We start from the raw sequence: 284,002 nt of genomic DNA, 5'->3' as shown, positions 1-284,002 counted from the left end.
GGCTGCACGATATGAGGAAAATATCTCATTGCGATTATTTTGACTGATATTGTGGTTGCGATATGATTCAGGATATTGGAGGGAATGGTCATCTTTGTATCATTATTCTCATTTGCGTTGAAAAATATTAAAATTTAAAAAAAATTATATGATTATAGTGTGATTTATGTGAGGATCAGATTTTTTTTTCGCTTTAGTCTGTTAGAATAGGATTTGTAGACCGGGACATCTCTGTAGCACCACAATACTTCATTCAGAATGGTTTGACACATTTTTTGCCTTTAACAAATATTGCCCCCCCCACCCAGGATTTGGATATTGTACTATACTGTACTTGAAGAAATGTTATTTGCAGTTCGGTATTTTACCCTTTTCTTTCTTATTTAAAATGTACAAGGCTGCATGTTCTGAATATTGAGCTGTACTGGACCAGCTCTTTGGAATTAACCATTTGTATCCTGATAACCATGTCCCTGCAGGGCCATAATCGCATCATAGCATACAGCCGGCCTGTCTACTTCTGCCTGTGCTGTGGCCTCATTTGGCTGCTCCACTACGGCAGCCTGAGGACCACTTCATCCCGTTTCACCCTCTATGGAGTCGCACTCACCAGCTCCCTGGTCCTCGCCTCGGCCAGGGACCTTGTCATCGGTAAGTGCGCAGCCCCTGTGGCATTAACATGCACAGGGATAATATTGTTAGCGACGCCTTTAGTGGTATGGCCTTTTTCAAAACAAAGTGCTCAACAGAAAATTCAAACGTGCCAAACCATAAAACAACAAAAATGATCAGGGAAATGCCCAGAAATTAAAAGAGAAAGATCACTTAAAGGTGCTGTAGGTAGGATTGGGAAGATCCAGGACTTAGCCAAATAATTTGAACATTGACAACTTCTCAGTCCCTCTCCCCTTTCTGCTAAAGCCCAAAACGGTCTCCTAAGCCCCTCCCCCCACAAGGGAGAATGAATGCGTGTGCATGAGCAGTGATTGACACACAGTTAGACACCCCCCCTGGCCCTGATTGGTGCATCTGAACAGGGAGCGGTGGATTTTTGCAAATCGCACTACAGGCTGTAGGTGGTGCCAAAGGAGCCGGATTATTTTTTTAAATTACCTGCTTCATGTAGTTCTACTCAAACATAGGGTCAGTTTCAACAAATATGACAGAACGTTAGTTTTATAAGGCTTACCTACTGCACCTTTAATGCAAAAAAAATGCTATTTTATAAAAAACAGGTTGAGATTGCTAGCAGAGTTTTAGGTTTAGCTACATATGGGCACAAAAGCTCCCAAATGTATGCTAGAAGTGCCTTAAGAGAGTAATACCCCTTTTTAAAATCTATTCTAAAAATCAACAGAAAGCCACTGGTTTTGCACTCAGGCAGCGGAACAGAGAATTACAATAGTCAGTTCTGGAAAAGATGAAAGCATGAATCACTTCGTCCAAGTCAGAAAATGAAGGAAAAAAGGAAAAAAATTATCAGATTTTTTCTTTCAAACAATATAAAGTAGCTGGAGTTACCTTACTAACATGGCCATCAAGATTATAATCAAAGAAGCTCCTATATTTCTGCCACTAAGCTTAATGGAAGGTACCAGATCATTTAAATGTCCCATGGCATGAACATTTCACTATATGAGGTTTTTTAACATTAATATGAGTTCCCCCAGCCTGCCTATGGTCCCCCAGTGGCTAGAAATGGCGATAGGTGTAAACCGAGCCCTGGGTATCCTGCTCTGCCTTTGAGAAAATGAAAACTCAGATGGGCCGATCTGGAATCTCCTCCTTATGAGGTCATAAAGAGCAAGGTTACCTCCCCTTTCTCTGCTTTGCCCGGCCAGAGAATTTGGCCCACCCATGAGAAAGAGTGAGACCTCATGGGTTGCAAACAAGCAAAGTGGCAGTTGGTCAAGGCCACACCCCCACCCTCTACCTTGCCCCCCCAAATATATCCTTTTAGTGAGAAGGATATATTTCGATATCCTTCTCACTAAAAGGTAGGAAATGACTCTGAAAACGCACAGAAATGATACATGAGAGAATCCACTGCTGCACTTGTTTACCCAACACGACAGACAAAAATCGAGCTGGATCAAGATTAGACGCGCATCCACCAACATGGTGGGAAGGTGCAATATGTACATGAGCCACAATCTCTGCTAAAAGCAATGTTTATTTGTTTAGAGAGTATTTGACGCCACCTGTCATCAAACAACAATCAGCATTAATTGCTGCAGTTGCCCTGGAGACATGCCACTGTGCACCAATATGAGCCAGTAATATCTGTAGCTCACAGTCAAAGATGCCGAGCAATAAACACAAAGTAATTGTCACATGCATTTGATGTCTAGGCTATGATGACTGACATTTTAAAGCTATAGTGTGCAACTATTTTATATTAATGGACGTCTGTTACGTTCAAGCCATCGCCAAATGAGTTGCTACAAAGCTAATTAAGCCTATCAGCTCCACACAACTCTCTCTGGATTTCTCAGTATGGCTATGTTTACCAAATGGCGTAGTCCGCCGGTGACAGTCGCGCGCAGCAGCTCGAGTGATGCTTTTTTACGCCACCGCTGGGAAAGGACAACAGCAGCGTTCCGCTTCGGAGACAGAGAGGACCGCTGCAACAGGTGAAGGCATGGCTGAAAACCCGAAGACGCGTCCACGAAACGTTTCAGTCAGTGATTGTACTGCCAAGAAACGACCTACACGTTCACCAGAAGGACTAAAATCCCCCAAAAGACAGTGACAGACGGACCGACCCCTTTCAGTTGCATAAAAATGACAAGATAATTAACTCTTCTGAAGAGTCCCATCGTGTTTGACGGGATAAACGCGACTTGTAACTGCGTGGAGGAGGGGCGGGGGTGGTGCGTGATCACCGAAGGCTTGTATCACGTGGACGCGCCGACAGTGTTGTCATTACTTAGAATTTCTCATGGGGTCGACACAGAAACTACGCACTATAGCTTTAACATGAAAAATGTACAAACTAATCAGCGTTTCATTTTGTCACAAGTAACAACCTTGTGTGTGTGTGTTTCTCCCTGCAGTCTTCACCCTGTGTTTTCCCATCATCTTCTTCGTGGGGCTGCTTCCGCAAGTCAACACATTCGTCATGTACATCTTTGAGCAGCTGGACATCCATGTGTTCGGGGGCAATGGTGAGTGACTTGTAGATGCGCACAACGTCTCTGCAGGGGTGACTTTGCCCTCTACAGAATGAGACAACAGGCACTCACACACTCTTGCCTTTGCATATTATGACATAAGAGGCCAAAGTGCTGATTTGCATTCTGTCTGGCCTGGTTGCCTGTTGGGTGGGGAGGGGGGGTTGCGTGGTCTTTATTGCTGACATCCTTCTCTGTGCTCTCTGCAGCCTCCACAAGCCTTCTGTCAGCTCTGTACAGCATCCTGCGCAGCATCGTCACCGTCGCTCTGCTTTATGGCTTCTGCTACGGAGCTCTGAAGGTGAGGGCACAGCCAACTGGAGCTTCTAGATCTAATCTAGATCATCTAGATCTAATCTAGATGCAATATAATCCGCTAGATATCATCGAACTGTAATCCAACGAGAAATCTGGGGACGGAAATCCATTCTAAATGTACTTTAAAACAATGTTTTCTACAGCTATTAAAAAGTACTATATTTTAACCACAACTTCATTTTCAAATAACCAGACGTCCAGATGAAAAAATTGTTTTGAATTCAGCGATACGTAGAACAAGTTAAAGTTAAAAGTGCCTCAGTATTGCTGCATTAATGATGTAGGAGAAATCTGTTGCCAAGAAATATTCTTTTTTTTTATTTTTTTTCTTTAACCAATCTTTTTGCTGTTTTGGAGTGTTGTTACCAACAGTTTTTTTTACCAAACACATTTTTCAGCAGCTGCATCTTAAACCTGCGGTATCTGCTAACTATCAATATCTGAATTGATAAAAAATGTCTGTATTGTGGATGTAAACAAAAGCCCAGCTATTCAAAGTGATTAAAAATAAGTTGTACAGTATTATGGGTTGCTCATCTGGTAGAGCGTGCGCTCATATACAGAGGCTTAGTCCTTGACGCAGCGGCCGCGGGTTCAATTCCGACCTGCGGGCATTTGCTGCATGTCATCTCCCCCTCACCCCTTTCATGTCCGAAGCTGTCCTATCTAATGAAGGACTAAAAATGCCAAAACAATCATCTTAAAAAAAATAAGCTAAATGCTAACATCAGCATGCTAACATGCTCACAATGACAATGTTAAGATGCTGATGTTTAGCAGTTAATGTTTACCATGTTCCCTATCTTAGTTAAGAGTGTTAGCATGGTAACATTAGCTAATTGGCACTAAACACAACATACAGCTGAAGCTATATATATATATAATATATATATATATATATATATATATATATATATATATATATATATATATATATATATATATATATATACACACACACATCAATATTTCAACCTAATGATGGATTCCATATCTATTTCCTACATTCATTGTAGTTGGTAGAAAATAGACGATTTATGTATTAAATATATTAAAACCTTGTCATTATCTGTGTCTTAGGAGACCTGGGAGCCTCATCACATCCCTGTGTTATTTTCGGTGTTCTGCGGCCTCTTGGTGGCAGTGTCTTACCACCTGAGCCGGCAGAGCGGCGACCCTTCTGTCCTAATGTAAGTTCACTGCCCCGCACAGCAAACCCCAATAGTCCTAGATAGTATTTGTAGCATCTGAGTAGTGGCGAGTTCTCAAAGAAAGAAATATCAAAGTGACGTTTCAATATTTGCCTTAAAAATTCTAGCACTGATGGTCATTATGTGGTGAACTCACCCATCTGGCACATAAGCAGGCAAAAACTGTTCATCGAAAGTATTTTCCATTAACTGCTTGACCCACATCTGCCAGACAGAAATCCAAATTAATAATCTGTGACTTTTCTACTAATACATATGATGTGGATTATCTAGCACTGGGATTGTCCAAGCATTTAAAAAATAAATAAGTAAATAAATAAAGGCTCAGTTCAAATAGCTTGAAACTGCTTCAATGATTGTAGTGTTAAAGGGTAACTTTTTTTTTCATAATTATTTTTTCCAACCTGGATTGGATTGGATTTTCCTATGTTTTTGTGTCTAAGTGATGAATGGAAACAACAATCTATGACGTTGGTCCGATATTAAGCAAGAGCACTGTTGTCAGCCAAACCGGCTACAATGTAAGTTAATAGGGCAATGTGCAGCGACTGCAGTCTGTGGTGGACACCTTCTCTCTCTGGTGCAGGGATAACCACCTAACCCTGAACATCTCTAAAACCAAGGAGATGGTCATAGATTTCAGGCGCTCCTCCACCAACTCCACCAGCCCCCCTGCTCTTCAGGTAGACGGCCAGACACTAGAGAGACTGGAAGAGTGTAAATACCTCGGTCTAATTATTGACCACAAGCTGACTTTTTTTTAAAGTAACAACCGGCTGCATCTTCAAGAAATGTCAACAACACCTGTACTTTCTTATGGAAGCTGCGACGACCGCAGGTCAACAAGTCAATACTCCAGTCATTTCATAACCTGTTTCATCCAATCCACCCTCACCCTTCAGCAACAAATGTCCCCTCAACAGAATCATGAAAATGAGCGGGAAGATCATTGGACAACCCCAGACCACTCTCACAACCACATTTGAGAAACCATCAGGGAAAAGTAAACTCATCATATCGGACCCCACCCATAATCTCAATGACCAGTACCATCTGTTGCCTTCGGGGAGGATATTCCGTTCCCTTCCCCTACGATCCAAACGAGCCATGTCCACCTTAGTGCCAGCATCCATCAGACTGTTGAACAAACAATAACACCCCCTCCCCATCGATCCAGACTTCGACCTATTCTCCCTACCCACTACCCAGTATTTTAGTATTTAGCATTTATTTATTCTCTGGTATGATTAATACAGACTATGTATTGTTGTATGTTGTGTTTGAATGTGCCCGACCACAAACAAAGTTCCCTCACGGGAAAAATAAAGTTCTTTTGATTTGGATTTGAATTGAATGTGCAGCTTCTATTTACGTTCACAAAAGTGCTCGTTTTGTCGCTGACCGGCTCAGATTAATATTCTAAGTGTCTGACAACATTATGGAAAGGAAGTCAACCTTTTTGTTAAAGAGTAAGATCCTTTTTTTTTTTAACATTACATGGAGTCTGGTGGGTTTTAGCAGTAATGATCTCAGAGCTGTTTCTGGTTAAACAGAAAGGTCTTAAAGAGGTTTTTAAAAGGTCTATCTCTGTAAAATAATAATCCGAGCCTGTCATTGGCAAAAACTAAAGGGTGATACATTGCACCTCGGCCTGTGGCTGCCGGGTCACAGCGTTCTCGCTTAATACTGGACCAATTTCAAGGATTGTTGTTCCTATCAGTCACTTACACACACACAAAAAACACTGGAAAATAGGGTCCAGGTTGAAAACCCTAAATAACCCTTTCAACAGTGAGTGGTTAAACATTCCCTCTGAGATAAATCACCCTCAGGAGATCCATGGTATGTGAACCAGCTGATAGTTATGCTTTTTGCTTTACAGCTCACTGATACAGTCCAAGATTGTGCCCAATATAAAAGACAAGAACCCAGAGGACCCTCTGTCAGAAGTACAGGACCCTCTGCCTGAGAAGCTCAGGGCCTCAGTGGTGAGTTGGCTTTCTTTGTTTATCTAATTAAAGCCAGGATTGGACACATGTACTGGAACTAGGACTGTCGTTGGAAAATATAATAAGTATACACAGGGTTCAACGTTAATGCTTCTTTTTACTTGCCCAGTCAAGCAAGTGGGTCAGAAATTTACTTGCCCAAATTGAATTTTTTTCTTTATGATTTTTCCAATTCGCATACATCTCTTTTTAGGAGCAAATGCGAGTGAAATACTCGCACTGTAATGCTAATGTATAGCAGTTTCCACAGCATTTCAACTGAAAGGTTGCTCCGCCAATCTGTTTTGATCTGTTTAATACTTTTTCACCACTCGCCATGCAAGTGAGTTGCTAGATTTACTAGCCCGACGTGGCATTTTACTTGCCCCGGGCAATCGGGCAGTCCTTATTGTTGAGCCCTAATACAATTACATTAGTTAAAGCTGCTATGGTCTTTTTGTTTTTATTTTATTTTTCTTTTTTTTTTTCTTCTAATCCCATCCCCATTGTGTGTTATTGAATGCACAGAATGAGCGTCTGCAGTCTGACCTGATCGTCTGTGTGGTCATTGCAGTCCTTTACTTCGCCATCCATGTCAGCACGGTCTTTATTGCACTGCAGGTACAGTCAATATGTTCTTATTAATGAAAGGCCGACAAGTAAAGAGCAAATGTGATGTCTGCCACTTTGGGAAACACAGAAACGATTTCACAAATGGTTGGTGTGTTTTTCCCCGGCTGGTCTTATGCGTGCAGACAGATCCTCGCTGTGCATAATGACTCATCTCTACTGTCTCTGTGCTCCCCCAGCCTTTCCTCAGTTATGTCCTGTATGCACTGTTGGGGACGGTGGGGTTGCTCACTCACTACCTGCTGCCTCAAGTTCGCAAGCAGCTGCCCTGGTACTGCTTCTCTCACCCTCTGCTCAAAACTAAGGAGTACTATCAGTTTGAAGTCAGGGGTAAGTATGCTGGACCACAATATTTGTAAGCATTTTTTGGATTCTCCTGGATAGTTTCTCCTCAACTACGTTATGCTGTATCTAAACTGAATTTGTATTTTGTAACTCCTGTTTCTTTTTATTCATTCATTCAGATGTATTGTGTGTGTGTGTGTGAAGCACTTTGTAACTGTGTTTTTAAAAGTGCATATAAATAAAGTGTTACTTACTTACGTACTTACTGTACCTCCAATACGATGTCGACTAAATGAACATTTTCCAAATGGTCTTTCCTGTCAGATGCTGCTCACGTGATGTGGTTCGAAAAGCTTCACGTGTGGCTGCTGTTTGTGGAAAAGAATGTTCTTTATCCACTCGTCATCCTTAATGAGCTGAGTGGCAGCGCCAGAGAGCTCGCCAGTCCAAAGAGACTTGACACCGAGTGAGGATTCTTTCTAGTTTTCTTTGTATCTCTTTTGTATCTTTCTCCTTTTCCTCTTTGACTGTTGTATCACTTATACACATATAATGTGTGAATTTGGCCCACCCATGAGAGAGAGAGAGACATCATGGCTTTCAAACGAGCAAAGTGGCAGTTGGTCAAGGCCACACCCCCACCCTCCACCTTGCCCCTCCTCCTCAGTAGCTACAGACACAGAAATGGCACATCCTAAGGAAAGGTCATTGTGGGACTGGCTCTAGTGGCTGTAATTCTGCACCAAGACTGAATTTCAGGAAAGAGAGACTTCAGATACAGTATTAGGGGACCACTAAGGTCTATATAAAAGAGACTTCAGATACAGTATTAGGGGACCACTAAGGTCTATATAAAAGAGACTTCAGATACAGTATTAGGGGACCACTAAGGTCTATATAAAAGAGACTTCAGATACAGTATTAGGGGACCACTAAGGTCTATATAAAAGAGACTTCAGATACAGTATTAGGGGACCACTAAGGTCTATATAAAAGAGACTTCAGATACAGTATTAGGGGACCACTAAAGCCTTTATAAAAGCATCCAAAGAGCACCATGTCATGGGACCTTTAAGGTAAATTAAGCTAAAAAAAAACTGCATAGTTCCCCTTTAAAGACAATGGGGGGGAAACGGCTAGACTGGCTCTCCTGTCCAAAGGTAAAAACAAAATCTGCCTACCAGCACCTTTCATTTCATATCTCATTGCAGATCTCATTTGTCCATACAAAATCCAAAATGTAAAAAAACAATTGTGGTTTTATGGTGTTGCAGATTAACCTGTGAACAAAATGATGAACTATTCCTTTAATTGTCCAATCGCTTACAAATACAATATGGCAAATTATTTTCGAATCGTAAAAAAGAAAAGAAATGCCTAACTGGTTTGAACAGGATTTAGTGTCAACACTACGAAACTCTACAGTGTTTGACTTGCTACCCTGACACACTAACGTTATGTGACCCTGTCCTCCAGGGTGGGCGCTCTGATGATCACAGTGGCAGGCCTGAAGCTGCTGCGTTCCTCCTACAGCAGTCCCACCTACCAGTATGTGACAATCCTCTTCACCGTCCTCTTCTTCACCTTCGACTACCGCCATCTGTCCGAGACACTGCTGCTCGACCTCTTCCTCATGTCCATCGTTTTCAGCAAGGTGAGAGGAATACATAACGAGTTGGACATCTTGCGCTGTTCTGATTCTGTACAGGACACATTATGCATGCACATATTTAATGTCATTCCATATAGTGTAATCATTACATACTGCCCAGTTATTTTTGTACTGGTCAAAGTAGAACGGTATTTTTATTATGCAATCAAAGGATTTTGTAGTTAAAGGCAGCTTTTATCTGTGCAGTTATTTATACTGAAGTTCACTGCGTTTCTTTTTCATGTACTGCTTTTATATATATATATATTTTTCTTTTTTTTTTACAGATGTGGGAGTTGTTCTACAAGTTGCACTTTGTCTACACCTACATCGCCCCCTGGCAGATCACATGGGGCTCAGCCTTCCACGCCTTCGCTCAGCCCTTTGCCGTGCCTCGTATCCTTCCACCGCTGTCTTTTATCAGAACATATACTGTCCACTCAGTCACCAATTTCTTGAGTAGACCTGTACCACAGTGGAACTGCTAGTAGAAAGTAGCTTTGGCCTTTTCGAGAGGTGTTGACTCCAATTCATTGTCATTTTTGAGGCCGTAGTTGTCGGTGGCGTTGGATTGGTCTGCGCTGTGTTGAGATGTGTTTTTAGTGTTGCGTTATTGTCCCCCTTCATGTATGGAAGTGAGGGTGGGAAAAGCATAAGGATCCCTTTTGTGGCCGACTATTATCAGTGAATCTAAATGTACGGCATTTTATCGAGCTCATTTTCACCACACAGGCAACCGATGTTGCGTACAGCGAAGCATACATACAGTATATTTCAAATTATCCTTGACCCCAGCCCCTCCAGACTCTGCCATGCTGTTTGTCCAGGCTGTAGTGTCAGCAGTCTTCTCCACTCCCCTCAACCCCTTCCTGGGCAGTGCCATCTTCATCACCTCCTACGTCCGTCCCGTCAAGTTCTGGGAGAGAGACTACAAGTAGGGGAAACATTTTTTAAAATACCATTTCATGTTCAAATCGAACACTATTTCTGCGAATTTGTTTCTGAAATGTGTGATTTTTTTTTTTTTTGACTTTCTCCATTTGTAGCACCAAGAGAGTGGATCACTCCAACACGCGGTTGGCATCTCAGCTGGACAGAAATCCCGGTGAGGACATAGTATTACATTTTCAAATCGTTTCAAGTTGATTTCCCCCTCCCAACGTTTATTTTGGCAGCACAAAGGATTTCAAATAACTGTTCTCCGCACTCTTACTTGTGTTTAAGTTGACATTCCTAAGTTTATTCCATTGATATCAGACTGAACATACAATGCAACCATGTGTGTTTTACTAACCTGCCCTTCTTTTTTTCCCCTCTTCAGGCTCTGATGACAACAATTTGAACTCCATCTTCTACGAGCACCTTACCCGCTCCCTGCAGCACAGCCTGTGTGGAGACCTCCTCCTGGGCCGATGGGGCAACTTCAGCACAGGGGATTGCTTCATCCTGGCCTCCGACTACCTGAACGCTCTGGTGCATCTTATCGAGATCGGCAACGGCCTGGTCACCTTTCAGCTCCGAGGGCTGGAGTTCAGAGGTGAGAAGGTCCATGTGTGACACACAAAAGGAAGAAAGTGGTAACAAATGTGTCTGGAGTTGTGATTATATTACACTGTACTGTAGCTAATGCGATCAGCGTCACTAGGTATTTGCAAGTGATGATTAGGATTGATTTGCACCAGCTCTTTGTTAGTCCATCACTAAGTTTGTGTCCTCCCTATGTTCTTGGTAACAACTAGAAAGTTTCACACTACTAGCTAAGACACAAGGTCTAATGATGCATCTCAATTTAGTAAATCAGTAAAGACATAAGTAATGTATTATTTAGCTCCTAGGAAACACCTGTAGCACCGTCCAATCAAAAAGCAGTCAACTACGTAAACAAGATGTCACTGTAGCATCACAAGCCGTAACATAACTATCCAAAAATAACTGCTGTGGGAAATTAAATATTAAAGTGAACTTATAAAGAAGTGGTTCCCAAACTGGAGGGGGGGGGGGGCGCACCCCTTGAAGGGGGCCCGGAGTTACAGTGGGGGGCTTTGAAGCTTGGAAGGGTTGAAAATATGGTTACACTTTACTTGAAGGTATCTAAATAAGAGTGACATGACACTGTCATGAACGTGTCATTAACATTATAAACAAGTCATAAATGTTCATGACATAACGCTTCTGTCATTAAGTGTCATTTGGCTTTTGTCATGACAAGTTAGGGTTAGGGTTCATGTGTCATGACAGTGTATATTCTCAGTGAATTCCACCTTCAGTCTCCAAATCATATTTGTACAGATTTAATAAAACTCCACGGCCTGTTTTTCCAAGCAGGTTAAAAGAAACACCCCCAAATTATTTGCAAAGTACAGCACATGTGCTAGGTCTGGATATTGAAGAGATAATTAATGTTGATCAGTAACCAGTTGTACTAGTATTTCTGTTTGTGACAAGAGCATTCCAGCATATTAGTCCTGTTGTGCTTTATCTTCCTGTTACACACACCTGTGCATGCTTTATCAGCATGACTTCAGCCAATAGTGTTCTGCTGTATAACAAATTGGCTGCAACAGAGCGCATGTGACAAGCTGTGAACTTTTTACTGAGTTGGAAACACTCTTCAGAGCATGACACTCATCACCTGTCTGTCAGCAACTTTCTTTCACTGTTGAAAGTATTATCTATTTTGTACAACATCTGTACCAGTGTGTCAACATTGGTGTTTAACCAGTATATTAGGGCTGTCAAACGATATATATATTTTTCTAATCGCGATTAATCGCAAAATGTATTTTTATCACATGAATAAAATTGTATTATTTTGCGTTTTTAAGTACATATTAACAATGGAAAGCACTTCTTACCAATGTATCTTGATTGGGAATCAAATGAATGCAAGGAAAGTTACTTTATGAACTTGACTTTTAAGATTTGTGATTGTTTATTTATTTACTGGAAACAAAAGAAAAATGTGTGAATCTGTCATTATTATTATAATTCCAAGTACCTAACCTAACGGAGATGTAACACTAACACTTTGCTTATACAGTATGAACAAAATGGTCCTAAACCAGATGCCACAGCAGGACATTTGTAACCTTTACATTTTTCTAATAAGGAATGTAACAACAGAAAAGGGGGTGGACAATGTCCCAAATGACAAAAACAGTCAAAAAAACCCCGATACAAACAACACAGTCCTAAACCCGTATGCTGATATACATAGTCAATATAGTGTGCAGTAACTCCTATGTAAATAATTTGATTACTCACTGACGTCCAGTGATCACCGGTTGATGAGACAGCGTTTGCACTCTGCAGCAGTTCCAGTGTGGCTGCTTTCTCCGTGGAGTACAGGCTGTGTATACGTGAAACTACTGTCCCACTCGATAACGTTTTAAAAGTAAACGTTTACATTCAGAATCTTATTGGCATCCATTTCGGCGTCTCGCGCTCGCCATCCACTCAAAACGTAACGTTGGCCTGCTACTCTTTGGCCGGCTCGCGAGCCCAAACAAGTGTGTGCGGCGTGCCTGTTGTTTTGTTTCCGTTTTATATATATATATATATAATTAATTAATTAGATTTCCTCTTATTTTCCAAATTGTCATAGTTGCTGTACAGTTTACAGAAACAACCTGGCGTCACCACATAAGTTTTGAACTGACGTTACAGTCGTATTCTGTCTTTCTGAATCTGTTGATATGTCCCTCCGTAGGAACTTACTGCCAGCAGAGGGAAGTGGAGGCCATCACTGAGGGGGTGGAGGAAGACGAGGGCTGCTGTTGCTGCGAGCCGGGCCACCTCCCTCACATCCTGTCCTTTAATGCTGCCTTTGGTCAGCGCTGGCTGGCCTGGGAGGTGCTGGTCACCAAATACGTGCTGGAGGGCTACAGCATCACTGACAACAGCGCCGCCTCCATGCTGCAGGTGTTCGATCTACGACGCATCCTGACCACCTACTATGTCAAGGTAAGTGGGAGCTAGCTGTTAAAAAGAAGGTGTAGCAGGGCGCCCTGGTAGCTCACCCGGTTGAGTGTGTGCCCCATAAACTAAGGCTTAGCCCTTACAGCTGTGGCCCATAGCTGCATGTCGTCCCTGCTCTCTCTCTCCCCCCTTTCCGCTCCAGCTATTCTATCAAATTAAGGCAAAAAAAAATCTAATTTAATCTAAATTTAAAGAAGGAACAAGGTGTAACTTTTATACTAAAATATCTTTTTATTCAGCGGTTATTTTTCACATACGTTACATTTTTACATTCCACGCTATTTTTCATAGCCTTCACAAATGTGCCTGCGGTGTCCGAGTTATTAGACCAACAAATAAAGGAATAGGCACAGAAGTGATGTTTAAGCAGGATAACGAACATAACAAAGACCTGTCTATATGAAGGTGTAACTTTCACATTATTTACATATGATCTAAATGCATCATCCCTTCCTGGTCTCAGGGTATCATCTACTATGTGATCGCCTCCCCCAAACTGGAAGAGTGGCTGGCTAATGAGACCATGAAAGACGGCCTGCGGGGATGTGGAGAGAGGAACTACGTCGACCTGGATCCCACCTTCAATCCCAACATCGACGAGGACTATGACCATCGACTCGCAGGCATCTCCAGGGACAGTTTCTGCGCGGTCTACCTTGGCTGGATCCAGTACTGCAACTCCCGGAGGGCCAAGGTAATTGTGGATTCAAAATCATTCTTCAAATCAAATCAAAAGAACTTTATTTTCCCCGTGAATGAACTTCATTTGTGGTCCGGCACATTCAGACGCAACATACAACAATACATAGTCAATCATCATACATCCTTATATGTCAGTCCTTCCAGAAAAATGCAGAGTTTTTTTGTGATTGTTGCGGGCAAAAAATCCTTGATTATGCGGCACGTTTTCTTAAAAAATGCGATGGAATATGCGGGATATTTATGCAATTTTATGCGATGAAATTGCGGGAACATGCAAAAACTGCGGTTTGATGACAAAGAGGGAAAAAAAAGTGATTTCCCCCAACACCCTGCTTTTTTTTTTTTTTTTACTTTATTTCAAAAAATAGTTTACAGATATTCAGTCATCGCAATACGTAAACAAATACGATACAAAAATATATACAAATAATATAATATTAAAGTAAAAATAAAAGTAATAGTCTAAACAGAGGGAAATAAAAGCTACAAAAGAGACAGACTTTCAAAAATCGTTAATAATATAGACAGCAGGAGCACTTAAACAAAGAAATTTGAGTAGACATCAGATATTAAGATAGCTTTCTTATTGGATACCAACTTAAGAGACTCAAAGTACATGTCAAATTCAACCTCCAACAGATATATATGACTTTTTTTGCAACGAAAATGCGGGGATTTATGAAATCATGCAAGCCCTGCATATTTTGCGCGGAAATCGGCAATTTATGTGGCGAAAGTGCGGCGTATTTGAAATAAATATGCGGACTTCGGCTGATTATGCATTGAATTATGCGATCACATAATCACATTTTTCTGGAGGGACTGATATGTATTTACTGTATACTGTAGTAACATACTTTATTATACCTTTTTAATGTGTCTATTTCTTAGACTGCAGGGTCTGGACCAGATGGGGTTGAGGTTGGGATGAGTGGGTTGGATGAGGGTGGGGTGGGAAGCAGGGATTATTACTATATTACTATGTTATACCACTTATACTACACTTTTGTACAACCAAGATTTAAACAAAGAATTGTCTTTTTATTGGCAAAAATCAATAAAATGTGTTAAACAAAAAATAATCGAACGCTGTGGAAAGGGCTGGCACTAAAAAAAGACAACACTACTATATACAGCTTGGCTCATTATGAGTTGTATTAAAAACAAACATATCAAAATGTAATGTCACATGTGATGTCAACTGGATACCACCGGTCCAGTTTTGATGAAAATTGCAGGGATTATTTTAGCGCTATGTTCTGGCAAAATGTAAAGAAACAAAAAATACATGAGAAGGGTGTTACAATTCAAGCTCATAATTCAAAAAAACCCTAAAAGATCAAAAGTGCTACAGTACAAAGCGGTTTGATTTGAATCAACATTAAGGAATGGTGTGTCCTTGTTACTTCCCTGAGGGGTGCTGCACTTGCGTCACGCGTTGTCAGATGACATGTCTTAACAAGTGATAAAAGGCAGTAAAAATGTCATGGCCAAGGGTTGCGGTTCCACCCACATTAAAAATAATGTGTTCATAATAATAGGATTTTTGTGTAAAAGTTGGCACCAAATGGGAACGTGTTTCATAAATCTCCCTTGTCTCTGCTCTGTTTGTAGCCGCTGGACAGCGAGAGAGACTCAGCTCTGGTGCTGCTCTGCCTCGGCCTGTGTGTGCTGGGAAGGAGAGCTCTGGGAACAGCTGCCCATCATATGTCCAGGTTATTTAGTCCTCTTAATTATATTAAGTTCACCATGTCTAATGCTGTAAGGGCCACGAGAGAGTTCACTTATGTAGGCCAGACAATGCAACACATGTAACAGCAGGGGCGATTCCATTAGGTGGGGTGGCACGGGCTGTATCAGAATACAGCATAGAAAATCTGCTAAGAAGTATAGGAAATATTGGATAGGATAGAACAACACAATGTCATTTTGCTAAATAAAACATTCATTATTAATTTCACTTGTTTTTATTTTCAACAAATTGTGTATCTAAATACAAGACACATTTTCTATGGGCTCTTAATGCAAAAATGTGGATAGTCATCATGGAAACATTCATTGGTCATGTGACAAAGGGTTGTCAAGATCTTTTTCACAGAACCATATAAAAATAAAGTGTAATACACTTTCAATAAACTTGCTTCAAACTTCAACAAAGGTGGGGGGGGCCCAGGGTGGCACCCGCCCCCAGAAGAGCAAGAATTTTCTGGGACGTTCAGGTCTTTGATGTTGTCTCTGTAACTTTTAAAAGAATAAAGAAGCATACTTTATTAGATAAGTAATGTGGAAAAAGGACACATTTGTGCTTGACTACATATACATGCATACACATACCCAGGTTTTCTTTTCTTCTTCTCTTTCTGTCTGTGCTCTGGATAAAAAAAAAAAAAATGTAAACCTTATGTGCATAACAAAACTATATGTCCTCGATCTCTTCTTCCCATCACAGCAATCTGGAGTCTTTCCTTTACGGACTTCATGCACTATTTAAGGGAGATTTCCGCATCTCTTCGTGCGAGACGAGTGGATCTTCGCAGACATGGAACTGCTCAGGAAAGTTGTGGTGCCTGGAATCCGAATGTCTCTCAAATTACACCAGGTGAGACGACGCCGGCGTCACGTTTTCGATACCACGTGAAACCCTCTTTGACCTCATTCTCGGGATCCGATTTGATCCGTAACATAAGGCGTTGCCCTCCCATCTTTTAGGACCACTTCACGTCCCCGGATGAGTACGACGAGCCGGCGGTTCTGTTCGAGGCCATCTCCTCCCACCAGCAGAACCTGGTCATCGCCCACGAGGGCGACCCAGCCTGGAGGAGCGCCGTGCTGTCCAACTCCCCGTCGCTCCTCGCCCTGCGCCACGTCCTCGACGAGGGCACCAACGAGTACAAAATCATTATGCTCAATCGGCGATACCTCAGCTTCCGTGTCATCAAGGTGAGAACTGCAACCGATTCAAATGTAGCCTTTGATTCCTTGATTATTTTTTTATTTTTTTTTGGCTGACACAGTACATAATGAGAACTTCACCTCTTGTGCTGCAGGTGAACAAAGAATGCGTCCGAGGCCTTTGGGCAGGGCAGCAGCAGGAGCTGGTGTTCCTGAGGAACAGAAACCCGGAGCGCGGGAGCATTCAGAACGCCAAGCAGGCTCTGCGAAACATGATCAATTCTTCTTGCGACCAGCCCATCGGATATCCCATCTATGTATCTCCGTTGACCACCTCGTACTGCAACACGCACCCCCAGCTCGGACACATCCTGGGAGGCCCCATCAGCATCGGGAATATCCGAAACTTTGTTGTCAGCACCTGGCACAGGTGCGTTGCTCTCTGTAGTTCAGTGGGTTAAGTTCAATTCAATTCAATTTTATTTATAGTATCAAATCGTCACCTTCCTAAAATAACTGCCTAAGTCATTTTTTTCAGGTTTTTCAGAAAACACAAAAAATAAAACTGCCTAAGTCACATGCTTGACATAGGCAATTATACTAAAGGTGTAGAATCACATGACCTGTTCAACTGAGGATTTAGGCAGTTTTACCAGAGATGGCCAGCACCATGAGGAGATGATTTAGGCAACAAATCATTTTTGTTAAAAAATGACTTAGGCAATTATTTTAGGAAGGTGACGAAATCATAACAAGAGTTATCTCGAGACACTTCACAGATAGAGCAGGTCTAGACCACACTCCATAATTTACAGAGCCCCAACAATTCTAATAATTCCCCCATGAGCAAGCAGTGCGACAGTGGCGAGGAAAAACTCCCTATTGGGAAGAAACCTGGGACAGACCCAGGCTCTTGGTAGGCGGTGTCTGACAGTGCCGGTTGGGGATTTGATCAACAGTGGCAATAATAGTCACTTTAAAGATAATGGAATAGTGACTTCAAATGATAGTTGTAGTAATTCATGTCATATCATGGCGCTGCAGGGCGTTACAGGATGTAGCCATAGACAGTATATAAGGATGTAGCGCGGCACGGCAGAGCATGGATGGACGTAAGTGTGGTGCTTGTGAAAACACAGACTAAGGTAGCCTGACAAGCCAGACCCACATCAAGATGTTTGGGTCTGGGAACTCACCATTGGGCAGGGCTCAATCCGAGGGGCGGGATAAACAGCTGTCTTTCAAATTCCCTCTGCACTTATTGCCAACCAGAGCAACGCTAGTTGATAGATTAAACTTTTGCCGTATCCGGTCGGCAAAACACTCCGAACACATCTTCCTTTTTTAAGAATGACTTCAGTGCTTAACTCCGAGTCTTCCAGAGTCGCGGCTAAAGCCGATTCCAAAGACCGCTGTTCGCCAGCAGCAGCAGCCATCTTCTTTGTTTTCAAGTAGCAGGGAATTCACGCCGAACCGTCGCAACTCTGCCGTCCTTATGTTAAGCCCCGCCCACCGACTCTATACACGATGTGATTGGCCTGACCAGAATTTGGTTTTTCCAGCTCGCAAGCCAACGGAGAGTTGCTAGTCTGACCCTGGCTGCAAATTACATTTCCTGCCGCTAGGGTGCGTCTAGATTTCTGGGCTAAGGAGCATTTCGTCAGATAGTTAGTTCGTTTGGCGTGGTGTGAAATCTCATTCGAACTCTGGGGCGGACCAAAACCACAAAACGGGGGGGTCTCGGTTTGCTTCCAAGTTACTTTGTGAGTGGAAATAAGCGTGTTAGTGCGGCGGTCAACAGAAAGTGTGTCGCTCCCAGGCTCACCCCCCCCTCTCTGTCAAAGCCCAAAAAGACCAACAGGTGAACAGGGGAAGCAAACCAATACGTTATCACTTCAAACCGCGATGAATACGCCCACCACCTACAATATAAGTGCACAATATAATAATCAATTAATAATATAAATGAGACCATAAACAACATACAATATGTGGCTCCCACAGTTCACTTTAGGTGATAACGCGATACAGGAAATGAACCAAAAACAGTGCATTACTAGGTTGAAATTTCAACCTTGCACACAATTTACGGACTTATATAAGGGATGATAACCTTCAAATCCATAACCCAATATGACCACACCGCTTGGTCGTCCGTGTGACAACACATCATCATCTCTCTCTCTTCTGGGCCACCCTCTCCTTCACTCGCTGTCTGTCAGCTGCTCGTCGTTCGCCTTCTTCTGAAATACTAGAAACACTAAAGCAGAACCCAAGACGTTATAAATGTTGTGTCGCTCCCTAATTTCTGAGACCGGAAGTGTGTCGGCAATTCTGATTCGGATATTCTGTCCAACAGACCAGCAAGCGTTTCTACCGTGTGACATTTGTTTGACAAAATGCAGTGTGAAAGCTAACCGGACCCAGTGAAAAATGCTCCAATGCGACTTCACCTAGTGGTAAATGTAGTAAAATAATATTTTCCCACTCGGCCGCGAGTGCGGCCGTGCGACCTGTCGACCATGTTTCTCTTTCCTCCTTTGTGTTTTTTTTTTAATCTGATGTAGTTTAATAACGGCTGCTATTCAACTTGTCTTTGTAGGTTACGGAAAGGCTGTGGTGCTGGCTGTAACAGTGGAGGGAATATTGAGGACTCAGATGCAGGGGGGTTGTCCAGTGGCAGTGGGAATGGGACGGGGGGTGACTCTCAGCAGAGCTCAATGTCGCAGGGTGGGACCTCCGGACCTGCCCCGTCTCACACGTACCAGCCGCACACTCTGGGTGAGAACTACTGAACCTGACAACCACTAATATTAAGAATATTGTGACAAATTCGTCTTCACGAGTTCTTTTTAAACTAACTAACTAGGTTTAAATTTGACTGGAGCCATCTTTAAATATGAACTTAAATAAAAGGTGTTTGTGTTGTCAACTTTGGATGTGTAGTTTGAAAGAAAGGTATTCATTAAGCAGGGAGGGTCTCATTAAAGACACAGTTAAGTTGCATAGTGGGAAATGTAGGATCCAGCTTTTTTTGGAGTTTGACCCATACTGGGGACTAAAATCCAGGATATTTTGTCTTCTGCTGCTATAATTTTTACCAATAATAATAAAAAAAAAAAATCCCCACATTTTCTGAGATTGCAACACTAAATCACCGAAGTGCTCCTCTAATCTCTATATGGTCTGCGTCTGACTTCTCCACCCTGTGTCCAGGCACCAGTCAGAGTTCCCAGTCTGTTCAGTCGGGTTTGGTACGCCACTCCCCTGCCCGAGCCTCTGTTGCTAGTCAATCGTCGTCCTACCGCTACAGCAGCAGCCGCCACTCCTCCCTTCGCACCTCCACCACCGGCCTGGAGCCCTGCCGACGCTCCTCCACCAGCCAGCTGTCTCTGCGCACGCTCCCCACCTCCCTGCAGCTCCGGCTGGGCTCCACGTCCGACCCGGCCTGCCCCTCCGCCTCCCTCTCCAGCCACAGCATCCCTCCCTGCAAACGGCACACGCTGGTGGGCCTGCTGGGCAACGACGGCATGTGCAGCACCGTGACCGATCCGCTCAGCCAGCATCACCACCACCACCATCACCACCACCACCACCACCACCCGCAACAACACAACCCCGCCGTCTCCACCGTGCGCAGAGATGACATCTCTTACAGAGTGCAGGTTTGTAGGTCTTATGGAGAAAAAAATAAAATCAAGCAGGAAAGAAATAGCACTGGCACAGTTAGAGAAATTTAGCAGCAGCTTTTCAGTTTTTACGCATTAATCTAAATCAACAAACAGAAATCTCTGTGCCAGAGAGATTTTTGTGTCTCTCATCCAGTTGCCTGTGTTCTGTCTCTTAGTTCTGTTTAGTCTCAAATCTTAAGCTCACTGACTGATAGGTCTTACTCTTAACCACATAAAAAGCAGCAGCACTGTGACCTCAGAAACGTGTTTTTACATTTACAATTACGACAACTTTCACAATTTACAACTAGTAATGCAATGTATAAACTAATTGGCTTATATTAACATGCTGACACACTAAAATAACACGGTGAACATGGTAAACATTATATTTATGATATAATATCTACATCAACATGCTAGCATTATTATTGCACGCATGTTAGCATGCTGATGTTAGCATTTAGTCCAGGTACAGCCTCACTGAGCCGCTAGCATGGCTGCAGACTCCTACTCTTGTTATGCATATAATTTAAATATAGGCCATTTATTGAATTTTTAGAGCTTAACATTTTATAATTACATTAATACTGATAATAATGATAATTTGTGACAAAAAGTACAACTTTTACTCTGTTCCGATGCCTTGGTTGCATGTCATCTCTTTCTGTCCCTCATTTTTCCTTGCCTCTTATTACACTAAGATGTCAAATAAAGGCAAAAAGAAGAAGAAGAAAAAACATTATAAACCTTATTTTGGTGGCATTTTGCCTTTTATTAGACCGTTTTAAAGTGGAGATGAATGCATGGGTAGAGAGAGTGATATGACATGCAACAAAGGCCCCTGTTTGGAATCAAACCAGAGACATTCGGGTCATATGGTATGCATCTTAACCGCATGTTTCCACACCTCTACATTGTAACTTTTAAAATAAATCTCTTTGAGTAACGACCCTCAGCCCTTCTGTGATGCACATGTCATTCTTGTGTGCCATTTGCTCAGGTTGCCGATGTCGGTCAGGTGCTGGAGAACATTAACTTATCGAAGCGGAAGGAGCTGCAGTGGCCTGACGAGACCATGAGACTGAGGGCAGGACGGACCTGCTGGAGGGACTGGAGCCCCTTAGAGGGCATGGAAGGACATGTAAGTCTTCGTCAACAGCTGGAACACGTCAGTGTAAACGTAGTCTATATATCAACCACGTTTAATTTCCGGGATTGTTCAGGTGCTGCCGGAAATTCCACCGGATGTTTCTTTTTAGGCCGGATGTCCGTTACCTTCCTCTTTTCTTTGTGTTGTAATTCTAAACTCTGGTGGATTTCTGAGTATGACTATGACTATGGTTAACTGCTCCTCAGATCTCTGCAGGGTGAATCCAGACAGTGTTAAGAAATTCTAAAAGACGTTTGTTTGATTTCTGAGGAGGAAGGAGAGGCTTGGGTCCAATTGAAAGATTAAGCAAAAGGTTTAATGAACAACACGATGAAAACGACATGACAAAAACAAATGTTACACTGCAGCTGACAGCGGACTGAAATCATGCTTCTCCTTGTGGAGTCACATCAAAACAGTCATGTGACATTACAAAAAAATACACTGTAAACCGCGGACTGCAGAACCTGGTTCCCTTGTCGGGTCACAGGCTTGCAGTCCTGAATCTTTCTCAGGATCAGAATTATATTCCTTTGGAATTGTGGGGGTTTCCTTGAATGGAAACTGTCCTGGGTTAAAGACGCACCTCTGATTTCAGGTTTACTCCAGTTCCCAGACAAAGGTTGTTTATCATGGTAGTGCAGATTCTATTCAACTTTACAGAGATATGTGTTTCCTTTGTTCTAATCAAGTCTGGCCCAACAGGGGATGGCTCCCCAAAAAGCAGAGACAACAGTTACCTTTCCTGAGGGGACAATGAGTCTCCTCCAGTATAATAATGACAGATATGACCTGATGATTCTTTAGAAGCTAGAGATGGTGTGAGCCAGTCAAATGCTGATTCGGTGTGGTGCAATCGGTATTGATTCAGTGTTTTTTTTTTGTTTTTTTTCTAGCTATAGTGTTCATTTAACTAAAAGTGTATTTTTATCAGACATCACCAATGGTTTAACTTTTTACAACCTAACAACAGCTAGCTAGACTATCTGTCCAATCTGAGTTTTCTGTTGCACGACTAAAACAACCTTTGAACGTACACACGTTCCACAAAAACAAGTTCCTTCCCGAGGCCATTTTGCAGAGGCACCGTGGCTGCGTGCTGCGCTCAGCGCCGCCCAAGACGATTGTGATTGGTTAAAAGAAATGCCACTGAACTAGCGCACGTTTTTTTTTCTCCCATCCCGGAATTGCTGTGTGCACTAGCCAGACCCTCCTCCGCAGCTGCGTGGAGGAAGGTCTGCGAATAGTCTGCCAGACTATTGAACTAGTAACACCTGCTGCCCAACGCTGCTTGAAATCCACGTTGGATGTAGTGCTGTGAAGCTGTTTGCACAGGTTGCTAATGCAGGCTACTTTTTAATTTGCCAGAAGGCGTCATAGTGACAAATGCCGGTCCAACCGGTTAGCATAAAATCTAACCGGTTTAGCCTCGTTCACCGGACTGGGCTGACCCAACTCGAGTTCTGATGGTGCTGTGTTTTGTCACATCCCTATCAGCTCACACACACACACACACACACACACACACACACACACACACACACACACACACACACACACACACACACACACACTCTGACCTCTCATGCTATAAATGTGATGTTGCTATGATTATCCTGAATGTATTTTCGGCCTGTAACGACCTACCAGCTCTTTAATAAACGCTTCAGACGCCTTCCTCTCACAAAGCTGCCTCCTCTGTTTCGCCCTCTGCAGGTGATTCACCGGTGGGTGCCTTGTAGCCGAGACCCAGCCAATCGCTCCCATATCGACAAGACCATCCTGCTGGTACAGGTGGAAGATAAGCTAGTGCCCATTTTTGAGACTGGGGTCATTGAGTTGGGTGCAGAGGTTTGAGACACGCAAACACACACGCAAACCCAAACACACACTTGCTCGTGTGAAGACGAAGCCAGACCTCCCTGGCTTTCAGCAGGACGCGGGAGCCTGCAGACAAACAGGAAATGGGAGCTCTCCCCCGCTCCCTCGTTCCTTTATCGCTGAGGGGAAGGAAGCCAGGGAAAAGTGCAAGCAGATTCATCCTTTACTGCATCGACACACACATCCACAATATCTGCCTTGCTTTGCGTCTCAGAAATGCTGCATGACAGTAAACAACCCTTGAGTTAAGTTAGTTCTTGCTACTGGTAATTCATTTCTATGCATTGAATCAACTATTTCGTTGGCAATTCTGACAGAGCTGAGTGTAAAGAGTATGTGGAGATTTTCTTGTGTGTTTTGTTTGTCTTTAAGTCATTTGCCAAAATAAGCCTGGTATTGAATATCTGCCATGGTTTCACACATGTGAAAGCTTTTTTTTTTATTTTTCCGCTGCCAAGAGTACAGAGAAAGTTGCGGTGCACAGAACAGATTGAAGTCCGAGACTTCACGTTGCTGCGCTCAGCAAACTCCTCCGTTTCATTGTTGTCATTCCGTTTGGATTAGTTTGAAATTTGCAAGATTACTTTGCGCAAAGAAAAAAAGAACTTGCACTATAATTTTTTTTCTTTACAGTGATGCACTACACTCTTTAGATAATATCACATTTTATTTATTACAGACTCTGAATGACCATGGTTACCGATGCCTTGGGAATGAAAAAAAAATGCAATCATCATTCTGTTTTCAGCCATTTTTATTTTACTATTTTATGTTTGATAAACTTGAAAATAACTTTTTACTGTATATGATTCTATATCTATATAAATATATATATTTACACAAATATATATATATATATATAATGTCAATGTATAAAAGATTTTCTTTTCAATATTTATTACTGTGAACATGGTATTTACACTTTGTTACATCTTTTTTTTTTTTTTTTTTTTCATTTTGGGACAAAGGTTAATGTATTAAGGACCATTGGTTGAAAACGAGATGCCGCATTTTTGATGGACTGTTTCACTATTTAACTTAATTCTTTTCTATATGGAGAAATAAAAATTTGATTTATTGCTGACATCTTTAATACGTCTCTTCAGATTGTTTGTGTGTCAGTGTATTGAATTCTCCAAATCAAATGTTTGGAATCTAACTGACTGAATTAAAGACTTGAAAAGCGCTATATAAATTAAATGTATTATTATTACACATGAGTACATAATAAACTCAGTCATCAACAGGGGCTTTTAGATCAAATAATATATACAATAAACATGTTGCACAAAAGGGCAAAGTTAAAAATGAAACTCGTGATTAGCAGGTGCAGTGAGGTGGTATGGGATTTTATGGGTTACTTGCTGTGGTTTATACGATTTCTTTTTTTTTTTTTATGGCAGAGAGAATCCTACAAATCATGACATTTCTTTACTGTACTTCTTAAATGGGTTAAAAAGAATTGCATAACATGCTGCAAAATTGGTGTCATACCGGTCTGAAAAATGACAGTGTTTTTAAACCATTTTAAGTGTGTAATTTTCCAGATTTTATTCATTTTTGGATGTTATATTTTGAATTCTCTGAACTAGGGTTACAAATAAACGTAAGCTAAATTGACAGGCACAGAACACCAACATTAGAAAAGTATTTAGGAAATGGGTACAAGGCAACTTAAAGCTACATTGTGTAAGAATTTCTCCCATCTAGCGGTGAAATTGTATATGACAACCAACTGAATATTACTTTCTAGCACCTCCCATTCCGAGCACGTTTTAACTCCTACGGTGGCCGAACCCGAAATTAGCTCTTAGTATCTCCATCGTTTACATGCAGCTGTTCTAGCCACTCCAATATTAACTTTGGTCTTGTTGCTTTGCCTGTCGCGTTGTCGTTTTAATTCTCTTTTTCGCTTCCCTGGCGAGTAATCTCCCCCTGGCATTCGTCAAGGTGTAAGAGGGCGAAAGTGTGTAGGAATGTCCCTCTTTGGCTGATGTATTTTAAAGATGGAGGCGCTACATGGCTGCCGTCATTCGAGCGACTCTCTCGTATGTATTCTGACTGATTCTGAATGTCAGATTCTGCGCTTACGAGAATACTTTGATTAGTTGGTGGAAGTAATTGCACATGAATGAGCACATATTTGTGAAAGAACAAAGGGGTTTTTACTAAGAATCAACTCAAAAAATTACACAATGTAGGTTTAAAAAGGGTTGTTAACTAGAAATTGATTTTAAATTGTCATGATGGCTCAATTTAGGAACATATAACTGATATAATACAAGTTTGTACAGCAGGTCTATCATATTACCTTTCAGTGGTTCGGTTATTGCGTTTCTCAGTTTTCTCTATTTTGTTAGAATAACCCGCAGTGCTAAAATATTGACAGTTTCCCTGTGAGGCAATCTGTCATTCCTCAAACTAGATAATAAGAAGCTAACATTGCACTTTAAACAGTAAAGTCCATTATACAGAAACAAAAAAAGGATTTAACTCCGTAGAAAGCCTGGCAGACATATATATTTATACCCAAGAAAGTTATGTTGTATGTCTGCCCTGATAACTGCTAAGTGTCTTCACTGTTCTGCCAAAGACCTATATCTGTATTTTTAAGGTTCTAATAACTGCCAAATAATGCTTTATCAACAGGTAAAGATCAACCAGTTAAGCCCACAGTATGTTCAAACAGCCCTTTTGTCACTTGTAAGACATACAAATTGCAGTTAAAAAATAGACTTTTATGACGCAATTACAAATGATAAGAACTAGTTGATTAGAAGATTTTGTGCACTTGTGTTATATTTTATGTTATGTAGGAAAAATCTTACACTGCAAGGTAAGGTAAAAAATAAATGTGTGCAAAATTAAATGGAAATATTCAAGTAAAGTACCTGAGTATATTACTTTTCATTACCTGAGTATATTACTCTCCACAAATGGTAGAAGTATTCAGATATTTTAAGTAAAAAAGTAATCAAGTATCTCAAAACTGGACTTTAGTACAGTACTTAAGTAAATGTACATTACACCACTTGACCAGACTGTTAGTAAAGGCAAAAGCCACTGCTTTTTCTTATAAACAATAAAAGGGCCGTTTTAAAGAAGTGATTGTTGTCTCAGAAATGATTATCTGATTATTGAAATTCTAGTTAAACTAGTTTATATTTTCACCAGAAAACAAGACAAGCCCAATCCATACTGTCTATGGCCCAATCATGTGTTGTTGCTCTCCAACCACCTCGGCCTCTGATTGGCTGCTGCGGGGAGAATTCCTACCAACCTTTTTTCCCGACGTCATATATAATGTCCCACTGACTCCTGCCGAGGATGTTCATGTGGTAGCAAACTGCTGTCTCCTTCGTACACCACAACAAAGAAAAGGTAAAAACAAACATATTTGTCTCTTTGTAAGTCCTTTGGGACTAAATTGGCGTATTCAATTATTATAGCATAATAGCTTTGTCGAGTTCACAGCTCTTTTAAAAAGTCTGTTTTGTTAGCTTGTTTTGCTAATTTACCAGCTAGCTAACGTTAGCTATTCCGAGAATTGATATCGTCTTGTGACATCCAGGCACTCGGGTAGCGTGTTTGTGTTATTTTGTGCTTAACCGGCGTTGTTTGTTGCCACCTCGCAGTCCAAAGAACAACCGTTAATATTGTTATAGGAGTGAATTTGATAAGGAGTGGGGCGGTCCTAACTATACCTGTCATTTTATTCAGAACTTCCACAGAAGGTGAGGACATGTTTAAGCCAGTCTTCTTCGCCGTGCTCGGCCTGAGTCTCGGGCTGGTTAATGCGTTCCCCACTCAGGACCCAGACGGTGGGAAGAACTGGGTGGTTATCGTAGCTGGCTCTAATGGCTGGTTCAACTACAGGCACCAGGTGAGAAGTGTAAAACCTTAAACTCTTCCCACAATGTCACCTTATCAAGTGCAAACTGTGCATGACTCCGTTGTTATATTGTACAATCCGCATTGGTTTTTGATAATATCAACTTCACAGATAAGCTACTTCCCCTTCACAATGCATGCTCTCCAAGAGTCTTTCCAGTCTTTTCTAAAAATGTGCAACTGACCTCAACATGTGCCCTTTTTTTCCCTCTCTCAGGCTGATGCTTGCCATGCCTACCAGATTGTCCACAGGAATGGCATCCCAGATGAGCAGATTGTGGTTATGATGTACGATGACCTGGCCCAGAGTGAGGAGTGAGTTGACATTTTAGTTTCTGTGCAGCAGATCTTTGTGATACAGAGACTTCTTCTTTCCTTTGAAATGTTCACAAAAAAACCTACTGTAGTTTAGTTATGTTAATTGTTGACCTTCATTCTTCACAGTTGAATGTGAAAAAAATCAGTCAGCCTCAGATACATTGAACACTGTTCCTAATTGTGATAAAGCGCTGCAAAGTTCAAGTCTTTATAAATCTTCAATACATACTCTATTGCATGTTTCTGTTAAGTGGAATTACAGGAATTCCCAAGCTATATTACTATTTTATGTTGATACAACAACAACAAAAAAACAGCTGTAGCCTACTAAATCTGACTTATTTTTCATGAGCAACTTGATCCAAATACTGTAGGTCCTGCTTTCAGAATAATACGTTTAGTCAAAGCTGAACTGGGAGAATGTGATTCCTGAAATTGACGTGATGCGATCCACGAGCGAGTAAACGCTTCACTCTGCTGGAGTTGTTGGAACTACTGAAATACTCCACGACTGTGCAGCAATGTAGCAGTGTGGAGGTTTGCAACCACAGAAAAATTGCACACGCGTGTCGGCATTTCGTATGTCACTGTGGCATGTCGGCCCTGCGCGCTTCACTGTCAGAGCAGCAGCATTAACGGGCTGAGTTAAAGAGATCCTCTGAGAGGAGTCACAAGAAACTAATTTAAGTGCTCCTTCAGGACTTTGACTTGGAGTTAAATTACTGACGTGGTGACTGGATGGAAGAGCAGCAGTGACCGATCTGTCAGTTTGAGTCAGAATTAGGATCACTGTTACAGACTGGGATGATTGTCCACCGGCTCAGTTAATTATTTCACTCTCAGCCTTTTACTTTATATATTTCACTTTGCTACTCTATATTATGAACTCCAAACTGTTCTTGTGTATATAATAACCTGCTGGAAATAGAATTCATACGAAGGGGGAAATAATTTGTTTTTTTATTAGTCCGTAGTGGGCAGCTTTGTGATATGACAAAAGTAAAGAAAATATACTGTGAACACGGTTGTTATATCTTTTTAGATGGGGACTTGTGTGTGTACAGAGAAGCTGCAAAACCGATTTTTATTTCCACTGCAGCTTCATTTAATAGTAATAACCAATGAGCTAAGGAAAAAAAAGGCTATTCTGCCAGTATTAACTCTCACACTTAAGCGTTAACCAATGTGTCCATGCATCAAATTCAGGTTGTAATGATAAGTTATTGTCTACATCCATATCATACGCTTGTATGGTTTACGCGGTTATTGACATGTAATGGATTGGTCGTTGATAACTAACTTGTATTTAAAACAATGCAGGCAAGAGCAGCTTGCACAATTTTCCATACCGACTGCAAAAAGCAATGTCTACAGTGCAGTTTCTCACCCATTAGAGTCCTTGTTGTTGAGACTTACTGAATGGGGTTTTGCAGTGAACGGGGAAAAACCTGAAGCGCTGTGGAGTTTACACTAGTTTCTGACATAACAGGAACAGATGTATGATTCACTGATCAGGTGGCAAAGTGTTTTGTCAGCCATTTTCACTTCCTTCTGCATACCTGATTCATATTTTTATTTCCAGTAACCCCACCCCTGGGATAGTGATCAACAGGCCGAATGGCACAGATGTGTACAAGGGAGTTCCTAAAGACTACACCGGGGATGTGAGTGCTTCAGTGCAAATATTTATACAAGAGTTCAAATCAAAGCTCCTGAATAAATGTATTGGAGCTTGTTTTGACATTCAAACAGATCATTTTAAGAGACTTTTTTTGATTTCTGACTGGGTGTTCTCCCTGCAGGCAGTGACCCCACAAAACTTCTTGGCAGTGCTGAAGGGTGACTCCTCAAAAGTCAAAGGTGGCTCTGGAAAAGTGCTGAAGAGGCAAGTGATCACATTTAACAAGAGAGAGGAGGAGTATTGACTCTCTTGAAGAGATGACAGTAATCCGAGCAGCACAAAATCTGGTTTATCTAGAATTCTTTTCCCTAACTTTGGTCTGTTTGTCTTGGCAGCGGCCCCAACGATCACGTGTTTGTGTACTTTACCGACCACGGGGCGCCTGGTATGCTTGCCTTTCCCACTGATGACGTGAGCACTTTTCTACTTCCTGCTTCTGTTAATGTTCGCTCATGACCTTACTACACCAAACACATAAGCAACTAGTCCTATGTTGCTCAGCAACTTATATATAGAAAAAGGTACTTTATTAATCCTGCAAAGGGAAATTACATCTATTCACTTTCGTATGTATGTATGTATGTATGTATGTATGTATGTATGTATGTATGTATGTATGTATGTATGTATGTATTCTCACACACACAAACAGGACCTGTATACACATGCGTTATGTATGGAGAGATATCAAGGGGGTTGCCTCACTAGGATGACGCTCCAAGCAGTTGGAGGTTTGGTCCCGTGCTCAAGTGCACCTCGGCAGTGCCCAGGAAGCAAACTGGCACCTGTTCAGCAACCAGTCCACACTCTATACCGGTCTATGCGGGGGCTTGAATCGCCGACCCTCCGGTTCCCAAGCCAAGTCCCCACGGACTGAGCTACTATATATTTGAATACCTTACAGTATGGAGACATGAATTTGACGTCTGCTCAGGATTCTGGCATTTAAAAAAAATAAAATGCATCATACATCCTACATCATAGAGGATGATGGAAGTTGGGGGATAGACAATGACCTATATAACACAGATCAAGAGCTGCATAGTCTTTGAAACATGCGTATCATTTTAAAATGATTTGGTACTTGTACCTCTGACAATCTCCAAAATGACACCTTTTTTTTTTTTTTACATCTTTCTTTGATATATGTAAACATGGTTTTCTACAAATTTTCATTTCAAAACCGTAATTGGCTAAATAAAGACCGTAAACAAGACCGCAAATGGGATCAAATTAGGATGTGCAAAGAACTAAAAGTGTAACCTGGTGGTTTACCTACTCTGAAACTGTTAAATTTAAACGTTTTGTCCTCTCTCTTTCTCAACAGCTCAATGTTGCAGACCTCCAAGAAGCCATTAAATACATGCACGAAAATAAGAAATACAACAAGGTACGCAGCATTATGCTGTTTTTGTTACTTATATATATTTTAGGCCTATATGTGTATACATGCCCTACAGTATGTAGGTCAGTGATAAGGTGATGATGTAGCTGTGCCTGAAGATCAGATCATTTAACCTGTGTTTTTTTTGTTTTTTTTAACCCCCTCAACACATTCACAGATGGTGTTCTACATCGAGGCATGTGAGTCCGGGTCAATGATGACCGACCTGCCTGCTGACATAGACGGTGAGTTGAGCTTTACCTCATCATAATCACTTTTCAGTAAAAACCTGGAGATAATCGAGTGGCAACGATCAGCAAAAAGCGTCAATCAGTGAACCACTTAAAACCCTCGACAACATGAACCTTGGCTTTTTCCTTGTGACCATTTGACTTCACCTAAATTTTGATGTGGAGTTCAAAACAATAACTCATGAGTCAACAGTAAAAGCTCATGTGATTTTTCTTTTTTTTTTTCTTTACAATGTTTGTCACGTCTGGGCTAGGCTGAGCTCAGCACAGCGGTTTGTGGACTTTACTTTTAGTTGTTCGTTGTCGTGTCTAGTCGGACACTGAGGTCAGCATTACGGCTCGTGGTAATTTGTGTCACTCTGTCATGTGCTTGGTCTCATGTGATGAACACAGCGGGGAGCTAATCAAGGTTTTGGTTTTATCAGGCTAAACCAAATTTGTTTTACATCCCCTTTTTTAAACCCACTTTAATCTGTGGTCCAAATGACTGAGATATCTTAAGTCCAAATGTAAAACTGCAGTTTATTTTCTGGAACATATTCACTCTTGAACTGGGATTTACATTTTTTTTTTTTTGAGTGAGTTCACAAACTGTCCTTTAGAGCTTCAGCTGTTGTCTTTTGAAATGTTTCTGAAGCAGTCAAACAGACATGGGAGTCGTGTTTATGTTTGCCTTCTGGAAAATTATAATTGTCTACCAAACAATGACACAGCATGACATGAGAATATATCTCTGTTTTTCAGTGTACGCCACCACAGCAGCCAACTCCGACGAGTCCTCTTACGCCTGCTACTTTGACGAGAAGAGGGACACTTACCTGGGAGACTGGTACAGCGTTAACTGGATGGAGGACTCCGATGTGGTGGGTGACGTTACTCGTCTTTTCGTGCAATTTTAATGGTAATTTTACAACTTTGTTGCTGACTGATGGTAAACTGTACAATAGCAACTCAGACCATACGAAGTCCATTAAAGGTTTAGTTGCTGTTCCAAACACCTGGTGGCTAAGAGACAGGAACCGGATAAGGAAGTGGTGAACATTTCCAACAGCAGCAACCGTAGTTTGCTACTTTTGCATCAGCAGTAATCGCACCTGTGGCCCTGCAATATGTACTCCTACCCAAACAGAAATGTGAACTCAATCAACAGAAAATAAAAATGCATCCGGTTGATTTAGGATTTAAAAAAAAAAAAAAAATCGTTGCTGATTTCTGTGAAACTGTCCTGTTTGTGATGGATTTTTTTATTATTATTATTTCCAGGAGGACCTGAAAAAGGAAACGTTGACTAAGCAGTTTAAGATCGTAAAGAGACACACAAACACCAGCCACGTCCAGCAGTTTGGAAACAAGGTGAGAGAATGAACTCTTGAGGGCATCTGTAAGGGAGGGAAATGTTTGATTCCTTGCCCTTATTTTGATACTTATCTTGAGTTCCTCACTCTCTATATAGACTATGGGCCACATGAAGGTCATAGCGTTTCAGGGTAACCCCAAGGCCAGCGGCCAACCCGTTCCTCCAATGACCCTGCAGCCGGTTCAAAATCCTGATCTGACCCCGAGCCCTGACGTTCCTCTGGCCATCCTCAAGAGGAAGATGATGTCCACCAATGATATCGCAGTTGCGAGGGGGCTGCTGATGGAGATCAGCACCCACCTCAAGGTATGGTGTGGTGTTTGCAGGTTTCCTCTGTGAAGGACTTCTCACGCATGCCATGCAAATCTGATTTATCGGGAAGATTTACTTGCACAAATTGAGCATTTACCATGACCGTTTCTCATGTTACAGATTTTTACAGATTTCTAATGGTGTCTGAACATGTGTGTGTGCTTTCAGGTCAGGGAGATGCTGGCTGATACTATGCGCCAAGTGGTTGAGAGGGTGACTGGTAACCACCTCAAGGCCGAGGATGTTCTCAATGGCAGAGCCAAACTCACCCAGCATCAGTGCTACCAGGCTGCAGTCAACCACTACAAATACAACTGCTTCAACTGGCACAAAACTCAGGTAGAGCTGCAAAGAAGGCCGCGAGCCACCCAATCCAAATGTACAGAGTGTTGGTGGTTAACCTAACGGTTGATTAGAGTTAGTTTTGGCAGGATTCCTCTATAGCTGATGGTTGAAACTTGCAGTAGTGTTAATTTCGTCAGACGAGACGAGACTAAATATGTTCGTCAACGACCTTTTTTTCCATGACTAAGACGAGACGATGACGAGACTGCACCAATGTCCAAAAACGCTGACTAAGACTAAATTAACATGCATTATTGTTGACGAAAAAAGACGAGACTAAAATGTTTTGCATAAAATAAAAACTAAGATAAAATCTCTCTTCATTTTCGTCTACAATCGTCTCTACTTTTTCATCATGAGATAGAATATTCAGCTGTTACCGAGACCCGGTGCTACGGCACCGACAGGTGCCCTAACGACAGTTATCTACCGGACCGAATAGCAACGCAGATTTTGGTGCCACTTAAATGCCTGCGCTTCTCTCTGATGCTCCTAAACGGACGTTAGAGTCAACCGAAACATAGCTGCATGGGGCGCTAGTTAACACTACACTTGGCAGCAGGTAACGTTAGCATACCGTTAGCTAGCAGTTGGAGTAAACACGGTTACAATCATTGACATATATATAAAAGGGTTACAATGCTGACAGCTAAACGGTGTAAAGGTTTGTCTCTAATTCACTGTGTAGGATTCCAACACGAGACGTACGACAGTCTGTAGCTGCCGTTGTCTGAAAAACAACACATATGTTGCGTTCACTTGAAATACGCCTCGCCAGTTTCGTGCTGCATTTATTTTATTGTAAAATATCCTTTTCCAATGCAGTGGTTGTTTTTGTCGTTTACTGGTGAAATAAGGAAGAGGCTCAATATTTATATAACTTTATATAATTTATTTATATTTATAACTATTTGACTGAAATGATTATCAGAAATAATTTATTTAAAAAAAGACTAAAATGTTTTGACTAAAACTTGACTAAAATGGCGAGACTTTTAGTCGACTAAAACTTGACTAACAAAAATGTTTGGCACAAGACTAAGACGAAATTAAAAATAGGTGACAAAATTAACACTAACTTGCAGTAAAAGAAATATTGTGACCACGGCGGAGAAATGCGAGGCTGGTATCAACAGAAAGCCGCGCGATTGGTCACAAATCTGCTCGTCACAGCGGTAGCAGCACTTGCAGGCGGTGTGTATCTGGCGTTACTCCCATGTCTCTTCAAAAGTGAAAACGCCAGATGTGTTTCACATGCTATTCATCAGTAGGTATTCATTTGCTTTTTTTCTACTTCAGCTGACTCTAATCCAGAGAGCTTGTATTAACACCACATGCAAGAATTCTTTTCTTTGAGTACCGGTGTCCTAAATCGGATTCACCAAACTCACGTAACTGCACAAATTTGTAACTCGTAAATCACTTATTTTAACCTGATAAATGGAACGTGTTTAAGAGTTGGTGCGTCTTTTGTGAGAGTCAAGCCCTGCTGTCGGAAATGATCAGACAAAAACATAAATTTTGCACGGTCCGTGGTCGTAAAGGGGAAGTAAGTAAGTAAGAACAAGCTTACTTAAGCAAATTGGTCCATGACTTGGATGACTGGAAGCCATGTGATGTGACCGTAAAGGAGACAGGAAGAAAGTATTGTAGTAGTATACTAGATGATGATACAGTGTGTGTGTGTGTGTGTGTGTGTGTGTGTGTGTGTGTGTGTGTGTGTGTGTGTGTGTGTGTGTGTGTGTGTGTGTGTGTGTGTGTGTGTGTGTGTGTGTGTGTGTGTGTGTGTGTGTGTGTGTGTGTGTGTGTGTGTGTGTGTGTGTGTGTGTGTGTGTGTGTGTGTGTGTGTGTGTGTGTGTGTGTGTGTGTGTGTGTGTGTGTGTGTGTGTGTGTGTGTGTGTGTGTGTGTGTGTGTGTGTGTGTGTGTGTGTGTGTGTGTGATTTAAACTAAACTTAGCCCAAAGGTAATACTGGTCAGTCTGGTGAATGAGAATCCCTTGATCGTAACTTAATCCCAATATTTCCCATGGTACTTCCATGTAGCTGTTGGTGTTTTATTCAGAAAATATGTCCTCTTCCTTTTCCTCTGGAGCTGTTTGACATTTGGAGTGCCACAAATGCCAAAAGAGGAAATACACTTTTTGGTCCTTACCATGTCAGTATCCCAGACTGTGGGCGGGGCCATTTGTGTGACATGTGATGTCCTCCTGTGTGTGTTTCAGTATGAATACGCTCTGAGACATCTGTACGCTCTGGTGAACCTGTGTGAGAGAGGATACTCTGCTGACAGGTACGCCCCCACTGCATTTACCACTTCTTTGCCTGTTTCTGTTGCCTTTGCAGTTTTATGATTCATATTCAAAAGTAGGGAATAAGAAGTATTCTGATTGTGGTTTAATCTTTATAAAACTACATTAAAAAAACAAGTTAAAGATTGAATTATTTGTCCTTTTTTAAATGGGTAAATATTTGATGCTGAAACCTAATGTGTTTTTGTTGTGTCTCTGCAGCATCAAGCTGGCCATGGACTCTGTGTGTCATTTCAACAAGTAAAAAGGTCTTTACTAAACTGTGAAAGTCTCCCATCAAACCCTTCTTTCATTTGGGAAGGCCTGAGAAGACGGAGCTTCTTTTTGGACTGCTTAAGAATCAATCTGACGTGGAATTGACGTTATTGTTTTATCAACACTAATTGTTTGTTGTTGTTTTTTTTGTTTTTTTTTATCAAACTTGTGATGTGTTTTTGATTTTACTGAGAACTTTTTAACTTGTTTTATGGTGAGTTGCACGATCACTGTCAAAGGTTTATGGATGATATTTTACTGTTTCTGATTTATTTTTTTTATTTTTAGGACATAGGATAGACTATTATGACGGCCTGGCATGAACGGTTGATTGACATGTAAAGGACATACCACTGAACATTGAATGTTTGTTCAACCTCAAGAGTCTTTGTTGTAACACACTGGGATCTTGAAATAAATCTGAACGATAAAAACTGCTAAAAAATTACTCCTATTTCCAATTTTTTTTTTTTACCTCTGTGGATATGCTTTTTTTGAAAACAAAACACTTATTTTTTTTTTTTTTTTTTTTAGATAATATTCCACATGGTAGGATTCTTCACACATTAACAGTAGCTAGTCTTCAGAAGATGGATTTGTAGCGTGTTAAAATAATTCTACCCAACCCTACTTTCTTGTCTTGTGACACACTTCTTTCTTTTTTTTATTTATTTTTTTTTAAGTGTGAGCTCCTCTGCCTGACAGACCGTTAGATCCCCACAAATCTTCCTTTAGCATAATCCACTGTAAGCTTTTTGGGGACTTTTGGCTCTCCCTGTGAGCTTTTTTGACACCCGATACATTTTACAGGATATTTCCTTCTGTAAGAAGGATTTTGAAAGCATATTTAGTGCCTGATCCAACTGGGACTCCTACTTTACCCACATTTAAAAAATATCCTCTTCCTCTATACAGCATGATGCCTTGATTACATCCTAGCTCTTTGTATAGAAATGTACATAAAAACCATACACGAAGGGCCCAGTTTCAAATGACGGATGAGACAAATAAAACCATTTACACTAGGATTGACTGGTATCAAAATGTTAAGAAGTTTCCATGGCCAATGTGCAAATGTGGGATGTAAATGCCAAAAGTGATTTGACTTTCATTGCCTTCTAGTGATGAGATGAATAACTGCCAGAATAAATAAGAATCCCATTTTTTTAAAGGTTATTTTTTTAGTTTATTTATGTAGTACCGCTGAAGACATGAAAGGGGAATGACATGGATGCACAGGGCGGAGTTGAACCTGCAGCTGCTGCGTTGAGGAGTAAACTTATACACGGGCGCCTGCTCTACCAGGTGAGCTAGCCGGGTACCCGAGGTTCACATTTACTTGATTAATTGAAAAATATGAAAAAGGGTTTATCCTGTGAAGCATCCCATCCTCTACTAGAAAAACTGGCACAATATTTTGCACCGACATTTGGACTTCACAGACCAGAAATCCTGATGGCTTTAAAGATGCCCTGACGGGTTCTCTAGTGCCACCATGTGGTACACATTTGTAGTTTAGAGAACTACTGGATGGACTGACAGGATGTGTACACATATTCCAGTCCCTTTCTGGATGAATTGTAATAACATTGGTGGTCCCTAAAGTTATCATCTATCTCACCATCTTAATGGCGTTTTTGATTAGTTTTGGTATTATTTGCTATTATTTATTACCAAACACTTTGCTTTGCAAAACTAATGACAGCTATAGTTTGTGATTAGTATCTGTGCCACAGATTTGTTTTAACTGATAGGTGTACAGCATCATATACATCATGTCGTCACATCACATAACAAATGCTGCACTGAATATTAAATCCCTGCATGAACTAATAATGGAATTTCACTATCTAGTGGCGTTTTTCTGACTTGCATCTTAAAATAAAATAAAAAGTATTATTATTGAAGTAATCAATGGGGGTAGAAGAGCGGGAGGGGGATGCAGGACATAGATATACATTTATATGCTAGGTCTGAAATTATTTTCTATATGTCCTAAGAAGGGCTGCCACACTTTTTTAAATTTCTTATCTGAGCCCCCAAGGGAGCATCTCATTCTTTCTAATTTAAGATGTGCCATAACATTGGTCACCCAGCGTCATAAAAAGTATAATGAAGCTATATCCTTACACACACACACACACACACACACACACACACACACACACACACACACACACACACACACACCCCTTCATGTTACACCCAAATACTCACTATTGATATTACTGACTTCCATGTTTGCCTTGCAGTCTATGTTCATTTGTAGTTTGACCAAAAAAAGCTGTTAAGTATATGTTTGTGTGAGCTCCTCTTTTGTTACAACAGGTAGACAACTTGTAACACTTTTAATTAGATATTGATATTAATTCAATATTAATATTGATTTAATATTAATTATCCACTCAAAAATGTGTTTTGCTTTATTAGTTACTTTACTTGGATGTTTGAACTAAAATTAAAAAAATTAAGTAAGTAAAAAAGTGTATATATATATATATATATATTACTTTTCAGGACAAACCCCCCCACAAATTATTATTATTAAACACATTAAACACATACAGTATATCTGGAGGGGGTCTTTTATTGGTAATTCTCAAATATCTCAATTGGCCGTATGTTATTATGTTTTCATCAATAAATGCGATGATTAATTGTTAGAAAGTGGCTTGAATTAGTTCCATTATGCATATGCGTATTTATTAGAATTTTCATATTTTCAACAGCATTTTAGCCTGAGCCCAACGGCTGGCCGACTGTTGAGTTTGAGATGGTCACCCTAGCAGGATGGTCCCCCACTCTGCACCTAGCTGTTCTTTAGACTAACGGGAATCTATTCACTTTCAAATAGCTGCTGGCTAGTTTTCTTTTGAATTGTAAGTCATATTTTAATTAGTTTGACAGAGTAGATAACGTGTTATTTTAAAACAAATATATAGGTGTATACAAGACATTAGTTTCGAATTTTAAGCAGGCAAGACATTTTGCTACCCACTCTTTGGTGGGCGTCACATGGTAACAAGGCGAAACCCACCCTTCTCCCCTACTTTGGCTCTGATTGGCTAGAACTCGTTGCCTTCGTTGATTGGAGAATTAGATTGGTAACGCTTGGGTAAGAATACCAGAGTAAGCCAATCAGAGGCAGAGTGGGCGGGACCTGCCTTCTTCTACGTCCTGGAAGCTATGCCTGGAAGGGAGGCGGCCTCGTTTAGTACCTGCCCTCTACTCCACCTACCTCGTAAAATAGGAAGATACCTGCCGAAACCCGTCTTGGTAATATGAATGCACGACAGAGCGTAGAGAAGCTCTACTAGCAAACAGGCTATTTGCCGAGCTTCATCACTAGGAGAACATAAAACGGCCGGTTGGTTTAAACTGTAGCTAGTTAACGTTAGCTGTCACGGCTGTGTTAGTTCGCGGCTGCTTTCACGAGTGAAGCTGGTTTTACCTCGCCGCGTTAGCTCGTTTGCTAACTTTAACATAAACCCGGATAGACATTCTTCCACAGCTGGTGAGGTTTCGCAAGACCGGTCCGGCAAGCAAGTCCGTTAGAATATAACCTTTTTATTGTTTTCGCCATGGGATCCAGAGCATCCACATTACTCCGAGAAGAGGAAATCGAAGAAATTAAGAAGGAGACTGGCTGTGAGTTGAGCTCAAACTAATTCCTGTGTGGAGCCTGTTAACGTTAGACATTAGCTGCCTACACATTTCTGTTGCCAGTTACTTGAAGCTTAATTTGTATTAAGTAAGTAAGATCCTTCAATCACGTACTAGAAGGAAGTTGCGCTAATTCATTGCATGACTTGGCTAGCTACATTGCTGCTGTGCTTACTCTCTTGGCTGTTTGACTGGGTGATAGTGCACACATACCAGCTCCAAAGATGACTCCTGCTAGGGTAATGAGGTGCAGTGTTTAGGTGAAACATTGTTTTGCCTGAAGCACTGTTTACCTGATATCTTCGACTCCATCGTGTAGTAGAGCTGGGCAATATATCGATTTTGTATCGATATCGTGATATGAGACTAGATATCGTCTTAGATTTTGGATATTGTAATATGGCATAAGTGTTGTCTTTTCCTGGTTTTAAAGGCTGCTTTACAGTAAAGTGATGTCATTTTCTGAACTTACCAGACTGTTGTAACTGTTCTATTATTTGCCTTTACCCACTTAGTCATTATATCCACATTACTGATGATTATTTATCAAAAATAAAACGTAAAAATATCGTGATTTTTGATTTTCTCCATATTGCCCAGCCCTATCGTGTAGTAAAAACCTCCTCTTATTTGGGACCTTCTCCACAGTCTCCCACAGTCAGATCACCCGCCTGTACAGCCGCTTCACCAGTCTGGATAAAGGAGAAAACGGCACCCTCAGGTATGCTATAACATAACCACCAGCCGTGGAAGAAGTATTCAGATCCTGTACTTAAGTAAAAGTACTAATACCACACTGTGAAAATACTCTGTTATAAGTAAAAGTCCTTCATTGGAAATGTTACTTAAGTGAAAGTATGTAAGTATCATCAGGAAAATGTACTTAGAGTATTACAAGTAAAAGTACTTAATGCAGAAAAATCCTCACATTTCAGGAACAGGAAACGATCCAAACAGTTCTGTCAATCAACCAATGTTTAATGGTCTAATCATTTCAGCTGGACTTGTAGGCCGTTATATTGTTGGGTAGTTTAAGTTATAATAAACCATGGTATTTATTATAAACTACATTTGTTTTGCGTGAACAAATCTTAATATGTAAAGTAACTAAAGCTGTCAGATGAATGTAGTGGAGTAAAAAGTACAATATTTCTCTCTGAGATGTAGCGGAGTAGAAGTAGAAGCTGGCATGGAAAGAAAAGACTCAAGTGAAGTACAAGTACATCAACATTTGTACATAAGTACAGTACTTGAGTAAATTTACTTGGTTACATTCCACCACTGTGAGAATAAACAGCAATTAGTAGGGCTGGGCAGTATATCGATATTATATCGATATCGTGATATGAGACTAGATATCGTCTTAGATTTTGTAATATAACATAAGTGTTGTCTTTTCCTGGTTTTAAAGGCTGCATTACAGTAAAGTGAGGTCATTTTCTGAACACACCAGACTGATGTAACTGTTCTATTATCTGCCTTTATCCACATTACTGATGATTATTTATCAAAAATCTCATTGTGTAAATATCTTGTTAAAGCACATATCGAGATCGAGGTATTTGGTCAAAAATATCGTGAGATTTCATTTTCTCCATATCGCCCAGCCGTATACCAATTAGATACTGTGGCTGATTAGTTTGGTTTCTTTACCAGTCATATGGCAGTAACCATACTAGCCTAGCAGGACATCTTCTATAATGGAGGACAGGTTGGCCGTTAACAAACTGATTGGATTTTGGAAATGCCTTGCTTGTGTGGGGTAGTGGTCCAAAACATCTTACAGTGGTACCTTTTTTTTTTTTAAATATTCTTTCACCAAGAAAATGTCTTTTTTTTTTTTTTTTTTTTTTTTGCAGTACATCATTTTGATGTTCCCATAAGAGAGTTACAGACCTGTACCGTAAATAAGCAGAAACGAAAAGGCTATTTTAAATTGAATTGAAAAAGAGCATTTCAGTCGATTTTAGTCCTTTTGAAGGTGCAGAAAAATGTTCTTTTAAAACTAGTTCTATTCAATGAATGCACTGTTTGAATAGAAATCCAATAGGGCAGTGGCACTGTATTGTCACTGGATAAAGGTTGTCATCACTCAAATGGGGTTCACTGTGATTGATTTGATAATGACATCTTTCATGTAGCTTATTATCTGAGCGCGTTGAGAATTCAGTATTCAGTTGAGACACCAGTGTGCTGTTTCTACGGTTTGTGATTTAACTTCTTGTTCTATCTGTAGTCTGGACAGAACAAGCAATAGGTGAAGAAATAGGTAATTATTAAAGCTGCTTAAACATTGGTTTAAAACTTGGTTTGGACAAGCCTTGGGGATTTGGCCGCGAGAGGAGAACTCATTCCTTTTTGAAAGACGTCGTGTTCGCACAAAACGAGTTCTTGTTTCAGCTCGTTGTGCCTCGGTTGCTTTCTGTCACGGCACGCCGTCAAGATACATTCTCATTTCCCCAAGGTGACTTTCTTATCATTGATTAGTTGCCACAACAGTGAGATCTGTCTAAGCCGACGATCTTCCTATCCTACCGATGGACCAAGGGCATTTTTCACTGGCTGACGAATGAAGTCAGTCATAAGAAGTATTCACTAACTCCTGTTTTCCGTTCCATCTTCTTTTGCTTTTAAAGAATAATGGGCCACACGAGCTTTGCGCGGTGGCATGTCTTTTTCAAGTCGATCGCAGCTTAAGATCTGCGGTAAATTGTTGAAAGGTTTTATATGAACAGTATCTCGTTTGAGAGGAAATAAAAAAAAATAAAAAATAATCTCCTCATGTCTGCAGCCGAGAAGATTTCCAGAGAATCCCGGAGTTGGCCATCAATCCGCTGGGAGACAGAATCATCAATGCGTTCTTTCCCGAGGGGTGAGTTGTCCCGGTTATTGGTCTGTCGTCTTTTTAAAGAGCTTGCTTTCCACAGGCGTGTGTATTACAGCTTTGATTCACAGCCACCGCAAATCTGAACGAGGCCACCGGGCTGTTCAGTTGTGGCTGGCTGACTGCAGACCTCAGAAGCTCCAGTCTCTTTTGCCAAATTTCTGTTTGGGGAAGAAGGGGAAAAAAATCATCCGGGGGTTTTGACCACCGCAGGTTCTTTCTGTATATTCTGCAGCTGTTTTGCTGTTTTTATCAGTCTGAAAGTTGAAAACCAGATGTTTCCAAATGTATCATTAAAATCCCTAAAAGTCCGATGCGTAGGCGTCTTAATTTTAGCCATGGCTTGTAATGGTCTCTAGTTGTGTTCTTGTTTCTCTAGTTTGCTGCAGAACAACTTGACAAAGTGTTTTGAATGACTATTTAGAGTTTTCAGTATGTTGCACGAATACCTAGCTTGGCTTACTTGCTAGTTAGTAATCTGAGCTGTGCTGTGACAAAGTTGCACTAATTATTTTTTTTATTCTTGGTTTATAGTGCCGTGTTCTATTATTCTCTGTCTCTGTTTTATTTTATTTTTTATTTATTTATTTTTTAGAGAGGACCAGGTCAACTTCAGGGGCTTCATGCGTAAAATAGTGTTAGGTTATGACTATTTAGAGTTTTCAGTATGTTGCACGAACACCTAGCTTGGATTACTTATTAGTCATCTGAGCTGTGCTGTGACACAGTTGCACTAATTCTCTTTTTATTCTTGGTTGAATGTGCCGTGTTCTATTATTCTCTGTCTGTGGTTTTTTATTTATTTATTTATTTTTTTTTATAGAGAGGACCAGGTCAACTTCAGGGGCTTCATGCGGACCTTAGCTCACTTCAGACCAATTGAGGACAATGAAAAGAGCAAGAACGCCGCTGTCAGCGAGCCACTCAACAGCAGGACAAACAAGCTGCTTTGTGAGTGTAGAGCTCGGTCACCCCGGGGCGTGTCTGGGTGGAGATGGTGACCAAGCGTCCACATGCTTTGATGAACATTCAGACCATTTATATAAAGTGAGCTAACTTGTGTCGGTCATGACGTCTGTATATTTCTTTTATTGTTCCAGTTGCTTTCCGCCTGTATGACCTGGACAGAGATGACAAAATCTCTCGGGATGAGTTGCTGCAGGTGAGTGGAGTGTTATTATTTTTTTATTTATTTTTTTTGTCACGTCAATGGGACGCTGAGTCGCAGCAAACGGCTGGTCGAAACAATCAGCCAGATGGTCAATAATTAGATTTTCAAAGATGACGTCTTTTTCTTTTGCTATTTGCTATTCAGTCTACGTTTGACAAAGGAACAAATGCTATTGTGCAATGTCCATATCAAAATGTTCTACAGAGACAGATTTCCCTGTCGATGAGAAGACTTTGCCCTTGGGCTGCTAATGATGCGATATCTCGCCCTTAACTACAGGTTGATTTTTCTTTCTTTCTTTTTTTCTTTTCTTCCCCCAGACAGTCTAATATCCTGTGTTTTGGCTCCCTCCATGTTATTTGTTGTCCCTGTGTGAAGCCATCTGGGTTTGGTGACATTGTGCGACCTGTAATTGCTATAAGCTCGGGTGTTAAATGACTCAGACAGATCTCTTGTTTTGCGCAAAACACTGCTGTGTCGCCTGCTTTCAATGTGATACGCAAGCGCTCTAAACGTGCGACTCAAAGTAACCTTGCCTTGTTTTCCAGTAAATATGTGTTCACTGTATTTCAAATCATGCAGTATCTACAGCCGAGCGTGGCTGCTGTGTGCTTGCCGTTCAGCCGTAATAACTACACATTATCTCGTGTGGTGCTTAAACACACGTAGCACCATCGTCATATTGTTTGGGCAAACCTCTTGGCTGTTATTTAATCTTTGCCTGGAACTGTTTTTCACTGGTGTTCATTAACCGTGAAGGGACTTTCTGTTCATTCTTTACAGGTCTTGCGGATGATGGTCGGTGTAAACATTTCAGATGAACAGCTTGGCAGCATTGCTGACAGGACCATACAGGAGGCTGACACAAATGGAGATAACTCCATTTCCTTCAATGAATTCATCAAGGCAAGTTTTGTGGTCAGAGGGAACTGTATGAATTAATATCTCAAAATACTGACTTAGTATCTCAATATATTGAGTTAGTATCTCAATATATTGAGTTAGTATCTCAATATATTGACTTAGTATCTCAATATATAGACTTAGTATCTCAATATATTGACTTAGTATCTCAATATATAGACTTAGTATCTCAATATATTGACTTAGTATCTCAATATATAGACTTAGTATCTCAATATATAGACTTAGTATCTCAATATATAGACTTAGTATCTCAATATATAGACTTAGTATCTCAATATATAGACTTAGTATCGCAATATATTGACTTAGTATCTCAATATATTGACTTAGTATCTCAATATATAGACTTAGTATCTCAATATATTGACTTAGTATCGCAATATATTGACTTAGTATCTCAATATATTGACTTAGTATCTCAATATATAGACTTAGTATCGCAATATATTGACTTAGTATCTCAATATATTGACTTAGTATCTCAATATATTGACTTAGTATCTCAATATATTGACTTAGTATCTCAATATATAGACTTAGTATCGCAATATATTGACTTAGTATCTCAATATATAGACTTAGTATCTCAATATATTGACTTAGTATCGCAATATATTGACTTAGTATCTCAATATATTGACTTAGTATCTCAATATATAGACTTAGTATCTCAATATATTGACTTAGTATCTCAATATATTGACTTAGTATCTCAATATATAGACTTAGTATCTCAATATATTGACTTAGTATCTCAATATATAGACTTAGTATCGCAATATATTGACTTAGTATCTCAATATATTGACTTAGTATCTCAATATATTGACTTAGTATCTCAATATATTGACTTAGTATCTCAATATATTGACTTAGTATCTCAATATATTGACTTAGTATCTCAATATATTGACTTAGTATCTCAATATATTGACTTAGTATCTCAATATATAGACTTAGTATCGCAATATATAGACTTAGTATCTCAATATATTAACTTAGTATCTCAATATATTGACTTAGTATCTCAATATATTGACTTAATATCTCAATATATAGACTTAGTATTGCAAAATATTGACTTAGTATCTCAATATATTGACTTAATATCTCAATATATTGACTTAGTATCTCATATAGACTTAGTATCTCAATATATAGACTTAGTATCTCAATATATAGACTTAGTATCACAATATATTAACTTAGTATCTCAATATATTGACTTAATATCTCAATATATTGACTTAGTATCTCATATAGACTTAGTATCTCAATATATAGACTTAGTATCTCATATAGACTTAGTATCTCAATATATTGACTTAGTATCTCAATATATTGACTTAGTATCTCAGAATATAAACTAAGAATCTAAAAGTAATGAGAAACGTGTCCCCTTAGATATACATAGCCATTGTTTATTCATTTAGGCTACTCATTTATACTATTTAGCTAAGTAACAAATGCTATTAGACTTTATTAATCCCTTAATGCAGAAATAAAAATGTTGCCCTCTGTTGTTGTTACATTACACACACAGGCCCGGATTTTACACACACACACATGCACACACAGGACCCATAGAAATGCAATAATGGAGTTGTGTTAGAGTGAAGAGACGGCCACATTGTCAGCACTCCAAGCAGTTGGGGCTTCGGTGCTCAAGGGAACCACGGCAGTGCCCAGGGGGTGAACTGGCACCTCTCCAGCTCCCATTCAACACTTGGTACTTTGGTCCGTACAGGGACTTGAAAGCAGACACCCTCCTGTTCAGTCACTTTATTATTATTATTATTATTATTATTATTATTATTATTATCATCCCCGATGGGAAACTTGATATGCAGTCAGAAATGCAAGATAAAAAGAAACACATTCAAACATCATACAAACAAACAAGACAACAATGCAAAGACAGGAGTACAAAAATGTTTCACCACTGGAGCAATCTCAAAAAAAAAAATTTTCATTACATGTGCAGATTAAGCCGAGTTATTGCACATGGAACAAAGGAGTTTTTACTCCTATTGCTGTCGAACCGGGGTACTCTAAATCTAAACCTGTACCCAAGCTACTGCCACACCCAATGAAAAGCTTTGACCATGTACCATTACCATGAGCGCATAACTGTACATTTTTAGCATCGGAGGCCCCAGTGGGACACAAACGAGAGCCCAGGAGTGGCCACAGAAAGAAAGAAGGGGGGAAAAAGAAAAATAATATTCCAAGGAAACATTTTACACATTTCAGGGCAGAACTTGTTTAGCTACTGCTATGAGAACACAATATAAACCGGATGGATTGTTTTAGGTTAATCTAATCTGGTTTTCATTATTTTTGCACAGTTTCTTAATTTGTGTGAACAACTGCTAACAAGGTTAAAATGTTTCAAATGAAACTGACTAATGTTTTACCTGTTGGAGTTAATGCTAACGTGACCGTGTTTAAACCTGGCTGTGTCTATTACACATTACAGGACCACAACATAGAAGTCTTTTTTTTTTTTTTCAGCATCTGAACCTCTTCTGTTTCGGTTGTTTCCTCAGGTCTTGGAGAAGGTGGACGTAGAACAGAAAATGAGCATCCGGTTCCTACACTAAATTTTTGTTTTTGTTTTTTGGGTTGAGCTTCAACATGTCAGTTGATATCAGAACACACCGTCATCTCATCTTCTCAGCAGGCGGCCCTGGCCCACACTACGAGTGCCCGCTGTCAGACCAAGCACTAGGTAGAGAATGTCATAGATCTTGAGTTTCTGCCTCTGCACTGCTCTGTAAACAAAGGGAAAAGTTCGGTGCCTTGGGCTGTTTTCTGCAATGTCACTATGACAACCCCGCGTAATGGAACATTATTTATTAGAAAACTTTTAGAGGGTCACAGTTAGTACTACTGCTGTTGAACTTTTCACATGAAAAATGATTTTATAGCAAGGTATGATTAAAGCTGGTTGCTATTGCAGTGAGTAAGTTTTATTCTAAGTTTACTCATGCTGTTCAATGGATAGTTGGCGCGTGTGTCTTTTGTCCGTATAAATATGTAATGGTTCAAAGTGAAACTTGTAAGATGTGTGATTCCACTTCCAAACAGACAGTGTTTTTAATGCTAACAGGATCTTATCACTCCTTATCTCTGACTTGTGTCAGAGCAGTTCAGACCAGCCAGCTCTAAGTGTGTCCCTTAAAGCAACGCAGGACCTGCTCCACAGACGTTTGTGTTGTACTCACTAAAGTGCCATGGCTTTGGTTCCCCCCTTTGTAAGTTATCATCTCAACAGTTAATCGGAACCTATGGCCATGTTTGTGTATTTTTTCTTTTTTTTTTCTTTTCATATGGGTTAACCTAGCTACTGCCAATACATTGTAATTATCTTTTTCAATTGTTGGGACTTCAACCACAGCGAGTTTGACCCTCTTTCAAAGCCAGTAACCACCTGGGGCCTGTTGGAGCCACTGCTGACTCAACGTGTATAATGTGATTTTAATATTTAAACAACTGCTTGATTAGTTACAACTAAAAACTGTGGCGTTAAGAATGACGATTTCACACAAAATGCTACTATCTTTTTGGGCTTGTGTGTGTATCTTCCTGGGAACCTGTTCTAGTAAGTTTGCAAAATGGCTTCACTAGGATTTAGCTGCCACTGTGACCTGCTTTCAAAAACTGGTCCCCCCCCCCCCACACACCCCACCCCTTGAGTCTTAATAAAGCCCTGGCTAACAGTGTCAGGCTCTGTGGTGAAAATTGGGCAATGGACCAGTTAGTTTGTAGACTTAGAACAGGTAAACCCATGATAATGCGCTATATTTATCTGATCAGTCTCCCTGTGGCTAAGAAACACGTTTGTTGATGTTTGCACTGCTCAACATTTGTCTGACAATGTATTCCCCCATTGACTAGTTCTAGATGGTAAAGAGAATCAACTACTTTAAAAATATATATTTTCTGTAGTGCTAGTGTACATGAATTGTGCAAATGCCTGACCCTTCTAATCTTGAATGTGTTAATGTGTGTTAATCATTACAAAAACACCCTCCAGCAGCCGAGTGCAGGAACTACAACTTGGCCATTCTATTAATCATTATGTGATTATCAATCAGATATGATGCACATGTTATGTGATGTCGGTTCTAGGTATTATCAAAGTGATTCATGAATTTGATTTGAATAAATTAAGTGCCATGCTTGCTTTGTGTCAATCCGTGGTGAAGGTTCTGTTTTTTTAACCTTCTGTGTCTGGTTTTATTTTATTCCTCAGACTGTATGAAGACTTATTGTGTAGTCAGAGCAGAGAAGACTAAATTAACATAATTATTTTAATATTAAAATAATTTTATTGTGCGTGCAAGCAATTCAGCTTGTAAAGACACAAAAACATGACTTCACAGACAAACAGTCCCAACAAGGAATTATACATATTTGTCTTAAGTTGATTGAAAGAAGATATATATATATATATATATATATAATAGATAATTTCTGTTGTTTGACAACTTCATTAATCAACTAATTCCATTTGTCATGCTACTTGATTATCAATTAGCTAATTGGGTCAATTATACACACTTAGCTAAACTACCTAGCATGTCATTCATTTAAAGGTCCCATGGCATGAAAATGTCACTTTATGAGGTTTTTTCTCACATTAATATGAGTTCCTGCTCTGCCTTTGAGAAAATGAAAGCTCAGATGGGCCAATCTGGAATCTTCCCTTTATGATGTCATAAGAGGAAAGGTTACCTCCCCTTTCTCTGCTTTGCCCGCCCAGAGAATTTGGCCCACCCATGAGAGAGAGAGAGACATTGTAGCTTGCAAATGAGCAAAGTGGCAGTTGGTCAAGGCCACACACCCCCACCCTCCACCTTGCCTTGTATTAGGGGACCACTAAGGCCTATATAAAAGAGACTTCATATACAGTATTAGGGGACCACTAAGGCCTATATAAAAGAGACTTCATATACAGTATTAGGGGACCACTAAGGCCTATATAAAAGAGACTTCAGATACAGTATTAGGGGACCACTAAGGTCTATATAAAAGAGACTTCATATACAGTATTAGGGGACCACTAAGGTCTATATAAAAGAGACTTCAGATACAGTATTAGGGGACCACTAAGGCCTATATAAAAGCATCCAAAAAGCAGCATGTCATGGGACCTTTAAAGGCCTCTTAACTAACACTTACACATTAATAATTTCCTCATGAAGTGAATGTTCTTCAGAATTTGTGCTTACGTACATTTGACTGTTAATACTACACACTAACCTACAGTTAAAACATCTTGATTAATGCACTGATTCATGGATTTTTTTGTTCATTCTGGTCAGTTGGCGGCAGTAAACGCACCGCAAAGCTGATCGATAACTGTCAGGAGAATAGAAGAAGAAGTACATCCGGGGCGGACTTTCATTTTGATTGACAGGTCTCCGGCACAATCGTCGCACTCTTCCGTTGGCTCGTAGTAACAGAACGAAAATGGCGTAGAGTAGAGCGGAGGCAGTGCGGAGACGGGGGACGAGAGGGGACCTTCTCCTCTCCGGGTTGTAAGGAGGGGAGAGGGGGGGTGGGGGGAAGAGGGCCCTGCGGTTCTTCGGCTTATTCTTCGGCTTATTCTTCTTTAAGTATGACCTCCCACGGCGCGGTCACTCTGTACAGAATTAGCCCGCCATACGTCCAGTTTGGGAGACCTGGATGTGTCACTGTAGAGGAAGAACCCCCCCCTGGCTTTTGTTTACCATTGTGAGCCGCAGCAGCTCGAACCCCCCAGAGGAAATACCTCTGCATCATTTCGGACCAACTGTCACACCAAGGTCAGTGCTTTTCAAACCGTGCCAGACCCGCGTGGTACCTGCTTTTGACTTTAATGTTACTGCGCGTTTTAGGAAATTGACAATGTATTTCAAAGGGAAAATTGACTCTTACATTATATACATTCTGCTATTTATTTATTTTTTTAGACACTAACGTTAAATATCCAAAAACTCTAGCTGGACGTCGGTGCACTTCGAGACCCGTTAACAATCAGTGTCCTCATGTTCTATGCTATTTTTCTTTTTTTTTAACAGGGCTGGTATTTGTCTAGATGAGAGCTGAATCAATTAGTCGATAGATTGATTATATTCGATTCTTCAATGTGAATATGTACTCTCCCCCTCAAGACTGATTGGATTGTCACCTTGGATTATAGCAAACTGTTTTCAATATTTTCATCAGTTAATTGAGAAATAATAGGCAGATCTGTAGACGACATCGTTAATATAGTCTAGTCTTTCACTTAACTGTGTTATAAAGAAATGATGTGTGATTTTTATTTTATTTTTTTTTATTCTAGGATGGGTTTCCCATTCAATGCAGCTCTGAAACCAGCTGAAGACCAAACTGGAGGAACTTCTGCCTTTAAATCAGCCCCAGCACCATCGACGGACCACTTCCACGGCCAGCCAGTCTTTTGGAGGTAAAGGGACGAAGAGGCATTGTGGAGATGACCTCTTTTTTTGGGGGGCTTTTTGGGACACGGGTGCCCTCCTGGGACATTGGATCTCTCTCGCTCTCTCCTCCTTTCTTCCTGCAGCATGATCATCTTTCAGGACATCTGCCAAGATCGTGGGCTAGTGTGACTTCCATCAAGCACACTCTTGTAGCAAAACGCTGGCTTTAGAGTCACTAAATTGGCTGAAAGGCCGTGAGTTTCAGTTCTTCGTGTAAATGCCCGAAAGACTCCATCATTTGGGCTTTTTCAGTCAGATTTGGGTTAGACTCTTATCAGGCTGCATGTAAACGTAGTCACTGATGCTTCCTGAAAAGGTTTAAAAAAGAAAAAATCCCCCACATGCTCTATAATTAGATCAAATCAGTTTGATAATGATCAAACTGCTCCTGTTACCTGGGAAGAGATTAAAGACACACGATACTGTAGCAAAGATCAAGGCCTGTGATTAAATTAAATTCATAGGGTGTGTGTTTTTTTTGGGTTTGGTTTTTGCACTACCTCATCACCATAACAAGTCCCAACAGGAGCAAATGGGTGCGTGATCGGTAAAAGAAATGTAATGGTTGTCAAGCGCCACAGCAGTTTTTATATAAGTTGTTCCTGGGTAAATTTAGTCAAATAAGTGACGCAGCTGACAGGCGAACAGGAGCAGCCGGAAGCACACGATTGAACCATTTTTGAGGGAAACGTTGACTCACTCAAACTGTGGTCCCCTATGCATCTGTTCTAAAGTAAGGTCACAAGATAGTATTTTTACTCTACGATTAAAAAAAAAAATTCTCCATTTTGGTGCTCTCCTTTGGTCAAGTCTGCAGGTTTATTCACAAATTGAAGATCATATTCCTGTTGTGACTTAATCCTTGATATCCTTAAAAATCCGGCAATTGCCAGTTTTTAAAGTCAGTCTTTATATTACCAAAGTCTAGTCCAGTATTTGTCCTTTTTATTTTTTTCTTCATTTGTCTTTCCGCCCCTTAACATATATATATATATATAATTTATTTATGTCGGCGTTAACATGAGCTCTCATCTAAGAGACTGATAAACATTCTTAACACACTGCAGTTAGCTCTAGACACAAATTACTATTTGATTCCTTTTTGTGGCATGAACAGCGAGACAAAATAACTCAAAAAGTAACAGAATCTGGCTTATCAGACCTAATGCTTTGTCTCTACCTGCAGTTTCCAATGCGTCCAGTAAGCAGAGAGATACCAGCGCTCAAGTAGCAGCTCCTTTTCATTCAAGCTTCTATTGAATTTCTCCTTACCTGAAAGAAACCCTGGTCTCATTTCATCAACTTTTTTTCTTTCTTTGGGATCATTATATATATATATATATATATATATATATATATATATATATATATATATATATAAATCAAAAATCATTTTTACCGGGATTTGTGCAATATTTGATCTTAACTGTCATGTTGTTAACCAAACTGTATATTGTATAAACAAGTGACACGTTGTTTGAAAGCAACAAAATCACCAATGTCTTCCATTAAGATATGTATAGACTCATGTGCATTAGCTTATTTAGCGGGACTGTGGTGCCAACATTATAGTAGCCATGCATGACCAGTTGTGATGCTTGCTTTTTTTGAAAACTAGTTCAAATCAATTTCTAGACTAAGCTGGAGCTCCAAACCGTGGAAACCATTTCAGTCCAAATTTAAAAGGCTGGTAGATTGACGTACAACACCTGTTAGATGCACCACATTTAGACACAGCTTGGCCCCCAGATCTTTAGACTAATGCCAGATCTCCCTTTTTATTCCATGTCCTGGGTGTAGAATAAGTTGAAAAAAAAAATAGTTAAAAGTATGACACGATCAGGGTATGCAGTTAATAAGTATAGATTCAAGTTCATATAGGTGTATATTCTCAATATAAGTAAGTGCTTTCTAACAGAACTGCTGTAGGATTCTTAATGATGCCCTAAATTGTATTCATGCACTTTTAAGCATCAAAAATAATAAGGTAGGAATTATGCAACAGCCAAAAAGATCCCAGATGTGACAGTGGTAGAAACCTTTTAGAAAAAGGAAAAAAAAAAAATAGTTCTATTAACAGTAGTGCTTTAATCCTAGATTTGGCTGTAATTGGGAGGGATCCGACATAGTGTTTAAGTCCTAGAACTAAGATCTCATCTTGACATTGTATTGTACATAATACCTCATATAATTTTGGGAGTCAGAGTGAGATATTTTAATCCATAAAATTGTATTTGATTATAGTTTTAGAAGCAGTAACCTACAATAATGCATGAGTTTAGTGCCAGGGTGTAAGTGTTAAAAGGAGTCTGTAATGCCCCTTTCCCCCGTGCTCTCTTTTATGCCTACGGTAGCATTCTATTAGTCACTTCTTTTTTTTTGAGGGGGGCCTGGGGGAGTCGTATAATATTTGGCTTTAGAATACAGTATCACTTACGGAGGTTTGGGGCACTTCAGAACAAGGTATACTGCTAGGACAGCTGTAGCGTCCTGTATTACAGAGACAAATGACCTGCCTTGTATTCTTTCCACACCAAAAAAAGAATCGAAACCAACAACGGTACACGAGAGATGCTTTTAAATTTCAATTCTTGTAGCATTTTTTTTTTTTTACATCTACCAAAAACCCTAACCCCACATTTTAGAGCTAGACTTTCAGTAACTCTGTGGCTGCAAAGGACTTACTGAATGAACTGGACACTCGTCGGAGAAGCACTTTCTCTCTCTGTACCGACTTGCACCGTCCTCATCGCCATCCTGTCTTGAATACTGTGTTCTAAAAACCCTGTTACGCTCTTTGTGGGGATTTATAATCCCAATCTAGAAACAAGTAGGCGCCTAGCAACAAGAATGTGGGTTTAGAAAATATGCATGACCTAGCAGAAATACTGAATGATTTGTATTGCATGCAATAATCCAACTTTGTAATGTGAAATGAGTGTTAATTAGGCTATTGAAAATGTTCACATCAGGTGTTCTGTGACACTAGGGCTGGGTTAAAAGAATCCATTCTCCAATCAAAATTGAGCTCTTTTATCGATTATATATAAAATCCCCAAATCGATTGAAACAAAATATGTTCATATGTTGTTAGTCTTGTTAAGTGAAGTACTTCAAAAAAAACTTTTTTGGGGGTCAATTCTGTAAACAACCCGGTGTATTATAAAAAAAAATATTTGAGGGCTGCTTCTTGCATGTATAATTTAATGTATGCCATAAGTTCTGAGAAGCCAAGCAAAATTGGTACTGTAAGTGAAATTTCCCAAACCTAATTGATATTGAATGGGAAATGTAATTTGAATCTGGACCTTGTGAATCGGAAGGGATTGGATGGATTCAGGAAATGTTTGGCGATCCCTGGCCCTAGTGACAACCCTGGGGGGGGGACGGGGACGGTTGTTTGACACAGCAACAGTAACTCTGATCACCACTTAGGTTTTTACAGACTAAATTGCACCAAAAAAAAAAGAAGTATCAGAGAGTAGTTTCGTGTCAAACGTGACCATGGACACGTTTGGCCACAGTGCAGCTGAAAAACACTGATCAGCCTTTGTTCCCAATATATCCAAAAAAACTAAACAAAAGCTTAGGTGAAATGATTTAATGACATTACTTTGTTGATCAACTTTTCCACTGAGCAGGTGGACTGTGTAGAAACTATGCACTCCAGAGGGAGAAAATGGGCATGCTTATTATGTGTGAGCCTCTTGTCTGGTTTTGTATTAACTGAAAGAAGAAGAAAAAAAAAAAGAATCTGTATCAGAAATTCAGCAATAAAATGCAGCATGGTGCCAATTGGATGGCTGCGTGTTGATGTTTACTTTCGGTTTGAGTGCTGTAATGGAATGAGTGACATTCTGTACATCATCGTCTTTGCATTAGAGCAAAAGTCTATAGCCCCTCGTTAACTAGCTTAGCATAAAGACTAGAAGCACGGCCAAACGGCTAGCCCAGCCATCGTAAAGTTAAAGAACTTGCCTCGGGGTTATGCTATAACAATTTTTTATTAGCTTTATAGACAAAAAAAATTGAATTTTACACAGCAAAGATGGACAAAACCGGATATATCAGATATATTATCAGATACAAATAGGCTAGATCTTAGACATAGGAGTAGGAGCCCCTGCACGCTGCCTGCGTGGCGTGAGCGTGTCCGTTTGTATTTCGGCTCCCATGTTAACAGGTTAGAGCTTGCATGCTGCCTGCATGACACACACGTCTCGCGCCGAAAAAGCGTGCATGCTAGAAATAGGACCGCTGCCTATTTTTCACGTGACACGCAAGCGTGTTGGAAGCATTTCCAGGCAAAAATAGAATATAAGATGTTTATATGTCATTTGAATACATTTAATGAATGACATTTTGATGTTTGAAAGTCTCTAGGTTTTGACAAATGCAGATATAAATAAAAATAATTGACACGCAACAGAAACGCCACGCAGCCAGTGTGCAGGAGGCCTAAAATACAAGGGATACAGTAGTTCTTGTGTGTTTTAGCTTATTATCAGACAGTTTTTCACATATGGTTTAGTTCCGTTTTCATGGCCTTGCGGTTCTGACTATGTGTCAGGGTATCCATAAAGATACTAAAGGTAATGGTGCCATATACATTTAGGTTAGTCGTTTTGGTGTGAGATCTTGCCGGTGTAGATAGGACATGTTCCCAAAAACTAAAAAGGTACACAATGTAAATGGTTACAGCTCCAAACTGCACAAATGTTTCTTTTCATCGAATAGCTTCACGTCTTATTTGAAGAAAAATTCATGTCTGTCCAAAATATATTGGTGTAAAAAAACCACTTTCAATAAATTGAATTAATGAACAATGATATCCACTGCATCTGCAGATATCAATCATAACTAATGAATAACGCTGAAAGCAATTCCTGCATCATCAAAAGAAAAAAAAGTTGAATGGAAACACTGAAGTTGCAACACAAAGGAGTATACGAGAGAACGCATATCCGTTATCCCAGGACTAGGTACAGTGGAGATTGCATGTTCGTGCTACTAGACAAATTCACTGGTCAGACTTCTGTCAGCCAGTCTGCTCTTAATGCGTGACATCTGATCCAACTGCGCTTCAAACTGCTTCCTCACCTGCAATGGAAAGAGAAACAGATTTCTTTTCAATAAAAGGCATTTGTTTTTGGCCCAAATCCTCCCTGCCTGGTTTTTCGTTACACAGTAGTCCTTTTTCACACTTGAACTTTTGTACACATACGTAGATTCAAAAGGGAACTAGATATAATGGAATGCTGATTCGCCACTTAAAGGGATACGCCACCGTTTATTGAAATAGGGCTTATCACGGTCTCCCCTAGCTGTAGATAGGTGGGCCAACACATTTTTTGTGCATGCATTGTTTTAGTCCGGTGCAACACCGGCAGCGCCGCCACTAGTTAGCTTAGCGTAGTGAATGGAATCCTATGTTGCCGGTTAGCATGTTGTGAGTAAAAGTGAGCCAACAAAAGACAAAAAAACAACCTAATTACTTGCACTGAGACAAAAAATGTGTTGGCCCACCTATCTACAGCCAGGGTAGACCGTGATAAGCCCTATTTCAACAAACGGTGGCGTATTCCTTTAACCGAGAGGCTTTCTGGAGTACAGCTGAGGCTGATGGGTAATAGCTTAAAATGTTACTCTGGCGTCACACTCTAGCTTTCAAATGTAACTGTTGTAACAACTTGTACTCCTCGAGACAATACGAGCCTGCTGAAAAGGACTCGTCATTTACAAGTATTTCATTAAAATGTATCAAAATGGCCAGATCATGCCAAGTAAATTAACTGGTCCTAGAACAAGTAAGTGCTATTCACATGTCACCACAGTACTGAGATTATTAGGAGTATAAAACACTGCAGTTGTATATACACTGGTATTAATCTTGGCCGTCAGAATAACGAGTATTAGATTTCCTTGACTCACCTTATTCATGCTTTCACTGAGGGGCTTCAGATCAAATGTAAGTGTGGATGCCTTCACCATTGAGCAGCAGTTAAGAATGTAACTGCAGAGAGAGACAGGAATGGGGGGGGTTTTAAAGGATCAAGTGATGAAGCCTAAAATCCGTTCACACCAACAGTATCCATAGAATAAAAAAAAAAAGGAAGGAATCAGTCACTTGGCTGGCAGAAATTGGCTGCGTTTCATCTCCTAATGTGATCTTTCAGAAAGCAATTCATGCAATGAACAACACTCATAATACACTTGTTTTTTTTAGCCTCTCCAGACAGCAGCGAGCCTGTACACAAGAAGTCAATATGCTCGTGTTCTCACAGAAGCAGCAGAACGTACCAACTGATGTTTGCTTTGTAGAGGAGAAACATGGAGCGAACCGTGGCCAAACGCGACGGGGCAGAGTGAACGACTCTCCCCACAGCACAGCGGCAGCCGCGGCATATTAGAGAACTGTAGATGCTGAAAGGAAACAACAAGCTGTGACAACAAATAGGACCCTGAGCCAAACCTTTCAGTCAACACTGTAAGAACACAGTCAATAGCCTGTAGGTGACAACGTAGTAGCTGATCCATCCAACCACAGTCAATGTACCTTGTGAAAAAACTAAAAACACTGCTTATGTTCCCCACCCAGAATTTAGATAATTAGTTCAACTTAAATCTGATATTGCATTATGGTGTATAGGGATATTTACATGCAGAACTTTAGTGCGTGTGTGTCCCGAGGGTTGAAGCCACCAAGTTTTAGATTTAATTTATTTAAATTTATGAACTTTATCACAAGCAAGGCTGTGCACTTGACAAAGACTGAAACTATTTTTTGGATATCCAGTTGAATGAATACTAAGGCTTATCTGAAGCCCTCCAAAAGCCCAAACACCCTTGTTTTTTTTTTTCACTCACCAATTAGCCATTGCATCTTTATGTCCTGACTCCATTGCATCACTGATGACCACATCATTGGTTACTCCTGTAGGGAGAAAAGCAGCGATGTATCGATTAATATCGTATTGGGAGCATGTGATTATCACCAATGCGGGGAGGGTGCAGTAGCCCTGCAAAATAGGCCTGCACCATTCGGGGGAAAATATGAATCATCATTTTTTTTTAGCTTAGAATTGATATGACTCTCTGCCATGATGTAAGTGGCAGTACCAAACAGATTTTTTTTGGCACCTATAGCACATTGCGCATCACTGCAAGCCTGTAAACATAGAGGCTTCAATGAATAAAGAAAATAAAGTACATACTGGCCATTTAAGTACAGTAGGCTACAAAAAATAGTGACATATAAACACATTGAACTAAATATGGCCCTGATACAGGCTCTACCTGAACTCCTTGAACATGTCTTTACATAATTAAAACATGTTAATGTCAATGTCAAATGCTTTAATAATTAAATTAATTGAAGTAGAAAAAAACCAAAAACGAAGTCATTTAAGAATTAAATCGTGAACAGGGGTGAATCGAGATCGCGATTTTATAACGATTTATAACAATTTATCATGCAGGCCTACTGCAAAACACACATTACAGCACATGCTAGGAAACATAGCAAAGGTAAAAACAACATTTCTGCAAAATGCAGTAGCTTTTCCATTGAATAATACAACACAGTCATTAAAACATTGCCAAAAAAAGGAGTTTGACCCCAAAATAGGTCCACTTTACCACTTTATCCGCTTTTTCCGGAGCTTTCAACCACATCTTATGATTTTCCTCACCGAATGGACAACAAGTTAAGTTAACTTACTAACCTTAGTTGTAGACAACTGACCTAGGCCATTTCAACTGAGCGAAGAGATGAAGTGAACTTACTAATACACACGATAGCGTCCATACATGTAATCTCCCCACAGACGCCGAGGGAGTCCCCCAGGACGGTGTTGCATTGCTGACAGTGGAGAGTCATCCGCTGCTTGTGTTCTGCCCCTGTAGCTAGCTTTGCAGCGTTTGTACGTTGGATTAAGAGGCTCTCGTCAAATTCCATGTTATTGGAGTTGTACAGACTACAGAGCCTAGATAGATAGCTTTAGCTATTTGTCCCGCTTGTAAATTTGAACTCAGGACCAGAAAGCAGGACGTCTCTTCCTTGTGTTTTTCATCTCGGCATGCTCGGTGTAACACTGCCACCATCTGGAGTCATATGACAAATGCCGATATACTGCCAAAGAACATTCGTTTTAAACATTTAACATGTTAAAACTAAGTGAAAACTAAATAAGCTTATGCCAAAAATGATGATTTAACCCCACTCATCTTAAATATATTCAAGCGCTAAACATAACCGACGAATAAATGGCTCAAATATGACGTTGTTGACAATGGGCAGAACGCCCAGAATGTATCTTAGCTCTGATTGGCTGCGATGCACATCCGGTCACACGCAAGAGCCAATCAAATGGCTCCCGCTGCTGTGTTTTGAATCGGAGAAATTTAACCGTCGAGCGCTGACCCACACACACACAGCTCGCTGTGCATCAGAAAACTTAACGTGTGTGCGCTGATTTATTCTCCCAAAACGGAATAAAGTATCACTGCAAGATGGATTTAGACTCCATGAAGTATGCGGAGCTGAGAAGCCTCGCGAAGGAGCTCGGCCTTAAAGCCAATATGAAGGTAATGGAGTTGTACTTTTTAAATAAATGTAGAAATACTTCGAGGTTATCGTCCAATTGTGTTAACGCTACGCTAACGGTTACTGTAAGCTAACGTTTGCATTTGTGTGTAACTCTAACTCGGCCAAATGTAGTCAACAGGCAAATAAGTTATAACGTTAACGTCTTTGCAACAGGCTAACGTCTTATTGTTCGAAAACAGGCCGATAAACTCCTGAAAGCGATCAAGCGCCATTATCAACCAGAACAGGAGGAGGAAGAGCAGGTAACGCAATCCTGATCAATTATACTGTTTAACGGCTAAATCAGTCTTAAGACATGCTTTTTTCCCCCTTAAAGTTAATGTCTGATGTGTAACTTACACCAGTGTATTATTGTTTATTCCAGGGACAAAAGCAAGATGTTACTGCTGTTCAAGAAGACGTAACTGCCACACAAGAAAGTCCTAGGGAAAATAAAGACTCATCATGCAAGGAAGACGTTTTCAGCCCCGCTGTGTTTGTGAACACACGCCGGGCCCGGGGGAAAGGCAACCGTACCAAGAGAAAGATCTCTGATACTACAACGGTGCCTGAGAGTGATGCCAAGTTACTTCCAAGTGCTGCAGAGGTAACGGTGACTTACTTCACATCATAAAATAACAAATACACGACATTAACAAAGCTACAACTAAATGGGACAGCGTTTACACGTGTTTTGTGCATGTTTATCCCCCACTACTCATTGGTACAAAATATATAAAGTTCATGCGGGGATGGATCCCTATGCATAGAATTATTTCTGCTGCAATGTCAATGTCTTACGTTGAGGTAGTGCTGGGCGATATGGAGAAAATCACATAACACGATATTTTTGACCAAATACCTCTATCGATACGGCAACGATTTTGTTGTGTTGACTATCGGTGCTTTCACAAAACATTTACACAATGAGATTTTTGATAAATAATCATCAGTAATGTGGGTATAATGACTAAGTGGTTAAAGGCAAATAATCAAACAACAGTCTGCATTACAGTAAAGTGATGTACTTTTCTGAACTTACCAGCCTTTAATCCTTGTGTGGTCCTTCGGGTCCCAGTGACCCGAAGGACCACACAAGGATTATGTACTTCCGTTTACTTTGTTGAGAATTGCTCTCTAAACCCTGTTTCTTGTAAAGTAAGTAAGTAAAGTTTATTTCTAGAACACATTTAAACACAGTTTAAGCTGACCAAAATGCTGTACAAACAAGAACTAAGGTGCTGTATTAATCCTTGTTTAGAGAGCAATTCTCAACAAAGTAAAGGGAAGTACATAATCCTTGTGTTGTCCTTCGGGTCACTGGGACCCGAAGGACAACACAAGGGTTAAAACCAGGAAAAGACAACAATTGTGCCATATCACGATATCCAAAATCGAAGATGATATCTAGTCTAATATCATGATATCGATATATTGCCCAGCTCTACGTTCATGAGGATTAAAGATTTTAAAAGACGGTTGCTCCTCTTTTTTTTTGAAGGGTGACATCGAAGTGGCTGAATCTAGCTCGAAAAAGAGGAAAGTGTCCTCTGCCAAGGATACTGACAAAAGTGAAACTGAGCCTCCTAAGGAGTCCCAGGACACTGACAGTGAGCAGCAGCCGGACATTAAGGATGAAGCACCTGTGCATGGTGATACAGGTCAGTAGTATGAATTGGAACAGTTTCTTCCACTGTCTTTCTTTAGTTCTGATTATCACATACTAATTTATTTATTTTTGATACATTTTAAATGTCTATCCATTAAAAAGCACCAAAAGTGGCCAAAGCTGGTAGGATCCCTCGCTACCAAGGACTCCAGCAGAAGACCAAGCCGTTGCTGAAGCCCGTCACTCCTAGTAAGTTCTTCTTATTTTTTTTTCTTGCTCCCTCTCTTCCACCATCTATAATTTTTTTAATTTTTATAACCAAAACCTCAGAGGCATTAAACTGTAAAGAAGTGGGTTTTGCCTACAAATCTTAAAACAAGTTTTGTATATTGTTCCTCTTTTGTAGATTTCAAAAAACTCCACGAGGCACATTTTAACAAGATGGAGTCGATTGACTCCTATGTCCAGCGAAAGACCAAGCAGATGGAGACGTTCAGAAGTTCAGTTAAAGAACTGAAGGTAAGCTACTAAACAGTCTTGGCTGACTTTATCCAGAACATTTATTTTTTATTTTTATAAATGTTAAATCTTCAAATTAACTTGGTTTTTAAAATGATATTCCATTTTATTTTCAGAAGCTTTCTGACAAAACTAAACTGCAGCAAGTTGATGGCAAAACTCAAGTGGTAAGTCTCATCTCCTGTTGAACATCCATAACTGTACACAGGTACTACAGTTGGAGTATATCGTCCATTTCCAGAGTGCATTGAAGGTGGTGACCATCTGTATGCATTGTTTTCTACAGAAGGCAAACCAGAGTCGTGCCTCTATGTTCAGCCCTGTCCTGGCGAGTAAGGGACCAGCTGAGGACAAACGCAGACACACTTTGCTGTCTGCCAGCAAAGCTCCTCCAAATAAACCTGCTGGGAAGCAAGACGCTCTGTTCAGACCGTCCGTCCTTTCCACTCGCAGGATCAACGTTCGGTGAGTCACTCTTTCTTTCTCGGGTCCTTTGTTGGGACAGCAATTTTGTGACCCGCCTACTGTTAAATCTTCCAGTAACCAGCTGTTGCTTGTAAAGTTTTGGACCTCGCAGCCGCACTCGTATTGTTGTGAACTCCTCACGCTACGGAGACTGTGTGCAGCAGCCAATAAACATCATCCAGTTTACACAGCGTTAAAATCCCAACACATGTGGATAGATTGTTTCCTGCCTCGGCCTTCTCTTGTCCATAACATTCTAACAGAAGTTTTATTGTTTCATAACAATGCATCATAGTGGCCTTTTTGACACTGATCAACAGAGAAAAAAAAAGATTCTATTAATATAGATTATTTTGGAGAGATCTATTCTCGCTGACCTTAATTAATAAATAAAAATACATGTTTGCATAAGAGACTGCCCACTTCTATCTGTATTTGTGACTGCAGCGTAAACATTCACACCCTTTTCACTTCATACTAAAGGATCTTTCTCTAATGCTTGCTGTCAAAAAAGCAACATTAAATCTCCTTTTGATTCAATATTGTAAGACATGAACATTTCCAAAGGGGGAGGGGGGGTGTATATATCTTGTTTGGCACGGTTTATGTATTGTCCAATGTGACACTTTAAACAACCACGTGTTTGCAGGTTCTCAGAAGCCACTCATGACAACGTGTTGAAGAAGTCCTTGGTGAAGACGCCGGCGCGCATCTCATCCTGCGTGGCCTCGAGCACCCCACAAAATCAACCCGGTAATGGAGGGAAGTCCAAAAATGTGAAGGCATTAACTTTCTCTGCCACAAAAACTCCAGGTAGCTTTACCATTTATTTATTTATTTATTTTTAATCCTTGGAATGATATTCAAATTTTGCCCATAGATGTGTAGAGAGTGAGTGATTTACCTTTTTCTCTTACCTTTCTCCTTGCTTGTTGCCAAAGGAGCATTCGTTTTCACCGGCAACACGAGTACTTCCACAACCCCCGGTGCACAGAAGTCCAGCTTTGATCTGAAGGCGAGTCTGTCTCGTCCCCTCACCTACAAGCCTCATACAGGTACAAAACCACTTTTTAATTTCTCTGCCTCCTGAAATATGGCATCAGTAGACAGACTAATCCCTGACATTTTTTGCTTTTGTTTTTATAGGTAAACTGAAGCCGTTTGGAGACACGAATGAAAACGCGGTGGGAAACAAGTCGCTGATCTCCAACTCCCATCAGAAGAATTACAAACAGCACCAAGTCCAGACAAGGTACGTTTATTTTTAAATGAAAGCACACACCGGCTGTATTGATTAGTCTCCCGTAACAAATATCTCTTACAACATCAGCCTCTTACGGATGTTTCTGTATCTTACATTAGGGGGGACAGAAGAGCAAAACACGCAGAAGACCGGAAGCAGAAGAAGGAGAGTATGCTTGGGGCGAGAAGAGGCCTCGTCATGATGTAAACATAACGTGGTTGTTTGTTGATGCTTTGTATAGACTTCTTTTTTTCTTCTTCTCCCCAGTGTAAATATTTTGTCGTCTGCCGTGGACTCTTTCATTTCTGCAGTCTCTCTTAGCCTACTATTAGGAAGCTCACATTTCCTGCTTCTATACAACCTATATAGAGTTAAGCCCTTCCAGCTCTAAATGATGCTTTGCGTTTGAACGTGTAAAGAATTGATGTTCTGTTTTTGCTGCGTTTCCTGAAACTGGTCATTTTGTTCTTAAAAATGGGATGTGCTTTGTTTTTACTTGTTGGGAAAATGATAAAGACATTGATACAAATGTTTGCTATTGTAGTCTTTTAACATTTGTATGCATGATATCAGGATTTTAAAATTAAATTTGATCTTCAAAAAAAGAAGTCAGAATTCACATTAGAAATATTTTTATTAAGATCTGGTTGTTTGACATGATCTGTTGGATGTAAATGTGTCACATACAGGACTTGGAACACAATAAACAACCTGGTATTGTTGTGAAAGAGCAGTACGATGGTCTCAGTTAATGTCCTGGAATGGAGGAAAAGTTGTCTTATCTCCTAACCAGTCCAGAATTGGATTATTTTATAACCACATACATACACTACCGGTCAAAAGTTTGGGGTCACGTAGAAATTCAAATCAGTTGCATTGTTGTTTTTTAACCAGGGCACCAGTTTCCAGATTACATTATGTGCTTACATAATTTCAAAAGGGTTCTCGACTGTTGTAGAAAGAAGTGGCTGATCTGTAACGCAATATCTACATTGCCCATTATCAGCAACCATTCATCCAATGTTCTAAAGGCCCATTCTGTTTACTAATCTATCATTTTAAAAGGCTAACTGAGAAAACATTGGAGAACCCTTTTGCAATTATGTATTATATAAGAAGTTACTCCACCGTTACTAAAGTGTCACAGTTCATTTGCTAGAATGCAAATGTCCCTTGTCTTTAAAATAAGTGTTACCAGCAATGATGGATGGGGTGGAAATATATTGTCCACCTCAAGAAGGTGGTACATTTGTTGGTAGTTAATATAACGCCGCCACCATTATTCAATAACCGTTCATCTGCAGTATTGTAGCACTTGCTCTCAAATTTCAGGATTCCTCTTGTACACCTCGTAAGCAAACTCCTCCGTGTGTGCATAATCTTTGCAGACGCCAACAAAATCGATCTCCAGCTGGAACGGACCGTCCGCTTTATCCCCCAAGGTAAATCCAATGGTGTTAACCTGTTAAAAGATGAGGTAAACAAACTAATTAGGTGAGCAAAATGTATTAGAATGTTACGGTTATAAAAATATCCATAGGTAAGGACACAATTGTATGCAACAATGTAACTTAGTAATGTCTTAGTTCTGTATTTGATGCCATGTCCTTTAACTTTTCCCTTTGCTCTACCTTGTCCAGCCAGAGAGGATGCTGGTCGTCTTGTATCCTCCCACGATGTGTGAGGAAGAACTTGGAGAAGGGTATCTGTAAATGATGAACACTGAAGTGTTAGGACTGCTAAAAAATGATATTGGACAAAAGAAAAAAAACTCATTAAAAGGTCCCACGACATGGTGCTATTTGGATGCTTTTATATAGACCTTAGTGGTCCCCTAATACTGTATCTGAAGTCTTTTATATAGACCTTAGTGGTCCCCTAATACTGTATCTGAAGTCTCTTTTATATAGACCTTAGTGGTCCCCTAATACTGTATCTGAAGTCTCTTTTATATAGGCCTTAGTGGTCCCCTAATACTGTATCTGAAGTCTCTTTTATATAGGCCTTAGTGGTCCCCTAATACTGTATCTGAAGTCTCTTTTATATAGACCTTAGTGGTCCCCTAATACTGTATCTGAAGTCTCTTTTATATAGACCTTAGTGGTCCCCTAATACTGTATCTGAAGTCTCTTTTATATAGACCTTAGTGGTCCCCTAATACTGTATCTGAAGTCTTTTATATAGACCTTAGTGGTCCCCTAATACTGTATCTGAAGTCTCTTTTATATAGACCTTAGTGGTCCCCTAATACTGTATCTGAAGTCTCTTTTATATAGGCCTTAGTGGTCCCCTAATACTGTATCTGAAGTCTCTTTCCCGAAATTCAGCCTTGGTGCAGAATTACGGCCACTAGAGCCAGTCCCACAATGAACTTTCATTGGGATGTGCCATTTCTGTGTCTGTAGCTATTGAGGAGGAGGAGAAAAGGGGGCAAGGTGGAGGGTGGGGGTGGGGGTGTGGCCTTGACCACACCTGCCTTACTCGTTGCGCGATGAAGCCATGATGTCTCTCTCTCATGGGTGGGCCAAATTCTCTGGGCGGGCAAAGCAGAGAAAGGGGAGGTAACCTTTCTCCTTATGACCTCATAAGGAGAAGATTCCAGATCGGCCCATCTGAGCTTTCATTTTCTCAAAGGCAGAGCAGGATACCCAGGGCTCGGTTTACACCTATCGCCGTTTTTAGCCACTGGGGGACCATAGGCAGGCTGGGGGAACGCATATTAATGTTAAAAAATAAAGTCAAAAGTGCAGAAAATGTGGTAACAATGTTCTCCAGATGTTTCTTCTGGTATATCAACATACTCTGAAGGGGTTTTAATAATGGTTTTGCTCGCCTTGACATCCTGCCAGTAAGGTCCTCCCCTGGTATACAGGAAATAATTGTATATGTCATCTTTCTGGTGCGAGAAGTAGGTTTCTGTGGCGATGTTGATCATCCACGGACGGCCATCACCGCGCACTCGCAAATGCAGGGTGTTGAAACTGGACCAATCGTAGTGCTTTTTTCTATCGAATGAAGCCTAAGAGAGAGACAAAAAAAAAAAGTAGGGAGTTAAGTGCAGCTGTAGTAGTCCTGTAACTGTGACCAACACGAATTTAAGATCAGTAGAGAATTGCCAGACCTTGGGTGTGGGCAGGATTTCATTTCAATACAAACCACCAACCAGATATTCCTGATTTTTGGTCACCTGCCAAAGTGGCTTAGTGGTAGAGCTAGGCAACAGAACAGTTCTATAAGAGATATATCTGTTAAGTAAGACAAAGAGTAAAAAGAATGGGGGGGCTAAAACAGTGAACTCTCCCAAAAAGCATGTATTATTATACTATAGGCAAATTAAACACATGACTTGTTGCTGTAGATCAGGGCTGTCAAACTCATTTTCCCAGAGGGCCACATTGGAAAAAGAGAATCACACCGAGGGCCACACATGGAGAGTTTATGGACGTGCTTTTGTTACTGCATGTCACTTTTTTTTTTTTTTTGCATTTTGGTAGCTTTTTTTCATAATATTTGTTCTTTTTCTTCTGACTTTTTTGTGGCTTTCTCATACATTTGTCACATTTTTGTAAATTAGTTGCTTTTTCCCACATTTTTGTACGCTTTTTGTCGCATTTTTGTTGACATGAAGCCCTACAAAAGTCATCAAAAGAGTTCCTTAGCCATCATAGAATGTAGCAAATCAAGCAAAAAAAACAATTATACATTTTTTTTAACAACAACCTGTTTCACAGCCTGAATATGAAAACTCTCTCTCTGCTTCTGCGGGAGTCTCGGAGTCGGCAAATCTGCCAAATTCCGCTTTGAATGTCAGGTAAAAAAACACCTTTGTGTGTTTTTGGTTTGGCGCACAACTAGGTGGGCCAAAATTTATTGTGAACCCACACTGATTTACGGGCTGGATCTAAATCTGCAAGGGGCCGGATCTGGCCCACGGGCCTTGAGTTTGACACATGTGCTGTAGATCATACTCCCAAAATATAATCTAAAATAACAACAAAAAACATCAGTTAACTAGTGAATTAGTTTCTGTAAATATTTTCCAAACCCTGTTTTGAAAGTTGTTTCCTTTACTGCCAATAATAAAGTTCTGGTAGGGGAAAAACTGATATTTATATTTACATACACGGTATCATCAATGGCCCTGGATACTATTACAGTAATTTCCCGAACCTCATTAGAAGCGAATGTACGATTCCACAAACTAACCAGTGGTTGCTTTGAGCGCATGGTGCAGTAGCCACTGTAGCGTGTTTCTCCATCCCTCGGAGGAGTAGAGCTCAGAGTCCCGTACAGTAAACAGGTGTTGTGGTTTTTGCCCAGCTTCAAGTGAACTTCACTTTGGCCTCCTATCTCTTGATCCGAGGACACCGTCCACTGCTCCAGGCTCTCCGGGCCTCTGAACTCCCACAGCACTTGGTTCTGCTCCAGCATGTGCTCAAGGATCGGTTTGCCTTGCGGACCGACCCAGCGGTCGGAAAACTCCTTCTTCAGGAGCGCGAAATGCTTCTTCACCCCCTCAAAACCCTTTGAGAAGCCAAAGTTAATCGGCTGCCACGGGAACTTGTCTACTTTGGGCTGGCCGGGTCGTCTGTATTCACCCTGACTCACAGCTCTTTTGGGCCCAGTGAGAGGGGGGATGGAGGGGAGGAGCAGCTGCTGGTGGATGGAGCTCAGCAGCCTCACTGAGGGGAGACGGGTGATCTTTGGCAGAGACATTTCAGTAGTGATATGGACCAGTCACTGCTGGGATAGGTCACACAGAAAAGTGGGGTCATTACAGTGGAGTTACAGGGTGGTCATGAATTATTAAGATTAAGTTCAAATAGGGCTGGGCAATATGGAGAAAATCAAATATTACAATATTCTTGACCAAATACATTGATGTTGATATTGCGACAGTATTGTAGGGTGGACAATGGGTGCTTTCACAAATAGGTTTTAGATCAGTAATGTTGATGGCAGACTAAGTGGAGAAGCAGTGGCAGAAAAAACTGTCCTGTAAGTAGTGTCCTGTACACTGTCCTGTGACTCCCATGACTGTCCCGGGACAGTCAGACACTGTCCTGTACACTGTTCTTTGACTCCCATGACTGTCCCGGGACAGTCAGACACTGTCCTGTACACTGTCCTGTGACTCCCATGATTGTCCCGGGACAATGTCTGGGAGTCACAGGACAGTGTACAGGACGCTACTAACAGGACAGTTTTTGCTGCCACTGCTACTGACTAAGTGCTCAAAGGCAAATAATAGAACAGCAAGAACAGTCTGGTAAGTTCAGTATATGACATCACTCTACTGTAGTGCAGCCTTTAAAACCAGGAAAAGACTAAACTTACTATATTACGATATCCCAAATCTAAGACAAATCTAGTCTCATATTACGATATAAATATAATATCGATATATTGCCCAGCCCTAAGTTAAAATGTTAAAAGGCTCTTTAGCAACACTAATTTTCTCTTGAAATATAAGTTAGGTTGTTTGTATTAATGTGTCTTATAATAATAATAATAATAATAATGTCATCTATTGTGGGTCTGAATTCAGTCTCTTTGCTTTTATGTTGCAAACCAGTTTCCCCACTGGTGATAAGTAAAATTATGTATTTTCTGAACAACTGAGAATCTATTCCAGTGGTGTTACTTAATCAATTGTTGATTTCACATTAAAAAAAATGCACAGCATTTGCGGGTCTGAGCCTCACACATGGCAGTGTGAGTTTGAGTGGAGAGTTGCCGGTCTGTTCTTTGTTTTCACTAATTAAATATATCATGTGTATATTTTTGAATCAGGTAACGCTAGCTTTTGAATATGACTTATCATAATTTTGTCACCTTTATTGAGTTAATGAATTATAGAATTATGGTAGGCCGGTCATTAGGTACAGCAATCTTTAACACTACATTTTATAAACATTTAAATACATAACCATGTGGCTTATTACTCTGAAGACCTAATGTGATAGTGAATACATGTTAAGCATAATCTGGTTCTACTTACTGTGATCATGTCGTACCAAAAGGTGACGGGTGGATATTTCCCCGCCTTCTGTTCTTGTTTTAATTTGACAAAACCATTAAAGTTATCTGTTATGGATTGAACACATTTATAAACTGGTCGTGTACACTCATTTACAAATCCAAGACATATTACACACGGGACAACAGGTTTAACTAGCTACAACAGTAAAAGGTTGATTTATCGTGGACCTTGAATGTAGCTGTAGTGCACCAAAGATTCCTGTCCTGACTGACGCACTCCCTGTCAATATGTAGTTCCGTTCTTCACACCGCCGTGCGGCAACCGCCCTGGTGATCGCCCGCATGCAAGAGCGTTTCTCAAAAAGCGATTCCTGCCGGGAGTTCAGCACGTTACTATTATAAATCCATGGTTCAGCACGACGCACAGTGTGCGCGGTCACGAGTGCGGCAACCGCTTCATACCCCCTACCGCAGTGATTAAACCGCTTCCCTTCTGCCGCCTTCCCCTCATAGTAATGACTGGAGGAGGCGAGTTGCCGCGCGTATGAGTGAATTGAAAGTCCCTTCAGCTAACTTCCAATGTCCTCGCATCCTGGCCCAACGTTTTTCTTGAGTTAAACAAAGTAATATGATAAGTACATACATATGGATGAATATGAGCATAAATATACATTTTATTTTCAATGAGAGCTATAAAATCCAGCCGCAACTATGGTATCAATACTACCGCGCATGCGCAGTACTGCCTTTGTGTGGCTGACTGCAGAGCCAACTAGCTCGAAAGTAGCATCGGCTAGCCTCAAACATTTAGACGACACCGAGGTAGCTAGCAGGTTAGCCGTGCAGCTAATCATGGTGAATGTAAAGAAGCGGAAAGGTCGAGTCGTAATTGACTCGGACTCCGAGGACAGTGCTAGCGACGATAATTTAGATCAGGTAGGTGCGCGTTTTTCTGATTTTTTGTCACAACGGATCGATTATTGACGTTAAGTTGTCAACAGTTTCGAGGTTAGGCTAATGTATGCTAACTGACTGCGCTGTGGTTTGCCTCGCTCCAACAAGCCGATAGTGGGCCTGTCTTATTTACATCCCTTGCTTCCTTTCCACACGCCATTCCTAAAGACAAATGTTTAGATTTCCCGCAAGTGTTTCTGTAAGGTATTCGGGACGGAGGGAAGTGTGAGGTTGTAACGTTACATAAACGGCGTCTTAGCGTCAGCCAGCTAAGTTACGCTAACGTTAAGGTTAGCTAGCTACATTCTGAGAGATGCACTCAACGCTAGCGATCATGCAGTGTTATGTTGCCACCAAAATGCCGCGCCACCGGCCTTTCACTGGTTTCGAGTCGTAAGCTGCTTTACTACGGCCTTGCACCGTTGGGGAATTTGATTGTTAGCATTCCGACGGAACGACAACGGGACACACTGAACTGAAGCACACTGTGGACTCGCACTTGAATTAGCTAAAAGAACATTATCTGCTGCATGACGTCATGGGCGCAGAGCTGTAGTTCTATTTCGGTGTTGTTGTCAAACAAGCTCTGGCAGGCTGACTGAGGAACTATCCAGTGTAACATGTCAGTCTGTACAGGACTGCTTCCCCATGTGCATTACCTGGCAGTACACTATCAAACAGTTGATGCTCAGCCTCATAGACCAGATGGTTTAAAAAAAAAAACAGATGACCAGAAGAGTTGGTCCAAGTTCAGTAAGACTTGTTTCCTAGGTTGCCCAAATCATCAATGGGTTTTTCATGTGTAGGGCTGATGAGTGCTCTACAATTGTGTCTAGAGATCACCTTGATGAACACAGCTATGCGGACTAAAAGTTTTAAGTGTTAATACATTTAACTACTGCAGTGATTAGTTTGAGATAGGGATCCAACTTTGTCAATCGCATATTGATTCCGATATCTACGGCTGGGCGATATAATGATGTATGCTGTCTAAACGATATACCAATATCGTATATATTTTTCTACATCGTTTCTATAGTGATATAGGGTGAGAAGCTCAGTCATCCGTGAGGAGCTCGGAGTAGAGCCACTGCTCCTTTGCGTCGAAAGGAGCCAGTTGAGGTGGTTCGGGCATCTGGTGAGGATGCCCCCTGGGCGCCTTCCTAGGGAGGTGTTCCAGGCACGTCCAGCTGGGAGGAGGCCTCGGGGAAGACCCAGGACTAGGTGGAGGGATTATATCTCCAACCTGGCCTGGGAACGCCTCGGGATCCCCCAGTCGGAGCTGGTTAATATTGCTCGGGAAAGGGAAGTTTGGGGTCCCCTGCTGGAGCTGCTCCCCCCGCGACCCGACACCGGATAAGCGGACGAAGATGGATGGATGGATGGATGGTTTCTATAGTGATGTCGGAAAAACCAGCCGCTGAAATATTACAATACTTACTTTATTTGGCCAAACGCTTAACGTTCTTATCCTTGCAAATTGTTTTCATTATTCACTAAAGTTCTTAATAAAAAGTTATGTGTTAGTATGTCGTTATTGAGATATGAAATGACCTATATCGGGATTAGAAGATTTTGGCCATATCACACAGCCCTAGCGATACCTCAACTCCGCTGATACGGAGTATCCATTCGGCACGGGTACTTACACGGTACAATCTGCAAACCTCGATGAGTGGAAGTCATTAGAATCATTTTTATGTAAGATAACATGAGGCACTATAAACTGAGTTAACAGCCCGTTGTGAGTGATGGCAGGAACACTGTATTCTGTAATGACACAGGCAAAGGAACAATTTATGGTAATGTGAATTGGTCACATCACTATCGGCGCCGATGCGCTGTATCGGTACATCCCTACTTTGAGGCCATCTATCATGGACTGCAGCTTTTCCACATTCGTACAGCAGAAACATAATTCCGCTGTTACATTTTCAGGGTTCTGTTATTTAGCTTCCCATTCTCTCCCTTGTGTATGATCTTGTTCAGATGTATTCAGGCCCTGTTAAGAACTAGTATCTTGAATCCAAGTTCTGCTTAGATCCAGCTGCGACAACTTGCTGCTCACTCCTGTCCTCAGAATGTGTTTTGATGACCACTTGTGACTGGATTTTGCTTCTGTGCTCCCATGTTATTTTACCTGTGGTAAACTGACCACTGCTAAACAAAGATACACATTTGCGCCTTCCCACTCAGCTAGTCTGTAAGCTTTCAAACTCTTGTCTTGGCAAATCAACTGTGTTTAGGAGGTTTGTCTTGCTATTTGCCTATTCCAAAGTTGACCAGTCAGTCCTTGAATATAATCAGGGGCCATATGCATGTCAACTCTGAATGTAGCTTAAAAAAAAATTGCATTCCAAGAAATCCTCTGTGCGTTTCAGATTGATTTCCACTTGTATTTAGAGATGTCCATTTAGGATGGGATCATCCAAGACACATTTTATTGCCAAGTTCGAGCAGGGCTTTAATTGCAACTTTGTGTAATAGGGGTGGGAATCACAGAGTACCTCACGATACGTGGCTCACGATACCGATAATATCACAATGCAGCAATTCTGCGATAAATATAGCGAGACAATCTTATAATGATAGATCACGATATCGCTCGAACTAAGAATACCAAATGCCCGTGAAAAGGTTAAGTGCAGGTTTTCTCTTCCAAACTGTTAGAAAACAGCACCATTCTGCAGCACAAGTTTTTTTTTCAGTCTGCAAATTAAAATCACACAACTATAGAGAATATACTATGAAAAAGTATTATAAAAAAAAGTTTTTCTATAAAAGGCACATAAAAATGCAAATTCTAGTGCTTTAGTTCAAAACCAAGCTGTGTATGTAAAATCTGTTTACATTTTATGCTCATACTTTTTAAAGGCTCAACCAACTTTACCAAGTGTGTCAACTTTGACACATTTTATTGCTTAAACTTTTAAAGAATGACAAACTTGTTTTTGTGTCTATGTGGACAAAATCGCTTTATTTTATTAATTAAAATATGGATATTTGGCACCAGCGTATCGCTTCTCGTATTGCACGAAGAGGGACTAGGATATATTGCCGTATCGATATTTTATCCCACCCCTATTGGGTAATTATGATTTTCACTGGGCGCTCTTTCACATCACATCACCGTCTTCTCATTTTCAGGAGCTCTTGTCTTTGGCGAAGAGGAAGAGGGTTGATTCGGGGGATCAGGAAGAGCCGGTTAGCAAACCTGCCGCGTCTACAGACTCCGAGACATCGGATAGTGATGATGAGGTATGGCAGTCTTAGAATTCCCCCTAAAAATACTTCACTTTTCCGTTTGGGACATACAGCCTATAGTATTTGGTAACGCCAAACTGAATTTCTCCCTCCGTTTGTCTAGTGGACTGTGGGTGGCACCAAAGGCAAAAAGAAGGTTAAGCCAGGGAAAGGGTCGGAGAAGAAGAACGCTACTAAGAAGAAGGTTCATAAAACAACGGCGTCTGGCAGCTCCGATGGCGACAGCTCAGCAGAGAGCTCTGCACCGGAGGAAGGTAAATGTGCTCGGTGCTCTACAAGCAGGCTCACTTACCTACTCATTTTCCTATGCCTGTGTGTTGAAGTGACTGATGGGAAGAACAATCTATGACATTGGTCCGGTATTAAACAAGATCGCTGCAGTCGGCAAAACAAGCTACAATGAAAGTTATTGGGCAGTGGTGCACCTTTTTAATTTACGCCCACAAATGTGCTTGTTTTGCCACTGACAGGCTCAGATTATTGTTCGTTGTAAATTGTAAGTGTCTGACAACATCATGGGAAGGATTCCTAAGGAGGTCAACCTTCCTGTTAAAGAGTAAGATCCTTTTGTCAAATTGCAATCGTAATTGCTTTTGCTAGTTTAAAAAAAAAGAGGATTTTACTCATTTAAAAAAGGTCTATCTCCGAAGGGATCCTTTCCATAATGCTGTCAGACACTTAGAATAATAATCTGAGCCTGTCGGTGGCAAAAACAGCACTTTTAGTGGACTTAAATTGAAGCTGCGCAATTGCCCTATTAACGTTACATTGCAGCTTGTTTCTCTGAAGGGATCCTTTCCATAATGTTGTCAGACACAATAATAATCTGAGCCTGTCGGTGGCAAAACGAGCACTTTCAGTGGACGAAATTGAAGATGCACATTTGCCCTACAAGGGAGCCCGGTTTGCCAGTCGCAGCATTATCGCTAAATACTGGACCAATTTGAAAGATTCTTGTTCCCATCAGTTACTTAAGTCACTTACACACAATAACATAGGAACATAGGGTCCAGGTTGGAAAAAAAACCCCACCCTTTTTAAAGTACAAAGTAGATTTGGCTCGATATATTCTGTACTGTAGATTACACATATCACCAGGGTGCCAAGTCCATGGGTCACTCATCCCCTTTTTCATCAGCTGCTGTTTGTTTATTTGTGTTATATTGTCTTGCTATACACTGGGTCCACATGGATATGGAAAAGTCTATTAGGAAAGGTTCTGAAAATCTAGTCAGAATTCAGCACCAGTATCCAAGATGATTAAGATATGATTGGCAAGAAAACAATCGCATGAATCGTTGTCTCTTTAATTGCTTTCATAAAAAAACTTGGATTACTCAATATCCGTGCCTTATATAATATAACTCCTGTTGAAAACAAGCTGCCATTGCCACCTGGTGGTTACAATGCCCAAGTGTCACCAATCAGCTGTTAGGTTCCCCTCGTTTTCCAGTTTAAATGTAGTTTGATGTCCTTTCCGTTTTAGCCATTTCAAATTTTTTAAATGCATGGCACACTGTATATAGTTGAACATAAAATCTTTTAGGAGACGTATGAAAAAGGAGCACAATGGAGTAAAATAAAGGAGTGGAATGCTTAATGGTGCCAGTACCGATCAGGACATACTGCGACTGTACTCGGGATGAGAACTAAAGTCAGCTGTTTGTGCCGATGAATGGCTCTTTAACAGGCGAGGTGTCCGACTCGGAGAGCAACAGCTCGTCCTCCAGCTCCGACTCGGACTCGTCTGAGGACGAGGTGTTCAGGGACGGCTACGACGACGACCTGATGGGAGACGCCGAGGACAGAGCTCGGCTGGAGCAGATGACTGAGAAGGAGAGAGAACAAGAGCTGTTCAACAGAATCGAGAAGAGGGAGGTGCTCAAGAGACGGTGAGTGGGGGTGATGCGAGAGAGGAGCAGGAATGATCTTTTAAAAAACAACAAGGGCTGCACCACACATTGCCTCAGTTACCATATGGCGAAAAAGGCTGCGACATATCGCGAAAGACACTCTGAGATTGTTTGTGTCAGTTGAAAGAAAATATCAGTAGAAACCGCATTTAAAATGTAACAGTCATTCTTTATTTAGTGGTGCCTTTTATATTCAATTTCAGTTTGTACAATAAAAGAATGTTGGAAAGGATCTCCTTTCTTTTTTTTTTTTAATTCAACAAGCAATTTGTTGTATTTTACCAGAAAACTGAAAGCAGCAGAACTGAGTACACTTTAATATCGCTTTATCCATCGCAAGTAATATCGTTATCGCAATATTCAACAACGTTATGGATATCGCATATTTTCCTCATATCGTGCAGCCCTAGTTTCAACATAACACATGAGATGTGGACAGTGAAATAGAACAAAAGAAGAAAAATAAAAACAATCCGTGAAATGTACTTGCTTTTGAAAAGTGTTAAAATGTACAGTACAGGCCAAAAGTTTGGACACACCTTCTCATTCAATGTGTTTCCTTTTTATTTTCATGACTATTTACATTGTAGATTCTCACTGAAGGCATCAAAACTATGAATGAACACATATGGAATTATGTACTTAACAAAAAAGTGTGAAATAACTGAAAACATGTCTTATATTTTAGATTCTTCAAAGTAGCCACCCTTTGCTTTTTTATTAATAAGGGAAAAAATTCCACTAATGAACCCTGACAAAGCACACCTGTGAAGTGAAAACCATTTCAGGTGACTACCTCATGAAGCTCATTGAGAGAACACCAAGGGTTTGCAGAGTTATCAAAAAAAGCAAAGGGTGGTTACTTAGAAGAATCTAAAATATAAGATATGTTTTCAGTTATTTCACACTTTTTTGTTAAGTACATAATTCCATATGTGTTCATTCATAGTTTTGATGCCTTCAGTGAGAATCTACAATGTAAATAGTCATGAAAATAAAGAAACCCATTGAATGAGAAGTTGTGTCCAAACTTTTGGCCTGTACTGTATTTGAAAAGAGCACTAGTTCTGCATTTTTATTTTTTTTCCTTAAGGTCATTCCTGCATAAATAAGGCAGAGATTGGCCTTTTTATCGTTGCTGAGTGCGTCTGTTTATCCACTCAAGACCAAGTTTGTTTTGACAGTTTTGAAATAAAGAAGAAGCTGAAGACGGCAAAGAAGAAGGAGAAAGAGGAGAAGAAAAAGAAGCAGGAGGAGGAGCAAGAGAAGAGGAAGCTATCTCAGGTTCAAGACACACAAGTGGTGAGTCCAGTTAAAACAATATTAGTTGCATGACAAAAATGTGCGTCGCGGTGCTCTGCTCCTCAGAGGCATGCTGGAGGTATTATGGATAAAAATAAATTCATAGTGCACAACTACACCTGCACAAAACAATGTCAGTATTTTGGGTGATTCCTCACAATGCCTTTTTTATAGATTATTTTTGTATTGATTGCATTGCTTTTTCTGTTCTTATTGCTAATGCAGCCTCAGCGTTACACCTTTTCCTCATCCTGAGTTTGTCTTTGTGTCTGACTGTAATGTCCACCCCTCTCTAGGTCATGTCACACAACAAGGAGAGACGATCCAAACGCGACGAAAAACTTGACAAAAAGTCCCAGGCCATGGAAGAGCTCAAAGCTGAACGCGAGAAGAAGAAAAACAAAACAGGTTGGTGTGATTTATTTCTTTATTTTGACTTCTTTGTGATGCGGCTGTCGTGACAAATGAGTCCGCTCCAAGTGCTGACGTGTCCTCCTTTTGGCGAGCAGCGGAGCTGCTGGCCAAACGTCAGCCCCTGAAGACGAGCGAGGTCTACTCCGACGACGAGGAGGAAGAGGAGGAGGACGATGACAAGTCGTCAGTCAAAAGTGATCGGAGTTCCCGTTCGTCGTCCTACGATGACGACGAGTACGTTTTTCCTTCTGCTCCTGCCGTTTTTACGCAATGCAAGACCACAACTTTCTCTTGATTTCAAGTAACGTCTTGACTTTGTTCCGCTCCCAGAAAAGAAGAAACCCCACCCAAGTCGCAGCCCGTTTCACTACCAGATGAGCTCAACCGGGTCCGCCTGTCCAGACACAAGCTGGAGCGTTGGTGCCACATGCCCTTCTTTGCTAAGACTGTGACTGGCTGCTTTGTGAGGATAGGGATTGGGAACAGCAGCAGTAAACCCGTATATAGGGTAAGCTTGGGCTCCAGGAAACTTTTCTTGTGCAGTGTTTAATATTGGGCAGCAATGTGCTCTTTTATAATGGTGATGGAGAAGATCTGGGACTCTTTTAGAAATGGTTAAAGTGACATGGTGCTCTTTGGATGCTTTTATATAGGCCTTAGTGGTCCCCTAATACTGTATCTGAAGTCTCTTTTATATAGGCCTTAGTGGTCCCCTAATACTGTATCTGAAGTCTCTTTTATATAGGCCTTAGTGGTCCCCTAATACTGTATCTGAAGTCTCTTTTATATAGGCCTTAGTGGTCCCCTAATACTGTATCTGAAGTCTCTTTTATATAGGCCTTAGTGGTCCCCTATTACTGTATCTGAAGTCTCTTTTATATAGGCCTTAGTGGTCCCCTAATACTGTATCTGAAGTCTCTTTTATATAGGCCTTAGTGGTCCCCTAATACTGTATCTGAAGTCTCTTTTATATAGACCTTAGTGGTCCCCTAATACTGTATCTGAAGTCTCTTTTATATAGACCTTAGTGGTCCCCTAATACTGTATCTGAAGTCTCTTTTATATAGACCTTAGTGGTCCCCTAATACTGTATCTGAAGTCTCTTTTATATAGACCTTAGTGGTCCCCTAATACTGTATCTGAAGTCTCTTTCCTGAAATTCAGCCTTGGTGCAGAATTACAGCCACTAGAGCCAGTCCCACAATGAGCTTTCCTTAGGATGTGCCATTTCTGTGTCTGTAGCTATTGAGGAGGAGAGAGGGGGGGCAAGGTGGAGGGTGGGGGTGTGGCCTTGACCAACTGCCACTTTGCTTGTTTGAAAGCCATGATGTCTCTCTCTCATGGGTGGGCCAAATTCTCTGGGCGGGCAAAGCAGAGAAAGGGGAGGTAACCTTCCTCCTTATGACCTCATAAGGAGAAGATTCCAGATCGGCCCATCTGAGCTTTCATTTTCTCAAAGGCAGAGCAGGATACCCAGGGCTCGGTTTACACCTATCACCATTTCTAGCCACTGGGGGACCATAGGCAGGCTGGGGGAACACATATTAATGTTAAAAAACCTCATACAGTGAAATTTTCATGCCATTAAATGAAGTCTGATAAGTGATGTTTGGTTCAATTTTAGTCCTTCCTTTTTTGTTGAAAGGTTGCTGAAATTGTGGATGTGGTAGAGACGGCAAAGGTTTACCAACTTGGATCAACGCGAACAAACAAGGGATTACAATTGAGGTGTGTATACAAGTACAGACTCGGTTAACAGACCTTCTCCTCCATTGTCCCTGCTTACCACAAACGTGACCGTTGTGATTGTAAATCTTCCTCAGGCATGGCGGAGACACGCGCGTGTTCAGGCTTGAGTTTGTATCGAATCAGGAGTTCATGGACAACGAGTTCATGAAGTGGAAAGAGGCCGTAAGTGTGTTTTTTGAAAAGCAAAATTATGTCATCTGTAACATCACTTTTAAGAACTTATTTAGTTTTTTTTGTAAAGCACACAAGGAGCTATGAAGAAAGACAGTACGAGTTTTGAGTCTTTTTTTTTTTCTTTTCCAGATGATTGTTGCTGGAATGCAAGTACCGACTCTTGATGAAATCACCAAAAAGGAGCAGTCCATCAAAGAAGCTCTCAATTATAAGTTCAATGACAAAGACATAGAGGATGTAAGTCTGTTTCTCTAAATGGTAATTGAATTTTTCTGGCCCGGTGATGCAGTACTCGAGTCCCACTGTAGACTTGGACTCGAGTCCGACTCAAGTTGCTATTCTCTGGACTCGAATCAGACTTCAACTCGGGTACTGGTGACTGGACTTGGACTCTCCTTTGGTGACTCGGAGCTGGGGACTCGAGACTTGACTCGGACTCGACAGTTGGTGACTCGACTACAACACTGCTCTGGCCTCATGCATCACACAGTGGAACAAAAACATGTGTTTGTCTTTGCTTGCTGCAGATTGTTAAAGAGAAGGACCGATTCCGGAAAGCGCCGCCCAATTATGCCATGAAGAAAACGCAGTTGCTCAAAGATAAGGTAAAGGAGAGGACGGCGACTGTCGTGGATTTGTCCGAGAACGTGTGGTGACCGGACATCTATCGCCGGCTTGTGGCTATCAGGCTCTTGCTTACTCATTTGTATTTGTTTGGATTGAAGGCCATGGCAGAAGAGAGTGGCGATGGCGACAAAGTGAAAGTGATCCAGGATGAGCTGAACGAGCTTGAGGAAAGGGCAGAAGCACTCGACAGACAGAGGACCAAGAACATCTCTGCCATCAGGTACACGAGCTACCGTTATCAGTCAAATCCTGGATTCAGATACATGGCTGGTAAACATTAGATTAGATTCAACTTTGTCTTTGTGCAGAGTACAAGTACAAAGACAACGAAATGCAGTTTGCGTCCAACCAGAAGTGCAAAAAGAGCAGAAAAGTGCAATGTGATATACAAAGTATAGACAGGAAAAGACATATAGACAGTATAGTGTAGACAGTAGTTTACAGAATGTGGTTTAGAGTAATATAAATTAAATATAAATATGTGCAGTGTATTAGCAGTTACCTTATAAGAGCAGAATAAATATGTAATATGAACAACATGTACAGATACAGTACAGGCCAAAAGTTTGGACACACCTTCTCATTCAATGTGTTTCTTTATTTTCATGACTATTTACATTGTAGATTCTCACTGAAGGCATCAAAACTATGAATGAACACATATGGAATTATGTACTTAACAAAAAAGTGTGAAATAACTGAAAACATGTCTTATATTTTAGATTCTTCAAAGTAGCCACCCTTTGCTTTTTTATTAATAAGGGAAAAAATTCCACTAATTAACCCTGACAAAGCACACCTGTGAAGTGAAAACCATTTCAGGTGACTACCTCATGAAGCTCATTGAGAGAACACCAAGGGTTTGCAGCGCTGTCAAAAAAAGCAAAGCGTGGCTACTTTGAAGAATCTAAAATATAAGACATGTTTTCAGTTATTTCACACTTTTTTGTTAAGTACATAATTCCATATGTGTTCATTCATAGTTTTGATGCCTTCAGTGAGAATCTACAATGTAAATAGTCATGAAAATAAAGTAAGTGTGTCCAAACTTTTGGCCTGTACTGTATGTGCAATATAGTAGCAGTATCATTATAATAGTAGTAAGAATAATATACATACATACATACATACATACATACATACATACATACATACATACAGTGTTTTAGCAAAAGCTTACCTAAAATGTTACCTAAAACCTTTCACGGGTTGAAATAAACATTACAGGTTGCTGGGAAGGAAAACAAGTTTAGTTTAGAACTCGTTCCACATTCACACAATACAACGCAGAGAACGTGGGATTAATATATATCCAATATATGAATTTACCTGAGGAGTGTTTCATGTCATGTCATGTCTTTAGAAACCCAATGCCTACCATATGACAACTCTTTGTTTTGGAGCGGTTTGTGTTTTAAGACGTTGGTTTTGTGATTTGATTTATCATCCAGCTACATCAACCAGAGGAACAGAAGCTGGAACATCGTTGAATCTGAGAAAGCTCTTGTGGTAAGTGTCTGCCCCCTCAAGCTTCACCTTCTTGTTCAACGGGTTGCTTTTTTAATAATTTTAAATCTGTAGGAATTGATTATTTAATTGCAACAAAATTAGTGATTATTGTGCATATTGTTGCTTTTATAGTTTAAATGAAAACTGTGTTTTAAAATCTAAGCCGTTGGAGGTGTCTGAAAATGGATTTGTTTGAAAACATCCATGTCTTGTTCACATCCTGTAGTTTCTGAAGGGGTGTGTGACACAAGTACAAGGAAAAATGTGACTGAAGGGAAGGTTCAGGCTTTACAGATGAATTGCGTTTCCTGAAAACGGTAGTCTCTTTTTAAACTGGTTGGTATATTTACTACCCGCCAGCACCTTAAAGCTGCAGTGGGTAAAAAGCAAAAAAATAAATAAATAAAAACGCCAGCATTTGTAGAGTCTGACCTCTTCCTAGCTCTCCCCTCTCTATTGCACGGACAGCCAATAGAATCGCTCTCCCTCTCTGTGATGGTCTGTGATTGGCCAAAGTCTTCCGTCACAGGCTAGATTTTCTCGAGCCTGAAAACCTAGCCAATAGGAGATGCAGAAGTCTAGTTTTCTCTCAGACCACTTACAGTTACAATATGCTGAAAGATTATTATTGAATGTTTGCCCAACAACGCCGAATATAAAGTGCCTACCACAGTTTTAAAAATCTGCCTTACTTCAGATGTTTTCCTAAAGTAGCAGCACTCCAGTGTTTCAGTGTTCCTAACATTAAAGCGCTAAAATGTCGGGTTTCAGACCATCTCACCTTTTGTATGTTTGTAAAATTTGATTTTACTGTTTTGATCATTATAGATCAGTCAGTGGTCCAAGCTATCCCGCAGTTAACATAACCCATTTTTTTATTGGTTTTCTCCCAGGCTGAAGGACAAAATGCCAAAAACCAACAAATGGACCCGTTCACACGAAGACAGTGCAAACCCACCATGGTGTCCAATGTAAGATTCCTATATGTGTTTTTACAAAATATGACATATTTGTACAGTGTAATTAATAAACACTGCTGAATCTAATTTTGTTCATCTGTCAACCTGTTCATTTTGGTTCTGCAGGCCAGAGACCCGTCAGTCCACGCAGCTATTCTTGCTCACCTGAACCAGAAGTACGGCTCGGGGTCAACACCAGATGCACAAGGCGCCGACAAGAACAAACTGGTAAGCAGGGCAAGCCCCAAGAGACTATAAAAGGTGTTTGAAATATGAAGTCAGAGATGTTTACTTCTTTCACTTGTGCAAACAATGCCCAAATCCTGATTGTAGTCCTGTTCCTGTTGCACTATTGCTGAGCCTGTTTTTTTTTATTTTTTTATTTTGAGTCATCACAAAATGGACTCTTATAATGACAGTCCAGTTTCTGATGACATAAAAATATTCCTAATAAAATTATGCAGACTGACATAAGTTAGATATATAGATATAACAGATATCATTTTATCAGGAATATTTTTTTGAAAGAGTATTATCAGAACTAAAAATGCTGACTTTTTAAATGACTTTATGGACAACAATACATTTTAAGGCCTCAGCTGATATTATAAAACTTTAATGTGATATGTGCTTACAATGCATTTTTAACAGAGACAAGTTTATTTTCTGCTTCATTGTGAAGTAAAGGGAAGGTCAAGCAGAAAATAACTTTTCTACTTTTGCAGAAGGAAATAATCGTTCATTTCAAATATCTAAAATGTCTAACTTTTCCTTCTTTTTTTTGTTGTTGTCATATTATAGGGTCTACCAAACTCAAAAGACAAAGATGGCCCCAAGCCAAACACTGACCTCTCAGAGGACTTGTTTAAAGTTCACGATTTTGACGTTAAGATTGACCTACAGGTTCCCAATGCCGGTAAGAGGATTTCTTTTTTCCAATACATTTTTAATTTTAATTTTTTACTCACTCAGCCTGGATGTATATTTTACTTGGCTGTAGTACAAAGGATGTTGTTCATGTTAAACACGGCACTTTAGAAACAAGACGTATGACTGTTGCTCTTGTGTTCTGCAGAAGCAAAGTCTTTGTCCGTGAGTTCCAACGCGCTGCCGGTGAAAGACGGCGCTCCCCGCAGGTCCCTCAACCTGGAAGACTACAAGAAGAGAAGGGGGCTGATCTGATGTGCTAGGCCATCATTCAGTAACCACATTGCATGTGTAATTGGCTGTGCAAGAGAGAGAAAGTGTGTGGCTGTGGGAAGAGAACGTGGATGTGTGTGTGTGGACGTGGGTTTGAATGTTGATTCCACAGACTGTTTATCCAAACAGAGCAAATACTGATTGAGAAAAGACGACCCTTTTCTCAAAGGATCTCGGAAGAAACTTGTCCAGATATTTGTTGTTTTTGTTATTTTTGCATTATCACACAAAATTGAGTTGTGTATTTTTTTTTTTTATGTATTTAACTTTTTTCCCCCCACTCTTTTGGATCTTCTGGAAATCCACTTTTTTTTTTCTTTTTTTTTTCTGAAAGGATGCAGCGCTTGTGGACTATTACTATTGAACAAGGACACTATCTTAGAAGACTTAGATTGTTGAGGCATTTTGAAATTATTGGATTTCTAATGGAGCTGACCAGCTTGTCCTCACCAATAAATAATTACTGTTGTAAATCCCCCCCCTCCCTTCCTACATGTGATCATCTGCCCTCAGTCCATCCTGAATTTTTAACAGCGTCGTGATTTTTTTGTAGATCACCATCTCTGACTCGACCGTGACGCCGGCCCTACATGGCAAATGTGAAAAAGTTCAGTTTGTGTTAACTGGACACGTATCACTTTTTAAGTCTTTGAAACGACCCGTTTTAAGAGGAACCCTTTTCTATGACTGGCCTGGTTATAAAAGTGTTGCTTCATTTCTGTTATCTCTTTGTTGATTGTTCGAGGGGTAACTCCCCTGCCCTTACCTCCCAGAGCAGATTCTATGTGTTATTGATTGTGTCCATAGTCAGTTTATGTATCGATGTGGCATGCCATGTAAATATGCATTTTGGAGTGAGTGCGGAAAAAAATAAAGAGGCACTGTTTCATAAATTTTGTCATTTTGTCTTTTTTCTAAACTAAAGGTGAGATAAGTTAACTCAAGTCACCTGCTGCGGTTATTTTATCTTTTTAAGCTTGAAGCATGCCATTTAATTAACCAGGCTTAAATTCCATGATTTTACTTAATTGTTTGTGTAATTAAGTACTTTTTGTACCTTTTTGTTACTCAAGTTAAATGTTGCTGTACCTTAACCTAGCATCCATTATTACGCTTGAAATGATGGTTCTCACAAGCATAAGAGATTGGATGTGTGGAGATACTAACATTATTAGTGCTGGGGGAAAAAAGTGCTCTGGCTTTGTGTTTCTTATTTTGAAATGTCCAATGTTTCCACTGAAAACAATGTAGCCTTTTAGTTGTTTTTTTCATTCTTTCTAGATAAACGTTAATGTTACACAAGGTCTAGTAGATAAAGGTGCATTAAAATGCCAAATCAGCTTTGTTTACCAATGCTTATTATAGTTTTTTCTTTTTTTCTTTTTCTATCAGGCTTCTCTGGAGTCGCTCTGTTGTTGGGTCCTTGCTCGCAGGGCTTCCTGGTCCACGTATTGAGAGAGATCACCACTATTCTCTTTGACGGATAATGACATTTGACCGTGTTTATCCAAACGGTATTTCTCTTTCATGTTCCCAAGTTAAACCCCGGCGGTAGCCTGGTGACCTGAGACATTTTGAGATTTGGACGTCGATTTAGCTAAACGGTACGTACCGTTAGAGGCTTCCCTTTAGTAGCTAGCTAGCCTGTTAGCTTTAGCAGTGATGGAGTTTATCCTGAACCAACTCTGTTTACTTTATGATAAGGTTGACCCCGGTTGCTGACGACTCCTGTAGGAACTCCTTTATGCCCATGTATTTGTACCAGTAACAAACTTTGTCGCTACAATTAGTTAGCTTTGGCTCTGTTGAGTTGTAAAGCTAGCATGCTAACGTCAGCTGTGCAGAAATTGTGCATTCACTGGGGAGTTCAGAGTGTCAGACTGCTTACTGGGAGATCACTGTCTTCGGCTATGGCTCTAACTTAACTTAACCTTAACTAGCTATATATCCCTTGTTTTCATTCTGTTCGTTAAAAAAAATTATACAGTGGCAATTTTGGATGATTTGTAGTTCGTGCTCATGTGTGGTACGAATGGACCTACTGTAATTCACTTTGGACAAAAGCGTTTGCTAATTAATTTAATGTCAAATTAGATGCATGGAGAAAAGTGTGACGCAGATTGGGAAATAGCATGTCATAAGGGAGGGGGGGGGGTGTAAACTATGGGAATTATTTTGAAAATACACTTATGTTTTTTTTATCCTTTTAGGAATATGTTAAAACTCTGCTGAAAGAAATGTTAACATCCGATAACTAAACCTTAGCATGTCGGAATCTGTTTGAGACTTAGTCAGCAAAAACTGGGTTATTTCATCCTCATATTGTGCTGTTATGTTTCTGCCATAAGGATACAACATGTCGTGGCTTGCTGACTTGGCTGGGAAAGCTGAAGACTTCCTGAATAAAGTGGACCAGGGAGCTGCCACTGCCCTGACCAACAGCCAGGAAAGAACATCCTCCTTTTCATCATCCTATGAAAAAGACTCCACTGTTAAACCTGAATATAACACTGCAGGGTACAAGACCCCTGCGCCCGTGAAACCTCATGCCTATGCATCCTTTGATGCTGCACCCAGCTACGTCTCTGCAGCGGCTAGCAACATTAAGAGGTCCAGTGCTACCCTGCTGTCTGGTACTGCCAACATGGCCAGCGTCCCCCCTGGTTCTGGCAGCAGTGGCCCCAGCTCTGCCAAGACCTCGTCTGGCTTTGTGAGGCCCAAAAAGAGCGAGCAGGATGTGGACGACGACATGCTCTTTGACTTTCTGAACAGCTCGGACCCTCCAGACAGCAACAGGAGGGATTCAAGAAGAGAACATGTAAAAGTGGCGGTTCCGGTTACTGAGGCCCAAAACCCAACACCTCCTCCTTCCACCGCTCCTCCTACCACCTCCTCGGCCCCGTCGACGCCCCCCTCCACCCGGGGTGTGTCCAGGGCCTCGAGCATGAGCTCACTGTCTGCTCACAGTATCAAAACATCAGAGGAGAGCTCCGCTAAAGAACAATGCCACGGTTAGATTAATTAAGACGTTACTACAATATTACAGTTATCATTTTCATAATTTTCAGTCAGTGTTGGAAAAAGTGTTCCTTATACATAAAGGAGTAGAAATACCATGGTAGATTATTAGTCTGGTAATAGTTAAATAGAACTATGTTTGAGATCTGTAATACACTAGATCTAAAGTGCTCATTGCTCATGAGTTAAGTAGTTGCTGGGTTTTTTATACTGCCACTCTATTTTGATACTAATATCAAGATATCTAGACAATATTAATGTGTTATTAGTAGGGCTGCTCTCTCTTAGTCGATTAGTCGACTAATCGGTCGTTTTGGTCTTAGTCAACTTAGATTTCTTTAGTCGATTAGTCATGTTTTATGCTTTTTTCATGCTGAATGACTTATTTCCAAGAAATGTACGAGCACATCTCTGGTAAACGCAAGAATTAAAGTGGTGCTTTTGCATGACTCTTAGCGGAGAAACTCAGATTTACAGATCTGTCGTATCTGACTAATCGATTAGTCGATACAGTTGAATGAGTGTTAGTCGACTAAGAATTTCTTTAATCGAGCACAGCCCTAGTTATTAGTACTATTGCCACACTGTAGATAAACGACTGTACAACACAATTTATTTACATAAATCTAGGCCATACATACATCTGATCTTTGTGTGTGTTCTCTCATCACCGCTACCTGGCCACCACAGACACACCGGAGAGTTCCGACTCAGGCTTGGCTGTCCCTCAAGAGTGCAGCAGGCAGGAGCCTCCTCCTCCTCCACCTCCTCCCACAGAGGAGCCACAGAGCCACATCCTGTCCAGTCTGCGTCTGGAGAACCAGCTGCTGCGCAGTGAGGTGGCCTCCCTCAACCAGGAGATGGCTTCAGTCATCCAGAGGGCAAAAGACTTACAAGATGGTAAGGGATGAGGCAATGCAGTGACAACGGTGGCCTATGTTTTCTGTAAGTACATCTCTCGCTCTGTATTGATTAAGGGCTTTTCTCCTCACGCAGAACTGAACCAGGCTCGTCTACGCGCAGACAGATGGAACTCGGAGCAGTCTACGACTGACCGGATATTACGGGAACACCGGTCAAAGGTTGATGACCTAACAGAAGCCCTCTCTGCCAAAGACGGTCAACTTGCAGTCCTGAAAATTAGACTTGATGAAGCTGATCAGATGCTGGCTTCCCGCAGTGCTGCATTAGAGGAGGCACAGAAGGAACAGTCGAGGTGCTCTTTTGTGACCACTTTTTTGAAATAGAGATCAGATATAGCTTTTTTACGAATTGGTTCAGATATTAATTTCCTTGTCTTTTTTTTTTATTTCCTTGTCTTTTTTTTTAGAATTATGCAAGACCACACAGAAGGGAGCAGCATGCAGTGCCAAGCTCTTGAAACGATACAGCAGAGGCTGCGCGAGGCTGAACTGGCCCTCAGGAGGGAACAGGACAACTACCGGCAGATGCAGGTGCACAGGATGCCATTCATCTTCCTTTTTAGATGTAACAGTTAACTGACTGGACACATGGAAACGATTAGACTTCTTAACTCTGTGTTCTCGTGTAGAGTGAGTACGCCGGCCGTCTGTCCAAAGTGGAGGCTGAGAGGCAGACCCTCGCAGAGACGGTGACTGCAGCCGAACGGCGAGCTGCAGAGGAGAGGCTCAGGGTCGAGGACCTCCAACCGCAACTTAAAAGTGCCAAAGCTGCAGCTGAGGCTGCCAAACAGGAGTTACAAGACTACAAGCACAAAGCTTCCCGCATCCTACAAGTGAGACTCGTTGTCTTTTTCATACAGAGTGTCAGCATTTATTTAAACTGTACCAGACAATCATTGTTTTTTTTGTTTTTTTATTTATTGTTTTTTGTTTTTAAACTGTTTTTGATAATATTTTACATGGTCTTGTAGTCCAAAGAGAAGTTGATCAGCAGTCTGAAGGAAGGATCTGGTCTGGACACTCTGGACGGCAGCGGGGCCATGGCCCTGGAGCTGGAGGACCTGCGTCACGAGAAGGAACTGCAGAGGGAGGACATCCAGAAACTACAAGGACAAGTGCACACACTTCGCATAGAAATACAGGTGAGAGGTGTTTAAATGGCTGGGGAAAGGGGAAAGTGTAAATTAAAAGTAATGTGATAATGTAATGATCCCTCTGTGGAAGATCTTGGTTGATGGCTGCACTGGGAGGTTTGTAAAGTGAGGCGCTGTATATCTTATTGTTCGTGCACGGCTGCAATATTTAACATCTGCAGTTGAAATGTTGTTTCAGCTGGAAAAGTGAGTCATCTTTTTCTCTCTCTCACAGGATTTGGAGAATCAGGCACTGACAGAGGCAGAAACCTGGCGGGAGCAGCAGCTGCAGTTAGAGGAGCAACAGGCCTTACAGAACAGAGCTAAGCAGGAGGCGGAGACTGAGGTCGAGAGATACAAACAGGTAAGGGGAGAGCTTAAGAAAATTACAAAATGTCACAGATATTTTTCTTAAATTCCATTTCATAGATTTTCTGATCAAGTTCCTGATATTCGTGGGACGTTTGTATTGTATTTTAGGAGCTGCAGTACCTAGAGGAAGAGCAGCATCGAGCCAAAACCACTCTGCAGAGCAGAATCAAGGACCGAGAAGATGAAATCCAAAAACTCAGGAACCAGGTCAGTCATTTTATAGTTTGACAGTGCAAGTAAATAACAGAGCCCTCTGCCTGGGTCAGGGCTTGGCCAACATCTGGTTAATGACAGACAGACAGACAGACAGGCACACAGGAGCATGCAATTTGACAAACAATATTGATGATGTACTTGCAGTTGACCAACAAGACTCTCAGCAGCAGCAGCCAAACAGAGCTGGAGAATCGTCTCCACCAGCTGACCGAGACGCTGATCCAGAAGCAGACGATGCTGGAGGCTCTGGGCACCGAAAAAAGCTCCCTGGTCTTTCAGCTGGAGCGTCTGGAGCAGCAGCTGAAGAACACTCAGGGAGGACAAAGTGGAGGGCCGGCCATCAACATGAGCGGTCTGGAGGGGCCAGGTAGGAAAAGCCTTGATGACAGATAAGTGTTTCATGTTTAAAAAACACGGGGGATTGTTAAGAGGTAATGATATGGATTCTCTTTTTTTTTTTTTTTTTTTTTTCTCAATACTAACTTGATATTTTATATTTTCAATGCTTATATGAGACCACAGCAAACAAGAAACACCATAAAGCAAAAATGGTTGGAGATGACATTTTAACATTTAGATTCTTTTTTTTTTTTTTTATATCACTTAATGAATGGTGTTATGCTGTGTCTTATTAGCTTTAATAGTTAATCAGATTTCATTCTTCTTTCCACTGGCAACGTCCCGTCATTTTCTGTGTGTGTTGTGTTTTCAGTAGCACGTCAAAGAAACGCACCAGTTCTTTTCAGTGATCAGGACAGTCCAGGAGTGTACGGCAAAGTACGCAAGGCAGCCAGCACCATTGACCGTTTCAGGTAACAATACACAGGTTATTTTTTTTAGTCCTCACAATTACTGTACTATAATTACACCGTTTCCTGTGTGAGATATGATCCCCAGTGATAAAATGAGTATGTTGTCATTTCAGCATTAGACTGGGTATCTTCTTGAGGCGCTACCCTATGGCCAGAGTTTTCGTCATCCTGTACATAGTGAGTATTTGAAAAATAGTATGCCATTTTTCCTCCTTGATAAACTGCGGTTAATCAAAAATAATGAACAATATTTCAATTTATGTTCACAGGCGCTGCTGCACCTGTGGGTCATGATTGTTCTCCTGACTTACACACCAGAAATGCACCATGGTCATCCTGGTGGAAGATAGAAGGCTTGAATTTTAGAGTCAACTCATGGCCTTCAATGTAAGAATGGTACAAGCTGCTGGAATATGGACTCCGGGTCCTGACTCTCCCTGTTTTGCACAGAAATGCTATGAATTAAAGACATTTCCTCCTGCTTTATTTTTTACAACTGAAGATTGATAACTCACTGCTGCATTGAGTTTTAAAAATAATGTGATGAGAGTGTTCTATTGTAACGGTGGTCTGCTGAAAGGACATTAAATCAAACATGAGCTCACATTTGTTCTTCTCATCTTCTGCTTTTAGATATCTGGTCTCTTGAGAGATTGTATTTAACACTATGTAAAAAAAGAAAGAGAAAAGAAGTATCTTTTAATAAAGAGTTCGCAAAAACAACACAGCCTGGCCCTTTTCTAATAGATTATCTGAGCCACACAAAACCATGGGGAACTTTAAAGGTAAAGTAGGTTTACTGATGAGAAGTACAGCTCAACATGTAGAAACAGTTGTAAAATGTCTTCTCTGGCTATGGAGAAGCTTTGTCAAGTCAGAGTAAAAACACTGCTCAATAACCTGGGGTTCTCAATGTGGATTTTGGAGACTACTACTTTTCCATCTGTGAAGTTTGAAAGATGTGGCCATTAACCTGCTGGACTTGAGGGTCGAACAAAAAAATTGGTTGCATTATATGTCAATGATAAACCCTGACAGCAGATCCCTCAACTTCCGCAGGCCAGCTCTGTTCTTTTCGGGGAATGATTTGTAAAGATTTACAAGGAATATTTTCAGCATTTTCTATCTGAAACTGACAGTTATGGAACCGTTGGCGGGACTGCTGTAATGTTAAACGGAATACACCGTGATACACTGGCAAGAGCACATTTTAACATTTCAAGTTTAACCATATGTATCCAGCTGATTTAAATAGCTTACGTTACTGAATTGTGTGAACAGTTAACTTAATTTAAAATTTAAATTCTTGATAAATTGCTCAGCCCAAACTATCGTTAAAGCTAAGCAAAGGCCCCCATTTCTGACTAACTGCGCATTAAACCTACAGTAACGTTATGTGAGCTAATGGCTTAGGTTAGAAATGAATATGTTCTTATGAAAAGCTGCAGAATGAAGTTTTGGGTCTGTTTTATTAATCTATTAAACTAAAAAGACAGAAGAAAGAAAAGGAGGAGATGGAGAAAAGAGACAAGAAGGAGGAATCAAAGAGAGAAGAAAGAAAAAGGAAAATGAGAAGGAGGAATTGAAAAGACTAAAAAAAGAAAAGCAGGCGGAAAAAAAGCACAAGAGGAGGGAGAGGAGAGAGAAGTAACATCCTTTCTTTCCTCCTCCCCCCTTCCCCTCGTCTTCACTCCTATTCCCCCAGCCCCTTCCCCCACCTACTACCCTCTACCACCAGACTTGTGTGAAGTCTTGTGTGAACCGGGCTTTCTCTTCTTCATCCATCTCCCATCCATCCTCTCTCCCTCCTCTTCTGAGGCCACATGGCAGCTCAGTGATTGGGTCTGCAGCCTCACAACAAGGAGAAGCAAGCGTGGCCATACTCTGGGTGATCCGGTTTCCTGCCATACTCCAAAGACTAGCAGGTTCCACTAAAGAAGAATATTGTTACTCCGGGGGATCCGGAGTAAACAAAATTTGAAAATAATTTCCCTTATCTGTCTATTTGTCTTTTAAAAATAGGATGTTTTTAAACTAACACAATCATGTTGAAATCTCGACAGCAAAGGTTTTATATATTGACCTTTTTTTATTTTCTGTAAACTGGAGCCGGTCTCTCATTTCCAACTTAACACCATATGAAGTGGTTCTGGAGTCTGAAGGCTTTACTGCAGCTGCTACCTTTCATACAGCAGGGACATTCTGACCTCCGTTAAATCAACTTTACACTTTGGAATAGTTCAGCTTGTCGATGAGAAGATATGTATTTTAGGAATTATGTATTTAACTGAAATCTTTTGTCAAGATAAATCTTTTTCAATTTTAACTTTTGATTCCATGATTGAAAGGTCAAACATTTCAATGAATAAAACACCAACACTAAAAAGCACTCAGGGCTGCAAAATACTACTACTGTAATAGCAGAAACTGGTACAATATATATCAGGGGTGTCCTGGTAGCTAAACAGCAGCTTTAAAGATGGTTTTAAAATGTCAAACTACCATACATTGGATCAAAAATAAAATGGCTTAATTTATTTAAAAAGAAATGCTACATGCTACGTTAAAAATCAGTTTCTCTCAAAGAGACCACACAAATATCAGATAAGTCATACATTTTGCTAAATTGTAATTACAAGGATATTATGAAGAATTTTTTTCAACATACAAACAGTTGAAACGATGGTGGAAGTCCTGTGTTTGAGCCATTCATCCATCACCTGTAGCACCACTAATATGTTGCAGGTCAATTGCATATACCTCCAAGTAGGGAAAAGACAATAGAGGAAAGATGCACACATATAATAATAATAATAATAATAATAATAATAATAATAATAATAATTATTATTATTATTATTATTATAATTATAATTATAATTATACTTTATTAATCCCACAAGGGGAAATTACAATGTTATAATGTTATACTCACTCCAGGTCTAATTATATATATTATTTAAAAAAAAAAATAAAAAAAAAAATATATATATACATATATATATATATATATATATATATATATATATATATATATATATATATATATATATATATATATATATATATATATATAATGAATGAATATAACATTTAGGTTCAATGTAGTTTACGTATTAAAAAATGTTTCTCAAAAAGTTAAATTCACACACACACACACACACACACACACACACGAATATATGATAGCACTGTAAAGGAAAAACTACAAATAACTTAGATTTATTATATGTTTTTTTTATTAACTTTTAGATATTAACATTAAATCTTAAAATATGTAAATGCAAATTTTAGATACGTTTACTGTATTTAAAGATTCTCTTTAACGTAGCTGGTTCTTGAACGCACCTTGATTTTGTTGGTCCTCCAGTATCCCACAATGCACCGTTTCCGTGTCCACGTCAAACCTGACAGCCATCGCCGCAGCTGAGCTGATATCGGCTGCAGTTGAGGTGGCACTTTCTGGCCGCTGTGTTGGTTAGACCGGCTAAAAAAAACAACCTGCTGAAATACCACTCCCACTCAGCCGTAGACGACACAGACCTCAACATTAAGCCCTAATCTAAGGTATTGGCTGTTTGACTGTAATGTAACGACGCTTAGCATAGCCTAGCTTGTCTCGACAAATTCCTTCAGGCAAAACGACCAGCTGTTATTAGCCGGGGTCTTTGCTAAATGAGCGTCTGTCAGCGCGAAAAGCGACTTTATTTCGGAAGATTAAAGTGGATTTTGAAGTTAAAGTCGTCTTTGTGGTGTAGAGCTTACAGTTGAGCTTGATGACCGAGTTTACTGTATCACCTCGGGAGTCAAAGCTAGGCTAACCCCCCCCCCCCAGTCCTAGTCCTCTTCGGCCCTGCTTTTGTTTTGTTTTGTTTTGGTTTGTAGCCCTCTTCGAGATGTCATCGTGGCTGGGTGGAATCGGCTCCGGCCTCGGTCAGTCTCTGGGCCAGGTCGGTGGTAGCCTGTCCTCCTTCACCGGGCAGATATCAAACTTTACCAAAGACATGTTACTGGAAGGGGTGGAAGAAGTAGGAGGTAAGTCTGGTTCATGTTTTTTCCTTTTTCTCTTTGGTAGCCACATAATCACAAGTTGTTGCATTACACCGCTGTAGTAGAGAGCATACTCTGTTCTTTCCAGTGTATTTTGTACACATGTGAAATGACTGCTTAATACTTCCAGTGTACCAACATAAAAAAAGAGTTCCTTTAGGTTCCTAGGTCTTACCAACTTACTGGTCCTTTTTAGGAAGATTGTAAAAAATATCTCAGCTGTCTTGGGAGGCAGCAACCGAGAAAAAAATAAAGCCATTACATTGAGCAGTAAAAGGTATCTTACAAGAAAACTGCCATTTACTGAAAAAATATCATAGAGAACTATTGCTTGCATTAATAAAACAAATATCCAGTAACTTGAAAACTACCAACAAGTTTTAGCTGATTTAACTGTAAGTGATGTGATAACGAGGTAGAAAATCTAGAAACATGTTTACATTGGCTGTTCGGTATTTCAGAAATATAAAGATGTTTGTCTTTGGGAACACTAACATACTCAGCTGTCATAATTGAAAGCAAATGTCTGCTAACAAGAGATAGAAAACAAGCCCATTACACTGACCAGTGAAAGATGACTTATAACATCTAAATTATGTAATAAGTAGACAGTGCTGGAAATAATATATAAGGCATACATTCAGTTGCCAGTTTATAGGTACAACCTGCTAAAACTAACAACAGGTTAATAAGTTTACCGCACAATAATATAACAGTCTTGCAATAAATTCAACCTTTTTAAAGGTTATAATGTTTACTTTTTGTTGACACTGTTTTAGAGAGGTGTTCAATGTAGTGGTTATATTAAGGGGCATCTCTAATAGTTTGAAAGTATATCCTTAATATCAGAAACCCCTCTCAGTATAACACAGTGCAATTCAACAGCTCCACAAACTACATCCTCCAAAATATACATGAAGTTGAATCAACACTTCTCACAAAAACTGAATATTGTAACTTTTGTTATTTGGCAACTGAGTGTATAATACTAGAGACTAATTAGAGTTATCGGTGTCCGTTAAAAAAAAAAAATTAGAGCTAGATACAGTCGAATAAATAACCAACATTTCTCAGTTCTCAACTAATTGCAATGATGTTGTAACCGCATTGCTAAAAAATGAACTGTTAGAGGTAGGGCTGGGCAATATATTGATATTATATCACTATCGATATATGAGGCTAGATATCGTCTTAAATTTGGGATATCCTAATATCCTGATATGACATAACACACAAGTGTTGTCTTTTCCTGGTTTTAAAGGCTACATTACAGTAGAGTGATGTCATTTTCTGAACTTACCAGACTGTTCTAGCTGTTCTATTATTTGCCTTTACACACATAGTTCTTATATCCACATAACTGACGATTATTTATCAAAAATCTCATTGTGTGCATATTGTGGGAAAGCACCAGTTGTCAACCCTACAATATCGCAACAATATCGATATCGAGGTATTTGGTCAAACATATCGGGATATTTGATTTTCTCCATATCGCCCAGCTCTAGTTAAAAGACGTATGACTGACAAGCGTGCATGTCCCAGTCTAAGAAATATGTGACCGTTGTAAGCAACTGACTCAATTAAGAGGGAAAAAAACTACCTTTACGTAGCTGAATAGTGATGAACTGAATGTATAACAATGTATTATAATGTACACTGCTGCTTTCTTTGTCTGGTGTTTTAAAGATATTGTCGTTCTCATGTGGATGAGCGGATATATGTAAACATTACAACACCCAGAACTCCCTTTTCTAAAGCTGCTCTGTTGACCCTGAATGAGAGCCGGACTACTTGCATGACAACAATGTTTGTTTGAGTTTTGCACCCTAACTGTTTCATCAGCAGTGAACTAGAATAGGACCTCTTTGACTGAATCACACCTTCAGCATTTTATAACCGTGCCCACAGATTTGAATGTCAGCATAATGCATTTAAATCTGAGCGCCTCTTAGTTGTCTTTCTTTCTGTAGCTTGTAGCTATTGAATCTTTGACACTGCCAAGGTGACATACAGTGTACTGCTTAATTACAGCGTGTAGTGCTCTTATATTTTATTTTTTTTTATTTTTTTTACACCACCACTGCACTGCATTTTGGTGTGAGTCTACTCTACCCCGCCAATGTGTAGATAGGACGGCCGGCCACATATTTGCAATCAATCAAGTGTGTTACACCACACAATGGTCTTAAATTTTTCCCGTCAGGTTCACGTCAATAGCGCCAAAGTATTAACTTGGAAAACCGACTGAAGAACTCTTACTTGGTTGGGTCAGAAGTGTTAAAGGGATACGCCACCATGCTTGAGATTTTATACACCCAAATAACTTTTACGTTGAACTGTAAGTTCTAGAGCTGAAAATGCTTGACTTCCACCACCATTATCTACCAAAATAAAGACTTCTGTTGGGGATCAATATATTTGTCATATGAAGTTCAACCAAAGTATGTGGGTTACATTTAAAACCGGAAGAAACCTATTATTAACCCACGCCACAGCTGTACAGGCATTGGGATAACAGGAAACAGTTTGTGTGCATCTTTTAAAAAGCACCTTAAAGGAATACGCCACCGTTTGTTGAAATGGGGCTTATCACGGTCTACCCTGGCTGTAGATAGGTGGGCCAACGCAGTTTTTTGTGCATGCATTGTTGTAGTCCGGTGCAACACCGGCAGCGCCGCCGGGAGTTAGCTTAGCGTAGTGAATGGAATCCTATGTTGCCGGTTAGCATGTTGTGAGTAAAAGTGAGTCGACAAAAAAACGAATTACTTGCAGTGAGACAAAAACTGCGTTGGCCCACCTATCTACAGCCAGGGTAGACCGTGATAAGCCCTATTTCAACAAACGGTGGCGTATCCCTTTTAAGGTGCTTTTTAAAAGATGCACACAAACTGTTTCCTGTTATCCCAATGCCTGTACAGCTACCTGTGGCGTGGGTTAATAATAGGTTTCTTCCAGTTTTAAATGTAACCCACATACTTTGGTTGAACTTCATATGACAAATATATTGATCCCCAACAGAAGTCTTTATTTTGGTAGATGATGGTGGTGGAAGTCAAGCATTTTCAGCTCTAGAACTTACAGTTCAACGTAAAAGTTATTTGGGTATATAAAATCTCAAGCAGACATTCTCAGTCGATGCAGTCACCCCTTCATTCATTGTCAGTGGAGCTGCTAACAGCCTGATAGTCACACAGATTACAGCCAGGGTTCATGATCAAATCAAACGCTAGTGATATCCCCTTTTTAAAATGTCGATGCCAGATTCTGAGTGTAATGGTTCAGTAAGTCACTAATTTGCTTGGTTTCGTTGTTAGCGCCAGTTCTAGACCTTTAGTCTGGGCTCAAGAGTATTTTATGACGTCAAAATGCAATAATTAAGGAACTTCTGTTCTGTTCCCCATCTCATTTGGCACAGTTAACCCCAAAGTGTCATCCCTCTTAAGCAAACAGAAGTGAGCGATAAAGCTTAGGAGAACTTTGACCGCAGATCTCCAACTCACAGCTCTAATCTTAACCAAAAGTATAAAATCTTATCACTGAGTACGGAGCCATGGGCCAGCTGTGAAGCACTCTGTGTGCCAGGCCTTGCATCCATCTTTTTACCTACATTTTTAAAAAGAGAGGATATTGACTGGAACTAGATTTGCCTGTAGGCTTCATTTTAGTTTCTGTAGTAATGTTATGTGTTGGCTGAGCTTCGTGAGCTGTTAAGATCCCATAACTCTGATACGATCTCCAGAAATGTTGGCCTGCTCAGCCGTGCATGTTTGTTTGTCATGTGAGCCGGGTGAAGCAGATCTGTGTGTGACTCGGATAGAGAAGGGGGAAAAAAAGTCACTGGTTGGTATGTCTTGAATTTGCGGAGTGTCAGTGTAGATAAACTTGAAGAACATTTTTCTCATATTGACATTCTTGTTATCAGAAAACTGAATAAAATATCCCTTTTATGTATCTCTTACTGCGTAAATGAGAAAGACCTGAAGCTACGTTTGTGTATTATGCTTTGTTGCGCATTAAATGAATGCTGCCCGTTAACTGATTTATGACTTATGCATATTGTGATATATTAAATGCAATTTTTTCCCCATGTAACTGCAGATGCCGCCACAGAACTGCAGGTGTCCAATTCCAAGTTGGCTGACATAGAGACTGCATTTAACACTCAGAAATCTGAGGTGAGATTCCTTGTGCTCGTATTCAGAGTCGAGGAGTAAAACTATATGCTTTTCTCAGTGTCACAGGCCGGGTACGGATGTCAGAGAGTATTAAGAGACGGACCGACGCATTTTTTTAAATCTTTTCATAGAATTTGTTAATAAGAGCAAAATATAGGACAACACAAGCTTTATTCTATAGGATGGGTGTAGGGCACTGTATTAATAAGCATCCATCCAGCTGAAGAGCCCTTTAGCATCTCTCTAAGCTCTGACCACCTTTCCTGTATATCAGATAAGAAAAATGTTAATTTCCTGCATATTTATTCTGTTATTGACCTCCTCCCTTCTCCGTCTTTTTTGCAGTATGACAGATTAAGAAAGCTCTATGCAGAGCTCGAGGAGAAGCTGGAAGCATCAGAGATCCAGATTAAAGGACAGTCTGCGGAGTACAGAAGCCTTCTGCAACAGAAAGATGTATGTACATTTGTATTCATAATGAAAGCCTTTAGATGATACGTCTGTTAAAAATATATCCTTTAAGAGAGAAAAGGTCAAAACTGTGTCTTACCCATTACCCATATTTACATAACTAAATAACATGTCTAGTTATTTAGGACGCTTGATACATTTAAATTGTGTTCTTGAATGAGAGCATGCAACTACACACAGTCCTGTATAACTCTAGCCCTGAAGATGGCAGAAGTTTTAACCATTTAGTATTGAAGTTTGCTCTACTAATATGTATCTTAGGTCATTCCATGTGGAAGTTTTAAGCTGTCAATTGTCAATGTCAATTGAAAAAGATTAAAACGTTTTTTTTATTTTTGTTTTGCCATGCATTCACATATGGTAAATTGAGTTTGTATATGATTAAACAATTTCATTTATAATAATCAAATAATAATCCAATTTCCAAAACCACCTCCGAAGGTGGTTAGAAGCACAACATTTAAAATAGTCTTTCCATCCACATGTAAAACCTACCTGAATGGAAAAGATGTTAAAGCTGCAGCAGGTGGAAAGCAAAAAAAAAAGCCAGAATTTCAAGAAGAGTGAGACCTCTTCCTGCCGCTCTCCCCCTTCTGTCTGCATGTGCAGAACAGCCAATAGGAACGCTCTCTCTCTGTAATGACCTGGGATTGGCCAAAGTCTCCCATCACAGGCTAGATTTTCTAAAGCTAGATATAGATTACAATATGTTGAAAGGTTATTATGGAATTTTTGCCCAACAACGCCAAAATATACTGCCTACCTCAGCTTTAATCCTAAACGGTCCGTATACTATCAGTAAGAAAACCTTTGTGCTCTTTGTCTCACACGACAAAACCGAAGTCTTGTCCAGACAGAATGTGGACGTGAAGCTCATGTTAGTGCTTGGTATAAGACCCAATGTTTGTTTGCATCCTCCCAGGTGGAGATCAGTCACCTGAAAGTTCGGCAGACAGGACTCCAGGAAGAAGTCCGGACGCTGCAGCAGTCGGCTCAGTCCGCCTCTGGCGGCCCCGCCATGCTGCCTGTCACCACTTCTTCCTCAACCACTACCTCCTCCTCTGCTTCCTCTTACCTGTCGCGGCCCTCAGGGGCCCACCAGGGCTTCCACGGCGACGAAATGGACCTCAGCGACGTTATCTGGTCGCAGCAGGAGATCAACAGGCTGTCGACAGAAGTCGTGCGTCTGGAGGCAGAGGTGGCACACTGGAGGCGAATGTCTCAGGTAAGGCTGGAGCAGGACAGATGGGTCTGGTACAGAGAGTTACACCTGGGTCATTCAGTTAAAGGAATAGTTAGACACTTTTTCACTTTCTAACCAGTGTTTCCCCTACCACTGAAAGAAGGACAAAATTATATAGTTATGCTCTATATTCCATAGGGATGCACCGAATCCAGATTTTTGGGGTTCGGCCGAATACCGAACCCACTGGTTAATATTCTGCCGAATCCGAAACCGAATACCGAATCCTCCTCCCACCCTCAGTCCATTAACACAGTAAACACATTAATGAAGTAAACAACGTCCACAGCCTCTAAAATAGTTAAATGTAACAACTTAATGTTGAATTCACACGCACTTTTCACCTCGTAGGAAAGCACATCGCTATCGCCAGATGATTTTCGCTAACCAGTGTATGATGAAGGCATGTTGGGTGGGTGAAATTAGAAAGCTAACGGGCAGCAGCCGGTCGCTCCGCTCCCACTGTAGGGAGACTTATTTGCCGAGAGAAGGGCTGACAGCCCGGGAGAGACTGTCTGTCTGGTTAACACCTTTTTAGCAGTGACTGTCCTTCCTTTGCCGTACCTGGGGTTGCTGCGTTTTGGCTGCTGTCTGTAGATGCGCGGCTCGTATTCTTTCGGATGTTTCATACGCAAATGTTTTGGCAGCGGCGATGTTGTGTATTGCAATGCCGACCTGTCCTGCGGCGGCAAGGATGGGGTCCTTGCCGCCGCAGGACAGGTCGGCATTGCGGGTTGGGCGTGTGGCTCGGCTTGGGTGGCCTCGCCTTCTTTTGGCAGGGGGTGCTGCCGGGCGGCGCATTTTCTGCTCGCGAGTTCCATTTTCACTTTCTCACAGCCTACTGCGTTGAACGGTCCACCTTCATTACGTCGACCAGCGCAGCGCGCACAGTGCAATAGTAGGGTTCGGTTGGGTGGAAAAAAATTCTAAGGTTCGCCAGAAACCCAACCCTGTCAAAAAGCCCAATATTCGGCTGAATCCGAACCCGAATCCTGGATTCGGTGCAGCCCTAGTATTCCACACACAAACAAAAAAGAGATAAAGCCGCTTCACACACATAGGCGACGCCTAACAACTTTTTGGGGGAGCGTCAACAAAGCCCCCTGTCAAAAATCCTAGGGGAAACAACCGCAAGAGTTAGATGAGAAGATACCACTCTTGTATGTGTATGTGTTTTCAGATGGTAAGCTTAGCTCAGTAATTTACACAATATATCTTGTTTATGTAAACCACATTGTCCCTGGATCTATAGTAATTACTAAGCTTTAGAGGTGAAGAGATAAGCTGGCTGTCCCCCCCCCCGTTTCCAGTCGTTATGCTAAGCTTAGCTAACGACTAATCGGCTACAATCAGCTATCCTGATTGTAGCTTCATATTTGCCATACAGATATGAGAGCCGCATCAATCTTTTCATCTAACTCTCGTTTAGGAAAACAAAGAAACCTATTTCCAAAAATGTCCCAACTATTCCTGACCTAGTATTCAGGTATTCCTAAACTAAAGTATTGTCTTTGCGATAGCTAGGTCACCTTATTGCCCTGAAAGCATGCTACTTATTATCAGAGACTTTCAACTAAATGCTTTTGGCTTTACAGTTTTTGTTACAAAATGCATCGTGGTTGCTACATAGATTCAACATTTTTATTTGCCATTTGTGCATACACCAAACCGTCCAGGCACATAGGAATTCTTGTGCAGGCTCTTTGAGTCAAGTAAAAAGAAAAGCACACCAACTAAAATAGAAAAAGATTATACAAGGTGAATAAAATAAGACAAAAACACTTAGATACTACACAAAAGAGTGCAAACTAATATTAACATAGAACAGTGTGCCAGATACTAAAAGGTTTAGACAATCACAAGAATCACCGTTTTACATTTATTTTAGTTCATCACACCACCACACCAAGCAAGTTCAAAACACATGCTAAGAAACACCAATGAATAGCTGTACAGTTTCCATTAAAATATACCAGCTTAAACTAAATTGAACTTGATTCTGATTGTGTTTCGAATGAGATCTAATTACCTTATCTTATTACAGGCATCATCAGCGGCAGGAGCCGGTAACGGCGACCAGGCAGAGATTCTCAAACTTCAAAGAACTATTAAGGTGAATTTTTCTTTGTTGCCAAAATAAAGAATAGTTTATGGAAGAATCCACCTCACGATACGATATCATCACGATAATTATGTCACGATACGATATTGCGATTTTAAACATATTGCAATATTCTGCGATGTATTGCAATGTATTACCTTTTTTCCAACTTCAAATGTTTCCCAATTTCAAATGATGTCCCCAAAGGAAAATGTAGTCAACATCTGTTTCATCTAAAAAGATACATTTCTCTGTTTGTTCATCTCACTTCAATTTTATTGCTGCAAAATGGGATTATCAAGCAGACAGACTGACCAACACATATATCATAAAAGATCGATACTTGGCGTCTGTGTATCGATACAGTATTGCCACGAAAAATATCGCAATACTCTATCGATTTTTCCTCCCACCCCTAATATATATATATATATATATATATATATATATATATATATATATATATATATATATATATACATACATACATACATACATACATACATACATACATACATACATACATACATACATATACATATACATATACATACATACATATATACATATATACCAATTGTTTTTTTATATTAGCAATGGTTTATATGACAATGTGTACGTAAAAGGCGTTGCTCATATTACCCTACTGAAGTTCCTTGTCGCTCTGTGGAGCTTTATACCAGTCAGTGTTGTGTTTACAGTTTGTTTTTGCTGTCCCCATGTTTGAAAGTTTCAATTAATGCAGGTTGACATAATTTAAGATAACAACTTCCATCGACTGCATCGACACTGGGACTCTAACCTTGATGTTATTGCTGCTTTGGGACAGGAGCTGCGAGAGGAGATGAGCCGGGAGGTGGATGAACACCAGCATGAACTGGCAGCTCTGCAGGACGCCCAGCGACAGAAGATGGCCGACATCACACGCCGACATAGAGAGGACTTAGCGGAGTACGAGGAGAGGATAGAAGAGCTGGAGGACCAGATTCAGAGTGGTTAGCCTAACTTTTGTATTTGTTATTGTAACTTGTGGAAGAGACATGAACTCAGAGATTTTCCTGAGGAAATCTTGGCTTTAAAACCCCAAAATGTTGAGGTGTTTCTACTCAGGCACAACACACAAAATGATCCCGGTCCTCCAAATCCTTCTCTCCAGGTGGTAGTCAAACCTCTTCCCCATCAGATGCCTCCAAGCTGTCCGAATTCCAGAAAACCATAAGCTCCCTGCAGGAAGCAGCAGATCAGCGGGAGAAGCAGCTGGCCGAGCTGTCTGCCAGTCTGGAGGAGGCGCAGTCGAAAAAGGCGTCCCTGCAGCTGGAGAAAGATGAGGCCCAGGAAGAAAACACGGGGCTGCTGCAGAACTACACGCGTCTGCAGGCCTCTGTCACCGAGCTTCAGACACGAGTACAGGAGCAGGAGGGGAAGTCTCTGCAAAAAGCCCAGCTAGACCACGAGATCCAAATGTTGAGAAAGAATCTTGCAGGTTAACTTATTTTGATTCATGCTGAATACAGCTTAATTAAAGCTATTCAATGCTGTCAGAAACTCACTTTGCTGAAGCTGATTGTGTTTCCTTATTTTAATGCGATACTCTTTTTTTTTTTTTTTATTATAGTAACCACAAATCAGTATTGCATAGAGGCAGAATATTGTCATGGATATAAGCCATAGGAGGTTTTCCCTTTATGATTAACCTGCATATTGATTTACATTTCTACTTTCCAGCTGCAGAAAAAGAAATAGAGGGACTGAAAAGCCTGGCTGAGGTAAGTGGAAATATAAATTATTAATCATGTTGAATATTTATGATGTATGTAGTGGTAGGTTTCCGTGATTTAATCCCCTCGTTTAATGACTTCTCTAACTCTTTTGGTATAATTAGGCAGAACCAAAGGAAGAAGTTGAGCATGCGGACATCTTAGAACTGAACACCATTATTGCGACGTTGAGAGAAGAAAAGGAAAGTCTAGAACAAGAAAAGGTTTGTTTATGTGACATATAGAGTAGCAAATTTGGAGTCACTGGTTCCTGATATAATGGTTATAAGAAGACAGTTTTAATAACTGAGGTCTGTTGGATTATATATATTTTTTAAAGTGTAACGCTTTGTGTTTGTGTCTTTTCACAGCTTGATCTGCAAGATAGACTAGAAATGGCAGAGAACCAAATAGTTAGCACTAATGAAGCTGAGTCTGGTGACTCGGAGTCCCTGGAGGATCTGAAGGCAGAGCTGGAGAGAAAGGAAAAGGCCCTGAGAAACACTGAGGAGGAACGGGACACTCTGATGTCTGAGCTGGAGGAACTAGACCGGCAAAACCAGGAAGCAACACAGGTCTGACTGACCATGGTGGCCCTCGATTAATTACTAATAATCATATTTTTTTTTTTTTATATAGCACTTATAAAACTCTGTAATTACAAAGTGCTTTACAATCAGCAGGCTTAAGGAAATACAATGATTCAAGTGATAACAGTGAACAGTTCAGATGAATTAGTTACAAAGGACAAAATAAAATACCCAGAACACATATATGTACACATATATACATGCACATTACTAGTATAATGTTATTTTTCTTAGGTTCATATGCAGGTCTAAGGGCTACAAAAGTTCTATGTACCTAAGACTACAAATGTTGTTTTATTTCACTGACATCTCTCACATTGTGGAAATATTAAACTGTGAAATGATACATACCTGACTTACTTATAAGTATATAATATAATACTTACTTATTTAGCCTACTGACTGTAAAGGCACAATGCTGAGCAAAAATTATCAAAAATAAGCCAAACAAAATCAAGCCAAAACATGAAGAAGTATAACATTTAAAAAAAAAAAAAAAAGGAAAACTTGTAGAAACCCTTCACAACAAAACACAATGAGGAACATTTTGACAATTTGCTGATTTTCACCTTTGGGTTTTGTTTTTTACTCTTTCTGTCTGTAGCACATGATCTCGGTGAAGGAGCAGCTCTCTGGACAGCTGAAGGAGGCCGAGGCACAACTGACGGAACTGACTGCAGAGCTGAACACAACCAAAGACCAGAAGAGGGCACTGGAGCAAGAGCTGGACACCCAAAAAGAGAAAACCAGCCAGAGTGCTTTCACCCTCAACGACCTGCACATGGGCAAACAGGAGTTGGAACGGACCGTGAAGGAGCTGAAAGACAAACTGGGACGTGCACAGGAGCAGAGCAGGGGAGCACAACGAGAAATCGCAGAGCTGAGGAAGACTGTTCAGGAGCGAGAGGAGCAATCTTCTGTTGCCAAAGCAGAACTGGATCAGTCAGGGGAGAGAGGAATGGAGGCACAGGGAACTAAAGAGAAGCTAGCAGGGAAGGAGAGGGAGTTGTCAGACCTCAGGAGAGAATTGGATGAGATGAGGCTCTCTCAGGAGAAGGCGATGTCTGAGGACTATGAGTTGAAGATGGAGATAAGGAGGTTGAAGGCGGAGAGGGAGCAGGCTCTGGGTAGAGCTGAGGAAGTAACCAAGCAGATGAAGGAGAGCCAGGCAGCTCTGAACAGGACCGTGCGGGAGAAGGACACTCGTATTGAAGCTCTAAAGCTGGAGAAAACTCAGCTAGACGTGGAATTGGGTCAGACTGAAAGGACGCTAACGGAGCAGGCAAGACAGTACCAGCAGACCATCGAGGAGTTGACCCGAGCCCGCTCCATGGATGCCTCTGCTTTACAGACGGAGCACGAGCGAGCCATCAAACTCAACCAGGAGAAAGACATGGAGATAGCTCAGCTGAAGAGAGACATGGAGCAAGTGGCGTCCGACCACAGAGACACCAACGAGATGCTTTCGATCACGGTTTCAGGGCAGAAGCAGCTGACCGATTTGCTGCAGGAGAAGGATGTCTTCATGGACACTTTGAAACAAAATGCTTCAGATTTGCAGCAGGAGATGGAGAACCGTATTTTAGTCTTGACAAAGGAAGCGGATGCATTCAAACTGTTCCTGGAGGAGAAGGATAGACAGTTGGGCGGTATGAAGGAGGAGAACAGTCATTTGAAAGAAGAGATCGACCGGCTCAGGGATCAGCAGAGCAGGCCTCAACCTCTGACTGAGCCCCGGACCTTAGACATCATCACGGAGCTAGAGACAGAGATCACACAGCTCAAGTCCTCCAGGAATGGTCTGGAAGAGGAGGTCCAGACTCTGAGAAGAACCACGGAGGAGCTCCAGGCCTCTCTCCTTCTGTCGCAGCAGTCCCTACAGGCTCAGCAGACTGAGCTGGAGCAGGCTCACGCTCGCCATCAGCAGGTTACACTTAACTACGACAGACTCATCCACGCCAGAGACGAAGAGATATCCTGCCTGCAGCACACGGTCGATCAGCTTAGCGAGAGTGGCGTTCGTGCGGACTTCCCCCCGGTGCAGGGAGAGGTCATCCTGCAGGAGGAGAAGACCCAGACTCTGAATCAGGACAACGGCAACGAGAAACACGACCTGTCTAAGGGCGAAATAGAAAAGCTGGTGCGAGGCATCAAGGAGAAAGAGACCGAGATCAGCCAGCTGAACGAGAAGAACCTCTCGCTGACCAGACAGCTGGATCAGCTGGCGGTGTCTCGCGACGAAGTGGGCAAACTGTCCCAGATGGTCCTGCAGAAGGATCTGGAGATCCAGGCGCTCCACGCCCGAGCGTCCATGGCCGGAGGGGGCGGGCACAGCCAGGACATCATGTTCCTACAGCAGCAGCTGCAGGCGTACGCCGTGGAGAGAGAGCAAGTGCTCGCCGTGCTCAACGAGAAGACCAGAGAGAACAGCCAGCTGCGCTCGGACTACCACCGCCTCATGGACATCATGGCGGGGAAGGAGGCGGCGCTGTCGAAGCTTCAGCAGGAGAACCAACGCCTCTCCAACATGAGCGATCCCTCGGGAAGCCAAGAGATGTTCAAGGAGACCATCCAGAACCTGTCGCGCATCATCAGGGAGAAGGACATCGAGATTGACGCCTTGACCCAGAAGTGCCAGACCCTGGTGACCGTCCTGCAGTCCTCGGCAGGGGACTCCAGCGCCGGCTCCGGAGGCGTCAGCAGCAACCAGTTTGAGGAGCTGCTGCAGGAGAGGGACACACTGAAGCAGCAGGTGAAGAAGATGGAGGAGTGGAAGCAGCAGGTGATCACCACGGTCAAGAACATGCAGCACGAGTCGGCCCAGCTGCAGGAGGAGCTGATCAAGCTGCAGGGTCAGGTCTCGGCCGACAGCGACTGCAGCTCCAAGCTGTCGGTGGACTACGCTGGACTGATCCAGAGCTACGAGCAGAAGGAAAGGAGGCTGGGAAGTCTGAGTCAGGAACTGGCTCAGGTCCAGCAGACCATCACCCAGCTCAGCACCACCAAGGACGTCCTGCTGGGTAAACTGGACAGCGTAGCCGTTGTGTCTGGACCGACTCCTGAAGTCGTAGCTGCTCAGTCCAGCGGCCCTTCTCTCACGGCCGACGCGCCAGGCCGCCAGGCGCCTCCAACAGCAAAGAACGAGAAACCGCAAGAAGAAGTTCTACGGTTGCGAATTCAGTTGGCTGAGAGGGAGAACGTAATTCGGACACTTCAGGAGAACAACCAGCGGCTCTCCAACTCGGCGTCTGCCACAGAGAGCGAGCAGAGAAGTCAGGCCGAGGAGGTCCGGCTGGCCAAAGAGCGGCTGGAAGCCATGCAGAGGTCTGTGAGGGAGAAAGACCTGCTCATCAAAACCAAAGGCGACCAGCTGAGTCACGTCAGCGAGGCACTACGCAACCGCGAGAACGACAACGAGGTGCTGAAGCAGGCCGTGACCAATCTGAAAGAGCGGGCTCTTATTCTAGAAATGGACGTGAGGAAGCTGAAGGAGGAGAACGAGCTGGTAGCCACACGCTCTCGAGAGAAAGAGTCCGAGTTCAGAGCGCTGCAGGAAACCAACATGCAGGTTTCCCTCCTGCTGAGAGAAAAGGAGTTTGAACTGAGTGCAGTGAGCGAGAAGTCAGCAACTGTGGAGAGGATGCTAAAGGACAAAGAGCAGGTCAGTTGGCAACTAAGACTTCAGAACGACTTTGTTTCTCTTTAATTTTATTGTATTGTTATAACTGCCATAGGGACACATTTTGATACTTTCAGTAGAGAGGATTTTTTTTCTAATAGAATAGATTTATTTATTTTTGTGAATCTGTGTTGCAAGGTGCCAACATTTTTGTTTTTTTGTCAGTTTGATTAACACTCTTCTGATGAACACATGTATCCAGCAAAGTTGATTTAGACTGGAAACGGTGCTTTTTCTTTTGTCCTTTTATTCTTCAAACTGTTACATTTGTGATGTGCTCTGTTGATGTTGTAATGCAGGGTAAGTCTGGCGAGCTGAATCAACTCCTGAATGAACTCAAGTCCATGCAGGAGAAGGCTGTGGCGTTCCAGCAGGAGAGAGATCAGGTGATGATGGCACTCAAGCAAAAACAAATGGAGACCACTGCGATACAAACTGAGGTAGGAGGACAGATGATGCCCACTCACTAGCCTTTCATTTGAACTGTGAAGATATGAATCTGTGGTTGCTCACTGCTGGGTTTGATCTGCAAGACAAATTCACCGCATGTTTTCTATGGTATTCTGTCATCTTTTCTGGTTTGGCTAAAATTTTGTACAAAGTACAAGTGTCAAAGTAGTAAAGTTGTCACTCCATGTTACGTTAATTTCAAGTCAATCGAAACACACCTTACTCTGCATTCGAAGGAAACATCAGATGCGAACTTAATCTCCTTTGCAAATTGTACGCAAGTGTAAGAATCTAAATATTTTAAAAACAACCAGTTTGGTGTATTTTTCCATCATCACATTATTTTATCGTACCATATCACATTATTTTAACGTACCATATCCCCAAATCACAGACATGCGGGTTCAATGTAGACTCAAGACCAATAGGCTTCACATTTCAAAACAGATTTCCTGAATAGGTCTAGGGAAAATATGGATGATTAGATGGATATAACAGATATTCCAAACTGTAAAACCACTGTTAGTTCCTTTTGCTTTCCTAGTGTTGCCTCCTTCGTCATGTTGTCTAGTCACCTAAACATGCTGTCATGAATCAAGTTGTCTATTGATCACAACTTTAAAATCCATACAATATAGGTATAAGTATGTAAAAACAGTTACCGTTTAGGAATCAAAGTTACTGTGGTATTCGCATGCTCTACACATGTAAGGATGTTTCGGTTTCCTTCACAGCTTCAGCATGTGAGAGACAAAGAACAGCGTCTCAACTTGGAGCTGGAAAGGTTGCGTAATCACCTCTTGGAGATTGAGGACTCGTACACGAGAGAAGCCCTCGGCGCAGAGGACAGGGAGACTGAACTACGCAGGAGGGTGGCACTGCTGGACGAGAAACTGGCCACGTCCTCGAGTGCTGTGGAGAATGCCAGGTTAGCATAAAATAAAACGCATACAAAGCGTGTATTAAATGGGGTTGAAACACAACATTAGGTACTAATAAAATCATCAGGGATTTAACTGCACATTTTCCCCATGGTTTAGGTATTGTACAGCATTAGCATGCCACATTACATCAATAATAAGTATCATGTTGGCTCTGTGGCAAAGAAATAAGAGATGCAAATGCCCTGCAACTAATAACCATACAAGATGCATTTAAGCTGCATTAGGCTATCCTTGCATGTTTTGGTGGTAAAATACACTTGTCTTACCCTAAGTAACCACACTGAGTTGATTATAGTCCTGAGATCTGGTAGGATCAAAAATTGACCCCAACACAAAATGATTGTGTGACCACTAGTGGTTGGAAAGTCAAGTGATATCAATCATTTTCTCTCTTTGCTTTGGTTTTCTTTGCCTTGAGCTACACCTTAGCTGAAATCATTATTTGGCATCAGTGATTTAGTACTACATTGTTTAGTTTAGGGCTGGGCAATATGGCTATACGTATATATAATCAAAACAATATAAAAATGTTCATTGTATATATTATTTTTTTCATTCATCACAATGTCTTAAAAACCGAACTACATTATGGCAATATTTATGTCATTTGGACGATGCTTAACCTTCTGATCCTTGCACGTTATGTTCATTTTGCACTTAAGTTCTTAAAACAATACTTTTTGTTTTTTAATATTTAATTAACTCCTCAGTATACAAAAATAGGCTTTACCATGTGGTTATTTCATATAGATTATATATTGAGGGCGCTTGGGTAGCTCACCTGGTAGAGCGCGCGGCCATATACGTACAGAGGCTCAGTCCTTTGTTGCGTGTCATTCCCCCTCTCTCTCCCCTTTCATGTCTAAGCTGTCCTGTCACAAATAAAGGCCTAAAATGGCAAAACAAATTATCTTAAAAAAAAAAAGATGATTTATATATTGAATTACCAGAAAACATGCTATATTGTGATATATATAGTTATCAAGATATGAAATTACCTATATCGGGATAGAAGATGTTGGCCGTATTGCCCAGCCCTAGTTTTGTTCATACCTGTCAACTAGGCTTTACTTTGTTGTGGTGGCAGGAGCCTGCTCCTCTGGTGCCCACCTCTGTTGTGGGGTTACTGAAGGATCTATCTTAAGTCCCCTATCGTTTTCCATTTATCTGGCCCCTCTAGGGCATATCACAAAATGTAATTCCAATGTTATACAGATGTGTCCTGAATAATTTTGTGTCTCTGATATTAAGTACTGGATTTCCCTAATACATATGAGATATGATATGAGATTCTTGATTAACCTGATCAAATTAAGGTTCTATAAATAGTAAAGTCATTTTTTTTTCTGCTTATTGGCCAATATGCTTTTTCCAGCCAACAGGCCAGCATGCAGGTGGAGTCTCTGCAGGAGCAGCTGAGTGGAGTGGTGAAGCAGAGGGATGAAGCCCTCATCCATCTCAGGACCTCCCAGGAGCAGGTCAACCAGTATGCAGTGTCACTCTCCAACCTGCAGATGGTGCTAGAGCAGTTTCAGCAAGGCAAGTCAGCTGCTTCAACATGAAGACTCTGGTCGTCTAATAGTGTCTAGTATTTTAGCCAGCGTTTTTTTTTTTTTTTTTTATTATACAGAGAACCTGGTGGTAGTGATGATGAGGCAATTTGTGCCTGCAATCTGGCAATGAAATTCCATATAACTTGTAGTAATTGTCTCTTCCCCCATCAGAAGAGAAAGCCATGTACTCGGCAGAGCTTGATAGGCACAAGAAGGAGAAGGACGAGTGGAAAAGAAAAGCTCAGAGGCTGGAAGATCAAGCATCGGCCCTTCAGGTAAACCAGCAATCAATAACTGATCAGATCTGATTTATTTATATTTGACATGTGCCGCCAATAGCAATGCCACAAAGTGAACACACGTGACATATATTTCTTGATGACAGCTGAAGTTGCAGTTATATGAAAGCCATAATAAAACAGTGACCGCCCACTTTTTTTAACAGCTCTGGTTCTGGAAGTGTTTTTCCCCATTCAATTGTTTCATTGACGTTTTCAAGAAGTGCTTATATAAAGAGTTTAAAGCTTGGAACCAAGCCAACCAGTAAAACATTAGATTCTGCGCAAAAAAAAAAAACATTTTGAAAAAGGCAAAGGTACAAAACTGTATAGAGAAACTATCATAGACTTGAATGGTAGAAGCTCGATCTAGCCGTTGGCGGTTTCTTCGGATTGTGGGTAGTGTGGTTTTTCGCCATAAGGTCGCGAATAAAACAAGTTTTTCTACATACAGGTTTGATTTCATCCAGACTCAAAGCTTTTACAGGAACAGAAACTTCCGTTACACAACCTCGTAGCTCGTGGTCCGTCTGCCTCGGATGGTTTAGACGTTATGCCTAATAATCGAAATCCTTACGGAGAAAATCGATGGGATTTTTACTACCGGAACCACACTGTTGAGCTCTATGACTGACGGTGTTTTGCTCTCTGTCAGATTAACCTCGATGAAGCCAACGCTGCTCTGGAGTCAGCGTCGCGCCTCACCGATCAGCTCGATCTAAACGAGGAGCAAATTGAAGAGCTGAAAAAACAAGGTGAGCTGCAGCTGAGCTGTTTATTTTTCTTCTGCCAACTCCTACACGTCGTCTGAGGGAGTGATGGAAATATCTGACAAAACTCCTTATAAACTTCTGAAGTATCTTCACAAGGTTGCAATAAAATAAATGTCTTTTAAAGATGTTTTCTGTCAGCTTGGTTTAAAGACCACTGTACCACTTTATTTAAAATGTTGTGCATCTGCCATCCTGTGCTGCCTTTTTCTATCTTCTTCTTTTTTTTTTCTTTCTCCCAGGCTCATGTTTTCATTTGAGTATGCACGTGTCCTTATTATAGTCAGAATGCACGTGAAACTGTAGTCGCCTCCTGGGTTATGTTCTCCTGTATTATTTTTTTGTGTCACACTCAGCAGATTTCACTCTTATCACTGTCAAGCTTGGCCATTACATCACAGCAAATTCTTAGACTGTTTCTTTTTTCACCCCTCTCTGGCTGTCCAGAGCAGGCATTTGTTCAGACCCGATATGAAGCCATATATTTGCTTAACAAATCAGTCACCTATGGAAAATTTACATTGGATCTATTAATAGTTGGGTAGCCGTGAGAATGTTCTGATCCAGTCTCCCTAATGAGAGGTTAACGTTGCTATGTGCAACATAGCCCCAGTTTATGCCTCTCACGCATTAGCTACAGCAAAGAATCCAATATTTTGATGAATAAATACCCGATGACGTTGCAACTCAGAAGGTCACTTAGCAAGTCTTACAGCTATATTCTCTTACAGCAGTATTTCCAGATTCTTTTAACCATCTGGAGGGAAAAAAAGTTTTTAAAAAGATTTTAGCGTATTAGTATCATCAATTATGTTGGTATATATTGATGTAACTTTCTAATATTTATATTTTCATACAAAATAAAGAGTTCATATTTTTGCTTGTGTTGTGCAAAAGGAGCAAGGCCAGTTCCAAGTACTTGGCTAGGCAATATAGTCGCAACATGAAACGGTTAAAAGATCTTCTTTATCATATGTATTATATAACCATCCAGATGGTGAGAACATTCTTTGATGCTTCTGAAATACCTTCAGAACAGCAGTGAGTTGTTAAACGACTTTCTGAGTTAATCCGACATTGTCGGGTATTTCTTTTTCGTCAGATCGGCCGACATTATTTCAGAAGATTAAAAAAAACATCTCTTCACTGTGTGTGTGTGTGTGTGTGTGTGTGTGTGTGTGTGTGTGTGTGTGTGTGTGTGTGTGTGTGTGTGTGTGTGTGTGTGTGTGTGTGTGTGTGTGTGTGTGTGTGTGTGTGTGTGTGTGTGTGTGTTACAGTGGAAGTGAGACAGGAGATGTTGGAGGAGGCGCAGAGGAAACTGATGAACCTTCTAAACAGCACAGAGGGGAAGATAGACAAGTGAGTTCAGTCCTATCTGGGTTAAATATGATTATGATTAAGAACACATATGGTTTTCATTATTACTCTCCCATAGTTCCAAAGGATTGTAGAAAGTCACACTGCAGTATAAAAATGTGATAAGTGTTATCTTTTTTTCTTTTTTGATTAATTTTTTTTTGGGCAGCAAAGGGCTGCAGGTCGGAGTCGAACCCTCGGCCGCTGCGTGGAGGAGTAAACCTCCACGTATGTGCGCCTGCTCTACCAACTGAGCTAACCTGGCCACGTAATTCTTATCTTTTAAGGGTCGCATGGCATGAAAATTTCACTTTCTGAGGTTTTTTAACATTAATATGCGTTCCCCCAGCCTGCCTATGTTCACCCAGTGTCTAGAAATGGTGATAGGTGTAAACCGAGCCCTGGGTATCCTGCTCTGCCTTTGAGAAAATGAAAGCTCAGATAGACCAATCAGGAATCAAGGAGAAAGGTTACCTCCCCTTTCTCTGCTTTGCCCGCACAGAGAATTTGGCCCACCCATGAGAGAGAGACATCATGGCTTTCAAACGAGCAAAGTGACAGTTGGTCAAGGCCACACCCCCCACCCTCCACCTTGCCCCCCCTCTCTCCTCCTCAATAGCTACAGACACAGAAATGGCACATCCTAAGGAAAGCTCATTGTGGGACTGGCTCTAGTGGCTGTAATTCTGCACCAAGGCTGAATTTCGGAAAGAGACTTCAGATACAGTATTAGGGGACCACTAAGGTCTATATAAAAGAGACTTCAGATACAGTATTAGGGGACCACTAAGGTCTATATAAAAGAGACTTCAGATACAGTATTAGGGGACCACTAAGGTCTATATAAAAGAGACTTCAGATACAGTATTAGGGGACCACTAAGGTCTATATAAAAGAGACTTCAGATACAGTATTAGGGGACCACTAAGGTCTATATAAAAGAGACTTCAGATACAGTATTAGGGGACCACTAAGGTCTATATAAAAGAGACTTCAGATACAGTATTAGGGGACCACTAAGGTCTATATAAAAGAGACTTCAGATACAGTATTAGGGGACCACTAAGGTCTATATAAATGAGACTTCAGATACAGTATTAGGGGACCACTAAGGCCTATATAAAAGCATCCAAAGAGCACCATGTCAGGTGACCTTTAAAGCGTTATGACATTGGGATGATCACGCCTGTAACTGCAGCAAAGAAAGTCATGTATCTCTAAGTTTAATTGGAGATATTGCATTTTTTAAATAAAGTGAAGGGTTAAGTGTTTCTTTAGCTACATAAACCATTAAAAAAGCCATTGAATTACTGCAAAAATGCATTGTCATGTTTTAGCTCATGAAAGTTGGAGATGGATGATTTTCACTTTGTACAGTGCTTGAATTGCTATAAATAAAGCTTGTGTTTCTCAGTCTCCCTGGAGAAACACATGTAAACAAATACTGAAATGAACACATGTATTTATAATGCATGCAGCTGTATAAAGATGGGATTGAGGTCTTGAATTACATCATGCCTTATTATTCATCTTGTTCTGTTTCCAGAGTCCTGATGCGTAACCTGTTCTTGGGATACTTCCACACACCTAAAACCAAGCGTGCCGATGTGCTGAGGCTCATGGGAAGTGTACTGGGACTGAGCAGAGAAGATGTTGATAAGGTAAGATTCCTTGACTCATATTTACTTAAGCAATCACATATTCACATAATCATGGTTTTAGGCAGCAAGTGGTATTAATAAAAAAAATGTATTGCAGTATAATGGCATGAACAGTCGGGGAGCAATGTTTGTGGCATTGTGCCTTATTGGGAATAAATGAATGATGCATCACCACAATACATAAGTATATAATCATTTCATTATATACAAATTTATGTATTTACCAAATGCATGTACTATTTATTTTAGTATCTTTGGTTGGGCACTTAGGGTATATAAAAGTGTCCAACACAATGTACCTATATACCATGATATACAGGTAGTGGACAAAATAATGGAAACACCACATGAAAAAGCAGTTTCACTTAGACATAACTCAGCTGCAAAGTCATGTTACATTATCATTTAGCAGTAGGTTAGAGGTCTTACTTTGACCCAACACAAGGTATAAGGTTGGGTACCGAAACGTGGTGGCAATAGGGCACCGGTTCCAATGTAAACGGTAGTTGTTGTTTTTTTCCAGAAGCATCGCTACACGGGATGCTACGTTAACGTTAGCTAGTAGCAGAATTAAACACAATGGTTAAAATGCTGACAGCTTACGTTAAGTGGTGTAAAGTGTGACTGTAGTTCCCTGTAGAGGATTCCAACACCGAGACGTAACCGTCTGACTGTAGCTGCCGTTGTCGGAAAAACAACACAGACGGTGCATTTACTTGAAACTCGCCAGCCTTGTGGTGCATTCAAAGTTATTGTAAAATACACTTTTCCCATCTGGTGCTTGTTTTTGTCGTTTACCAGCAATTTACTGGTGAAATAAGTCATTGTTTTAAGTTATTGTCATTACATTATTAATCAATCATTTAATTTTGACCATATGGCCTTAGCAATAAACAAGCCGTTCTTTAATGTCGCCAACTGTCATTTTGTGCTCCTTTTTTTTTAAATATTTTATATTATATACATTATAAATTTATTATAAATATTTCGGTTCAGGCACCATTTTAAAAGTATCGCTTTAGCACCGGTATCGGAAAAAACCCAAACGATACCCAACCCTAACGAGGTAAGAGAGCTGTATAGTTGGTATCTAAATTGCAGATACATTGGTCTGTTGTGACGAAAAGAAGAGCATGACAGAATGGAGAAACTGGATGATAAAGAGCCCGGTTCTGCTCAAGGTTTCTTCCTGTAAAGGGTAGTTTTTCCTGGCCCTCTTGCGAAATTCTTTCTCGTGGGGGAATGTTGGGTCTCTGGAAATTAAAGCCTAGAAATTTAGATGCACCCTAGCGGCAGCAAATGTCATTCGCAGCCAGGGTCAGTCTAGGAACTCTCCGTTGGCTTGCGAGCTGGAAAAACCAAACTCTAGTCAGGCCAATCACATCGTGTATAGAGTCGGTGGGCGGGCTTATGGCTGCTGCTGCTGGGAACAGCGGTCTTTCGAATGGGCTTTGCGACTCTGGAAAGCTTTTCTTTGAGAAAAGAACAAAGAACGGCACTGAAGTCATTCTTAAAAAAGAAAAGATGTGTTCGGAGTTTTGCCGACCGGATACGGCAAAAGTTTAAAATGTAATCTATCAACTAGCTCCGCTACCTTCTTCGTTGCTCTGCCTGGTTGTAGCGCTATCCTATTGCGTGCAGAGGGAATTTGAAAGACAACAGTTTATCCCGCCCCTCAGATTGAGCCCTGCCAATGGTGAGTTCCCAGACCCAAACATCTTGATCTGGGTCTGGCTTGTCAGGCTATCCCGAGACTGACTTAAATGACAAACAGTGTTGGCAGGCAAACACTTGCCGACATAGATAGATAAACAATTAACAAGACAGTTGCTAAACAGAACTTGCCTCCAAATTCTTTACAGGCTTTTGGCCCAATACTGAGGCAAATCCAGTATTTACATAGTGTCACTGTCCCAGGTCACTCTGACCAGACAACCGACTTTTGTTTAATTAGTTGAGCACGTCCTTCAAAGATAAACAGTCAAGCCTCAAAACTCACTGTTGAGCTGCGACTTTTAACACCAGCAGCCCCTGAAAATCCTCTGTCCTTTAAAAAAGAAAGCATTATCTTATCCATATCGTCTGGCGGGAGCCCTCAGGGACTCCATCCAACTATTCCAGAGTATATTACCCAATACTCTTACAGGAAAACAGATACAGAGGGAGTAGGCAAATGCGATTATAACTCCTCAGAAGACCCATTTTTATTGTGTTGGAGGTCATTCCACTTATTTTTTTTCATCTCTCCCTCAGCTCCTGTTTATGCTATTTCAATTTTCCACTCAACTCATGTTTACGGCAGCCAAGTGTCCCACAAAACCAGACGACTTTTCAGCCTCATTGGATCAGCTAGTATCCCGTCTCGGCTGCCTTTTTTTTAACCTGAAGCTGTGAGCCATACGCTCTATATATGGGGTCCATCCAACCAAATCCGAATGACGCTGATAATTAGGGAGTATGAATGACCGTGAATAATAAAGCCATACGTTTTCTCTAGGAGTGTGGACTGTCAGCAAAGAATCTGTATATAAGCTTAACTAGCGAGTGGGTCCACAAAATAATTTTCCAGAAAGTGGTGGCAGGCAGAAAGGAAACCAAGGGCAATTAAAACTGAAATAATCTGACTGCCTCTTTGAAAACCGAAGTAAAACTGCTCTTCAAAAATAGCCGAAATGGACTGTATAAGACTCTTGACATTTACTGTACCTGCACTCTTCATCCTTTTGGTTAATCAGTGGTTAATAACTTATGGTGTCAGTGATGATTTGGAGACTTTCTAGGAAGCCAATAGTATTTGTCTGCACTTCCTTGCCTCCCATCTGCAGATGTTAGAGGAGGACGGACGGCACGGTGTTACTGGATGGATGTCGAACTGGCTGGGAGGCAGAGGAGCACAAAGTGTCCCAAACACCCCCCCGAGGCCCACCAATTCGCAAGGGCTCAACACGGTAACAAACGCCTCATACAGTTCTTTTTAACACCGAAGCACACTGTTTATATTTGATACAGTATGCTATACCCTAACACAGTCTACATATAGATGTATAATGGGCACGGACCACACTTCCCAGGACTGTCTTTCAGCAAGTTATCACAAGGCAACAGACATGGCATCAGCATAACTTCCCTGCTATTATAGAGAAACAAAGCATTCACACGGTCTCTATGCTTTCCCAGAGGAAAATCCAGAGTGAAAAGAGAAGACGAAAGCATAATATGCACACCAGCAATGGCAAAAAGGATTAAGAAAATTCTCAAAAAAATAATCTATACATAACCCGACACGCCTGCGATTGAGAAACAAAGCATTTACGATGTCCGGTTTGCATACACGCTCTCTGTTTCTGTGTAACACCGTGAACACAGTCGCACAATGCTCCAGGGTGGCCAACGTGGTCACAAGCAGTGTGTGCACTTCACAGTTTGCATTGCAAGTTACACGGGCAGCATTGCCACACAAATGCTCTGAAAAACTTTGCATCCGTCTATGCATTAAAATAAATTGAAATGTTTGCTCCAAAAAATATCACTACCTTCACTTTATACTGGTTTAATAGAACTTAGCGTGACCTATACAGTACTGAAAGTAAACAAAGGGAAGAAAATTAAGTATTTCTAATGCGAGTGCTGTAAAGTGTTTCTACTTTCTGTCAAATAAACATTTCATTTTTACAGAAAGAGCATACAAATTGCACATTACAACATATTTACTTCCTTAAAAATATATTAACAACACTTGAAGAATCCTAAGTAAAAAACGGATACATATTACTGTTTATGTGTTAACATGTGCCCTTCAAATTAAGTCTCAACAACATACACACTACCCCACAAACAGAATTTGAATCCAGCCACTGCAGTATTTCTACCCACCTGTGCAGTGATACACCGTTATGGCAGCAGAGTAGCTGGTAAAAAAAAAAACATTCACTTCTTTAACTGGCAATCATGTGCTCTGCTGAAATGTTCTTGAGCAGGACACTGAATCCTTACCGCGATGCTCTTCTGAAGCGAACTCTTAATTTTTTCAACTTGTTTAGGATGTAAAGCAAGAATGTCCATAATATCTCCGTAATTCAGCAGCAGCAGCACTATCACACTGTCCTGTCCTTCTTTTGTCGTTGCAGTCGTTCTCAGAGATGTTTGTAAAGTTCCTGGAGATTGAGTCGACCCCTTCGATGCCCGCACCAAAGCTTCCGTTCCAGGACTTCAAGCCTCTAAACGCCCCACCTCAGGGAAGAGCCAGCGGTGCTGCTCCCAGCGGTGCTGCAGGTAAACAACCCTTCTGGGAACACCCGACACCATGTCATGTCAAGACAGTAGTAGTAGTAGTAGTAGTAGTAGTAGTAGTAGTAGTAGTAGTAGTAGTAGTAGCAGTAGCAGTAGTAGTAGTAGCAGTAGTAGCAGTAAGGAAAAACCCTTAGCAATCTCACCTAAGCAAAAGAAAAACTAATGTACCATGAGCAATTGCAAAAGTCCTGAAATCTACAATCTAAACACAATTAAGCATGGAATTAAAAGCAAGCATGAGATTGGCTACATGATACAACAACAAGAGCATAATTATATATTATTAAATTAAATATAATATAATTAAATATTCTTTCTCTTACATCCCTAAAACACATCGAGCCTTATTTAAATGATACACCTCTCTCCTGACAGGAGGCGGAGCACTCAGCAAGCGGCCCGGCGAGTCCAATCCTTTCCTGGCCCCGCGCTCTGCTGCCGTGCCCCTGCTGGCCGGTTCCAGCTCTGGCGGCTCAGGAGGTCACCTGCTCATGAAGCCCATCTCTGACAACCTGCCCACCTTCACCCCTGTGCCCGTCTCAGCTGAAGCCAGCGGTGGAGCTGTGCTCAAAGACCTGTTAAAGCAGTGACCGGTCCCGTAACCGGTGCCGGAGATCTTAATTCATCCAACACGACTTTTACACTACACAGACAGAGAGATATTTGAGCAGTTCTGCTACTTATTGCTGCTCTTTTTTTTCTTTCTTTTTTTTTTAATAAAAATGATCAGAGAAATCATTAAGGCTTAATATTCCCTTTTTTTGGGGGGGGTTTAACTAAAACAAAATTTAGTTTTTTTTAAGATTCAGTTTTACTTAGAATTACTGTTCTATGCAACACTCTCTCCCTTTACACATCCGTCTCAACATTATTGTTACGCGTTGATCCACGAGTTGAAAATAATCAAAGTGACTCCACATGCAAGAAGGATGAGAACGTTTTCAATTTGTGGGTCATTCATACAGTAGTACATTTTCATAGAAGCAGTCCTTTGTAGTATGAGTTAAGTCTTACGTTTCTTCGTCGCACCACTTCTGAACACAAGTGAGCGTGTAAACTCGCCGTGTGCAGTTCAATCCACGTGGGTTGGGTCTAATCATCACCTCTGTTTGCTAGAGGAAACATCTCATGCCTTTCAGTTCTCCTCCTTTTGACTTGCATTGGATAACCTTTATTTTCTTGTCTTCTGAGTCTTTTTTTTATTTTTTTTTGTCTGTGTTTCTTTTTTTTTTTTTTTTATTTTGGGGTTTTTTTTCAGTACATCTGTGAAAATCATAAAGACATTTTTGCTAAATCTTGTCTTTTCCAGATGACCAGACTGATATGCAACGAGCGTTGTAATTATGGCTGTAACTGCAGATTGTGGTAGATCAGAGGCTTGAGACTGCTCATATGTTGAAGTAAATTACTATTATATAGTTATATATGTATGTGTGTGTATGTGTGTGTGTATGTGTGTGTGTGTATATATATATATATATATATATATATATATATATATATATATATATATATATATATATATATAATGTGTGTATGTAAATGGGTGGCGTTTTTTTCTCTCCTATTTATAGGCACTAAGGAAGTTTTGGAATAAAAGTGCCTGCATTTTTTGCTAATGAGATAGTTGTATAATCAGGATTGTAAATGGTTAATATAAATATATATATTTACAAAATGTAAAAACTGCACATTTAAAAGGTTTTACCTGACCAGAGCTGGCCAGTGCATAACTGAGCTGCTCTACATTTTTGTATAGACATCAATCAGGCGCTGCAGAGGGAATGTTACAGGATTTCTCCAGGTGTATTGATCCAATGTACAAACTGTAAATCCCGCTGTACAATAATTTTTGTAGATGTGAAATCTGAAACTCGGAGGTGTCAAAAAGGAGTTGGATCACCTTGAACTCGGATGATCTTTAACCGAGGTTAGTACCCGTGATTTAATTGGAATTTGAAATCTAATAAAGGCACTGCTGCTGACCCTTTACTGCTGTGCGTTTTGTCGTCTTTTCATCCCCTCTAACGCGCATTCATGCAAACCAGATGTGGCTACTACAGCGTGGATCGTGTGGTTGACGGCGCCAGATGTGCAGTGTCATTCAGCTGTATGAGGACGGAGGGGGGGCTGTTTATGTTATTTGGAAAACAAGACACACACTGTGTATGCTTTATGCCCTTTTTCAGCACGGGAGTAGCAGCTTGTTGGAGTGAGTGTGCCGCTGTCTCTGCGCTCTGACCGGAGGGGGCTGGCTCTCCCTGATTGAATCCAGCTGTTGTGAATGTGCTCGGTGGGGGCCAAGTCAATTTGCATTGCTAAATAATGTGTAGAGCCGACAGAGTGGAGCAGAAACCGAACAGTCCATTTTGAAAAGGCATTCCTGCGACACTTGGTCAATGTACCGAAGCTGCAGCTCGACCAGACAGCGGTTAATGAGAACCTGGTCTCGGCTTTCGCGTAAAGGCGCATAGTTGGGGGGTGGCGAGGGGATTTGGGGAGAATTTACGGGTCGTCTAAATCTTTCTTTTGAGAAACCATAAACCATGCTTTTTGAAAGACGTGGCTTCAGGTTTTGCTCTTCTGCAAGGTCAGTAATATTTCTTTTTGCTTTGCGCAACGGAGTTAGTGGAGTTGCTTTTGCTTTAGTTATTTGTTTGAATGAATACGTAACGGGCTGCTTGCACCGAGTTCCTGGTCTTTTCTCGTCTCTTAGTATAATTAAAAATCTTGAATTTCCCTCTTTGCAGGATGTTGTCAGCTCTGGTATTTATTCTGCTTTGCATCCAGCCTGGACATGGACAGGTAACACAGCACCGTCCCTCAGTGTTTTCAGGGATTTCATTCAGCTAGACCTAAGGGTCATGGTCTGGAAATGTGCCATCTAATTTTGTTGTAGTGAATAGCTTTAATGACCCAAGAAAACTGTGATTAAACTGTCAGAAAGTCGGTATGGAAAATGGTAAGGCACGGCTGAATGTAAGAGCTACAACTTAATGCTAAAATCATATTTCATGGATAGTTTGTCAGACATTTCAAACACTCAAACAGCTTCTTGATCATCTCTCCTCAGACCTGCACAGATGGTTTTGCATATGACCACAGGGCGAGACAGTGTGTGGGTGAGTGACATCTGCTCTTCTATTTTGAAAAGTTACCTTGTGGGTTACCCTTCATAGGAGACACTTTTATAGAGTAAAACAAAGTGGAGTATGAAGTAAAATCAGTTCCCAAACTTAACATAGTGACAAGCGAATGGATCGCAAGCCCACAGATGTTCTGGATGCAGGAATGCTCTTATCAGTGCACCGCTCTGTATTCCAGATGTGGATGAGTGCCGTACCCTGCCAGATGTTTGCCGAGGAGACATGCGCTGCGTGAACCAGAACGGAGGCTACCTGTGCATCCCGAGGAGCCTGTACAACCAGCCGTACAGGCCGGAGACCCCGGCCCTGCCTGAGCCAGTTTACCCGGACCCGTCGGGTGGAGGCGCCTTCGTCCCAGCTCCTCCGAGGTCTGTGGAGCCCAGCTACCCCAGAGTGAGGACCACTGCGCAGTGCATCCTGGGATATACTGCTGCAGAGGATGGCACCTGTAACGGTGAGTGATGTCTGCTCAGATCCTTTCATAACTGTACTTACAAGTGCCATTACAACAATGTAAAATTGCAACACTGCAAGTAAGTCATGCAATCAAAATCATACTGCAGTAAAAATTCAGAAGTATCAGCAGAATGTGCTTTAAGAATCAAAAGTAAAAGTACTTTTTTATTAAAAAATGCCACCTGTAAAGAAATGGGAGCGAGAGCTGAGCCCTGAAGGTAACGTAATTAATTGGGAGACAGTTTGGGACAACATTTCCCACTGTTCCAAGAACCCAAATCACCAGCAGATCCACTTCAACATATGCCATAGGACATATTGGACTCCTCAGAAGAGATACGTCTCTAAGGCCATTCCTACTCCCTATTGCATGTTCTGTCAACCTGAACAAACTGGAACTTTCCTGCACGTGGTCTGGGAGGGTGAACAGGTGCATGAGTTCTGGAATAAAACAACATCAATAATATCTGATGTGATCGGATGTCGTATTCCTACTGACCAGATTGTTTTGTTACTTAATGGCGACTCTAAATTACACCTGCTTGGGAGACAAAAGAAGATTTGGCTAGCCGGCTCAACCGCAACCAAGAAACAGATAGCTCAACGCTGGCTCCCCCCCACTCGCTTTGTATAATACAGTGGTTGGCGTTCTTCCAAGACATAATTATGCTGGAGCTCTCAACAGCAAGGATTAACATATCCAAGTCATCGACTATAGACCTATGGAAAGGTGCAGCAGCACAGGTATCAGTCCTAATGACCTCAGCATCACAAGAACCAGAGGAGAGGGACTAGGCAAGGTGGGATTCCTGATTTGTGTTTTTTTTGTATTTTGTTTTCCCCGAGACCGCAGAGGGTGGGGAGGTGGGACAGGGTTTTTGGTTCTTGTTTGATTGTAGTTGTTTGTTCTGTATGTTCTATGTTCAAAAATATAAAAATAATAAAAGAATTGATCATAAAAAATAAAAAAGTGCCACCTGTTACAATAAATGACATAAATGTGCCATCAGTACTATTAACTAACTTAATATAGTTTGGTGGTTTAGTCCAGGGGTTCCCGACCCAGTACTGTTTGTCACAAGATAAATCTAAGGAGTCCTGAGATGGTTAATGGAAAGAAGAAAAAGCATTGTTCTAAATGACATTTTTTTGGGTTTTTTTTGTGTAAAATATTGGATCACATCGTTGGGCCTGCAACAGTTATTTAAATGAAACCAGCTGAGAAGTTTGGGGAATGGGAAATGTCTCTTTTTGGTGGAGCTGCTAACAAGTCATAGACATCTGAAATGCGTCAAAGGGCCCCAACTAAACACAGATTGTTTCAGAGGTCACAAGCCAAAAAGGTTGAAAACAATTTATTTAATTTTTAACAAAGCATTGTTTTATGAAGTTTAATTATTTTTTTTTGTACAAAATCTTTATCTGTAAAGTAACCAGAGAGCCTAGCTGTCGGATACATATAGTGGAGTAGAAGTATAAAGTAGCATAAAATGGAAATACTCAAGTACCTCAACATTGTCCTGAAGTGTAGAGCACTTGAGTAAATGTACTTAGTTACTTTCAATCACAGTTTGATTCACTTTAACCTCCCCATACGACTTTACGGTTTAATCTGTTTCAGGACAGTTCATGTAGCTACAGATAGAATGCCATATAAGACTGTGGCCGGGTTGGCTCAGTTGGTAGAGCAGGCGCGCATGTACTGAGAGGTCCACGATTTGAATCTGACCTGTGACAATTTCCTGCATGTCTTCCCCCTCTCCCTCCCCTTTCTCACCTAGCTGTCCTTTCATAATTAAAGGTGGAAAAGCCCAAAAAATAATCTTAAAAAAAAAGAATGTCCTATAAGACTGATGCAGGCACAGTGTTGCAACCCTTACTTTTATTATTGGAAGTGGACAGGGGTGCACAAGATAACCCCCATACTTCACTTTCTCCTAAATAAATGGTCCCTATGAAAACCGTTTACAGCAAGGTTTGTAGATGATCAAGAATAAGGGGGGAAGTCATTTTGCTGTTGAGTTCAGATATTTTGTAATGATCTGTGAAGAACAAATTCAATTGTATCACTGGATTGGTAGATGTCTCAAAACCTCTGCACATGAAACCAAAACGACCTGCATGACCAGACGCTAATCATGTGATTTGGGCGAACTTATCCTTTTTAAGCAGGAGAACATGTCAAATAATAACACTGATGCACAAACAGGCAGTGTTGCAACCCCTCACTTTTCTTGTCTTCTAGACAGATTGGAAAAAAATGTGGAGGAAATACCACTGGGTCTTATTTATCAAAAGTCTATAGCTTTTTCCAAAAGTGCTGCTCAATGTTTTCAGTTTTTTGTTTATAGCGGCCACACACAAACCTTGTTTAGTTATTCACAGTGGGTCAGCATGTGCTCCCATTCAGCGCAGACAGTGAATGCAGCCGATGAGCCTGAAGTCAGTTTGCTGTTTCCTGCAAAACGGCCGTGGTTGACGTTAAGGAGCGGGATCAGATTCAAATGGAGCTACGTCTCCTTACGACCCCTTTGTCACCGGTTGCATATGTAACTGGTGACATATGCAGCGTAGGAACTGCTTTCAAATTTGCTCTCCTGGAAACATTGTAGTGAGTTTAAAGGTCCCATGACATGGTGCTCTTTGGATGCTTTTATATAGACCTTAGTGGTCCCCTAATACTGTATCTGAAGTCTCTTTTATATAGACCTTAGTGGTCCCCTAATACTGTATCTGAAGTCTCTTTTATATAGACCTTAGTGGTCCCCTAATACTGTATCTGAAGTCTCTTTTATATAGGCCTTAGTGGTCCCCTAATACTGTATCTGAAGTCTCTTTTATATAGGCCTTAGTGGTCCCCTAATACTGTATCTGAAGTCTCTTTTATATAGACCTTAGTGGTCCCCTAATACTGTATCTGAAGTCTCTTTTATATAGACCTTAGTGGTCCCCTAATACTGTATCTGAAGTCTCTTTTATATAGGCCTTAGTGGTCCCCTAATACTGTATCTGAAGTCTCTTTTATATAGACCTTAGTGGTCCCCTAATACTGTATCTGAAGTCTCTTTTATATAGGCCTTAGTGGTCCCCTAATACTGTATCTGAAGTCTCTTTCCCAAAATTCAGCCTTGGTGCAGAATTCCAGCCACTAGAGCCAGTCCCACAATGAGCTTTCTTTAGGATGTGCCATTTCTGTGTCTGTAGCTATTGAGGAGGAGAGGGGGGGGTGCACTTTGCTCGTTTGAAAGCCATGATGTCTCTCTCTCATGGGCGGGCCAAATTCTCTGGGCGGGCAAAGCGTAACCTTGCTCCTTATGACCTCATAAGGAGAAGATTCCAGATCGGCCGATCTGAGCTTTCATTTTCTCAAAGACAGAGCAGGATACCCAGGGCTCGGTTTACACCTATCACCATTTCTAGCCACTGGGGCCCATAAGCAGGCTGGGGGAACGCATATTAATGTTAAAAAAAACTGTAAAAAACTCATAAAGTGAAATCTTCATGCCATGGGACCTTTAAAACAATTCATGTGTAGTGAGTGTTGACATCATCCTCTCTTCTCCAAGTTCAGATAGCACTACAAAGCCTTTTTACAAGCAGAGTTATGGTCTGTAATAGTCTTATCCCTCTCTTAGCTAATTTCTGGAGCCCATCCGTTTAGCAAATCACACAATTTACAAAAAGACATTATTATTGTGTGCTGTCTAGCCATGCAGATACACTATATGGCATTTAATTAAGTGGACACCCGATTGTTGAACATCTAATTCCAAAACTATGCGCGCTAATCTGCTGCTATAACAGCCTCCACTCTTGTGGGAGGAAACTCCACCAGATTTCAGAGCCTGGCTGCAGGCATTTGGTCCCATTCAACCACGAGAGCATTAGTGAGGTTGGCCGCTAATGTCGGGTGATAAGGCCTGGCTTGCAGTCAGTTAAAGATGTTGGATGGGGTCTGTGCAGACCAGTCAAGTTCTTCCACACCAATCATTTCTTTGTGGACCTGGCTTTGTGAATGGGTGCATTGCCGTGTTGAAACAGGAAAGGGCCTTCCCCAAACTGTTGACTCAAAGTTGGAAGCAGAATTATAGTCGAAAGAGGTATTGTATGCTATAGCATTAAGATTTTCCTGAAAACAACGGTTAGACATTTTGGCAGATGTGCTTATTTGCCTTCTTGCCGAGCATTCGATGAGAAGATTGATGCCACTGTCATGTCGGTATGGAAACATTGCAGTGAGTTTAAAACAATTCATGTGTAGTGAGTGTTCACATCATGTTTTAGGGATCATTACTGCATTATTAGCTGCAAGAGTGGATGGTGTGTGTCTTTTCCGCTGCAGCTGTTTGCTGTGTCTTGTCCCTTTGCTGGATCTGTGCCGACGCTCTGCTCCAAAGATGTGAATGTTTGGAGGACGTCACTCCCGACATCTGCCACCTCCTGCTGTCAAATCACGTGTTAGAGTGAAACTAGATGGACGTGGTGACGACAAGGCCGGGAATTCAGTATATGTCATAGGAGATTATGGTGGAACTCCAGGGAAATGTGCGACTCCTTCAGATCACAGGGACAGATGTTGTTTGATGCTCGGTGCAGCGTCATGTCTGCCCACACCCAGCCGGAGCAGAGGGGCCTTCAGCTCCTCACGGTGGGGACATTTCTGCTCTGTGATAGATTTCACAACCACAAGAGACCTCAGCTGCCAGATAAACACTAAATGACTGATGCCCCCCCTCCCCCCCCTCCTTACTGTCTTAAATACATCTTAACATAATTTCCCCCAGTGTGTCCAGCCGGGACAAGTTGTTTAAAATAGCCTCCTTGAAGTCCATTTGTGGTGTTTTAGGTAAATCAGCCGTGACCATGTAATGAGTGGAAAATGTACACATGTAGTGCAGTTTTCTCCCTCGAAAGAGAGCTTTAGAGTTTAGCTCATGCACAAATACGGACTGTTTCTCTTTGTAGGGGAGAAGGCCTGTCAGGGATCGGCTCACAACCTTGTTTGGGTAAACTACACCATCCCAGTGCCAAAGATGAGGTCATGTGTTGCCAAATCTTTGTGGGGGTCATTTGGAACAAGGCCTCACACCCCTAAAGGCTGGTGTGTGTGTGTGTGTGTGTGTGTGCGTGCTTCTGTGTGTGTGTGTTTCTCTGTGTGCATGTTTCTGTGTGTTTCTGTGTGTGTGTTTCTGTCTGTGTTTCTGTCTGTGTGCGTTTCTGTCTGTGTGCGTTTCTGTCTGTGTGCGTTTCTGTCTGTGTGCGTTTCTGTCTGTCTGTGTTTCTGTCTGTGTTACTGTGTGTTACTGTGTGTATGTAGTGATGTAATGGGTTGTTCCTTGAGGCTGCATTGGGGCAGAAATTACACAGACTGTGACTTCCTGTCTGAACCTGCAACAAACATGACTTTGTCTTTACGCAAATGGCACTACGCTCCATCAGTGTCACTAATGGCACCAGTCTGGGAGAACAAAACAAAGCAGGCCTCGGCTATGCGTTTATGCATTCGTGTTTTTTTTTTTCCTCCAAGGTCAGATAGCACTACAAAGCCTTTTTACAAGCAGAGTTATGGTCTGTAATAGTCTTATCCCTCTCTTAGCTACTTTCTGGAGCCCATCCGTTTAGCAGATCACACAATTTACAAAAAGACATTATTATTGTGTGCTGTCTAGCCATGCAGATACACTATATGGCATTTAATTAAGTGGACACCCGATTGTTGAACATCTAATTCCGAAACTATGCGCGCTAATCTGCTGCTATAACAGCCTCCACTCTTGTGGGAGGAAACTCCACCAGATTTCAGAGCCTGGCTGCAGGGATTTGGTCCCATTCAACCACGAGAGCATTAGTGAGGTTGGCCGCTAATGTCGGGTGATAAGGCCTGGCTTGCAGTCAGTTAAATATATTGGATGGGGTCTGTGCAGACCAGTCAAGTTCTTCCACACCAATCATTTCTTTGTGGACCTGGCTTTGTGAATGGGTGCATTGCCGTGTTGAAACAGGAAAGGGCCTTCCCCAAACTGTTGACTCAAAGTTGGAAGCAGAATTATAGTCGAAAGAGTCATTGTATGCTATAGCATTAAGATTTTCCTGAAAACAACGGTTAGACATTTTGGCAAATGTGCTTATTTGCCTTCTTGCCAAGTATTCGATGAGAAGATTGATACCACTGTCATGTCGGAATGGTAAAAATGAAGCCGCAGCCAGATACCGCTTAGCTTAGCATAAAGACTGAAAACAAGGAGAAAACACAAGCCATAAAACGTTGTATCTCATTTGTTTAATCCAAATAAAAATGAAAGTATAAAAAAACATTTAAAAAAAAACAGTCTGGCACAACTTGCGACCAGAAATGTTTTTGTATGGATTAAACCAACAAGATGAAGAGGTGCTGGTAGGTGGATATTGTTATCTTTAGATGGAACAGGGCTAGCTGTCAACCCTCAGTTTTTAGTCTTTATGCTAAGCTAAGATAACCGTCTCCTGGCTCCAGCTTTATATTGAACACACAGATATGAGAGTATTATCAATCTTCTCATCAAACTTTAGCAAGAAAGCCAATAAGTATCTTTCACAAAAAGCTGAACTATTCCTTTAACTGGAGCATAGGGGCATTGCTCAAAACAGACCAGAAGTATGTGGACAGGGGTGCACAAGATAACCCACAGGCTCCACTTTCTCCCGAAGAAATAGTCCCTATGAAAACACTCTGTAGATGATCAAGAATAAGGGCGAAAGACTCTGTGTATAATACTCTGTGAATAACAAATGACATTGTATTATTGGTTTTGGTAGATCTCAAAACATCTGCGCATGAAACCAAAACTACCTTCATAACCAGTCACTTACAGTATAATGGCAGATAAAATGTTCTTGCGATTTGGGCGAACTGATCCTTTAAGCAGGCGATAGATTGCTCAATCACACTTTTACACACTGTCATATGAACCAGCAGCCCAGAGTGTTGTAAGTCAAATGATGCATCCAGAGTTCAGATACTGTTTCTTTCTCCTCACATGGGACTGTGCTGTTCATTTCCTCTCGTAACTCCAGTTTTGGGGATTTTCATGTTTTCACTTAAGGATTACATGCTCCTCTGTGGCTTGAGAAATTTGTCATTGTCGTTATATGTTTAGACCGCGCGTTTTTTTTTTTTTTGGGTTTTTTTTTTTTTTATTTTTTTTGAGAGCAGATGAGGAACACAGCTGACATGTTCATCGGTCTAACTAAGAGGACCTGGCGTTAAAAGCCACTTGGGGATTATTTTGAATCCGTTTGTGTGCAAATTTGATGTCAAAATCTTTCAACTGTTTTTCTCACTTTTCCTACACGTGGCCGACACGTCAGACAAAATGCCATCCGTCATGTCTCCCCTGAAGCTGATCGGGGTTGTCAGCGGTGACCCCAAAGCTTGTGGGCAGCTCATGAAACAGTCTATATAAGGAGCTGAACTGAAACGCTCCTGCAGCGCGCGTGTGTGTGTGTGTGTGTGTGTGTGTGTGTTGGAGATCTGCAGTAAGGCTACACATGGGGTGCAGATGAAGACCGTTCAGAGAGGTTTTGACTGGTAACTGCATGCAGGTGTCGGGGGCCGTGTAGCTGTTGGCTAGCAGCCGAGCACTCCAGGCCTCCTACCGTGAACGGCCAGTGGTCCAAGTTGGCACAAAGGGCAGCAGTCCCACCGACAGACACTATCGCTTATCATAGCTGCCTGTCCAAGAAAAACACTCCCACCCACTTCCCCCCCACCGCTTTTCTAGAGATTGGTGACTTCATGGTCTGAGAACCATAAACAGAAGTTGGAATTTTTGATTTGTCATATCCTCATAAGGAAATATGGCTATTATGATGTAGTGTGTGTGCTGCGTCAAAAGGAATTCAGATTGTAATCTTTAATCTTGTGCAAAAACAACTGTAAATTGATGCTGGAATGAAACGGTAACTGTTGTGTTAGGGCTTTTGTTTTAAACACAGGGTGGTGAAAACCCGAGTGTTGGAAAAAACAGACTTTTGACTAGAAGATTGTCGGCGCTATCGCCGAGCCAGCAGTCTAGGGGCTTTTGAGCAAGGCATGTGACCCTCAGTAGGCTTTGAAGCTTTTATGATTTGATTATAACATCAGTACTGTAAATTAGAAAAGAAGGACATCCTATTTCCAAACAGAAGTTCCCTTTCCCACTCCATTCAAACACAGAAACAAGAGGGGTCAAACTAATAAAGTGGCTTGCTTAGAAGTAAAGCAAAACATAAAAAATGAGACAATACACTTCTGAGAGAAAATATAAAAGCATAACACTCACATGGAAATCAATATCAGCAATGTGCTTCTACCTTATCCTTTTACTCATCCTTTTCACTCATTTTTTAAAAGAAATATAAGCAGCAACTTTTCCTAACTCTGTCAACCTTATAAGCAGGCTCTCCAGGTGTCACTTTAAGCGTAGATTCTAAGGACTAACTTCCAAACTGAAACAAAAAATTTACATAATCCTACTGAAAACTAAAAGAGTTTTATAATTCAGTAAGAAATGTTTCGGCGCTAATGTGCTAAATGTCTATTTGATAAGTTTTCATGATGTCCCCATCGTAATGTCCCATCGTTTTACCATAATAACCACGTACAGAATACAACCAGGCACTATGAATGTACAGTATATATTAAGAGTTAGAGTATCTAGTCAAGATTTGATTTATTCTTGTTTTTATTGGACGTTATGATTTTTAAGTCCTTATGTCGTTTTGTGATTCTTCTATGTGATTTGACTGTATGTATCCATCTATCTAGCTGTCTAGTCCATTACATTCTCCACTCTACAAAAACAGAAAAGAAACTATTAATAATAACCTCCCCACACTCCCCTCTCTGTGTTCCAGACATCGATGAATGTGAGACAAACTCTCATCACTGTAACCCCACCCAGGTCTGCATCAACACAGCAGGTGGCTACACCTGTTCCTGCACTGAAGGATTCTGGCTCATTGGGGGCCAGTGCCAGGGTGAGTGAACATCAGCACACCATTGTGATGATGTGATGTGTTGATTAGCATGAAAACAGATCCCAGAGAACGGTCGACTCGGTACACATGTGTTATTAACCCCTAGGTTCATTTTGCGCCGGATTGGTCCTTTTAAAGGTTGTAAAACTGAACTTGCAGAGAAAACTTCCATCGTAGTGAACATTGATATTGTGCACTAATGTACTGTAATTACTAACAGAAACAGTTGGACCTCCCTTAGGTTGCGGTGCGTTTAAGGAAGCTCTGACATTTGAAAGTCAAGCATTTGTTACTGAAAGGCATGTTTGGGAAAAAATCTGAAAGGCAAACCGTGATTAACCATTGTGAAAAGGATCATGTATATTTAACTCTAGCATTCAAAAAGGTTGATTGTCTCAAGTCTGTGAGGTTTTGCTTAAAATCCCCAACAAGAAACAGTTATCATACCATAATAATAATAAAATATAAAATATATGAAGTGGAGTAATTATTCATTGAGATTGTTTATTCCTGCCAAGGAGGTTAATAGTTTGTTTTTTCTTTTTTTAAATACTGTAATAAATGCAATGGCAGCCTTGAAGGTACAAAGTTGATCTGGCAGTAAAGTGGATTGCGCATGATTTGTAGTTAATGGCCTAAACTATTCAAAACCGCCAAAGTGCTCCATTACACTTTGTACTGGAAATAAATGAGACAATGGCCAAGTAGGGATATGAGTGTAGGTCCTAAAATGACTTAGCACTGTTGGATAGTGTAGAAAAGACAATGACCTTTACAAAATGCCTTTACAAGCTCTAAAAGCTGTAGAACAGCGCCCTCCTCATGCTCTGTGTGTGTCAGCTCAGCAGGGTCAAATCGTGAAGGTAATAAAATACAGGTTACGACGCTGTTTTTTTTTATTCATATCACAGTAAACGGACCTACATTATAGATGTGTATGTTGGCATTCATAACCAGTTTGTCTCTTTCTTTTTGACCAGATATTGATGAATGTCGCTATGGTTACTGCCAACAGCTGTGTGCCAACGTCCCCGGCTCTTATTCCTGCTCCTGTAACCCCGGCTTCATCCTCAACCCGGACAGCAGGACCTGTCAAGGTGCACGCGCACGCACACGCACACGCACACGCACACGCACACACACACGCACACAGACACACACACACACACACACACACAGACACACAGGCATAATAACTGCCCTGTGCAAAGAAACACAGGCTCATTGTTTCTTTTCTTTTCGTTCAGATATTGTACTTTATATATATATATATATATATATATACAGAATATATAGAATCTACCTTTTGGGGGGGTTGTATCATAGTGGGGGGTTTGGGTGTCCTCCCCCAGGGAAGTTTTTAGCATCAACGACTTCATTTCCTGTATTCGGATACACTTTTATGCACCAATTTACGGTGGAAATACTTTTTTATTTAGCCTTTTGTGAAGAAAAAAAACACAGATGACAATTCAAAATATGTCACAAATATAATGGAAAGTAATGTATGTTGTTGCGTGTAATCGGGCATTTTTAAGTGGGTTTATGTAGGAAAGCTTTTTTTTGCACACCTCTTTTGTCGGGCAGGTGCGTAGGATATGATCAAAAGTAACAGATCAAAAGCTTAGAGAAAGTCCCGCAGCCTGATCATTACGCAAGCAATCATTTCTTTAGAAAAATACAACGTTTCGGTCTCAGACCTTCAACCTTGTATTTTTCTAAGTGGGTAAATGGAAGTCCTGGAGCTTTCTTAGTGGGTATACTGCGTATACCTGCGTATCACGTAGACTACACCACTGGATGAACACACATGCACACTTCCATGCCCGGGTACCAATGATGTATTAAACACTGTTGTTCCTGCAGATGTGGATGAGTGTGAAGATGAGCCGTGCAGTCACGGCTGCTTCAATACCTACGGCTCCTTCATGTGCAACTGTGACGAGGGATTTGAGTTGGCGGCCGACGGTACTTCTTGCATCGGTGAGACGAGCTGTTTGTGGTTCTTGTATTTTAATGGTGTCTAATGAGTGATGGGTGATCAATTCCTTTATCTGAAAAAATTATATATTAATTTATTTAGGATATCTGGTCTCTGTTGACCTGGTTGGGTTCGAACCCAAGACCCTGTTGCTGTTTGGCAGTAGTTCTGAGCCCAGAGAGCAGCCTTCACAATCTTTTTCTGATTTAATATTAATCCTTTTTTCTTTTTATTCCCTGTAGACTTGGATGAGTGCAGCTTCTCTGAGTTTCTGTGTCAGCACAGATGTGTGAACACCCCCGGCTCCTTCTCCTGCATCTGTCCGCCTGGATATTACGTATATGAGGACGGCAGGAGTTGTGAAGGTAACTGAATAACTGAATACATGTTCATTTTTAATGTCAATTTGGGCACAGTTTTGATGCAAATATTAGTGCAACTATGAATGGGAACATTATTCAAAAAGCTGCTGTGAATTGTCTTGTATATTGTAATTCTTTTTTTTTTTAATCAGAAAAGTGTATAATGTAATTTAAACCTGCTTGCTTTGATCATTTTTGCTAGGAATGCTTTTCATCTGTCCCCTAAAATGTATCATATTTGAGGTTTTTATTTGGTTAAAATTCCACACCTGCAACAACTTATTTAAAGGTGCCATGCCACACATATTTCATGACTTTGTGGTAATGTCTGAAGTTCTACCATGGACTCTGTAACATTTTTTGTGGGAAAAAAATGCCTTGGTTACCTTGTTTCAAGCCATTCTAGCGTGGTATAGAAAGCCTGCAGGAAGACTCAGCTCGATTTGTGCCAGTTCTCATTAATATTCAACGAGCTAAGCTGCTTGACTCCGATTGGCTAACAGCTAGCCAATGAGAGCCTGGCTATCAGCATCCTTTACCCAGCACAACTGGACGAGCTCATGAATAGTAATGAGCTCAGGCAACACCACATCAGACTGACCAGCTTTTGTAATTGGTCTGATTTCTCCGCTTATTTCTTTTCAGGGGCTAGAGCTGACAGAGGAGCTAGCAGTTCATTTTCACATTCACCACATAACACAAACACATATGGACCTAACATATTTCCAAAAATACAAGTAGAAACAGTTTTGTGTGGCAGGGCACCTTTTTAAGGGAAATGAATCCAGCATTTAGACTAGTTGCAAATATGTATAGCATGTTTACTGATCAGTTTTTACATCAGCTAATGTTTAAAACAAGTGTTCTTTTTTGTAGTGCTCTCTTTGTATTTGTATGGCACAGTCATTCTCACTAACTGTACTGTTGATGCTTTGTCAATGTTGTTTCTCTGATGATGATGATGATGATGATGATGATGATGATGATGATGATGATGATGATGATGAGGTTTTAACTGACTTTGTTGTGTGTTTGATTTTGAAGATATCAATGAATGTGACACTGGTAACAACACCTGTACAACAGCACAAGTATGTTTCAATTTCCAGGGAGGCTATACATGCCTGGATGCTTTACAGTGTCACTCTCCTTACATCGAAGTTAGTGACAAGTGAGTGCATCTACTGTACCATCACATTTATGTTCATTAGCACACAGCATCACCTAACACAAAGTTACATTTATTTACTTGTCTTTTATACTCTAACTTACCTGTGTGTGTGTGTGTGTGTGTGTGTGTGTGTGTGTGTGTGTGTGTGTGTGTGTGTGTGTGTGTGTGTGTGTGTGTGTGTGTGTGTGTGTGTGTGTGTGTGTGTGTGTGTGTGTGTGTGTGTGTGTGTGTGTGTGTGTGTGTGTGCTCCTCCTCCTCTGCAGTCAGTGTATGTGTTCAGCTGAGAACCCTGCCTGCAGGGACAAACCCTTCACTATTCTGTACCGACACATGGACTTATCGTCGGGGCGCAGTGTGCCTGCAGACATCTTCCAGATGCAGGCCACCACGCGCTACCCCGGCGCCTTCTACATCTTCCAGATAAAGTCGGGCAACGAAGGACGGGAGTTTTACATGAGGGTGAGTCCTTGAGAGATCCGTGTGAACTGCTCAAGTGTCACATTAACACCCTAAAAGCAAAATGTCCAAAACTCATTGTCACTAAGGGCCACACTGGGGAATGAGAATCACGTCAAGGACAAGAAATGTATAGTTTACTGACATGCTTTTATTAAATCAAGAAAAAGCCAAATATTTGTGACTGTATTACTGCATGTCTCATATAGCCTTCTCACTTACAGTTACAAAAGTCAGCAAACAAAGTTCCTCAGCCATCATAGAATTTAGCAAATCAAGCAAAACAATGATTACATTTCTAAAACTAGGCGACCACACGGCCGACTCACAACAACCTGTTTCACAGCGTGAATATGACAACTCTCTGGTGGTTGATTTCTGAGTCTCAAAGTCTGCTGCTTTAAGCGTCGTGAACCGCAGTTTGAAAAACAGTTTCCCGTCTTTTTGGTTCGGCGCACAACTAGGGTAGGGCCAAAAATCCTTGTGAACCTGAATTGATGCGCAGGCTCGCATCATGAGACAGTCGTATATTGTGTTGTAAATACATTTTCATTTGTTGTTTTAAGCAAATCCTCTGGCATAAAAAAACCCAGCAAGTTTAGTAGGGTTTATGTTACTGACAGCAGCAAGCAATTACAGTTTATTGACAATAAAGAGAGCAAGAACTGGATTGTAAGCAAGAGCTACCACGGATTAACAGACGAGAAAACAGCACCACCTGCAGAAAGTCCGACTCTGTCACCAGAGAATCCAACGTAACTGCAGAAATGAAAGGGAATTGCTGTACTGTTTGAAGTGCAGAAACAGAACAGCCGTGACTGATTAGTTACCTTATGATGTTGCCAAAATAATAATAATAAAAAGTCTGATGTGCTCATGGTGCTTATGAATGAGGTTAGCAATGAGCAATTCACAAATATTATTATTCTGCATAAGCATCTGACAGAATTTTCATTAAGGAAAAAACATGGAATCCTCTGTTAGTTTTTAGCAATTTAAAGACAGTCCCTCATTTATTATAGTGTGTAATTGGGCTCTCAAATCTCTAAATATCCTCCCAGCTAATAACAAAGGATATAATGCTGGGGACTTGAAAGCAATGAGACAAATTTAGGGATTACATCAAACAGCATATTTGGGAATAATACCAAATTTTCTGATTTGGGGGAACTGTAACACATTTAGGGACTGTAAATAATGAACATGTTTTTTGAGCCTTTACACCAAATGTTAAGGATTTGGAAGCGCTGTAACTCCATACAGTTATACATGTGGGGGACTGTGATTTTATCAAACAGTAAAATATGATTTGGGATAATAACACATTTATGTACCATTATGTCAAATTTGAGCCTGGTTATGAAATGTTTTCAGTCACAAAAGATGGAAAAATCCCAACAAACAACATTCTGTTGTTCTCTCAATTTAAAAAAAAAAAATAAACACGGTAGGTTTGTGTTTAAAAATCTTACATTAAAAGATTAAATATAGCTATTATTTGATCCTAAGTCAGGTTTTGAGCTAAACCACTTTGTTACAGCTCTGATTCTGAATCCACACCGTGGAAATATACAATATTCAGCTCTAATATCATTTGTTACATACCAGCAGGGCTTTTTCCACATTTTGACACGTCACAGTAGGAAAAACACAGCTGTGAATAATAAAATAACTAATGGCTAAATTACTGAGACATTTGAACAGAGTGTTATGTGTGTATGATGTTATTAGTAACACCTGTACTTTTCCTACTATGCAAAGTCAACATGTCTGCTGTGAAAAGGGGACAATATATACAAAGTAAATACGTAGGGCATTATGCTTGCAAAGAAAGGGCAAGATGTAAAACATGATGCACCTGCTTTTGGCCAGTAGATGGAGCAAAAAGTGTGTGTAATGTGTTTGGAAGGGTGATTTATTATATATATATTTTTATTATATATTTTTTGGGGGCTTTTTCGCCTTCAATTTTGACAAGACAGCTAGGTGAGAAAGGGGGAAGACATGCAGGAAATCGTCACAGTGTGGATTCGAACCCTGGACCTCTGCGTCAAGGCATAAACTTCTCAGTATACGTGCGCCTGCTCTAACCACTGAGGCAACCCAGGCACTGGGAGGGTTGATTTTGAATAAATACAGACTTTAAAAGAGACTTGTTAGGAGGATTAGTGTACAGATTCTCTGTGGCATGATTTAAAATACCACAGGCTTCAACAATATCCTTCTAAAGTTACCTTCTGTTGTCCTTGTTTAATCAAACCCTGCTCTGGCTTTATGCACTATGGAAAACGCATTAACTTTTTGACTTTGTACTTGTGTTTGCTAGATGTAAATGATATTACGAAATCCCTGGGACTTGGATTTGGTCCAAGCGTTTCCTGCACTTCATTCATCACATGCCTCTCCTCGTCTTCTTTATCTTTCAGCAAACCAGTAATGTGAGCGCCACGCTGGTCTTGTCCCGGCCAATCAAGGGGCCCAGAGAGTTGGTCCTGGACTTGGAGATGGTCACGGTCAACAACGTCATCAACTTCAGAGGCAGCTCCATCATACGTCTGACGGTATTTGTCTCCGAGCACCCGTTCTGAGCGTCCCAAACGGACGTCGGCGCCCAGCAAAGAATCAAGCTGCACTCGTCTGCTGCAGCTGATGTAATGTTCGTATGAGACAGCTCATCACCCTTTTTTTCTTTTTTTTTTTTAAGTCATTATGTCATCCTCAATAAAGACACGTCCGATAAAGACTCAGCCAGGTCCAGCTGATGGGAAAGCATCCCTGTGCTCGAATCCCCACCCTGGTTTAATGGACACTGAGCTTTTTATGGCTGCGATAAGGACTTTCGACACAGAGATATATTTATGGTGTACAATTTCTGACATCCTCTATTTAGAAAATGACCTGAAAATGATAGAAATTACCCTCACTCAAGTATATATAAATACAAGTTAAACCCTTTTTCTTTTTTTTCTCACAAGTTTCCCCAGTTGTCTGTGAATTTTCATCCCTTCAGATAAGCTGTGAAAACGACTTTCATATGCCTGAATTCAAATGCTGTCCTTGCATCATGCATGCCATCAGATCATTGTCCTGTTTTGTTTTTTTATGAGACGGGAGGAGAGCCGGGTAAATGATGTAACAACCAGTCATTAACTGAATTATTGATCACAGTTTCTTTTAGACCAATAAATGTCTTCACCACACAACTGTCCCTGGCATGAGCAAGTCCCCTGAACTCCTGAAAGTACACCTCATTTACAACCGCACAGTGCCGTATTAGCACTGTGCCCATTTTTGGGAGGAGCAAACAAAAATTGGGATTATATGAATTATCAAATTTTGAAGGCGCTACACCACATTTGTAGGATTTGGGCACACAATATAAACAATAAATGTTTTTTAATGACATAACTGTCCCTGGCATGAGCAGGCCCCTGAACATCTGACACTATAGGAAGAAAAAAAAAAAAAGGGATTACATTGTCATATTTTCGGGGTATTATCACAAATTGTGTGATTATTCATAACAAATGTTGGGGACACAGATTTGGGGGTGATGTAACAAATAAAATGGGATTATATAAAATTATATATTGTGGGGTTTGGGATGAATAGAACAATTTTGGGTTCATTTGAGCAATTTTTAAAGCACCATACCAATTTTTCTATAACAAAACATAGGATTATATAAATTCAAATATATAAAATTTTAGGGCGGCTATGGTAAATATGTGGGATTTGGATGCATAATAACAACCATACATGTCTTCACATGACTGTCCCTGCCATAAGCAGGACCTAGAACTCCTGAAACTACAGGTAATTCTGGGATTATTGTGTAATATTTTGTGGGGATTATAACAAATAATAGGATCAAATCTGATAACAAAATTTGGGAACACTACAATACCCATATCCCAAATTTGAGAGTATCAATCAGCAAATGTTGGGTGCACTATACCAAATTTGGGTAATTTAGCAAACTCCCCACACAACTCTTCTGAACTCTTGACACATACTGTATACAGCTAATTTGGTGATTTTAATGTAATATTTCCAAGGGACTATAACAAATATTTGGACAATATCAAATAGCAATTACAATTTGGGGACACTTTACCATATTTGGGGGTTTATCAATGCTAGAGCACTGTAGAAAAATTTTGAATTATATCAGTTAACAATATTTGGTGCTGCTATACCATTTTTTTTGAATTTATTTTGGCATACTCTATACCCTACTATTTTGGGACCATAACAAACGACAATCTTTTGGGGCAACTTCAAACTTGGAGATTTGTGTGCACAATAACAATTTTTAGGATTATAACAGAGAACGTTTGAACACTCAATTTGAGGGATTTGGGAATAGTGAGACCGGGGATAGTTGGAACACGGGTCAGTTGGAACATGTCCAATTTCTCCAATCAGGAACAAGTGTCCAATCCCCTGATTCACTCTAAACATGCTCTGTTTAAGTCCTAAATACACATGTGAAGAATTAACCCCCTGTGATAGACACTGCACATTTTAGAAAGATTTTTTTTTTTTTTTTTTTTTTTTTTCTTCTTTTTGTGATAGCTTTGCAGTTCAACTCAACAAACTTACATCTTGTTTATTGTGTGTCTTTATGGATATCTTTCATGCAGGTTGTTAGTGCTAATGTTTTTAGCTGTTAGCTGTGAATTAAACTAGTTCATGACAACAATAGTCTGGGTTAGTTGTGATAAAGTCTGGGTTACAAAGTGTTACAACCTACCCTAAGCAAAATGTTGGTTGTATTAATGTTTTTTTTTCTTTAAATTTCGGTCTTGGAAAAGAGAGACTGACCGAGTTGTGCCTCTCAACCCATACACACACATATTATATTAAAAGTCATTTAAATGTTGAATGAAAGTTTTAATATCTAATTTTTTTTATAATCCTAATGTCATGATGTTACAGTTCACCCCAGGGTATGGTACAACTAACCCGGACTATGGGGTACATTGTAACATTGTAACTTGCTTGTTACAATGTTGTGTGTTTGAGAGTAAACCGTGCATTTTCTGTTTGGGTTGCAGAGATAACCGCTACACCATATTAGATCATTTTGGAACACCATCCCAATTTTTGGCATTTGGGGTGGAACACTATAACAAAATGAGGGATTATATCTGATAACATACCACATTTGGGGGATTTGTGCGCACAATAACAACAACAACAACAACAACAACAACAACAACAACAACAACAACTGTGAGTGAGTCTCTGTAAATGAAGACATACTGGACCTAGATTATGTAGAAAGTGTTGAGATATCGACTAAGGCTGGCACACGGTGATGATAGGTGGAGTAAACAAAATAAAATCCAAACAAAGTGGTGCTTTCATCATGGCAGTTCGGGGAAGGACGCGCAAATTTACGCACAGTGGCAGTCCGGGAATTAGAGCGTCTGGAGGGAGGGAGGGAGGAGGGTGAGGGAGAGACAGACCTGTAACCGAAGTGCACCATAAACCTGAGCTCTCCGGCATTTCTCTCCAGTCGGACCGTGAGAGTGGAGTGCGCCGCCGGATGTACAAACTTTATCCCCTTCCATTGAAAACATCGCATGGGTAAGTTTCCATTTTTACTGGCTTTGTCATTTGAAGTAACAGCTGATTAATTGCTATTTTGTGTAAATTGCAAAGTCACAGCGACGCAAATTCCTCCATATGCCCGCAGCACAGAGCAGCGTTTGTTGGCTACAGCAGGTGTAGTAGGGAAATTAAATCGTTTATACTTTCTTTCACTTTTTGTTTGCAGCTGAGTCCGTCAGTCTTCCCCAAACATAATTTAGCTTTTTAAAGACAACGTTTTATTATAACCCCCAAATATCCTCCCATGACAGCCATGACAGAAATTAAGGATTTTAGAGCACTATGACAAATTTGGGTGTTACAGCTAAGGATTGGCTATATAGCCTAGTTTTGGGATTTTAAGGGACTGTAACAATGGGATTGTAATAATCAACAAACACTGTGGTAACTACACCAGATTTGGAGGCATTTTATGTATATCAAAATTTGTTTGTTTTATTTTTGGAACATAACATATTTTAAGATTATATTCTTGGAGTTCAAACCCTATTGTTTCCAGTGTTGGGGCACTACAACAAATTATGGGATATAATGAACATATTTTGTTTGTTCAATGCCAATTTTGGGGCATTTGTGAGGAACTAAAATGATTTTGGGATTTCTGTAACATTTTCAACAGTAAATTTTAAAGGTGCTCTCCTAAATATTGTATATATATAGACATTTGAGGAATATATCTGCAAATATATCCATACCAAGTTTTGCAATGGTGGCGCGCTATAGCAAAATCTGGGATTGTGTCAAAGACCAAATTTTGGTGTGCCCTATACCAAATATGGGGGGTGGGGGGGGGGCGGAATTCAGTTTACTCTGAAAGATGTGGGATCATAACAATTAAATGTTAAAACATTTTTTTCTGGAACTAGTTTAAAACTTTGCGATCATGACAACACATTTCTGGAGCATTATGCCAATTGTGATAATCAGGCTGCACTACAACAGGAATTGGGATTAATAAGACAAGTTGTATGCAACATTTAGTTGATTTGGGGCCTCTAAAACTAAATTTGGGATTACAAAAAACAAATTAATTTTGTCCCAAATTGTAGGGACACTGAAAGAAAGTTTGGGATTATTACAAAAAATGCATTTTACAGATTAATGCCACATTTTAGGGACACATTTTGATATTTGGAGCGTTATCAACTCCTGATTAGATCCCCAGAAAAAGTTTTTTTTTCCAGCTAGTATCGCTGTTTACTGTGTAAACAACTCTAACCTCCACCTACTCTCTCTCATCATTGGAATATTTCCGGTTGCAGCCATGGAGTGCCTCAAAGACTGCTGCAAAAACTTCATTAGGAAGAAGGGGAAGGAGCAGGAGACCCAAGGTAAACTGGCGCCCTGCTCCGCTGCATATCAGACCGCTCAGAGTGAGAGGGTGTTGTTTCTTATTGTGTGATTTCCTCTCCTTTCAAGTGATCGCACTGAAGATGCCTCCTAAGAAGGCAGCGGCCTCAGGATGGGAGCCGGATGAAGGGAGAACGGGGGTTACAGAAGACTACCTCCTGTCCAAGCTGCCCCCGGATGGCAGGGAGGTGCCGTTTGTCCTGCCCACCTTCAAGGCCTCCTTCATCCAACCCAGAGGCTCCCGCTATCCCAATTTACAGTCTGGGCCGCAGAGTATGTACCGACTGAAGAAAAAAAAACCCCGCTGTTCCTCCTTTAGTTTGCATTAAAAGATGCTTTCATATCTTTAGGGAATAAAGTTCGCCTATTCACAGAATCTCACCATCATGTACATGAACCACGATAAGCAATATTGTAGAACCCTGCCCTAGTGTTTGTGTTGACTTAAAGGTTGGGTTGGTAAATAATGCCAGTCCCATCATCATAGTGTCCCTAACCACATGATAACCACATAATTCATGATGTATAACTCAAGACTTTAGATTTCAGAAATTACATTGAACTTTTCTGCTCCATAAAGCACATTGTAGCTGCCAGAATTGGTTGGATTTTGAGGGTGAGGACTTTAAGGTGAAAGCCAGCTTGGCAGCAGTCAGTCAAACCAGCTTTGGGCCAGTGTTCATATACAGTGAACCAGACGAGATCTTGGCCCATATCTGGCCAATCAAATGGCTGAAAATGGCAGTTATCATTATATGTTTTGTCTGTGTTTCTCTGGGGATTTAGAGAAGAAAAATCACAGACTATTCAAATATTTTAAGAGGTTTCTAAGACAACTCTGTCGGCTTATGCAGAATTGAAAGCAAACTGCCTTTCATGTCACTTAATGCAGATACATTCAGTATACAGTATAGGCCTGAGCTAACATTTGGTCCTCCATTGCTAGAGCAAAACTGACACTGTAGATACTCATTTGCAATTGGTTGGCTACCTGAATTAAGTGCGATAAACAGCCTTTCTGAAGCCTAATTTCTGTCTAGAGGGTTTTTCTACCTGAATTTATTTAGTGTGACAAGACAAAGGAATCATTATGCAGAATTACGTTTGTGTGACACATTTCGTGAGCTTAGAATTATAAGGTTCTATCTCCGTTTAGGGTAGTTCTGAGAGATTGAGCATCATAGTTTTTACATCCCAGCTGGCAAAACTGTTATGTAGTATAATCTACTATTAATAAATAACTAACAAAATATTTCTTTTACAGAAATAACACCACACAGGCATTAATAAACACCTAATGGATCAGATTATGTCAAAAACTCAATTTCGACCAAAAGTGGAGATAGAACCTTATAATTCTAAGCTCACGATTTTCACTTCAACAGTGCCCCCATGAGGCTTTTCATCACCTGGATGAGTGATGTAAGTTTCCCATCAAATGTAGGGTATAGGGATTTTTTGCTTTTTTAGAACTTGACATTAAGACATTTAACTACTGTACAATAGGTCAGTCGGCACGCAACCCCCATTCTGAAGGATGGAGCACTAAGACAAGGTTAAACTAGGGTGGAATAACACATTGCCACAACCTTAGGTTAAGGTTAGGGTGACTGACACATTTTACTCCACCCGCTCCACAGAGCCAGCTGCCATAAAGCCTCATGTGTCTAAGTTTCATTCAAATCAGCTCAGAGGTCACTGAGGTATGATCTGATATTTCCGCACGTACCAGGATATCCTGATTCTAAATCAATAACTGCAGTCTTTTGAGTTGACTGACTGAAAATAATACATTGTGGAAGCATGTAGACCTGCAGCCCTGCTTTCTTGTCTGCAGGTTCAGCCCGGTGCACGTACGCAGAGAGGAAAGCAGAGCTGCTGGGCTCCAGTCACTTCACCTACAACCCAGAGTCCAGCTTCCATCAGGGCCAGTGGACTGAGTGCATCTACCCCGGATCCCCCCGCCGAGACACACAGAAGAACAGAGACTCCGGTCCCCAAAGTCCAGGTAGCAGACACATCAAAAAAAAAAAAAACTCCATCCATGCTTCTCTTGAAGTTGTGAATCAAAATGGTTTTAAAATGCAAAAAAATGTGAGCAGAACATTACATTGTTTAGTTATTTCATCTGAATGAAATAGTGTATTATAATAAGAGAAACATATTTGACCAAAATCGTGACAAATATTTAACATGTTGATAAAATTTGCGATTGTATGCCACAATTTTGCTAACTTTCTTTTCATGTTTTAAAGAGTTTACTGTAGCATGAACTTGTAGGCTATATGTTTGAGATGCTAGATATGAAATGATTAAGTTTGTGCCTGGATAACCATATGCATAGTCACCATTATATACTTACAGTATTTATAGATAGACACCTATCCAACATTCCTATTCTTGATTTATAAAATAAACAACAAAAAACAGAATAAAAAGTCTTTTAAATATAGGAATAAGACATTGTATCCCTGAATTAATGACGGAGACCTACAGTACAGACAAACGTAATGAAACCAGCTGAATGTGGATTCATGTTTTGCTTCCAGGTTGGCCTCTGAAGCCGGGCGGCGAGCAGCGACTGAGCAGCTCCATGTTGGATCTCTCCGGGCCTCACATGCAGGTGGGACTGTGCTTTATCTAATCTGTATTCACACAGCGTTTCTCACCCTATGTCAACCAAGACTAAATATAGTTTTATAGTTTCCACTGTTCTCAGCAGCATAGTGGAACATTGCAAACCAGCCTCACAAGCTGCTATTTAGATTTAAAGGAGAAAGTCACAGGGGTCATTTCATCTCCAAGACTTGAAAACGAAACTAATTTTCAATGACTCTTTTTAGATCAACTATATTTAGAAGTTTTGAAATTGAAAAAAATACTTGACATTCATTTATCATCTTTACTAAAAAACCAAAAACATTTAAGCAATTGTGTCACTTTTGATAAAAATAACACATTTTAAAAGTATGGGGGGAATGCTACATAAAGCAGTGATAGAAAATTTGTAAATGTTGCATGGGAAAAAAATAGGGGAATACATAAATGAAAAAAAACATTAAGTAAGTCCAGAAACGAAGTACGCTCATTCAATTTCTAGCCAAAACTCTGGTCGCCAAATATGAAGCTGCAGCCAGTTAGCTTAGCTTAGCTTAGCTTAGCACAAGGACTGAAAACAGGGGGAAACAGCTAGCCTATATCAGGTTTGTTGATGTTTTGCACTGTTACTTGTGCAACAAATTCCTGAAGTCGCCACCAATACTTAATACAAATGTTGACACTTTGTTTACACTTTATATTTTTTTGTAAGGATTAAACAAACTAAATAAAACATGTTAATTAGTGAGCTTTAGAGTTGCTGGTAGTGTATTCTGTTACCTTTGGACAGATGTGCTTGCCATTTAAATATTTAATTGGCCCTTTAGATAACTTCTTTAAGTCTTTAAAAAGTCAAACATAAAGTAAAAAAAACCCAAAAGAGATCCTGTATTTATTACAAAAAAGTAAATGATGGCTCTTGTGAGTCACTCTAAAATTGATTTGAAAGGTATTTGAAATTTGAAAGTGATGATAAGTTCACTAGAGATTAATTTCAGTTTAGTGGCTGTCCCCGAATGTATATCTGTTTGCTACATATGATTCAGCTGGTGATTGTCTTAGACAAAGTGCTTTTTAATCCGTATTACAAAAAGTAAAATGATCTGTGTGTTAAGGTGTATTTCTTTGTTCTATAAAGGATGTGGTGTAGTATGCCTGTCAACAGCGCCTTGTTACTGGTTCAGGCTGTGTTCCAAACAATCAACCTAACGTCTCGCCCAATACCTAGACAAACATTACAATATTTTATTGAGGGTGCACACTTTGTAAAACGTCAGAGCAACGCTTAAGCAACACACTCACTGTATTGCTTATTGTGAACCAACACGGATACATTTCCATTCTCCTTTCACTTCTGTTGATGTCCTTAATTTCCAGAGCAACATGCAGTGGGTGTGTAATTACAGTTCAATTAGCTCAAATGTTAAGCAAACAGTAGTAAGTAATGATAGCATGAAAGACACAGCACCTCGGCAATAGATCAAACAGTAAACAAATAAACCCGGGATTCCAGAATGAAGATGTGAAATAAAACGTACAGGTAAAGAAACAAGGAACCAGTAATACAGAAACAGAAAGTAACAGAAATACCTCAACAACTATTGGACGGATTGGCATCACATCTGGTAAAGACATTCATTGTCCCCAGAGGACGAATCCCAAAGACTTTGGTGACCCACTGACTTTTCCTCTTGCGCCACAAGGCGGTTGACATTTGTGGTTTTGAGTGAAATGCCTCTTCAACTATTGGATGGATTTGCGTTAAATTTGGTACAGACATTCATGGTCCCCAGAGGATGAATTGTTATATCTTTGACTTCTCATCCAGCTTAAATTTCATGTTGTCCAATACTTTGGTTGATAACTACACACCTGAAAAACTTTGTGTTTAGTGTGAATTAGCAATTGTTAGCATGCTAAACTAAGATATACATAGTAAACATTAGCTAAACATCATTAGCATTCACTCATTTAGCTACCTGAGTACAGCCTCACAAAGCTGCTCGTGTGGCTGTAGACTGTTGTAAAATGATTTTGGGTTTCATGCCATCCCGACTATCTCCATGTCTGTGTTTGGGTCCACCTGCAGCGCTTCGACTCTGTCTCCAGCGTCCCCAGCAGCACGTCCTCCATGATTGGCTCCATTGAAAGCAGCCTGGGTAACTTACAGATTTGTCTCCGTCTACAAACACTTTACCTTTCAGACTTTCTATTAAGTCTGATTAAGATCGCTCTGCATTGTGCAGTCATGAAAGGGCAGACACAGTAATCACCTGCAAATGTTTTCACTCAGGTCCGCCATTGAGCTTCAGAGATAAGCCTTCTTACGTAAAGACTGTATTTTTCCAAGAAGAGATGCACCTTTCTTATAATAAGAGACATATCATTTGCATGTAATTCTTTCAGTTGCAAACTATGTTACAACATTTCTGTAAGTCCTTCACTGCCATGACAAATTACCACCTATTTTACTTCATATACTATGCAACAATTAACAATAACGCTGCTTGTCATGTATTCATAAGCAGAACCACATGGCGCTCTGTATAGCTATCCTGCTTGAGCAGTTTTATAGAAAGTTTGCTTTAATAGAGCTCGAAATAAAGAATTAATGAAATTGACAAAAAAGGTGATGACAAGAGGAGAAAAGGTCAGATTCTTGCCCAAAAGAGCATACATATCGAGAACTTGTTGAACTTTGTAACGCATCTAAACTTTATTTGTATTTGCAAACAAGAACTGACATAAATGAGAAAATCCAGAAAGCTGAAATTATAGATTATATTTGTTGCAAAAGCGTATACATTTCCATTTATATCAGCTTTTAACACTCATCAAAGACTTAATAATATAGCTACACTTTAAGCTCATATCTACATTATAACAATACAACCAATCACATCCAATAATTTGTTCCTGCTGATAAAGACTCCATCACCCTGTCTGGGGATGAGCGCGAGTTGGGGAAGGTGTGCGTCCGAGTGAACTACCAGGAGGCTCTGGAGCAGGTGTGGATCACTGTGGTTCAGGTAAGGTTACATACTGTGAGGAAAGGGGAGGGGGGGTTGAGAACTCAAAAAGCTCCATTGTGCTCTTCTGCAGCATTTCTCAATAGACCCTCTGTGTGTCCAAAACACAGGTCTCTGTTAGCTCTCTCAGTGCTCTATTAACTTTGGCTCAGACACTCAGGAGGAAAAAGTAGTTTTTTGAAGAGGCAGAACTGTCCTCATTGATGCTGAAACACAGTGATAAGTGTATCTGTGCATTCACGCGAAAGGCAACACCTACAGTGACAGTGTGTGTATGCATTCAATCTTTTTTATTTTATTCATAAAGACTTTATTGCAGAGGTATGCAACTTATTCCTCAATGAACAGGACCAAAAATGAAAATGGGGCACCTCTTTCCCACCCAAGATTAGGGTTTTTGTTTTGTTTAGGGTTCATTTTTGTTTCAAGTTCACATCAGTGCGGCACTTGAACTATCCATTGGGGCATTTGGGTGAACAAGTAGGCCACTGGGGTCGCACAAATACCCTTGTGTGACATTATGTCCAGAATTGAGTCTTTCCTGGGGCATAAATGAAACAAATCATGCTTAAATAAATACATGGTTTCAAGAGGACTTCAAACATTAAAGGTCCCATGAGATGGTGCTCTTTGGATGCTTTTATATAGGCCTCAGTGGTCCCCTAATACTGTATCTGAAGTCTCTTTTATATAGGCATCAGTGGTCCCCTAATACTGTATCTGAAGTCTCTTTTATATAGACCTTAGTGGTCCCCTAATACTGTATCTGAAGTCTCTTTTATATAGGCCTTAGTGGTCCCCTAATACTGTATCTGAAGTCTCTTTTATATAGACCTTAGTGGTCCCCTAATACTGTATCTGAAGTCTCTTTTATATAGACCTTAGTGGTCCCCTAATACTGTATCTGAAGTCTCTTTTATATAGGCCTTAGTGGTCCCCTAATACTGTATCTGAAGTCTCTTTCCCAAAATTCAGCCTTGGTGCAGAATTACAGCCACTAGAGCCAGTCCCACAATGAGCTTTCCTTAGGATGTGCCATTTGTGCCAAGGTGGAGGGTGGGGGTGTGGCCTTGACCAACTGCCACTTTTGATCGTTTGAAAGCCATGATGTCTCTCTCTCATGGGTGGGCCAAATTCTCTGGGCGGGCAAAGCAGAGAAAGGGGAGGTAACCTTGCTCCTTATGACCTCATAAGGAGAAGATTCCAGATCGGCCCATCTGAGCTTTCATTTTCTCAAAGGCAGAGCAGGATAGCCAGGGCTCGGTTTACACCTATCACCATTTCTAGCCACTGGGGGACCATAGGCAGGCTGGGGGAACGCATATTAATGTTAAAAAACCTCATAAAGTGAAATGTTCATGCCATGTGACCTTAACGCACAGTGTTGATGTATCAGACGTTGATTCTCTTGTTTTTATGTCCTTTTTTTGCTAAGTAGTAGCCTGGTTGACACCAGAGCCTTCGCAGTTGTAACTGAGAAGGGTCTGGCCAAGGTTCATTCACAGTCCATTTCCAAAGGGGCGTCACCAACGGACGCCGCTCAAATGCCTCTGGGCGCAATTGGATAGTCCTTCAACCAATCAGACCAACGATCCGGGTGCCGTAGCAGCGACAGCGGCATCAACGGGTTGCTGCGCTTTGGTGGCTGTCATTTTGAATGTAAACAAAAAGCTGTCGTCATCGTGTAAAGCCCGCCTCAACGGTTGTGATTGGTCCCTTGATTTGGAAAAATTGTAAATGGGCTTGAATGGTCTCTTGGCCAGACAAATCTCAAATTTGCCGGAAGTTCGTCAGGGTTTTCCCAGGCTATCTAAGTAGAGCAGTTTGTCCCAAACCTGTTTGCTTAAGAGCATTGTAGCCTATAAATAGTTGTCCTGCCTCGAGTATAATGTTATTTTCCCTCATTCGTTATCAGTGTTCAGACCTCAACGTTGGTCCGGATGGAGTGGAACAACAAAAGGTTGGATTTAAAGGGATCATCACCATCCCCAAACCGATACAGTTCAAGAGCTCGATTAAGGATTGCTGTCAGGTAATGCTGAAGGCCGCTGTCTAAAACCTGAGGTTTTATTTTTATGGTAACAAATTGAGTCGTAGCTCGGATTTTACTCTGCTACATTTTAGGAGAAGATCTATGAAAAGACAGTTTTGTAACATTTGACTTCTCACAATTTGACCCTTGTATACAGATACATTCTGAATAGCCACACCTTTTCTTTGCAGGGTTGTTATTCCAGTTACATATACTTTGCATTAGATAGATTTAATTTTCCTGAATGAGAAAAAAAAACACCACCTGATTTTACCGTGTGCTTCGTCTGCTCTTCAGGATGTATCCTTCATGGAGACCTTTGTGTTTGCGCTGCGTCTCCAGCAGTTGCGCTGCAGTGCTTTGGTACTGCGCCTGCAGACGCACATCCCAAAGAAACGTACGATGGCGGAGTGCGTCCTGTCCCTACGGCAGCTCGGTCCTCAGGAGACAGAGCACTGGCTGGAGCTCAACTTCCCGTCCAAATCCTCTGTGAGTGTTGACACTTGACCAGTAATGGAATGTAACTGAGTACATTTACTCAAGTACTGTACTTAAGAGTCTTGTCTTTTCATGCCACTTTCTACTTCTACTCCGCTACATCTCTGAGAGAAATATTGTACTTTTTACTCCACTACATTCATCTGACAGCTTTAGTTACTTTACAAATTAGGATGTTTGCACACAAAACACATGTAATGTTTTATTATAAATTAAACTACCCAAGCTGAAATGATAAGCCGATTAAACACAGAACACTTTTTTGTGACACTTTTGAGGCTCTTTTTCAATACTTGTTTCCAGTTTGTAAAATGTGAGGATTTTTCTGCATTAAGTACTTACTTTTAATACTTTAAGTAAATTTTTTTCTGATGATACTTACATACTTTTACTTAAATAACACTTTCAATTCAAGACTTTTACTTGAAACAGACTATTTTTACAGTGTGGTATTAGTATTTTTACTTAAGGATCTGACTACTTCTTCCACCACTGCACTTGACATGTTATGAGTCAGGCCTGTGGCACTAAAGTCTGTTGTTGGTCTTAAGGCTGGTGTCCGGTTTATATTGTCTGTCACTGGTTCTTCAAATAGTAACACTGTTTGAGAACATTTACAAGATTACCAGGAATTAAATCATTATTATCTCAAACTAGAGCATTTTTTTAGCCTTTACACAAATGCGCACATAACACGTTGATGTTCGATGTACCATGTTCGCCATTCGAGTTTAGCGTAGTAGATATGCTAATATGCTAAAATATGCTAATTAGCACAAATCACAAAGTGCAGCTGAGGCTGATGGGAATGTCATTAGTTTTGCAGGTATTTGGTCATAAAACAAAGTAAGGGACAAACAAAAATGTTGACATAGTGATGGAGCTAGGTGAAAGTCAGATGATAAGCAAAGTTATTACAGTTCATCCTGAGTGGGACATGAACGTCTGTACAAAATTTCATGACAACCCATTGAATAATTGTTGAGATATTTTACCAAAATCCCCACATGTCAACTCTAATGGTGGCACTAGAGGCAAAGTCAGAGGATCACCACAGTCAGCAGGGTTAGCTGATAGGGTCTTACCTGCTGTCCAGCTGTTTCAGCGTGGGAATATCCCAGACTTTTTATTACTTATTCTTCACCATTTCCTCTGTTGGCTGCTGTCTTTTATCACCCCTTTGTACGTGCACAGTAAAAACAACGCACTGCGTGTGTCTCATAAAACTGTCCCTGTGATGCATTGTAGCTCACTGGCATGTACTGTACTCTTGGCCCTAATAGGGTAACATCCACGCTGAGGCACACTTTATTTTGTTGCATAATCACAGGAAAAAGAGAAAGGGGATTCATTATCGAGGGGAATTTGGAAACAGGCTTTTATTGGAGAGAAGAAACCAGAGTGCAGATTCTGGAAATGTAAGACATGGAAAGTGATTCAAACCTCAAACCATTTCAACAGCAGAGAGTGGTTTTGTTGATAAATGGATGCATGTCTGGCCAGTGACAGTAAAATGTGAACTGTTTCTGCACTTAGTGGATCAGACAGTGGATCGTCATTAGGTTCTCAGAGGGTCGATTAGATTCAGTGAGTGATTTTACCCATCTCGTGGACACAAAAGGCACAAATCAGCTCCTTAAGAGCTAAGACAGCTAAACTAGTGGAAGTACCCTACAAGAAATATATCAGCAGCATTTTAAAAAAGAAGCGGAGGAACTGGAAGTCCGAATCGTACAACAAGACGCTAGCGGTTCTGTGAGGCTGTACTAATGGTGTGTGTCCATTGTCAGCGTCATTTCCCCGCTTCCCATTCATTTCTATGGGAGCAGCCGTGCAATGCATTCTGGTAGCGTTGAGTCGCCCGATCCTCATTTGCATAAAGTTGAATCCAGCCAACTTTATGCAAATAAGGACCGGCCGGCTCGACTCGCCGCCTCTCAAAATCTCACGAAAATCTTTTAAACTGACCTTTGTCCATCTGAAATGAAGACAGATTCAGCATCTGCATGGCCTATTTCTCGCTTAAGATGTTTTCAGAAACACGTTTCCGTGAACTATTTATAACTAAATATAAGGTCGTATTCCGAAAGAGCCGCCATTATGGTCGGTTTTGAAATTCGGGAGCAGACAGATCCACGTGACGCGTTCGTCCAATCAGCTGCAGCCATCATGGTTGTAGGACGGTATAGACTGTTTTTTTTGCTTGTCAGTGAAGAGAAACTGGTGGCAAGCCCACTAGCGTGCAATGCTGGGAAGCGCGGCGATCCCATCCGTGAAAACAATGCGTATATGGACACCCACCATTAGTCACAGTAGTGCTTTGAACTAAATGCAAATGTCAGTTTGGGGAAAGAATTGGAAATAAATGCTTACATGTTATTCCCTGGATTGCTTTTTGTTTTCTATATCCATTAATAAAATCAATCATGTTTAGCAGGTACTGTATACTGTTTGACAGGTATTTGTTCACCTGATGATCGCGCTAGAGGAAATATCAGGTGATTACCAAAGTTATTACAATTCATCCTGAGGGGAACATGAATGTCTCTGCCAAATTTCATGGTAACCCATCCCATTTTCGTTGACATAGTTCACTGAAAGCCACAGATGTCAAACTTCTGGTGGCGTTAAGAGGAAAGTCAGGGGAACACCAAAGCCATTAGGATTCTTCCTCTGGGGACCATGATCAAAATCCTCAATGCTGCGGCGATTGGCTAAAGACAACGTCAGAAGGGGTCTGCTCTGTATAATGTCTATGAGCAACACTAAAGCAATTGAGTCATGGCGAAGTTTTTAAATTCACCAGACAATTTAGATTTTCATGAATGGAACCATTGCTATCGTAAGAAATTACTGTACAGTGTATTTATCGACCTTTGAAAGACAAATTTAATATCTCAGACACATGGAGGAACACACTTTGTTCTGGTGTTGAGAAAACACAATAACTCTCCTGATGGAGTGCTGTATTTAAAGGTCAAAATATATTAGACCCCTCAAACTGCTGGTTTAATACCAAAATTTGAACTTTTGATGCACTTTGTACATTCTTCTGGGCTTTTTTTTTTTTTTTAAACTACATCTTTTTGGCCAATAATTAAAGGTTGAACTTTTGTAGCTTTAAAGTCACAAACTCTTACAGTGAAGCTCCAACGGACACCAAACAGCTGTCCTGACAGTTTACACTGATTATTGGGAGAGAACTGCGACAAAAGGTCAAACTCTGAAAGGCTGTAGCTGACACAAACTTGATAATGGATGATGCATGTTGGTAGACTACATGACTATTTGATGCTGGTGATGTCTTTAGTGCTCAGTGGTCACTTGGAAGTCTGTTTATTAAAACAAAAACTGCAGAGAACATGGCCCTGCTTGTGTGCCAATGGAAAATACACTTAATAAATAACACATATGTTCATATCTTTCCTTATAGTTTCCTTGTACAATCAGTCGATGTTTAGTTTATGCTTGGGGTCTGAGATAAGTTACGAAAAACATGCTCTACGTTCATTTCTAGGTAACTGGGTAGTGCAGGTTACTTTTGGGAGCACACTTTATAATCTGTTTTGCAAACCCAGGACTGCAACAAACATCCATAATATTTATATTTTGTTATTTTCCCACAAAGAACACAAAGCATTTTTTGGGAGTGTGTTTTTATTTTGTAATATGAAAAGTTAAAAGTGTCTTAGTTTAAACACACTCTAAATGTCCCTATTAAATGCCTATAATTATTAAGATATAATTGAGTGTTTAAGAGTCCTGCAGTGGCGCAAGGTTCGAATCCAACCTGCTGCCCTTTGCTGCGTGTCATCCCCCATCTCTCTCCCCCCCTTTCATGTCTATCCACTTTGAAATAAAGGGAAAAAAGCCCCCAAAAATAATCTATAATAAAATATAATTGAGCATTTATCTTTCAGGTGTGCCACGCCGAGCTGCATCTCGCCACCTGCTTTCAGCCAGTCAATGGACGCATCCAGCTCCAGGTCCTCGCCGCCCAAAACCTCCCAGCATCCTCCTCACCACTCACCCAAGGTACTGTCACTGGAAATGGTCTTAAATCTCCAGTGGAATGATGAGTAACCGCAATCCCGTGTGACTCATGTGAGTGACCATATTGTTGTTTCCACTTCTGAAGCGTTTTTTGTCAAAGTGGAGATGCACCAGTTGGGACAGGTGGTGATGAAGAAGAAGACTCGTGTCCTGAAGGCGTCGGGGGGTCAGTGTAGGTGGACGGAGACGTTTCACTTCCTCCTGGCTGCGTTTGACCACGCCTGCTCGCTGTCAGTCAAACTGTACAGCCGGAGCTCGGTCGGGAGGAAACAGTCCCTCGGACAGGTGAGTTGTGACATCAGGTTTTTCATAAAGAAATAACTCTCACTTTTCTTTTAGCTATTATGTCCTAGAGCTGTTGTTATTTTTTTGTTACTAATATTTATTATTGATTGTTGTATGTAATATTTCCCAGTGTATGCCTCACTGATAGTGAGCTGATATGATGGTTTCCAAGTTGTCATGGCAGTGTAGAAGTTCAAATTTCCATTTGAGTTTCCAAGCACTTTAAGGACTTTGCATCCATGTTGGCTTAAAGGAACACGCCGACTTATTGGAAATTTAGCTTATTCACCATAACCCCCAGAGTTAGACAAGTCGATACATACCCTTCTCGTGTCCGTGCGTGCTGTAAAGCTGTCTGACGGCTCCAGCGGCATCAGCCCATAACAGAACAGGCAGGTGAATGGTTCCAGTAATCCTACTGCTCCGAATAAGTGACAAAATAACGCCAACATGTTCCTATTTACATGTTGTGATTTGTAGAGTCACAGTGTGTACAAGAAACAACGTAACATGAGACACAGCCATCTTCTAACCGTAAACAAACCGGGAACTATATTCTCAGGCGGAAGAATATAGTACTTGGGCGGAGTGATATGCTCGCAGCAAGCCTGTCTGAGAATATAGTTCCCGGTTTGTTTACATATAAAAGATGGCTGTGTCTCATGTTACGTTGTTTTTTGTACACGCTGTGACTCTACAAATCACAACATCTAAATAAGAACATGTTGGCGTTATTTTGTCACTTTTGTCACAATTGGGAGCAGTAGGCTAGTTGGAACCAGTCACCTGCAGGATCTGTGCTGGGCTAAGCTAATGCTGGAGCCGTCAGACAGCTTTACAGCACGCACAGAGATGAGAAGGGTATGTATCGACTTTTCTTACTCTGGGGGTTACGGTGAATAAGCTAAATTCACAATAAGTCGGCGTGTTCATTTAAGAGTGTAAATTTAAATGTAAAATAAATAAATCCGCTTATACATCTGCCATTTAAGATTTTTTACTCATTTATCTAACTGGTAAATATTTCTTTGGTAAATTAATTCTTCATTTGCCATTTTTTATTCCACTATAAAGAGCTGCTAACGCACCCAAAAGTATCTCATTATCTTAAACTGTTTCAGAGGCTTTTCCTTCTCAGAATTGATAAAGTACTTCTGAAGCAAACTAATAAACTTCCTGGCAATAAAATTGAAGGATTTTAAGGTTTTCAATAACTGCACAAAGTATTGGCAGCATCATTAATATTAATTAATGTGTTGACAAAAGTAAAATGATCAGCCTTAAAGAGAGATGCATAACTCTACATAACAGGGGCCACTGTTGCCACAAGAGGTAAGTAATTACTGGCCTGGCTCCGCCCTCCTACGTACTTCTGCTCAATTTTCATTTCTCTTCAGTACTCCGTCTGGGTTTGCGGTATATTCTTGGGTTTTCTCCCGCCAAATATTTGGCAGTCCAATCAGCGAACAGAGGGAGTGGCTGAGAACGATGGCGTTGAGGACGTGCGCTAGAAAGATGCGAGCGAAGCCATTCGGTTCGTTGTGGCAACGCTGCCGAATATCCAGAAGTTAAAGCCCGAGCAAGAACAATCTTTGCTGAGTTGTGTTGGTGGCCATGATGTTGTGGCCCTCCTCCCCACGGGTTTCGGGAAAAGTTAGATTTTACAGCTCGCTCCGTTAGCGGTGAAGGAGTTGGCTAACGCTAGCGATGCTAATGCTAAATATAAGCCGATAGTCCTCCCCTCTTGTTGCGCATGACATACTGTACGTCACGACCAAACGTTAGCGATTGGTTATGGCAGATCCAGAGTGGCTCTGGGCAGATCCAATAGTTTTAAACTTCAACAGAGTACTTCAAGGAAGTTAACGCTTGTCAATGGAGAGTGGCCAGACTCTCTGTACAAATGAAATGTACCAGAGTCTGGTAGGACCAGGCTAAGTAATTACAGGATATTGGCACACTGTTTGCCTTGATTTTCTTTTGTGATGAAACAATTTAAAGATTTATCTGTGATTCAGATTAAATTTGTCATGGTTCCTTGTGTACTTACATACATAAAAAAAAATGAAAAGACTGTTCTCCACCAGCCACTTTCAGTGATATGCTTAAAGGTTCTGTACTTAAAATCCTGAGAAAAAAAAGAAGTGGTCTGGGTTTGCATTCACACGGCTCTCACAGACCATTCCCCATCTCATCAAATTACAATGCTTTGTTACGCCCCTCGGCGTCTGATACGAATGCACAGGCACTCACATGCACGTGTGGCCTGACCGGCTATCAAAACAAGGAAGGACTTCATTCTCTGCTGAGGACGCCATTACTCCACTGTATCTTTACAAAGCAAATATTTGTTTGCTGCTATATTAATGTTCTGACTGTCAAGTACAGCCCCTTTAAACATAGTGTAACAGCACAAGTAGAAATGATCATAAAGTCATTAAACTGACTGTAGTTGTAGTTATACAAAAATAACTGAAGTAAAATATCTGAAGTTTGCTGACATTAGCTACCCACTAAGCTACTGGTCAAAAACAGACAAAGTAAGGCCTTGAGAAAAACACCTGAGTGGATTGAGTGTTTTATTGCTTCCGAATTCAACTTTTTCTAAGAGGAGGATTGTGCTATTTTTTCTTTTGATACTGAGATCGGAAGATTTGGAGATAATTGGAGGTGAAATGCAACAAGCTGAGGAATCATTGCCTTTCCAATGTTTCTGGCAGGTTGAGCTGGGATTCGACAGCCCTGTCCCAGAAGCAGTGGAGCAGTGGAAGGATACGATGGCTCACCCAGAGAAAGTGGTGACATCATGGTACCGGCTGAGCGCTGCTTAAACCTCTTCTCCTAACGTCTTCTTTACGCACCACAGACACGATGCTCTCGTGCTGCACGTCCAGCTGTGCCTGCTTGCTTTTCCAGTCGCCCGGCCACAGTCTTGTACGATAGCTGAGTCAACCCTGACGGATCGGACTGTAAAGTACTGATCGTGCTCTGAATGCCCTGAGAGACCAGATTTCCACTGTTCAGGTGCTAAGTTGTAGAGAGGGATTTCGAACAAAGTGTAATTGCTGGAAATGTGTTTTTTTTTTTTTGTGTAGACAAAATTTATTATTTTCTTCTTAAAAAAAACTGTAGAGCATGTGCCTAACCTTAGTCTGCTGCATGGCATTTAGCTGTATATAATGCTGTATTTTGTAACTGAAATGCATTTTTAGTGAAAACCTTGTCACTCTGTTTCAGTTGGATAGAAAGTTTACAAGCAGAGAAAGTCACCATAAAGCCAAAGTTATTGTATTGAAAACGTTATGTTATCAGTCTGTTATTAAAGTGATGGTTCGGAGTAATTTCACCCAAGGGTCGTTTGCACCGCGACCTCGAGCCAAACACCCCCCCAGAAGCTTTTTTCGTTAGCGTAGAGTAGCGTTATCAGCTGAATAGATTAGTGCAGGCGCTAATGGATCCAAGAGTGTATCTTCTACATTACCCCACTAATAATGCCCAAAATCATACCAAACGTCTACACTAGTACAAATAGGTTATGTACTCCTAAAACGAAGGATTGGAAAGTTTGTAAGTTAACCAGGAGTTTATTTAAATAACACTGGCCTGTTGGCTTCTGCTCTCTGCTGCTACTGCTACCGGCAGTAAGACGAGTGCTTAGGGACGTCTACAAATTACAACACCGAAAAGAGATCAACAAAAATATTTATTAATTTAAATAATTTTTTAAAAGTCCTGTAGTACAACTAGCAGGAGACAAGTTATAATTGAGGTAAGTTTGGATACATTACCTTATTTAATCATTAAATTAATAAATATTTTTGTTGTATCTCTTTTCGGTGTTGTAATTTGTAGATGTCCCTAAGCACTCGTCTTACTGCCGGTAGCAGTAGCAGCAGAGAGCAGAAGCCAGCAGGCCAGTGTTATTTAAATAAACTTCTGGTGCACTTACAAACTTTCCAATCCATCGTTTTATGAGTGCATAACCTATTTGTACTAGTGTAGAAGTTTGGTATCATTTCGGGCATTATTAGTGGGGTAATGTACAAGATACACTCTTGGATCCATTAGCGCCTGCACTAAGCTATTCAGCTGATAACGCTAACTCTCCCAATGTTCGACCCAGGTGAAAAAAGCTTCTGGGGGGGTGTTTGGCTCGAGGTCGTGGTGCAAAGGACCCTAGGGTGAAATTACTCCGAACCCTCACTTTAAGACCCATCTTAAAAGATAAGGCTGGCGATATTCTATATTTTTCTTATTGTCAACAAACTCATAAAAACTATCTAACTATTTATAGATACTTTCCTGTCCTGTCTCAAATCCCATTGGTTTCTACTTAAAAAGTAAATCTTTAAAAAAGAGAGTCATAAATACAGTTGAATAGATAGTTTCCTTTTTTTAAGAATCTATAATTTCCTGCTTCCAGCTGGGCACTGTAGTTTTCAGCAAACTTACTTCAACATGCGTCAACAGAATTTTGTGCCACTTGGGGGCACCAGAAACAAGTTGTGAACACAACACTGACATATCACCTTTTAAATTAATACGGCGCACTTGTTTACACACAGTTGTGAACAGAAGTCCAATATTGTCTTTTAGCTCTGTTTTTGGTCTCTATTACACTAACTCGTGAGGGATATATCTGTCTCTTTAGCTGCTAAATGCTCCACTATACGTTAACCCAGGGGCGTAGCACAAAATTCTGGGCCCTGTAGAAAGGCATTTTCTATGGGCCCCTCCCCGCATCCACAGCTATTCATTCTAGCATCTGTTTGGGCCCTCCTCACATGAGGGCCCTGGGTACTCAGTTCCCTTCTCCACCCCAGTCCAACGCCCTTGCATTCACCAGCCGGTCTCTAATGTGTCTGTCTGCTGTTTAATGCTGAGTAGATAGTGTACACTGGGTTTATACAGCTTTTTCACTGAAAACTGCTGCTCGCTGCGACCGAAAAATGATAGGAGAGCGGTGAGAGTGAACCAAAATAGTGACATTTACAGACCGGACAGCTGAAAAATTAGCTGAAAGTCACTAGAAATCTCCATAAAGCCGAGGAGAACCACAGATTGAGGTGATAATTCTCTAGGGTAAAAGATCAGTTATAGCCGCTTTAAACAGGAGTAATAGTGTGTTTGTGGGGACTATTTATAGATGCGGATTAATTCACATTTAATCTGTTAGTGAGTGTTTATGGCAATAGGACCACCTGTTGTTACTGTATGTGGGAAAAACTACGGTGCCCATGTTCTTTGTAATGAAGGAACATGTCAGCCTGTGCAACATTGTGATATGAACTAATATGTTTGAATAGTTTTTGGACTACAATTAATTGAGCTCTATGACACTGAGGAATCAGCAATATCAGGCTTGTTGACAAAAAGAGAAATCTACTGTACCACTTAACTTTTCCTTTAATTCCCTGAGAATTGAGTTCAAAGTTTTCCCCTTACCCTAATTTAACTATATAGGATATCGTGTTACTGTACAATACAGCAGTATCAAACCTTAGCTGTACGCTTTTGATAAAAGCACTTTAATTTTTTTTTAAATGTATTTAATGTATTAATGTTGAAAGTTTAGTGATTAAAAGTAGGTGTCATTTGACTATGTGAAGTTTGTGTGATTATTGAAAGAAAGAACAGTAGAGAGCGCTAATGGAAAATAAAATGTGTGTATTAGTCTTGAAGTGACATTTTCGGAAAGATCACCACTAATTGTGGGATTTTGAGTGAAGTCTTTTTTTTTAAGATTATTTTTGGGTATTTAGACCTTTATTTCTATAGTTCAGATAAAGACATGAAAGGGAAGAGAGAGGGGGAATGGCATGCAGCAAAGGGCCGCAGGTTGGAGTCGAACCCATGGCTGCTGCGTCGAGGAGTAAACTTCTATAGGTGTGCGCCTGCTCTACCAGCTGAGCTAACCCGGCCACGGTGGAGTCTTTTTTAACGTCTTGTTTGTGGCACATGGAATGAAAACAGGCCAAGATCTTCAGCATGTACATTACACTCGTTACACACATTATGTAGCACCTGTAAAATAGGTCAACAACCATAAAGCACGGTGTCACCATGTCACTTTTTATTGAAGAGGCCACTGGTTGAGAAATCTTAAGGCGAACAGCAAGAGAAAAAGTACCACAGTGCTTCCCCTTCTCCTGACTCTGGAACATCCTGTTTTCCGGTTTCAGCCTTTATTATAAAGGCAATTTAATGTCACTACTGTATGTGGACAATCGCAATCTCATCCTCAACATTTGAGGACAACAGAAAAGGACGTGTGTTTTTATAGGCAAAATCTACTTTCCTTTCAGCTGCAGCACTTTGAAAAGTTGAGTTTCACTGAAAATAATGTGTCCTCATTTTGAAAATTGTAATGCCTTCACTTAAAAAACAATTTCCTACAAAGAAAAACAAATGTTACTAGTTATTATCACAGGGAATGTGTGAACATTTTGGATTTTGTAACCATCTTTACTATTCAAATAATCATTTTGAACATAAAATAATGTTTTTGACAGGCAAATTTGTACTTTTGGGTAATAAAAGTCATCCCACAGGGAATCCTGTCTCCATTTCAGTGTCATATAGCATGATAGATTAGATTGAGCGGCGACCTGCTCTGTGTAACCAGCTGTAGACGTGGACACGCAAACACACACCCAGCGAACAATAAGTCTGTGGACCAAGAAAACAGAGGCTGGCGAGTGTTTGCGTTTAAAGTGTGTGTGACCAGGGCAACCGGCCGCCCCACGTGAGCTGGCTTGCGTCAGAGCCCTTCATATCCTGGCATGCCAAAACACCATCATCTTTATTTTACGTAATTAATGTTTGATTTATAGTTAATGTTACACAGAGGACATTCCAGACACACCTTAACCAGTGACTTGACTTAACATCCAGCTCTTAGCTCAAAGGAGTGTGTTTGACTTTGACTCAAAAAAAGGTGTTTGATTCTCACAAGCAGGATTTGGGGTTATTGTTCCTCTATGTGCTGAACGGATTCTCTGTTTGACACTATTTGGCCAGATGCCACGCTGAGTCTGCTGCACATTCCAGTTGCCTCATAACCACATGCTTGCAGGTCCAGGTTCCTTCACCTGGGAGACACAATGCAGAGTTTACAGAAGTCCTGCAGCAGAGAGCAGAGCTGTAAGATTCATGCCTCTGTCATCAAATGAAGGGTTATGTGACATTACATGACATACAACCCTTTTAAGCTTAATAACATTTGCTGACAACCTGTTGGAAAAAAATCTCTGAGGTCTTTGAAGGAAAACAAGACATCTTTTCGGAAATCCTGTAAAGGATTTTTGAGCATTTACCAGTTGGAAAAGATTGTTTGACAGTATGTTTTCAGACTATATTCAGATTCAAAACTGTAAAAAGGGTTATGGTGAGCCATAGCTGTCGCTCACAACTCCAAAGCATGACATTGATGACAATTGTTGCTGTAAATGTCACAAAAAGTCATAACTGAAAGTTTTAAGAGTCTGGTGATATTCACTATATTGTCAACAAATTACATGAAAGGGAGGGATTGTCAGAAAATATTAAGAGCCAGATTAAGTGCAGAGATAAATATCATTCCTTGAAAAATAGCACCACATAAACATAACTGACCAAATCGGGCCACGGGTGTAACGTAGGGGTGCCCCTACTTCTTACCCCCCTAACTGCGGTGCCCTTGCTCGGACCACACTTATTTTCGAATGTGGCCTTCATTTTAATTTCAACTACACACCTGTGAAGTTTTGTGACTGCATCTTGCACGGTTGCAACACTATCGCAGTGACAAAATCCGTCCGGAGACATATAAACCCTGGGAAACTACTCAAAACCGCCTCTGTGGTTGGTCCCGCTACAGTACATGTCTCCAGGACCACATTTTGCCATGATGACACACAAACACACACACACACACACACACACACACACACACACACACACACACACACACACACACACACACACACACACACACACACACACACACACACACACACACACACACGGTGAAAACAATACTGGCGTTGCTGTTTCATGATTACTATTATTGTATGTGTGGAATTTGAGTAAATATGTGTCATTGATAGTGCCACTTGGGGCTACCAACACAACCTGCCGACACATAACTACATATTATGTTTTATACAGTCTATGGTTATTTTGGAACCCACTGCAGTTCTAGCCTGGGGAGGGTGTATAGTTACAGACACGGCACCCCTTCTCTTTTCTGCTTCTCTTCATAGTCGTCAGATTCATCTACCAACCCTTAAAGAGCTGGATAAGATTTGCCTTGGACCATCTCTTAATTATGCTGTTATAGTTTTAGACTGCCGGGGGACTTCCTTTGACACTCTGACTTCCTCTCTCTTTCCAGCTGTTTGCATCCATGTCCCAGAAATGATTTTTACTAACTTAGCTCTGGGGAGCTTATTCCGCAGAGCCCTTATGTTTTTTCGCCCCGCAGTTTTCCTTGGATTAGGGTGGCACCTAAATCATGGTTGCACCCCCAGCCGGCACTGTCAGACACCACCTACCAAGAGCCTGGGTCTGTCCGAGGCTTCTGCCTAAAAGGGAGGGAATGCTTGCTCTTGGGAGAATTACTGGAATTGTTGGGTCTTTGTAAATTATAGAGTATGGTCTAGACCTACTCTATCTGTAAAGTGTCTTCAGATAAATCTTGTTATGATTTGATACTATAAATACAGTAGAATTTAATTTAATTTAATTAGGCAAGACCCGCCCTTCAGCATTCGCACACTACGACTGGTCAAGTGTCCATGCTTGCGCAAGGTAATGGAACCTGATTTGTTCAGGTCCTATCCCCTGACCAATCGGTTATCCTAACCTTATCTACTCAAGGTCCCAACCCTAATCAATTGAGCTACTTCATAGGGCGGGTCTTGCCAAGAAACCAGGTGGAGTCCATAATAAGTTTAGCAGCTAGCTGGTGCACATGGCAGAGAATTTAGCAGCTAAAGAACCAGATATTTCCTTCAGGAGTTGGTGGAGACCTAAACAGGGGTAAATGCCAATGTTGCTCTGTGTCTGCTGGATGTGAAAATAGGCAACTGTATGCTAACTTGTTTTCTTAAAAGGTGATACTGTACGTCAGTTTTGTGTTCCCAGCTTGTTTCCGCTGCCCCCAAGTGGCCAAACAATCAGGTATTGGTGGTTTAAACAGAGTAAATTTGAACTTGAGGGTAAATGTTAAGGTTCCAAAGATAACTTTTATTTTCCCAACAATGTGATCTGAAAGAATTAATTAAGACGTAGATCAGTGTAGAGGTTTAGAAGAAGTTGCAGTCATTTTCGAAAGTAGCTATCCCTTTATTCATGCTCTTTCAGGAGAAGGAGCTGGGATTAATGTCCAGCAGGGCCACATGTGGTTGCGGAAGCAGGAGTCTCAGTACCAATACTCTTTCAGGCTCACCAACCACATTATTCTCATTCTCCGGTATATGTGCACTTTGTCCTCCTATTGCGTCCAGCTGCTCCAAAGCAGAGGATGAGCAGTGGTCGACCACCAGCTGCTGTTTTCTCATCAAAATGGGATAAAAATCTACAATCTGTCTGGAGGATGTTTCCTACAGCTTCAACTCCTGAATATGAATTCTTTACATACTGAAATTGATGATGTGAAAACTTCTTTTGAGCTTTTGCTTACACACACACACACACACACACACACACACACACACACACACACACACACACACACACACACACACACACACACACACACACACACACACACACAGTTTCTTTCGACAGAACATTGTTGAAATTACCTAAATTTTTTTCAGAAATTCCTCATTCAAACCAGCCAAGACCGTTTTATTTTAACTTCTTCATGTCTCTTTTTTTACTTGAGTGTTTTTTTTCTTTTTATACATATATAAATGAATATTGTTGGAGGAATCCTGAGCTCTCAGATTTGTATTGCCAACAACTGCTTCCATGTACTTGTTGTGCGAATGACAACTTTTTTTTACCAAACAATCGTCAGCAAATGCTGAGCGTCTGAAGGAGTCAGTGCGCCCTCATGTGATAATTGGCAGAAGGTGCATGATTGGACTGGCCTCCCAGGGTTGAGCAAGGTGTGAGTCATAGGTGTGAGTGTGTTGGGTGTGAACATGGTGACGCACCTGTTGAGGAAAAAAAAAAAAAATGCAATAAATTGAGCTGGAAGGAACAGGCAAAGCTCAGTTGCCAAGATCCCACTGAGCAGAATGGATACAGACAGGACAAATGTGATTCTAAGAGAAGGCTTCCTGGTGAAAAGGGTAAGACATATTTTGTGAAATACACAATAATACAAATGCTGAAAATTGGAAATTGAATTGAGTCAGTGTGACATATAGTGAAGGATGTAGCAGATGCTAAATATATTCATATTTGTATTTGTGGAAAGGAGTTTGGGCTATTTTATAGGCTGATGTGAACTTTTAGCACTAAAAGTGAAGTACCCTACTGTATGTCAAACTAAATAATGTAATGTATATAAGGGCATGGCCTTAGAAAGAGAAAAGAGTACTGTGTGTTGCTTTTCTGGAAATATAACACATTTGTGATAATTTTTGATAATGTGATTACAGGGCCATCTTGTACACAACTGGAAGGCGCGCTGGTTCGTGTTGATGCCAGATAAGCTGCTGTATTACAAGTACGAAGGAGGCCAAAAGGACTCATGTCAGAGGGGGAAAATCCTCCTGAAGGACTGCGTAATAACTAGTCCTTTTCTGGAGTATGAAAATCGACCGGTGAGTTAATCCAGACTCTTATGGACATTTCAAAGGACTCCTATGTTTTTGTTTCAAACATTTCATTACAGACCTCCTATAGTTTTCTGTCTGATGTCTCAGGAAAGAAATGAATTGTTAAAGGTTTCCCTTCATGAAAAGAAAAAGATTCTATAAAATCATTGAAGAAGCAATTCAATAATGTGCCTTTTATAATTTGGTTTGAATATATTTGCAGAAATATACAAATTTGAATTCACTTTTTTTTTTAGATCACGCATGCATAGACAACGTGTGCCATGTCTATGGATGCATTACGTTTTCTAGTCACGGTTTTCCTTTGTTTATGTTTTTATTGGAAGAAACCACATTAAGGGTGCGGCTGCTCCAGCTGAGGCTCTCGGATCCTTTCACATGCATTACCTCAGGTTACTCTTTTGTCAGGACCTGATCTCCAAAGAACAACTTGTTTTATTGGCCAAATCTGTCATCAATACTAAACATCACTCTCCTTTCTTTATATTAGGGGCGTGAATCTTCACTGGGCTCACGATTCGATTACGATTATCCTTCAACAAACCGAATCGTTTCAATATCCCGATGCGTCACTTCCTCAATATTATTATTATATTACTACTAGAGATGTTCCGATACCAGTTTCGGAAAAGCCTCCGATACTGCCTTAAATGCTGGTATCGGAAAGTAGTGGAGTTTATGCACCGATCCGATAGGCCTACGTAATTTAGCCCTAAAGAAAATCTACTTAAAGTACTTTATTTATGTTCTTTTTTCCATTATGACTCGCTGTCAAACTGGATAATAAAGGAAAGTTCTTTTGCGTTTATTGTTTGTTCATGTTTCACAAAGAGTTTAACATTAATATGCGTTCCCCCAGCCTGCCTGTGGTCCCCCCAGTGTCTAGAAATGGTGATAGGTGTAAACCGAGCCCTGGGTATCCTGCTCTGCCTTTGAGAAAATGAAAGCTCAGATGGGCCGATCTGGAATCTTCCCTTTATGACATCATAAGGGGAAAGGTTACCTCCCCTTTCTCTGCTTTGCCCGCCCAGATAATTTGGCCCGCTCATGAGAAAGAGAGAGACATCATGGCTTTCAAACGAGCCAAGCATTGCAGTTGGTCAAGTCCACACCCCCACCTTCCACCTTGCCTCTCCTCTCTCCTCCTCAATAGCATTTAAAGCTACGGACACAGAAATGGCACATACTAAGGAAAGCTCATTGTGGGACAGGCTCGTAGTGCCTGTAATTCTGCACCAAGGCTGAATTCTGGGAAAGAGACTTCAGATACAGTATTAGGGGACCACTAAGGTCTATATAAAAGCATCCAAAAAGCAGCATATCATGGGACCTTTAACAACAACGATAGCAATCATATCACATCCATACAGGGAGTCAACCGCTGTTAAAACAATAAAATATGTCTTTTTTAACGCACTGGTATCGGATCGGTACGCAACTTATCAGTACGGAACTTGCAGATACTCAAGTTCAGGTATCGGAATCGGTATTGCGAAGGAAAAAAATGGTATCGGAACATCTCTAATTACTGCACATGGTATTCAACAACAAATTCAAGCAGTCAGATATAGATGAACTTTTTTTTGTTGTCTCTGCACTTTAAAAAAGACACTTCCTGAATGGAGTCTGAACACAGCAGACAACAGACAAAAGGAAAAAAAGCAGCGACCGGAAAATCAACAAGTAACATCAGCGGGCAATAATCGATTATGGTCTGTCGCTGCATCGATGCAGAATCGTCCATGTCGCGATGCATCGATGCAGTGATTAATTTCAACAGCCTTACTCTACTCTATGTATGTTTCCTAGTTGGTGTTCAAGCTCCAGACAGAGAATGGGGTGGATCATTTCTTGGAGGCTTGTTCCCGGGAGGAGAGGGATGACTGGGCAGGTGACATCATGGCTGCGGTCAACAAGCTGCGGGCGGCTGAAGGTGGGAAGGCGACAAACCAGCCAGACCCTGCTGGATCCCACTTACACAACATTAATCTGAGGTAAGTCTTACAAACAGCATTTCACCCCCATTAATGACTTCATCCCCATTTTAAACCTTGTGGTGTTTCACTGACATCTTACTTTTGTCTCTGCTTGTTTATGACTTTATCTTCCCCTGTTCTCTTTCTTTCTATTAAAGCAAAGTGTTGGACTCCATGTATGACGTCCACAGTGGTATCAAGATGAGCAACCATGTGGAGCAGGGCAGCACTTACAGCAACTGTTTCTCAGGTCAGCCTTTACAACATCTTTAGTCTTCTCGATCGTCTCAGATGCTGTTTGCTTGGAAACCCTTTAAATGCATCCACCTTGTAGAATGGGATTGTAGCCCCCCCCCTGGATTTCTGTCTACTTGGTTATGATCCCTGCATGATGCTCATGAAGCCAAGGAGGGTGAAATGACAGTAAGCGGTACTATTGAAAGACGGTAAACAGAATAAACTATTGTCACTTTTGCCATCTGTTCTCTTCTGTAATTTAGGTTGCATCTTATCATTATTAATTAAATGTTTTGAATTTTACACAGTAAGTGCATTTTTAAACAATTTATACGGCACCTATTGTACATGATGCATAAGAGCAACATACCAAAAACACAATAATGAGAAAAATACATTAAATTAAAGCAAAATAAAATAGAATGAAATTAAAATGGACATCAAAGTAGACATGGGATACAGTTTAAGTGCAGTAATATTCTTTGGGTTTGTCTATGTAATGTTAATGTCTTCTTTGCTTTGTGCATAAACTATATTTATGTATTATATTTGTTTATATTATTATCAATACCTGACAATATATATATTTATTAAGGCTGTCAATCGATTCAAATATTTAATTGTGATTTATTGCATGATTGTTCACAGTTAACTTTTGTTTACATATTTTGTTTACACATTTGTTATCTGCATATTTGTCCGCTCCCATGTTGATAAGAGCATTAAAAACTTGAAAAATCTCCCATTTAAAGATAAAAAAAAATATTAATTTGCGATCAATCGCAAGTTAACTATGGACAATCATGCGATTAATCGCAATTAAATATTTGAATGGATTAACAGCACTATTGTATATATACTGTATATATATATATGTATATATATATATATATATATATATATATATATATATATATATATATATATACTGTATCTATAATTACTGTATGTATATATACTGTATGTATATATCTATTGCTTTCAGTGTCACATACTGTACAGACATGTATAGAAATGTGATGTCCCTGCAGGTTCAGCAGTGGTGGACTGGCTGGTGTTCATGCAGCTGGCTCTGACCCGTGTGGAGGCCAGGACGCTGGCCTCGGCCCTGCTGGAGGAGGGTTTCCTGCGCACCATCGGCCTGAAGAGCGTGGAGGCTTACCGTACCGCTGGCCTCAGTGAGCAGTTCATGGATGACTCCACTGCGCTGTACAGCTTTGTGGGTACCAGGAAGTCTCTGTGTACTGACCTCTCACACTAAGAATAACCACATACATTATAGACAGATCTCCAGTGTTAATCTATTTATTGAGATGGCAGATAGCAGGTTGGAGTAGCATTTCATCCACTGCATGTTTGTGTTTAATCCCAGTCCGACAGCTTGAAGAAGAGAGGCAGTGTGAAGGCGGAGAAGTCGCTGTCTGCAGTGGAGCTCAGTGGAAAAGTGATCAAGAGAGGATATCTACTTAAACAGGTAAACCTATTAGATTAGCCAAAAGCCAAAGGGGGCTTTCACAACCTGGCAACCCAAAACCTGTTCTTATAAATACTACAACTTACTAACAACAACTTTTATAAACACAGGGACACAGAAGGAAGAACTGGAAGGTGCGACTGTTTGTGCTGCGTTCACAGCCTTCTTACCTTCACTATTATGATCCCACCAAGGTGAGTGTACAGCCCGTGCTATGTAGGGCCAACGCAGCACAAAAAAAAAATACAATTAAGATCACTAAAGAAAGTAATTCAATTACCTGATAGAACCTAAAAACAAAAAAAAACTACAGAAGTTTACATAACACACATAAATACAATACATGTAAGGGTGTGGTAGAAACCTGTAAGGGCTTATATAAAAAAAAAAACACACCCAAAGGACATACCAAATGGAAATGCTAAATCACCAGTACATGTTTAGTATATTAGTGTTCAAAAGTTTCATATAAAATAAGTATAAAAAAGAGAAATGCATGCAGAGAAACAGAAGTCATTGCCATATTTAAGGTATAAATAACTAATAATTTTCCATGTCATATGTTTTAGACAGCAGGGCATTTCTAAGCCTATTTTATACATAGAAAATGACACAGTGGAATCCATTAAATATACACTTTCATTCCTTTCATTCCACTTTCAATAACTCCAGGAAATTTGATAGAAAACTGACCACGGGATGTTTTATATGTAGGAAGATGAAGATTCTTAGCCTGTCTAGCATGGTAGTTATGGTTATGTGAATTGTTAACAAATATTTCTCTAAAACTATAAGATAAATCCGTTTTTTTATATTTCGTTTTAAACACAACTATACAGGTTTGAAGAATGTGGATGTCGAAGATAGTCAATAACTGCAATTTAAAAAAGAGTGGTGCGCTTCTTGTAGCAACTTTGGAGAAGGTTGCTTATCTAAGAAACCTCTTCTGAAGTGTAGTTCACCACACGATTCCATGAGCTCAATACATTCTTAAATGATGACGACACTGAACAGAGGAGATCCTGGCCCAAACAAGTCAGTTGTTTTGTTTTGCCCGAGCCTCAGACGGCCATGACTGATACGTGTTATTCACTTTTCTGTTGTTTCTTACGTCCCCTTGTCAGGATGACATCAGCCCCGTTGGCGGCTTCTCACTGCGAGGCTGTCTGGTGTCTTCTCTGCAGGATAACGGAGTTCCCTCGGGTGAGTCACTGTCTACAAAGCTTGTACACTTCTAAACAAAGTTATTCACGCAAATGATGACAGAGATAGGGCGAGTAATGAGAAGCCTTTTTTTTTTTTGACTGCGGTTATATGTCTGGGAGAGAACTTTGCCACTTTCTAAGAGATGAAAATGATTTTGTGTGGCGCCTGGTTAGCTCACCTGGTAGAGCAGGCGCTCTACTACTTTTTAGTTTACTACTCGACGCAGCGTCTGAGGGTTCAACTCCAACCTGCAGCCCTTTGCTGCATGTCATTCCCCCCTCTCTCTCCCCTTTCAAGTCTAAGCTGTCCTATCCAAATAAAGGCCTAAAATGCCCAAAAACATAATCTTAAAAAAGAAAAGATTATTTTGTGTGATGAGGTAAATGGAGGAGACCAAGAGTGTTTCACTGGTACTGCAAACTTAGCCTGTACATTTGAGATATATTCATTTAAGTCTTCTATATTTTTCTTATTTTCTTATCTCATGAAAAAAATCTAATTTGATTGTACTATAGTATAGTAGTATACTAAGAAAGTATTGGGTGTGTATCCAAAGCCTGGTATATCTCATTATTGTCCAAAAACTTTCCTCATCACGATGAACTTGGGCACTGTAGTTTAATTTGATGTAAATCCTAAAAAGTCCCGTTGCTGTACATTTTCACTAGAACATCTGCAACTGAAATTGTCCACCACGAAATTGACTGTTGTTTGAGTAACATCTGCTAAAGACTACAGTGAACAGCAGTTTTAGGAAATACAGAAAAATGTTTTAGGTATTTGACACTAAGGTTAAAGTGCTCATATTATGCTCATTTTCAGGTTCATAATTGTATTTAGAGGTTGTACCAGAATAGGTTTACATGGTTTAATTTTCAAAAAACACCATATTTTTTGTTGTACTGCACATTGCTGCAGCTCCTCTTTTCACCCTGTGTGTTGAGCTCTCTGTTTTAGCTACAGAGTGAGGCATCTCACTTCTGTTCCATCTTTGTTGGGAGTCGCACATGCTCAGTAGCTAGGTAAGGACTACTAGCCAGTCAGAAGCAGAGTATGAGGGCGTGCCACGCTAGCAGCTAGGCGAGCATTATAACGTGTGTTACAAAGTGACGCACGTTTGTCGCTGAAGTAAAGGCTGGACTACAATAGAGCTGTTTGGAGCAGTTTGGGAACAGTGTTTTCTGTTGGAGATGGTAAGTCCCTTTGGGGGGGACTTTGTAAACCTATAACGTGCACAAAAAAAGATATATAACACAATAAAGGAAAGGGAACAAGCATAATATGAGCACTTTAATGTTATTTTAAGTTCTTCCTTCCCTGTCATTTGGCTTTTCATATATATTTTCGTTTGTGTCAGCCCTAGTCCTAATTCATTGACCCTTTATTTCTTCTCCCACACAGGTGTGAAAGGCAACATTCAAGGCAACTTGTTTAAAATCATCACTCAGTCAGACACGCATTACTTCATCCAGGCTCCGACCGAGCAGCAGAAGATGGACTGGATAGAAGCAATCAGAGAGCACACATAGAGCAGCCAGTTCAAACTTCACTCCTTAACATAACACACGTTTCATTTCTCCAGGTATGAAAGAAGAAAGATTTACACATTCCGTGAATGTACAGTATACTGTAGCAACAAACTGGGGACATGCGATCAGATGAAAGTGTTTGTAGTTACAAAACATTTCTGTTCATTCATCTCTAAAAATGCGTTCAGCTTTATTGTTCTGTTTTTTAAAGTAGCATGGAGGATTGTCAGGCTTTTAAAATCCCAACAGTCGTAGCAAATTCTCTTGTAATCATTCAGTTTAAGTTAAAAGTTTGTCATGTATTTTATTAAAAATAAAAGTTCATTATTAAACTAAAAATCATTTTGACTTTATTCTCCATGTTGAATTTTTACGTAACTCCAGACACCCGCGGTGAGAAGTAGTTATGGAGGTTTTTTGAGTCAGCACCACCAGACTTACTCTTATAATGGCCAAGTGTGGATTTTATAGTTGCAAACATAAACAAACTTAATAAACTTAACCCTTGTGTTGTCTTCGGGTCAAATTTGACCCTTTTTTCAAAATGTCTATATCAGAAATATGTTTTTTTTTAAACTACCTAATTTAGATGATTTCATACATTGCGATTCGCAATTACAACAACAGATAGGATCTCTACTTTCATTGACTTTTGGGTGTTTTATAAAAAAAAGTTTCTAAACCAGACTGAACATTGACATTTACCCTTCTGTAATTATCCTTCCTTTAATGTGAGTCTAAATAATTCATAATTTCTGCTTTTTTTTTTTTACTCAAAAATCAGGTATAATTTCCTATAAATGAGGTGTACTGACCATGAATTCCAAAAATGAGTGTAAAACTGGTAATAAGTTGGTGTTAGTGGTGTTTATAAATGGTAGTGAAAAGAAGCCTTAAATGTAAAAAAAAAAACAACACATTGAAAAAAAGAGACAAAAATTTCGATAAAGGAGACAAAAACATCAGAAAAAGTGTTGATTTTCAGGAAGACAAATGGAAGACAACACAAGGGCCTTATCATCCTTACTGGTTTTCCATCACAGTTTCGCACTTTGGTCGGCATGACGGTTAAACAGGTATTAAAATGTATTCCATGTGAAATTATAAGGTCTTAAAAAGTCTTAAATTGAACTTTGTGAACCTGTGAAAAACCCTGGGAAAATTTTTTTCTTATGGTGTTTTATGATACTTTTGACTTAAGTAAAGGATCTGACACCAAGCTGAAGTACAAGTAGAGACAAAAAAAGCCTCGGGGGGGATTTGTCACAATCATCAAGTTTGAGCTCAGCACATCACAGACAGGAGTGCAGGCACTCCCACTCAGCAAGCTGAGTCGAGCCTTTTATTATCTGAATGACTCAAGCTGAGCTGGTGGGGCTTTACAGGCCTGTTCCAGTGAAATCATAAGTGACACGATACCGCAGTGATATCTCATGCTGTACAGTAGGTCTTACAGGAAATCCGGGTAGCAGTTACTCGACCACAAAAATAACAACAAAGGTGATTTATTGCAGTGAAGTAAAGTCAATATGAAACATTCATACAAAAAGTGCTCGGGGTAAAAGAAAAAGTACACAAATCAGCGTTTAGTTGAAAAGTTAATAATGATAAAATAACTGAAGGCGTGGCATAACCTTTAACCCCTCCAGTTTAATCTGGAAGCAAACTGAGAGGAATGAAAACATAGTGTGTGTAATACTGGCATGCACTAACGTAGGCTACGTGAAGTGTTTTACGTTATTACACCTGTTACAGTACTTAGTCGGGCACAGAATGACAATCGGTTCAGAAACATTCATCTTCGTGCTGGCGCTCGTAAACGTTAAGTGCTTTCAAAGGTTAACTCCAGAGAAATCAAAGACTGACGTCTGAGATGTGAATGCACAAAGACGGCTGCGGCACTCCTGTTGTATAGCAGTGACACATCACGTTTGTACAAATGTTCATTAGGAAGGACAAGTATCGTAGCTTAGACCACATTTGCTTTCAGTTCAAATCACATTCCTCAGTTGATTTAAGACGTTGACGACTGTTACATTCAGTCATTTTCTTCAAGTCCCCAAATAGGTAATCTAGTGAAGGCACTTTGTCTTAACACGTGATTACGAGGCAGGTGTAACTTAGTTTCCCCCCACATCCCCATCATATGGGTTCTTTATTTTTTTATTTTTTTTACTCAAAAAGTAGCTCTATTCTAACCGTATGTATTGTATACTGTCCCCAAACATCCTCATGTTGTTCTTGTTTGGGTGAGGCGCTGGTGCTAGGCCACCTTGGTCAGCTGTAGGTCTCCGCAGACTCGTAAGGCAGTGAGGGAGGCGAGCCGGGGGATGCGGTGGCTGAATCCACACAGAGGCTGTCCATCCACCAAGATACGAAACTGTTGGTGCTCACAAACTATCTCCATCTGACAGTCAGAGGGGACGTAGAGGAAGACAAGGTCAGGTTTTTTGTATATGTAAAGGTGCATATATTGGCCTAAATTGTAAACAAAGAATACATCCAAATTGTAGTTGAGCAGAAGCATAAAATACCAATAAATGGAAACACTCAAGTAAAGTACAAGTACCTCAAAATTTTACTTAAAGTGCTCATATTATGCTCATCTTCAGGTTCATAATTGTATTTAGGGGTTATATCAGAATAGGTTTACGTGGTTTAATTTTCAAAAAACACCATATTTTTGTCGTGCTGCACATTGCTGCAGCTCCTCTTTTCACCCTGTGTGTTGAGTTCTCTGTTTTAGCTACAGAGTGAGACATCTCACTTCTGTTCCATCTTTGTGCAGTAGCTAGGTAAGGACTACTAGCCAGTCAGAAGCAGAGTATGAGGGCGTGCCATGCTAGCAGCTAGGCGAGCATTATAACGTGTTACAGAGTGACCACGTTTGTCTCTGAAGTAAAGGCTGGACTACAATAGAGCTGTTTGGAGCAGTTTGTGAACAGTGTTTTCTGTTGGAGATGGTAAGTCCCTTTGGGGTGGACTAAAAAAAGATATATAAACACAATAAAGGAAAGGGAAAAAGCCAAAAAGCATAATATGAGCACTTTAAGTAGAGCACTTGAATACATTCACTTAGTTACATGCGCCACTGGAAAAATGTATACAATAAAGGCCCCAAAAACAGATCTTCTCAATTTGTTTCTTACCATGAGCGATGTGGTTCGTCATGAAAACCCTAATTTTCTACCAAAGTTGGAACAGTTTGATTATTTGACTTTAGGAGATTGCTCCCTTCAGTATCAGAAGATGAACTCAGTCGTAACGGTTAATCTCCTCTGCCTTTTACATGCTCTGCAGCATGAATTCAGTTCTAGGTCTTGGAAGCATACATTTTTTTTAATGGCTTGTCAATTCTAACAACGGCCAATTACTTTCTGTTATTAGGGGGATGCCAAAGGGACCAATTTGTCTAAAGTGCGTGTTTAAAGCTGACTTTGTATTGCAGAGTGTAACTGCAGAAACCATAGGGAGATCTCCAGCAAACACATTTTTACAACCTGTCATTAAGAGATCAGGGGGTGGGAAAAGTCCTTTCCTTTTGTCCATAATGATCAATTCTTAGTTGAAAAATCTGCCGTTCAAGCTTATTTAACTGTGTTAACGGTGTCGCTCTGGATCAGCGTCCCACAATGCACCCACAATCTACATACACGAAAGTCTGTCAGAGATTCTAAACGTACCTTGAAGGATTCTCCAGGTGCAAAAGGAAAGAAGGAGAGGGTAGTTTCAGGTCTTCCCCACTTTCCAGCCATGCGGGCGTTGCGGTGGACGGCCTTATCCATGAAGCTCACCTTTAACTGAAGTCCCACATCGCCCTCTGTGTCCTCCTCCTGAGGCTCACTGGACACAATCACCTCCATGCTGTTCCAACACACACCAGACATCAGGGGCCGACAATAGTTTACAACATTTAAATAAAGGACTACGATGCAGGGGTGGAATGTAACTTAGCACTGCTCTGAAGTACACGTTTGAGATACTTTTTACTTCACTAAATTATTTTGACAGCTTTAATTACTTTACATATTAAGATTTTGGCACACGAAACAGCTGAAACAATTAGTCGATTGACAAAAATAAAATGTATTGGCCTCTTTTTGATAATCATGGAGTCCTTTTTCATGCAAAACACTTGATGATTCCAGCGTCTCAACTGTGAAGATTTGCTGCTTTTCCTTTTAAATATTGTATTTTATTAAAGATAAAATAAGATAAGATAGACTTTATTAATCCCACACTGGGGAAATTCCTGCGCTACAGCGGCTCAAAGAAAAAATGTACACGTATCAGAATAACACCAATACACATAAAGTAGACATAGGCGAAAAAATATACATAAAGTATAGGAAATAGAGAAAAAAATAGAATTAGTTATAATAATAATATCAATAAAACAAACATATTTACACAATAAACACCCTTATATAAATACAGATATACAGATGAATAGAAATGACATATTGCACAGTTGGAGGTAACAAAGAGTGATAAATAAATACATATTTGTAATAGTTTTTAGGTTTGCACTATTGGTTTGTACAAAACAAGCATTGTGAATGTGTCACATCAGGCTCTGGGTAATTGCGACAGCATTCTCACAATTTTTACAAGCCACACTATCAATCAATCAATCAATCAATTGATTAATAGAGGAAATAATCATTCGTTTCGGTCCTATATAAAATTATTCAAAATGTGCTCCACCTTTGCCAACTCCAACAGTGACATCCTGTAATGAAAATCAATGATATGACAGTACGACAGGGACTTGAATTTTTACTTTGGGGGTGTTAGTACTCAAGCACTTAAGAAAAGGATCGGAATACTTCCTCCACCAGTTCTGACATGTAGCTGTTCTGTCCTTTCATTTTTTTTTCTTCTTCTGATGGAATCAACTGTATTATAAATGTATGTAGGTTCTTTGGAGAACAGTGACATCTTCTGGTCTTTACCGCAACTGTAAATGTAGTAATGAGGCTTTTAATGAAGAAGACTGAATAACAAATATAGTTGATGTGTTTAAGCACACTAATTAATAAAAAATAAATAAAAAAAAGGTGTCAAGGGAATGTTGGCTTATGCCTGCAGGAGAATTTATAATACTGTTTATTTTGGCTTCCAATTTCCAGTAGTTGAAAGAACATTTACTCAAATAAGTGCACATTTTTTCTTTAGATTATTTTTTGGGGCTTTTCCGCCTTTATTTGACAGGACAGCTAGGTGAGAAAGGAGAGAGAGGGGGGTCAGATTCAAACCCTGGACCTCTGCGTCGAGGCATAAACCTCTCGGTATATGTGCCCCTGCTCTACCCACTGATCCAACCAAGTGCACTTTTATGGTACTTGTACTTGCATATTTCCATTTATTATTGTTATTTATTTATTGTCTACTCCACTACATTTCAGATGGAGATATTGTACTTTTTACTCACTGCATTTATCCCAAAGCTAAAGTTACTTTGCATATCATTTTTTGGAGACAAAATATATGATCAGTTTAAAGAATATGGTGCACTGCTTTACATTAAACTATCCAAAATTACATGTGTAGTTAGAATGAAGGTATTGCTTACACGTTAATGCATCAATACGACACTGACAGGGGCCATTCTGCATAATGAGATGGTTTCCTTTTGCTAACTTTAGGTACTTTATGTTGCCATACTTCTTTTGAGTCCAGGACATTTTTTTATTTTTTTTTATTTTTATTTTTTTATGAAATTAAATTAAATTAAATTATTAATTTCATTTAAATTATTTTTTTGGACTTTCATTTTTGACAGGACAGCTAGGTGAGTCATAAACCTCTCAGTATATGTGCGCCTTCTCTAGCCACTGAGCCAACCCGGCCACAAGTCCAGGACTTTTACTTATAAGGGAGTATTTTTATAATGTGGTATTACTACTTTTACTTTAAATGATTTGAATACTTCTTTTTACAGTGATCATGTGCACGGCTCTGTCTTCGGCCCTGATTATGCAACGCTGAAACATGATAGACTACAGTTTTCTGTACAAAAAGGATTTTTGGCTGTCGACATTGCATTATTACAAACGTTGCTAATTTCCATTTGACAAGATGACGAAGAACATGTTTTCGGCAGCAAAAGTTTTGGTGACACTGGTATCACAATGACCTGGCAACACCGAGCTTTGATTACAAGTTTTTATTATGAGGCCGGCTTACAAAATCATTAATAAGAAAGAAAAAATAAATGGACGTGAAAAGCTCTGTCGTGTTACTTTCAGTGTTTAGGAAAGGGAGGGTCCTTTAAGAACATTTGTCCTTAAAACCCTCCTGATGTTTCTGCAGCTAAAAATAAGTTTTGGACATTTCAAAAAAAAATTCTGCATCACAGTTTATTTTGGCACTGTATGTTTTTTCTTCTGTGCAGCCTAATTGTCATCTTTTACTGGAACTTAATCGATGACTGAATGAATAAATAAATAAATAAATAAATAGCCAGCTGATGTTATCAACCAAAGAATTCCAGTGTGACTCTTCAGATTTCATGGGATTTTGCAGCTCTCCCACGCACATTCACATACTAACCTATAATTAGAAAACGCACTGGCATTACAAAGAGATTTTCCCAAAACAGGGCTATAGTCCTTGGGTGGGTGACATAATGCCTATACACTCAAACACAGACAACAGCTGTCGATGTGCTTTTACAGTTCTGTTTTATAACAAGCCAGGGGATTTATTTTTATTTTTATCACCAACTTTAATTGGCTGCCACGTCAAATGTGCAACAGTAAGCTGTATCAATAATGTATAGTCCGCTTTTTTTTTTTTTTTCAAAATGAAAACAGGAGTGTGCACTTACCTCTTGGGTTTTTTGTTAATAATTCCCATAACAACCAGTTTCATTGAAGGCCGCAGCCCACCCTTTATTTCTCCGGTGTACTCCCCCTGTGAAACAATAGACATGTCTACAGATGAGCGGGCAAACAGGGTGAGGCCTACTGCTACACACACTTAACGGGGACTGCTGTTTCTTCATCATGCAGCCTGCTGGAGTCTTAATTAGCGGTGGGCAGCAACCTATGGCACCGATGGGAACAATGGCTTTATTGATCCACATTCTTAACAATCAGTGACTCAGCTGCACAAACTATGCTTCTGTAGCCTATTTCTTTCAGCAAGCCATGCCCAAAGTCACATATTTGAAAGGAAAACATTGCAATGCATGCCACAAAGCCAACAAAAAGCACACATCTACATACATTTTCTTTCTTCTCGATTTCTTCCATTCCACTCAGGGCGTGATGCAGTGTGGTGGTTCCGAGCGATGATGCCAACTGAGTGAATTGACTCTGCCTCCAGCTGGCAAACCCCGCCTGTACTACGTTGTCATAGAGACAGGGTCCCAATTTGGCAGTGATGGTGGTGGGAGACAGGCAGAGAGGGGGTGTGTGGGGGATATATTACAAGCTGAATAAACGCATGTCCGTTAGCCTATCATTCGGATGGAAAGTTGGTAAAAGAAGGTTGTTTTTTGGGATTGGTGTGGGTTCATCCTTTGTTGCATCCCTTCACAGTCATCTCATTGTTTCTCTGCCGCTGGATTTCACTCCGCAGTGAGTCTACTTCCCATGTCTGTGGGTTACGAGCAGTTTACAAGACGCAACCTTCCACCTGATGCTGCCTTCACTGGTCACGGTTCGCCTCGTTCAATTGGTACCTCAATAACAGGCTCAAGAAAGTACAACATAATCCTGTCTTTAGACTATCTTATTTCTTTTTTCTTAATTGTGCAGTTAAGTTCCTATTTATACTACTACTACTACTACTAGTACTACTACTACTACTACTACTACTACTAATAATAATAATAATAACAATAATAATAATACAAATTAATAATAGCCTCATTTTTGGCCTAGGAAAGTGAAAAAGCAGGAAGGGCTTTGTTAAATAACTCAAGAGGGCCTAATTCAGATGGTTATAATTTGATTAAATTAGAATTTATTTAAGAATATGCACTATATAAGTGTAACATATGTTGACATATTAATGCCAATAAAATATTTTGATATAAGGGTCCCTCTATAAGACTGGAGACACTTGGGCCTTTATATTTTTCTTTGTCTATCTTTAGTGGTGCATATTACCAAACCCATTTAAATTTCATCAAATTACCACAACATAATTGACAGTCAACCTGGCGCTCTGGAGCATTTGCCCGTTTACATGTCCCCGTCAGTGCCTTGTTCAAGGGTACTTCAATAACTGTTTTTTTTTTTTTTTTTGTGGGCTGGACTACTAATAATGGTTTATTACACAAAAGACACAATATTCCATCCAATTTTTTTCCTACCAAAAATCACAACCAGCCTTGACCAAACAATCTGAGCTGAAGGTTTTCAGCTGCATCATATGGTTCCCATCAGCAGATTGAGTTTGCTAAATTGCAATGGCAAATTAACAACGGGCTTCTCATCTGTGTTAAATTATATGCAAAGTTTGAACGTCTACAGTTCTGTGGCAACTGAGCAAATTCAAATAGGCTACGGTGTGATACAGTTCAAAGCTCCAGAACAAGCAGGTAAGTTGTTTCTAAGTTCCCAAATGAACTTTCAACTTCTACAACCAGTCTATTTCTTTTTTGCCTACTCCTAAAGATACAAGATACCTTTATTGTCACTAGTAGCCTACAATAAAATGTCATTTGGAGCAAGCCTGTTGGCCTAGAAGCCTAAGGATCCAATCTATGAGGTATAGCCTAACACTAGTATAAATGTGAATAGGCCTATAAGATACAAAAACAGGAAATAAGATGAATTTAACAAGCTGCAGCTTTTGTAGCTCTCTTCCAGTGTTGGGAACTGTGAGCCGGTGATCGTCTGAGCCATCCTGCCTACAGTTATAGCTACTCAGATCTTTCATAGTAGTTTGCTGGGTTGTTAATTTATCATATTGGGGGGGGTGATGGCGCAGTGGATATGAAACATGCCTTTGATGTGGGAGACCTGGGTTCAATTCCCACTGTGCTACATCAACCAATGTGTCCCTGAGCAAGGCGTCAGCTAAATGACATGAAATGTTGTAATGTATGTGTACTCCTGTTGGAATGGCTGTATTTCCAACAGCACCTGAAGGCAGCAGTTAAAGAAAACGCCCACCTCGTGCCAAAACGTTTGACCAACCAGCGTCGGAGAGTCAGCTGATTTTGTCACATGACCTTCGTTAACATGCACCTAGCCTCCTAGCATAACAGGTCAAGAGAAGGCAGTAGCTAGGAGTGTAAATAGTCCCCAGTTCGGGGGGGGGGGAAACAACACAAAGAAATGAGTAAGTGACTTTGTTGAATACTCGCTCACTTGAAAATGCTTTATGTGTGTGCTTGCTAGTTGTTACGGAAGTTAGCTAACTTTCAGTTTCAGCTACAACAAGTCAGCAAGATGTTTAGCTAATGCTAATGCTAACCAGTGACGTTAAGGTAGCTTTCAAATCTGAGACGAACGATGAACATGGGAACATTGGCATTTAAAAGGCGTATTTAACCTCGCTGGCGGAACACAGCAGCTCGCTGGACAGCTGTTTGATTTCTTATTCAACTTGCGTGGTTTGTTCGTGCAGACAATTGAAGGTACAAATAATAAATGAGAAATACATTGTGTATAATATCTTTTGACGTCTATGTCACAAATCTTGGATATAAGTGCCTTGGCGTGTTATTAAAGAAAACATGCATGGTCCGGATAATAAGTTGTTAACCAGCAAGGTAAAGTCATTATTTTTCGTAATCGTGTCATAAATTCACAAAGGAAACCTATAAAATATGAAATTGAAAGTGTCTGAAATCAGTTTTAGGTAGTGTTTTCAGATTATAAATGATGCTGTAAAACCATATGAAGTGTGTCAATAAAAAACAACAACAATACTGTACAAATTAATTCTTCCATCAAACTTCAGTGCACACTCTATATTGTTCACTTATAGAAACATCTTCAACAGATATATTGTTCCACAAATGACTTTTATTAAATATGAATGACCTGCTTTTTTATGATCTATTTAAGGTATTTATTAATTGTTAAGATTTTAGCACTTTTGTTCCGAACCTTTGGCCCACTTATTACTAGGGGTTTAACGATAAATCCATTTGGATTGATATATCGATAAATGATCACCGATGATGTGTGATCTGATATTGTGTTATATAGAACTAATTCGCAATCCTATCGTGGCAGATTTTGTGATATCGGCTAATATCATATTGTTGTCCAAAGAATTATTAACAAAAAACTACTACCTGCAGGAATCTAAAAGTTGTTTAAAATGAGAGGAAAACAATATTTGAGAGTAATATGCATGATTAAGAAAGAAAGGGGTAAAGAAAGCATTGCATTTCTGTTAATTACAGTATATAATAATAAATTGTATCAAACAAATGTTGCATTGTTTCCCACTGTTCTGTTGGGAGTAGTTTTTGTGCGCGTCTTTTATCCAAAGTTGTTTGTACTAGTGCAGTGCCTGTTCAAAATGTGCCTGTTTGGAACGGGCTGATTGCTTGGCCTGTGGTATTGCAGCTTGAAGCTTTCTCCAGAACCCCAAATGACTTCGAGAAGGACCCCAAAGCACTTAGCAACCACACTGTAGGCCCTATGGCCTACTACTGATTTACTTTGTACTCCTACTTCAATTCAATTTTATTTATAGTATCAAATCATAACACGAGTTATCTCGAGACACTTTACAGATAGAGTAGGTCTAGACCACACTCTATCTATACATTTACCTGGCAGAATTTACTCACCGAAATGGCTCAGAGGCCAGTCTTAGTAGGTTTTTTTTATTACTGTATTGTCTTGATGGATCTATTTAATATATGTATGGATGTGATGATCCAAGGGACCACAATGGAAATAAGCCCCAAGGCTTTGTGTTATCCTGAAATTGTTTTTTTTTTAATGCAAAGCTGTATCATATCTTATAACGAAAGGGTCAAATAAAATAAATCAATCAAATAGCACAATTAACATGTGGAGTAATCACAGACATTTGCCTCATGGACTAATGGCGGTGCTCCACCCAATCTGGCCCGTAATAAGAACAATCCGCAAATATCTCCATTAATCAACCACCAGAACCGTGTGTGTGTGTGTGTGTGTGTGTGTGTGTGTGTGTGTGTGTGTGTGTGTGTGTGTGTAAGGCAATGCAAAAAGTTTTTCTTTACCTACATTTTTGTGTTGCCTTTTTCGTCAACGATATTGCATGTTGATATCGCCACAGTCAGTGTCTTGGATTTAATTCACATGGGTAATTTGCCGACGGTAATGTTATTAGTGTTATAAGTTAGCAGCACACTTGAACAACGGGACCCAGGGTGAGCATAGAGGGTGAGTCTGAGTGAGAAGGAAGAAGTGGTGAACCTACAGCTTACGGCAACTTAATACAATATGTAGTAGTGAATATAATAATATAGGCTAATGGTGAATTTATGCTGGGCTTTTATTGTGAAGAGTAGAAATTGGTTTTAATTGAGTTTCCTCTTAGCGAAATGCTAAATATGGACCTTTATTGTGAAGGGTAGGCACGGAAGAGCCAGCGTTATGGCAGCGCTTTTTTGCCTGAACCTTTTTTCTGCGGTCTTTCAGTTTTATTCACAGTTTGATATCCAACGCTGCCCAAACTTCTCAGAATTCCAAACAAGTTCATTGGGTACCCAGGCAACCAAGTGTGAAGTAGATTGGACTCACAGTTCATGAGCTATTTCAAAGACATGCACACACACACACACACACACACACACACACACACACACACAGAGGCTTCCCGATTTATTAGACAGATGACTATTTGCAGACAGAAATACTTTTATTCCACAAAAATATTTCATTGTATTTATATTGACTTTACAATTAACATAATATGTGCATTTCTTTGTTTTGTGAAACCATAAACTCAGAATGCTTTTTCTTTCTGTTTCAGGTGAAGAAAGTTCAAGCGTTGTCCTTGGCTTTCTGGAAGGAAAGGTGCGTCTCCAGTTGTGACAGCTGAGCGGAGGAGTGTCCCAGTGGAAGTGGCCATGCATCCCTTCGGCTGTGAGGCTGACACCTCCCTTCAGGAGCTGTTTGAGTACTTCAAGAGGTGCCTGCAGCACGGAGAGTGGGAGCTGGCCAATGCCTGTGTGCCGCAGCTGGTTAACTCAACGGGAGGACTTTCAGAAAACCTACGAGACATAATCAAAGCTATTGTCTGCCATCCTTACAACTTAAAGTGAGTCATGCAGCTGCCTGTTCACGAGACATGTTTTTTGTAAATTGAAATGTAATGCACTATGGGGTACATTATGTCTGCAAAAAATGATCTTGAGCGTTATATTAGTGTGTTATTTGTGCTATTGATTTACTGACGGTGTTTATTTTGCAGATGGGAGTCTGTTGGCAGTCCACACAAACTCGCTTGGTTTTGGCTTCAGGTTTTGGAGAAATGGACAGAAGAGCAGGTAACACTATAAAGAATCAAGTAGTGCAGCTCTGCTTATTGTACTTATTTAAGTTACTCTGAAACGACATGTTTAGTCACGTCATCCTCAAGCCAGGGCTGTAGTCCACCTTTGTCAAGACCAGGACTAGTCCAGACTGAGTCAAGACCGAGTCCAAAGAGGTCAAGACAGAGACAAAAAAATAATAATCCAATGTTGATGCCTGTTCTGGATGGAGAACAAGCGTGCTTCATCAGTGGTTTTGTTATGAGGGAGGAAGTTACTTAGTTTAAAACTAGAGCTGGGCAATATATCGATATTACATCAATATTGTGATATGAGATTAGATATCGTCTTAGATTTTGGATATCGTAATATCGTAATATGGCATAATTGTTCTCTTTTCCTGGTTTTAAAGGCTGCATTACCGTAAAGTGATGTCCTTTTCTGAACTTACCAGACTGTTGTAACTGTTCTATTATCTGCCTTTACCCACTTAGACATTATATCCACATTACTGATGATTATTTATCTAAAATCTCATTGTGTAACTATTTTGTGAAAGCACCGATAGTCAACACTACAATATCGTCGCGGTATCGATATTGAGGTATTTGGTATTTGATTTTCTCCATATCGCCTAGCCCTATTAAAAAAGCATATATTCGTGGACTCGGTCGAGACCAACTAGAATATCTGACGAGTCCAATAGCCAAGTCCGAGTGCAAAAGTCAACAAGTCCAAGTTCAGTCCGAGACAATAGAAAAATGTCTCTAGTCTGGACTCTATATACTCTATATGTTGGTATTTGAGACCATCTCTGTTTGTGTTTCCTTAGAGAAGAGGTTTTGGTCAAATCTTTGTTAGAACCAGAAAGTGTCCTTTCACAAAGCAGACAGCGTTGTGTTTAAAAATGGGGTGAAAAGGCATCTGAAACCCCATCAGCAGTGGGACATGATAACTATACTCTGGTTTACTGTCCACTTCAGGTTCCTCCCAACACCAGGAGAGAGCTGGAGTTCCTGCTGCTCCTGGAAGAACTGGGCTCAGAGGGCTTACCAGAGACTGCTCTAAAGGTTATTTTTATTTTATTATTTTACAACCGTCTGCTGTAATGATGTATATAGGGCTGAACGATTTTACAACAGGTCAGGTTACGGTAGCGCGCCAATTTGATGCTTCCTATGCAGACTGCTTTATTCTTGCGTGTCACGTGACCGGAGCACACTTTGCGGTTAAAAAAAATCTTATTTTTACATATACCGATATAATTGCAAATGCAATTGATCGTTCAGCCCTGACGATGGAGTGAAAATTAGATAGGAAAGCATTTGACCTTTTTAATTAGATTAAGACCCAATGTACTAAGATTCACTTGATTTTACACGTTGTGACTATAGACTGAGATGAATTATCTTTCAGCAGGAGTTGCACCAGGCCTTCTTGGACACACAGTCTGAGCAAAAGGCCCCGGAGGGTTCAAGAGCAACAGATGCTGCCGTCGAGTCTTGCCTGCGAACCTTGTTGGAGAAAAAGAAGCCCAGACTCGCCCAGTCTTTAGCACATTTCTTACAGGTAGAGTCAAACATATTCTAACTATAAAGTAACGCACAATAATTACAAACTATATAAAGCACCATATAAAAATGTGAAATAGAAATGTATTTACATGTGTGTACATGAATTAAAAAACTACAACTGATGGCTATGTATGTTTTAAAAAAAAAAAAAAAAACGTAACACATGACATTATGTACCTTGTTCTGGGTGATTTCAATACAAATATATACTATTGTTTTCTGTTAAAGCTATTTTTAACATCATATCTGCAAATCCTTAAAGCTCAGCTATAAACAAACATTTGAGCGCATGCATGGATAGAACACCAACATGCTCCATCTCCTACAGGACCTCACTCTGCAGCACACATTCATCCAACACCTGGTGAAGGAACTGGGGAAGCCGGAGAGTAGGCCGGCGAAGGTGGAGAAGTGGGTGGAGGAGATCTACGCCGTGTTGTCTGTGATGCCACAGAGCTCTGGCAGAAGCGGCGGGCAGCTGGAGGCGCTGTGTGAGGCTCTGTGGGCAGCCAGAGACGGGCCCCTGAAAGAGGAGAGGATCCTGAGCTCGTTGCTTCGCCCTCGGTGTGATGCTCTCATCTCGGTTTACTGTTCCACCGCTTTGAGACTTCAGAGGGATCAGCTGCTAAGGAGCGCGCCTGATACACAAGGTAGTAGGGCTGGGCAATATATCGATGTTATATCGATATAGTGATATGAGACTAGATATTGTCTCCGATTTTGGATATTGTAATATGGTACGTGTTGTCTTTTCCTGGTTTTAAAGGTCCCATGGCATGAAAATGTCACTTTATGAGTTTTTTTTTAACATTAATATGAGTTCCCCCAGCCTGCCTATGGTCCCCCAGTGGCTAGAAATGGCGATAGGTGTAAACCGAGCCCTGGGTATCCTGCTCTGCCTTTGAGAAAATGAAAGCTCAGATGGGCCGTTTTGGAATCTTCTCTTTATGATGTCATAATGGGAAAGGTTACCTCCCCTTTCTCTGCTTTACCCGCCCAGAGAATTTGGCCCACCCATGAGAGAGAGACATCATGGCTTTCAAACGAGCAAACTCTCGCATTGCCAGACCTTCCACCACAGCGCTGCGGAGGAGGGTCTGGCTAGTCCACACAGCATTCCGGGATGGGAGAAAAATGTGCCCTGGTTTATTGCCATTTCTTTAAACCAATCACAATCGTCTTAGTGCTATGCGCTGGCAGGAGCAACGGTGCCACTGCAGAATAGCCTCGGGAAAGAACTTGTATTGGTGGAACAAAAGTTGTTTTGGGGCGGCCTCTAGCTCACCCAGTAAGAGCGTGCTCCCCATGTAGGCTGAGAATTCGAATCCGACCTGGCGCCCTTTGCTGCGTGTCATCTCCCATCTCTCTCTTACCTTTCCTGTCTATCCGCTGTCACTCTGAAATAAAGGGAAAAAGGCCCCAAAAAATAATCTTAAAATTTTTTTAAGTCGTTCAACAGAAAACTCTGATTGGACAGATAGTCTAAGGGGACTCTTACAGACGATATGTATCGATGCTTTCATATTTCATCGATAATATCGGATTGTGGCTCATTGAATCAATTTATCGATCCAGATCGATGTATCATTACACCCCGACAAGGTGGACTGAGTGTGTTCAGCTCTGATATTGAGAAGTCCGTTTAAAACGTTTAGCTTACTCTGATATTAAAGCTCTCTCTTCTTTGACTCTTAAATTCATCGATAAAAGTTAAACCGTATTTGATGTTGAGAAATCTACTGGGATCATCAGGATTTGTCCCAAACTTAAACTAAAGCACATATTTTATTGTGAATGTATGATGTGGCCCTTTAAGCTAGCTCCATGCTAATTAGTTTGACCAGACTGCTTTGTGAAACAGCCGTATGTTCCTATAAATCGGTTCCTCCTCTGAGCTGTTTTAGCGGTCATGTTGTCTTTTATGACCTGAGGTTTTAGTCTTTCTTTATTTCAGTTATAAAGAACAAACGTTGGCTTAACCTCTTTTCCTCTTTCAATCACACTTCGGCTTCTGTGGCTGTGAACACTTGGCAGTTTTTACTTCCTACTCGTGTCATGAAAACAGCAGTTTTGTTAGCATCTGCATAAAGTTTCTTTCGTTTTCTAAAGATCTGTTTTGACCTGATTTCAAGTTTATATTTGCTGTCAATTTGGCATTATACCAATAGTGGTGATTGATGGGTGGTTTATGGTTTAGCCTATGTAGACAGTGGTGAAGGCATTAGGCTAATTCTTATTCCTCTGTGTATTTTACTAATAACCAAGCCTATGCTAAGGAAAAATGTAAAGAAGAACAAGACACACAATGCAATGTTCAACAAGGGTTAACCCCTAAATACCTCCCACAATATCTTATTTACAAAGTCTCTGTACGGAAACACTGGGAATGTTTTTGCTGAAATACTTTTGCATTACTTTATGAATTCACTCACATAACCCTTTTAGATTTACATTACTTGCAACACTTTTTAAATTCCTTTGCAATACTAGAAATTCATTTTAAAATAATAGTATACTAGTTGTTTTGAATAATAATAATAATAATGATGATGATGATGATGATGATGATGATAATAATAATAATGATAATAATGATAATAAACTTTATTTATATACAGTGGTGCTCATAAGTTTATGAACCCATGCTAAAGTAGACTAAAAAGAGGAATAAAAAAATCATCTTTTGGAAATTGATCTTAATGCCTTCATTAAAAAATAATTAGTAAAAATCCGACCTTTTAAGGACACCAATTTTCTTTGTGAATGAATAATGTATCGTAAATAAATAAATGTTCTTCCTTAAAATAAAGGGGGCATAAAAATAAAAATCTGCCTGCCTTTTATGGGAATTTAACATAGGGGTGTACTTACTTATGACCCCTGAATTTTAAGGAAGAACATTTAATTATTTACCATACATTATATATTAAAAAAGAAAATTGTTGTCCTTAAAGGTTGGATTTTTTTTTAAATTTTTTTAATTAAGGCATTAAGATCAATTTCCAAAAGATGATTTTTTTATTCCTCTTTTTAGTCAACTTTAGCACGGGTTCATAATCTTATGAGCACCACTGTAGCACCTTGTATAAAGAGAGTGTCGCTCAAAGTGCTTTACAACAAAGTGGAGAGACCACAAAACAAACAAGATCACATTAAGACAGTAAAAGTCAACCTTATCAACTTATTTCCTCTATTTTTTTTATACCCCCTTCTTAGTGGACCTTCCTGAAGCAGAGAAACTTGCCCTGAGTTTATGTTGCCACAAGGATCGTCCATCCATTTGGAAGACCATTTATTTTGAGTGCCTTAGTAGTGGAAAGCACTTCCTTGAGCAGGTCTTGGTAAGTAGAATACTCGTTTTGTAACCAGATTTCAATTCCCATTAGACGCAATAGAGCGCACACAGTCTTCTTTCAGTAGTACCACGACTCTGTAGTTTTCATAATTAGTACTGGATCCTGAAGTTAATTTGGTTAGCAACCGCATGTGATGAGATTCAATAATGTAAATAGGATTGGTTCCTTTCTGTAGGTTACTGCACTTGACCTGATTAAACACGAGGAGTTTTCTCCGCTGAAAGACTTACTGAAGTCGGAGTTCCAGCCTTTATCTCGCCTGCTGTTGCTCCTGGGATGGATTCAGTGTCGCAGTCTGAGTTCGGCTCAAACGCTGCTCAGCATCCTGCACCGAGAGCAGGTCAGAGCTGAAATCATTCACCTGTCCAGACATCCACATATACCTCCACCTCTACGGCTGGTTTACAGCTGTTAAGTGTCATTTGCTGAGACAGTCTTTACCTTCTTCTTAGGGGCCAGCCAATGACTCTGTTCTGCAGGAGTTTTCCAATCTGTTGTCCTCTCAGCTTGGAATACTTAAGTGGTGTAAAAACAACAATCCGTAAGCATCTGGTTTTGTTTTTTTAAGTTTGACTGGTATCTAACTCCATTTTATTTATGTATTTTTTTTTTTAATAAAATTTACTTTTTTGTGATTGTTTGTGTGCAGTGGGATTTCCATGGAGGCATTGCTGGCACAGCTTCACACTCTGGACAATCACTCTGCCCTCTATATTTTGCATTCCCTGACTCCTTTGGCTCGGTTTGAGGAGCGCAAGATACTAGATCTGCTGCAGCAACTGCCAAATTCACCAGGAACAGGTCAGCAGCTTCATCTCTGTTGTTGTTTCTCTATTGGAGTCCAAAACATTTGCAGTTCATTGCCAAGAGAGTAATGTACATTTTCCCCCTGCAGAAGACACTGAGGTCGTCAGTAATCTCAGTTCTGGTGTGCAGAGGAACATAGTATTGTTCCAGGGGTTCTGTGCCATGAAGTACGCCATCTATGCTCTCTGTGTAAACGCACATAAACACTCAAATTGTACCGAGTGTGAGTCCATGCAGCACCAGCCGTCTGAAGCAGAAATGGACCAAAACCAAACCTCGACTTCCTCAGAAGGTGAGAAAGCTGTCTTTCTTTTTCTGCGGTGACGTTTTAGTTTGATGACTGATGATAGAAAAGTTTCCTGTCTGCTCATTTTAGCTGATTATAATCTCCGGGCTTGCGTAACAAGTAGACATTTGTGTCATGGGTAACCTGTAGTTGGTAGTGTTAAATCATACTACTGACTGAAAAAAGCAAAGCAGTAGAATATGTTGAAAAATAATCTAGAAATGGGTAAGCCAAATATAGGTAATTGCCTTGGTCATTCTTTTTGTTTCTAAACTTCAATAATCATCTCTTGATAACAAAGACCTTTTTCTTTTTTTACCCAGTTTTTTGTGCTTTATTTTCCACAGGTCACACCAAATAGTTCACATGTCAAGAGACACAAAATCAAAATGGATGGAAGCACCTACACACAAATTAAAATAGAGCTTTTGTTTAAAAGTTTCAATAATCACTTTTCCTACATAACTTCTTGCTTGTGCTTTAATACTACGACAAGAATCGTTCATTGTTTGAAGCTGGTTTTTCTTTTCTTATATAGTTCTAAATAATACCTCGGCTTTGATCTTCTCTGTATGTTGTGTTTTCCAGGTTGCCATTTTCTGTTCCAGAACTATCTGTCAGAGTGTCAGCTCTATCTGGAGGCCGTGCCTGCCATGTTCCGCCTGGAGCTTCTGGAGAACATCTTCTCCCTTCTCTTCCTGTCCACCACGGACTTTTCCCAGCCGATCCAAAAAGACATGAACTTGAACCAGAGCACGGGGAATGCCACTCAGTCAGAATTTCTATCCGATACAAGAAACACAAATGTAGAATTGGGAAGCAAAGCAAAGACTGATGAGACGGAGTACATCAGGAAAGAGAACCATAAGCTGCGTTCAAGTTCACTAACGGCAGCCCACCGTGGTCACCTGGACCTGGGACACTTTATCCAGGGCTGCAGGGGGTTTCTAGCCGACGTGACGGCCATGGAAGGTTTTTTGAAGCTGTTGAAAGAAGGGTTGGAGGGCATGTGTGTGGTGGGCCAGCAGGAGGGACAGGAGGGGGGAAGAGCGCTGCCTCGAGAGACCGAAGCGGCAGAGAACCTCGGCTGCTCAGTGACGGCTGAAACGTTCGGGGCTCGCCTGCAGAGGTTGTCCAAGCGCACGGCAGAGGCTCAGTGGAGGCTGCAGATCATCACCAGCAATCAGGGCACTGGAAGTGGTGAGATGGACGGGATATTTCTCTTTAGCTTTTACTCTTAAGTTTTTTGATTTACTATTTCTGCATGCATGACATGGTCTCGCATTGGGTCTGGCTAGTCCACACAGCATTACGGGATGGTAGAAAAACGTGCTCTGGTTTATTGCCATTTCTTTAAACCAATCACAATCGTCTTGGGCGCAGCTGAGCGCCGTACGCAAAAGAGGAATAAAAAAAAAAATCATCTTTTGGAAATTGATCTTAATTTAAAAAAATTAGGAAAAATCCAACCTTTTAAGGACACAAATGTTCTTTGTGAATGAATAATGTATCGTAAATAAATAAATGTTCTTCCTTAAAATACAGGGGGCATAAGTATAGACACCCATATGTTAAATTCCCATAGAGGCAGGCAGATTTTTTATTTTTAAAGGCCAACCCTAACCCTATTTCATGGATCCAGGATACTATGCATCCTGATAAAGTTCCCTTGGCCTTTGGAATTAAAATGGCCCCACATCATCACATACCCTTCACCATACCTAGAGATTGGCATGGTTTTATTTCAGTTAGCCTAATAGCTGGTTTGATTTGCATTGAGAGATGATCTTATGGAAAGTACCCCATGCCAATCTCTAGGTATGTTGTTCACTTATGCTTAGCACTGTAAAAACATACGTGAAACATTACTCAACACATTTAAAACATACATTAAACATTACATTCGACATGAGACATATATTACCGAGTGAGTCAAACTTACACCAATATGTGTCCATGAATCTAAGCTTACACTGATTACCCTTAATATAGTAGTCCTAAAACAAGAAAAACAAAAAATTCCCAATTGCATGGCATCCTATATATAGGATACTCCCAAGATGTTTTTTTTTTTTATTTGCTTTTTAAACATTAATCTCTGTGTTAATTAAGTCAATAACAGTGGTAAAGAATTCCCTGTTTTCATCGTCCTATATACTTCTGTGCATTTTAGGAACTAAGTGTTTGACTTGGGGAGTAAAAACCGGCCTTCTGTCGCCTGTCTGGTGGCATATGTATATGACATTAAATTGTTTGAATTGAGTGTGCGTTTCTTCTTATGTTTGCATGAGGGGTGGATTGAGTTCAGATGGCATTTTGGCATTCATTCTTGATGGTAAATCCACTTGCAGGTTCAGAAAGTCCTCTCCAGCGGTCAGCTGTCGGCTGTCCTGTCACTTCGCTGGGAAGCAGCAAGAGCTCCAGCCTGAGGAGAAGGAAGAGACCAGGGAGACATGCTATACAGAGACAAACCTCCGTGGATAAACACAATGGAGAAGTTAGCACCAGCACCAGCACGTCAGGTAAGGTATAACAACAACAATGGCCTGTCCTTCATTAGATTTGGTCTGTTCAAATCATATTAAATCAGATCAATCTTTTGGTTTTCCACCAATGAAATGGTGTCTTACAGAATGAACAGGAGATCATAAATAATTTTATTATGAAGTGGAAATTTCACTTGTAAAAAAAACTGTCAGGGTCTGGCTTTTTTGTCTTTGAGGGGAATTCAAAGTTGTTCGTTTTTAAGCCCTATATTATTTTTTTCTGGGCATTTGTCCTTTTGTCAGATGGTGGAGGAGGGACAGGCTGTGTGGAACTAGAGGTCTGTCCGTGCGGAGGTCCCCACAGCTGGCTAGTCCCCGCCATGCTGTCCCCTCCAGAGTCTCTACTCCTGTCCTGCATCCGCCGAGGGAACTTCATGGAGGCACATCAGGTCTGTGTGGCAAGCTGGACTTTTTTTTTGCAAAAACCCATTTGTTTTTTACCAACTTCAAAGTTAATTTTCCTCATTTTGATACTTAATACTACTACAAACAATACTGTTGCTACTACTAATAGTTACCCCTACTGTTGTGTTTACTACCAATATTATTAATACTACAACTACTTCTAATTAGGATTGTGCATGTATTTCTTGGCTTCTCTGCAGGTGTCTCTGGTGTTTGATCTGGAGGCATCTGCCTGTTGTGGGGAGCTGGTTTTCATGGAGCGCTACAAAGAAGTCCTGGTGGAGTTGGGACAGGTGGAGCAGAAGATGGAGAACCAGTCTATGTCTTCATCCTCATCCTCCTCCGAGGGTTTGGGGACAGCGGCTGTGGCCGCCGCAGGGAGGAGTCGGCTGGGCAGCAGCGGGCGATTAACCCTGCAGGCCATCGGAAGTGCTGCTGCTGCAGGTTCAGCGTCTCTTTTCCTACTCAGGATTTTATGTTGCTTTTAATTCTTAATTTAAGTAATTAAAATGCATGTATAACCACCTGACTGAGCCCTTTTCAAACATAGCCTCGTCCTCCTTCAAGTGCACTTTCAGCCTTGGTATACTTGCTTGCAGGTCTATTTTTTTTAGAGCACTTTTAGCAGAATGTCTTTGAACAATGTCCAAAGAATAGATGTAAAGCTGCTGTACTGTATGCAGCTGTGGAATAGACATGTAGGCAAGGAGAGCAAGTTGAGTTCCTTACATAAATTTACTTTATTTTTCTCACTCTTTAAAACATTCAACATCATGAGTCTACAGAAAAAAAGCTCTTGATTGACTCTGAGGGACTGAATATATTCAAATTCAAATGGGCTGTGCTGGGAATATCATATTGTAACTTTGTATACACATGTAGTCATCCAGTGGAATAAAATATACCACTAAGCTACACAAATCATAAATGCAAATGTTATTGTTTATGTTTTATCTTGATATCCAGGTGTCAGGACACATCTGTTACATTGGCCTTCACTGCTTTGATCCCTTTGTGTTTACCTGTGATGTGGGGAAGCACTTTAAGATTATTGAACTGTTGTTTTTAAAGTAAAGATTAACTTATTTTCATGTGCTGTACTTTTTCAATGTTTTTATTGCCACATAACATGTACAGTAGATAACTCGGGGTCTTCCCTGCAGGTGTGGCTTTCTACTCCATCTCGGACATAGCAGACCGTCTCCTCAGCACCCCCGCTCACCCGATGCCCTCACTGGAGGACGGCTACTGGCTGAGCCGCTGCACGTCAGACCCCTCTGGCCTCCTCTACACACTGCTGGCGGAGCTCAGCCCGGCAGCCATGGCTGCCTTCGACCTGGCCTGCTGCCACTGTCAGCTCTGGAAGACGTCCCGACAGCTGCTGGACACCGCAGAGCGCAGACTCAACAGCAGCCTGGAGGCTCAAGGTATGCAGCCTGAATTTTAGGGTCTTTCTCTGAAGAATTTTTAGCAATGTTGATGACTGGTTGTCGATGGTGCGGGTTACAGAACAGATTTATTTGAACATGGAGAGTTAACGAGACCAACTACAATTTCATGTGTTTATTAGCAGCTTTGCACAGGTAGTTATTTTGGTTTTCATCTTCATTCCCTGTCCTATCTCCCCAGGAGTAAGAGTTGACTCTAAGGTTCCCCATTCTGAGGGGATCTGTGGATTCCCTATGGTATTACAGCAGATCAACAAGATCCTGAATCATTCTGCTACTAATAAGAGCTCTGTCAAAACAGGTGAATACAAATACTCCAAAATGTGTATTTACATGGACATTAACGTGCCATTTGGCTGCTCCAATAATGGAAATTGCCAATTGCACAATGATCTGCAAACAAAATGACTTTTTCACCAGAGACTTTATATAAAAAATGAAGCAAATGTACGGAATCGTTTTTTGGTTACGGATCCACTCTTGTTCATAGAAGCTGTCGGGGAAGACCAAGTCTTCGCCAGCCCATTTGGTTGCTGCATCCAGGAAGTGCTCCTGTGTTGCTACCCAGCACTGAGCGAAGAGTGCATGGCTGCTCGGCTCAGTCTCGGTCAACGTTTGGAGACCACCCTGCACATCCTGAGCACTGCAACAGATGGCACAGGTCGGCACAGGAACCATCAATTTGCAATTAATGCAATAAAGTTAGCATTGACTTTGTCTTGGTAGATAAATGTTGAACTACACAGTAAACCTCACCGGTCCAAGTATTTTCACTCACATGTCTTGGAGCTCTGTTGTAAGTTTCCCAGGAATGTGTGAGACTGTTTTCCACGTCTTGTGTAATGTCAGATACGATTTGGATAACTTGCAAAATGTGTTGCAGGATTAATGCCCTATATTGTTTTTAGCATTCTATGTGAACATTAGAATGTTCTGTATGTTTTGTGTTACCTCTCGTTCAGGGCTGTGCAACTACACTTCCTAATGAGCACAAAAACTGAATAATCAAATGTTTGTCTTTTGTTCTGAATTTAATTAAATTTTTATGTTCAAATGGGAAAAGTATTAAGGGTCACAGTTCTAGGTGTTGTCACTGTTGATTTTATTTAACTTTTTCACTCTCTTTTAAGTTCAACAATTGCAACATCTTTCCCGAAAGACTGAGTAATCGTGTTAAGTAATCGCGATTTCAATATTGACCAAAATAATGGCGATTATGATTTGACAGAGGGCAGTGTGGGCAGCGCTCTTCTGGCCCAGTTGGTTGAACAGTCCAGTCTGAAGCAGTCGGAGCTGGACGCTCACCCTGTGCGCTCCAGCATGAAGCAGCTGCTGCGTTCTCTGGATCAGCTTTGCCCCTTCGAGCCAGACGGAGATCTTGCCAGACCAGATTATGTGCGCAGTTTCCTCGACTACGTCAACACACTAGCGTCTGTGTTAGTGCGCAGCCTTGGATCGGAAGGTAAAATTATTTTGTCATTTAGGTTGTTCATGCTTTCTGTGTCCTCTTGGGAAAGGGATGCTGATCTGGAAACAGAAGTATCAGTCTTCAGATTCTTCTGCCTTATGCAGCAGCTTCTAACAATAGCTCTTTAAAAGTTAAAGTAGTTTAAGTGCATAGTGCTTTTGTAGTGTTTTATTAAAAAATCTTGCTGCTTTCAGACCTCACCATCTCATCTTAGTCACCGTCTCAGTTAACACTTTTTCCCCCTATTAACACTTTTTTCCTCCCCTACCTTCATTATGGTACTGGGGATCAAATCAGAAGGCACTTGGTGATAAGCTCACTTTTATACCAAACTAAAGCCAATTCTACCTAAATAGTGACTATACCAGGCAGGGCCCAACAGTGACTCTTCTTCTTCTTATACCTGGGTTTGTTCTGATTTGCCTCTCTTGCTGTTTCTCTTAGACCAGAGCAGTGAAGTGAAGCTTGGGAATCCACTACTGGTGTTGCTTCAAGCCCCATTTCAGCTTCTCTCCCACCTGCTGTTTGACAGGCAGGTGTCTCCTGACAGGTACGCACACAGTCAATGTGAATATACATAAGTTTACATAAGCCTGCAGTTTGCATGCTATGTTATTCCTCACCTTGTTACACACAGCTGCCTAAACTGCAGCTAAAATGTGTGCCTCACAGCTGGTGTACTGTGGAGAAGGTGGTTAACGTGAATGAAACTGAAATCCAAATCTGTCATATTGTTTTATTTATATACATGGCTTAACTGTGAGAGACGCATAACATTTTTCTGCAAGCTTTTCAGAAATGCTAATTGGGTTATCAGGTCACACCTGTGCTAGTTGACCATAACAGTGAAGGGAATTTGTGATCCTATAACTTAGTAAGTCTATGACATTGCATTCTGCAAGTTGCTTAGTAATGAGGTGGGAAGAGGTAGAAGATGCCACACAGTAGAGGCTTTATATTTAGGGGCAGCACAGTGGAGGAATGCTGCAGGTTTCAGCTTTAATATTACCCTTGGATCGATGCGAAACCATCCATTAATGGTAGTATGAAAGAGGTCCAAGGTATCTTTATTATCCCTGGAGGGCAATTTGGTTTCCAGCCAACGGTAATACATAAACCACAAGCACAACCGATAAATAAAAAGCACAACAAAATAATGACTATGCTGATAGCAGCAGGAATAAATGCACTCTTGAACCTATTTGTTCTGTATCGCGGCTAGGGTTGGGTATCGTTTGGTTTTTTTTTGGTTCCGGTGCTAAATCGATACTTTTAAAACGGTTCCGGTGCCTAAATCGGTACTTTTCAATAAAGTAAAAAAAAAAAATAAGAAAAAAATAAGGGTAGTAAACAACAGTTAGTGACTTGTTTATTGCTAAGGACATGGTCAAAATTAAAGATTTAATAATAATGTAATAACTATAACAATAACAATAAGTTATTTCACCAGTAAATTGCTGTTGAACCCCAGATGGGAAAAGGGTATTTTACTGTGAATGCACCACGAGGCTACCTGTTTTAAGTGAATGCACCGTCTGTGTTGTTTAATTCCGACAACTGCAGCTGCAAGTGAACGCACCGTCTGTGTTGTTTAATTCCGACAACTGCAGCTGCAAGTGAACGCACTGTCTGTGTTGTTTCATTCCGACCATATAAACATACTGTATATCTATGAATTGCGACAACGGCAGCTGCTGCGCTGCAGAGCAGACTGTTACATCCCGCTGTTGAAGTCCTCCACAGTGAAATTAGGCTACAGTCACACTTTACACTGTTTAACGTTAGCTGTCAGCATTTTACCGGTGTTTAATCCAGCTGCTAGCTAAAGGTAGGCTATCGTTACATGCTGTCAGGTGTAGTGTAAAGTCAAGCACCGAAATGAGGCACCGAAATTTTCGTTCTTATTCGGTCTCGTTACTACCGTTTACGTCGGCACCGGTTCCCTATTGGCACCGAGTTTCGGTACCCAACCCTAATCGCGGCAGATTGTATCTGCGCCCTGATGGTAGCAGAATAAATTGGCACGGCTCGGATCAGCCAAGATGGATTTAGCTTTCCTTAAGAATCTGTCCTGATACAGGTCAGGGAGGTTGTTCAGTGGCGTTACGGCGATTTTGCTCCACACCTTTGCAAAACCTTGCAGGCGGTTTTTCCTCTTTGACAGAAAGTGAGCCGTGCCAACAGATAGAAGAAGAGGAGGAACAGATTCAATAAAACAGGAATAAAACATTTTTATAAAAGCAGTGTCGACATTAAAACTGCGAAGGAGGGGATATACAGGGCTTCCCCCAGAAAAGTAGTTTAGCCCGATGGCAAGTGTCTTTTTTTTTTTTCGACGAGGGCCCGGCTGGGGCCAGTCACAGACTGATGGCAGTATTAATGTAGAGCCCAATAGTTTCTGTGATATCCATAAATCTTAGACGGAATCGCAATGTTGAGAATTAAAAAAAGCTATAAGACAGATTCCATAGGGCCCTACATCAAGTCAGAGCTAAAAGCTAACTGGAGATTTGAACACATGACTACGTTTCCAACCGAGCCGCCCCACTGTAACTGTAGTTTAATAAACGTCTTAAAAATACAGAAAAAAAATAATTTCCAGTGGCTTAGGCCTAGTGGTAGCCTGGTTGACACCAGACCCACTCTGTTACAACTGAAGCTATTTTTTTCTGTATTTTTTTTTTGACGTTTATTAAACTACAGTTACAGTGGGGGTTCATTGACAGTTAATTTCCAAAGGGGCGTCACCAACGGACGCCACTCAAATGCCTCTGGGTGCAATTGGATAGTCCTTCGACCAATCGGACCAACGATCCGGTGACGTAGCGGCTACAGCGGCATCAACGGGTTCGGTGCATGGATGTATTAAGAGAACCGTCATGTTGAATGTAAAGAAAAAGCTGCTTGCCGTCGCTGCGCTATCGTCATCGTGTAAAGCCCGCCTCAACGGTTGTGATTGGTGCCTTGATTTGGAAAAATTGGAAATGGGCTTGAACCTTGGCCAGGCTGACTTGCAGAGCAAATCTCAAATTTGCCGGAAGTTCGTCAGGGTTTTGAGTGCTGTGTGAAGTCAACAGCTTACTTTACTATTTCATCTTTTATCTCAGAGTGCTGTCCTTGCTGCAGCAGGAAGGTCTGCGACTGAGCGTGCAGCAGGTGATTGTCCAGCGCTGCTGTGAGTCTCTGCCTGCGTGGAGCTCCCGTCCAGGTGATGACAGAGACTCCAATCAGGCCAAGAAAGACGACGGAGCGTTCGGTGTTGCCAGTCTGTCCGTCCTGCTCCAACAGCATGCTCAGGAGCACATGCCCGCTCTGGGAATCGCAGAGCCTCAGTCTGATGCGAGCTCGGAGTCGGAGGCCTCGGTGGAGGAGCGCTCACCGACACCCACTATCCTCTCCACCTCGCCACCATCTCATTCATCCTCCTCCTCCTCAAGCTCTTTCCTCCTCACACCATCGGCCCTGTCTTTCCTAAAGTCTCGCTCCCCTTTACTGGCCACACTGGCGTGTCTGAGTGCCTGCAAAGGAGAAACTGCCCGGACGCAATCCTCCGGGTGGTCTGGCTATTTCCGAAGCAGCCGTAAAGAGGCAGTCCTAGATGGGGAGCAGATTTCTCGTGAAGCAGATAACCTCCTGAAGGAGTTCCCTATTCTCCGGGATTACCTTCACACCATGGCTGAACCACTGCTGGGCACCCTGTTAAGTGAGGGCGAGGAAGGTTCTGCTGGACTAGGGTCGGTTATTTGTGGGAAACCCCTCGTCAGCCTGCTGCTGTCTGGGCCTCAAGAAGACGTAGCCCAGGCTGTGGCTACTGAGGCCTTCCAGAAGGCTCTTTCCTCCAGAGACCTGGGCCGAGCCCTCAGTCTGCTGGAGCTGTATGGGCAAGGCTGCAGCCAGGAGGGGGCGCTAAGAGACCGCCTGCTTGCCTGTGCTGCCTTAGAAGGTAAGAAATGATGGTAAATGCATTTTAACAAAAGGCAGGGATGCTTTGGTGACATTTGGTATAAAAGATTTAAGATCCAACCTAATAAATACTGATGTGACATTATTAATATTTTTTGACAACTGTTGCCCAGCTACATGTACATGCTGCAGCTACATGTAGCTATTTTGTTGATCAACAGTAAATTAATTGACAAAAATGCCAAACATTTACATGTACAGTAAATTGATGTGATGGGCATTTTTCGCAAAAAAGAAGGGAGCCATTGAATGCAGAAAAGTGAGAAAGCTACTGCCAGAGGGAAGAGCACCAAGCTTGAAATGTGTTGCAACACAAATCAGCTGCCAGTGTTCCCTGCATTTGTGAACTTATCGATTAGACTACTATTTTATTTGAACTTTTTAACATTAACAGCTCCTCTCCCTCTTTTTTGCTTTTGTGATTACTGATCTATTTCTAAAGCCTTCTTCCAATGTTTTTTTTTTTTTTGTAGATTCCTGGATGTTAAATGCAGATATTACTTTACAGTTGTCTATCTTTTTCTTTTTTATGTTCAGATGGAGATGAAGGTATAGGTCCGCTGTTCCGCGTACAGGATGCTAACCTGCGAGCCCGTGTTGCCCTGCAGGCTCTGGAGCGCTGGCCTCTGTCCGCCTGCCTGGAGCTGCTCGAGTTCTGCCTCAACGACCCGAGCACAGAGACCTCGCTGAGAACAGACTTAGAGCTCAAGAATAAAGAACTGGACCTCTATCGCTGGGTAATTTATAGAGCTGATTTCAGACTAAGTTACTTATTTTTAATCACCAGGGAAATTGATATATCATCCTACAGCCAAGTGGTCATGCAAGCATTCAAACCTAGTAGATACATGTACATAGAGCTGTTATAACAACAGAAATCTATTGGAAAATTTCTGATACAGGAGACAAAATCCTCTATTCCAGACTCAAACACTTGTACAGCACAAAAATGATATAAACAGATTTGAAAGCACACTAATTTCATAAATCACATTAATTTCATGATTTAAAAAGTTACTTACATTTCATAAATAAGTAACCTAAATTACAAACCAGCTTTACAATTGTACATGACATCCAATATATAAATGTATCCAAGCTATTGTTGAAAGAGGTTTTTCACTGAAGGGGACTTCACAACTCGTTCCATGCTTTTACCGCACAAGTGTAAAGAAAATAGTTTCTCTTTTCAGACAAGCATGTTCTGGGGTATAGCTTTAAAGAATTCCCTCTTAAATCGTACCAAAAATGAAAGAGAGGTTCAACAGTTGCTAAGTTAATAAACCTCAACATGTCTCCTCTGTATCTTCTGTATACATTAGTCGGTAAACGTAATTTTCTCAATCTCTCTTCATATGACATATGTTTGATTCCTGGGATTAATTTAGTAGTTTTTCTCTGAACTTTAATTTATATGGAAACCAGACTGAGCTTCAAGATGGGAGAGTAATTGTTGATATCAAAACTGAGAAATATAAGCCTTTCGGTGTATTCAGGCTTACAGTGAGCCTGTGTTCCTGTCAGTACTGGCCAATACCAGTTTTGGCTGCCGTGTCATTTTGCTCCTGGGTGAACTTTTGTACATCTTAGTCATGCCAAACTATGTCAGTCTGGTGTTGACATACAGTACAGGCCAAAAGTTTGGACACACCTTCTCATTCAATGTGTTTCCTTTTTATTTTCATGACTATTTACATTGTAGATTCTCACTGAAGGCATCCAAACTATGAATGAACACATATGGAATTATGTACTTAATAAAAAAGTGTGAAATAACTGAAAACATGTCTTATATTTTAGATTCTTCAAAGTAACCACCCTTTGCTTTTTTTGATAACTCTGCAAACCCTTGGTGTTCTCTCAATGAGCTTCATGAGGTAGTCACCTGAAATGGTTTTCACTTCACAGGTGTGCTTTGTCAGGGTTAGTTAGTGGAATTTTTTCCCTTATTAATAAAAAAGCAAAGAGTGGCTACTTTGAAGAATCTAAAATATAAGACATGTTTTCAGTTATTTCACACTTTTTTGTTAAGTACATAATTCCATATGTGTTCATTCATAGTTTTGATGCCTTCAGTGAGAATCTAAAATGTAAATAGTCATAAAAAAAATAAAAGGAAACTCATTGAATGAGAAGGTGTGTCCAAACTTTTGGCCTGTACTGTAGTTATGCATCACTACACACGACATTCTTCAGTGACGTAATTCGACTTTCGACGATATTGTGACGTGTATACAAAGTGTCTTATTCTTCTCTTGTCACAGATGTTGAATTTACAGCCTCCGTTGCCATGGGCTACTTGGCAGGAACTGAGAATGGAGTCCAAGACAAACTCCGAGTCCATGTTATCTATGATGGTGGAGGCAAAAGTAGGTGTTTAAGGTTCTTTATTTGTCATGTGCACAACACTAACAGAAGTAGTCGTTAGCAATGAAATTCTTAGGCCGCACAAGTAAAACCAAATCTGAATCTGTAAAAAGAGTAGTGAAAGTAAAGACATAGGGCTAAATATAAACCAATGAAATATGTATGAAGTAATATAATTATTTAATCAATTTGTGTAGACAGTATTATAAATGAATAAGACTGGATGTAAAAAGGAATTTAGTAATGTATATATGCATAATGAGAAGTGTGTGTGTGTGTGTGTGTGTGTGTGTGTGTGTGTGTGTGTGTGTGTGTGTGTGTGTGTGTGTGTGTGTGTGTGTGTGTGTGTGTGTGTGTGTGTGTGTGTGTGTGTGTATTTATACTGTATATACAGAGGTGTAAACAGTTCTTGCGAGAAGCAAGATGTTTGCGAGAGCTTGTAGATTTTTAACCAGCTCTCATGTGTTTTTTTTCTTTTTCTTTCGGTGACTTCGAATTCACCTCACGTGTGTAAATATTTTATATTACACACATGTGTAAGTGCTCACATCAAGTCATCAAGCTCTCGCATATTTACCTCCATATAAATAAGATGTCAAACAAGAACAAACAACTTAACACACCTTAATCTCTAAAACAGACATTTGTTTATTCATATAATATCACATGACAAACAATGCATTGTAGTAATGCCAATGCTCTCTTTAAGCAAAAGCTCAGAACGTCACTTATTTGTGGACGTGCCAATAAATTCCATGTAACAGAGCTACAGTGTGTCGACCCTTTTCTTTATGTTTTAAATGTATAATGTGATTCCTCTTTTCTTTGCAGGAGTTTGCTCTTTGTACACAGTGGGTTGAGCTCTATCCTGTATCTGACCAGCTGAGACTGCAGCTACAGACTGAGCATTTGCTTCATCTGCTGGAGAAGGGACAGACAGATGAGGCTTTCCAGGTCAAGATCTAGATTGAAATCCATTGTAGGCTGTATAAAACAGGTGTCAGGGATCACCAAATTATTCCTGACTTCTAACTTAACAGGCATATGCTAACTGTATACCCTGTTAAATGTGTAGTGCCCTTAGGAGAGAAAGCATTACAAATTTCACATTTAAACACACATTTCCCCTCTTTAACTGTGATTTTTTTACAATTATTGCTGTGAAAGTTTCTCTCTTTTTGTCAATTTCCTTCACCCCTTACTTATTTTTTCCAGTTACTGGAAGGCCTCACAGATTTTGTGGTCGGCCTAGACGTTTGTGAGCGCGCTCTGGACCGCCGCCCCGGATTGGCTGCCTGTCACTTCCTGGCTGACTACCTCACCCTGCATTTCCAGAGGCAGGTGTCTCCAGCGCGTCGGCGTCACATCCACGCCCTCCATCTGGGCTCTAAGGTTTGTGAATTTTCGCTGATGTCATCTTTGAATAGTATTAAGTAGTAATATCTTTTAGATTTATATTTATCTTTTAGAGCAGCGCTCTGTACTGTATGTGCTGTAACATAAATGTAAAAAACCCCATCCTTTTAAACAAGACGGCTATACCAAATGGTAGAACTTGAATATCATTAAACTATTAGTACTCAATTTGAATCTATCTGATTTAAATTTGGTTGGGAATTGTGTTTCCTTAAACATTTTTAAGTAGTATTTTATCCACAGAAGTTCATTTAAAGGACAATATGTAATGTATGTTCATATTGTTAGTCAGTCATTTCCCTTAAAGGGTCAAAATAAGTTCCGTTCTTGCCCAATCCTGTAGGCGTTGAGGAACCCTATGTTTTTGCAACTTTTCAATTCTGAAAATGTTTAATAATTGCACATGACAGGATGAGCTCTTCCAGTATTCAGTAAATTACAAGATGAGTCCTGCATCATATTTGTGTTTTATATAGTGGTGTAGGTATTGAGACTATTTTAACTATCAAGGAATATAATTATTGTTAGCTATGAATGGATCTGGTCAAGCATGTTGGTTTTATACAATGTAAAGCTTTGCTGAATATCAGGGCTCCAGACTAACTTTTTGCCTTGGTTGCACTGGTGCACCTAACTTTTTTTTATTTAGGTGCACCAACACAAAATTTAGGTGCACCCAAATTTCTCCTCACGTCGCCATTAGCGCTGAATGGCGATACACGATATATAGCTCTGTATTTTTTTACAAAGTGGGCTAAATGTTCAGTTTTAAGTCAAAGCCACTTTTCACAAGCTCTTTTATTAAAACAGATTGTTGTTAAAATAAAATGCAAAGAAACAGTTTCCTTTACCAGTTTGAAAATATACAGCTGCAACACATGTAAATGAAAGTTATCTGAAATAAATAGCCTAGGATATATTAAAATCTCTCTCTCTCGCTCTCGCTCTCTCTCTCGCTCTCTCTCGCTCTCTCTTGCTCTCTCTCTCTCTGAGAAAGCTCCTTCACTTGTTCTCAACAACAATAACAGACTGATTAAAAGAGAACGAGGACGCCCGGATAGCTCAGTTGGTAAATATAGAGGTTCGACTCCGACCTGTGGCCCTTTGCTGCATGTCATTCCCCCCCCTCTCTCTCCCCTTTCATGGCTTCAGCTTTCCTATCAAAATAAAGGCCGAAATCTTAAAAAAAAAAAAAAAAACAGACCGAAAGACATAGGGAGACAGAGGGAGAGAGCGATGGACTGAAGCGTATGCTACTCAGAGAGTGACTGCTGACTCATTATGAATGGGTCCAGCACGGGTCGAAGGCGCTTTGGCGGGTCAGCGGCGTTACACACGTCTTGTGTAGGCTATGAAATGTCTGTATCGTCACTGCGCTGCATTTTTATGAACTACTGGTCCAGCAGGCTCCGTCTCACATGCTATTACTCAACGAACTGAAGTTAGTTGCATTTAATAACTTCTAATGTGTTTTTCGCCGTGGCGGCCGCAATAACTGAGAGTTACCAGCGGAAACACTGGTACCAATACAGGTTTCCCTCTCATACTTAACAATATACAGCTGTGTTAATAACAACTAAAACTGTAGACAAATGTCAGCAGTTTGGACCGGCGGCGGGGAGCCGTGTGTGTGTGAATGGAGGCGGGGCTGCGCGGAGGAGAGATCCAAACGCAGGAGGAATGGGTCATGTAACGCAACATAAAACCATATCGATATAAAAGACATCGCTTCGTTCGTGGAGAGGCAGCGGATGCGAGGACGTTAGGTGCACCGGTGCGACCTAGGAAAAACTCTTAGTCGCACCCTTACAAATTTGGTTGCACTCTAGAGCCCTGAATATGCTCCATCCATATCTTAGGTTATGTGTGTTTTTATTCTCCAGGTGTTGCTGACTTTGCCCCCAGCGGCCAGGCAGGAGTATTTCCCTCTGCTGTCGGAGCCGCTGCTGATGCTCGAGCAGCTGTTGATGAACCTCAAGGTGGACTGGGTAGACGTGGCGGTGCGAACCCTGCGGAGCCTCCTGGTTGGTCAGGAGGCCGGCTTCGGTACCGAGGACATCGATAAGCTTCTGGCAGACTACGCCTGCAAGGCTCTCGACTTCCCCTGCGCCCCCAGAGAGAGATCTCGATCTGGTCAGTGCACATTGTATAGTGACAAATGGCCAACACATGCAGAAAAACGTGGGTAGGGCTGAACGAAGTGTGTCTGGTTTTTAAAAAGTTAGCCCGAACACTGGAACATATACAGTCCTGACACATAACTGAGACAAACTCATACAAATATACACACACTGAGAAGGACTTTGTTGCCCTCTCGTTCCCTTTGGTACCATAAGGTAGGGTGTTTGGATGTGCTTGTGCTTAAAGAAAGACAGTATAGTACAATTTTTAAGCTCATATTTTAGCACAGCCAATGACCACAGCAACTTGTGCCTAAATATTTGACTGATTTTCTCTTTCAGACTCTGTCATCAGCCTCCAGGACGCGCTGATGCAGTGTCCTGCTCAAGACAGCAGCTCCGCATCCAGTCGAATCGAATCTCCAACATCCTCCACAGGTGAGACATTTGCACTTGTTTAACAGAAATAATATGATACGCATATTGATCCTCCGTACAAAAATGTCCCTGAACGCAGAGTCAGCATCACAACAGCACTGCTGGAGTTTATGTGTTCTCACCCAAGGAAATATAAATATTCATGTAAAGAAATGCAAATTAAGTTCTTTTTTTTTTTGGTGGTGTGTGATTGATTAATTGATGGTTCCTGGTTTGAAATGTGTGTTGTTCTTGCTTTTTCTGATTGTGTGACACATTGTTTGTTACAGGCAGCACCCCTACACACATCCCGTCCTCTAACAGCACGGACAGGGAGAGGGATCGAAGCTCCGCAGGGAGAAAACGCCGCTCGTCCGCCAAGTTTCAGCCTCCAGACCAACCCCCAGCCCGCAAAGACTGGGTCCCCGACACCAAGCAGGACATTTGCATGGTCTGCCAGCGTGAGAGGTTCACCATGGTGAGTGTGCAAAACAGTGTTGAGGCAAATTAAAAAGAGGTACTTTCCAACATACGATATGATACGATACAATACAAAGTACTTTATTGTCCCCTTAGGGAAATTTATTTTGGACTCGAGAGCTACACATAAATACATGCCTTGACAGAACATGTACAACAAAACCATACAGCACGAACTCTACCAGTCACCACAATAAATTGCACATAATTACACATATATTTCTTCACCCCACAGTAAAACACCGTGAAACTATTGCACAACCTCTACAGCCTCAAGCAGCATTGTTTAAAAGTTTGACAGAGAAACAAAACAAGTTTTTAAAATGGTTCGAGTTTTCAGTGAGGGACTCTGTATCATCTGCCAGAGGGCAAGAGCTCATATTCTGTGTGAAGGATATGTAATGGGTCAGTCAATACCCTCTGGGCTTGCCTAAGAACAATTGTAAATTAATAGGAGGGGCAGGTGTTCATTCCTCCCCATCACCTTCACGGCAGTGTGTACTATACAAGCAAGCTTAGATTTTAGTTTTACTGTGAGGTTTCCATACCATGCTGACATCCCGTATCTGACTACGCTTTCAAGTACAGCCTGATAAAATCAAAACCTGATCCTCTTGTCCACACCATACACTCTTAAGCCTGCATAAAAATATAGCCTGTGCCGTAATCCACATAAAGACATATCAAATACATTTTATATATAAAAGTTCAAAACAAATTTCCCCATAGGGACAAATAACAAATTAAATGACCTTACCTCATCTTATCCTATCTGACTCTGCCCCACCTTAATGTCTAGTACTGTAAATGTGCAGAATTGTAGAAATGTAAACTTTCATAAGTAAGTGTGAAAAAACAGCGAATGGAAACTATAATTAGAGTAACTTCACTGACTCTTGACATTAAAACTGGTTGTTTAAAATCCAACAATAATGTTTTCACACTAAATCATTATTTGTCGCTCGCTTTTTCAGTTCAACAGACGGCATCATTGTCGGAGATGTGGCCGTCTGGTTTGTCACGCGTGCTCAGAGCATAAGATGCCCGTTGAGGGCTGCCCAGAAGATGAAGAAGTCCGAGTCTGTGACCAGTGTTACGCCTATTTTCACCCAGAGTAAGACCCTGTAGATTTAAATGAAGCAAACTTCACTTGTCGAATAAAGGCTTTTTTTTAACAACACAGGTACTGTACTTAAAATAATCTTTACAGAGGGTCTCCTGCAGTCATGGAAAGTCTTTAATATCTTAGAAAGGACACAAAGATTCAGAAGAACCTTAAACATGTTTTCAAAGAATATAGCAGGTTTTATTTTACAACTTGTGCACATTCAGAGCACTTTCTTCTTTGAATATTATTAAGTAGTAATATCTTTTAGATTTAGATTTATCTTTAGAGCAGCGCTCTGTACTGTATGTGCTGTAACGTAAATGTAAAAAAAAAACCATTCTTTTAAACAAAACTGCTATACTAAATGGTAGAACTTGAATATCATTAAACCATTAGTACTCAATTTGAATCTATCTGATTTAAATTTGGTTGTTTTAAGTAGTATTTTATCCACAGAAGTTCATTTAAAGGACAGAATATGTAATGTATGTTCATATTGTTAGTCAGTCATTTCCCTTAAAGGGTCAAAATAAGTTCAGTTCTTGCCCAATCCTGTAGGCGTTGAGGAACCTTGTGTTTTTGCAACTTTTCAATTCTGAAAATGTTTAATAATTGCACAAGACAGGATGAGCTCTTCCAGTATTCAGTAAATGACAAGATGAGTCTTGCATCAGATTTGTGTTTTAGATAGTGGTGTAGGTATTGAGACTATTTTAACTATCAAGGAATATAATTATTGTTAGCTATGAATGGATCTGGTCAAGCATGTTGGTTTTATACAATGTAAAGCTTTGCTGAATATCAGGGCTCCAGACTAACTTTTTGATTTGGTTGCACTGGTGCACCTAACTTTTTTTTATTTAGGTGCACCAGCACAAAATTTAGGTGCACCCAAATTTTTCCTCATGTCGCCATTAGCGCTGATACACGATATATAGCTCTGTATTTTTTTACAAAGTGGGCTAAATGTTCAGTTTTAAGTCAAAGCAACTTTTCACAAGCTCTTTTATTAAAACAGATTGTTGTTAAAATAAAATGCAAAGACACGGTTTCCTTTACCAGTTTAAAAATATACAGCTGCAACACATGTAAATGAAAGTTATCTGAAATAAATAGCCTAGGATATATTAAACTATATGTATATCTCTGAGAAAGCTCCTTCACTTGTTTTCAACAACAATAACAGACTGATTAAAAGAGAGAGAGGACGCCCGGATAGCTCAGTTGGTAAATATAGAGGTTCGACTCCGACCTGTGGCCCTTTGCTGCATGTCATTCCCCCCCCCCTCTCTCTCCCTTTCATGTCTTCAGCTTTCCTATCAAAATAAAGCACTTTCTTCTGCAAGAAAGGATGTGGATTCATAGAAAATTAGATATTTTACTGTGTTTTGAAATTTATTTGTGCTGTATTTTTCCATTTTTTCCATGACTAGTTCTGACGATGAGCTGGAACCAGATAAAGGTAAACTATTTCCTCTTTGCCATATTAGAGTGAGAAAAAAAATGTTTTTACCTTAAATCTTTTATTTATAAGTATAAGCAGGTTGTAGGATTGATCTTGTATAAAATCCTGATACATGCACTCTGACAAATCACACCTGCCACCTGGAATATCAGAAATGCAGCCATTTCTCAACTCCGTAGTGTATAAAGGGTATAATGATGAGCTTTCACCCAGTCTCTCTCAACTCTGTTGTCTTCGTGCAGTGGCTGGAAGCCCCGTGGTCACAGAGCAAGATCTAGATGGGATGCTGCATCTCCCTGAAGTGGTCCAACGACAGATCCAACTCAGCACAAAGCCTGCAGAGAACCAGCTGCTGCGGAGCGAGTTCTACTATGAACAGGTCTGGATTCCAACATCCCTCATTCCACAGGATCGGTCATTTTCAGCTCATCGCAGTCGACTTGTATTAAGTGCACCAACACTTGAACAATCTTGTATTCCTTGAATGCTACTCTACTTAAAATGATGGGTTATGCTAAATAGAATTTATGATTAAGTGCAGTATAGCAAGCATCATTTTAAGCTTATTTCTAGCATTTTAGATAGTTGACAGACCACTGTAGTGTTATTAAGTTGTATTGTACAACCCAGTAAAATACAGTAAGACTAATTATGGTCTTTTCCTAAAACTCCAAGGCTCCCAGTGCGTACCTCTGCGTGGCGATCTTGTCTCTGCACAGTGATCAGACAGCCTGTGGTCATCAGCTCATCAGCCACTGCCGCTCTCTGTCTCGTAAGCTGACCAATCCAGAGGTGGACGCCTGCCTCCTCACCGACATCATGCGGCAACTGCTCTTCAGCGCTAAGCTGATGTTTGTGAAGGTTGGCCGCAGCCAGGATCTCGCCTTATGTGACAGGTAAGATGTAACCCCAGGTCAGAGTGATGTGTAAAAAAAAAAAAAGGACACTGCTAATTCATTTAGATGGTGGGAAAGTGAGCGTGGGACAGAACAAAGCTACGTAGGTAAAGATGGACAGGAGTGCGATATGATCTGTGGCTGTGGAACAACAGCAAGGTTTCAGAGCCTGGGAGTTAAACACTCTCTTAAAAGCACTGAAAACACCAGTGTGGGTTTGCAGGGTTTTTAAGAATGCCAGTAAATAGTGTGACTCTGCTCTTTTCAAATAGACCTTGAGTCAGGTTGAAATTGGATGCAGCTATTCTAGGAATTGCGTCATGCCACTAAACTCTATAAACTATAACCAGTCATAACAGGCTGTCCTGCCTGAACAAGTGTAACACGCACTCTGTACACGACCTCAGTCTCAGAAGGGGTCTTAGCAGGCAGGTGGACACACCTGTGTGGGCGGACCACGGGTACAGTATGTACAGGTTTTAAATCGGCATTAACCTCCAGGCCTCTTTCCACCGAACATTTTGACATGCAACAGTAAACAATAAAAGGAACAATGATTCAATTCTGTGTACTGTAGCTGCTGGTACATCGCATGCTGGCTCACTGTCACGGCTTAGTGGAACACTTGGATATAACTGAGTCAGGGTTATTAGTAATGTCTTTGCTGTTACTATCACAAGTCAAAGTAGCGGGCAGAATAGCACATAGATAAGCAAACAGGTACACACCACTGACATTTTATCATCTTACAAAGTTGTTATAGCTACATGATGGCAAACAACATTTTTCTTACATATTTAGCAGATAAGCAGCTTTATCAACACATAGGAGTTGTGTTTGAATGAATATATATCTGTGTCAGTGTTAAGGACACATAGTCATGGATTTATTGTTAAAAGAAAACCTATTGAAAACTTTGATTGATGCAGCTTTTGTTGTTGGCTTTTAACCTACCAGATGAGTCCGGTTCACCAAATTATGACAGTTGAGGTCATGACCGATGAGTTTTCGGTCATGATAACTCACCTGTGCTTAAAATCATTTCTAAATTTACGGATACTCATTGCATGTGCCTCTGTGTCACTTCTTGCATAGTAATCTCGTGTACTGTATGAATGTAGGTCTCTGACTGTGTGTGTCTTGCTTTTTCGGTCAAATGCACACCCTTGATTATTTCTGTTTTGCTTCCTCTTTTATTTCTTCTCTGTTCCCACAGTTACATCAGCAAAGTAGATGTGCTCAAAATTCTAGTGACGGCCAATTACAAATATATTCCTTCCTTGGATGACATTCTGGAGACTTCTGCTGTCACACGTCTCCGTAACCAGCTGTTGGAAGCAGAGCACTACCAGCTAGCAGTAGAGGTGAGGCAGGTGGTGGTTTATTTTTGTAAATTTTATTCCTTTATGTCAGGGTGTGCAAAACAAATAAAAATAATCCCCAACAGAAAGAGATGTATTGTGACATATTTTGCTTACACAATGATGCACAATCATGCAACCAGCGATATGCAACATAAACGCCCCTCCCATCCAGGTTCTGTTACATAAGTTCATATGTTGTGAAGTTGTGCCGCTGGCTTGTGAAACCTTGATTCTTAGAACCCAGTGGTTTGTACATTTTGTACAGCACACCTCTGTTATTAACCTCTTGTGTTGATGAGTTCATCAGACATTTCACAACAAAATATTGCTGTAGAATCAGTGTATGTATGTGTAAATTGTATGCTGCCAATCAGCAGAGAAGCCGACATGTTTTAGAATATTGGTCCATAAAGCAGTGCTTGGACCATAATTTTGTATCTTTTTCAGAGAAGAAAAATCTCTAAAATGGAAATCAGACCATAATCGTGCAGAAAACCTGTTGTCTACCTGTAACATTTGTAGTAGTTAGGCAGCTTATTTACCAACCCAACCTATTTAATAATAAAATTGGATAAATGCAGACTCCCAGAAAATGTAATTCCATGGCTGTTCATTTGATTCTGTCACAATACATGGGTGCCGGTACCGTATAAAGAGAAAATATTTAGGTGAATCATTGGGAGAAAAAAAATATAGATTTTTGGGGGAAAAAAAGATACAGAGATTCCTTCTGTTCTTATTGTCTCTGGTTATGTGGCTTCTATGCAAGGTGTCTACCAAGAGTGGCCTGGACCCTAGCGGCGTGTGGCAGGCATGGGGGATGGCATCTCTCAAGGCAGGCAACCTTTCTGGAGCGAGGGAGAAGTTTGGCCGCTTCTTAAAGGCTCCAGTGGACCGCAACCAGCTCAACCTAGGTCCCTTACTGCTACAGGAGGTTGTCCAGCACCTGGAGACCACTGTTCAACCCACTCTGACGACGGTAGGAAGACGGTGGCAATCTCATTCTTTATCCAACCAGCATCTTTGTTGCAGTGGTAGGCATGCAGCTGTCTTAGGCCTCCATTATAGCCCATGCTCGAGCAGAAAATATGTGCTGGGCTGTAGCATTCAAGGCAAGGCAAGTCTAGGCAAGGCAGCTTTATTTGTATAGCACATTTCAGCAACAGGGCAATTCAAAAAAGTGTTTTACATGAGTGCTACACTGTAAACAAGTAACACATTTACCAACTTGCATCGCTTTGGCATCACCCCCACCATCATTCTCAAATACTAATATATAGCCAAATTAACATTTTTCTGCGGAAAAAAACCTTGCGGAATACTTCTTATTTAAAAATGATTTATTGTGCTGTATTAGTGATGCAGGAGTGGAGTAATAGGTGGGAACGTTTACAATGACTTTAGCTGCATATCCTTAAAAATTAAGCTAAAAACTAGTTATTTCAGTTTCCACTTTTGTCCATTTATATACATTTCTGCAGTATGTTTTGTAATAACACTGTAGAAGTCAGGTAGAGTCACTCCTACTGTACAGAATGTACAAGACCTCTCTAACCCCCAGCTGTGGTCCACGACCCCTCGGGAATCTCCCACGTATTTTTCGGTGACGGGGGGGTATGCTAGTAAGTTCGGGCATGCGTGTGTATGTGTGGCTTCTATTGGTCGGGAAAATGTCTTTGCACATATAAATGATTGAGCTTTTTGTGTGGTGTTTGTGTTGCCTGTGTTTTCCTGTGTCTGTGGCAGGCTCTCGGCGAGGACATCTTGGCGTCCCTGCGGCAGCTCGAGGAGCTCCTGTGCGAGGCCGGTCCTGTGGATCGACCAGAGGGTCAGACACCGAGCAGCAGCCTCCACCAGGAGTGTCTCTACTACCTGAACACATATGGCACTCACCTGGCACTAATCAGCTTCTATATGCGTCATGACTGCATGACGGAGGCTCTGACATACCTGCTCAACAAGGTGAGGCTTTGGAGGTAGATTAAGAATGTTTGTTAATTAAAACATCCAGTGTGTTTTGATCAGTTAGTTTTATTTAATTATCAGATCAACAGATATGATTTGACACCCCGCTGTTACCAAGATCTTACTAATCTAAATGCTAAACTCTGTCCAGTGAACATGGTCCCTGTTTAGGTAATAATGCAATAAAACGGCACTTTAGTACCCCGTAACAAGCTTTAGGTTGATCAGACCCTTAAACATGTTAAACAGTTAGCAGTGTACTGTGTATTGGGGAAGTATAGAAATTGCGTATGCCAACCATCGAGTATGACTGCACCTCTTTCTTCTAAGAAGAAAATTTGACATCTGTAAATACGTTTTAACACAAGTTTTTGTACTTCATCGTGGCTCAGGAGTGCCCAGATGAGGTATTTCTAGAGGGTGTGTTGCAGCCCAGTCTGGAGAGGGGGTGTCTTGGCACGCTGCAGGGCAAACTGGAAAAACTTGACCCTGGCCTGGAAACATGCAGCCGCTACCTCATCGCCTCCTGCCAGTTCCTGCAGCGGCGGGGATACTACAACACTCTCTACCAGCTCCAGCAGTTCATGATGGTTAGAGTCTTTAATGTTGTTGGAATCGTTTCAACTTTTAATTATCATTTGAAGGTGAAAAGAAAAAGTGGTGAGTTTCCTGGCTTGATTGAAATGCTGTAAATCAAAGGGACATGGTCTGTGTCTTTTTTTTTTTTTTTTTTTTTTTCTCATTCCATTCAGGCAGGCCTTTAGATTACAGTATGAATGTCCCAAGCCTTTTGGGTAGGATGTGTACCATAAAATTACTGATTTCAGTTCAAACCAGTGGTTTTTTTCTTATTTCCTACCACAGTAATTATGTTGCAACCCATTAGATTAATCTTGTGACCACTTGTAGGGGTCCTGACCCCCAAGTTGAGAACCACTGCTCCTATACTAACCTAATGAAGGCAAAATGGCCCATAAAAAAAGTCCAAAACAGAACAAGATACAAAGAATTTACATTTGTTGTAAGTTTATAATTTGCATCAGAGAGCGATGTGATGATGCTAGATGTTTTACAGATAATAATTTTGTTGTAATATGTAAAATGCTGTTTTTTGTTGTTGTTGTTTTTACGTGGACAGGATCATGTGCGCGCGGCCATGACCTGTATCCGATTCTTCACCCATGGAGCCAGTTCGTACTTAGAGCTGGGAGAACACCAGGTATGTGTATATCATATATTTGTTTTTCCACAGTTTTGCAGTTGACAAAACCTTCTGAAAAACATCTCTGCTCATATGAGAAAGTTGACCCTGCCCTTGGCCTTGTACAGCGCTGGTTGGTGCGGGCCAAAGAGCACCTGAGGACGTACCTGCAGGAGCAGCAGGGCCGCGGCGCCGCCAGGAGAAAGTCTCAGGTCTTCAGGAAGATGATGTCATCCAGTGAAGTGTCCAGGTTGTCCAATACATCCTTATTTCAGCTAACATGATGGAAAGAACTCTACACTTTGGCCCTTTTTATCAGAATTGATTAAGAAAAAGAATTTAATTCAATCTTTATTTTTATATCATATATTATTATTATTATTATTATTATTATTATTATTATTATTATTACTACTACCACTTTTGCTTTATACATACTAAGTATGTAAGTAACACTTTATTTATATAGCACTATTAAAACACACCGTGCTTCACACACATGCAATACATACAGTATGAACAAATACATAAGAATAAACATGAATTACAGTACAAAATACAGCATAAAGGGTGATGTAGCCCTTTACAAGAGGGCTAGTGTATTAAAGGTGGGTTTTTAAAAGACCCTTAAAATCAGTCCAAAGATTCATGTTTGCTACTTGCCAAATAGACTTTTAGGTCTTGTTGTTTAAATGTATGGACCTTTCCTGCCTCATTTTCGTTAGGCATATGAACACAATTGAGCTTCAGCTGGAGGTAACCCGTTTCCTCCACCGCTGTGAGACCGCGGCCTCCTCCAAGTCGCCAAAGACCAGCACATCTTCCTCCAAGTCCCCTGGATCCAGCTCACCGCCTACGCTGTTTGGAGGAAGCCCCGTAAAAGTTGAGGTGGCCTGCAAGGTGAGGTTCTGGTTGGGATTATCCCAGTACTTAACTTCCTGCACTTCAACATCTCTAATCCACTGAAAATATATTTAGTTTGTTAAAATGGCACACTTAGAGTGCTGCCTTATTGCTGACTTTATTCATGCGTTAAACCCCAGGATTAGACAAGTGGGAGTTATGTGAAAGGTAAAAAACATGTTTATATCTCAAAGCACTTTTAGGTATTTGTTTAAAGGGGATACACTCCCAATGTTGGATGATATTTAGCTCTGGCTCCCAACGTGTTTGAATGCACTTAGCTTAAGTCACTTTGGGCTAAAGCATTTACCAAACTAATCTAATTTAAACATCTATTGTCATATATTTTGAGGGCTTAAAGTCAGATGTTTTACTGGAATGGTTTCTAAAAACCCAAATAACATGAATATGTATAAGTTGAACTCATTAAGAACTTATACTTATAATAACTTACTATATATTAAAGGCCTGATTGTTTTCTATGTTTCATGTATATTATGGATAGATGAAATTTTGTCGTACATTTCTCACAAGATCAGTAAATGTCTTCATTTTGTATTATTGCAGGTAATGCTTGGAGGAAAAAACATAGAAGAGGGTTTTGGCATTGCATATAGAGTCATACAGGTATGTTGTGTATATGAAGTGATCTTTGTCATGTTTTCTGATAAAGTGTTTGTTCTTTCTAGCATTTGCTCTTTCTCCTTTCAAATTTCAGAGTGCATACCTCTGCCAGCGTTTTACATTTGTCCTTTACCAGTGAGAAATGTTCCCACAAATGCTTGTGTAAATCCATTCAGAACTTTTTGAAATGTCCTGCCAACAGACATAAAAAAAATAGATCAAAAACATCCAGCTGTAATGGCAGAAGATTGTTTTGTGATCTTGGTTAAGGACACTAAGAGTAAACTTCCATTAACTGATTAACTCACTGTACAAGAAATACGGCAACAAATGACGTCTGATACATTGAAGATAGCCAAGTAAACATAAACCTATGTTCTCCCTCTCTTCCTGCCTCAGGACTTCCAGCTGGAGGCCCAGGCAGTCTACGTGCGGGCCAGCCAAAGGCTCACCCGCCAGAGGCAGTATGGAGCCGTACGGCAGCTGCTCAAATGTGTCGGTGAATCGGGCACCGCCACCAAAGACGACTGCGACGCCCTCATCCTCAGCTGCGTCTCCATTGCAGATAAGGGACCGGCTGATGTGAGTGACCCAAACATTTTGATAGTGGATTTGTTGAGCGACAAGGATGAGTCACTGAGTGTACTGTGAAAACATCATGACCGTGACTTGGCTCCGTGTTGTCTGTTTGCTCATAATTGCTGTCCTTTATCTGATTAAGGCCAAGGAGCTGGAAAGTCTCATTCTGGAGACCAAGAGCACAGAAAGCAAGGTAGCGTAAAACTGACTGCAGAGCATTTTGTTCTTCTTTGCTTGTTTTTCTAGCATAAGGCATTTTTTTTTATCACACTTAGCATCTTTCTTTGACAAGAAAAAGTTGACTAGTTAACTTGGTTACAAAAAGCAGCCAAGAGCATCTTTGGTTGCTATAACAAGAGCTACTGCTACAGTATCCAAGAGTTCTATGCGGAGCGGTGCTAGATAAAACAAAGTGATCTAGAGAATGAACCGAGAGAGGGAGCAGTGTTACTGTTGGCGTTAGATAAAACAAAGCCGGTTCCCTGAACAAAGAGCACCAGGTCATATCATATAACTCGCTGTGGTCCGACTCTAGCACAACTAATCTATTGGCACCTTCTCCATTTTTCTTGTTGTTATGGAAACAACAGGTCTCGCTACTCCGCTTGCTATTCGTCAGCTGTCAAAAAAGCACTTGACGTAGGGAGTTTTATTCTGAAAAGTTTAACTTTGTTCAACTTAAAAAAGACGCTCTGAGCTGCAAAAATAAAACGTTGGCGGTGAAAACACGGTTTAAACACACAGGATTATAATTATAATGTAAAACAGACGCTGGCAGCTTAAAAAAAGACGCCAAGAGTGAACATTGCCTAAGGCTGTTTTTTATTATTATAAATAGGGCTGGGCAACATATCAATATTATATTGATATCGTGATATGAGACTAGATATCGTCCTAGTGTTTGGATATCGTAATATGGCATAAGTGTTCTCTTTTCCTGGTTTTAAAGGCTGCATTACAGTAAAGTGATGTACTTTTCTGAACACACCAGACTGTTCTAACTGTTCTATTATTTGCCTTTACCCACTTAGACATTATGTCCACATTACTGATGATTATTCATCTAAAATCTAAGTGTGAAGATATTTTGTGAAAGCACCAATAGTCAACCCTAGATTATCGCCGCAATATCGATATTGAGGTATTTGGTCAAGAATATCATGATATCGGATTTTCTCCCCATCGCCCGGCCCTAATTATAAATATGTCAAATATGTCACTTTGGTTGAGTGCTAGCTATACTTGTTGTTAAAGTCATCCTTAACCCTTTGCTCCTAATTATTCCTTCTTACCAGTGATATCACTTAGTTTATCTTTTTTTTTTTTTTTTGGCCACTCCATAATCTCTGGACTAGAATAAACTGCCCAGGAATGTCAAACCAGCAAAAATGATCCTCTTAACTTCTGAAATCAGTGTTCATAGACATAGTTCACAGTTATATAAAAGAAAAATCATTGCTGTCTAATTCTCACCACATCATCCCCATGTCGGCAGATCAAAGCCTACCTGCTGTGCGGTAAACTGCGACCAGCGTACCTGCTGGCGGTGAAGCTGGATCCGAGCCGAGCGGGACCGCTGGTCCAGGACGTCCTTCAGGCCGCCGAGGGAGCCCAGGACTCAGTGATGCAGAACATCTGTAGCCAGTGGCTGTCTGAACACAGCAACAAGTCATCTCAGCAGCGCCAGGGCCGACCCAATGCCAGGTAAAGGCACAGTCGGCATAACAAGCGATTACACGCACAGCTCTTGGGAAAGCAAACGAGCCGCAAATAAGAGGATCCAGAGCAGCTGTCGCACATGTTACATGTTGTGTGCGCCGCAGCCGCAGAGTATTAGAATGATTGATACACAGCACACTTTACGCCCAAACGGTCCCATACTGTCATTATCACTCGACCGTGTACGCTGAGGGGCTGATATGGGGCACAGAGTCAAGATCATTTTGGTGTCTACGCTCAAGTTTGACTAAATTGTTAGAATGATGTTTTGCAAACCTCCAAGTGTTTAAATTCTAGCCTTGCTGCAGGGATGTACAGGCGTACTGACCCCATGACATAAGCGTTATGTGTGGTCACGTGTCATTGATGCTGCGGGTGGTCCGAGGTGAAACGGGGACGTGTTTTTCAGCCTGGTGTTACTAATTCAGTGGAAACATCTAGAAACCCTTTCTCTTTGTGTTCATGCAGCCTTCCTGACCGTGAAACTGACAAAATCACCGCCGTGCTTTTATTTCCATTCTGGAAATAGTTTTGCTATTACTTCTAATGTCTACTCTATTTGAGAGGGAACAATGTTACAACAACTATCACATAACAAAATTGCTAACTGCAATGTAACCTGATAGTGGTTCTTTCACCAATATAAACATATCTGTAGCTAAGTATTTGACTCAGATTAGTCTCCTACCTCAGCCAAAAGGGAAAATATCTTTAACTGACTGGAAGGCCTCTGACAAATATGTTGCCTGTTTGGTTTGTTTTCTCTTCTTCTTTTTCTTTTTACGTCCTTATTGGTCCTGTGTGTGAATTTACTCGGACATAAATGCAATGAGATGTCCTCCGCCAACAACTGTACATGTTCAAGAAACTGAAAAATTCAGAATCTTGTTTTTTGTAATTCTGATGAAGCTGTTTACCTGTTTTATCTGATATTGTATAGCACATTTATGGCCAGCTTTTAGCACATGTATACATACATACATACATACATACATACATACATACATACATACATACATACATACATACATACATACATACATATTCCCTTTTGGTAAGGGAAATGAATATCACAGAATTGCAAGTACTTTAGGGCATGTTGAGACATTTGCAAGAAATGTAAAAGTTTTAGGTTGGATACAGAAAGGGACCCACTTTTAGATCATGTTATTGATCAAGTTCAATTCATTATCCACAATATCAACTCTCTAGTCACTAGTTTTGTCTGTGGATGGCTAGTTTTTATGGCTCACCTTGTGTCTCCTGTTTTGGTAATAATTAGCCGGAGTGTCGCGCTAATTTTAAATCATGCTTTTCACTTTGTTCTCATGGGAGACACGACACACATCTGTCTGAACCATATAAATCCACAATGATTAACCTACACAGTCAAATAATGTTTAAAAAAAAAAGGGATTTCACTTTTGCCAATATGGTTTTCTTTGGATGTTTAATTTAGCCTATTGTCTTTCACAAAGCTACATCCTGGTCAAAACTAGATAACACTGCAAATTGTATTGTCACCATAAGACATATTTTTAGTTCATTTACAAGCTGCCTTTTCAAGGATTCTATGGGCAAGGTCTTCTGTCTCGTCTTGTCACTCTGCTGCACTAGTCTCAAGACTGAGACTGACGGACTTCCTGTGATAGCGTTTATCAGCAAGACATGAAAAGAAGCCAGCATAGACATTTTTGCACTCTAATCCTCCTTAACTCGGACTGTTGTCTCATCACTGCCGCACTTTATACTTACTGAGTTTTAAAAAAATAAAAATGTGAAATATGTAATGCAGTAACTGCTTTGATGATCCAGGGACTAGTGATTTAGAAATGTCATTGATTTCTCCATCCCCTGTCGAACAAATGAATTAATAAAACAAAAATGTAATGTACAAACATATGGATTATTGAGCTCAAGTTTTTTGAAATGAAAGGAGAAGTTTGACATGGGGATTACACTTATTTGCTTTCTTGCCATTAGTTAGTTAGCCAGATGAGAAGATTGATGCCACTCTTATACCCATGTTACACGTACATGGTTATTTTGGAAAAACAGTTTTTTCCCTTTGTTTGTGCCTAGACCTGCACGATTAATCGTTAGAAAATCGCAATCTACATTCACCCCCGTTCGCGATTTGAATTTTTAAATGCCTTCGATTTAAAGTAATTTTCGGCCTTTATTTTGATAGGACAGCTCTTCAGCTTTTTGAAAACTGAGAGGGTGAAATGTCCGTTTATGAAAATAGCCGGCCACGTGTAATCAATATTCTAACTCTCGGCAAGAAAGTAAAGAAGCACAATTCCCTCAAATGTCGAACTTTGTCCTTTGCACACTCTGATTAGTCTATATGGACGACGTTCCACTTCCGGGATTGCTTTCGGATGTCTGTCACCTTCCTCTGCAGCGCTGTGGAGGAAGGTCTGGCAATGCGAGACTACACTGTGATCAATTCTGACTCATTTGTTCTGTGCAGCGAATCAACTTTATCCAACATTTCATGGCTTTTAGACGAACCATTTCTCTACTGGTGTGTACTAATCCAGTTCTCACTTCTCTCTCTTTGTTGATCAAACAAAACTAAAATTTCAAAGGATTGATCCAAGCACCCTTATAGTAATATTTCTGTTTATTTACATCAAATGTAAACATTCAACTCTTAACATGAATGTAAGTGTAGTAAAAGGCATGTTTCACTGGTATAAAACACAGAATGTAAACTCTTGGCAACCTTGCATGTGAATGCTGAGAAGGAAACATGACTGGGGAGCTCCTTATGAATGTAAAACTCTAGTTCTTCCAGGAATGTGCCGTTTCTGGCAATGCAAAAAGTTCTCTGCAGATAATGCAACGACATGATTCTGAGTCTGATTTGGTTAAAATAGAAAAAACCTTCTTATAACCTACATTGACTACAATTATCACAAAATACATTTATGTAATTCAAGCGGTAATCGTGGCTCAGACTGACTCTGAGCTTAGTTTTCACTAATTTTTCATCAAGCTGGAAACACTGTAAGAACCCCTGCAATTGTTTAGAAACGCTGGCACAAAAGTCAAGCAATTAAGCAGCAAATTCTGGAAAAATAATAATAATAATAATTAAAAAAAAAAACTATTTATTGATAAAGATGCTGGTCATTTACCCTGGCTTAACCCTTCACAGTATCCTAAAGCATTACAATACATCAAGTTGCTTTTTTGCCTACACTGTATTTACAATGTGTCACAAAAATATAGAGAAAAAGTTATTTGTGGTTACATGATAATACGGTTGAGTGGTTTTGGTTTGTGGAGCACCCAAAATACTCAAGTTATTATGATGTAATTACTGCATTATTACACAAAAAAGCAACTTCACATTATAGTACCTCTTACAGTATTACCTGACTGCTTACTAGGTAAGAAACGCTCAAAGTACAGAACATGAAAACCATAATGAAATGAATGATAAAAGAAAGCTTAAGGACTCTGCAGAGAACTGAGATAGATGGTGGTTAAAAGTTGAATCAGTCCCACTCGATACCAAGAAGCTCACAGCTGACGTCCCACAGTCTCCTCGCGGTCTCCTCATTTCGTCCCTGTGGGGCTACGAAGGCGGGGGCGCAGTCACTGAAATGAAAGGAGAGGGAAATTTAATAAAAGATTATTACATAAGGGCTAATGATGCTGAGTGGGAGTCATCCCTCCGGTTGCAGTGAACTCATTTCTCTTCAGTGGTGGAAGAAGTATTGCGATCGTTTACTGAGTAAGTTAGTTACCTAGTAAAAGTACTAATACCACACTGTAAAAATACTCAGTTACAAAAAGTCCTGCATTGAAAATGTTACTTAAAGGTCCAATGTGTAGGAATTTCTCCCAATCTAGCGTTGAGATCATATATCGCAATCAACTCTCTCGCAACACGCAGTTCAAAGTACGTATTACAGCTAAGGTAGCCTTCACGCTTCAAAAAGCCGGTCTCTTGCTCTTTTCAATATCCTTTTTCTTTTTCTGAGCAAAGAAGAAGAAGACGACTCCTGTTCCTGAAATTTGGATTTTGAATACATGTGGTCCTCCATGTTTCCTTCTTCAAGCTGGCCCGGGAAGCTACGATACCCGTTAGCAGCAGTAGCAGCACCTGTGAGTTTAGCATGTGACAGCGAAAACGTGACAGGTAGAGCAGTATGTCCTGTATGTCCCTTACCGGCTAACGTATTTCAAGATGGCGCATGAATATGGAGCGTCTACCCCAGTTCATGCAAACGCAAATGTAAAATTTCAAGCCAAAAGGAATACTTGGAATTGATGGTGGTGGTAAATATTCATGAAAAAGGACAAGTTTGTGAACGGGCAACACCGATTTTGATAATGAACGACAAAAGACGTTACACACTGGACCTTTAAGGAAAAGTATGTAAGTATCATCAGGAAAATGTACTTAAAGTATTAAAAGTAAAAGAAGTCAATGCAGAAACATCCTCACAATACAGAAAACGATCCAAACAGTTCTGTCAATCAACCAAGTGTTTAATGGTCTAATAATTTCAGCTGGACTTGTAGGCCATCATATTGTTGGGTAGTTTAATTTATAATAAAACATAGTATTTTATATATGTGTTTGTGTGCAAAAATCCTAATCTGTAAAGTAACTAAAGCTGTCAGATGAATGTAGTGGAGTAAAAAGTACAATATTTCTCTCTGAAATGTAGCGGAGTAGAAGTAGAAAGTGGCATGGAAAGAGAAGACTCAAGTGAAGTACAGTAATTGAGTCAATGTACTTAGTTACATTCCACCACTGTTTCTCTTTGCCGTTGAGCATGATAATAAAGTTTAGTATCAAAGTATTTTATCAGTTTTTTTTGTCTGGAAGGTCAGACCCAGGCAGACACAAGGAACTTTCTACTGGTCGTTCTTTCTACTGTACATTCACATGTTTCTCTTCTTATCTACAGCTCGTATATCTCATCATTGAATTTACAATTTTTAGTTTGTATATTGTGTTCTAAATGTTATTGTTGATTTATTTTCTGTAATGTATGCTAAATTGAAAATGAGGGCTTATCCTCAATTGTACCCGAGAACTAATTAAAGATTGATGATGATGATGATGATGATATCATATCGGGAGCAGCCAAGTTGTTAGACCGCCATCAGTAGCCCAGAACAGACAAAGCCAACACCACCTCTTAAGAGGGCCTTTTGTGGGTTTTTTTGTACCCTGAAGGCCACCGTACGTTCTAATACATGCTTGGAAAAGGGAGGGGTATTCAGTTGGTTGCAATCTACAACCTCACCGCTAGATGCCACTAAATCCTACACACTGCTCCTTCAACTTCTAGATCAGGGGTCAGCAACCTTAGGCACGCGGTAGCTCAACCATTGGCACGCTAGCAATACGTGTAACGAGAGACCAAATGACCTCTTTCAATGCCATTGGCAGGAGCACAGACTAGTATCTGCGGTAGTTTGATTGACCCCTTCCCTGTCCGCATTATGCAAAACCTACTCTGCCTCTGATTGGCTAGAACTCGTTACCTTCTTCACAGAATGTTACATGAAGGGGGAAAAACAAAATCACTGCCAGAGAGGGCTCGGTAGACGATTGCAGGCTTAATGCTGATATGGCACACTGATTAACAAGAACATTTTAAAAAGGCACTTCATATTAAAAAGGTTGCTGACCCCTGCTCTAGATGGAACAAAATGACAAGAAACGAATCATAAATGATGTAAAAGGCAAAAGTACGGCTGTTGAAGACTTTTTTTTTTTTTTTTTTTATTTGCCTTATTTAATTCATAATTATGTTCAGACATCATGCATTTTCTGTTGTGTTTTATGATGATAATGAATGGAAATACCTCGTGTTTAGGTTTTGTCATTTTGTTTGTCACGTGGTGACACCAGTACATGATAAAATAACATTAAAAAGGACAAACTGTCTAATGGCAAAACTATGTTGGAGCTATTGATGTCATTAAAGATGGAAAAGTTTTAACAGTTAAACGGTTAAAAAGGCTGTACTCGATATTCAGAAAAAAGTGGACTGGGACACTGACGCACAAGGCCCTCACATGCACCAACATGCATGCGCAAAGAACAGAAATGCTCCGATTACAACACACACCGAGGGAGTGGGACTTCATTCTCTGCTCAGGACGCCATTTCTCAACTATATCTTTACATAAAATCACACACAAGCTTTGTGAAAATAGTTGTTGACTGCTATAGTAATGTTCTGAATGTCGAGTTCACCCCCTTTTAATAATTCCCTAAGAGAATAACAAATGGGCAGACTTGCATCCAGAACCCATTTCCGATGCCCAGTTCTTTGAAGGGAACCAAACTCGTTGTGGCCTACCTGAAGTGTTTCCCAGAGATTGAGTGCAGTTCCTCTGCCACAGCACAGTAGATGCTGGTCTGTGCTCCTTCCCGCGGGGTTTTTAGGAACGTGGAGAAGACGGTGAAAAATATCGTCATGAGAGTCGAGTGTCTGGTCAGGTCAGAGTTCACCGTCCCGGGGTGGACCGAGTTCACGGTCACATTGGTACCTGTGAGGACAACAAGAGTTGAGTAAGCATTAGTCTATATATCGACAACGTTCCAATTACGGGATTGTTAAGGTGCTGCCGGAAATTCCGACAGATGTGCCTCTTTTTAGGCCGGATGTCCGCTACCTTCGGCTTTCTTTGCGTTGGCGTTCTAAACTCTGGTGGATGTGTGAGGACTCTGGTTAACTGCTCCTCAGATCTCTGCGGGGTAAATCCAGACAGCTAGCTAGACTATCTGTCCAATCTGAGTTTTCTGTTGCACGACTACACTACACATGTTCCACCAAAACAAGTTCCTTCCCGAGGCTATTTTGCAGAGACGCCGTCATTGTGTCCAGGGCTTGTGATTGGTTTAAAGAAATGCCAATAAACCAGAGCATGTTTTTCTCCTATCCCAGAATGCTGTGTGGGCTAGCCAAACCCTCAAGGACTTAGTAAGCATTGGTGGTTCAGTGGTAGAATTCTCGCCTGCCACGCGGGGGCCAGTCGTGTATAGGTGGAAGCCAGTGACAGCCAATGAAGTTGCAGCATTATTAACACTGTCCAAGGTGCTGAACAAGTGGAGTTTTTTTCCTGCATATTTAATCATTATTATCTGGACGCAGGTTCGAATCCCAGTTGGGGCAATGTCTGTCATGCATTGTTAAAGATAAATAGGTATTTATTAGTATTTTTTTTTTTTATCTTTAGTCAAGTAAATACCTTAAACAAAACCTGATATACTAAAAGTATATAATGACACTGTTGTATCAGGCCCGGGTTCGATTCCCGGCCAATGCAACACCGTTTTGGGTGGCTGTGACTCAGAGGTAGAGTAGTTGAGCCCTCAACCACAAGATTGTCGGTTCGATCCCAGGCTCCTCGGTCCACATGTCAAAAGCAAGACACTGAACCCCGTGTTGCTCCCAGGACGCTGTATGCTGCTGCCCACTGTTCCTAATGCTTAGGATGGGTTAAATGCAGTCACTAAATTTCACTACATCGTACTGTAAGATTGTATGTGACAAATAATACATTTTATTCTAAAAAGGGCACTATGGGCGACATTCTTTCCTCTTTCTAGCAGCATCGGGCTGATAATTATTATAAAGTAGTCCGAAATTGAGGTCAAGTTAAGCGCCCTAATGCTTTTTTTATTTTTCATTACCTGACATTTTAGGCAAAAAGACGTATTCTCCTGTGGAATTTAACATGTTACTATCTCCTGTATCTAAATACTTTTGCTTACAAAATGCAGAAAGTAGAGGCACGCCATCTGTGTTTTTTCTTTTTTCAATATTGGTCAAATGCAATGGGTGTCTCATTTTAGGGCAGAGCTTTTAATTTACTTTTATGCTATTACATTTTATGAACTTTTGTGCACTACATGGTTTTAAAAACACCAATATAACAAAAACACAAAGGCTGGTTCAGACCAGTTGCTCTTATCCTTAATCAGCTCTCTTTTACAACTCTGTTTGCCAGAGCCGTCCATTATCTGTGTTGTGTGTTTGTTTACCTTTGAGTCTACGCGCAAACTCTCTGGCAAAGAGCACGTTGGCCAGTTTACTCTGGCAGTACGCCAATCCACTGTTGTAGCTTCCCTGGCTGTGGAGGTCATGGAAACGAATCCAGCCGAAGTTGTGAGCCAGAGACGAGACCACCACGATCCGGGCCGGCGCGCTGCGCTTCAGCAGCCCGATCAGCAGCGACGTCAACAGGAAGTGCCCTGCCAGAAGTAAGAGACCCAAACAGTCAGCGCTGAACACACAAAACAAATTCAGATCCTGTCAACTAGGGCTGGGCAATATATCGACGTTATATCGATATCGTGATATGAGACTAGATATCGTCTCCCATTTTGGATATCGTAATGTGGCATAATTGTTGTTGTTTTTTGGATCAACTTTTTATTATTTTTATATTTTTGAACATACAGAACAAACACCCTCTCCCAGCCCCGACCCTCTGCGGTCTCGAGGAAATCAAAACAAACTTGCCTAGTCACTCTCCTCTAATTCTTGTGATGCTGAGGTCATTAGGTCTTTTCCTGGTTTTAAAGGCTGCATTACAGTAAAGTGATGTCATTTTCTCAACTTACCAGACTGTTGTAACTGTTCTATTATTTGCCTTTAACCACTTAGTCATTATATTCACATTGTTGGTGATTATTTCCCTAAAATCTAATTGTGAAAATATAAGTAAGCACCAATAGTCAACCCTACAATATTGTTGCAGTATCCATATCGAGGTATTTGGTCAATAATATCGTGGTATTTGATTTTCTCCATATCGCCCAGCCCTACTGTTAACCAAGAATTAATAAAGTGTAAACCTACTTCAACTTCATTTTATCTTGCATTTTATAGCTAAAATTGTTAACATTTCCCATATAAATTGACAGTTGGTTACAGTAAGTAGACAGATGTGAGTGAAAAACAGGATAAAACTATTACAAAAATATAAGGAACTTGTTCACAGCAATGGATTCTTGTCCTAATGTTATCATTCAATGTTATAATTAACCACATTTTAATTGCCACTAAATAACTGTCATGATCCAAAAGCCGATTCAGTAAAAATTACACCCTGAATTATGCTTATGAAATTTCTATCTAAAACTACACTGGAATGACTAGCGTGTATGTCCTTGCATTTAGAGTGAAATAAAATATTAGGAGCCTTAACATCAGTCAATTAACCTTGACTAGGCTGATTAACTGTGCCTGAAAAATTATAATCCAACAGACCAGACGAATCCATCATTTTCTCCGTTATGTTGTCATCCTGTTTACGGTTTGATTTATAAATAGATGTGAGTAAATGTCAGCGCGGTCTCACCCAGGTGATTGACTCCGATGTGCATCTCAAAGCCGTCAATAGTTTTTGTGTAGGGGCACATCATCACCCCGGCGTTGTTGATAAGGATATGGAGTTGGTTGACCTCTGAAGAAGAGGAGGGGGGAGAAGTGTAGCAGCTGTGATAACTGTTAAACAACAGTCTGCCGTTAGATCGTGACTCTGCATTTACCTCTCAGGAATTTCTGTGCAAAGGCTCGTATAGAACAGGTGTCTGCCAGGTCGAGCTCGTGGACCTCCACTTTTGCTTCAGGATAGGCAGCTCGTATACTGGCCGCAGCCTCCTCTCCTTTGTCCACATCTCGGCAGGCCATGATCACCCGAGCCCCTGTCACGTGACAAACAAGCAGCCGCTAAACTATGAACAAAACAGAACCTGTATTAATTTATAGAAGAGAAGATAGGGGGTGCTTCTGTTGGCTTTTGGTGTGTGAAGCCATTTATTGAAGGAGGTCTCTGGTTCAGGCTTATTGCTCAGTGATGTAGGATAGTATTTGTCAAAGCTTTTGGGGCATTCTTTTTCCCCCTTTTATTAGATCGTGACAGTGGATAGACAGGAAAGGTGGGAGAGAAATGGGGGATGACACGCAGCGAAGGGCCGCAGGTCTCACTGGGTGAGCTAGAGGTCGCCCCTAGTATTTGTCAAAGTTAACCCACATCACTCCTCAAGCAAAGTAGGGCTGGGACGATATGCTTTTGTCCCGATTTGATTCTTTTCCCGATCGATTTGTATCGCGATTTTCATTTGTTGTGATTCTAGAAGCATTGCTATTCGATAGTATTGAGTATTGTGAATTTTCTTTTCCTTCTTTAACAAAAGTAAAAGTAGAATAATACACTTCTAGAGACAATATATCATGAGACATTTCTAAAAACCAATTGTTTTCTAAAAAGAATGCACATTCAGTCAGTCAGTCTGACATTTATTTCATTTGTAAAGATGATGTAGTCGCTGTCAGCGGTACCGTATAAACAGAATATTTAGGTGAATCGTTGCTTAAAAACCCCCCCAAAAAACAATATTGATTCTAGACAACATAATCAATTTTAAAAATCGTCGCAAAAAAAATCAAGATACATACGATTTTCTTTTCTTTTTTCCTCCCACCCCTAAAGCAAAGCATTACTGTTATAACTTGGCAAGATCAACCAATGACTATTAAGTCCAATATTTGTACTGAGGTTTAACATCTTTGGGTGACATTGAGGAGGATAGTGTTGATTTGTTTTAAATATCCTTTAGACTTCCCATGTAATGAAAGCTTTAGGCTTTAAAAAAAAAAAAAAACAACGTTGGCTACGTTGTTGGTGAATTGTCACCAACAACGTAACCAACCAAAAGGGTCTGCTCTAACGGGCAAAGTAACATGAACACAAATATAACCTAGACATTTTGAAAGGTGTTACTAATAACATAAACAACAACAAAAACATTGTCTCTGTTATTATTCAAGTGTCCCAGTAAGTTGTGACTGTGAGCCAGCAGGCTCAATATCAGGACCCTGAAACTGGAGCAGCTCAATGGGAATTCAGCCATCATCCATCGTTATCATTTACACCTCTGCTTTTCCTACTCTAACATGTCAAACGACCTACAGCCAAAAGATTAGGACTGGGCAATGATTTTTTTTATTATTTAGCATGATGTGGTCATGACATCATTTTATGAAATTCTGTTGCACAAATAAGTTATTTCGAGCAAATTGTAATTTCAGATTAAAAACAATTTGCTAACGTTTTTGTTGTATTACACCTGTTAAGAGTTCTGTCTGATCACTGCTCTGAACATCTGTTTGATTGACATTTTGTATGCATTTCCCATGTCGTGTATGTGTATGTGTATATATATATATATATATTATGATATTTCGTTCTTTTGCACAACCCTACAGAGACTACTGTTTTCTCTTGTACTCAAGGGTAGTAATTAGGGATTAGATTAGGGTGTAAAGAGGTGCTATCAGTCACTGTCACTGTCGCTGTGCGTAAAACTAAAAAGTCACCTCGCGTTGCCAGGTCCTGGGCAGTCTCCTTCCCGATCCCTGTGTTGGCCCCAGTGATGAGCACTGTCTTCCCGTCCAGTCTAGCTGGGGACATGCACACTCCTCCTGCTGCATATTTTCTGTTAATACACAATGGCCACTGATTAATACAAGAGCCACTGAACTACAGCGGACAGCTCAATTTGCATGACAAGTAGCCCCTTTTGCAGTCAGTATAAGTGATGTCCTGGTTAGGATTGGACATATGGACAGCCTGGCTTAATTATTCATAGAGAAACTTGGATAATGAACAGTACTGAAGTCGTACGACCCACGCCACTGAGCAGGGCCGCCCCATAACCAATAGATCTGTTGGAGTAATGCATACAAATAGAACTCCTCCTACGCTCAGCCTCCTGATAGGCCCGAGCAGCTCAGATGGAAGACAGTGCAAAAAAAACTCCCACAGCTCCATCATTCTGTTTCATTGATTTTCTGCCTAAATATCAGTCAGCGTCGTGTGAAATAATAGGTGATGGGGGGGGAGAAAAAAGCCTTTAAAATGACAATCAGTTGGGTTAAGTGGGCGGACAGTATTCTATATAATGTAAATGAACCTCATCGTAATAATTACATCAGTGTAATGCAATGCCCTGTCAACCAAGTAACGACCTATCCCTGATGTGCTAAAACACTGGATTTCTATGATAATGAATGGCTGCGTTATTTGCCTGCTTACCTTATATGCGGTGCAAATAAAATCACCAGTAACGTCACCACTCCGAGGCCCGCGACAATTATTAAAAGCACCATCGTACCACGGATGCGCGCTTTTCTGTCTTCTTCCAGCAGAATGCCACTGTTCTGTGGGCAGAACAGCTGATGTCAAAGCATAGAGGGGTGTAGAAGAGCGAAGCAGGGGTGAAAGCTACACCGCGAACGGAATTATGGGATTGTAGTTTTTACATCCTGGCAAAAGAAGAACTGAAGGTGTACCGCACATCTTTAAATTGTTTTTACATTAAAATTGCACCCGTGTTTTTATTTACCGGTTGGTTTTAAAAGGTAAATTGTAGAATAATTTGAATGAGTTTGTTGTATAATATAAATATAATTAGGGAATAAGATTACCTTAAGAAACCGATTAATACAAGTAGCCTACATTTTCATTTTTCTAATAACTTTTACTCTCCATGAACCTTTTTTGACCTAATGATACACATGCTTTTAAGAACAATAACTATTCATTGCTATCAAGAAGAATAAACGCAAGAAAAAAGAAAGCAAGGCTACAATTAGCAAAAAAAAATACATAAATATGTAAATGGTTAAATTTACGTTCGTTAAGTTTACAGACAAAAGAAAATCAAGTTTCTGCTTAAAATTAAATAAAAAAACTCAAAAACTTGAACATATCTATCCATCTAAAAATGAATACACCCATACATGTTTTAGTAAGTGTTATTTTATTTTTAATATTATTAATAATTGTACAATAGTAATACAAACAATTAAGGCGCAATATTGGTTGTACAATTGTCAAAGACGGTTTTGAGGTAAGTAGTAGTTGTAGTATTAGTAGTAGTTGTTATTTGAACTTCATTTCCCAGAATGCGCGGTGAAAGCTACCTGCGTTGTGCCTGAATACAAATGTCAGCGAGTTTTTTTTAAATCGTTTTCATCAGAATTCGGCATCATCTTCGTAAGTTGTATTGCTAAAGGAATGTAATTATTGAGGCTGTTTAATTTCTTGGGTTAAAGAAAAAGAATACCGAAACATGGTTTGATTTTTGTTCTGGAGCTTTAGGCACTGGATCACGAGGTCCATCATGCGGAAGTCCCGGGGATCCTATTATCGTCAAAGCAAAACTAAGTAGCTAGATAAATAACTTACAGTTGTGACTGTAACTAGTGTTTTTTTTACAACGAAAGGCGAATTGGTTCTTCACTAAAAGGCAGCTGGCTACAGTCGATGCAAAAATGTCGTCGGAGGAATTCGAGAAGTTGCAAGAAATCTATAACTCACTGTACGAGGAGCTCAAGCTAATGCCAGAGACCGCTCTGAAAAGCCACGGAGGTAAACAGTTCATGTTGTTGTTTTACCAACAATGTCACAGCTAACTGTGTAACGAACTCACCACAAGATGTTTTCTGGGCTGTGAAACTGGAACTTGTGTTGTATCTACAGAGGAGAGGAAGAGGTTGGTGAGGACCTTCGATGAGAGGCAGGGGGAGGCTGAGGAAGTGGTGAGCACCTGTCTATGTTTTGGAAGTGAAATGTGCTAGCTACGCACTTTAACAACAGCTATTATTATATAGTCTTTACCATTATCGAAGTAAACAGCCTTGGATAAAACAAGCCTGCTTTTACTCACTTGTTTAAAAGCTAGTGGAGTAGAACTTAAACGGTTTAAGTTGTTTTTTCGGCGAAGTATATCGTTATGTAGCCTACACATAACTGTACGAGGAATTTGACTCCGGTTTTAATTTACACGCTGCTCCTAGAACATTTTACAGGAAGACAATATATTTTATATACAGTATGTTAAACATCATTCTGCAAAGTAAATACAGACAATAGCTACACAATAATGTAGGTTTCTTCTGAAATGTAGTGGAGTAAGACGTATCAAGTAGCATAACATGTAAAGGTATACGTGCAGTTTAGTGTCCCAAATTCCCCATACAATGTCCTTAATTAATTATGAACCTGCTAAACCACCTGTGCTACCCTGACACTAACCCTAACCTGTCTCAAGTAAGACCCTCATCATTTGGGACACTCAGTTTTGGGGAAATAATTCGGGACACTAAACTGCACGTAAGCCAAATGTAAATATTCAAGTAAAGTACCTGCAAATTGTACCTTCTGAGTAAAGTTCTTTCCACCACTGGTATTGAAACTAGCTCTCGCTGGTTCCTTTTTGTTCCATCAGTGTACTTTGCATATCACTGTTGTGATATGCAATGTGTTCACAAACACTTGACAGAGAAAGATCTTTCTCTGGAATTACACTATTTTCTTATCTGTCTCCAGTTACAAGGAATGGAAGAAGAGCTACGTGCTGCCCCTTCCTCTTACAGAAATGCAATGAGTACAAAGCTGCGCATGTACCGCAGGGATCTGGGCAAGCTGCAGAGGGACATGAAAAACTCTGCTCCTGGCTTTAGTTCTTATTCCCAGACAGTGGAAGGAAGTCATCGTGCCATCTATTCATCACAAAACCAACAGAGTGTGAGTGTGTGGCTGGGGACTCTTACGAGTATTTTCTTATGTCAGCAGTACATTTTTAAGTCATGATCACGTCATCATTTAAGTGATTTTGGAGTATGGTGCTTGAGCACAGTTACAAGGAAAATGTGAAGGCTGGAAATGTTTCAGCTATCTTAAATATCAGTAGAACATTTCAGTTTGACTCTAAGTCTCAGATTGAAATCAATAAGCTTACATGTCTTTTTGCTGGATGAATGCAGGAAATCAATAAATTAATCATGTAGAAGTTTGAGGACAAAATGTGCACAGTAAGATGGAATTTTTCTGCCAAATAACCTCTGGAATGTATTTTTTATTTTTTTATTTTTTTTATGGATAAAAAAGGAATTTTTAGGATAACAAATGTTTTTGTCCTGTAAATGATTTTTCTTTGCTCTTCTGTCACAACCGGTAAAATGTACCCTGGCTGCCTCTGTCATTTGTGCCCACCTATGCAGACACTCCAGCAGTCCCAGAGAGCTTTGCTACTCCAGGGCACAGACGCTTTGAACAATGCCTCCCAGAGTATTGAACGAAGTCAGCGCATTGCCGCCGAGACGGATCAGATCGGCACAGATATCATCGAGGAGCTAGGAGAGCAGAGGGAACAGTTGGACCGCACCAGAAACCGAGTGAGCAGTTCATTGTAATTATGTTAGTGTATGGGATGAGATAGTGGTGCTGAAATAGTTTTAATGCGTTGAGGGTAGATACTCTATGTTAAAGGTCCCATGGCATGAAAATGTCACTTTATGAGTTTTTTTTTTTTAACATTAATATGCGTTCCCCCAGCCTGCCTATGGTCCCCCAGTGGCTAGAAATGGTGATAGGTGTGAACCGAGCCCTGGGTATCCTGCTCTGCCTTTGAGAAAATGAAAGCTCAGATGGGCCGATCTGGAATCTTCTCCTTATGAGGTCATAAGGAGAAAGGTTACCTCCCCTTTCTCTGCTTTGCCCGCCCAGAGAATTTGGCCCACCCATGAGAGAGAGACATCATGGCTTTGAAACGAGCAAAGTGGCACCTTGCCTTCAGATACAGTATTAGGGGACCACTAAGGCCTATATAAAAGAGACTTCAGATACAGTATTAGGGGACCACTAAGGTCTATATAAAAGAGACTTCAGATACAGTATTAGGGGACCACTAAGGTCTATATAAAAGAGACTTCAGATACAGTATTAGGGGACCACTAAGGTCTATATAAAAGAGACTTCAGATACAGTATTAGGGGACCACTAAGGTCTATATAAAAGAGACTTCAGATACAGTATTAGGGGACCACTAAGGTCTATATAAAAGAGACTTCAGATACAGTATTAGGGGACCACTAAGGCCTATATAAAAGAGACTTCAGATACAGTATTAGGGGACCACTAAGGTCTATATAAAAGAGACTTCAGATACAGTATTAGGGGACCACTAAGGCCTATATAAAAGAGACTTCAGATACAGTATTAGGGGACCACTAAGGCCTATATAAAAGAGACTTCAGATACAGTATTAGGGGACCACTAAGGCCTATATAAAAGAGACTTCAGATACAGTATTAGGGGACCACTAAGGTCTATATAAAAGAGACTTCAGATACAGTATTAGGGGACCACTAAGGCCTATATAAAAGAGACTTCAGATACAGTATTAGGGGACCACTAAGGTCTATATAAAAGAGACTTCAGATACAGTATTAGGGGACCACTAAGGTCTATATAAAAGAGACTTCAGATACAGTATTAGGGGACCACTAAGGTCTATATAAAAGCATCCAAAAAGCACCATGTCATGGGACCTTTAAATATATAAGTCACTTGATTCTGTTTTTTATATTTGATAGAATGTTTGACAGGAGGCCATCATTTATACTTAGTTTAGGGGCAAAACAGGTGGCACAGCTCTGATTTGGGTCAATATGATTTCTATTAGTTAGATTTTTTTTTTACTTCAATATTGGTAGTAGGAAAAAGACAATTTGTTGTTGGTCACACCATTATTTTGTTAAACCTATTATGTCTTTTTATGTATTTTGTAGTTGGTGAATACTGGAGAGAACCTCAGTCGAAGTAGGAAAGTTCTCCGTGCCATGTCGCGGCGGTAAGTGCTACCCCTGAAGAGGCTTTATATTTAAATGATCTTGTTTTTTTATCGATACGAAATGATTGAATGTTAAATATCTTTCTTGAGTTTGATTTACTCTCTGTTCTTTTGTTTGCCTTTCATTGAACGTGAGGTCCTGTTATCTCTGTAGCTCTTAATAGTATGACACAAGTACTGTATCGTACTCCTGTGTACGCTGATTAATGCATTTCTTTTTTTTTTCAGGGCTGCTACCAACGATTATTTTATAATTTTTTTTCAATCTATAAAATGTCAGAATAAAGTCATACAGTAAATGCCTTGTATAATTTTGTCTTCAAATGTCTTGTTTAATTCGACCACCACTCCAAAACCCAAAGATATTCACTTTACGATCATAAATGGGGGAAAAAAAGAAAAGCATTGAATCCTCACATCTGAGAAGATGGAAACAGCAAATGTTTGCCGTCCAAAATGATTAATCGATTATCAAAACAGTCGCCGGTTACTTTTCTGTCTTTCGACTAAACTTTTATCATTAAGTTTACATTTCATTAAAATATGTTTGAGGAGGTGCCCGGATATCTCAGTTGGTAGAGCGGGCGCCGAAATATATATAATTTTCTCCTCGACCCAGCGTGCTCGGGTTCGACTCCGCCCTGCAGCCCTTTGCTGCATGTCATTCCCCCCCCATCTCTCCCCTTTCATTTCTCCAGCTGTCCTGTCAATAAAGGCCTAAAATGCCCAAAATATAATCTTAAAAGAGGAACAATGGCCTCTGCACTGTTCCATTATCTTTAATGTGATTTATTATGTGCCACTGTTCATCACACCCCCAACTGGCCCGTCAGACACCGCCTACCAAGAGTCTGGGTCTGCCGAGGTTTCTTCCTAAAAGGGAGTTTTTCCTCGCCACTGTCGCAATAGCCACTGCTAATGCTTGCTTTTGAGGGAATTACTGTAATTGTTGGGGTTTTGGAATTTATAGAGTGTGGTCTAGACCTACTCTATCTGTAAAGTGTCTCGAGATAACTTATGATTTGATACTATAAATAAATTGAATTGCATATTGTTGACTTTCTTTTCTTTTTGTCTTGTAGGCTCATGACGAACAAGTTGCTGTTAGGTGTCATCATTTTAATGGAGTTGGCCATTCTAGGTGCCGTGGTTTATCTAAAGTTCTTCCGAAAACAGTCTTAAGCTCTGGCTCCAGGGCGTACCCAGACTCTCTACGTCTGTCTCCACTGACTATCCAGTAGCAATAATGCTCCTCTGCTGTATGGAGCCAACTGTTTCTATGAGTGCACATAAGGACAATGAGATGAGTCAGTCTTAAAGTGAACCATGTACTGAGATGGGATTCTGTCCAAGGGCTGATGGAGTTCATTTGGCAGGAATGATGTTGAACCTGTTAATGGACCACACTTAACAGAAACTCCATGCCCAAAACTGTGACTTGAGATTTTAATCAGACTGTTAATGCCAGCGAGGCCCTGCCTGCAGGATGATTTTCTGGACCTGTGCTGGCTGCAACAGACCCCAGAGATGACGTAGGATTTATTCATACCCAAGTACGATCAACTTACTCCCACGTGTAGATTCTCCAGTGACTGTACTTGTGAAATGTTACTGACAGATTGGTGCAACAGTTCTGGGAGGTTGATAAATTCTCAGTATTGGTTCTAAATACAATTGTATTGTGCCATTATCTTTTTTTTTTTTTAATACTAAACAATATTTGATGAAATGGCACCAGTAGAATCTATTTTTGATTCATACCCAGTATCTAAATGGATGTAATGACCTCATGTTTCCAATTCTGAGTACTGAGACCTACAGTTAGACCAGATTTTTCAGTCAGAAATATAAATGAAAAATGGATGCAAACTCTGAATACAAGCAATGTTCTTTTTAATGTCGTCTAATCACTGTATAATACAATTCCCTGTTAGGCTTCAGTATTCCCTATTTGACAGTCTACACCGCATTAAAGTTAATCTTTAACCTCAGCTTGCATTGTATCTAATATTTCCAGGGATAGCAGCCAGACAGGCCAAAGTTAGAAAAACATCTGCTGAGGAGCGACGTCACCAAAACTTGTTAAAGACTAAAGGTCCAGGCCAGGTTAGTGCTTGGTAAACAGCATCTGTTACTATGGAATTAAATCTCAAATAATAGGTGATAAGGTTATTTTTAGTGCTGTTTTTTAGAAGTGGAACATCTGCCACAATGTTTTTCTTCCACATAGGTACCATGCCTTCCTGGTGTGACATTAAGTACAAAAATCTGTTTGGTGACCTGCTTGTGTGGATCAGGGAGAGAGTGGAGCTTGTGGTAAAGGAAGTATGTGATTTTGTTGTTATTGCTTTTATCTGAAATATTGTGTTCACTTTTCCATAAAAAAACGTAACAAATAAGCACATATTTTTTTGTGGTTGCTGTTACTACAGAAGTACTAACGGTAAATACCATGGTTGAATAACCGCATGCAACTACGGTAATCATTAATGTTAATATGATGCAGCAATACTAATAACAATTTATATTAGTCCGAACATTGGCCATTATTTCTTTCATGCACCTGAATCATGTTTGAGCCATGCTAGCTAGCACCATGGCTCTACAGATAGCAGGGTCGGTTGGTCCACCACTTTGGTCCAGGCTGAAATATCTCAACAGCTATTGAACGGATTGCTATAATAATAATAATAATTCATTGTCCCCAGAGGATGAATCGTAATGACATACGTAGGTGATCCTCTTATTTCTATGCTAGTGTCACCAAGCGGTTCATATTTGTGGTTTTTAGTGAAATGGCTCATTGGATGGATTGGCATCCCTTGAGGATGAATTGTAATAACTTTGGTGATTGTCTGATTTTTTTATTTTTTTTCATCTAGCACGACCATCAGGTCAAAATGTAATTTGTCAAACTCTTTGGGTTATGACCATATATTTGCAGAACTAATTGCATTCCCATCAGCCTCAGTGTACTTTTGTGTTTAGTTATATACCTACTAGGTTATGATACTATGGAGGAAATAAGACACCTTTACACATGGACGAAAAATGTAATCACATTTATGGAAGACCAAAATATAAACTCTTTGTTACAAGGACAATAGTCGGTTAGTGACCACATCAAGTCAAAGATTAGATCAGTTCAAGCTTAATTATGCAATTTCTTTTTTCTTTTCTTTTTTTACCAGCATTTCAATCAAAGCTGGATATTAACAGTTTTCAAACCAATTAATACTTATGAAGTCAATAAATATTTATACACAGTCATTCGAATACATGTACTGGTAGGTTCATGGTGAAAATACAAAAGTAATCTCTAAAGAAAATACAGTAACCACAGGTGGTCCAAAAGTGCAAACCCATCCTTTCTATTTTTTTAGTTAACCAGCGCAGCCACAAAAACAGTTGTCAAGAGCCCACGTTATACAGTGGAATTCAAACGGAGTCGAGCTTGGTTTATCATACCTCTGAAGCGGATTCATTCTCTTCAAAAAACCAAATGCATAATAAATATGACAGCTGTGTCCTCTTAACACATCACGTGTTAAACAGGAGCAAAATGAGTTAGTATTATTGCTTAAAATGAAATGAAGTGTAGCAGTCGATTTTGTCAAGGGCTTTTTTTTTTTTTTATCTCAGCATTAATAATGTGAACTTTTCTCCTCCAAATCCGTAAAGCCCTTTTCTGGGTTAAAATGAATGATTTCAGACGTTATTTAGTTTTCTTCATGAAACATAACAAGAGAACAAAACCGTTAGCGACCGTTAGATTTCGGTCTTTAGTCTTGTATTCAGAATTGCGGAATGCTCAGGGTTGAGGTTGATAGAGTTCAAAGCTTTGCTTCATGCTCTCAGAGGCAAAGCTGCTCTGTGTCGTCCTTCGCAGAGGGAATCTCATCGATGGCGGCGTGGGCGCCTTCTCTCGTCTGTCCCAGAGACGACGCGATGACGTCGACCGCTAAGGAGGCCGTGGCCTCCACGGCTTCGCGGTTGGCTCCCAGCACTGGGTTTACTTCTACCAGGTCCATGGCTGACAGCAGACCTGCGCAGCAATCACGTTCACAAGTCAAATACGGGATACTTGACCAAATAAAAGTCCTCGAAAGGACAGAAAAAAAATTCAAGGTGTCTGAAGCGGTCTTTATGAGGGATGTTTCGACCAAATTTTGCAGTCGTCTGTACCTGTGTTGTGGATTTCCTCTGTGATGTAGATTCCCTCCCTGTAGGTCAAACCTCCGTTCACCGGCGTTCCCGTGGCTGGAGCCAGAGACGGGTCGAACGCGTCGATGTCGAAGCTCAGGTGGATCGGTCGCTGTTTTCTGTTCCGAGAAGGTGAGAAAGTTCCAAGTGTGGATTTAAGGTTCACTTCAACTCAGACGTGAGCAATCATTTGGTTTTTATCAAATGAACGTAACCGCTTTTTAAAAGTTGAGTATTAAACCTAATAAATAATCACACAATCATTATGTTTCTCTCCTCCTCAATAGCATTTAAAGCTACAGACACAGAAATGGCACATCCTAAGGAAAGTGCATTGTGGGACTGGCTCTAGTGGCTGTAATTCTGCACCAAGACTGAATTTCGGGAAAGAGACTTCAGATACAGTATTAGGGGACCACTAAGGTCTATATAAAAGAGACTTCAGATACAGTATTAGGGGACCACTAAGGCCTATATAAAAGAGACTTCAGATACAGTATTAGTGGACCACTAAGGTCTATATAAAAGAGACTTCAGATACAGTATTAGGGGACCACTAAGGTCTATATAAAAGAGACTTCAGATACAGTATTAGGGGACCACTAAGGTCTATATAAAAGACTTCAGATACAGTATTAGCGGACCACTAAGGTCTATATAAAAGAGACTTCAGATACAGTATTAGCGGACCACTAAGGTCTATATAAAAGAGACTTCAGATACAGTATTAGGGGACCACTAAGGCCTATATAAAAGAGACTTCAGATACAGTATTAGGGGACCACTAAGGCCTATATAAAAGAGACTTCAGATACAGTATTAGGGGACCACTAAGGCCTATATAAAAGACTTCAGATACAGTATTAGCGGACCACTAAGGTCTATATAAAAGAGACTTCAGATACAGTATTAGGGGAACACTAAGGCCTATATAAAAGAGACTTCAGATACAGTATTAGGGGACCACTAAGGCCTATATAAAAGACTTCAGATACAGTATTAGCGGACCACTAAGGTCTATATAAAAGAGACTTCAGATACAGTATTAGGGGAACACTAAGGTCTATATAAAAGAGACTTCAGATACAGTATTAGGGGAACACTAAGGCCTATATAAAAGCATCCAAAAAGCAGCATGTCATGGGACCTTTATCAGTAAGCGAATGTCATAATCCGTAAAGGTACCTTGACAGAAGATGGTCAAGAGTAACTTCCATAACCCTTTGGATGCCTAGTCTGTCGATATCCCTCATGGTGAAGTACTGGATACCAAGGTTCTTCAGGATGTGGCTGTAACAAACACAATTAAAAACATCAAGAACTATTTTTTTTTTTTTTTTTACAGTGCATACATGATAGTATGTGCTTACTGCTCTCCGGGGTCAACGTCCCGCAGTCCGATGTACACCAGGTCCCTCGAGGAGAGGAATGGCTTCGTCCAGGTGAACCCTGGGATAGCTGGCATCTGTGGTAGACCGATAAAAACAGATTATATTATATAGAATGTATATGTATGTAGGGACAGAAAGAAAAAAAATTCAACCTTAGTGTTGCGGCGATGGTGTATTTTTGTAGGCCGACCCGGAGGTTAGCGTCACTCTAGTTCAGCCAATGGGCTTTTTCCAGTGTTTTTTTGATCGTAGCAGAAAATAAGCTCTGCGTTCAGCAAGATAACCTTCACAAATGAACACCACGTTTATGATTTTGAAGCGTAAATGCAATCGCAGGAAGAACAGACGTTAGGCTATTTACAAACTACACCACAGTTGCATGCACCAACTGATTTCCCATCTTCGTGGACATGACCTTTGCAGTTAGTTAGCCACGTGTCTGGCATCTAAACAAAGAGCCCAGTGACTTTAAGATGATGGAACCAGAAATGCAAAAAAAAGCTAAGACATTTCTGGGTTTTAAGACTCATTCCTGCTGCACTCCATTGGGTGATAACAAAGGTTATTGTTAGCATGTCAAAAGTAATCCAATCCATTATTTCTTTTTTTACGTCCTGCATCTTTTTCAGTCTGGGTGTCTTTTTCCTATGTAGGATGGGTGTGGGGCCTGTCTGTGCACAGGGGCATAAAAGGAAGTTCCCATTGTTGCACTTTCTACCAGTTGTTATAAATTTACGGGGGTTCCTCAATTACTTCATGCGTTTTTTTCCGTAAAATGATAATCCCGAGGCACATAACAAGTTTATTAGTTATACACTGAAACTGATGAAGTTGATCTTACTGCACCTTCATCAAAACAAGTCAAATGATATGATTCTGACGTTAGAATGTTGGGTTCTCGCGATTTGTCCTCCGTGACAGTGATTTCCTTTTTCTAAAATACTGTTCTACTGCTGCAAAGAGATCCAGTCTACATTACAGACATGTTTTGTGACTCCTACTATTTCTCCTCACCTTGTCTTGCAGCTCTTTGAGCATGAATGCCACAGGCTGGCCGTGCAGGTTTCCTGATGGAGAAGTCATTGGCGTGTTAATATCTGCATGAGCATCAACCCAGATGAGACAAAGGTCAGGACACTGCTGGGCATGGCCTCCCACTGATCCAATAGCAAGGCTATGAAAAGAAGGACAGTCTTATAAATATCTGGTGTTTTTATTTATCAGTCGAATTCGCGAGGACAAGAGTATCTTTGCAAGGCTAAAAAGCTATACAGTAACACCTAAATACTGTACTAGTTGTACTACATGCTTTCAGGGCAAGTGCTGTTTACAAGCAGTACATTTATTGTTACATAATTACCTGTGATCCCCTCCCAGCATGACAAGGGTGTGCCCAGCACCGACAGCTCTGCTCACTGCGCCTGACAGCATCTTATTGGCTCCACCCACAGTGCGAGGGAACTTTACATCCATGTAGGGTTCATCCTTCTCAAGGTGGTGGAAGTTGAGGTCGCCAAAGTCGTGGACGGAGTAGTCTGGGGAACACAAAGACAAGAAGCTGCCATCACTTAAAGCACTTGATGCTTTTAACGGCAGGGTTGGTAATTCAATTCAATTGTATTTATAGTATGAAATCATAACAAGAGTTATCTCAAGACACTTTACAGGTAGAGTAGGTCTAGACCACACCCTATAATTAACAAAGACTCAACAATTCCAGTAATTCCCCCAAGAGCAAGCATTTAGTGCGACAGTGGTGAGGAAAAACTCCCTTTTAGGAAGAAACCTCGGACAGACCCAGGCTCTTGGTAGGCCGTGTCTGACGGTGCCGGTTGGGGGTGTGATGAACAGTGGCAGTAATAGTCACAATAAAGATAATGGAACTATGACTAGAAATAGTAGTTGTAGTAGCTCATGGCGTAGCAGGGCTTTACATGGCGTAGCAGGGCACTGCAGGGCTTTACATGGCGTAGCAGGGCACTGCAGGGCTTTACGTGGTGTAGCAGGGCACTGCAGGGCTTTACGTGGTGTAACAGGGCACTGCAGGGCTTTACGTGGTGTAGCAGGGCACTGCAGGGCTTTACGTGTAACAGGGCACTGCAGGGCTTTACGTGGTGTAGCAGGGCACTGCAGGGCTTTACATGGTGTAGCAGGGCACTGCAGGGCATAGCAGGGCACTGTAGGGCTTTACACGGTGTAGCAGGGAACTGCAGGGCATAGCAGGGCATAGCAGGACGTAGCAGGGTAACTATTTACTTTTTTATATATTGTTTGAAATAGTCTTTACACTATGTAAGACGGAGCCCCGAGGAGATGCTACTTTCAAAACCATGCTAGCTTTTAAACATTGTCAACGCTGCCTTTAAGGCATCTAGCTGAGTCACTCTTTTGGTGAGGTTCACAGTGACTGAGCAATGGTTCACAGTTTTACACCAGGACATGGAGCTGTTGATGGACACAGTGGCTGTTGCATGGAAGCAACCACGGGGGGGAGGTATTCAATGTCGTTTGGGTAAATGTTTTTTTGTGTTTTAAAAAAAAATTTTTTTTTGAAAAAAGAAGAAAGGAGGCAGCTTTTGTTTTATTTTTTTGTTGTTGGGGGGTTTTGAGGAGGCTGATTCATTCAATGCCAGTGGAACATAAGTGACAAAGCACTTTCCACTGTCCAGTGTCCCATGTCAGATCAGGTTCCGCCCTGCAGCCTACTAGATAGCCGCAGCAGTAAAGACTAAACGAACTCCACTTGCTTTTCGGACGCGGATTGCAAGTAAACAAGTGATGTGATCTTAGAGGTTCATCTGGCAATATGAGCCTTTATGGCAGTGTAGTGTTACTCTGCTGATCTAAGGGGAACCAATGTGGTTCATTACCATTCGTAGACAGGACAGGAATAGCCCTTGTCTTGGTGCAACTGTAAGAATCTATTGCAGGACAATTCAGAAATGTTTTAAGCAGCAACAGACTGCAAGTTCTGCTTCTGTTTACTGTGAATTGCAATGCACTTTACTGTACAGTACAGTAAAGTCCCTATGATTACTGATATTGTTTTTATATATATATATATATATATATATATATATATATATATATATATATATATATACATATATATATATATATACATATGCATATGTATTGTGATATTATTATTATTATTATTATTATTATATACATGTGTTTTTTTTTGTACTAAGACAGTTTGGACAAACATGACACCAGTGTAAAGATGACATGGTATTTAGTTCAGTTAGGGTTTGGTTTCCTCCATTGGGGTCAGCTAGTGACATGGCAGCTGTATCTCTTTTCACTGCTGCCAAATTGGCATCAAGCCACCAGAAGGAAGACCCTGGGACTTTATTGTATACTAGATACTGTAGAGCAGCCTAAAATGACCCCTAACTGAGATTTAGCTCTCAACATGAAACAATGTAATTTCCAATATCATAAAAGGGGTTTAAGAAACGGTGCAAAATGGCGACACCTTTTGCACAACATCTGATGTTTACAGCTGACGAGCAGATGTCTGGGACCAGAGACCCTAGGATTGCCCGGCAAATGCTGTTAACGCTCTGGGTTTGTTTAATTGGCTGCAACACAGGAACAGGTACTGCTGTCCCTTACCATCACACACCTAGATTATCCATTGTGTGACAATTACTGTACATTTTTAATATATTAATATGGACCAACCTTCTGTGGAACTCAGCAGTGAGTTTACAGTGACATTGTGTCAACTGTGGTATAATAATAGTAGATTTATACTTAGACTGTGTTATACTCTATAATGAGTGTATTTATAGTAGGCTTATCATACATATGGTAGCCTTATTTGAATCTTCTGTGGAGTCAGCAGGCACCCCTGGCTTAAGACTGGTTTTAAAATTAAATACATAACATTAAATAAATAAATTAGAATAAATTGAAGAAATAAGACAAATAGCAATACAACATAACAATTAATATTAAACAATAAAAATCGTTTTGAGCTTTAAAAGCGAGTAAAATTTTAAAATCAACTAAATACATATAGTGACCTGCTCATAGGCTGTGGTGTTTTTCTTTTTCTTATAGTATAATTATACTATTTTGCAAGATAATGCTGCCTACAGCAGACTCAGGTGTACGGTGAAAAAGTTTTTTTTTTTTTCTTAAAGTTTAAAAAAAAAATTAGAAACTACTTTGGGCTAACTTTAACGGTCATTTGTAATGATCTAAATCCAATACAAAACAGTTTCAGTACTAATAATTCTCACAAATCACAATACAAATAGTTTGTTAAAGACCTCATTACTTTAGTGTACCAAATACTAATTTGTGCCATATTTATCTTCAGTGTGTCCTTGGTTTTCATAAGAGACTTATCTGTGTCTCTGGACTACAGATAGACTTTAATCCTAGGCAGACTTTAAAGTGACCTTCATAATAGGCTACTATAAATCCTTGTAATCATGTCTTGACTGTTCGTTCCTCTATATCACATCACCGGTCTCTTCGGTAAATAGTCTTTGTTATGGTGGCGTGAGATATCAAGCACAGATGAGCAACCGTTGACCTGAGCATAAAAAATAAAGAACGGATCTTTCATCTCATCAAAGCAGCTCTCCTCTTTTTTTTCTTTTTCTTTTTTTTTGTCCTCCCAGAAAACTGTCGGTGTGTCGGTTGCAACGAAAAAAGAAGTTGTTGCAGTGGAGTGGAGGGAGGGAGGGAGGGAGGGGAGGGAGAGAGAGTCTGTCTGCAGTGACGACAGAGTGGAAACACATCAGCCTATCCTCTTCCTGCGCCCTTCCGAGAATGACTAAGCCAGACATGTGGCTGCTTTATCCGAGCGTGAGAGAAGAAAAGAAAGAATCTTGCACGGTGCAGTATGGTGTGCAGTTACCACACTGTCCGGGGGAACGGAGGGACGCTTTATCATGAGTTCAGTAGTCGCCATTATTTACTTCATCCTTATCGTATTTCGAAAAGGGTTCCCATCATCATTATGAATTCATGACGGCTATATATATTGTGCCTGTTCTGCTATCGAACCATTTGCACACAAAAAAATGACAGGCTACACAAAATAAAAAGATAAGTTTGTGATGTAGGTTATTAGGACTACAAAATGAAGATAATGGCAATGTATCCTAAATATATCCTGGCTAATTACAACGGTATCACTATAATATCCCTATAGGCTTCATTGTGTCAGTGAAAGGATCTTAAGGATTTTATGTCAACAGGATTAAGCAGCCGGCAGAGATCACTTTGTTCTCTAAAGCATGTGTGCTGGAGCAGGCTAACCTCTCCCAGGCAACATATGTCTGATGTTTCAATTTACAGCCTTCCCCGTGGTAAGAAAGGTGGACGATAAATCTGTCTAAATCCTGGCACGCGAACCTGCATGTTACACCCATCCACTGTTACATAACGCGGCGGCACCGGCTGCTCCATTATTATCCTCCCTTCCCTTCACCTACCTAAAGCGGAGAGCCGGTCGATGAGCCCCGCATCTCTGATGGCCTTAGGGCCGTGCTCCACGCCTCTCCTTTTCTGTTAGAAAAATGAACAGAAAGGAGTTAAGTCGGTGTTTCAGATGTTATTTGAAAATTAAGATTAAAAAAAAGTTTATTACCTGTCCTTTTGAAAACGGAGCTCCAAGTACAGCCACAGACTGAGCTCTGCTTTGTTGGCATGTGTGGCCGAGTTGAGTTCTGAGAAGACGGAATAGAGGTCCTCTCAAAGCCATTTTTTTTTTCTATTCAAAACTCAGAACCGTCGCGGTCCAAACCAATCCGATCCCAGTCGCCGACCCCCCCAAAAAAAGTCTGATGAAAGCGCTGTGAGAGGTTGCGCGGGTGGATGCTGGATGTGGTCGCGTTGGTGCAGGAGGCCGGTCTTATTGCTCCTAAATCCTACTTAATATTCATTAGCTGGTGAAAAGGAGGGTTTTAGAAAAAAAAAAGAAAAAAAAAGATTATTACGCCCTACCCTTTTCTTAGAAAAAGTAACTTTGTTTAAATATTTTTGGAATTCTCAGTGGTGCTAATGCGTTCAGGACCTGTTGTAAACTCTTGTACTGGCAGCGCAGTGCGTCCTGTTTTCATATACAGCGTCTGACGTCCGGTTAAATGACACACCTTCGGTGTAGCCAATAGGAGATGGCGAAATAAGTGGGTTCGCTATGTGGGCGTGGCCTGTCTGATGTGGGCCATGGTCATGTAATGTTTCCTGTGAAGCGCTGTCCTGCACTCTCATCTACAGTAGGTGGAAATTTCCAGAGAAGGAGCCAAGCGGGACTGACAGAATTGTTTACATGATAGCAGTTGGCCCAGTTTTTTTTGTCAACATGTGTTCCATGATGTCCGTAAACATATCGCATTTCAGGTCAAGGTGAAAACACAAACCGTCTTTATAAACATCTTTACATAGGCAGATATCGTGTAGCAGGTGTCTGGGGCCTAACAGTGGTGGAAGAAGCATTCAACCCTCAGTTGTTCTCAAAACTCTTTTTTTTTTCCAGTGCAAAACATTTTTGGTAAAATTTAAAAAAATATAAAGTATACAAAGAGGTAATACAATACAGCGCTGCACCTGTTTAGGCCAAACAACAACCTTGTAACTAACTGAAAACACTTAAATGCTATAGCCTACATTTTAGTTTATTATTTAGTTTAGAATCCATCTCTAAATTCATTCGTTATTATAGTATAATTATTTTAGGAATTATGCCTTAAAAAAAATTCCCATACCCCTGCAGTACTCCAAAGTACCCCTAAGGGTACTATACCCCAATTTGGGGAAACACTGCTTTAGCTCACTGTAAAAAAAACTGTAAAACTTTTACATTCAAAATCTTAATTTTGAAAATATTATTAGCAAAATGTAGACTACTTCATCAGAAGTAAAAGTACTCATTATGCAGAAACATTAATGTTTTTATACATTGTATATGAGTGATGCACTAATGCCATCAAGACAACTTTATTGTCAATTCTGCAGCAGCGTGAAGGGCTGAAGGCTGAGCACACAACCTTGGGGGGGGCATGCTCAGAATGGTGGTTCTTGATGTGCTGCTGCCGACCCGTACTGCCTGAGGCCTCTCGCTAAGAAAGTCCAGCAGCCAGTTACATAGTGAAGTGCTGAGCCCCAGCCGGTCCAGTTTGCAGATCAACTGGACCGGCTGCTTAGGATTGATGGTGTTGAATGCTGAGCTAAAGTCTATGAACAGCATTCTGACGTAGGAGTTTTTGGTGAGTGCCGGGTGAAGAGCAGAACAGATTGCATCCTTGGTGGATCTGTTACCTCGGTATGCAAACTGGTAGGGGTCCACGGTTGGGAGGGGAAGGTGGGTTTTATGTGAGCCATGATTAGCCTTTCAAAGCACTACATGATGCAACAGGGCGATAGTCATGGAAAGTGGATGGAGAGGGCTTCTTTGGAACAGGTATGATGGTGGTGGCTTTGAAGCATGACCGAACAAAAGCCTGACTCAGAGAAGCGTTGACCTCTGCAACAGTCCTTTAGCACACGACCAGGGATGTTGTCTGGACCTGCAGCCTTGCGGGTGTTGATCTTGGAGAGGGTTTTCTGAATTTGTTCTCTGAAGGCGGCGTTCCTGGCCCTCAGTAGCCCGTGGACCTCTCCTGTCAGCCATGGCTTCTGGTTAGCCCGTGTTGTGACGGTTCGGGTGGTGGTTACATCAGCAAATGCATTTGCTTAATGTATGAAGTGACAGCGTACGAATACTCCTCAAATGTCTGTATGGTTGTTCTAGGTAGCTGCCTGCTTAAACATATTCCAGTCAGTGGTGTCAAAGCAGTCCTGAAGTCCCCAGAACTGGTTTGGTGACTTTCATCTCTGTTCTGCATACAGGTATTAGCATGACAGTGATGTGGTCAGAGGGGCCGATGTGAGGGAGGGGGAAAGGCTTTGTATGCATCTTTTGTGTGAGGTGTAAACCAATAAGTCCAGGGTGTTACTTTCTCTTGTAGGAAAGTTCACATGTTGATGGAACTGGGGGACAACAGTGTTGAGATCTGCGTGGTTAAAATCGCCAGCGATGATGATAGAATCCGTCTGGGTGGGCTGTCTGTAGCTCACTGATGTTTATCTGGTGGAGATAGAGCTTAAGAAACAGGGTAGTGTATTGTATAATATCATATGTTTTGTATGTAATCTTAATCTGCTGTTGTGGAAAATACTCCAAAAAAAAAAATCAGATTTTAGTCTAGTATAAGCTGATAGTTGGCAATACCAGTAGACACAATATCTCTGTAAAATAAGCTTTTTTTCATTTATTGCTTGCAGGGAAGAGCCACCACCAAAATTACACCGATGTGACTGAAGAAAGGCAGTCTCGTCTCCAGTTCTTATAGCACTTGCATCAACACGCGCCAACAGTAACTCAACAACCTCCCGTAGTATGTTATGTAACCTTTCTTTAACATGGTGTTGACGTGTCTTGACTTAGGATACATTGTTGTGCTTTTAGCCTTTATACTTCAAGCATCTGCACTTCTGCTCCCCTCCTCCCCACCCATGCCCGGTGGTTACATAAGGGCTCTTATGCATAGCCTTAAGTTCTTCAAACACATGTACTCAGAATGAGGTCCTCAGGCCCTAACTCTAACCCTCTGTTACAGTGAGTTTATGAAGGATATTATCCAACAAGTAAACATAATGTAAATAATACAAGATACACAGCCTGAAGTCAATAGCCGATTATAAAAGCAAGATCATAATGACTAAGCATTATAACAGAAATGCATCTCCCACTGCAAAATAACTCCTCACCACAGCTGTCAGACACATTTAGTGGCATAGAATGGAAACACTCTAAAAAGTAGGCTACTGCAAGTATCTCAGTAGGCTAAATGCACTTACTGACATTTTACCACTGCCGACTTCAGTGTCTGTTCTAGTTGTGGTAGGCAACGAGGAAAAAAGCTAGTGGTTGCTGAGCGACACCAAACATCCAATAAGTGTTTGTCTCCTGACGTAATCAGCATGACTTGGGCATGTAACTTAAAAATGAAAGGCCCTGCTTGAGGTCTCGCGCTTCGATATAAAGAAAGGCATTTGGCACCACCAGGCGTTGGAGAGTGGAGAATACCGAGAATTTAACAGCGCCATCGGCTGCCCTGATTACAGCCTGTCAGGCGAAACGTTGCACCACAACGTACACAAATCTCACCCTCCTACGTAGTCCAACCAACCAAGGTCCTATAGCTACACATTACTCTTTGATTTACAAAGCAGTTTATGTGCAGTGTATTTATTACAAATCCTTCTTTCTAGCCAGCCCATTATTTAAAATGTATTAGCTACACTAAGACATACCTTGAAAAATGTAAAACTTTGAGTTGGTCCAATTTGGAATTTTTGTTGTTGATTTTCTGTTACTTTAGTGATGCATGGAAATGCACGCAGTGACCCGTACTGCCGAACAATGCAAAAAATAAAGCGAGTTAGACAAAACCAAACAGACGTTGATGTTTCGTGTAGGGCTGCATCTAAAATCCAAAATTATTTTCATTCAATTTATCTGTCCATTATTTGTTTCCCAATCACCCCGAAAACCTTGGATGAATGTCATTCATCATTTTTCTAAAGTATTCTTAAGTTCACTTTGTACACTAAGGCAAATTCCCGTTACAAATTCCCGTTACCTTATGACCAATATGATTGAGATTTTTTTCAGTTCATGTTGGCAAGATTTTTTTAAGGTTTATTATTGGAATATAATCATTCATCTTGCATCTTTGAATGAATTAACACTTTATTGCAAGCGTTTTCCAATATTATATTTCACTCGGTTAATACATTTCTTTTCAGGATACAGAAAAGATGACGAAGTCCCTCAGTATATCTTATCATATGTCTGACTCTTCTTATGACCTTACTAGTCACGGGACATAGACCAAGCCTCTGGTGAAGAAGGCTACAATAGCCAGCGTGTAGTGGAAGGTCTGCCTAGGAGGCAAGCTAAGGGTAAAAGAAAAAAAAGGCGACTGAGATTCAGGCGTGAGGGGCTGCCTGAGAGACTGAATTTAGGGCTAAAAAGCCAACATCAACGCTGTGCTGTCCCATGATTCATTTCGAAAAGAAAAGGTCCCAGTTATTTGTATCATAGGGGTTCTTGTAGCGCCGGTGGTAATTACAACGCTAATCTTTAGCGTTACGTTCTTCTGTTAACCGTATTTAATGGGATTTTATTCGGATAACACATAGTATTATTAGACGCTGTTTTTTATTTTACACTTGATTGCAGGTGAGTAAATTCGCACATGACCGCTGAAGCTAACGTGAACTAGCAAGGCCACACACTACGTGCTAGCTCGCTTGCGCTAATTTAGCTAGCTAGCTAGCTAGCTAGCTAGCTAGCTAGCCAGTTAACGTAAACGAGGAGGAAGCCCACTTCGCGACTAAAACCTGCTTAGTTTGTAATGTTAGCCAGTCAGTTGCGCTATCCATGTTAAAAATGTAATACTATGATGAACTTGACATTAACAGTGAAGAACGTCAACAGTGTTTCCTTGGTGTTGAGTTCTCTTTCACATCCTCTCTTCCTCATAGGTTGCTGTATGTTTCAGGATGTCATACCCTCCTCCGCTCAACCGCCAGCAGATTGGCATCCCGCAGTTACCTCCCAGGATCCCACCTCCTCAGTATGCGGGATTTGGACAGGCTGTCCCGCCAGGTAACCTTATTGAATACCTCACATCGGCAGTAACAGCGATGTGTTTTATAAAGTTTAGCCTGATAATATGCACCTTTTTGTCGCCTATTAGCATTACTCAAATGAAAAGCTTATAACAGTAGAACTGCAGGGCTAAAGTGTATGTACAAGGCTGCATTTGAATCCCAAATTCTTCTAGTTTCTGAGAATGTTTGGTATGCGAATAAACTATAACCAAGGCATACTTTATACCACATTATGTAAAACACAACACCTGTATAAGGTTTCACACCTCTAGGCCTAAACAATCATAGGAGCCAAGGGCACAATTACATTTTGAGGTGCCAAGAGTGTTTCCTGTGAATGCCTGTTTGTTCTGTTGCATTTCAATAACTTCGACCAGCTCTGTGAGAGTGAAAGAGCAGAAGCAGCGTGACAGTGTTTTTGTAACAAAGCTTTGGCTACTGGGCTCACATTTTTGATTTGATGTCAGACAGAAACACCCGTTAACCACAGAATATCTCTGAAAATTATCCGAGATACTGCAGTCAAAACGAAAAACAAAATGGGCCAATAAACCCCAAAAGGTAAGTGATCTGTACCTGAAAATGGTAAGGGAAATTGTTAAGAAATAAACAGAAAATCATATCACAAATCATACTTATTGCATAAAAAAAACAGCAAGACAGTTTCCAGCATTTGTTTGGTAAACCTGGTTGGTTATTGCCTCGGATAGTCACACACAAAACAATATAGCTTTTTCTGTGGTTGTGTGTAGTTGTTTAATTATTGTATTTTGTTTCTCTTTTCAGGTACTCCCATGATTCCGGTTCATATGGGTGTTGTGACCCCCACACCCACAGTAAGTTAGAAACTGGACTTCTTACTGTATGTCAATTGAAGCATCAACTGTTTTGTATGACCTGCTATTAAAAACATGATACTAGCACATTATCGGTTTAGCTCAGTATTTTTTCCTTTGTTTCTTTTGTTGTCACTCTTATCCAGAGCAACAATAAAGACACCTGAATATCTAAAATATAATTTGATGTTGCAGGTTCTTGTCCCGACCACAGTTGCTGTAGCACATAAGCCAATGCTTCCAAAGAAGGAGCCTATGATCAGAGCCAAGGACACGGACGACAGCGGTGGCCCCACCACCACTGTATTTGTGGGGAACATCTCTGAAAAGGCATCTGATATGTTGGTCAGACAGCTTCTAGCGGTGAGTTGACAGGGGTTAACCCCTCCGTCTGGTGTTGTTCAGAAAATGCTCCGATGAAAGTCAAGCTATAAATAATAGGCAGCAACAGTGAGTTGCTTAGGGAAAGTGTTGCAAGTGACAGACACTTATTGGAGTTTGTACAAAACTCAAAGCTCCAACACATTATCAAGGTATGCAGCACCTTGTATCAAAGCAAACCAGTTTTACAGAAAGAAAGAAAGAAAGAATGCATTGCCTACTTAACAGGTTTGGATCATGGCTGCTCATCACTCATCTCACATGTCAGACACATGTCTCCGGGACACACAAATACTGTTGCGCCAACTTTCTTACCAATGATTACTTGATCATTGATTAAACATTAACTTTTGTAATGTGAAATTAAATTATTCTTTCTTTTCCTGTTCTTTTTTTAATGTAGAAATGTGGTATTGTTCTAAGCTGGAAAAGGGTCCAAGGTGCCTCTGGGAAACTTCAAGGTAAAATGTGCACAACCCATTTAAACCATTTTCTCACGATGTGAAGGCTCTGACACACCAAAAGGCAGTCGGACTGATCAGACTGCTCCTGTCTCTAAAAAGTGCTTCGGAACACACAGAAGCGAGGCCGACTTGAGCGTATGATCTGCGCCTGCGTGAGACGTAATACGTCTCCATAACAGCACTAATCTGACAACACATTACTTGTCATTTAGCTGGAACAACAATCCTGTCCCTGAGCAATTTAGCTCATTGGTTGATGTATCGCAGTGGGAATCGAACCCGGATCTCCCGCACCAAAGGCATGTGTCATATCCACTGCGCCATCACCACCCAACACAGACACAAAGCACAGAGCACGTTCTCGTCAGTCATTGTTTTTCATCAGAAAGCGTTGATAGTGGTCAAGAAGGATCGTTGTTGTCATTACTCGCTGAACGGAAGAAAATACGATGGCTAGTAATAAGAAGATACTGGCGTTGTCAGCTCTCGGGCTTCTTCTTTTGGAAAAAGCACTGACTCGCTAGTCAAAGGCTAGCACTCCACCAATCAGATTGGTCATTGAGTCCGACTGCCCGCTGGCCGATTCAACGAGTCAAATCGGCCAAAATGGATGCAGACGGCGTGTCCGACTGACGACGGTCAGACCTCTCCAGACTGTCCGATGGCCGATAATCGGGTTGGTGTGTCAGAGCCTTTAGAGTCACTGTAATTCCATTAAAGTAGCGATCCCACTTTACTTTTTACAGCTTTGAAAGCTTTTTTGGCACTTAGTAACAGGAAGAAACTATTTGAAATTGAATGTAAAATCAAATTCAGTATTTTTAACATCTGTGGAACTAACTTTTTTTTATCTGCTCTCCTGGAAGCCTTTGGGTTCTGTGAGTATAAGGAGCCTGAATCCACACTGCGAGCCCTCAGACTTCTGCACGAGTTGCTCTTAGGTGATAAGAAGCTGTTGGTGAAGGTAGATGCCAAAACCAAGGCCCAGCTAGATGAGTGGAAGGCCAAGAAGAGGAGTGCCAATGGGGTATGCTGTTCACCTGCTGAGCAAAAAAAAACATTTCTGTTACTTTACTTTTGTTAAAACGGGTTTACAAGTTTGTTTTCTGGCTTTAACATATAGGGAGCCAGTAGTGGGTCAAAGAATGGGGATGACGATGACGAGGAGGTTCTCGATGAAGAAACACTGCGTCGGGACCAGGTGGTGAAGGGGGCTATAGATGTCCTCATCCGAGAGTATGCAAGTGAGCTCAATGCTCCCTCGCAGGACCCCGACAGTCAACCTCGCAACAAGAAGCGGAAAGAAAAGAAAGAGGAGGTATTGTTTGCATGATTTAGATGTTCTCTGATTTGAAACTGTTATGGAAACTGCTGAGTACTTAGTGTGTTTTTTTTTTTTCTTCTTGTCTGTCTTCTTTGTGTAAGGAGGATATCAATGCCATGGAGATGGAGGATGACAAGCGAGACTTGATTTCCAGAGAGATCAGTAAATTCCGGGACACACACAAGGTAATGTATCAAATTGCTGTTATTACTCTGTAATATAGGCTTTGGAGAAGAAATCCTCCACATTTGTAATTAGAAATTCCTCAACAGCATATGGAGCTGCAATTTAATAATGTATGGAGGTAATTCCTCCATAAGATTGCTCTGTTACTGTCAACTATAGCAAGGAGGGAGTGTGTTGATTTATAGATTAGTTAGTGAAATTCAAACATTAAAGGAATAAAAAGTAGATAAATATTTAATAGTATTAAAGATTTAAAGTGTTAGAATACTACATCAACCACTCATTGGTGGCTTTATAGAATCTGTCAGTGTTCCAAATTGGACAAGAGTTGTTATTATTATTCCTCCTAATACTGATTTGAGACTAAAGGTTTGAGCTCTGCACAAGCTAAAGTCATCACACAGAGTGCATGGACACAATGTTAAATTCCATCTAAAGCTAATCTATTGATTAAACCCCACCAATGTGGTAGAGTTCATTTGGTGACTAGATCAAGATGAATCTCAGCTTTGGAAAAAGTTGCGAGGATAGGATGTAAGTATGGTCTTTCATTTCTTCTTGACTCATGTTGGGCGCTCCCTTCTGGAGGGTGTGCAGAGGGGCAACTGGCTCTCAGTTGTCTTCCATTATTTCTATTTACACGTGGACTCGGGGGGGACAAAGGGCCACTAGTACTGGTGCTGGAACTGGAATGTACACATTGCTAGTGATGTCCAAATATTGCATGTTGTACTTGTACTCAATCAGATTTTAGAAGGCAGGGCAGCTCAGTGAACCTCTGCAGGTCCTCAGATGGTAAATAATGTGTCTGAAGAACACACAGACAAAATTAGCCTAACCACTGCAGTAGTTTGAACTGCAGCCTGTAGTATTACTAAAGCAGGGAGCGCCCCTCCACAGCACTCTGTGGTCTGAAGACATGCAAGGTAAGTGCTTGTATTTTTTTTCTTCTCTAATTTAGTTTTCAGACACTTTCTTTCTTCTCTTCTGTACCTAAGTGACTCCACTCCTATCCCTTTAGTTAAACAATGAGAGAAAAAGGAAATGGATTAAATATATAAGTGGATTTGTGAATCACATTAACACTATTAGTGTTTGAATGAGGAGGACAAAGCTGCAGGGACAAAATACCTCATAGAACTCAACTTTAATCCAACTTCCAACACTGCTGCAGTGGTGGGTCATATTAGGATAAACATAAATTTTGTGATATGTGAGGCATGCAGTAGGAAACATGAGATAGGAGGGTGACAACTTGTGTCAATTTGCATGCAACCTAATATAGCCCACCTCAGTGACCGTGTTTAAAATGTCAATTTAGTTGTTCTCAAGCAGTATGCTTCAAACCAACTGCAAAATCAGCATTTTTCCATGAATGGAATTTTAGAACAAGAGGTAAGTTGTAGGATGGAAATAAGGTAGAGAACAGGACAATACAATGAGAGCCAGATAGTTAACTGACATCTTGTGAGGTACTGTGAATAGCCCAGGTGTTTTCAAGCCCTCCCTCCGGACTCGAAAACATGCTAACTATGGTTTACAAATGCTAATTTGAATGAAGTTTAGCTAAATTACAATGGACAACGTATAGCTCACGAAGAACTGGTAGTTCAGACCTCTTTCAACCTTTCCTCCTCTTTTTATTTTTGTTTATCAATTAACAGCTGTCAGACCCACATTTCCGACAGCACTTAACACTAACAGCTGTTGGACATTTTGTTAAATCGGTAAGAAGACTGTTTGAACTGTGGGTCTGACTCGGTTGAGGTTTATTATATTATTTATTGGGTTGGAGAGGCCAAAAACACTAGAAGACAACCTACAGGTAAGACTGTTTTACTAATTTCCTTGTGACAAAATGGAATACAGTATCTGACTTGTTTCCGACAGGAATTTAAGTTATTGATGTTGTTTATGTGGCTGAACTGTAATTAGATAAACTGCTTCACAGGTATCGTTTGGACATTTTTCCTGATTATGTTGACTTTACACATGACCTGCTTTTCCTCCCACACGTAGCCTGTAGGATGTGTAGGGGCAGAGATGGGCTGAAACCGTAGTTCATCACCTGTGAGTTGCACACCAATAGCTCCAAAACGGTCTGTAGAAAATGCCATGATTTTGATGTCATCTAGTTAGAGAGCAGACAAATGGTCAATACTTTAGAGTAGATTCCAGATAAGCTGGCTTAATAATAATAATAATAATAATAATAATAATAATAATCACTATTGGAAATGTTCAAACCACAAATGTCCACTGTTTGTCCAGAGGGAATTGATTTTGCAAGAGGTATCTGGTGCTGTACAGAATCTCTGGCATCTAAAAGCATGTCTGGTCACCTTTCTCTTTTGAATCTCTGCAAATAAAAACATATCGACATAATTAGTCGTATCATTCCTCCCATTTCACGACCTTCAAGAATTTGATTTCATTCTGTAAAATACCTTGTGTTGCAATGGTGTACTATTTACCACAGAAGATTACATTGTAAATATAAAAGCAACTTCTGCGACACAATGTACTCCCAGTCCCGGGGTCTGTCACACGGCTGCGTACGGAGCTCCCCCACTGTTGCAGGGCAGCACTTGCATTGCAGTCTGGCACTGCTCCCCTGCATCTCAGATGACCATGTAGAGAACACATGGGAGCTGATTATGTATTTCACTTAGTTGGGCCGTCTGCCATGTAAAGCTTTGGCTTGTTTTAATGCACTCAGCACCAATAGGTAATACTAAACCAGGGCGTTATATAGCAGGGATCTTAAGTGTATAGCTAGAACGTGTTGACCTGACTGTTCAAAGCTGACTTGGCACTTGGTAATGCTTTTATCCTAAGTGTTGCATGAGTAGCCCCACTTTGAAATAAACCCAAGGAATTGTAAAGTGCATAAAGCATTACGTTAACGTGGACCACTAGCACCTTATTGACATGATGTTGTGGTATAATTTAACTTCATGTCAAACATTATGCATATCCCTTGTGTAAGGCCAAATCTATTACTTTTCAGCATTTGCCTGAATGCACTTTGATTTGGAAAGTGAGCACATATAGGTTTCACCAGTATGTATTCACCTACAGCTGTGTTTTTATGGAATGGCCTCTTATTACATCAGAGCATAATCTCACATCTCCATAGAGCGCATAGTAGATGCAGAGGTTGAGTTGACCTGTTACATATATGTGAAAAAAAGAATTCAATATTAGCGTATGTGATAAATGGGAAGGCCGGATACTGGAGCCAGGTCAGGAAATGATCTATGCACAACACTTATGTAACAAAAATACAATAATGTAAATGTGTTGATAAAACACAAAGGTTTTACTCTTAGATGGTTTGAACTTCCTCTCTGGCCGTAACTCCTTCCTTAAGCACAGATTACCTGAAGTTTTTAGGTGTTTTTCCACACGAGATTTACAAGATTTACCCTTTTTAATTTATGGTTTTAAATAAGCGTGTTCTAAATTGAGCAGCATCTGCATTAAACTTGCTCAAACAGCGGACCACTCTTCCTGGAGGAAACACCAGGGCTAAGAGGACTTCCTCACTTGCAGCAGCCTGTCTCTCCAAGGCAATGAGTCATGGCAGTATGTGAGCATGTCTGGCCAAGGGAGTCAAAATCATTTCAAGTATCGTGCTGATAATGTGTGTTTTTAGTATGGTCTTTTCGCTATTGAAAGTCTAGTAACACATGTTTTCCCTTTTCTTCCTGTTGGGCTCCTGCAGAAACTTGAGGAGGAAAAAGGAAAGAAAGAGAAGGAGCGACTGGAGATCGAGAGGGAAAGGAGAGAGAGGGACAAAGAGCGGGAGCGGGAGAGGGAGCGCCGTGACCGTGAGAAAGAGAAGGAAAGGGAGAGGGAGAGGGACAAGGAGCGGGAAAGAGACAGAGATCGCGAACGGGAGAGAGATCGTGAACGGGAGAGGACGAAGGAGCGAGAGAGGGAGCGGGAGAGGGAAAGGAGTCGAGACGTCAGTGAAGATCGCAGCAGATCGAGGTCAGTGGGAGGCCTGTGATGTCAGACCGGATGCTCAGTTGTCCTTGTAATGCAAGTCAAAGCACATGGCTCATTGTGACAGTATCTTCTAGTGTATAAAACCACTAATAGAGGGGCTATAATTACAGGTCAAATAAATAAAATGTCATAACAGCAGCACAAGTATAATAATTGTGATAAAATGATGATGCATGTTTCTACTGATTGGTCCAAGGCGAGCCTCCATCTTACCATCATGGGTACTTAAGTGTAGTAAATTTGTCAATTGCTTCATTATTTAATATTATTATTATTATTATTATTATTATTCATCGGACTCGCTGATGGAGACAACAGTAAGTCTGGAACAAGGCTAGTAAATCAGTGACTGTTGTAGCTTTGCATTTTTACCATTTTTTTGTCTTAACAAAACATGCTGACGATAATCGCCTCTTTATGCCTCCGCACGAGCGATAGTCGTGGCTGAAAGTGTTATGTTTTTGGGTTGTCTGTCCCATTCTCATGAGTGCTATATTTTAGGAATACCTGTTGGGAATTTATTCAAATAGGTTTAAAACGTCCAATTGGACTCAAGGATGAGGATTTAAATTTGGTGGCCTCACGTAACACATTTCTGGCCATAACTCAAGAAGTCGTATGCTAGTTATGACTAAATAACCTACAAATGTCTTAATAGGAAAAAATAATGAAGTGATGAGATTTTATACCCCAAAGGTCAACTTCACTGTGACTTCGGCAGAAACGCTTTTCTCGCCGTTATCGACGCAATAACTCGGGAACATAACTGTTGATTGGGACATGGACGTAAACTGCAACTTGCTACTTGCTCATGCTAGTTTTTTGATTGAAAGCTCCAGAACAGCTTCTGAATGAGTGCATTGGGTGCAGCAAATACATGGTATTCAGTGTATTGGTATTCAGTGTATAGGTAATCAAGTGTGCTGGCTCATGCAAATATGAAATAATGAAGCCACCGTAGTAAAGTGCAGCTCTGCTTTTGGCAGTTGTTGCTGGCTAAGGCCAAATAAACATCTATCTTAATGACTTTGTTGTTACATTTATTAAAAAGTGTTTTCCTCATTTCAACTTTAAGATATTGTGTTACTGGTGTCAAACTAATTTAATTGTCTTCTACAGAGAGAGGACCAGAGAAGAAAAAAAACGAGACCGTGAAGAAGATGAGGAGGATGTGTACGAACGTAGGAGACTCGAGAGAAGGCTTAGAGACAAGGAGGCGGCTTACCAAGAAGTACCTATATCATATATCTATATATACATATCATATCATATATCATATGCTATCATTGTTCTGTCATTTTGATTGATTAAACATAAGTTTAAATAAGTGCACATAAAGAAATGAATTTAATGACCGTCTGACTTAGTGATGGTTGAATTATTTTTCTTCTTCAAAGCGCCTGAAAAACTGGGAGATCCGGGAGAGGAAGAAGGCTCGTGACTACAGCAAAGAAACAGAGAGGGAGGACGAGAGGCGTCGTGAAATGGTATACGTGAACGGATACCACACCATCTCGAATTGCTAGACGATAATTACGCCCATTGGTTTTTAGATGATTTATAATGTTCAGATATGTGAGGATGAGTTACTGGATTTATGCTGATACACTAATTGTTACTGTGTTTAAATTCAGATGAAAGAAGCCAAAAGGCTGAAGGAATTTCTTGAAGATTATGACGACGACCGAGACGATCCAAAATACTACAGGTGATTATCTTAATGTACAGTTGAAAGTGTGAGGTGCACACCTTTTTTGCCTGTGTTTTTAATTTTTCATTACTTGACCCCTCATTCTCATCCTCAGGGGCAGCGCTTTGCAGAAGCGACTTCGTGACCGAGAAAAGGAGACAGAATTGGACGAGCGAGACCGGAAGAGGGAGAAGGAGGAGCTGGAGGAGATCAGGCAGAGGCTTCTGGCTGAAGGCCACCCTGACCCTGATGCTGAGCTGCAGAGAGTGAGTCAATCATTCCATGTACATATATTATAGTAAGCGTGTTACACTCAGCTTTTTAAGCTGATGTCTTAACTGTCATGTAAACCAGAAACGATTTCCGTAATCAGGTTAGGGGAAAATCGGAAGAAACCTGGAGAATGCAGATTGCACTGCCAAACATATGAATGAAGCTGGATGAAAGGAGAGCTCATTACATGGAGCGTTTTGACCTTGTATTTACAAAGAAATTCATCCAAAGCTGAATTTGACTAAAGCTGAAACAAACACAAAGTAGCCTCTACAAGTCATTTTTTTTAAAGATTATTTTTTGGGCATTTTAGGCCTTTAATTCCACAGGACAGCTGAAGACATGAAAGGGGAGAGAGAAGGGGAATGACATGCAGCAAACCCGCGGCCGCTGCGTCGAGGAGTAAACCTCTATTTATGTGCGCCTGCTCTGCCAACTGAGCTAACCCGGCCACAGCCTCTACAGATCTAAATAAGTCTGTTTCCACCGCTGAACATTCGACTATTTGGTAAATTGCGACACATTTGCGTTGCTATGGAAAAGCTCCACTCTGTTTGTGTGTCTAGAACTGTGGCAGTCTTAATCTGTGTGATGTGATAAGTATTTTTGTTGAAGAAATGTAGGCACATATAGTAAACTTCAGTTTTTCTCTTGAGAAGTTTCCTCTTTTCTGTCTCCTTTTTGGTGTCCAATCTGTAATGATGATAGTGCATCGGTTATTAAAATGCCACCAGTCACCAGATATTGATATCTTAACACATAAATGAAAAGGGCACCAGAATGTGAGGTCATTGTTCATGTGTCATGTATATTTGTGTAGATGGAGGAGGAGGCAGAGCGCAGACGACAGCCTCCTCTGAAACTTGAACCCGAGGAGGACGTGAACCAGGAGAAGGCTCGCAAGGAACGAGATCGGGAACGAGATCGAGAACGAGATCGGGAACGGGATCGGGAACGGGATCGGGATCGCGAAAAGAGAGGGACGGGAAGGCCCGCAGAGCCGGTACCTCGAGCCCCCCAGCAGCGTTCGGATGATGATGAAGAGGAAGGCGAGGAGGACGACTACCGCGATGGTGAGGACTCGCAAGAGGCCAAGCCGCAGCTCAAACCCATCATGCGACCAATCACCACTGCTCCCTCAGTTTCCTCTGCCAGTGGGAACGCGACTCCAAACACACCCGGCAACGAATCTCCCTGTGGCATCATCATTCCGGGCGAAAACACTCCTGAGGTGCAACCTCCGGAGGAACACCGGCCCAAGATTGGTCTCAGTCTCAAACTGGGTGAGTACAGTAGCAACGTAAGGAGGCCGAGGGACGGGTTCCTTTTTTAGCTGCTCTGTGCAGAAATAACTGGGGTCTCTCTTCTTCAGGTGCCACCAACAGTCCCAGCCAGCTCAACGTTGGAAAGCGAAAGAAGCTGGCGACCGTGGAAAGTGTTTTCAACAAGTTTGATGATGAGGAGGCCGATGAGCAGCCTCGCAAAAGGAAACTGGTTCCGCTGGACTACGGCGACGACGACAAGAGCCTGGGCCTGGATGGGGCAGAAATTCCAGGGGCCAAAGGCAGCGTCAACACCGAGGAGAAACGCAAGCACATAAAGAGTCTTATTGAGAAGATCCCCACAGCCAGGCCCGAGCTCTTCTCCTACCCTCTGGACTGGACTATGGTTGACTCGGTAAAGAGCCTCTGGCATATTACAATGTTCAAAAGGTCAAAGAGTTGAATAATTATTATTCTGTCTCGTTGCAGTAGGGTTTAGGTCCTCATCTACATTCATCGATTTAATAATTCAGCGGCTTACTTCCTCATAAAATGTTGAGTAATAGAAAATGTTCCCGTGTTGTTCTAATTGTCCTTTATTTACTGTAGACTCTGATGGATCGCCGCATTAAACCGTGGATCAATAAGAAGATTATTGAATACATCGGCGAGGAGGAGGCCACGCTGGTTGATTTTGTCTGTTCAAAGGTTTGTGATTTATTTAATTTAAAGCTGCAGTAGGTAAGATTGTGAAGATCCAGGACTTTGCCAACAAATTTGAACATCGACAACTTCTCAGTCCCTCCCCCCTTTCTGCTGCAGCCCAAACCGTCTCCTAAGCCCCTCCCACACAACGGAGTTTGACAGAACTGCATGTCGGACAACATTTAAATAAAACACTAACACAATGTTAACTTTACTCACCAACATAACTCACCAACAGTAAAACGATGCTAACTAGCAGGCTACTGTTAGCCATTTCAGCATCATATCAGACCGACCACTGTGCAAACGTTACTATCATCCTCACCAACGTAGCTTTGTGGACTTTTGACTACTAATAACCAAGTGAAAGATAAATCATTCATGGTAATTGTTACCTGTCGAGAAGAAATGTGGCTACATCTGCATCGTTCTTCAGATCTTTAAAATCCCGGAGCTCACGCCACCTCTGAAAAGCCACTTCACCACCGGAGTTTTGGGAAACTTTTCTGCAGCTCGTGCGCGGGGGAAGGGGGAGGGGAGAACGCTCTTATGGGCCCTATCTTGCACTCAGCGCAATTGCCTTTGTACACCGACGCATGTATCATTCCTATTTTGCACCCGACGCACAGCGGACTTTTCCCTCCATAGACGCACGTCGGTAAATTAGGGAATGTATTTGCGCTCCCGGGGGCGGTTCAGCGAAAAGAAAAAAGCGTAAAGAGGAGCGTTCCGGCGCAAACGTTACTTTGTGCTATTCTGCAGTTTCAGAAAACAATTCCGCCACTAACCAGGAAAAACCTGGTCTAAAGTCAGTAGCGCGTTATTCAGATGCTATTTTAGGGGCGCATACTTGGCCATAATGTAGCGTGTGCACAACGCGCATACACTTCTCTCATCTACAGCAGTTCCCATTTTTGAAAACCATACATAATTACAAAGGAAAATATTACTGAAAATGCGCTTCAGGTGTTTGGATAGGTCAGGAGGCACTTTACAGTACAGTCCTCAAAAAGTCCCAGCATTCTTTGTGGCTTGTTGTGTTTTACACATTTCCATGAATCATGGATGTGTTGATGACATAAATGAGGAAATATTAGAGGACTTAAGGAGACGTGATGTTGAACTACGGCGGGATCTTGTCCGGGAGTAATGCGCGATGCGCTCCTGATGGAGCGGGTGGGCGCGGAGATGGAGTGGGGGAGGAGGAAGGGGCACAACAGGTGCAGGTGGTGCGTTTGGAGGCCACGGCTCCATTGCTGCAGCAATCCTCTCCAGACTTGAGGAGATGCGCCCGAGTGGCCGCAGCAACATCGCCACCCGCCAAGACGACGGCATTTATTACTTTGCCGCATCTCGCGCCGGCAGCTCCCGCTGGCGTGCGCCAGGCAAATCCGCCCGTCATAATAGCAATCCGCCATGGAACAAGGCCCTGCTCTTAAAGGGAATGTGAGATGACGCTCTGATTGGTTTATTGCACGGCACGCAAACCACACCTAGCTACTTCAGACCAACCCATTTTAGATTTGCGTCGGGCGCAAGACTCATTTATCCCGCCGGTAAAATAGCAACAGCGAGATACGCCCACAAAGCTACTTGCGTTTTGCGTTTCATACTTGCGTTTCAGATCGTTAAAATAGGGCCCTATATGCGTGTGCGTGCCTGAGCAGTGATTGACAGGCAGATAGACACCCCCTGTGGCCCTGATTGGAGAAAATCAACTGGGAGCGGTGGAATTTTGCCAATGGCACTACAGGCTGTAGGTGGTGCCAGAGGAGCTGGATTTTTTTTTTTTATATTACATAATTCATGTAGTACTACTGGATCATAGGGTCAGTTTCAGCAAATATGACAGAAAGTTACTTTTATAAGACTTACCTACTGCATCTTTAAAAAACTGGTTCCTGTGGAAAATATGAAAGCTTCTCAGTATATTAATTTGTTATATTCATAGCTTTTTATAAAATTTTCTGTCTTGAAATTTGTTGTGTTGCACAGCTGCTCATTTGAAGTGTTTTTTCTTTTCTCTCCAGGTGATGGCACACAGCACCCCTCAGGGTATTCTTGATGATGTTGCTATGGTAAGTTGAATCACAAAGCCAAAGTCTGTTTTGAATTGATCTTTAATGGGTGGTATTGGTTATTTGAACCTGAGGCCTGTACTACGAAGCGAGATCAACATGGCCTGGATTTCTTTCAGTTACCAGGCTTCACCTAACCTAACAACCGCGGTCCCGCATAAGCTGTGTCACGACGGTGGTTCACAACTAGTTCAGTCAACCCAACTCAATCCAGTGGCGCGCGCGTTCACATAAAAGAGGCGGTGTTAGCACAGCTGACCAATCGCAAACCTCTACCAGAGCCGCATATTTTATATAATTCTACATAAATAAGAAGAACACAGACACGGTTTTCCAGGGAAAATGCAATACAGTCGCTGCTTCCTACAACAGGAAGGAAAGCTGGCAAAAAAAATAGGCGACGCTGTAGATGCGTAAATCACAACGCTTACCAATATCACTTCCTCATCAGTCAGGACCAAGATCTGACCATAATTACACTTGTCCTTTCCATAAACTGCCGTTGCTTTAGCCTATTATTTCAGTTGCAACCTTGGCAGTGTAAGCGATCGTGAGAGCAAATAAAAAATATAAAAACTAATTCTAATTCAAAAACACAGCTGACAAATAGCCGATATGTAATTCCCTCCCATTAAAATATATATTTCATAAAAATACCCATCAGGGAATGTTAACGGGGTTGTCGGTCTCTAAATGTTAACTTTTGTGAGTCTCTCTCTCTCTCTCTCTCTCTCTCTCTCTCTCTCTCTCTCTCTCTCTCTCTCTCTCTCTCTCTCTCTCTCTCTCTCTCTCTCTCTCTCTCTCTGTGCGCGCACCGAGCTCCGCCTGATCTTCTAAGAATGGTGACGCCGTTCTCCATCGAGTATTGATTGGTCAGTAGGCGCTGCTTTTACACCGGTTGATCTCCAACTTAACCTGCTCCCGATTAGGTTAACTAACCAGGTTAGGTGTTCAGCATAAGTTACCACGGCGATTGAATCCGGGAACAACTGATCCGCCGTCGTGGTACAGAAAATCCTGGGTTGAACCTTAAAGTGATGGTTCGGAGTAATTTCACCCTAGGGTCCTTTGCACCATGATCTCGAGCCAAACACCCCCCCAGAAGCTTTTTTCACCTGGGTCGAACATTGGGAGCGTTAGCGTAGCGTAGTGTTATCAGCTGAATAGCTTAGCGCAGAGGCTAATGGATCCGAAGTGTCTCTTAACATTACCCCACTAATAATGCCCGAAATGATACCAAACGTCTACAATAGTACAAATAGGTTATGCACTCATAAAACGATGGATTGTAAAATTTGTAAGTACACCAGAAGTTTATGTAAATAACACTTGCCTGCTGGCTTCTGCTCTCTGCTGCTGCTGTTGCTGCTGCTGTTACTATCGGGCAGTAAGAGTGCTTAGGGACATCTACAAATTACAACACCGAAAAGAGATGCAACAAAAATATTTATTAATTTAATGATTAAATAAGGTAATGTCTCCAAACTTACCTCAATTATTACTTGTCTCCTGCTAGTTATACTACAGTACTTACTTTAAAAAATAAGTTAAATTAAAAAATATTTTTGTTGCATCTCTTTTCGGTGTTGTAATTTGTAGATGTCTCTAAAACACTCCAAAGATCATAATACAAGAGAGCAAAAGCAGAACAGCAAGTGTTAGTGTGTTACATAAACTTCTGGTGTACTTACAAACTTTACAATCCATCGTTTAGGAGTGCATAACCTATATATACTAGTGTAGACCTTTGGTATCATTTTTCGGCATTATTAGTGGGTAATGTTAAGAGACACTTCGGATCCATTAGCCTCTGCGCTAAGCTATTCAGCGGCTAACGCTACTCTACGCTAACTCTCCCAATGTTAGACCCAGGTGAAAAAAGCTTCTGGGGGGGTGTTTGGCTCGAGGTCATGGTGCAAAGGACCCTAGGGTGAAATTACTCCGAACCATCACTTTAAGTTAGCTCGTTAACGCCAAATCCTGCTTCGTAGTGCAGGCCTCTGATGTGCTCACTTGTTGGGCTTACGCCAAAAACACACAGGACACGTAAAGCGCCGTGAAGCAGAACTATTTTCATCTCGGCGCCCATGTTATCAAATCTGTCCGGCCACACCGGCTGCGATCAGGAGCGCAGCAGCCGCACTGGCCCGCGCACTGCAGCGATCGTTTTGCCGTCTCCTCTGTTTCTTCTGCGAGCGGCGAGCAAATGTGTTAAGCCAGGTAGATCAAATACAGGAAGGCCACAGCGCAGCCGGATACTTTACAAAATAAAACAAATTTTCAAAATAAAACACCCAAGTCTATGGTGATTTTGGCGATCTTGACTTCTCGGCTGTGTCTAGAGTGAGACGGGCGAAGAGAGAGAGAGAGAGATTTCATTCATTCTGTGGAGAGGAGAAGGGTTACTTTGTGACCGCCGCAGAGAAATACACGTCTGGTATGAACAGCCAGGTGTGCGATCGGGCACGAATCTACGCTTCAGGGCGCTTTGCGGCCGGTGTGTTCCTGGCTTAAATTTCAATTCATACTTCTCCTTATTTGGAGTATATGGTTGGTTTATACTAAAACACACTGGCAAAATACAGTAAACCACATCACAAGTAGCCAAAATATATACCGATAAATGAGTTCACCAGCAGATGGCAGTTGGCCCCCCCCCCCCGGATTACTGACACAGAAGCTAAGCAATGTATTGCTGTCGACGGGGGCTGCAGAAAAACATTTTTGTCACATAAAAAAAAAAGGCCTACCTAAAAAAATAGATCGGTTAGTGTACACTATATTTAAAAAAGAAAAAAAGACTGCTTTATCTTGCTGTCACAGCACCCTTTCTGACGGGAAACTGAAGACTATCCATCTATGCTCTCTTTAAAGCCACCCGACTCCTTTGACAAGAACTGTAATTTTAGCTCTCAGTTGCTGGTCTACCGCTGCCTCGACCGGTTGGTTTGGGTTATTGTGTGACTTCGGTAAATGTAAACCAACCCTTGCTTTTTTCAAGACCAAAGTCATGAAAACTGTAAAAAATAACAGGAAAACTGGAAATCTTATTTGAATCTGAAGTGGGGTTTTTTGTTTGGAGAACTTTGTTTTTCTGTACTATAGTTAACAGAATGAACTTAAGCCAATGAAATCCTTACAATACACAGGCTCTACAAAGTCTTCAAAGTCATGGATCATAAGGACCTTTTGTGATTTCAAAACACAGTTGTGGACACAAAGGACCCACAGACCTTGATACTGCAATGTAACATGGTTCTCTTTCATTTCTTGTTTTTCATGACGTCAATGATTTCACCTTACTGGATGATCCAGTCTGATGTCCCCTGTTTTTGTCCGTTTCGTTATCGTCAAAATAACAATGTATAAAAAACAAACAGTCACACAATAACACAAACCGACCAATCGAGGCAGCGGTAGACCAGCAACTCCCATGTTCTGCACAGAAAAAAAACAGTATAACTGTTCCAAAGAACAGTGTCACAGTGGCATGACTGCAGATTATTGGTCTGAGTTTTTATTTAAGATGAAGCCGCTTAAAGATGCTACACAGTCTCTCCAGAAAAATGAGATTATACGATCGCGTAATTCAGTGCATAATCGGCCAAAGTCCGTATATTTATGCGGGGGGGGGGGTGCTTTTTTCAAATACGCCGCACTTTGGCCGCATAAAATTGCCGATTTCCACGCAAAATATGCGGGGCTTGCATGATTTCATAATCCCCGCATTTTCGTTGCAAAAAAGTCACATATACAGTACAGGCCAAAAGTTTGGACACACCTTCTCATTCAAATGCGTTTCCTTTTTATTTTCATGACTATTTACATTGTAGATTCTCTCTAAAGGCATCAAAACTATGAATGAACACATGGAGTTATGTACTTAACAAAAAGAAATGTGAAATAAACTAACGAAAACATATCTTTATATTTTAGGCTCAAAGTAGCCACCCTTTGCTTTTTTATTAATAAGGGAAAAAATCTCCCTCTAATTAACCCTGACAAAGCACACCTGTGAAGGTAAAACCATTTCAGGTGACTACCTCATGAAGCTCATTGAGAGAACACCAAGGGTTTGCAGAGTTATCAAAAAAGCAAAGGGTGGCTACTTTGAAGAATCTAAAATATAAGACATGTTTTCAGTTATTTCACACTTTTTGGTTAAGTACATAATTCCATATGTGTTAATTCATAGTTTTGATGCCTTCAGTGAGAATCTACAATGTAAATAGTCATGAAAATAAAGGAACACATTGAATGAGAAGGTGTGTCCAAACTTTTGGCCTGTACTGTATCTTGGCAGAAAGTTGAAAAATGTTGTTTACTTCACACAAGAGCAGCCATTTTCCCCTGTTTCCATGGGAACGTTATGAAGTGAAGTAATTGTCATCAAATCACTTTTTTTTTTTTCTCTCTCTTTTTCATCAAACCGCAGTTCCCGCAATTTCATCGCATAAAATTGCATAAATATCCCGCATATTCCATTGCATTTTTTAAGAAAACGTGCCGCATAATCAAGGATTTTTGCCCGCAACAATCACAAAAAAACGCATTTTTCTGGAAGGACTGAATACATTGTTAAACAGTTGGTTAAATGTAACAAGTCCGGTTCATTGCATATTCACTGAGGTGTTTGATAGAACGTTTGTCTAACCAACCCTGTTTGTGTTTAGGTTCTTGATGAAGAAGCCGAAGTCTTCATAGTAAAAATGTGGAGGCTGTTGATATATGAAACAGAAGCAAAGAAGATCGGACTGGTAAAATAAAGAACCACGTTTCTCTGTCTGACTTCCTTAGATCACAGTTCTGCTACCAACAGTTTTCTGGTCCAGCAGACTGTAAACATGTGCCCGTACACCCCTCCATTCCATCAGCAAGGAGCTGCTGCCTTGAATGTGTGTGTGTGTGTGTGTGTGTGTTTGGAAAGGAAAGTCTGTGCTATGAACAGAAAGGGTTTGCACAAACATACTGCATGATGAAACTTTGGTTGTATTTTTTTTCCTTTTGTTGAGGCAAATTTACCCGTCTGTTCTCAAATATGTTGGACACATTCTGCTTTGATTTACTGTTGTCATGTTGAGGCACTGCTCCATTGTGTGAACTAATAAATATGCTTTTTTAGAAAATATTGTTTGTCTTTCTTTAATGTGTTAACTATTTTATTTCTCTTCAATACAATATCACAAAACTACCTCACAAAATTATCAAAAGACCATAGATAGATGTGATTAGCATGATCAGAATGAGAAACAGTTTTATATTATAAGTGTATATTTGACTTTGGTAGGGGTTAACTCACTATACATAGACAAATAGTAATATACACACATACTGTACAATAGAGACAATATCGTATATTTTATTGTATAGGCACATAATATACAAAAATACAATAAGACAATAAAAAAGACATACACATGGAGTGGGATGTAGAGTGCAAAAGTAATGGTGCAAAGTGTGCAAGATGCATATTGGAATGATAAGTATGTAATGTGTAGAGAAGTGGGTGGGTGGCCAAAGTGGGGATGACTCCACTTATCAGTGTTCAGTAGAGTGATGGCAGTGGGGAAGAAGCTGTTCTTATGTCTGGTTGATTTTGTGCGCAGGGATCTGTAGCGCCTGCCAGAGAGGGTGTGTGTGTGTGTGTGTGTGGGGGGGTGTTTGGCGATGTTCTCTGCCCGCTTCCTGGTCCTAACTGTGTACAAGTCCTGGAGGGAGGGCAGGGGGGGCACCAATGATTTAGATTTTTTTTTCAGCTGTCAGAATTGTGCGCTGTAATCTGCCTTTGTCCTGTTTTGTGACTGCCCCGAACCAAACGGTGATGGATGTGCAGAGGATGGAGTGCTTCCTTAAAGTCCACCACCATCTCCACAGTCTTTAGAGTGTTTAGCTCTAGCTTGTGTTGACTGCACCAGAGCACCAAATGATCAACCTCTTGCCGATGTGCAGAATCGTCACCATCCTGGGTGAGCCCGATGACAGTGGTTTTAAAAGTTTGACAGCTGGATCCTTGATCCTTAAGTTACACAATGATTCTCTCCAACCTTAATTGGAACAACAGGGACACTGCACCAAAATAAAAGCAATACATTTGTATTTAATTAGTCACTTCTAAAATGTGATTTTTTTTTGAGTTGTATAGATTTTTTTGTTGAAATAAAAATGTCCTTGCAAGGAAGTTCATTTTTTAGTCTTGCCAAATGTCACAATCACAATCATAAATGTTAATTTACCATTTTTTTGTGTGCAAATAAGCAGTAATACTAGTTTTGTGGGTGTGGTTAGACTAAGTGATTGACTGGTTTTTTTAACCAGTCAATCACTTAGTCTAACCACACCCACACAGTCCTGGAAAAGGTCCAATCAGCCACATTAACTAAACACCTGGGTGGGTGTTCAGGGCCTTTAAGTGAAAACATGGAAGTGTTCATATTATGCTTTTGGGCTTTGTCCCTTTCCTTTATTGTGTTATATATCTTTTTGTGCACGTTATAGGTTAACAAAGTGAAAAAGCCCAAAGACCTAGGGACTTACCATCTCCAACAGAAAACACTGTTCCCAAACTACTCCAAACAGCTCTATTGTAGTCCAGCCTTTACTTCAGAGACAAACGTGCGTCACTTTTTAACACACGTTATAATGTTCGCCTAGCTGCTAGCGTGGCACGCCCTCATACTCTGCTTCTGACTGGCTAGTAGTCCTTACCTACCTACTGTCAGGGAACGCCCTCATACTCTGCTTCTGACTGGCTAGTAGTCCTTACCTAGCTACTGTCAGGGAACTCCGTCATACTCTGCTTCTGACTGGCTAGTAGTCCTTACCTGGCTACTGTCAGGGCACTCCCTCATACTCTGCTTCTGACTGGCTAGTAGTCCTTACCTAGCTACTGCGCATGTGCACTCCCAACAAAGATGGAATAGAAGTGAGATGTCTCACTCATGGTTTAAACCATGTAAACCTATTCTGATATAACCTCTAAATACAATTATGTACCTGAAAATAAGCATAAAATGAGCACTTTAAATAGGGAGCACAATCTTAGTTTGTATACCTTTTTGGTATTTTTGCAAATGTTATTGTCTTAATATAATATATAGCTCCATTTGTTTCTTAAAAACACTAAAGTGAGGTGTTACTTTTGCATAAATTTACATTTATGAATTCATCATGTCTTTTTTTTTTAATATATATAAATCATCATGTCTTTCCTCTTCCAACCACAGACAGCTTCCAACGGGTCTCGCGGATACGTGGCAGGTTTGCTTCGACAGGTTGAGAAGATGAATTGTGACCCGGAAGTACTTTTCAGCAGCCCCAACAAGAGGCTGTTCTGTTAGCTAGCTAGTTGTGTTAACCAAGTCGGGAAGTTGCATTATAATTATTGACAGCTGAATCTGGAAGAAATGATGTGGGGTAAAAGATGTTTGCAAGTGAATGTTTACATGTCAGGATTCCGCATTTGTGAATTTTGAGAGCCGGGCAGTTGCCGAAGCTAGTTAGCTTAGCTTAGCTAATCGAGGCCAGAGGCTGTAACGTCCGTGTTTAGTTAACGTGGATGTTTGGAAGCGAGCTGAACTGCTACCAGAACAGGGACGTTTATTAAATGTACAGCTATTGTTAACCAAGCTGCATGCCGGGGCATGTAATTTAACTTGACGAGCACGGCTAAAGTGCGTGTTAAGAGCGATTGTAGCTAGGTGGAGGTTGGTGTTGATGTTTTAGCTTAGCAGAAGATTAGCCGAAGAGAAAAGTGCAGCCATGGACGATTTTAGCTCTATCAGCCTGCTGTCTCTTGCGATGTTGGTGGGATGTTATGTGGCCGGGACAATACCTTTAGCAGTCAACTTTTCAGAGGTAAGTCTAAGACATGCAAAGCTTTAAAAAAACAAAAAAGTGCTTCCTGAAAGCCTGCATTTAGGCTTATTTTGGACGCATTTCCAAATTTACAGAGAGATAAAAGTTCATCTCTTGTCAGTGTCTTTTAATCAAAAGCAGTGATTGCATCATAGGAACTGTACTGTCATCAGATAATCTGGTGTGTATAGTGCTTAAAAACAATGAGACTTGTTTTGAAGATCAGATTAGATTAAATTCAATTTTGTCATTGTGCAGAGTACAAGTACAAAGACAACGAAATGCAGTTTGCGTCCAAACAGAAGTGCAACAAAAAAAATGCTGAAAAGTGCAATGCGATATACATGTGCCTGTTATTGTGTTTCTCTAGGAAAGGCTGAAGCTGATCACTGTGCTGGGAGCAGGGCTGCTGTGTGGGACTGCACTGGCTGTTATCATCCCTGAGGGGGTCCACGCACTTTATGAAGAAGTCCTTGAAGGTAGAGTTTACCAGAACAGTGATTCCCAGGTGGAAGGACTACCCAGCCATTGTTTCCCCAACTCCCTTGGATGAAGGCATTGTTGCATTTCATAATGTTTGAACCATCAAGTCAGTGTAAGACGGCTTTAATATTTGGAAGGCTGCAATTATTTAAAGGTGCTCCAAGTGATGTGACGCGTTTTTTTTAGGCTACAACATTTTTTGTCAGCTACAGCAAACATCTCCTCACTATCAGCTAGCTGCCTGTCCCCTGAACACACTGTAAAAAAAAAACGCGGTCTCTGAAGACAGCCCAGGCTCCACAAACGGCAACAAAAACAAACTGCGCCAACCTGCACAACGAACCATAACAAACAGTGTTTCAGCCAATAACAGACAAGAAGGAGTTGGTTGAGTCATGAACACGCATTGTGGAAAACGGTGGATAACGCCTGTCACTATTTCACAAAGTCCAAAGGAGCATCCTCAAATTGCTTGTTTTGTCCAAAATGCAAAGATACCATGTAGACTAAAAAAAAGCAGCAAATCCTCACATTGTAAAAACCGCAACCAAAGAACTTTGTTGAATTCCCTCAGCATCACTAGGCAGTAGTGATGCTGAGGGAATTATCCAGGTATACCCGGGTACAATGTAAAAAAACAAAAACAACAATAAAACAAATGAGACAACTAAAATATGTTAGCGGTAGTAGCAGTGGACACTGTCCAGATTTCAGTTTGAAAGCCTGCAGACTAGTTTGTCTCCTTGTAGACTTACCCAACTGGGTCCAGATAGTGTGATCTTTAAAATACTGAAGGCTACTCATCAACACCGCTCAGCCTGTTCAGCATCGGTTTGTGGTTCTTGTTGTGTAAAGCTCTGTGCTTAAAACGATTTGAGGAGCGGCCTCTGGCTCGCCCAGTGGGTGCGTTCGCCCCATGTTGGCTGGTTCCTGCAGCGGCGCAGATCCCCCATCTTTCTCCCCCTTTCATATCTATCCACTGTCACTTCAGAATAAAGGGAAAAACGATTTGAGGTTAAACTAGACACTGACCATGTAATTGAGATTTTCTTCCTTCATGTCCTGTCAGTTCTTTACTGTTTGCTATCTAATGAAGGCAACATTATTTAATGTCCTTAACTCTTTATTAGCGCTTCAGACGCCCTCAGGTCTCCAACCCACAGGGTTTTTAGTTTTTTAAGCATTTATTTATTCTTGTTTATGATTATTTATTGTTGTATGTTGTGTCTGAATGTGCCTGACGACAAATGAAGTTCCCTCAAAGGAAAAATGAGGGGTGACACAGAAGTAAACAAAGTATAGAGCATATATATACACAATATTATATGTAGACATTTGCCTTTGTAGAACAGTTTGAATCCTTTTCAAACAGAGCGAAGTTCAGCAAGTACAGCCAGCTGACGTCAATTTTTCTCTTGCGTAACTAACTTTATCAACCACAGATATTTGTTTTGTGTGATCATCTGCATCGACCCATTCCTCTGTGTCTCCGGAAGAATACTACGCAGGGTTTGTGGTGGAGTCTGTGATGCCGAGTAGAGTCCGTAATCCGATGTGTTAAGGTGTTTTAACAGCACAGTTTCAACCTGTGTTCCTGCAGGTGTACACCACAGCCATGGCCAGGTTGGAGTCGTGGAGGTGTCTGAGGCGAAGGGCGACGCAGACGCGGCCCTGGGGAGTGCCAGCGGGAAGCATGAGCACAGTCACGAGCAGCTTCACGCCTGCATCGGCGTGTCTCTGGTCCTGGGCTTCGTCTTTATGCTGCTGGTGGACCAGATAGGCAGCTCTCATGTGCACAGCACCGAAGGTCAGTATTAACAAGGGACAGCAAACACAAAGATTAAAGGAACACGCCGACTTATTGGGACTTTAGCTTATTCAGCGTACCCCCCAGAGTTAGATAAGTCCATACATACCTTTCTCATCTCCGTGCGTGTCGTAACTCTGTCTGACGCCCCCACCGCTAGCCTAGCTTAGCACAGATCCTGGAGGTAACCGGCTCCAGCTAGCCTACTGCTCTGAATAAGTGACAAAATAACACCAACATGTTCCTATTTACATTACATACATGTTGTGATTTGTATAGTCACAGCGTGTACAAATAACAAGGTCACATGAGACACAGCCGTCTTCTAACCGTATACATACTGGGAACTATATTCTCAGACCTTGTTATTTGTACACGTACATGTAAATAGGAACATGTTTGCGTTATTTTGTCACTTATTGGGAGACGTGTTCCCTTTTTTTTTTTTTTTTTTTAAAGCACCCAAAGCAGTCTTATACGTGGAGAATTAGTTTGTGAAAACGGGGCTTGGTGGCAGCAGCTTTGTCATTAGTCTCATCGAGTACTAATCTTCTCCAGAGGAAAATCATTTTGTTGAATTGGACCCAAAACACCCCCCAGATGGCTCAACTGCGAATTCTGTTCTCCCAGATGCACCCACGCTTTGTACCGAACAATTTCCGAGCTTTTTATTTGAGCAGCTAATGCTCCGCAAACTGTTCCCAAAGTCTGCCAACTGGTGACGCCACACAGTTCTTGGCAGACAGCGTGGAGACGCTGTTGTGTCTTTATCCCTTGGCTCTCGATGCACACTTCTTAAACATGTATACAATTTGTCTTGACTTGTTTTTGTCTGGTTTAGATCCAGAGTCAGCAAGGGCCGCCTCTTCAAAGATCACCACCACCCTGGGTCTGGTGGTCCACGCTGCAGGTACGTCTGCTTTTGAATATTTGACTTTAAAAAAAAAAAAAAAAAAATGTTAAAACACAAATTATTGCTGGGATAGAGATTGGTCTTCTTTCCACATGAGCTACTTCTACAAAAAGAACAATTTTAGATGTGTTTGGCATTGTGTAAACATTTACTTAACATTTTCTATTATTCATTTAAGATGTTATTCTCTGCTACACTCTTCTCTGTTGATCGACAAGTGAATCCCATTTTACTGTAATTTGGAAAAATAAAACTCAAAGGTGATTTGGGCAGTAACAGTTTCCCCTTTTTTTTTTTAACAATATTAGAATCAGAACTTAGTTAATATACAAGGTATCTCATCAACGGTGTCTTTTGTCTCCAGCTGATGGAGTGGCTTTGGGTGCTGCTGCCTCCACCTCTCAGACCAGCGTCCAGCTCATTGTCTTTGTAGCGATCATGCTGCATAAGGTAATAATGGCTCATATCTTGTACAGTAAATCAATGGTTTTTAATAGAGGTGTTGAAATTAATCAAATAATCGATGCATCGAATCGCAGACATGGACGATGCTGCGTCAATAATCGGCAGGCTCATAATCGATTATTTCTGTTTACAATTTCATGTATGCCTAACAACATTTCTGTTTACATATTCTGGTATGTTTTGCACATTCAGGAAGTGCCGTGTGCTCAGTGCTGTAGTTTTATGTATCCAATGTATTTAGTATTGTTTTTCGAAGCTTGAAAAGCTATGAATTAAATATCCTATATGGCTTTAATAGAAAAATGTATTTGATGCATCGTGATATGGTGATAGCCTGGTTACTAGATAGGGTTGCGGAATAGAACAAAAGGCAAATTACCGTTTTTATATTTTTATTTATTTAAGGAAAATGTTTTTATGTCATGTCAATTTTCATCACACACTCTGTATGTGTCTTGTCTTGTCCTAATGTGTTGAGGACCACAATGGAAATAAGTCCTGGACTTTATTGTGTTTTTATCCTCGATTGTATTAGATGTCTTTTCATGTTTATGGCATTTTCTTGATACAATTAAATAAATCAAATCAAATATCGAATTGAATCGCTGACATGATAATCGTAATCGAATCGGGAGATCGGTGAAGATTCACACCTCTAGTTTTTAACATCCTTTTTTTTTTTTATTGTGTAGCCTTATGGGATAGGTATATTCAAATGAAATGCATGTAGCAGCAGTAGAGCTGAAAGAACTAATTGATTCAACTGATTAGTTGACGGATAGAAAAGTAGTTGCCAACTATTTTGATCATTGTTCAATCTATTTTTTTTATTTATTTGTTTTCTGGCAAAAATGGCAAACATTTATTTGTTTGTCACTTTTGTGGGAATTAGCTTCTTTTCTTTGTCTTATGTGATAGTAAACTATTGTTTCTGACACTACTAAAATATGCAGATTTAATCGTCTAACCGTGGGAATAATCGTTTGTCTCAGCCCTGAGCAGCAGTACATTGCCAGTGTAAACCTGTGTAAACCTCTTTAACTGCTCTGTCCTCTGCAGGCTCCAGCTGCGTTCGGTCTGGTTTCGTTCCTGATGCATGCTGGTCTCGAGAGGAACCGCATCCGCAAACATCTGCTGGTCTTTGCCCTGGCAGCGCCTGTCCTCTCCATGCTCACCTTTTTAGGCCTCAGTCAGGTAAATATTGAAGTCAGTGTTGTTGTTTTTGGAGCTTCATGATGCAGCTTTTGACCAATTATTAAATATGAATGATTTTTTTTTTTTTTTTTTTTTCAAGTATATATTAGTGGTTGTTTTTAATGCAACCAAATGCAACACTCTTCTTGAGGCAGGACTTGTATTTCTGGTCTGACTGTCAGTCTTCTTAAGGCTCTTTTAACTTTTGAAAGAGTATTCAGTCTGATTTAAACTGTCTGTCGTCGTCTTCTTAGACTGGCCTAAACAATGAACGGTCCCTCCAGAAAAACGCGATTTATGCGATCGCATAATTCAACGCATAATCAGCCAAAGTCCGCATATTCATGCGGGGGCTGCATTTTTTTCAAATACGCGCACTTTCGCCGCATAAATTGTCGATTTCCGCAGAAAATATGCGGTGCTTGGATGATTTCATAATCCCCGCGTTTTCGTTGCAAAAAAGTCACATATATCTTAGCAGAAAGTTGAAAAAAATGTTGCATTTACTTCACACAAGAGCAGCCATTTTCCCCTGTTGCCATGGGAACGTTATGAAGTGACGTAATTACGCGACGTGAACATCATCGAAAAGCAGGGTGTTGGAGGTTGAATTTGACATGTACTTTAGTCTCTTAAGTTGGTATCCAATAAGAAAGCCATCTTAATATCTGATGTCTACTCAAATTTCTTTAAGTGCTCCTGCTGTCTATATTATTAACGATTTTTGAAAGTCTGTCTCTTTTGTAGCTTTTATTTCCCTCTGTTTAGACTATTACTTTTATTTTTACTTTAATATTATATTATTTGTATATATTTTTGTATCTTATTTGTTTACTTATTGCAATGACTGAATATCTGTAAACAATTTTTGGAAATTAAGTAAAAAAGCAGGGTGTTGGGGGAATCACTTTTTCTTCTCTTTTTCATCAAACTGCAGTTTTTGCAAGTTCCCGCAATTTCATTTCCTAAAATTGCTTAAATGAAATAAATAAAAAAACATTTTTTAAGAAAACGTGCCGCATAATCAAGGATTTTTGCCCGCAACAATCACAAAAAATGCTCCGCGTTTTTCTGGAAGGACTGAATGAAAAAGAAAATTGCTCAGCGGAATACAAGTCAGGGTTTTTGTCTTTGAAAAACCAGTATGGCTGGTAAGACTTGAGGACTCTCTACAAGAGACCTTCACCAGACATGTTTAGGATAAGGTAGAGGTCTCATTAGCCGTAACAAATCTAATCTAAAATCAATTTCATGACCAGTCGAGCCATCCGAGAGGAAACGTTTGCCTCACACTGTTTGTGTTTGTTCCCCCTCAGAGCAGCAAGGAGGCCCTGTCAGACTTCAACGCGACCGGAGTCGCCATGCTCTTCTCCGCCGGCACCTTCCTCTACGTGGCCACCGTCCACGTCCTCCCTGAGGTCGGGGGCGGCGGCCACAGCCACGCCCCCACGGGAGGCAACGGGGGCAAAGGACTGAGCAAGGTAGAGGTGGGAGCTCTGGTGCTGGGCTGCCTCATTCCTCTGGTGCTGTCCGTCGGTCACCACCATTAGACCCCAGCGTCCAGGACGGATTCCAGACCGGTGTACAGGGGAATGTGGAGACAGAGACTTCACAACAACGTGGATCTAAATGTCTTAAAGCTTGTTGTCTGCTGGTGGACCAGACCGGTGCTCGTTGCAGGGACATCTTATGGCTCTGAGCTTGAAACGGAATGAATGATCTTAGGGAAATCGGAGTTTCTGCAGCGACAACAGAGGAACACGACAATGTTTATTTTTTTCTTTTCTTTTCCTGCCGACAGTGACGACGAAACATCTTACAGCTACTGTATGTGTCCGTTTATTTCACCAGGAGTCATTTTTTCTTTCTTCAAGAGAGACCAGAGTTGGACCCTTTTATCTCTTTGTTTTGTCACCGTGGCGTTTTCAGTGTTGCATCAGTGTCCTTGTCGGTATACTAAGTCAAAGAACCAACCCTGATATCATTACAGTGATGTTTTACTAGGTGGCAGTTGCACAGAGAGATTTGATGGAGCCTGTGTGATAGAAAAAAAAAAGCAAACGTCTCTTTTTTTTTGTAATTGTACAGAGTGTAAATCTCTTCAATCCAGATTAATTTGAGCAGATTTACAAGTGCCATGTTATTCCAGCAAGTTGAAACCGATACCTGAGGCGACGGCGACGTTTTGTAGTAAACGTTCCTGACTTATTTTCTTACCAACGGAGATCTTTATCTCGCAGCCAACTACGAAGCGGGATGAGACGTCAGCCTGGATAACCAGCTAGCCGCTTGTCGCATGTTTTGCTTCGGCTGGTGAGTTTGCCCCACTAGGAAAAAAAATTGGTTGTTACAATTTCTTGGCCCGATGGGAAGCCTGTCTATGACGGATACTGATGGTGTCTCTCCTATAAAAAAAAAAATAAATAAAAAAAACACGCAAAAGTTCCCGTGCTCGTCCGCTCCAACCCGAGTGCAGCGTAAAGGGAAGACCCAACCAGCCTTGATGTATCGCGACATGATCTGCCACTTTATTTTCATCCGTTTAGTTTCTGGCCGTGTTTTATTTCTGTTGTTTTACTTAAAGGGTAACTATAAATAGAGGTTGGAGGGGAAAAAACAAAATCTGTACAGACTTATTAAGTGTATTTCGAGGTGGAGGGTTATTTCAGCAGCTCTGAATGAATGATTTGCCTTACAGAGGGCAGTAACTGGATGAAAACATTTAGGGACCATTGGCTCAGGTGAACAGACATATTACAGATCCTGTGAGGAGAGCTTTAAACAAAAGATCTTTTTTTCTTCCTTTCAGTTGGTTGACTCCTCATGAATTAATCATAACTGAGCAATAATCACACACATGAAATCGGGGCAAAGTCACTTCTTTCTCAGAAGTGCAGCAGAGTCTGAAATGGCTACAGAGTAGGGCTGGGTAGCGTTTTAAAATATTTTTCGATACCAATTCTGTGACTTCGATACCGTTTCCTGAACCTGAACTGAAAAAATAATCTATTTTAACAAAAAGAAAGCCTTTTATTTATTTTCCAGCTCCTAATACGCGAGCCTAGTCTCCGCGCGTAACGTAGAGTTTTTCCCCTGCGTGTCTCTACGGCGTGTAACGTTAAACAGCCAATCGGCAGCATTCTAAGATATTGGTAACATGCTTATTGGCTCACTGACGCTGATGAGGTTTACTCGATACGGAGGAGGCAATTCGGTCGGTGCCTAAAAAGTTTTGAATTCGGTACCCAGCCCTACCACAGAAGGGTTTGCCTTCATCTTAGAAGCGTTACGTGATTCAGATAGAAGCGCTCGAACGCATCCCTTCCCTGTCACCCTCTCCGCCTCAGTACCGTTTAAAACCAACCGCTTAATGCTTAACGGAATGGCACGTTTGTGGTTGTTTTTTTTCTTTTCATGCTGATGCTTCCGGATACACTGACCACACAGTTGTCAGTCTTTGCTGTTATATTCTCCGATCTGGGATGGTGACTTGTAAAAACAGCACGAGTTCTGTTCAGAGCATCTGAAACCTTTTTTTGATCCTGATGCTAAGAGACTGGCAGTTAGTATGAAACTACTGGAGCGCGTTTGACCTGTCCCCACACCACCGCCATCCTCCCATAGCAGAGTTTTATACTTACAAGCACCACTACACTTTTGTGTGCAAATGTGACACTTTAAAATTTAAATTTGTCTTTTTTTTTTTTTTTTTAAATCGAATGCCTTTTATTCAGTTTGTGAAAGTTGGAAAACTGGTGGCGTTCCATGTACTTCAATCACACACACTCTGTCTGGGAGCCCTCATACTGTACCTCACAGGCAAATTTTAACATTTAGCTATTTAAGGCTAAATGTTAAAGGCTAAAAAAAAAAACCCGGAAAAAATAAGTTGGAGACAAGCGACCCTCAAAGTGGGGTTTTTAGCCTTTAACCTTCTATCAGGACAGGTGGATATTGTGAGTGTTGCTGTATCACCGTGCCTGCTCACAGCAGAGCTCATGTATATGTCGGTTTGTATGTGTACTGTACAGAGTAACTTCTCCCTTCCACAATCATCATATCTTGTGTGAGATGGAACTGCTTACTCAAATACATTTTTTTTTTTTTGTTGTTGTATTCTTTAATTTGACATGGGTGGGCTGTTCTGACACAAGAGGCTACAGACTATCTGAGGAGTCTCTGTTTTTATGTATAAATTAAATGGTTTTACAAACGCAACTCGTCCATTAATTCCAAGTTCTCTGAGAAGAAGGAAGAAACCCGCCGGCGTGTTTTTAGAGAGCAAGGGGTGGGGGCGTTGGCAGACCAGCAGCTGCATGACTTGTTTTTATTTTTTATGGGACTTGAAGAAAAGGGAAACCGCCCCCTCTGTGTTGCTTTACACCGGGGGCATGTTGGAGGACAGAGCCCCATTATGTGCCATTTCATCTTTCTAAATGTTGCATCAGAACCCCTGCTGAGATCTGGCATTTACTACTTATCTATTAATTGCTTGGTCTTAAAAATGTCAGAAAAACATCACAAGTTCCCAGAGTCCAAGATGATGTCTTCAAATGTCTTGCTTTGTTCAGCCAACAGTCCAAAAGCCCAAATATATCCAGGTGACTGTTACGGAAGATGAAGAAATCCAGAAAATATTCACATTTAATAGCTGGAACCTATTCATTTTTAACCCTTGTGTTGACTTCGGGTGACATTGACCTGTTTTTCAATTTTTGTTTTTATATCAGAAAATATGGGACATGGAAATAAGCGCTGAAAATGTGCGGAAGAAAAATGTAACGTCAAAAAAGTTCTTTTCAAGGTTGACAGGAAAGACCACACAAGGGTTGATCGATTTTTGGCTGCAGCTCTGAAAGTGTTATGTGCTTGATTTACCAAACTGCATTTATTTAGGAAAATGTCAGGTTTTAAATACACTGAAAACAGTTTAAAACTTTTTCTCTAATGAACATTAAATGGTCATGACCAAATAAGCATCACTCAAAGTTTGATAGCTATTATTTGTTCAGAGGAAAGAGAAAATAACCCCAAACTGTTCCAACTTTGGTCACGTTACTTTTTTGAGAAAGAGGATGAAGGAGCAATGGGATAACTAGTTCTACAAATTTAGTGTACAAATTGAGTATTAACTTTTAATACAACTGTTGATTTTGTTTCCTCGATCTGTAACTTTGGAGTCACATTAGGAAGGGATATCTTTATGGACAGGACGAATGATTTGCAATATGGGCACCTGGAAAAATATTAACCTATATTTTAAAGTGCTCATATTATTCTTTTTGGCTTTTTCCCTTTCCTTTATTGTGTTATACATCTTATTTACATTTTGTGCACGTTATCGGTTTCCAAAGTGACTACTACGGCGCATGTGCGACTCCCAACAAAGATGGAACAGAAGTGAGATGTCTCACTCTGTAGCTAAAACAGAGAGCTCAACACACAGGGTGAAAAGAGGAGCTGCAGCAATGTGCAGTACGACAAAAATATGGTGTTTTTTGAAAATGAAACCATGTAAACCTATTCTGGGTTTAACCTCTAAATACAATTATGAACCTGAAAATGAGCATAATAGGAGCACTTTAAGCTAAATAAACCGATTTGGATTATCTGAAAAATGCATTATCACGAAACTAGAAGGGCTGTTTTCTTCAGCTCATGAAAAGATGTTTTGGAGATAACACGGTTTTTGCAGGACAACAGGGTTATATACGGATTAGTTTGCAATTCATAATGAAATCTAGTTTGTGTGCATGTCTCGTGTTCACTGACGTTAGTAGGAGCTGTTCTTAATGAGTGGATATGAAGCTTCATCCTTGCATCATGAGCAGTCAAAATACTGCAGGTGTTTAGTGGTTCTT

General features: G+C 40.7%; 19 protein-coding genes and 1 long non-coding RNA gene across 31 annotated transcripts in view; 15 read left to right on the top strand and 5 right to left on the bottom strand.

The window, feature by feature from the left end:
* pcnx1 (pecanex 1) overlaps positions 1-24,626 on the top strand; it is a 51,583-nt gene extending 26,957 nt beyond the window's left edge. Inside the window, 24 exon segments of the mRNA XM_039786471.1 lie at positions 480-651; positions 3,057-3,167; positions 3,383-3,474; positions 4,572-4,681; positions 6,585-6,690; positions 7,219-7,311; positions 7,500-7,650; positions 7,930-8,071; positions 9,082-9,259; positions 9,544-9,652; positions 10,061-10,190; positions 10,303-10,361; positions 10,578-10,793; positions 12,966-13,219; positions 13,698-13,928; positions 15,551-15,651; positions 16,386-16,447; positions 16,450-16,535; positions 16,646-16,876; positions 16,984-17,258; positions 19,431-19,609; positions 20,045-20,493; positions 21,503-21,643; positions 23,369-24,626. Coding sequence (XP_039642405.1) covers positions 480-651; positions 3,057-3,167; positions 3,383-3,474; positions 4,572-4,681; positions 6,585-6,690; positions 7,219-7,311; positions 7,500-7,650; positions 7,930-8,071; positions 9,082-9,259; positions 9,544-9,652; positions 10,061-10,190; positions 10,303-10,361; positions 10,578-10,793; positions 12,966-13,219; positions 13,698-13,928; positions 15,551-15,651; positions 16,386-16,447; positions 16,450-16,535; positions 16,646-16,876; positions 16,984-17,258; positions 19,431-19,609; positions 20,045-20,493; positions 21,503-21,643; positions 23,369-23,509 — 3,819 coding nt within the window. The 3' untranslated portion in view covers positions 23,510-24,626.
* Positions 24,627-26,807: 2,181 nt separating this feature from the next.
* lgmn (legumain) lies at positions 26,808-36,084 on the top strand. Its single transcript, XM_039786495.1, has 14 exons — positions 26,808-26,914; positions 27,254-27,416; positions 27,642-27,739; positions 29,325-29,406; positions 29,545-29,627; positions 29,759-29,834; positions 30,751-30,813; positions 30,986-31,052; positions 31,803-31,921; positions 32,322-32,411; positions 32,512-32,721; positions 32,896-33,066; positions 35,295-35,362; positions 35,583-36,084. The coding sequence occupies exons 2-14, from the start codon at positions 27,276-27,278 to the stop codon at positions 35,623-35,625; spliced, it is 1,311 nt and encodes a 436-aa protein (XP_039642429.1). The 5' UTR covers positions 26,808-26,914; positions 27,254-27,275; the 3' UTR covers positions 35,626-36,084.
* A 2,754-nt stretch (positions 36,085-38,838) lies between these two features.
* Positions 38,839-48,480, top strand: chp1 (calcineurin-like EF-hand protein 1). Its single transcript, XM_039786502.1, has 7 exons — positions 38,839-39,284; positions 39,948-40,020; positions 42,091-42,171; positions 43,007-43,134; positions 43,284-43,345; positions 44,138-44,260; positions 46,831-48,480. Exons 1-7 carry the CDS (start codon positions 39,218-39,220, stop codon positions 46,882-46,884), a joined length of 588 nt encoding a protein of 195 aa, XP_039642436.1. The 5' UTR covers positions 38,839-39,217; the 3' UTR covers positions 46,885-48,480.
* Positions 48,481-49,836: 1,356 nt separating this feature from the next.
* Positions 49,837-51,986, top strand: LOC120549519. Its single transcript, XR_005637397.1, has 2 exons — positions 49,837-50,094; positions 50,616-51,986. It is a non-coding gene; the product is annotated as an uncharacterized LOC120549519 (long non-coding RNA).
* A 3,133-nt stretch (positions 51,987-55,119) lies between these two features.
* oip5 (opa interacting protein 5) lies at positions 55,120-59,038 on the bottom strand. Its single transcript, XM_039786504.1, has 5 exons — positions 58,558-59,038; positions 57,640-57,706; positions 57,073-57,195; positions 56,704-56,785; positions 55,120-55,872 (listed from the first exon to the last, which is right to left on the bottom strand). The coding sequence occupies exons 1-5, from the start codon at positions 58,727-58,729 to the stop codon at positions 55,783-55,785; spliced, it is 534 nt and encodes a 177-aa protein (XP_039642438.1). The 5' UTR covers positions 58,730-59,038; the 3' UTR covers positions 55,120-55,782.
* Positions 59,039-59,154: 116 nt separating this feature from the next.
* nusap1 (nucleolar and spindle associated protein 1) lies at positions 59,155-63,928 on the top strand. Of its 2 annotated transcripts, none has more exons than XM_039786493.1 (12): positions 59,155-59,358; positions 59,560-59,622; positions 59,745-59,966; positions 60,861-61,020; positions 61,131-61,217; positions 61,375-61,487; positions 61,607-61,654; positions 61,774-61,952; positions 62,602-62,765; positions 62,894-63,007; positions 63,099-63,204; positions 63,315-63,928. In XM_039786493.1, the coding sequence occupies exons 1-12, from the start codon at positions 59,284-59,286 to the stop codon at positions 63,400-63,402; spliced, it is 1,419 nt and encodes a 472-aa protein (XP_039642427.1). In that variant the 5' UTR covers positions 59,155-59,283; the 3' UTR covers positions 63,403-63,928. The 2 variants fall into 2 exon arrangements, with proteins under 2 accessions (XP_039642427.1, XP_039642426.1); XM_039786492.1 differs by having other exon boundaries at positions 59,157-59,358; positions 61,604-61,654.
* Positions 63,929-64,251: 323 nt separating this feature from the next.
* On the bottom strand, positions 64,252-69,946 carry ndufaf1 (NADH:ubiquinone oxidoreductase complex assembly factor 1). Of its 2 annotated transcripts, XR_005637396.1 has the most exons (6): positions 69,197-69,946; positions 67,402-67,938; positions 66,029-66,214; positions 64,827-64,901; positions 64,441-64,657; positions 64,252-64,356 (listed from the first exon to the last, which is right to left on the bottom strand). XR_005637396.1 is itself a non-coding variant. In XM_039786500.1 (5 exons), the coding sequence occupies exons 2-5, from the start codon at positions 67,909-67,911 to the stop codon at positions 64,517-64,519; spliced, it is 912 nt and encodes a 303-aa protein (XP_039642434.1). In that variant the 5' UTR covers positions 67,912-67,938; positions 69,197-69,946; the 3' UTR covers positions 64,252-64,516. The 2 variants fall into 2 exon arrangements, 1 of the variants encoding a protein (XP_039642434.1); XM_039786500.1 differs by having other exon boundaries at positions 64,252-64,657.
* Positions 69,910-84,135, top strand: rtf1 (RTF1 homolog, Paf1/RNA polymerase II complex component). The gene is made up of 18 exons (XM_039786491.1): positions 69,910-70,113; positions 73,279-73,389; positions 73,499-73,649; positions 75,086-75,287; positions 76,493-76,610; positions 76,907-77,018; positions 77,120-77,258; positions 77,355-77,532; positions 78,670-78,752; positions 78,848-78,935; positions 79,077-79,184; positions 79,475-79,552; positions 79,673-79,794; positions 81,026-81,083; positions 81,977-82,054; positions 82,169-82,270; positions 82,844-82,958; positions 83,118-84,135. Exons 1-18 carry the CDS (start codon positions 69,910-69,912, stop codon positions 83,222-83,224), a joined length of 2,154 nt encoding a protein of 717 aa, XP_039642425.1. The 3' UTR covers positions 83,225-84,135.
* A 512-nt stretch (positions 84,136-84,647) lies between these two features.
* golga5 (golgin A5) lies at positions 84,648-90,439 on the top strand. 2 transcript variants are annotated; one of them, XM_039786490.1, is made up of 13 exons: positions 84,648-84,846; positions 85,591-86,253; positions 86,951-87,160; positions 87,257-87,476; positions 87,591-87,714; positions 87,813-88,016; positions 88,155-88,325; positions 88,552-88,680; positions 88,797-88,895; positions 89,049-89,271; positions 89,620-89,716; positions 89,830-89,893; positions 89,986-90,439. In XM_039786490.1, the coding sequence occupies exons 2-13, from the start codon at positions 85,599-85,601 to the stop codon at positions 90,064-90,066; spliced, it is 2,277 nt and encodes a 758-aa protein (XP_039642424.1). In that variant the 5' UTR covers positions 84,648-84,846; positions 85,591-85,598; the 3' UTR covers positions 90,067-90,439. The 2 variants fall into 2 exon arrangements, with proteins under 2 accessions (XP_039642424.1, XP_039642423.1); XM_039786489.1 differs by having other exon boundaries at positions 84,649-84,846; positions 89,617-89,716.
* A 2,680-nt stretch (positions 90,440-93,119) lies between these two features.
* On the top strand, positions 93,120-119,825 carry trip11 (thyroid hormone receptor interactor 11). 2 transcript variants are annotated; one of them, XM_039786473.1, is made up of 22 exons: positions 93,120-93,283; positions 93,602-93,751; positions 97,868-97,944; positions 98,290-98,400; positions 99,338-99,640; positions 101,703-101,771; positions 102,589-102,754; positions 102,916-103,242; positions 103,485-103,525; positions 103,642-103,740; positions 103,888-104,091; positions 104,711-107,767; positions 108,085-108,225; positions 108,970-109,163; positions 110,555-110,718; positions 110,904-111,007; positions 111,666-111,765; positions 113,058-113,139; positions 114,683-114,797; positions 117,623-117,745; positions 118,925-119,069; positions 119,463-119,825. In XM_039786473.1, the coding sequence occupies exons 2-22, from the start codon at positions 93,613-93,615 to the stop codon at positions 119,675-119,677; spliced, it is 5,976 nt and encodes a 1,991-aa protein (XP_039642407.1). In that variant the 5' UTR covers positions 93,120-93,283; positions 93,602-93,612; the 3' UTR covers positions 119,678-119,825. The 2 variants fall into 2 exon arrangements, with proteins under 2 accessions (XP_039642407.1, XP_039642406.1); XM_039786472.1 differs by having other exon boundaries at positions 93,120-93,751.
* A 1,341-nt stretch (positions 119,826-121,166) lies between these two features.
* On the top strand, positions 121,167-140,358 carry fbln5 (fibulin 5). The gene is made up of 11 exons (XM_039786494.1): positions 121,167-121,677; positions 121,838-121,892; positions 122,161-122,209; positions 122,412-122,687; positions 131,564-131,686; positions 132,667-132,783; positions 133,553-133,669; positions 133,910-134,032; positions 135,074-135,200; positions 135,464-135,659; positions 138,083-140,358. Exons 1-11 carry the CDS (start codon positions 121,634-121,636, stop codon positions 138,242-138,244), a joined length of 1,389 nt encoding a protein of 462 aa, XP_039642428.1. The 5' UTR covers positions 121,167-121,633; the 3' UTR covers positions 138,245-140,358.
* A 789-nt stretch (positions 140,359-141,147) lies between these two features.
* LOC120548808 (tandem C2 domains nuclear protein) lies at positions 141,148-158,481 on the top strand. Its single transcript, XM_039785295.1, has 12 exons — positions 141,148-141,251; positions 142,538-142,606; positions 142,695-142,898; positions 144,463-144,633; positions 145,175-145,248; positions 147,313-147,382; positions 148,152-148,252; positions 150,168-150,284; positions 150,582-150,773; positions 154,703-154,817; positions 154,921-155,120; positions 157,841-158,481. Exons 1-12 carry the CDS (start codon positions 141,248-141,250, stop codon positions 157,949-157,951), a joined length of 1,428 nt encoding a protein of 475 aa, XP_039641229.1. The 5' UTR covers positions 141,148-141,247; the 3' UTR covers positions 157,952-158,481.
* Positions 158,482-165,336: 6,855 nt separating this feature from the next.
* plek2 (pleckstrin 2) lies at positions 165,337-172,623 on the top strand. Its single transcript, XM_039785174.1, has 9 exons — positions 165,337-165,403; positions 165,716-165,880; positions 167,705-167,889; positions 168,030-168,121; positions 169,140-169,327; positions 169,481-169,582; positions 169,693-169,776; positions 170,707-170,785; positions 172,190-172,623. Exons 1-9 carry the CDS (start codon positions 165,350-165,352, stop codon positions 172,315-172,317), a joined length of 1,077 nt encoding a protein of 358 aa, XP_039641108.1. The 5' UTR covers positions 165,337-165,349; the 3' UTR covers positions 172,318-172,623.
* Positions 172,624-173,806: 1,183 nt separating this feature from the next.
* Positions 173,807-179,947, bottom strand: si:ch211-10a23.2 (uncharacterized protein LOC567812 homolog). The gene is made up of 4 exons (XM_039785096.1): positions 179,550-179,947; positions 179,150-179,235; positions 176,001-176,181; positions 173,807-174,724 (listed from the first exon to the last, which is right to left on the bottom strand). Exons 1-4 carry the CDS (start codon positions 179,574-179,576, stop codon positions 174,581-174,583), a joined length of 438 nt encoding a protein of 145 aa, XP_039641030.1. The 5' UTR covers positions 179,577-179,947; the 3' UTR covers positions 173,807-174,580.
* A 1,537-nt stretch (positions 179,948-181,484) lies between these two features.
* zfyve26 (zinc finger, FYVE domain containing 26) lies at positions 181,485-221,139 on the top strand. 3 transcript variants are annotated; one of them, XM_039786869.1, is made up of 43 exons: positions 181,485-181,617; positions 184,261-184,548; positions 184,702-184,777; positions 185,746-185,832; positions 186,182-186,331; positions 186,665-186,986; positions 189,553-189,677; positions 189,868-190,032; positions 190,145-190,233; positions 190,342-190,493; positions 190,588-190,791; positions 191,374-191,985; positions 193,137-193,307; positions 193,575-193,720; positions 193,937-194,180; positions 194,900-195,163; positions 195,366-195,485; positions 195,675-195,845; positions 196,413-196,646; positions 197,097-197,202; positions 199,760-200,595; positions 201,153-201,352; positions 202,880-202,984; positions 203,814-203,936; positions 204,198-204,374; positions 206,282-206,531; positions 206,861-206,956; positions 207,226-207,413; positions 208,390-208,529; positions 209,957-209,985; positions 210,231-210,367; positions 210,664-210,884; positions 212,101-212,248; positions 213,018-213,227; positions 213,995-214,210; positions 214,606-214,803; positions 215,352-215,432; positions 215,543-215,664; positions 216,140-216,314; positions 216,885-216,944; positions 217,341-217,523; positions 217,663-217,713; positions 219,016-221,139. In XM_039786869.1, exons 2-43 carry the CDS (start codon positions 184,358-184,360, stop codon positions 219,226-219,228), a joined length of 7,788 nt encoding a protein of 2,595 aa, XP_039642803.1. In that variant the 5' UTR covers positions 181,485-181,617; positions 184,261-184,357; the 3' UTR covers positions 219,229-221,139. The 3 variants fall into 3 exon arrangements, with proteins under 3 accessions (XP_039642803.1, XP_039642804.1, XP_039642802.1); XM_039786870.1 differs by having other exon boundaries at positions 186,179-186,331; positions 195,678-195,845; XM_039786868.1 differs by having other exon boundaries at positions 186,179-186,331.
* Positions 221,140-221,850: 711 nt separating this feature from the next.
* Positions 221,851-232,856, bottom strand: rdh12 (retinol dehydrogenase 12). Of its 2 annotated transcripts, XM_039786873.1 has the most exons (8): positions 232,729-232,842; positions 231,330-231,454; positions 230,612-230,730; positions 228,781-228,936; positions 228,591-228,695; positions 227,269-227,478; positions 225,581-225,770; positions 221,851-222,851 (listed from the first exon to the last, which is right to left on the bottom strand). In XM_039786873.1, exons 2-8 carry the CDS (start codon positions 231,401-231,403, stop codon positions 222,749-222,751), a joined length of 957 nt encoding a protein of 318 aa, XP_039642807.1. In that variant the 5' UTR covers positions 231,404-231,454; positions 232,729-232,842; the 3' UTR covers positions 221,851-222,748. The 2 variants fall into 2 exon arrangements, with proteins under 2 accessions (XP_039642807.1, XP_039642808.1); XM_039786874.1 differs by lacking the exon at positions 231,330-231,454 and having other exon boundaries at positions 232,729-232,856.
* vti1b (vesicle transport through interaction with t-SNAREs 1B) lies at positions 232,368-238,331 on the top strand. Of its 2 annotated transcripts, XR_005637429.1 has the most exons (7): positions 232,368-232,667; positions 232,779-232,837; positions 233,628-233,825; positions 234,302-234,475; positions 235,871-235,932; positions 237,015-238,038; positions 238,163-238,331. XR_005637429.1 is itself a non-coding variant. In XM_039786875.1 (6 exons), exons 1-6 carry the CDS (start codon positions 232,571-232,573, stop codon positions 237,112-237,114), a joined length of 690 nt encoding a protein of 229 aa, XP_039642809.1. In that variant the 5' UTR covers positions 232,368-232,570; the 3' UTR covers positions 237,115-238,331. The 2 variants fall into 2 exon arrangements, 1 of the variants encoding a protein (XP_039642809.1); XM_039786875.1 differs by having other exon boundaries at positions 237,015-238,331.
* A 648-nt stretch (positions 238,332-238,979) lies between these two features.
* arg2 (arginase 2) lies at positions 238,980-247,588 on the bottom strand. The gene is made up of 8 exons (XM_039786872.1): positions 247,141-247,588; positions 246,986-247,058; positions 242,887-243,061; positions 242,541-242,700; positions 241,506-241,600; positions 241,321-241,425; positions 240,118-240,254; positions 238,980-239,977 (listed from the first exon to the last, which is right to left on the bottom strand). Exons 1-8 carry the CDS (start codon positions 247,252-247,254, stop codon positions 239,787-239,789), a joined length of 1,050 nt encoding a protein of 349 aa, XP_039642806.1. The 5' UTR covers positions 247,255-247,588; the 3' UTR covers positions 238,980-239,786.
* Positions 247,589-251,588: 4,000 nt separating this feature from the next.
* Positions 251,589-270,551, top strand: rbm25a (RNA binding motif protein 25a). Of its 3 annotated transcripts, none has more exons than XM_039785934.1 (18): positions 251,589-251,778; positions 252,101-252,207; positions 252,999-253,048; positions 253,244-253,411; positions 253,833-253,890; positions 254,760-254,920; positions 255,017-255,211; positions 255,319-255,402; positions 259,131-259,399; positions 260,537-260,648; positions 260,815-260,904; positions 261,052-261,125; positions 261,223-261,373; positions 262,201-262,663; positions 262,753-263,057; positions 263,252-263,350; positions 265,378-265,425; positions 270,099-270,551. In XM_039785934.1, exons 2-18 carry the CDS (start codon positions 252,102-252,104, stop codon positions 270,189-270,191), a joined length of 2,526 nt encoding a protein of 841 aa, XP_039641868.1. In that variant the 5' UTR covers positions 251,589-251,778; position 252,101; the 3' UTR covers positions 270,192-270,551. The 3 variants fall into 3 exon arrangements, with proteins under 3 accessions (XP_039641868.1, XP_039641869.1, XP_039641867.1); XM_039785935.1 differs by having other exon boundaries at positions 251,590-251,778; positions 252,084-252,207; positions 255,322-255,402; XM_039785933.1 differs by having other exon boundaries at positions 251,590-251,778; positions 252,084-252,207.
* A 2,111-nt stretch (positions 270,552-272,662) lies between these two features.
* On the top strand, positions 272,663-279,726 carry slc39a9 (solute carrier family 39 member 9). 2 transcript variants are annotated; one of them, XM_039786400.1, is made up of 7 exons: positions 272,663-273,279; positions 273,650-273,758; positions 275,363-275,569; positions 276,411-276,479; positions 276,847-276,932; positions 278,007-278,141; positions 279,458-279,726. In XM_039786400.1, exons 1-7 carry the CDS (start codon positions 273,184-273,186, stop codon positions 279,689-279,691), a joined length of 936 nt encoding a protein of 311 aa, XP_039642334.1. In that variant the 5' UTR covers positions 272,663-273,183; the 3' UTR covers positions 279,692-279,726. The 2 variants fall into 2 exon arrangements, with proteins under 2 accessions (XP_039642334.1, XP_039642335.1); XM_039786401.1 differs by having other exon boundaries at positions 279,463-279,697.
* Positions 279,727-284,002: the final 4,276 nt, after the last annotated feature.

Source organism: Perca fluviatilis, chromosome 20, assembly GCF_010015445.1.
Source record: "Perca fluviatilis chromosome 20, GENO_Pfluv_1.0, whole genome shotgun sequence".
Lineage (NCBI taxonomy): Eukaryota > Metazoa > Chordata > Actinopteri > Perciformes > Percidae > Perca > Perca fluviatilis.
This window is presented reverse-complemented; position numbering and strand designations above follow the sequence as displayed.

Coding starts and splice junctions, on each gene's coding strand:
- golga5 (XM_039786489.1), top strand. CDS start 85,599: ATGTCGTGGCTTGCTGACTTGGCTGGGAAAGCTGAAGACTTCCTGAAT. Junction 88,681..88,796: donor AGGTCGAGAGATACAAACAG/GTAAGGGGAGAG, acceptor ATTGTATTTTAG/GAGCTGCAGTACCTAGAGGA. Junction 88,896..89,048: donor TCCAAAAACTCAGGAACCAG/GTCAGTCATTTT, acceptor ATGTACTTGCAG/TTGACCAACAAGACTCTCAG.
- chp1 (XM_039786502.1), top strand. CDS start 39,218: ATGGGATCCAGAGCATCCACATTACTCCGAGAAGAGGAAATCGAAGAA. Junction 39,285..39,947: donor AATTAAGAAGGAGACTGGCT/GTGAGTTGAGCT, acceptor CCTTCTCCACAG/TCTCCCACAGTCAGATCACC. Junction 40,021..42,090: donor GGAGAAAACGGCACCCTCAG/GTATGCTATAAC, acceptor TCATGTCTGCAG/CCGAGAAGATTTCCAGAGAA.
- si:ch211-10a23.2 (XM_039785096.1), bottom strand. CDS start 179,576: ATGGAAGAAATCGAGAAGAAAGAAAAT. Junction 179,236..179,549: donor AAATCGAGAAGAAAGAAAAT/GTATGTAGATGT, acceptor ATTGTTTCACAG/GGGGAGTACACCGGAGAAAT. Junction 174,725..176,000: donor CACCTGGAGAATCCTTCAAG/GTACGTTTAGAA, acceptor TCTGACTGTCAG/ATGGAGATAGTTTGTGAGCA.
- rbm25a (XM_039785934.1), top strand. CDS start 252,102: ATGTCATACCCTCCTCCGCTCAACCGCCAGCAGATTGGCATCCCGCAG. Junction 252,208..252,998: donor TGGACAGGCTGTCCCGCCAG/GTAACCTTATTG, acceptor TTCTCTTTTCAG/GTACTCCCATGATTCCGGTT. Junction 260,905..261,051: donor ACGAGAGGCGTCGTGAAATG/GTATACGTGAAC, acceptor GTTTAAATTCAG/ATGAAAGAAGCCAAAAGGCT.
- slc39a9 (XM_039786400.1), top strand. CDS start 273,184: ATGGACGATTTTAGCTCTATCAGCCTGCTGTCTCTTGCGATGTTGGTG. Junction 275,570..276,410: donor TCATGTGCACAGCACCGAAG/GTCAGTATTAAC, acceptor TGTCTGGTTTAG/ATCCAGAGTCAGCAAGGGCC. Junction 278,142..279,457: donor CCTTTTTAGGCCTCAGTCAG/GTAAATATTGAA, acceptor GTTCCCCCTCAG/AGCAGCAAGGAGGCCCTGTC.
- trip11 (XM_039786473.1), top strand. CDS start 93,613: ATGTCATCGTGGCTGGGTGGAATCGGCTCCGGCCTCGGTCAGTCTCTG. Junction 93,752..97,867: donor AGGGGTGGAAGAAGTAGGAG/GTAAGTCTGGTT, acceptor ATGTAACTGCAG/ATGCCGCCACAGAACTGCAG. Junction 98,401..99,337: donor GCCTTCTGCAACAGAAAGAT/GTATGTACATTT, acceptor GCATCCTCCCAG/GTGGAGATCAGTCACCTGAA.
- fbln5 (XM_039786494.1), top strand. CDS start 121,634: ATGCTTTTTGAAAGACGTGGCTTCAGGTTTTGCTCTTCTGCAAG. Junction 121,893..122,160: donor TCCAGCCTGGACATGGACAG/GTAACACAGCAC, acceptor ATCTCTCCTCAG/ACCTGCACAGATGGTTTTGC. Junction 133,670..133,909: donor CGACGGTACTTCTTGCATCG/GTGAGACGAGCT, acceptor TATTCCCTGTAG/ACTTGGATGAGTGCAGCTTC.
- ndufaf1 (XM_039786500.1), bottom strand. CDS start 67,911: ATGTCTCTGCCAAAGATCACCCGTCTCCCCTCAGTGAGGCTGCTGAGC. Junction 64,902..66,028: donor CTTACTGGCAGGATGTCAAG/GCGAGCAAAACC, acceptor CATCATTTACAG/ATACCCTTCTCCAAGTTCTT. Junction 64,658..64,826: donor ATCCTCTCTGGCTGGACAAG/GTAGAGCAAAGG, acceptor ATCTTTTAACAG/GTTAACACCATTGGATTTAC.
- vti1b (XM_039786875.1), top strand. CDS start 232,571: ATGTCGTCGGAGGAATTCGAGAAGTTGCAAGAAATCTATAACTCACTG. Junction 234,476..235,870: donor TGGACCGCACCAGAAACCGA/GTGAGCAGTTCA, acceptor TGTATTTTGTAG/TTGGTGAATACTGGAGAGAA. Junction 235,933..237,014: donor CTCCGTGCCATGTCGCGGCG/GTAAGTGCTACC, acceptor TTTGTCTTGTAG/GCTCATGACGAACAAGTTGC.
- oip5 (XM_039786504.1), bottom strand. CDS start 58,729: ATGGAATTTGACGAGAGCCTCTTAATCCAACGTACAAACGCTGCAAAG. Junction 57,707..58,557: donor GGACGCTATCGTGTGTATTA/GTAAGTTCACTT, acceptor TTCTCCCTACAG/GAGTAACCAATGATGTGGTC. Junction 56,786..57,072: donor TACAAAGCAAACATCAGTTG/GTACGTTCTGCT, acceptor CTCTCTCTGCAG/TTACATTCTTAACTGCTGCT.
- arg2 (XM_039786872.1), bottom strand. CDS start 247,254: ATGGCTTTGAGAGGACCTCTATTCCGTCTTCTCAGAACTCAACTCGGC. Junction 247,059..247,140: donor CTCCGTTTTCAAAAGGACAG/GTAATAAACTTT, acceptor TTTTTCTAACAG/AAAAGGAGAGGCGTGGAGCA. Junction 241,601..242,540: donor TCAAAGAGCTGCAAGACAAG/GTGAGGAGAAAT, acceptor GGTCTACCACAG/ATGCCAGCTATCCCAGGGTT.
- plek2 (XM_039785174.1), top strand. CDS start 165,350: ATGGATACAGACAGGACAAATGTGATTCTAAGAGAAGGCTTCCTGGTG. Junction 167,890..168,029: donor TTACACAACATTAATCTGAG/GTAAGTCTTACA, acceptor TTTCTATTAAAG/CAAAGTGTTGGACTCCATGT. Junction 169,777..170,706: donor ACTATTATGATCCCACCAAG/GTGAGTGTACAG, acceptor TCCCCTTGTCAG/GATGACATCAGCCCCGTTGG.
- rdh12 (XM_039786873.1), bottom strand. CDS start 231,403: ATGGTGCTTTTAATAATTGTCGCGGGCCTCGGAGTGGTGACGTTACTG. Junction 228,696..228,780: donor TGCACAGAAATTCCTGAGAG/GTAAATGCAGAG, acceptor CCTCTTCTTCAG/AGGTCAACCAACTCCATATC. Junction 222,852..225,580: donor ATCTCTGGGAAACACTTCAG/GTAGGCCACAAC, acceptor CTTTCATTTCAG/TGACTGCGCCCCCGCCTTCG.
- lgmn (XM_039786495.1), top strand. CDS start 27,276: ATGTTTAAGCCAGTCTTCTTCGCCGTGCTCGGCCTGAGTCTCGGGCTG. Junction 29,407..29,544: donor CTAAAGACTACACCGGGGAT/GTGAGTGCTTCA, acceptor TTCTCCCTGCAG/GCAGTGACCCCACAAAACTT. Junction 33,067..35,294: donor TCAACTGGCACAAAACTCAG/GTAGAGCTGCAA, acceptor TGTGTGTTTCAG/TATGAATACGCTCTGAGACA.
- rtf1 (XM_039786491.1), top strand. CDS start 69,910: ATGCGCAGTACTGCCTTTGTGTGGCTGACTGCAGAGCCAACTAGCTCG. Junction 73,650..75,085: donor GAGCTCTGCACCGGAGGAAG/GTAAATGTGCTC, acceptor GCTCTTTAACAG/GCGAGGTGTCCGACTCGGAG. Junction 79,795..81,025: donor AAGAACATCTCTGCCATCAG/GTACACGAGCTA, acceptor TTTATCATCCAG/CTACATCAACCAGAGGAACA.
- LOC120548808 (XM_039785295.1), top strand. Junction 142,607..142,694: donor GAAGGAGCAGGAGACCCAAG/GTAAACTGGCGC, acceptor TCTCCTTTCAAG/TGATCGCACTGAAGATGCCT. Junction 150,285..150,581: donor CGATTAAGGATTGCTGTCAG/GTAATGCTGAAG, acceptor TCTGCTCTTCAG/GATGTATCCTTCATGGAGAC.
- nusap1 (XM_039786492.1), top strand. CDS start 59,284: ATGGATTTAGACTCCATGAAGTATGCGGAGCTGAGAAGCCTCGCGAAG. Junction 59,967..60,860: donor TACTTCCAAGTGCTGCAGAG/GTAACGGTGACT, acceptor TTTTTTTTGAAG/GGTGACATCGAAGTGGCTGA. Junction 62,766..62,893: donor CTCTGCCACAAAAACTCCAG/GTAGCTTTACCA, acceptor TTGTTGCCAAAG/GAGCATTCGTTTTCACCGGC.
- zfyve26 (XM_039786868.1), top strand. CDS start 184,358: ATGCATCCCTTCGGCTGTGAGGCTGACACCTCCCTTCAGGAGCTGTTT. Junction 196,647..197,096: donor GCGCAGCCTTGGATCGGAAG/GTAAAATTATTT, acceptor TGTTTCTCTTAG/ACCAGAGCAGTGAAGTGAAG. Junction 202,985..203,813: donor CTATGATGGTGGAGGCAAAA/GTAGGTGTTTAA, acceptor TTTTCTTTGCAG/GAGTTTGCTCTTTGTACACA.